The sequence below is a fragment of the Bos javanicus genome, chromosome 17 (assembly GCF_032452875.1).
Source record: "Bos javanicus breed banteng chromosome 17, ARS-OSU_banteng_1.0, whole genome shotgun sequence".
NCBI classification, from domain to species: domain Eukaryota; kingdom Metazoa; phylum Chordata; class Mammalia; order Artiodactyla; family Bovidae; genus Bos; species Bos javanicus.
In genome coordinates, this window is record NC_083884.1 from 43,951,278 (window position 1) to 44,229,825 (window position 278,548).

General features: G+C 40.3%; 3 protein-coding genes across 11 annotated transcripts; 1 reads left to right on the top strand and 2 right to left on the bottom strand.

The window, feature by feature from the left end:
- The first annotated feature begins 946 nt into the window (after positions 1–946).
- On the top strand, positions 947–50,106 carry ASIC5 (acid sensing ion channel subunit family member 5). The gene is made up of 10 exons (XM_061383877.1): positions 947–1,047; positions 3,613–3,919; positions 14,521–14,758; positions 15,382–15,507; positions 18,309–18,458; positions 21,364–21,511; positions 24,186–24,242; positions 26,271–26,439; positions 46,671–46,762; positions 49,823–50,106. The coding sequence occupies exons 1-10, from the start codon at positions 951–953 to the stop codon at positions 50,011–50,013; spliced, it is 1,575 nt and encodes a 524-aa protein (XP_061239861.1). The 5' UTR covers positions 947–950; the 3' UTR covers positions 50,014–50,106.
- Positions 50,107–73,343: 23,237 nt separating this feature from the next.
- On the bottom strand, positions 73,344–136,310 carry GUCY1B1 (guanylate cyclase 1 soluble subunit beta 1). 2 transcript variants are annotated; one of them, XM_061384347.1, is made up of 14 exons: positions 136,056–136,310; positions 135,354–135,427; positions 115,074–115,174; positions 113,208–113,326; positions 98,935–99,132; positions 91,212–91,442; positions 90,645–90,761; positions 89,790–89,923; positions 82,998–83,195; positions 79,809–80,046; positions 78,644–78,784; positions 76,606–76,760; positions 75,977–76,103; positions 73,344–74,555 (listed from the first exon to the last, which is right to left on the bottom strand). In XM_061384347.1, the coding sequence occupies exons 1-14, from the start codon at positions 136,056–136,058 to the stop codon at positions 74,532–74,534; spliced, it is 1,860 nt and encodes a 619-aa protein (XP_061240331.1). In that variant the 5' UTR covers positions 136,059–136,310; the 3' UTR covers positions 73,344–74,531. The 2 variants fall into 2 exon arrangements, with proteins under 2 accessions (XP_061240331.1, XP_061240332.1); XM_061384348.1 differs by lacking the exon at positions 136,056–136,310 and adding an exon at positions 135,670–135,840.
- Positions 136,311–159,497: 23,187 nt separating this feature from the next.
- On the bottom strand, positions 159,498–231,788 carry GUCY1A1 (guanylate cyclase 1 soluble subunit alpha 1). Of its 8 annotated transcripts, none has more exons than XM_061384353.1 (10): positions 231,528–231,788; positions 204,382–204,525; positions 200,316–200,707; positions 193,611–193,672; positions 189,003–189,061; positions 186,964–187,673; positions 184,455–184,940; positions 180,624–180,767; positions 174,319–174,473; positions 159,498–167,393 (listed from the first exon to the last, which is right to left on the bottom strand). In XM_061384353.1, exons 3-10 carry the CDS (start codon positions 200,571–200,573, stop codon positions 167,192–167,194), a joined length of 2,076 nt encoding a protein of 691 aa, XP_061240337.1. In that variant the 5' UTR covers positions 200,574–200,707; positions 204,382–204,525; positions 231,528–231,788; the 3' UTR covers positions 159,498–167,191. The 8 variants fall into 8 exon arrangements, with proteins under 8 accessions (XP_061240337.1, XP_061240338.1, XP_061240341.1 ...); XM_061384354.1 differs by lacking the exon at positions 204,382–204,525 and adding an exon at positions 218,693–218,743; XM_061384357.1 differs by lacking the exon at positions 231,528–231,788 and adding an exon at positions 231,094–231,220 and having other exon boundaries at positions 200,316–200,666.
- Between the last annotated feature and the right edge of the window lie 46,760 nt (positions 231,789–278,548).

Consider the following 278,548-nt stretch of genomic DNA (forward strand, 5'->3'; position numbering starts at 1 on the left):
TTAACAGACTGTAACTGAAGCTGTCATTAACCCCAAAGGAGAGCCCTCTAAGGGAGAAATTCATACGTTAAGATTGACCCTCTTCCTGAAATTTTTAATTTCGTGGTTATGGAAGTCATCCCAGGAGTTTCATTTACATCTCTTGAAATTTCTTAGCTTGCTTCCATATAAGAATAGTTTCAACTTAGAGTCCTGAGTTTCCAAGAAAATACATGTAACACATATGTTAAAGGTTAGTGATCATATGAAATGATACCATGGCAACTCTAAAAGGCTTTAAGTAGTGATACAGACAGTTCCTCAGTTCTGTCAAGAGATGGTGCCGTTTAAACACAACAATGCATAGTCTCCAGTTTATTATTCAATATAATAAATGCTTATAATTTCTCAGAATTGTTCCTATGAACAAATAACCAGCCTTTGTGCTCGATTGAGTTTGAATGCTTTCAACAACCATTTCCTCTCAAGGAGATATTTTTCTGGGGTTTTATTTTGTCATTTTCATTTGATTATTATTTCTGTTCAAAACCTTCATCCGCTATTTAGAAAGAAAATTCAACAAGGAAAAGGCATCTTTATCCCCACAAATTTCACTCCAACTGCATTTTGATTCAAAGTGATGTAAAGAGAGGTGGAAATAAAGAACAAGAAGACTTTCTCCCGGGTGAGTCTTCAGAGTCACATGGCCTGTTCAGGGGGATTCTAAAACCACAAATATCTGTAGGGATTGTCCCTTTAGTTCTGAGAAAATGGTTTCCTTAATTATACTTTTTGGTTTCACTCTGCCAGCTTCTCATGAGTCCACGGAGGCCCATAGCTGGTTCTGCCAGTGTGTTCAGCTTGCAGGTTATGCACTTTATGAAGCAAAGCATAGCAACACAAACATTTAAATTGCGCCCACGTTTTATAGCCTCAACTGCTGTATTTTATATAAAGGCCACAAAATGAGTATGGTTATTGATGGAAATTGGTTAGACCTCAAGGACTCCTGCTTATTGAAATTGGAGATGGAGCAGTTTGAGAAATCAAACACCCAGGCTAAGAAAGGTGGGTAAGGAGTAAAATCCTCAGAACAGGTAGAATTTTTATCTGTAAAAGCCAGAAATTAACAAAGGAAAAGGAGGTTATATTTTCATTGGGGAAATTTGATTTCCAATATTACTTGGATATACTATAAGTAATACAGTTTCTGTTACCTAGGAAAAGTGTTATTTTGTATGCAGGAGTCAAATATATGCAGTTTTAAAATATCCTTGTATACCAGAATCAGTTTTTGTAGTTTTATTTATTTGGTTTCTATTTATCATGTGCCTACAATTTTTATATTAAAATACAGCAAAACTTGTTTGATGTTCTTTAGAATGCTTCTGTAAAGATCAATATTCAATGCAAGGGCCACTTGCAATAATTACAAAGTATCCATTTCAGTGGAAAAGTAAGAAGTTTCTTGCTTTGTAGACTGGTAGACTCCTTATTAAACAAATTCTAATCTTCCTGACAGTAATACATGACCTTGTTACTTCACTATCCATCCAAAAATATTTTTAAGAATTCTTTTAATGCCCTAGCAAATGATGGAGAACACCCCAGGAAAGTCAGAGCAGTTGTCAAGAAGTAGATTTATAATAAATGAGCTGAGTTTTGACAGAGCTACTTAAAACTTACATTTTTCAGAGTAATGTTTACAACCAGAAACACTGCAGTTGACCAATTACTGATTTCTAGATCACTCTTCCCTTGTGGAAGGAAGGGCATCAGGTTCCTTGAGACTGAATTGTCCTCTGTCAGAGTCAATTCCGCACATGTATTGTAGCTAATGGATAAATAGTATGTAAACAAGCATTATTAAGTTTATTTTGCTCATCAGTAATAATAACAAAAGCTTTTCATACATTTCTGATTTTGCTCTGGAGCTGTGCAGTTACTATAAATACACATATTTAGGGACTTCCCTGGCAGTCCAGTAAGTTAAAATTCTGCTGTTCCACCGCAGGTGGCATGAGTTTGATCCCTTGTCAGGAAGCTGAGATTCCGAGTGCAGGAATATATGTATATAAAGAAAATGTGCTATGCTCAGTAGCTTCAGTCATGTCCAACTCTTTGCGACCTGTGGATTTGCGACCTGTGGACTGCAGCCTGCCAGGTTCCTCTGTCCATGGGATTCTCCGGGCAAGAATACTGGAGTGTTGCTGTGCCCTCTTCCAGGATATCTTCCCGAGCCAAGAATTAAACCCATATCTCCAGCGCCTCCTGCACTGCAGGCAGGTTCTTTACCCATTGAGCCACCTGGGAACCCCCATATATATATAATAAGTATGTATTAATATATAACCACATGACAGGATATATATATAATATATATATTATATATAACCTGTTTAAAATTCAAAAAATTTTAAAAAACCATTCGTGGAGATATTATAAGATCTTAGTACAGAGTCAAGCTAATCAGACTAATACGTAATTTCCTGCTCAGTGTACAATCTGTGTAAAACAATCATAAAATAATTTGTAATTGTGCCCTAATGCTTTGCAGATGAGATAGAGTCCCTTAGAAAATGTTCATAGGTGTCTTTATGTATCATTGTATATCCCATAACTTAAACTTAGTTAATTGATTAGAGACCTGGGGAATGTTAACTAATGATTTAATGAAACCTTTTGGAAATTAATTAATTTCCGATAAATTAATTAATTTCCAAAAATTTCCAATAAACACAATAAATTAATGTTGATTAGTTGATAGAAAGAATACTTCCTGAACTGAAACAAAGGATATAAGTTAATTCAGCTAATCATGAGCATTTGCGAGACTTAGAACTCATCTCTCTTTATTTATTTATTTATTTTTGGCTGCCCTGGGTCTTTGTTGCTGTCTGGGCTTTTCTCTAGTTGCGGTATGTGGGCTTCTCATTGCAGCAGCTTCTCTTGTTGTGGAGCATGGGCTCTAGTGTGCACGAGCTTCAGCAGCATGTTGAGTTCAGCAGTCACATCTCCTGGACTCCAGAGCACAGGCTCAGTAGTTGTGACACGAGAGCTCAGTTGCTCCACGGCATGTAGCCTCTTCCCAGATCAGGGACTGTGCCCATGTGTCCTGCATTGACAGGAGATTCTTTACCACTGAGCCACCAAGGAAGACCCAAGAACTCATTTCTTAAATGAGAATTTTAGACATGAAACTTTTCCATCTACCACATCACTACCAAATTAATAGAAAAACACAAGCTGCTAATATGAATTGAGTACTTATCATGGTCTGGGTGAGGTGCCAAGCTATCCCCAGGTGTTTTTTATTTAATACAACCAACTCATGAGGCAGAGAATATTTTTCCTATTTGACTAAAGAGAAATACACTATTAGAATAAGAAATGGGCTAAAGTAAGTTTGCATTAACTAGAGGCATTCTCTCATGAGAGGCCTCACCTACTTATTAGATCTCTATAGTAGACACTTCTTGACTCCTGAAGAATCTGTGCAACTCAAGATGAATTTTGAGTCCTTATGTGTACACATAAAAGGGAGCATGTTTAAAGTCATGTGAGTTGTGTTTTTCACATACAGTGTTAGGTTTTCCTAACTTATTGCTGATTTTGTCTTTGGTTGAATTTAAGGACTCTTGGAAAAGATCAAGCTCTACCTTTCAAAGAAAACTTTGCCACCTCACACTGACCGTAGGAAGTTTGACCATGACTTTGCCATCTCCACTTCCTTCCACGGAGTCCACAACATTGTCAGGAATCCGAGTAGGATTCGCAAGGTGATCTGGTTGCTGGTGGTCCTGGGCTCCATCAGTCTCCTCGTCTGGCAGGTATACAGCCGTCTCGTCAATTACTTCAGGTGGCCCACCACGACATCTATGGAGGTACAGTATGTGGAGAAGATAGAGTTCCCAGCTGTGACCTTCTGCAATTTAAACAGGTAAAAACTACACTTTTAATAAGTCTCTGTAACTTTACTAGGTATAATCTTCCTTGGATGACTGAAATAGTTTATTGTGTGCTATTTAATATACACAAAACCACTCGTGGTCTTAAATTGTCTTAAAAACAGAAATGTTGGGTGCTAAGAAGCTTATTGATTTCTTCTCTATTTTCCTTTTTTTCTTCCTTTTTTCCCTCCACAATTATATGCTAGGCTAAGCACCAAACCCTGTGGTTAAATAGATGTACAAGTCTTTATCCTTGCATTTAAAAAGTTTATTTCAATTAGCCAAAAACAGAGAAACATCAGCAATCACAATGCAATATATATGGTGACTGTAGATTACATGAAAGGTATGTGCAAGGACTCTGCGAGCACAGAGGACAGACAGGTGACGTCCCTGTCTAGGTGTCACGGAGTGTGAGTGTCAAAAGGTGGCCAGGCAGTTTGTAGGGGGAGATGAGGAATAACTTGAAGATACAGGAAAGCACTGTGCTAAAGTTGGAGATGTGAAAAGTTCCCATGTGTTCAGGGTGAGATGTTTATTGTGATAGGAACATGCCCAGCTCCATGGGCATGTGACCTGTGCACACACTTGGTTCAGCACTCTGTTGCTATTGCACCCTTGACCACAACTCCCTCCAGAGATCTGCAAGTCCCTGATTGCATACCAGGTCTCCTGTGGGGAGTAGGGAGGGAATTTCCCCATGAGGCCATTCATGAAAACCCTTGTTACTGCCTGTGGTCAAGCCTGAAATTCTGTACATGGGATTTTCACCTAGCAGGTGGGGGAGGTAGTTTCCTTCAGATTCACCACTAATCAGCTATTTGGCCATGGACAAATCACTTCACCTTTTAAAGTTTCAACTTCTGTGTGTACAAAATGATGTAATATCTACTTCATGCATTTTCTGTTACATTAGTTCAGGTGGTATATACACCATGTTGTCTCATCCCTGGGGTGGTTCTTTGGACAGGTGTTCAATGTGTGTGTGTTAGTCACTCAGTTTCGTCTGACTCTTTGCGACTCCATGGACTGTAGCCTGCCAGACTCCTCTGTCCATGAAATTCTCCAGGCACAAATACTGGAGCAGGTTGCCATTGCCTTCTCCAGGGATCTTCCCAACACAGGGATCGAACCTGGGTCTCCCACATTGCAGGCAGATTCTTTACCATCTGAGCCACAAGGGAAGCACCAGGGTTCAATATATAGTTGATATTACAGCATGGGTAATAGTTAGATTTATTTCAAGATATGTGTCAAGGTGCCAAAGAGTAAAACAAAACCAAAGGCCCCACAAAGATATTCAATACGGTTGCACCATACTGTATTTTAAATGGCATGTGTTCTTTTTTAAAATTTTATTTATTTAAAAACTTTTTAATTTCTCTACTTCTTTTTGGTGGCACCAGGTCTTCACTGCCGTGTGCGGGTTTTTGCTAGTTGCAGCCGGTGGGAGGCGGCTCTCTAGTTGCGGTGCACAGACTTCTCAGTGTTGTGGCTTCTCTTGTTGTAAAGCACAGGCTCTAGGGCGGATGTGCTCAGTAGTTGCATCTTCTGGGTTCTGGAGCGTGAGCTCAGTAGTTGTGATGCATGGGCTTAGTTGTCCTGCCACACATGGGATCCCAGAGCAAGAATTGAATTCACGTCTTCTGCATTGGCAGGCAGTTTTTTAACCATTGGACCATGAGGGATGTCCAAATGGTATATGGTCTAACAAAAGCAAGGCTGGTTGAAGATAGCCATTATTAAAAAGAAATTGCACATATCATTTTGAGTATGCCAGTGTGAGGACCTTAACAGAAATTTTCCCGGGAGAAACAACCATAACTGGTACAATTTACTCAAGAAAACAACCATTTAGAAGCTAATCACCAAAATATAGAAGCAACTCCTACAACTCAGTGAAATATTATTAGTGGTAAAAAAAAAAATAAGTTATCAAGCCATAAATAGATGGAGGAATCTTAAATAACAGTCAACATAAATTGCCCAACTTAGATATCAGACTTCAGTTCAGTTCACTCGCTCAGTTGTGTCCGACTCTTTGCGACCCCATGAACTGCAGCACACCAGGCCTCCTTGTCCATCACCAACTCACGGAGTTCACTCAAACTTATGTCCACCGAGTCAGTGATGCCATCCAGCCATCTGTCCCCTGTCGTCCCCTTCTCCGCCTGCCCCAATCCCTCCCAGCATCAGAATCTTTTCCAATGAGTTAACTCTTCGCATGAGGTGGCCAAAGTATTCAAGTTTCAGCTTTAGCATCAGTTCTTCCAATGAACACCCAGGACTGATCTCCTTTAGGATGGACTGGTTGGATCTCCTTGCAGTCCAAGGGACTCTCAAGAGTCTTCTCCAACACCACAGCTCAAAAGCATCAATTCTTCGGCGCTCAGTTTTCTTCACAGTCCAACTCTCACATCCATACATGACTACTGGAAAAACCATAGCCTTGACTAGATGGACTTTTCTTGGCAAAGCAATATCTCTGCTTTTCAATATGCTATCTAGGTTGGTCATAACTTTCCTTCCAAGGAGCAAGCGTCTTTTAATTTCATGGCTGCAGGCACCATCTGCAGTGATTTTGGAGCCCAGAAAAATAAAGTCTGACACTGTTTCCACTATTTCCCCATTTATTTCCCATGAAGTGATGGGACCGGATGCCATGATCTTCGCTTTCTGAATGTTGAGCTTTAAGCCCACTTTTTCACTCTCCTCTTTCACTTTCATCAAGAGGCTTTTCAGTTCCTCTTCACTTTCTGCCATAAGGGTGGTGTCATCTGCATATCTGAGGTTATTGATATTTCTCCCGGCAATCTTAATTCCAGCTTGTGCTTCTTCCAGCCCAGCGTTTTTCATGATGTACTCTGCATAGAAGTTAAATAAGCATGGTGACAATATACAGGCTTGACGTACTCCTTTTCTTATTTGGAACCAGTCTGTTGTTCCATGTCCAGTTCTATCTGTTGCTTCCTGACCTGCATATAGGTTTCTCAGGAGGCAGGTCAGATGGTCTGGTATTCCCATCTCTTTCAGAATTTTCCAGAGTTTATTGTGATCCACACAGTCAAAAGCTTTGGCATAGTCAATAAAGCAGAAATAGATGTTTTTCTGGAACTCTCTTGCTTTTTCCATGATCCAGCAGATGTTGGCAACTTGATCTCTGGTTCCTCTGCCTTTTCTAAAACTAACTTGAACATCTGGAAGTTCATGATTCACCTACTGCTGAAGCCTGCTTTGGAGAATTTTGAGCATTAATTTACTAGAGTGTGAGATGAGCGCAATTGTGTGGTAGTTTGAGCATTCTTTGGCATTGCCTTTCTTTGGGATTGGAATGAAAATTGACCTTTTCCAGTCCTGTGGCCACTGCTGAGTTTTCCAAATTTACTGGCATGTTGAGTGCAGCACTTTCACAGCATCATCTTTCAGGATTTGAAATAGCTCAATTGGCATTCCATCACCTCCACTAGCTTTGTTCGTAGTGATGCTTTCTAAGGCCCACTTCTCTTCACATTCCAGGATGTTTGGCTCTAGGTGAGTGATCACACCATTGTGATTATCTGGGTCGTGAATATCTTTTTTGTACAGTTCTTCTGTGTATTCTTGCCACCTCTTCTAATATCTTCTGCTTCTGTTAGGTCCATATCATTTCTGTCCTTTTTTGAGCCCATCTTGCATGAAATGTTCCCTTGGTATCTCTAATATTCTTGAAGCGATCTCTAGTCTTTCCCATTCTGTTGTTTTCCTCTATTTCTTTGCATTGATCACTGAGGAAGGCTTTCTTATCTCTCCTTGCTATTCTTTGGAACTCTGCATTCAGATGTTTATATCTTTCCTTTTCTCCTTTGCTTTTCGCTTCTCTTCTTTTCACAGCTATTTGTAAGTCCTCCTCAGACAGCCGTTTGCTTTTTTGCATTTCTTTTCCATGGGGATGGTCTCAATCCCTGTCTCCTGTACAATGTCACAAACCTCCATCCATAGTTAATCAGGCACTCTGTCTATCAGATCTAGTCCCTTATATCTATTTCTCACTTCCACTGTATAATCATAAGGGATTTTAGGTCATACCTGAATGGTCTAGTGGTTTTCCCCACTTTCTTCAATTTAAGTCTGAATTTGGCAAGAAGGAATTCATGATCTGAGCCACAGTCAGCTCCCGGTCTTGTTTTTGCTGACTGTCTAAAGCTTGTCCATTTTTGGCTGCAAAGAATATAATCAATCTGATTTCGGTGTTGACCATCTGGTGATGTCCTTGTTTAGAGTCTTCTCTTGTGTTGTTGGAAGAGAGTGTTTGTTATGACCAGTGCATTCTGTTGGTAAAACTCTATTAGCCTTTTCCCTGCTTCATTCCACATTCCAAGGTCAAATTTGCCTGTTACCACAGGTGTTTCTTGACTTCCTACTTTTGCATTCCAGTCCCCTATAATGAAAAGGACATCTTTTCTGGGTGTTAGTTCTAAAAGGTCTTGTAGATCTTCATAAAACCGTTCAGCTTCTTCAGCGTTACTGGTTGGGTCATAGACTTGGATTACTGTGACATTGAATGGTTTGCCTTGGAAATGAACAGAGATCATTCTGTTGTTTTTGAGATTGCATCCAAGTACTGCATTTCAGACTCTTGTTGACCATGATGGCTACTCCATTTCTTCCAAAGGATTCCTGCCCACAGTAGTAGATCTGAGTTAATTCACCCATTCCAGTCCATTTTAGTTCGCTGATTCCTAGAATGTCGACATTCACTCTTGCCATCTCCTGTTTGACCACTTCCAATTTAGCTTGATTCATGGACCTGACATTCCAGACTCCTATGCAATATTGCTCTTTACAGCATCGGAGCTTGCTTCATCACCAGTCGCATCCACAACTGGGTATTGTTTTTGCTTTGGCTCCATCCCTTCATTCATTCTGGAGTTATTTCTCCACTGATCTCCAGTAGCATATTGGGCACCTACCGACCCCGGGAGTTCCCCTTTCAGTATCTTAACATTTTGCCTTTTCATACTGTTCATGGGGTTTCCAAGGCAAGAATACTGAAGTGGTTTGCCATTCCCTTCTCCAGTGGACCACTTTCTGTCAGACCTCTCCACCATGACCCGTGCATCTTGGGTGGCCCCACACAGCATGGCTTAGTTTCATTGAGTAGACAAGGCTGTGGTCTGTTGATCAGATTGGCTAGTTTTCTGTGGTTATGGTTTCCATGTGTCAGCCCTCTGATGCCCTCTCGCAACACCTATCATCTTACCTGGGTTTCTCTTACCTTGGACATGGGGTATCAGACTTAGCAGACATCAAATCAGCTATTATAAATACAAATAATTGAAGAAACTGTGATTGAAGACATAAAGGAAGATATAATGTCTCATTAAGCAAACAATATCAGTAAGGACAGAAATTATACAAAGAACCAAAGGGACATTCTGGTTTTGAAAAGTGTATTACTGAAGTTAAAATTCACTACATCCATTAAGGGACTGAGCAATAGGTTTGAGGTGGCTGAAGAAAGAATCAGTGAACTGGAAGATAAATTAACAAAGTATGTGAGCTGAGAAACAGAGAGAAAAACTAAATGAAGGAAAATGAAAAGGGCCTCAGAGAAATGGGGGATACTAAAAAGCATAAAAATATATGTAAAATGAGAGTACCAGAAGAGGAGAGAAAATACAGTGGAAAAATTTCTTTTTAATATAATGTGTCAAAACTCCCCAAGTTTGCACAAAAATGTATCTTTAAAATGAAGATAAAATAAAAACATTCAGAGAGAATTCATTCTAGCAGACCCATCATACAAGAAATACTAAAAAGTTGTTCAGACTTAAAGCAAGTGAACTCAGAGAGTTTTCAAATCCATATGAAAAACTAAAAGCACCTGTAAATATACTTTTGCAATTTTAAAAGACATTATAAATGTGTGTTTGTTCTTGTTTCTTCTCTTGCTTGTTTTAAAATGCAAATGTGTAATACTTAGGCCCATAATACCTATAGATCACTCTATATAACAGCAGATTACACACTCTTCTCATGTGTGCATGCAACACTTTCTAGGGCAAGTTGTAGCAAGACCATAAAACAAGCTTCAATACATTTAGAAGATTTGCAATCATTCAGAGTATGTTTATCAACTACAGCAGAGTGAAATAAGTAGTCAATAATAGGAAGAAATTTGGGATATTAACTAATATATAGATATTACACAGCACACACGAAATAACCATGAAAGAAAAAAGTCACATGGTGTTAGACAACACTCTGAGATGAATGGAAAAACACACAGCGTACCTAAACTTACATTTGCAACTCAAGCAGTGCTGATCGGGAAATGCATGGATTAAAAAAAGAATGATCTCAAGGAAAATATTTAATACCCTATAATGTAAGTACTTTCATGTTTTTAGTACGGGGAGGGAGGTGGGAGGGGGTTCAGGATGGGGAACACGTGTACACCCGTGGCCGATTCATGTTGATGTATGGCAAAACCAATACAATATTGTAAAGTAATTAAAATAAATAAATTTAAATTAAAAAATTAAATAAAATACTGAAAAAAAAGTTTATTTTGCATAATCCAAATCTCAAGTCAATGATTTAAACTCTGGTGTTGGATGGTGGCATTAAGACAAAACTGATAGTGTACCCTGCAGTTAGATATAGTTAATATCCAGATGAAAAATGAGATTCAATAGTGTAGAAACTAAAATTGTAGAAGAGGAAAATTATGAATTATAAGAAAATTACTCTTTCTTAGGTAGCAAGTAATACATCATCAATACTGTGGTGGTTAGAGACATCTTCAACTCTCAAAGTCTGATTTTACAAATAGATACTTTGAATGTCAGTTCACCAGCATCTCACCAACACTCTTTAGCAAATGACTGATGGATCAGGAAAAGAACTTAGGTTGCAAACTCCCCTGTTCTCACAGCCCGTGGTCTTCAAACATTTTCCCTCATGTTCCATGTCAAGGAATTTTGAAAAACTATGTATTTCAGTTGCAAATTTTAAATTGGCAGCTAAAATTTTAACCATAGCTTTAAATAACTTAATGTCTTAGTTTTAGAAGATCAAAAATAAATATTATGAGATAAATAAATATTATGAGATAAAATATGATAAGGATTGACTATTAAGAATATTTGTGATTTTCTAAATATTTAATTACTTCATTGATAAAAATCATGTAAATTTTAACCTGTGTACATTTTTTAATTGAAGAAGGAAATGGCAACCCACTCCAGTATTCTTGCCTGGAAAATCCCATGGATGGAGGATCCTGGTAGGCTACAGTCCATGGGATCGCAAAGAGTCGGACACGACTAAATGTCTTCACTTCACTACATTTCACATTTTTTAATATTACAGTAATCTGGAATTTGCACACAACAACCCAGTTTCATTTAAAATAATATGCAGGAAATCCAAAAAAGAAGGAGTATATATATATATATGCATACAGGTAATTTGCTTTTGTGTACAGTAGAAATTAACACAATGTTATAAAGCAACTATACTCCAATAAAAATTTTAAAACCCTATTTTTTAGTAACTCAGAAAATAAATATGAAATGACAAATTTTATCATATTACTTCAACTTTTCTCAATTCAGAGGATCCAGTAGGGGCTCAAATACCCTATGTTTAATGCCAAGCTTCACCCTAGCCAGAAATATGTGCATAACAGGACAAGACAAAGTTTAAGGAGCTTTGATTAATTCTTAGAGGAGTCTTCCACCAGTGTTTGCCTTTGTTACGGGCCTTGAGATTGCGATACACCAGGTGCATTATATGCTAAGATTTGTAATGATTGACAGGTAAGAACTCTTTCATAAATTGGAGAAGAATCCTTGTGGGTGTTTCTTTTTAAATGCTGAGTTAGAGCAGAGGATCTGGAAATTGATTCTAACACACATACACTTGGATCTATTTTGATGGAGCTCAACAAAGGACTGAGTGAGGCATCAATGTGGACTTGAAATGAAGCTTACTCATTTGGGTCATATAATTTGGGGAAATGTACTTAGAGGTATAAACACACCTAAGAAAGACGGGTTTAGTAATTGGTTATCAGTTATTAAACTGTTTAAACATATTGATGTATTTTTATTGTTTTGTTTTACTAGACTTATCAGTATAGGAAATGAAAGAGTAAGACAAGCTATCACTAAACAAGGTTTCTGACAAATTATATTTGGAAGAGTTTTGGAGCTTGAATTAAAGTTGAAAATAAACTTGGAGCAAAACACTTAGATTTTACGCTAAACAAAAATGTCTCACAAGATTTATCACTTCCTTTGTTCCAAATAATGTTGGACTTTATTCACTAAGTTTAATTCATCCACCTAAATTACTCTATGATCTAACTATTAATAGTATAAAAAATAGTTCTAAAATAATGTTCTAAAATGCTCTCCTCTTTAACCTTTTAATATATTGTGCTCAGACCTCCTACACCTGTAATAATTTCTTCATTTCTCTGCATAATCATCATGAAAAGAGTGCAGTGAACATTGTATGAAGTGGTGTAGGATTCCAAGGTCGCAGGGCTTTGGAGCAGACCCTTGGTCCCCTGTCAGTCAGAGTTAGAAACCTGAAGCCAGCCAAAGGTTCATCCCTCCATTTAAAGCAAACACTTCTTCTTCACAAAATCTGTTACTAGTGTAGGTTTTTAACTCCTCAAAAGATCACTAAAAACACTTTTGCCCAAGAAAATCAAGGTTGTTAAATATATTCTAGTTAGATAAAATACCACAAGGGTGGAGGCTTAATAGTGTCTCTGAAGAAAAAGGAGGTCAAAGAGAATATTTATAGGGTTCTGGGACCTAGGTCAGCTGTTTTAAGAGAGGTCTTGCAAGGCTTAGAGCTAGTTACATAAGGTATTCTATTAAAAACTGGTCCAAAAAAGCTGTTTTGCATCTCTAAAAGGATATGCTGTTGGTTTGGTTGTCTTTTTTTTTTCCCATTTTTGGTTTTGTGTATATCCCACCTTGATTGAGAAAGGGTTTAATGTGACTGCCCTGAGAATGAAAAATTACAGTACAGATAATACAAAAGGAAAGTGAAAATAAAATATAGATTTTGTGACATAGAAGCAAAGTCACACACAAACCATGCACCGCGTGGTCCTGTATGCTCACCAAGAATGACATGAAAGTCGCTCTTTGTGACCCCATGGATTATACAATTCATGGAATTCTCCAGGCCAGAATACTGGAGTGGGTAGTAGTTCCCTTCTCCAGGGGATCTTCCCAACCCAGGGATCAAACCCAGGTCTCCCACATTGCAGGCAGATTCTTTACCAACTGGCTATGTATTTTATTCCATGCTGTTTGGCATCCGATTTGAGGAGAGAAAGTTTGTTCCATTTCAGACTGTGTAATAATATAATATAATATCCAAAATATGAAAATCACATTTTGAAAGAAGTTAAGGTATGAAAATAAAGAACCATACAGAATGCAAAGCAGAAATTGTCCAGCAAAATAAAAGAATTACAAGGCACTTATTAGGGCAAACACATTACTTCTGCTTTGATTGCCAGCAAGTTGCTTTGCCAATAATGAGGCATTTATTTAATAAATATTTACCTTACACTCTTCTAAATATGTTAGGAAAAGTAGTTTAATCATCTAAATGATTGTTTGACGTGTTATTAAAATATATCAATATATTAACCTTCATCATTGTTGTATTAACAAATACCAGTTTCATGAGTGAGGAAGCTATGCGACAGTGAGATGAAAAAGTGCACTGTCATAGCCTTAGATGGCTGTGACAATCAGGGCTCCATCCAAGAAGCAGAACCACTGTGAATGGCAGAAAACCAGGGGTTTACTATAGGGATTCAGCCCACTGAAACATAGGGGCTGGGTAAGCAGTCTTTGCAGGTCTGTTGCCTCTGTTTCTGGTGTTGGATCTAAAGTCAACAGGATCCGTGACTAGAAAGGGAGATAAATTTGAAATGAAGGAAACAAACATGAGCTGGGAATGTGTGTTTCATCTCTGATCCTGGTGGTGCCGGTGACCTGCAGGAGGAGTTGGCATCTTTTTCAGATTGCACCCGTGCTTGACCCAGGAACAGAAGCTGTCTGAGGAGACTGGACAGGGCTGGGGGAACTGCCCAGTGCAGACAAGCTGGGGTTGCAGATCCACATACACAATGTACAGAACAACCACAACTCCACTCTGCAATGAACTGCAGGTTGTAACCAGATGCAGACAAGAGGGATAGGTTTAGCAATGCAGTTGAGGCAGACACACAGATTCAGCATAGAGCACAGCAGGGCTTGGATGTGAACCCTGGAAATCTGATTCCTATAGTGTTAACAATTCCTAATACCTCTCTGTGTTGGGTGAAGATCCATTTGGATGTATCCAGAGCAAGGTCTGGAAGGTATTCTAGGTAAATGAAACTATATGTAGAAATTCAAGGTAGATTGCAGCAGGTGACAAAGACCTCTTAGTAATCCAATTTTGCTTGAATGTATTACAAATAAGGGAAAATATAGGAGATAGGAGGAGAAGATGATAGAGTTCAGATACCATCTTTGAGATAACAACAAGTGTTTATTATTCTAAATAGTGCCTTTATTCCCACAAATAGGTTCCAAGCAGGAGCTGCAGCCACATTTGGCATTATTTTTTTCTTATGGAATATTGTATCCAAAGTCCTTCATCTTCAGGAAATCAGTACCAATTCTACTGGCTCTAAAGAGGCTATTGATTTCCTCGCAAGTGAGCGAAACTTCAGCATTACAGAATTTGTCAAGGAAAATGGTTTTTATCTCAACAGCAGCACATTGTTAGAATGTGAATTTTTTGGAAAGCCATGTGGCCCAGAGGTAATGTTGCAATATTTCTTCAAATTTCATCAATATAACAAGCTACTTCTTTGTATTATTTTGCATTGAGGTAAAGTTTACTCCCATGCAGAATCAGTTTAAATTTGCTCCAAGATCACATGTCCTTAGCTCAGCCTTATGGAATCAGGAGGTGTGAATACATATGGGACATGCCTCCTTTTTCATACAGTTATATAGGGAAAGATAGAGGACAGAAATATTTGGTGATATTTCTTGCAGGATTGTCCTTAAAGGGAAACCCCTATCTGTGGGTCCAAGTCCCAGCTGAGGATTCTACCAACCATAGGTTGAGCTGTACTGTGGTGGGTATTTATTTTAAAACAATGTGTCTATGAAGTTCAAATCCCTGTTGTTCAAGGGTCAACTGTATATGAAAATGTCTCAACTAGATAATCAGATACAAATTGACAGGTGCATTTTACAAAAAAATGAAAACTGTTTTTGGAATACAGACTAAAATCATCAGATTTCTATTTTTCCTGCTGTTTTTGCCTTCTCACTCAGCAGTATGATTAAGAAAAGAAAGTTACAGGCATTTAAACTTTGAAAGGACCAAAATACTCACCTGATTGTGTTTTCTTTGGTTTATTTTCATATTGGAGGATTTTGCACATGTCTTCACTGAATATGGAAACTGTTTTACCTTTAATCATGGTGAAAATATCCAAGCAAAGGAAAAAGTGAGTGTTTCTGGAAGAGGCTTACACTTGCTCTTCAATGTCAATCAGGTATTGAATTTCTTTAAACTTCACCAAGGTTTAAGGCAAAGAAGAATGCACAGGAGTTTCAGGATGCTGTGCCCTGTTAAATCGTTCCCACGTGTCTTTTTTTTTGTTTGTTTGTTTAATTAATTTAGTCAAGACTCCCATGATGAAAATACAGACTTGGAGATTGAAAAGGTACAGTTTAGAGGAATAACCTGGACTTTTTTAGCTGTATTACTTACTGTCATTTTTATGATGCTGGAAATGTTCATGTCACAAAACAAGGAAACTAAAGATTTCTAAATCTCAATGTGTATAGTAATTTAAGAAGACCTATGTATTTTTAATGTTCAGATGATGTTTAGATTTTCATGAAAATAGGCAATATGTTTTAGAAAGAAGCCATTCAGAGATATTTGACAAACCATAGAAATCTATAGTCTGATAAAGTGATGAAAAATATTGCTTTGCAAAAATATTGTATCAGTGGGCTTTGCCTAAGCCAGTTTTGTAAATCTGTAATTGGTGTAAGTAGATTCTAAGTGTTTAGACCTAGGTGGCAGCTGTCCAGGCTCCTTAGAAATTCAGAGGTGTTCCTTCAAGACTACCTGGTGTAACTCTCACCCAAGGCTGATCCTCACCCTCTATCTTGCACAAGCATTTGTAGTGTTACACACTTAGAAGTATTCCATTGTTATGATTTGGTAAGTGAAGATTTGAAATGCTATTGAATGAAGTATTCAGAATCACACAATTAATGGTAGAGGTGAGAAATAAAAGTAGCATCCCTGAATTTCACCAAACTACTCCCCAATCCAAATGAACAAGGCAATTGATTACTTTCCAGGAATTTCTGCTAAGCCACACTTCATAGTTTCCCCTGTATCCCATTCAAGAGTCCACAGCACTGCACATTGCGATATACACAGCCAGGATTGTATATCTAGTTCATTGATATTTTCAAGTTATTTAAATATAAGCCATATGTTCGCTTCAAATATTATATAATAACTTCTACAAGCTAGAATTTCCCCCAGTGTTTTTAGGGTGCAATTAAAATCTGCAAATTCAGTGCAAAGTTCCATAAGTAAATAGAGCTGAGATATTTCTCCAGACTAGCAGTTAAGTGTTCCTTAGAGAGGTACAGTGGGGCTAGGAGAAATAGGGTCCTGAGTATCAAACGCAAGTTTATTGTTGTTATATGTGCAGTTAACTTGTTCACAAGAAAAATCATCCTAGTCCCTCATCAAGGCCACCCCTTCCCCTTATAGCTTGAAATTATAACTAATAAAGTCACCAGAAGTTTGATCTTAAATTTCTTTTGCCCCTCTGACAAACCGGCTGCTTTGGGTCCTGCCTTTTGGAAGTCGAACTGCATCTGGTGCTCATGTCTGCACTGGTGGGGTTCCTTTCAGCTGTGCTCGCTGCTGTGGGTTGGTGAAACAGGCTCACTGTGACCCCTCCTTGGGAGTGTGCTCTTCCTGCCTCAGAGTTACAGGAATAAACACAGTTGAGTCGCTCAGTCGTGTCTGACTCTGCAACCCCATGAATCGCAGCACACAGGCCTCCCTGTCCATCACCAACTCCCTGAGTTCACTCAGACTCACGTCCATCGAGTCGGTGATGCCATCCAGCCATCTCATCCTCTGTCGTCCCCTTCTCCTCTTGCCCCCAATCCCTCCCAGCATCAGAGTCTTTTCCAATGAGTCAACTCTTCGCATGAGGTGGCCAAAGGACTGGAGTTTCAGCTTTAGCATCATTCCTTCCCAAGAAATCCCAGGGCTGATCTCCTGCAGAATGGACTGGTTGGATCTCCTTGCAGTCCAAGGGACTCTCAAGAGTCTTCTCCAACACCACAGTTCAAAAGCATCAATTCTTCGGTGCTCAGCTTTCTTCACGGTCCAACTCTCACATCCATACATGACCACAGGAAAAACCATAGTCTTGACTAGACGGACATTTGTTGGCAAAGTAATGTCTCTGCTTTTGAATATGCTATGTAGGTTGGTCATAACTTTCCTTCCAAGGAGTAAGCATCTTTTGACAGCATGCCTCCAAAAGCCCTTTCTGATCCTGATCATGAAGAACTACTGGCTTCTTAGGAAAAAAAAGAGAAACAATAAATCAGAAATTTGGTTTTATGATGATATATGAAAACCAACCAAGAAACCTAACCAATAAAGCAAAGCTTGAGTTCCTGAAATGTATGCTTTTATGTAATGAACAATTACATATATATATATATATATATATATATATATATTTGTTTTCTTGTAAAAAAACTCTTTATCTGACATAAGATTTACAGGAGAAAAGCACTAGTGCTAAAGAAGTAGTATAAGTCTTCACTTTTAGGAGAAAATAAATTTGAATTTTAAGTCAGGTCGAATATTTTAATTGCAAAGAGAAGCAGAGGGCCAAAGGATTTTCTGAGACAAATAAGTAAAGAGAACAGCCAAAGAGAAAGAAACTAAAGAGGCAGGTGAGGAGAGGGCCAGGGGAACCAGGTGGCTGACAGTCAGGATACGATAAGTTCTGTATTTCTATTCAAATTGCCTCAGGCAAGAGGTGGCCTGGAGAAAACGGCCAAGGCCTTGATGTGCAGTTTAACCGTGAAAAGTAGGTCTTTAGGTGTTTAATTTTCACAGCTTTTATATAAAAGGAGCTCTCATATTGACATGAAGTATTTGATTTTTAAGTTATTCAAATGCTATCATGAGATGATAAAAATCAGTCTTGAACTCTGCACAAAATTCTGCACGAACTCATCTTGTGCATAATTGACATCAATTTGTAATCTGGGAAGAAATACTTGTTTGTTTCAGGAGGAATTTACTGATGACCCAACCCTTGGCTTTGTCGACGCTGGGATCACCTTTGTTATCCATTCACCCATGAAGGTGCCGCAGTTTGATGGTTTGGGCTTGTCCTCACCAGTGGGAATGCATACACGGGTGACCATCCGCCAGGTGAAGGTAAATATCAAATAAAGACGTACATATAATCACAAAATTCAGAGTCTGAGGGATCTCTGACCCCCAGCTAATCAGAGGAATGCAAAGCTTGGCACATCAAGAAGCAGTGCCGGTGTCTGCCTTTCCTTCTTCCTGATAAATAGAGGCTGTGTCCCTCAGTGGGGTAATGACCCCATAAATACATAATAACACATTTCATTAGAAACTCTTTTCTCTCCTGCATTTCAAACATCGCCAGAAATTCAACAGTTTCAGTTCAGATACTTTTCCATTACTGGGAGCCTCAAAAACAGCAAATTCACAGATACAGTTTAAGTGAGGGCTGGGAAGCCCAGCAAACCCAAGTCAACTTTGAATTTTATTTGAGTTGAAAATGGACATTAAAAAGGAAGCCCATGTGGCTGAACTGTACTTTTTCTCAACAGGACTTTGTAGGAAGGAAAAAGTCAATGGGCAGAGCAGGTCTTAGAATCCCAGTGTCTAACAGGTTTCCACTTTCCAGCCCCTTGCTCTGTAATTTTCTGGGTTAACTTCCTGAATTTCCATCTCCTCTCTGCACACTGAGGGCCAAGGGCTAGTGTTTCCTTTCACAGTTACTCTGTTGTTGTTCAGTCACTCAGCTGTGTCTGACTCTTTGTGACCCCATGGACTGCAGCATTCCAGGCTGTCCTTCACCGTCTCCCAGAGCTTGGTCAAACTCATGTCCATTGAGTTGGTGATGCCATCAAACCATCTCAGCCTCTAACACCATCCAACCATCTTCTTCTGCCCTCAATCTTTTCCAGCAGCAGGGTCTTTTCCAATGAGTCGGCTCTTCGCATCAGGTGGCCAAATCACAGTTACTTTGAGGTTTAAGTGAAATAATATAAAGAAAACATTACCATATTGCCTGGCCAGGCTTCAGCAATATGTGAACCATGAACTTCCTGATGTTCAAGCTGGTTTTAGAAAAGGCAGAGGAACCAGAGATCAAATTGCCAACATCTGCTGTATCATGGAAAAAGCAAGAGAGTTCCAGAAAAGCATCTATTTCTGCTTTATTGACTATGCCAAAGCCTTTGACTGTATGGATCACAATAAACTCTGGAAAATTCTGAAAGAGATGGGAATACCAGACCACCTGATCTGCCTCTTGAGAAATTTGTATGCAGGAAGCAACAGTTAGAACTGGACATGGAACAACAGACTGGTTCCAAATAGGAAAAGGAGTACGGCAAGGTTGTATATTGTCACCCTGCTTATTTAACTTATATGCAGAGTACATCATGAGAAACGCTGGACTGGAAGAAGCACAAGCTGGAATCAAGATTGCCGGGAGAAATATCAATAACCTCAGATATGCAGATGACACCACCCTTATGGCAGAAAGTGAAGAGGAACTGAAAAGCCTCTTGATGAAAGTGAAAGAGGAGAGTGAAAAAGTGGGCTTAAAGCTCAACATTCAGAAAGCGAAGATCATGGCATCCGGTCCCATCACTTCATGGGAAATAAATGGGGAAATAGTGGAAACAGTGTCAGACTTTATTTTTCTGGGCTCCAAAATCACTGCAGATGGTGACTGCAGCCATGAAATTAAAAGACGCTTGCTCCTTGGAAGGAAAGTTATGACCAACCTAGATAGCATATTCAAAAGCAGAGACATTACTTTGCCAACAAAGGTCCGTCTAGTCAAGGCTATGGTTTTTCCTGTGGTCATGTATGGATGTGAGAGTTGGACTGTGAAGAAAGCTGAGCGCCAAAGAATTGATGCTTTTGAACTGTGGTGTTGGAGAAGACTCTTGAGAGTCCCTTGGACTGCAAGGAGATCCAACCAGTCCATTCTGCAGGAGATCAGCCCTGGGATTTCTTGGGAAGGAATGATGCTAAAGCTGAAACTCCAGTCCTTTGGCCACCTCATACGAAGAGTTGACTCATTGGAAAAGACTCTGATGCTGGGAGGGATTGGGGGCAAGAGGAGAAGGGGACGACAGAGGATGAGATGGCTGGATGGCATCACTGACTCGATGGACGTGAGTCTGAGTGAACTCCGGGAGTTGGTGATGGACAGGGAGGCCTGGCCTGCTACGATTCATGGGGTCGCAAAGAGTCGGACACGACTGAGCGACTGATCTGATCTGATCTGAAAGGATCTTTGGTGGGGCTAAACCACCACCAAAGGATCTTTTCTTAATTGAAGTTTAGCTGATTTACAATGTTGTGCTAATTTCTTCTGTACAGTAAAGTGATTCAGTTATACATATCTATCTATCTATCTATATATATATATACATTCTTTTCCATTATGATATATCACGGGATATTGAATATAGCTCTGTGTTATACAGTGGGACCTTGTTGTGTATCCATTCTATATATATACTAGTTTGCATCTGCTAATCCCAAACTCTCAGCCCATTTTCTCCCAACCTTGGCAACCATAAGTCTAGTCTCATGTTTTGATTCTGTTTTAAAGGATCTTTTTGTGTGTATAATTTTGGTTGCCATTTTGTGAGTGGGTTGATGAATATGCTAAAATATATCAATAAATTTTTTTTTCCTTGTAGGAGTTCAGTTTTAGAGCACTTTGTCTGATTTTATTGATTCACTACAGGTACAGGCATCACTGACTCAACTGACATGAGTTTGAGCAGACTCCAGGAGATGGTGAAGGACAGGGAAGCTTGTCATGCTGCACTTCACGGGGTCGCAAAGAGTCAGACCCGACTGAACGACTGAACAACACAGAGCATTTAGGGCGGATACTAAAGGGCAAACAGTAGACTTAACTTCAGGGGTTTTCAGGTTAATAGAGTAGGCATAGTGGACAAATGTAGTCAACTAAAGAATATCAAAGGCTTGAGAGAAAAGGAAAGGGATATATTGAGTCAGACAGATCTCCTGACCCGGGTGTTTATTTTGTCTTAAGACAGTCCATCAGGAATACCCTTGGGGAGAATGCAATCCCCACATGAAACTGCAGAACTTCAGGACCTATAGCACCTCGGGCTGCTTGCAGGAATGCAAAGCTTGGCACATCAAGAAGCAGTGCGGATGTCTGCCTTTCCTTCTTCCTGGTAAATAGAGGCTGTGTCCTGTTCTGTAACTCTTTACTTAATCTGAAACATGGAAATAAATGTATCAGAAAGCTGTTTCACATTCTTAAGTAATTCTATGCTGGAAAACCATCCACCTGACAAATAAGTCTCCTAGCAGGGATATCTAGAAAAGAAAAGAGCCTTGTGTTGTCTGAGCCGGTCCCCAAATCTGATTTCAACATTTTCAATTGGGTGCTTTTAAGCTGCTCATCAAGATTTTTCTCAGTTTGAAAGAAACAGTAGATCATCTTACCAATGCTGAATATTTCCTTGTTGAGACCTTTTTGTTGTTGTTAGAAAGACTCTGTAGTCTCCCTTTGCATCCAATCTGAATGCTTTCAGAGCCACGGATGTCTGAGCCGAGCCCCGGACAGGGCATTGGAGCAGGGTGGATGGAGCTGGCCTTGCACTTAAGTTCTGCAGCTCCTGGAAAGTAAGGAGCAGCAAGATGTATCCAACCTGCATGGCCTGACAAGTTATAACAGGGGAGTGAGTATGCAGGTGGTCTCAAAACTGCTTGACACAGAACTCACTCCATGTAACAGCCAGATATTTCTATTCAGATTTCCTTCACCCTATTCTCCAGTGTATTTATGAAGAAGTGTAGAGTGATTTAAGCGGTGAACCAGTCTAGTCCTACAAGTTTACCAGTTCCCCATGAGATGGCCCATCACATACCACACACACACACACACACACACACACACACACAAACACTCACACACACCACACACACACTCACACATGAACATGCTAATACTGCCCCTATAACAGGGGTTGCAACTCGGCAGACGGCTTCTCAGAAATTTTGAGAATCGTCACTTCCTTCTTTCCAGAATTTTTATTTTTGGTCTTGTGGCTCCTCCAAAACTGGCATTCTATAAAAAACTGCTAATTCTGGCTCTGATTCTCATTCCTAATTACAGAAAATTCCAAAGTTACAGGAAAGGGTCTAAATTGATATATGAAAAATAATGTTACAGTTTTAAAATGTATCATTTCTGACAAAACAAAACAAAGATGAAATAACTAATAAGAATCAGACACTAGGCAAAATGAAACGTAAAACACAAAGCATGACATGTGCACAAACTTTGGGGTGCTTGCAGAAACATAGCTTATTTGATTTGATCCTTAGTTATACCTCTAAGTCTGCTTACAGATGAGGAATGAGATTTATACACATTAAATGAACTAGCTGAAGAACTCCCAGTAGCAAATTGTAGAGGCAATTCTAAAAATCAGCCTTTCAGATGTGGGTCATTTCCAAAATTTCATCGTTCTTGATGTGTATATGTCCCATTGCTTCAGTCCTGTCTGACTCTTTGCGAGCCTGTGGACTGTAGCCTGCCAGGGTCCTCTGTCCATGAGATTCTCCAGGCAAGAATACTGGAGTGGGTTGCTGTGCCTTCCTCCAGGGGATCTTCCCTACCCAGGGATTGAACCTGCATCTCCTGCATTGCAGGCAGACTCTTTACCACTGAGCCACCTGGGAGTTTAAACTCACTTTTACATTTATCATCTCATTTTTTTCTACGGTGATTGTAAGGTGTGCAAATCACCATTTTACATATGAAGAAACCAAGTTTCAGAAAGTGGCTTGCTTAAGCATTACTTCTTGGTAATGAGAGAAATATCATTCAAGAAGTAAGCCACAGTGTGGTAAGAGAAACTTCTTATAGACTCAGTGTTCAAAGTAGACTTTTCTTTTGTATTTTCACTTCTTCACAAAGCACACTTCCCCCTTGTCAGCTGAACTTCTCCACAGACTGTAAGTGATGTTCTCTGTTGTTTGTTTTCAGGACCATTGAATAAACATTGAGCTTACCCCAGAGATGCATGGGTTATAGCAAGAGACAAGTGCTGCATTAAGGTGAAAAGACTGAAGTTTTAGAATCAGCCTGGGATGAAACCCAGTTCTGATTGAGATTGATTCTTTCCCAAGGTTCACAGCAGGTGCTCCACAGAGTGCTACTTCCCTGCCCCATCCTACCACTAGACAGGCAGCCCCACCAGGTGCGTGGGTTTATGTATATTTAAATCAATGGATATAGGGAGCTGGACAGAAGGTGAAGAGATAAGTCTAAGCCCCCTACCTGCTTAGGCAAGCCACTTTCTGAAACTTGGTTTCTTCATTTGTAAAACGATGATTTGCACATCTTACAATTACTGTAGAAAAAAAATGAGATGATAAATGTAAAAGCGAGTTTAAATTCCAAAGATATGAACAGTTGAAAATTATTATTCCTACTTTCAGTTCAGTTCAGTCTCTCAGTCACGTCCAGCTCTTTGTAACCCCATGGACTGCAGCACACCAGGCTTCCCTGCCCTTCACCAACTCCTGGAACTTGCTCAAACTCATGTCCATAAAGTCAGTGATGCCATCCAACCATCTCATCCTCTGTCATCCCCTTCTCCTCCTGCCTTCAATCTTTTCTAGCATCAGAGTCTTAAGATTTTAAGTGATATGGACAAATGGAAAGAAACATGGAGGAAACAAAAACATTATTTTCTTCTTCCCAGTGTGCATTTTCATTGGGTATTGTATTTTCATACTAGCTTTTGCAAAATGATAGATGGAGAGTGTTTTTGTCATTATTTCACTCATTTCATAAAATGTAAAGTCTCTATATTTACCCTTTTTATTTTTAAGGAAATGGGATAGAGTGTGACCTACAAAAGTTTTACAACTGTGTGTCTCCTATACTTGGTAAGTGGCTTAATTTATTTCTTTATTTTCAAGATTTATATGAAAGCTGCTCAGAATCATACAAGACTCTAAATCATACTATAGATAGTTCAGAAATGAAAAAAAAAAAGAGACTATAAGAGGTAGGTTTTCAATGTTCTTAAATTTAATAACAATAGCTTACACAGTAAAACACAATGAAAAGCCTTTCTTATTTCAAAATACATCTGAATCAAAGATATGCACTATCAAAGTAAGAGAGCTGTGGTTTTTACTTCTAATTTTTTTCAACTGTAAACATTTTTATAATGAAAGTAGCTTTGTTGGGTTTTCTTCTTACATACATAAATCACGCTTGTTGTGATTAGTTCAAACATTACAGAATAGGAAAGAATCACTTGAAAATCAATAGCAATAGCATCACTTTGAAAATTACTGTCACAATTTAGGTGACCATTCTTTTCCTCATTCATTTCACTATATGTAACTTATACAGAAGTGTGTATGGGTAGTTTTTACATAAATGGAATCACAACGTACATGACACACATACTGGGGACAGCTTCCTCTTAAACAGCATTTTTTCACTTATATATCTCTTACCTTAACTCTCAACCAATGTTAACACTCCAGCACATTCTACCATAATTTTCTCCACAAATATAGTTTTCTATTTATGATTTTAAGTCATTGGTTATTTTATTAAAATGGAATCATACTATATACCCTTCTATGAAACTTGCTTGTCTAACCTGTTGCAGAAATATCTCCAGGACAGCAGGACAAGATTTCAGAGACTCCTTTGAATGGCTGTAAAATATTTCATGGAATGGGCATGGGTACAAATGATCTTATATTTTTAAACAGCTTTACAAGCTGAATATGCAGAAGTCACATTACTAAGTGAAGAGTTAAAGTTACATTGTCAAATTTCTTGTCATTTCCTATCCCTGAAAAAGGATGAATGTGAAGTTTGGGGAAACATTATGCATGTAGTTACTTCTTGGGGGAGTTTTATGGGAAAATGGGATCAGAGGAGTGCATGTGTGTGTGCGTGTGCATGTATGTGCCTGTACATGTATATGTGTGTGCGTGTGTGTGTGTGTGTAGGGAAAACATGGAGGTTACTGCCAGTCATCTTTCAGAACAAGGGGATGCCTACAAAAGTCATGCTCAGAGGAGTATCAATAGGAGAATCTAGAGAACAAGCCCAAAGTTGGTCCTTATTCAAGGTCTTGGTGAACAAAGGATTCACAGGAAGGAGTTTCACTAACAAAACCACAAGGAAAACAAGAACTGGAACATTTGCTGAAAGCAAAGAACAGTGAGATGGGCCCCGGCACTGGTCCAAAAGTGCCTGTGGGCAAACACCACTCCCTTCCCGACACACTCACATGGGTGGTGTGGTTGCTGAGGAGAAGCCAGAGGACAGGGAACTGAGTGAGAAAGTCACAGCATCCCCGGACCCGAGGACCTCAGCAGCCCACAGCACGATGCGCACCATCTTTATTGAGACAAGCCCAAGAGTACATTTCGTTTAAACCTGTGTCACTCACTTTCAAGATGATGTTTCTAAGTTCCTCTCAAGGTGACGTAAGGTCACAAAAACTTTCCATCTTTTATCCAAATGTCTAATTTCTTGTGAAAATAAGCCCCGAGACTTTCTGGTAAGAAATTCTTACTTCTAACAAAGATATGAATCCAGTGACACCATGAATCCAAGGTTAAACCCTATGATTGTCTTCTTTGCTGTATTTATACTAAAATGTAAACAGAATATAAATACCACTTCTTAAAGAAGCAGTGATTGAACTTGTTAACCACTGTTTTAAACATAGGAGTTTCCCTAAAGGCTCTGACTGTATAGAATCCGCCTTCAAGCAGGAGATGTGGATTCATTCCCTGGGTCAGAAATATCCCCTTCAGAAGGAAATGGCAATCCACCCCAGTATTCTTGCACAGTGAAAGTGAAATGATAAAATTTTTAAAAGCTCTGTCCTCCCCACTGTGAAATAATCTTTTCTCCAAATATCCTAATTTTCATTTCAGACCACATTGAAATTAAGGGATTGTGTACAGTGGGAACACACAATTCCAGCTGCCCTGTACCTTGTGAAGAAACAGAATACCCTGCGTTCATTTCTTATTCTACTTTTCCAAGCCAAAAAGCTTTGAAATATCTTTCCAAGAAGTTGAATCAAAGCCAGCAATATATCAGGTATTTGTTTCAGCTTTGTACATTATTTCTAATTAACATACATATTTTCTTTACTTTCAAAGACTCCAGGAATAAAATTCTGATCAATCACAGAAAGCAAGGGCTGACAGCAGTGAATCATCAATGAAAGCCTAGAATTTTAAAGGTAGAAAAGAGCTTGTCTTTCAATCTTTTAACTTAATTGAGTGAAAAGTGAAATAAGGACTGAGTAATTTGCTTATGATCTTACATTTTTGGCCCAACTGGGAAATAATGCTAACATGACTAAAAACATGAAAATCCCTTACCTGTACATTATAAGGGCTTCCCTGGGAGCTCAGCTGGTAAAGAATCCACCTGCAATGCAGGAGACCCCAATTCAATTCCTAGGTCAGGAAGTTCCCCTGGAGAAGCGATAGGCTACCCAGTCCAGTATTCTTGGGCTTCCCTGGTAGCTCAGATGGTAAAGAATCCACCTGCAATGCAGGAGACCTGGGTTCAATTCCTGGGCTGGGAAGATTCCCTGGAGAAGGGAACAGCTACTCACTCCAGTATTCTTGCTTGGAGAATACCCATGGACAGAGGAGCCTGGCGGGCTACAGTCCATGGGGTCATAAAGAGTCAGATACGACTGAGCAGCTAAGCACAACCACATATTATAAAGTTTGGGTATACTAATAACTGTATTAATTAAAGGGAATACAAACTATTCTCATTTTACAGAGGAGAGGAGTGAAGTTACTGCATTTCAAGTGAACTGTCCTGTGAAGGTCCTTAGTGGCACACAGGGAATTTATGCCCCAAACCTATAACTCTGGTCTCTGTATATTTTCCACAGAGATACATCACTACAATTTTGATGAACTACAGATTATATTAGATCTCCTGCTATATCACTCTCCTATCAGAAATAACAAATCAAACTTCCTAAAAAATATTTTAAAAATCAGGCAGCATCATAACATTTATCTTTGTATTTTATTCATATTTTTAAGCTGAGGACCTAAAATAGCAATATAGTACATTTGGTGTTTGTACTTAAGTCTCTTATAATAAAATATATTAACTAATTAAAAGTGGATTTACTTTTGCACAGCCAAGTATCTGACTTTGAAAGCATATTTCAGGTTTTAAGCTGGTATGTATTTTAATGAAACAAACAAAAAAGCATTCTCCCAGTATAAATTCCTAGACAATAAAATGATCTTTCAAATCAGGAAGAAAAAGTCTTTTCATTAAGATGGGGTTGATAGGGTAGCACTTTAAAAACTTGGATAAAAAGATAGAAAGCTAGAAAATTTGCAGCTATATCTTTGTTAGCACTTCTGTCTCTAGTATAGATGCCTCTATTTCATTTTAATATGGAAAACTGGTGTATTTATAATATTATCCCTATTATACTTAGCTGTGCCTGAGAAGAGCAGTTCATGTGATTTTTTGGCTGGAAAAAAATCTCCTGGGCTCACTGTTTATCATGCAGAGGATATAGACTTTATTTTAGAGACATATTGGTGAAGTCAGAAAAGAAACTCATTGTTATACAAAATGACTCTAGAGAACATTGTTGTTTTTTCTCCTAAAATTTATATTATTGTAAGTAGCTACCCATTAACCTCATCCTATAACTGACACATGGGGACCTTGCAGGCTTGTGACTAGCAGAGGCCAGTGCCGGGAGGGCTAAGGTGAGTGGCTAAACAAACACAGCTGGACTCAGGGCTGTCCAAATCCTAGACAGAGCCAGGGGTTAGAAATCACACATATAATTAAAAATTTGCTTTGTGCACAGAGATCAAAAATCGAAGAGTGGTTAATCAGAAAACACGAAGAGTTTGTTGTTTAGTTGCTAAGTGGTGTCTCATTCTTTCGCCACCCCATGAACTGTAGCCCACCAGCCTCCTTTGTTTATGGGATTTTCCAGGCAAGAAAACTGGAGTGAGTTGCCATTTCCTTCTCCAGGGGATCTTCCCGACCCAGGGATCGAACCTGCATCTCCTGAATTGGCAGGTGGATTCTTTACCAATGAGCCACCAGGAAAGACCATACAGTTCGTTAGGAAAGCAGATATAAAAGCTTAGCATCAGTAGGACTTAAAGCACTCTTAATTTAATCATGAAGTGTGATGGCAGTGGCACAAACCAGCCCCAGACTATGACCAGTCTGAAGCCCCAAGTGGCATTGCTGGGTCCCATCAAGAAGGAGGTTAGAAGATTAGCCTGATTGAAGCAGGCCCTATGGAAGTGAATTGAGGCTGAATTTAGGCCAATTTCATTAGCAAAGTAATTTTTTGTGTGTTTAATTGAACGAATTTTCAAGTGAAATTTGTATAAAATGATTTGGTTTATAAAAAAAAGTATTCCCCTTAATTAATCCAGCAGTAAAACTTAAGCATGTGGAAGCATTTTTTAGTGTTTTATAAATGCAATAAACACTCTATTTTTTCTTTGATCTTCTTACCCTCATTAAAATCCAGATTTTATTTTATAATTGTACCTCTTGACATAAATATTCTTGGATCTAAATTCTGAAAAATTTTCCTATCACCATGAAATGTAGATTCTACAAGACCCAAATTACCAGCAAGTCACTCACTTTGGAGGAGCTGAGTAAACCTTGTGATATTTTTATAGGGGTTGAATTTATCTTCTCCCCAAAACACAAATAGATAATTCTGGAAAATGGCTCTAAGTTTTGTGCTTGGGAAATTAAACAGTATTATCAGTTTACATGCAAATTTGGATCACAAAAAGATTGCAATATTGCTAAAATTTCTCAACTTCCAAAACAACTTTATTATTTCCTTCACTTTGGCTGCTGTTTTATTATTTGCAAATATTATGATACCCCTTGCTTAGCTACTTAAACACAGTACATTCCCCTGTTACCCAGGGTTAAACCAATAGAAATTAAGTAAACATATTAATGATATATTTTTAATTAATTCTATTGGGAATATTGATTTCTAAATGGTAAACAATAAAGAGAGTGATTTACAACCATGCCTCTCAGATATTAAAGATACCACATAATTCCAGGAATCATTGCTAATAAAACCTATTCTTTTTTACTTTTTATTTTATACTGAATTATAGCTGATTAATAATGTTGTGTTAGTTTCAGATGTACAGCTGTTCCAGTTACACATATACATATACCTCTTCTTTTCCAAAATCTTTTCCCATTTACATATTGTATTACATAATAGGATCTTTTTTAATGAAACTATTGTTGCATATGAAAACCATCAGGTAGTTGATTTTTACCTCAGTTTAAAAGACAGAGAGGTTAAATATTTATAAATTTATTCATTCGTTGTTTTCTTCTTTGATTTGTTCCCTTATTTGTCCATTTCACAAATTGGAAATGAGTGCCTTTTGTGTGTCAGTGTTTCAGAGTGCTCTAAAAACTAGAGATACTTCTGTGCGTAAAAGATAAACCCCTGCCATGCTGCATGCGTGCCCTGTGGAGTGAAGATGGACAATAATATATGGGGCAACCAGCCGTGGTGCTCAGTGCCTGGGAGGGGAAGGGACAGAAAAGAAGGAGTCAGAGTCGGGGAGGGCTGGTCTCAGCATGAAGGACTGAGATCAATAAGACTGTCCTGGCAGGGTGACAGCTGAGCAAAGACCCGGTGCTTCTCAAACTTGTCAGTGTCAAGGTCCCTTTACAGTCTTCAGAACCACTGAGGAGTCCAGTGAGTTCTCCTTCATGTGAGATTTAAGTATCAATATTTGCCATATTAGGAAAGTAAGGTGTGACTTCGTAAATTTATTGATTCACTTAAAACAACAATAGTGAATGTGCTATACAGTGACATAAGTAAAAGTTTTTATAAAGATTAACTATTTTCAAAAATGTTTAGGAAGAGGAGTGGTATTGTTTTAGGATGTGGTAGGTTTCTTCAGTGTCTGACAAGAGAAGACAGTTGGATTCTCATTTTTGCACTTAATCTGTCGGGTTATGTTGTTTGGTTGGAGAACATGAAGGAAATCTTGTATGAAGCACATGTATAGTTCAAAAAGGGAGGCCTATTTTAATAGCCGTAATAGATAATTGTGATATTTTTCTTTGATGATACATCAAAAATCAACAAGACTAGCTTGTTACATGTTAACAGCAGTACGTGTTTTGTAATTTGCCCAGAGGGACTGAGGTCAACTCTTGACTCAATATTTGATGCAACTGTTGAGATTCATGCTGCCATACAAGCATCAGGAGGGTATGAAAATGTATATATTGTTCACATAATGACACTTTCTGTGAACAGAAGGGCAGGCTTCCAGGCAGAATTTTTCCTGGTTTGTGACAGAACAAGAAAAGGCAGCTGGCTCTGCCTGGCCTTATGGTTTTGAGGTAGGACTTGGACAAAAAATCCAAGATGATGGCCAGGGTCTGTGTGGTTGAACTTTCCCAGATGCCAAAGGGGGAAGACCATGGCTTTCTCATCAGTTTAACTCTTTGAGGACAAGAAAGGGGCAGGGTGGCATTTGAAAGCTGTCATCTATGAAATGTCAAGACATATCAGTGAATTTTTCATATTCAATTCTATTTATATTCACTGAACTTGCACTTTGAATGGGTCTTTTATTTGTGCATGGTTTGGAATATCATGTATTGGGTGTTAGAAAAATTCTTTTAGCTATGCACATTTTCCAAATATCGATCTACTTTATTATATAATACACATTGGAATGTAATAACATTACTTTTCCTATCATGCTGCTGCTGCTGTTAAGTCGCTTCAGTCATGTCCGACTCTGTGCAATCCCAGAGATGGCAGCCCACCAGGCTCTGGCAACCCAGGAGGGGGTTGCCATTTCCTTCTCCAATGCATGAAAGAGAAAAGTGAAAGGGAAGTCGCTCAGTTGTGTCCAACTCAACGACCCCGTGGACTGCAGCTTACCAGCCTCCTCCATATATGAGATTTTCCAGGCAAGAGTACTGGAGTGGATTGCCATTGCTTTCTCTGTTTCCTATCATAAAAGTCTTTAAAAATTGAGTTATCAAGCTCATCATAGCAGACATAAATTTTCCAAAATTTTAACTTTAGCATAAAAGTTAAAAGCTTAAAATTTATTATTGACCTCAAGTCTTATCAGTTATTCTCCTTGATGCAACAAGTTCATTTTGTTTATTATTGTGAAAATCTCTGCCAAATTTCACATTCTTAAGAACTATAGTTTGTCAGCCATTCCTTCAAGTGAAAATGATGTTTCATATCAAAAGTGGCTACTGCAGCTTTCTTTAAATAATAATCATAGTGGAAATGTTAGATAACATGTCAGTATTTTATGAAAATAATTTTGACTTTGTGAACTTCCAAAAGAGATAACAAGGACCCCTAGGGGTCTGTGTGGGCTTCCCTGATGGCTCAAGTGGTAAAGAATCCACCTGCAATCCATGAGGTGTGAGTTCCATCCCTGGGTGAGGAAGACCCCCTGGAGGATGGCATGGCAACCTACTCCAGTATTCTGGCCTGGAGACTCCCATGGACAGAGGAGCCTGGTAGGCTACAGTTTATGAGGTTGCAAAGAGTGTGATACCGAGTGACTAAGCAGGCATGCACAGTAGGGGTCTATAACCACACTTTGAAAATTGTTAGCCTTTAAGGTGATAATCAAATCCCTTATGATTATACAGTGGAAGTGAGAGACAGATTTAAGGTACTAGATCTGATAGATAGAGTGCCTGATGAACTATGGACTGAGGTTCATGACATTGTACAGGAGACAGGGATCAAGACCATTCCCATGGGAAAAAAATGCAAAAAAGCAAAATGGCTGTCTGGGGAGGCCTTACAAATAGCTGTGAAAAGAAGAGAAGCAAAAAACAAAGGAGAAAAGGAAAGATATAAGCATCTGAATGCAGAGTTCCAAAGAATGGCAAGGAGAGATAAGAAAGCCTTCCTCAGCGATCAATGCAAAGAAATAGAGGAAAACAATAGAATGGGAAAGACTAGAGATCTCTTCAAGAAAATTAGAGACACCAAGGGAACATTTCATGCAAAGATGGGCTTGATAAAGGACAGAAATGTTATGGACCTGACAGAAGCAGAAGATATTAAGAAGAGGTGGCAAGAATACACAGAAGAACTGTACAAAAAAGAACACAACCAAGATAATCACAATGATATGATCACTCACCTAGAGCCAGACATCATGGAATGTGAAGTCAAGTGGGCCTTAGAAAGCATCACTATGAACAAAGCTGGTGGAGGTGATGGAATGCCAGTTGAGCTATTTCAAATCCTGAAAGATGATGCTGTGAAAGTGCTACACTCAATATGCCAGCAAATTTGGAAAACCCGGCAGTGGCCACAGGACTGGAAAAGGTCAATTTTCACTCCAATCCCAAAGAAAGGCAATGCCAAAGAATGCTCAAACTACTGCACAATTGCACTCATCTCACACGCAAGTAAAGTAATGCTCAAAATTCTCCAAGTCATTCTTCAGCAATGCGTGAACCGTGAAATTCCAGATGTTCAAGCTGGTTTTAGAAAAGGCAGAGGAACCAGAGATCAAATTGCCAACATCTGTTGGATCATGGAGAAAGCAAAAGAATTCCAGAAAAACATCTACTTCTGCTTTATTGACTATGCCAAAGCCTTTGACTGTGTGGATCACAATCAACTGTGGAAAATTCTGAAAGAGATGGGAATACCAGACCCACCTGACCTGCCTCTTGAGAAACCTGTATGCAGGTCAGGAAGCAACAGTTAGAACTGGACATGGAACAACAGACTGGTTCCAAATAGGAAAAGGAGTACATCAAGGTTGTGTATTGTCACCCTGCTTATTTAACTTATATGCAGAGTACATCGTGAGAAATGCTGGGCTGGAAGAAGCACAAGCTGGAATCAAGATTGCTGGGAGAAATATCATTAACCTCAGATATGCAGATGACACCAGCCTTATGGCAGAGTGAAGAGGAACTAAAAAGCCTCTTGTTGAAAGTGAAAGAGGAGACTGAAAAAGTTGGCATAAAGCTCAACATTCAGAAAACTAAGATCATGGCATCTGGTCCCATCACTTCATGGGAAATAGATGGGGAAATAGTGGAAACAGTGTCAGACTTTATTTTTGGGGGCTCCAAAATCACTGCAGATGGTGACTGCAGCCATGAAATTAAAAGACGCTTACTCCTTGGAAGAAAAGTTATGAACAACCTAGATAGCATATTGAAAAGCAGAGATATTACTTTGCCAACAAAGCTCCATCTAGTCAAGGCTATGGTTTTTCCAGGGGTCATGTGAGACCACATGCGAGAGTTGGACTGTGAAGAAAGCTGAGCGCCAAAGAATTGATGCTTTTGAACTGTGGTGTTGGAGAAGATTCTTGAGAGTCCCTTGGGCTGCAAGGAGGTCCAACCAGTCCATTCTAAAGGAGATCAGCCCTGGGTGTTCTTTGGAAGGAATGATGCTAAAGCTGAAACTCCAGTACTTTGGCCACCTCATGTGAAGAATTGACCCATTGGAGAAGACTCTGATGCTGGGAGGGATTGGGGGCAGGAGGAAAAGGGGACAACAGAGGATGAGATGGCTGGATGCCATCACCAACCCGATGAACATGAGTTTGAGTGAACTCCGGGAGATGATGATGGACAGGGAGGCCTGGCGTGCTGTGATTCATGGGGTCGCAAAGAGTCGGACATGACTGAGCAACTGAACTGAACTGAACTTAAGGTGATATAAGAGCTGGTCTCAATAGTAATGGGGAAAAGGCAAACCTTTCCTTCCCCAGGAAGGAAAACCACATGCCAAGAAAAGTCCTAGACTGACAGTGCATCTTGTATATGGGCAGAATAGCCTGGAAATTGGTGTGGCAGGAAGCAGAGCAGATGATCGCCAAGAATGGGCAAACATCAGTCACCATGAACAGGTCAGTGGTAGACAGAAATCTCATAACAACATAGAAGGTGAGTCTCTGGTGAGCTCTCAGCAGGAAAGTGATATGATTTACAAGTTGCAAAAGTATTGCCTTTGTTCTTGTGTGAAGAGCAGAGGGTGAGTATCTGTTGAGATGGAGTACACTAAGGTCAGAAGCAGAAGGAGAAATCAGAAAGCGATTGGAAAAATCCAGGTGAGAGATGATGGAGGTTTAGGCAAAGGTGGTCTCAGTGGATGGGTGAGAGGTTGGATTCTGGGTATATTTGAAAGTAAAGCAAATATTTACTGATGGATTAGCTGTGAAGTGTTATTGCATTAAAAATGAAGAAATATATAAAGTTTGACTTGGAATATTTGAAATATCTGTTGACCATCAAGTAGAATACCAAGAGGCAATTTGATGTGTTAATGAATTTCAAGGTGGTGTCTGGGCTGAAGATGGTAAGTGTACATAAGAGTTATTTTAAAATAGTTATTTAGCCACTCTGGCTTCATATAAAGATTTCCAGAAAAGTCTCTGCCCAAAATACTAATCATGTAAGGTAAATGACTAGGCTAAGGCTAGGCTAAGTCACTTCAGTCGTGTCTGATCCTGTGCGACCCCATAGACGGCAGCCTACCAGGCTCCCCCGTCCCTGGGATTCTCCAGGCAAGAATACTGGAGTGGGTTGCCATTTCCTTCTCCAATGCATGAAAGTGAAAAGTGAAAGTGAAGTCGCTCATTCGTGTCCGACCCTCAGCGACCCCATGGACTGCAGCCTTCCAGGCTCCTCCATCCATGGGATTCTCCAGGCAAGAGTACTGGAGTGGGGTGCCATTGCCTTCTCCGAGGTAAATGACTACCACTTATTAAAAGCACAATATATGCAGGTTCTGCGTCAGTTCTTTGCATATATTATTTAATTGCTTCTTGCCACAGAACTGAAATCCTGACTACAGAAGAAGCAACCAAGACTCGGGAAAAGAAGGTGGTTTCTCCAGGACCACATAAGTCACAAAGAACAGGACCCAGATTTGAATTAAAGTTAGACACACACTCAAGCATTTGTAAATCATATACTCAGTAGATATTTACTTTTAATGTCTTTTCCAGTTTCTTAGGAATGAAGCACAGAAAAGTTATTAGGTCAGGAGAAAAATTATTTTCCCTAAATACCAACATGACATGAATGTGTTCAAAATGTAGCTATAGTGATTAGTACTGAACACAATGTCATGTCTAATTCAATACTAAACAACCTCTGAGACAAAAATAAATACTACCTTTGTCAAATGGGAATTAAATGACCATTTGCCAAACCTTCTGTCTGTGCCTGTGAGGGCTACCGTGTTAGAATAAAGGCTGAGAATAGAATAAGTCAGCTAAGACTGTCACAAAAGGTGGTCAGAACCTCTCCTAATGTGGGGGTAGCCCAGGGCAACAGAGGGCAACGTAGTTCAGTTCAGTTCAGTCGCTCAGTCGTGTCTGACAATTTGCGACCCCATGAACTGCAGCACACCAGGCCTCCTTGTCCCTGAGTTTACCCTGAGTTCACCAGCTCCCAGAGTTTACCCAAACTCATGTCCATTGAGTTGGTGATGCCATCCAACCATCTCATCCTCTGTCATCCCCTTCTCCTCCTGCCTTAAATCTTTCCCAGCATCAGGGTCTTTTTAACTCTTCGCATTAACTGGCCAAAGTATTGGAGTTTGAGCTCCAGCATCAGTCCTTCTAATGAACACTCAGGACTGATCTCCTTTAGGATGGACTGGTTGGACTCCTTGCAGTCCTAGGGACTCTCAAGAGTCTTCTCCAATACCACAGTTCAAAAGCATCAGTTCTTCAGTGCTCAGCTTTCTTTATAGTCCAACTCTCACATCCATACAAGATTACTGGAAAAGCCATAGTCTTGATGAGATGGACCTTTCCTGGCAAAGTAATGTCTCTGTTTTTAATATGCTATCTAGGTTGGTCATAACTTTCCTTCCAAGGAGTTAGTGTCCTTTTAATTTCCTGGCTGTGGTCACCAGCTGCAGTGATTTTGGAGCCCCCCCAAAATAAAGCCACTGTTTCCACTGCTTCCCGTCTATTTGCCATGAAATGATAGGACCAGATGCCATGATACTAGTTTTCTGAATGTTGATCTTTACGCCAACTTTTCCACTCTCCTCTTTCACTTTCATCAAGAGGCTCCTTAGTTCTTCTTCACTTTCTGCCATAAGGGTGGTGTCATCTACATATCTGAGGTTATTGATATTTCTCCTGGCAACTCCAATCTTGATTCCAGCTTGTGCTTCTTCCAGCCCAGCATTTCTCATGATGTACTCTGCATATAAGTTAAATAAGCACGGTAACAATATACAGCCTTGATGTACTCCTTTTCCTATTCAGAAACAGTATGTTGTTCCATGTCCAGTTGCTTCCTGACCTGCATTCAGATTTATCAAGAGGCAGGTCAGGTGGTCTGGTATTTCCATCTCTTTCAGAATTTTCCACAGTTGATTGTGATCCACACAGTCAAAGGCTTTGGCATAGTCAATAAAGCAGAAGTAGATGTTTTTCTGGAACTCTTTTGCTTTCTCCATGATCCAGTGGATGTTGGCAATTTGATCTCCGGTTCCTCTGCCTTTTCTAAAACCAGCTTGAACATCTGAAAGTTCACGGTTCACGTATTGCTGAAGCCTGACTTGGAGAATTTTGAGCATTACTTTACTAGTGTGTGAGATGAATGCAATTGTGCAGTAGTTTGAGCATTCTTTGGCATTGTCTTTCTTTGGGATTGGAATGAAAACTGACCTTTTCCAGTCCTGTGGCCACTGCCGAGTTTTCCAAATTTGCTGGCATATTGAGTGCAACACTTTCACAGCATCATCTTTCAGGATTTGAAATAGCTCAACTGGCATTCCATCACCTCCACTAGCTTTTTTCATAGTGATGTTTCCTAAGGCCCACTTGACTTCACATTCCATGATGTCTGGCTCTAGGTGAGTGATCACACCATCATGATTAACTGGGTCATGAATATCTTTTTGTACAGTTCTTCTGTGTATTCTTGCCACCTCTTCTTAATATCTTTTGCTTCTGTTAAGTCCATACCATTTCTGTCCTTTATTGAGCCCATCTTTGCATGAAATGGTCCCTTGGTATCTCTAATTTTCTCAAGGGGATCTCTAGTCTTTCCCATTCTATTGTTTTCCTCTATTTCTTTGCATTGATCACTGAGGAAGGCTTTCTTATCTCTCCTTGCTATTCTTTGGAACTCTGCATTCAAATGGGAATATCTTTCCTTTTCTCCTAACTTTTCGCTTCTCTTCTTTTCACAGTTATTTGTAAGGCCTCCTCAGACAGCCATTTTGCTTCTTTGCATTTCTTTTTCTTTGGGATGGTCTTGATCTCTGTCTCCTGTACAATGTCACGAAACTCCATCCATAGTTCATCAGGCACTCTATCAGATCTAGTCCCTTAAATCCATTTCTCACTTCCACTGTATAATCATAAGGGATATGATATAGGTCATACCTGAATGGTCTAGTGGTTTTCCCTACTTTCTTCAATTTGGCAAGTCTGAATTTGGCAACAAGGAGTTCATGATCTGAGCCACAGTCAGCTCCCAGTCTTGTTTTCACTGACTATATAGAGCTTCTCCATCTTTGGGTGCAAAGAAAACATTCAATCTGATTTCGAATGTGGTCCACTGGCGAAGGGAATGGCAAACCACTTCAGTATTCTTGCCTTGAGAACCCCATGAACAGTATGAAAAGGCAAAAAGATGGGACACTGAAAGATGAACTCCCCAGGTTGGTAGGTGCCCAATATGCTACTGGAGATCAGTGGAGAAATAACTCCAGAAATAATGAAGAGACAGAGCCATAGCAAAAACAACACCCAGCTGTGGATGTGAGTGGTGATAGAAGTAAGGTTTGATGCTGTAAACAGGGCAACATAACTTAGGAATAAATATTTTTATTTTAATTTATTTTTAAACTTTACAATATTGTATAGTTTTGCCAAATATCGAAATGAATCCGCCACAGGTATACCTGTGTTACCCATCCTGAACCCTCCTCCTTCCTCCCTCCCCATACCCTCCCTCTGGGTCTTCCCAGTGCACCAGCCCCAAGCATCCAGTATCGTGCATTGAACCCAGACTGGCGACTCGTTTCATACATGATATTAAACATGTTTCAACATCATTCTCCCAAATCTCCCCACCCTCTCCCTCTCCCACAGAGTCCATAAGACTGATCTACACATCAGTGTCTCTTTTGCTGTCTCGTACAGGGTTATTGTTACCGTCTTTCTAAATTCCATATATATGCGTTAGTATACTGTATCGGTGTTTTTCTTTCTGGCTTACTTCACTCTGTATAATAGGTTCCAGTTTCATCCATCTCATTAGAACTGATTCAAATGTATTCTTTTTAATGGCTGAGTAATACTCCATTATGTATATGTACCACTGCTGTCTTATCCATTCATCTGCTGATGGACATCTAGGTTGCTTCCATGTCCTGGCTATTATAAACAGTGCTGCGATGAACATTGGGGTACACGTGTCTCTTTCCCTTCTGGTTTCCTCAGTGTGAATGCCCAGCAGTGGGATTGCTGGGTCATAAGGCAGTTCTATTTCCAGTTTTTTAAGGAATCTCCACACTGTTCTCCATAGTGGCTGTACTAGTTTGCATTCCCACCAACAGTGTAAGAGGGTTCCCTTTTCTCCACACCCTCTCCAGCATTTATTGCTTGTAGACTTATGGATCGCAGCCATTCTGACTGGCATGAAATGGTACCTCATAGTGGTTTTGATTTGCATTTCTCTGATAATGAGTGATATTGAGCATCTTTTAATGTGTTTGTTAGCCATCTGTATGTCTTCTTTGGAGAAGTGTCTATTTAGTTCTTTGGCCCATTTTTTGATTGGGTCATTTATTTTTCTGGAGTTGAGCTGTAGGAGTTGCTTGTATATTTTTGAGATTAGTTGTTTCTCCGTTGCTTCATTTGCTATTATTTTCTCCCATTCTGAAGGCTGCCTTTTCACCTTGCTAATAGTTTCCTTTGTTGTGCAGAAGCTTTTAAGATTAATTAGGTCCAATTTGTTTATTTTTGCTTTTATTTCCAATATTCTGGGAGGTGGGTCATAGAGGATCCTGCTGTGATGTATGTCGGAGAGTGTTTTGCCTATGTTCTCCTCTAGGAGTTTTATAGTTTCTGGTCTTACGTTGATCTTTAATCCATTTTGAGTTTATTTTTGTGTATGGTGTTAGAAAGTGTTCTAGTTTCATTCTTTTACAAGTGGTTGACCAGTTTTCCCAGCACCACTTGTTAAAGAGATTGTCTTTAATCCATTGTATATTCTTGCCTCCTTTGTCAAAGATAAGGTGTCCATATGTGTGTGGATTTATCTCTGGGCTTTCTATTTTGTTCCATTGATCTATATTTCTGTCTTTGTGCCAGTACCATACTGTCTTGATAACTGTGGCTTTGTAGTAGAGCCTGAAGTCAGGTAGGTTGATTCCTCCAGTTCCATTCTTCTTTCTCAAGATAGCTTTGGCTATTCGAGGTTTTTTGTATTTCCATACAAATTGTGAAATTATTTGTTGTAGCTCTGTGAAGAATACCGTTGGCAGCTTGATAGGGATTGCATTGAATCTCTAGATTGCTTTGGGTAGTATACTCATTTTCACTATATTGATTCTTCCAATCCATGAACATGGTATATTTCTCCATCTATTAGTGTCCTCTTTGATTTCTTTCACCAGTGTTTTATAGTTTTCTATATATAGGTCTTTAGTTTCTTTAGGTAGATATATTCCTAAGTATTTTATTCTTTCCGTTGCAATGGTGAATGGAATTGTTTCCTTAATTTCTCTTTCTGTTTTCTCATTATTAGTGTATAGGAATGCAAGGGATTTCTGTGTGTTGATTTTATATCCTGCAACTTTACTATAATCATTGATTAGTTCTAGTAACTTTCTGGTGGAGTCTTTAGGGTTTTCTATGTAGAGGATCATGTCATCTGCAAATAGTGAGTTTTACTTTCTCTTTTCCAATTTGGATTCCTTTTATTTCTTTTTCTGCTCTGATTGCTGTGGCCAAAACTTCCAAAACTATGTTGAATAGTAATGGTGAAAGTGGGCACCCTTGTTTTGTTCCTGACTTTAGAGGAAATGCTTTCAATTTTTCACCATTGAGGATAATGTTTCCTGTGGGTTTGTCATATATAGCTTTTATTATGTTGAGGTATGTTCCTTCTATTTCTGCTTTCTGGAGAGTTCTTATCATAAATGGGTGTTGAATTTTGTCAAAGGCTTTCTCTGCATCAATTGACATAATCATATGGTTTTTATTTTTCAATTTGTTAATGTGGCGTATAACATTGATTGATTTGTGGATATTGAAGAATCCCTGCATCCCTGGATAAAGCCCACTTGGTCATGGTGTATGATCTTTTTAATGTATTGTTGGATTCTGATTGCTAGAATTCTGTTAAGGATTTTTGCATCTATGTTCATCAGTGATATTGGCCTGTAGTTTTCTTTTTTTGTGGGATCTTTGTCAGGTTTTGGTATTAGGGTGATGGTGGCCTCATAGAATGAGTTTGGAAGTGTACCTTCCTCTGCAATTTTCTGGAAGAGTTTGAGCAGGATAGGTGTTAGCTCTTCTCTAAATTTTTGGTAGAATTCAGCTGTGAAGCCGTCTGGACCTGGGCTTTTGTTTGCTGGAAGATTTTTGATTACAGTTTCAATTTCCATGCTTGTCATGGGTCTGTTAAGATTTTCTATTTCTTCCTGGTCCAGTTTTGGAAAGTTGTACTTTTCTAAGAATTTGTCCATTTCTTCCACGTTGTCCATTTTATTGGCATATAATTGTTGATAGTAGTCTCTTATGATCCTTTGTATTTCTGTGTTGTCTGTTGTGATCTCTCCATTTTCATTTCTAATTTTATTGATTTGATTTTTCTCCCTTTGTTTCTTGATGAGTCTGGCTAATGGTTTGTCAATTTTATTTATCCTTTCAAAGAACCAGCTTTTGGCTTTGTTGATTTTTGCTATGGTCTCTTTTGTTTCTTTTGCATTTATTTCTGCTCTAATTTTTAAGATTTCTTTCCTTCTACTAACCCTGGGGTTCTTCAATTCTTCCTTTTCTAGTTGCTTTAGGTGTAGGGTTAGGTTATTTATTTGACTTTTTTCTTGTTTCTTGAGGTATGCCTGTATTGCTATGAACTTTCCCCTTAGGACTGCTTTTAAAGTGTCCCACAGGTTTTGAGTTGTTGTGTTTTCATTTTCATTTGTTTCTATGCAAATTTTGATTTCTTTTTTGATTTCTTCTGTGATTTGTTGGTTATCCAGCAGCATGTTGTTTAGCCTCCATATGTTGGAATTTTTAATAGTTTTTCTCCTGTAATTGAGATCTAATCTTACTGTATTGTGGTCAGAAAAGACGCTTGGAATGATTTCTATTTTTTTGAATTTACCAAGGCTAGATTTATGGCCCAGGATGTGATCTATCCTGGAGAAGGTTCCATGTGCGCTTGAGAAAAAGGTGAAATTCATTGTTTTGGGATGAAATGTCCTATAGATATCAATTAGGTCTAACTGGTCTATTGTATCGTTTAACGTTTGTGTTTCCTTGTTAATTTTCTGTTTAGTTGATCTATCCATAGGTGTGAGTGGGGTATTAAAGTCTCCCACTATTATTGTGTTATTGTTAATTTCTCCTTTCACACTTGTTAGCATTTTTCTTACATATTGCGGCACTCCCGTGTTGGGTGCATATATATTTATAATTGTTATATTTTCTTCTTGGATTGATCCTTTGATCATTATGTAGTGACCATCTTTGTCTCTTTTCACAGCCTTTGTTTTAAAGTCTATTTTATCTGATATAAGTATTGCTACTCCTGCTTTCTTTTGGTCCCTATTTGCATGGAAAATCTTTTTCCAGCCCTTCACTTTCAGTCTGTATGTGTCCCCTGTTTTGAGGTGGGTCTCTTGTAGACAACATATGTAGGGGTCTTGTTTTTGTATCCATTCAGCCAGTCTTTGTCTTTTGGTCGGGGCATTCAACCCATTTACGTTTAAGGTAATTACTGATAAGTATGATCCCATTGTCATTTACTTTATTGTTTTGGGTTCGAGTTTATACACCGTTTTTGTGTTTCCTGTCTAGAGAATATCCTTTAGTATTTGTTGGAGAGCTGGTTTGGTGGTGCTGAATTCTCTCAGCTTTTGCTTGTCTGAGAAGCTTTTGATTTCTCCTTCATATTTGAATGAGATCCTTGCTGGGTACAATAATATGAGCTGTAGGTTATTTTCTTTCATCACTTTAAGTATGTCTTGCCATTCCCTCCTGGCTTGAAGAGTTTCTATTGAAAGATCAGCTGTTATCCTTATGGGAATTCCCTTGTGTGTTATTTGTTGTTTTTCCCTTGCTGCTTTTAATATTTGTTCTTTGTGTTTGATCTTTGTTAATTTGATTAATATGTGTCTTGGGGTGCTTTGCCTTGGGTTTATCCTGTTTGGAACTCTCTGGGTTTCTTGGACTTGGGTGATTATTTCCTTCCCCAGTTTAGGGAAGTTTTCAACTATTATCTCCTCAAGTATTTTCTCATGGTCTTTCTTTTTGTCTTCTTCTTCTGGGACTCCTATGATTCGAATGTTGTAGCATTTAATATTGTCCTGGAGGTCTCTGAGATTGTCCTCATTTCTTTTAATTCGTTTTTCTTTTATCCTCTCTGATTCATTTATTTCTACCATTCTATCTTCTAATTCACTAATCCTATCTTCTGCCTCTGTTATTCTACTATTTGTTGCCTCCAGAGTGTTTTTAATTTCATTTATTGCATTATTCATTTTATATTGACTCTCTTTTATTTCTTCTAGGTCTTTGTTAAACCTTTCTTCCATCTTCTCAATCTTTGTCTCCAAGCTATTTATCTGTGATTCCATTTTGATTTCAAGATTTTGGATCAATTTCACTATCATTATTCGGAATTCTTTATCAGGTAGATTCCCTATCTCTTCCTCTTTTGTTTGGTTTGGTGGGCATTTATCCTGTTCCTTTATCTGCTGGGTATTCCTCTGTCTCTTCATCTTGTTTAAATTGCTGAGTTTGGGGTGTCCTTTCTGTATTCTGGCAGTTTGTGGAGTTCTGTTTATTGTGGCGTTTCCTCACTCTGTGTGGGTTTGTACCGGTGGCTTGTCAAGGTTTCTTGGTTAGGGAAGCTTGTGTCGGTGTTCTGGTGAGTGGAGCTGTATTTCTTCTCTCTGGAGTGCAATGAAATGTCCAGTAATGAGTTATGGGATGTCTATGGTTTTGGGGTGACTTTGGGCTGCCTGTATCTTGGAGCTCAGGGCTGTGTTCCTTGCTGCTGGAGAATTTGCTTGGCATGTCTTGCCCTGAAACTTGTTTCACCCAGAGAGGTTTACAGCGTTATATGGAGAAGAGAAGAGTGAGGAGGGAGTAAGAGGTGACCCGAATGAGATGAGGTGGAATCAGTAGAGGAGAGAGTGGGCTATTCAGTAATCTCTTCCTTATGTGCACTCCACAACTGGACCGCTCAGAGTTGTTCACAGAGTTATACAGAGAAGAGAAGAAGGAGGAAGGTGGCAGAGCTGGCCAGGAGGATAAATGGGGGGAATGAAAAGGAGGGAGACAGATCCAGCCAGTAATCAGTTCCCTAAGTGTTCCCCACCGTCTGGAACACACAGAAATTCACAGAGTTGGGTAGAGTAGAGAGGGGTTAGGGAGGAGACACAGGCGACCTGGTGGAGAAAAAGGAGAGTCCAAAGGGAGAGAAAGCAGTTAAGCCAGTAATCTCACTTCCTAGTGAAAAATGGGTACTGAAGATTGAGTTCTTAAAGGTACAAAATTGGTAACAAATACATAAAAGCAAAAATTAAAAATCTAGAGTAGAGTTTGGAATTTCAAAAATACGATGTTAAAGAAAAGAAGAAGGAAAAGAAAGAGAGAAAAAACGAACAAACAAAAACAAACAAGGTCGCAAAAGTTATAAAGAAAATATAGGTACAAAATTGATAACTAATACCAAAAAGCAAAAGTTAAAAATCTAGAGTAGAGTTTGGAATTTTAAAAATACAATGTTAAAAAAAGAAGAAGAAAAAGAAAGAGAGAGAGAGAGAGAAAAAAAACAAGAACAAACAAAGTCGCATAAATTATAAAAAAAAAAATACAGGTACAAAATTGATAACAAATACCAAAAAGCATAAATTAAAAATCTAGAGTAGAGTTTGGAATTTCAGATATACAATGTTATTTAAAAGAAGAAGAGAAAGAAACAGAGAAAAAGAAAAATAAAAAATAAAAAAGGGTCACAGAAATTATATATAAAAAAAAACTATAGGTACAAAATTGATAACAAATACTAAAAAGCTAAAATTAAAAATCTAGAGTAGAGTTTGGAATTTCAAAAATACAATGTTAAAGAAAAGAAGGGGAAAAAAAGGTCAAAAAAATTATATAAAAAAATATATATGAAGTTTGCTTTAAAAAAAATAGGGTCTTCTCTTTTTTTTACAAAGTAATCGGTTATAAAAGTGGAAATTAAAGAAATAATAGAGGACTTAAATTTTTTTTTTAATTAAAAAAAATTTTTTTAATAATTAAAAAAAAAAAAAAGAAAGAAAGAATGATCGTACAAATAGTAAAAATATATCTAGGACTTTCTCCGGTTTTGTTGTGAGTATTGTGGGTTCAGTTCATTTTTGGCTAGTTCCTTGGTCCGACTTATATTTCTCAAGATCTATAGGCCCCTTCCTATGTAGATAGTAGTAACCACAGCGTTTTAATCTATTGCCTGTAGCTTCCAAGGCGGTTCCCTCTGTTATAGTTTCTTCTGTTTGCTGGTCTCTTCAGTGTCTGGTTTCCGCCCTGACACAAAGGGGACGGTGGAGGACACTTTTTTTTTTTTTTAGGCTCACTTGTTCAGTCGCGCTGAGGGGAAGTAGGGAGGGATGCTGCAAACAAATAACACTGTCGTGTGCTCGTAGTGCCTCAGCCACACTGGGTCTGCCCCCCCTTCACGGCGCATGTGGCCTCTCTGCCCACGCTGCTCAGGCTCTAGGTTGCTCCACCGGGAACCATCCGCGGCCGGCCCTGGGCTGCCTGTACTTCCCAGGTCCAAGCCGCTCAGGTTCAGGCACTCGGGTAGTCCCCAGAGGCGCAGACTCTCAGTTGGGCCTGCGTTTTGTGCCCTTCCCAGATCCGAGCAGCTCAGGTGATGAGATGTTTTGCGCACGTGATTGCTGCGACTTATCGCCTCCCCGCCTCTCGGTTATCTAGTTGTGCACCGGCACACCTTCTCAGGCAGATGTTGACCGTCCAGACCCCCAAGAAGTTTTAGTTAGCAAAGAAGCCTGCTTACAGTTTTATAGATAATGTCTCTCTGGGGCTGCGATTGTCCCCTTCTGGCTCTGGCTGCCTATCACCGGAGGGGGATGGTCTGCCGCTGGCTATCTCTGTTCAGTCCTTTGTTCTGTGCGCAGGCCTGGCAGTGTCATAGGTTAGGGCTGGCTTTTCGCGTGGTAGATATCCCACAGTCTGGTTTACTAGCCCAAATTATTTCGCTCAGATAGCGCTCAGGGTATTCAGGCCAGATTCTTACGATGCAGCCCGCGCCGTGCCTGCCTGCCCAGCCCCCGCTTGCTAATGGCGGATGCAGGCGTCTGCGCTGCTTCTCCGCTGGAGGAGTTACCATAGGGCTCGCAATGTGCAGGTTTTAATTATTTATTTTTCCTCCCTGTAATGTTGCCCTCTGTGCTTCCAAGGCTCGGCACAGATTCGGCAGTGAGAAGGTTTCCTGGTGTTTGGAAACTTCTCTCTTTTTACAACTCCCTTCCCGGGACGGAACTCTGTCCCTCCCTCTTTTGTCCCTTTTTTTGTCTTTTATATTTTTTCCTACCTCCTTTCGAAGACTTGGGTTGCTTTTCTGGGTGCCTGATGTCCTCTGCCGGCTCTCAGAAGTTGTTTTGTGGAATTTACTCAGCGTTTAAATGTTCTTTTGATGAATTTGTGGGGGAGAAAGTGTTCTCCCCGTCCTACTCCTCCATCTTAGCTCCTCCCCCTCAGGACTAAATATTTTAAAGGTACAAAATAAGATACCTAACTGTTTGGTAAAATATGCTTGCCCACCTACCTCAAGTACATGGTCAAAATGACAGAGTCAAAAATATCAGAAGAAACCATAGATTTCTTTTCATATGATTGAAAGTTGGCAAATATCAAAGATAGATAAATTTAATTATATTGCACATGTTTGAGTGTGGGCAATGTTTATATGAGTAACCAAAAAAAGAGGAAGTAATTCAAAAGCTGAAAAAAAAATCTGGCTGACAATCTTGAGCTCAATTAACTCTGTTTTATCCCCAGGGAGAATCTTGTAAATATTGAAATAAACTATAGTGACTTAAACTATAAGATAACCCAGCAGCAAAAAGCAGTGAGTGTCTCTGAGTTACTTGGTAAGTATTATCTAGCTGTTCCTCATTTTTTTTAATATATCTATTTTAATTGAAGGCTAATTACTTTAAATTTTGTGGTGGTTTTTGACACACATTGACCTGAATCAGCCATGGGTGTGCATGTGTCGCCCCATCCTGAACCCCCAACCCCCTTCCCTCCCCATCCCATCCGTCTGGGTTGTCCCAGTGCACCGGCTTTGAGTGCCCTATTTCATGCATCGAACTTGCACTGGTCATCTGTTTCACATATGGTAATATGCATGCTTCAGTGCTATTCTCTCAAATCATCCCACCCTCACCTTCTCCCACAGAGTCCAAAAGTCTGTTCTTTATATCTGTACCTCTTTTGTTGTCTTGCATATAGGGTCGTCGTCACCATCTTTTTAAATTCCATATATATGTGTTAATATGCTGTATTGGTGTTTTTCTTTCTGACTGACTTCACTCTGTATAATCAGCTCCAGTTTCATCCACCTTATTAGAACTGACTCAAATGCATTCTTTTTAATAACTGAGTAATATTCCATTGTGTATATGCACCACAGCTTTCTTATCCATCCATCTGCTGATGGACATCTGGAGAAGGAAACAGCAACCCACTCCAGTATTCATGCCTGAAAAATCCCATGGATCGAGGAGCCTGGTGGGCTACAATCCATGGGGTCGCAAAGAGTCGGACACAACTGAGCGACTTCTGTGTGTGTGTGTGTGTGTGTGTGTGTGTGTGTGATGGACATCTAGGTTGCTTCCATGTCCTAGCTATTGTAAACAGTGCTGCAATGAACACTGGGGTACACGTGTCTCTTTCAATTCTGGTTTCCTTGGTGTGTGTGCCCAGTAATGGGGTTGCTGCATCATATGGCAGTTCTATTTCCAGTTTTTTAAGGAATCTCCACACTGTTCTCCATAGTGGCTGTACTAGTTTGCATTCCCACCAACAGGGTAAAAGGGTTCCCTTTTCTCCACACCCTCTCCAGCATTTATTGTTTGTAGACTTTTTGATGGCAGCCATTCTGACCAGCATGAGATGGTACCTCATTGTGGTTTTGATTTGTATTTCTCTGATAATGAGTGATGTTGAGCATCTTCTCATGTTTGTTAGCCATCTGCATGTCTTCTTTGTAGAAATGTCTGTTCCTCAATTTTTAAAAAGATTTCTATTAGTTTATTTTCCTTTCATATTTAAGGTTTAGCTTATCAATGGAGAAAAATAATCCATGGTGCTTGTCATTCACTTGTCATGTAAATCTGACACCTTTCCAGTCCCTGGACATGTCTCCAGCAAATGCAGTGGGGTGCTCACAAATAAGGCAGGGCTCATGGACTTCCCAGGTGGCACAGTGTTAAAGAATCGCCTGCCAATGTAGGAGACTCAAGAGACATGAGTTCCATCCCTGGGTTCGAAAGATCCCCTGGAGAAGGAAATGGCAACCCATTCCAATATTCTTGCCTGGAAAACTCTGTGCACAACAGAGGAACCTGGCGGGCTACAGTCCATGGGGTCGCAAAGAATTAGCCATGACTGGGCACAGTACGGTGCACAGCACGTGGTCTCATGGTCACTCGGCATCTTCCTTCACTCAGATGTATCTAACCCCATGTCAGCGTCACTGACCTCTGCAACAAATTCCACCCAAAATGGGCTGCAAAGAACCCGAAAAAGTAAAATCTGCATTTAAGGTACAACCACCACCTGTTCATACTCCTCCATCATTCCATCCTTGGCAAACTTAACCGCTGAATTCCAGATCTCACTGTCTCTCAGAGGAGGTTGTGGAACAGACAGAACAGGAATCAGAGTCAGGCTAAGTGACCATGGTCAAACCCTGGTGGCTGAGCCAGTCTCCTCAACACAATGCAGAATCCTCAATGTTCTTGGATGGGCTTCCCTGGTAGCTCAGCTAGTAAAGAATCCACCTACAATGTGGGGGACCTGGGTTTGATTCCTGTGTTGGGAAGATCCCCTGGAGAAGTAAATGGCTATCTACTCAGTATTCTGGCCTGGAGAATTCCATCGACTGTATAGTCTATGGGGTCACATAGAGTCGGATAGGACTGAGCAACTTTCACTTTCATACTCAATCCATCACCAGGCCTTACAAAAATAACATTGTCCTAAGAATGGCTCAGGGCAAGGAGGAAAAGATTAGTAATGTAATCTATTTACAAAGGCAGTGCTTGAGGAGTCAGATTCACAGAGACAAAAAATAGGGTGGTGAGTGCAAGGGACTGGGGAAGGGGGCAGTGAAGAGTCAGTATTTAATGAGGACAGAGTTTCTGCTGGGAAAGATGAGAAAGTTCTGGAGACAGAGGCTGGTGATGATTCTATGACAGTGGAAACATACTTAATGCCACAGAATTGTACACTTATTTTTTTTTTCTTTAACCAAAGTTATAACTTGCTATTCCATTTAACTTTTTTTTTTAATTTGTACATTTTAATTGTACATTTAATTGTACATTTAAAACTGACTAACATGGCTAATTCTATACTATATACATTTTACCACAAAAAAAAAGCACAAACAATAAAGACTTATAGATGCTGAAAAATTTGTTAAAAAGAAGGCAGTACTATGTTCATACATCTTAGTTCAATGAAATACGGCAAATGCTTACAAAGAAATTGTTTGGACACTTGAGGTCATAAACTACTTGGAAATCTGTTTCTGGAAAGTATCATTAACAAGTAAGGCTGTCCTGGTGTCCAATTTCTGTTCTCCATTCTGTTCTCCACTTAGAAATGAATGTGTGATTGTCTAGGATGTTTTATGAATTTGCTGAGATTTAATACCCTCCAAAGTCCTTGAGTTGTATTTTTGGAAATAGAATTTATGTTTTCTTTTGCTCCCTTTTTTGAGACAATTATGTGAATGTTACTCTAAGGTATTATTTATTGCTACTGCATTATTTATGCTAAACTTAATACCATTAGCTCATATTCATATATCAGCTATTATTAACTTTTTAGCTTCAAATAATTTAAAATCTAGTAAAGTTTAGTTTGCTTTTTATGGAATAAGCATGATTTATTCACTTTCTTTATTGGTTTTATTACAGCAGATGTTGGTGGTCAGCTGGGCCTATTTTGTGGGGCCAGTGTGATTACAATTATAGAAATTATTGAGTATATATTCACCAATTTCTACTGGATATGCATTTTGTTCTTGTTGAAGATCCCTGAAATGACCCAGGGAGCTCCTGCACCTCAGAATCACCTGGGGAATAAAGACAGCATCGAGGTATGCTGATGTCCACTTAGGAAAAAAGCATTTGTTCTTCTCTTCATGATACCTTCAGATTTACTCATGGCTTATTCACTGCTTTGTAACTTTATGTTATAGTCCTGGAGATATCTTTTTATACATACTTCATCTCTGTCTGTGTCTTTAATTACACATACATATTGATTTATATATTAAAAAAAGAAACAGGCACTGTCTTGGGTTTTTTTCCACCATGGAATTAATTGATTAATCCCCAGCACCCAGAACAGTAGAGATTATATAGTAGGCATTTCAAAAATACTTCTTAATGATTGAAAGCTTGTGCAATAGAAAAGACACTCTATGATTAACTACATAAGTTAGACATGGTAGATACTCAATATTTGAGGAGACAAGATACTTCTTTATTCAGGAAACAGTGCATGTAATTTGTGCTTTATAAAATTTCTGAGAGATTTTATTTTGGGGAAAGGTCAACATGATTTCTTTTCTTTTGTCTGGAAAGTCCTATTATACAACTGACTTTTGGACAGTATCTATGTCTATTTCCTGTACAGGTGGATACTTAAAATAAATCTGTTTGAAAGTAAATTTGTAGTATATTGGGAGAACACAGTGTTTATCTCTAATATCTATGTATACTTCTTTAATTTCGGGAGGAAATTCAAGATTTGCTGTTCTGTCATCATCCCTAAGGCAGTTAGTCTACTCTTCTCTTTGTGACTCTGTTATTAAATGCACCATCTAAATAGCATGTGTCAGGGGTTGGGGGGCATCCCTGGAGGTCCAGTGGTAAAGAATCTACCTGCCACAGGGTTTGATCCCTGGTCCAGGAAATTCCCACATACTGTGTAGCAACTAAGCTGGTGCACCACAACAATTGAGCCTGTGCTCCAGAGCCCGGGAGTTGCAACTACTGAGTCCTAGAACCACGACTACTAAAGCCGCACACCCTAGAGCCCATTCTCTGCAGCAAAAGAAGCTACCGCAATGAGAAGCCTGCCCAATGCAACTAGAGAGTAACCCCTGTTTGCCACAACTAGAGAAAAGCCTGAGCAGCAGCGAAGATCCAGCACAGCCAAAAGTAACTAACTAAATTAAAATTTTCAAAAATAAATAAATAAACAGCACATGGTTATAGGGCAGATGAGAGTTGGACCATGTGGCTGAAAGATACCATCACCCATCTGGGAATCTGTTTTCTTCATTTCTTTGCTTAAATAATCAAGGGCAAATAGTCAGAGAGTAAATGCAATGGAATGAAGAAGAAAATGAAATGGAGAAGAGTCCTTGAGATGAGTATTCATTTATGAGTGTTACTTCTTTGGGGATTGATGAAGGTAGCCACATAGAGATATTTTGCTTTGAAAGTCAAAATTGCAACTCTACCCCTTGCCCAAAAAAAAAAAAAAAAAAGGACTAGTCCTTCTGAAGCATTTTAAATATTGTGGAAACAAGCAAACCCATATTTGTGACATGACAGCCAGTAATGGGTCACCCTCAAGTGATACAACACTGAAGAGAGTGATGGTGGATGTGGATAAAGGTTTGAGTCCCTAATACAAACCTCCTCTTAAGAAGGGATGAAGCCATAAAGAAAGCTGAAGCTGCAGAAGGCAATATCCTAAAGCTGAAAGGACAGTTTGGAGGATGCAGTGCTGCTGCAGTGGAAGGCATTAGGGTAAACAAGAAATTGTGGGTTGGGGAGCAAGAAAGAAAAAGCCCTCTAATGATACATTTATCACATAAGATAGAGGGCTTTGCCACTAGAGGCTTATCACTTAAATAAGTCAGTTTCACCTTTTGCTCCATTTTTATTTGAGAACCTCTAGAATTGCCCGATTTCCATCCACAGTGACTACTGTAACTTTAATTAAAGCAAGAATCTTTTTGGAAGTATCAGAAAATGGATATATGCAGATTAGAGTCTTTGGTAGAAATTTAATATCAAATCTCAGCATAAAATACTGAAAATTTAGGATTGTCAGTCACCAGATGCAGCAACTACTTAGAATTCTTTCAGGAGTCAATTGTTCATGTATTACCAGGTTTTATTGAAGATATATCCTGCCACTGAGACATCTAAGTCCCCTCATAACTGCAATATCAGAAGGACTTTCCAATAAAGACAGAGCAACTCAGCAGAGTCACTCATGCAATGGAAATGGTACCCAGGGAGCCCATTTGATGGCGACTCTGGAGCACATGGAGGGAAGGGAAGAAGAACATTGTATCCAAAACCAGTTTGTAGCTGTGCATTTAAAGCCAGTATGGAGGTTCCTTAAAAAACTAAAAATAGAACCCAGCATACACATTGCATATGATTTAGCAATCCCATTCCTGGGCATATACACAGAGAAAACCACAATTCAAATACATGCACCCCAGTGTTCACTGCAGCACCATTTACAATAGCCAGGACATGGAAGCAACTTAACGGTCCATCAACAGAGGAGTGGATAAAGAAGCTACATATACACAATGGAATAGTACTCAACCATAAAAAGAACAAAATTGTGCTATTTGTAGAGACGTGAATGGATATATATATGACTGTTATATAGAGTTAGATAAGTCATAAAGAGAAAAACAATTATTGCACATATATGAAATGTAAAAATGGTATAGATGATGTTATTTGCAAAACAGAAATAGAGACACAGTCATAGAGAACAAACATATGGACACCAAGACGGGTAAGGGGATAGAATGGGATGAATTGGGAGATTGGGACTGACATATACACACTACTGATACTGTGTATAAAACTAATTTCCGGGAACTGTTCTCAGTGCTCTGTCATGACCTAAATGGGAAGGAAATCCAAAAAAGAGGAGGTATAGGTATATGTATAGCTGATTCACTTTGCTGTGCAGTAGAAACTAGCACAACATTATAAATCAACTATTCGCCAACAAAAATTAATTTAAAAATTAAAATTAAAAAATGAACATGGTGTATAAAAATGATGCACAGAACTTATATTCTGAAACTCAACAAGTAAATATTACAAGTAAAAAATAAAGCCAGTAAACAAAATCTCCTCAGTGGCCAGCTCCTATTGCTCTATGCCCTAAACGTTACAATCCCCTCTCTGCTATCTCAAAGCAGCTGCCTGAGGTACTGATGGAAAATTCTTAACTGAAAGTCCATTTGGAAACCAGCCTCCCTTCAGACTTAGAGGGTGACACTTTGGTTGCAGAAGGTAAAAGTGAGTCCACACACTGGGAAAACAGAAGGCTCATTGGGGAGCCTGACCCTCGGGATTCCCACTCCAGAACAATACTTGGATATTTATAGATATGTGTGGCCAGTCAAATGGGCCCACAATAATTGGACGATTAGGAATTTCTCTCAATGAGGAAGGTGATTTTGGAAATCTCTGTCAGAATTCTGAAGGAGAATCAGAGCAGCTTATGAGATGCCCGCCTGGAAAACCCCATGGCTGACTCAGAGGGAATGTGGGATGTGAAGGCTGAGGCTTGCTTGTTCTGGCCCTGGAGCTGGTTAATTGGCAAATGAATGTAAATGAGCACAGAGATGTCCCAGCTATGTAATAATAGGTAGGAAGATGGTGTATTCCTTTCCCATGTGGTCAGGCACAGTCCAGAAGACTGAGAGGAAAGGAACTGCTTTCAAAGGCTTTGGGTAAGATGCTTAAGGACAAACACTAGCAGGTAGATTGTTAAAATCCTTACCAGTAACCCTGGTGGCTTCAAAGTGGTTCTGACAGGAATAGGCATGATTTCTACTGTGGGCTGTATTACCCTTTGACTGGAGCCAGTCTCATCATTAAGGGTTTGATGCAACAGGTTGTGCTTCTGTTTGATTCTACCCACTACATTTCATGGACCAAAGTGACACATCACTGCTGTCAATGCACCAAAACAGTGAGAAGCTTAATGCTGTCTGGTCTTAGGATATTTCCTACCACGTTCAAACTGGACTTAAAACACTTTTACTCAAAGATGCAGAGACTGTGGTAGAGTCTTGAAGAGCTGAGCTGACACTATGAGGGACAGTGGAGGAGAAGCATCTCTGAGAAGGTTTCTTTCCAAAGAGTTCAGGGATGAGAATGAAGGCTGAAGATGCTACGATCACACACTGACTTCTCATCTCAAAATACTTTCCTTATTTTCCTGGATCTAGTCACTGCGCATCAAGGGTTGCACTCGTGTGTCCTGAAGGAGGGGAGCATCACTGTGCAAACAATTGACACCACAATGTCAATTCCTCTGAAAGTATAAATATCCCTAGGAGAACAGAGAAACGTACACTGTGTGGCTCGCCTAGGACTGACCAGAATGCTGGCCCCCTGCTCCTGGCCACAGCGGTCCCAGAGCCTTTGCCTTTGGAAGGTGCTCCTTAGGACTGGACAAAGGGAACATTCCAGAAAGGAGATTTCTGCTACTTGCCTGAAAAACCAAGTCTGAGTTAAGACATGTCAACAACGGAAGAGAGACTGGGGAGATGGGAAAGGAGCTTGTGAATACAAATAACATCAGGAAGGATGCTGTCATACTTTCCCTGAGAGAGGGCTTGAATGAAAGAATTAATGTTTTTAATTCTCTCAGGAGCAGCAGTAGTTCATGATCCATGCGGAAAAGACCCCTGGATTTGTTTTTCCTCTAAGATGGAAAAGTGACCTTAAGCCTATTTATAAAGTTAACCCAAAAAACTACTTGAGTTCATAGCAGAAGAGGTATCATCAGCACCCCATGATGACCTGCCTGAATGAAGAGCAGGTTGAAATCATCACTGGGTTTTATTTTTCAAGTCATGCTTATCACGCAGATGCTTTTACACAGCCGTAAGTCACCGATGAGTCATCCAAAGAATCTTCAGAAATAATTGCACATAGAAGCTGAATGTTTAAACTCACAGCCTCTGGGGGGTACTATTCATGTACATGCATAAAATATAACAAGTAGAAGTGTCACCACTGGCTTAGATAATGTTGATCTCAACATCCTAAGAGAGTAGGTACGAGGGAAATAGGAATTGGTGTGTTGAGCCAAGTGGTCCTGGCATTACTGGAGGATGCCTGAGAGGATTATGTGTAGACATGATGCACTATTCATATCTCTAAACCAGTGGAGCATCGTACTTGCCAACCATGCTGGGAAAGGGCTTATATCTTTCATTAATGTCTTGATTACAATAAAACCTATTGTGTTAAAAGTGCAACAGCGTAAAAAGAAATAAGCCACCAAGCCATAAAAAAGACGTAGCAGATCCTTAAACGCACATTGCTAAGTGAAAGAAACAAATCTGAAAAGACAACATATTGTATGGTTCCAACTATATGGCATTCTGGAAAAAGACAAAAATGTAAGAAGAAAAATCAGTGGTTTACAGGACTCAGGGAAGGAAAGGAAGTAACACCCAGAAGATTTTTAGGGCAGTGAAAATATTCTGCATGATACTGTAGTGGTGGACACATTAGACATTTGTCAAAATTTACAGAATGTTAAAAAAATAAGAGTGATCTCTCAAGTAAACTATGGATGTGCATTAATAATAATATACCAACATAGGGATATCACATGTAACATATGTACATATTAATGCAAAACATCAATAATAGAGTAAACCAGAGGTGGTGGAGTAATGGGTGTATGGGAATTCCCTACTTTCCACTCAATTTTTCTGTCAACCTAAAACTGCTCAAAAAAAATAAAGTGTATTAATTATTTTTTCAAAGTGCAGTGGTGAGGGATGATGGAGACTCTGAATAGAGGGATGCATTTGTAGCATGACTATACACAGACTACAGTGTGACAATAATTTTCTGGCCAGAGCACTCTGAATTACCAAAGAACTTTCCCCGCAGTACACGGAATGAGTCAGAAGGCAGAATGTCAGTGTGTCAAAATGATACCTGGAATCCTGTGTCACTGAAAATTTGTTTCTTAAAGATTAAAGTATGGAATGATCCCCCAGTCCAGATGGACCTGAAATTTAGTGACCACTGGCCTCCAGTAACTCCTTTGTTCATTGGAAGTGCATTTTGTATAAAAAGAGATCTTTGTGGGAAAGTTTGAGACATAACATTGTAATATTAACTGAGTTGTAATTTAGTCACTAAGTGGTGTCTGACTCTTGGACACCGTGGACACCACTTGGAATCCATAGACAAGCCTCCTCTGCCCATGGGATTTCCCTGGCAAGGATACTGGAGTGAGTCTCCATTGCCTTCTTCAGGGGATCTTCCAGACCCAGGGATCAAACCAGAGTCTCCTGAAGTGGCAGGCAGATTCTTTACCTGCTAAGCCACCCTGGAAGCCCTTCTGTTAACTGAGATGTGTTATATAAAGTATATCTGAAGCTCTCCACAGCAGCTATATGTCATAATAAAAGATTTATGATCTACTTGTAAACCTTAAAATAAATGAAACTTAAGTAAACTATAATCTCAGGATAAAGGTAAGTTTTCAGGAATTAACCTAAAACTCCCCACCAATGTCAGAGCTCATGAGATTAATTGGCCAGAGAAAGAAGTAAATTTAAGTTTGGGAGAGTAACCATATGCAGTTGAATTCCTCTATAAAAGCTATTGGAAGGTGCAAAAAATAATGGATTAAGGAAGGAAATGAATAATCCAAGTGGTTAAGGAATATAAAAAAATTGTGAGACCTGTGGTCATCATCAGCATGTTTTGAAAGCGAATCGCTACACTTCACTGGAAGCTGCAGGTCCTGACAGTCATCAGTGTTTTAGTTAGTCTGCTTCTATGGGTTGACTATTATAGAAATTACTATAGCAAGAATGACAAGCAATGCCTGGGGGATGCGTAGCAAGGAGATGGAAGTGAGAATAAAGGATTGGTTCTGTGGCCTCTCCCCCAGCCTCAAGGATTAATTACCTTGAAAATTCAAGGGATTTATGGGAGTCAACTTGGCTCAGAGCCAAGTGTTATGGACATTAAATGGAAGCAGCCTTGTTCAGGCTGCAGAGCCAAGAAAGCAGAGCAGGCCTTTGACCTTGTTTCTGACCTGCCTGGACACTGTCCTGACTGTGTGCCTGATAGCGAGTACACCAATCATTACCAGTAAGATGAATGACAATATAGATAAGATAGGGAGTGGGTCTTGGAATTCTTGAGCCTCTGGAGGAGGCCTGGACAACCAAGCTTGGGTCTTAACAAAATCCTACGACAAGTAAGATAAAAGAAACAGCATTGTAAAAAATATTAATGTGAAATCAGAGCTGCAATTTGCTTGCAAACTGATGATGATATCCATTTGTGGCCTGGGATTCTAAGTGGGAACCCCCCAAATTGCAATTTTGAAGTCCCACCAGTGAGGTGGATGCTCTGCCTGGGACCTTTTCTCAATGGGGACTCCAGATTGCTGTTATGCCGGGAAGTCCCAGCGCTGTTTAAATCTGGATGTTAGTTGGCCCCAATTAGGTGATGTTTGTGCTGTTATTCCCTTCTACTGTTTCTGTTTCTCTTTTCTTTTAATGATTGTATATTGAAAACAAGTTAGGTAATTCTCTATTAAATATTGAAATTACTTATTTGTATATATGTATATACACTTGTATATACTTATTTGTATATATGAGTGGTTTCTTTTGTTAATGAATCCTTTGAACCTAAAACAAAATTTAAAACTTCCAGCAAAATACCAAGATAACTGAAAATTAGGCCAAGCACTGTGGGTCATGGCAAACACATGCACCTGCATTGTTGGGGGTGTTTATTGAGCTGCCCTGGAGCTAAGAGCTGGTCACAAACCCTGAGAACCCCCATGATCAGCAAGGAATAAAAGCTGGAGAAGCCCCAGAACTGGAGGCCACCACTGCCTTATATGACAGCACATGTCCTGAGAGCAGAGTGTCTGGGGAACATTGGTAACAATTCCTGGCTATCATGAAGACTCTTTAATGCTGTGAGCATGACCACTGTTAAAAATTCAATACAAAATGGGGATTTCCCTGGTGGTCCAGTGGTTAATACTTCATCTTCCAATGAAGGGGTGCAGATTGGCTCCTTGGTCAGAGACCTAAGATCCCACATGCCTCACAGCCAAAAAACTAAAACATAAAACAGAAGCAATATTGCAACAAATTCAATAAAGACTTTAAGAAAATGACCCAGAGGGATGGTACGGGGAGGGAGGAGGGATGAGGGTTCAGGATGGGGAACCCATGTATACCTGTGGTGGATTCATGTCGATATATGGCAAAACTAATACAATATTGTAAACTCAAAAAATAAAATAAAATAGTAAAAAAATTTTAAAAAGAAAAATGGAAAAAAAATGATCTACATTTTTTAAAACCTTAAAAAAATTCTATACAAATTTGAGAATTCCCAGAGCAGACAAAACTGTTAAAGCCACTTAAGCAAAATGGAATGTAGCTCATCTCACAAGTGAAAATGAAACCAGGTTATTTCTTGTAAAGCTCCAGGTTATTTCTTGTAAAGCTCCCGGTTCTCGAGCTGTTCTTTGCCCACTAAACTGTTACTAAGTACTATTTATTGACTGGAGGTTTTGATTTTGCTGTGTCTGAATTTCCGACAATGGTCAGTTTCTGCTGAGTGTGTGTTCCACCTCTAATCACAACATCCTGTTTGTTCTCCTTGGACCTTTCGTCTCCTTTCTCATTTTCTCTCGTGTCTCTGTCCTAACTGAGGCCTTTAGTGCTGAAACCAGACAATCAAATACTCTCCTGGAATTCCATACCTCCTCTCAACAATTTACTATGTGACAACATGTCATAGTCTGACCCCTCCTCTCACCTCAAATGGTTTTACTGTTTGCAACTTCCCATCACCCTTTGCAAGATGTCCATCTTACATAGTCAGCATATTTCTTTTTAAATTCTTTCTGGTCCTTTTAATCAAGGACAGCTCTTTCTTTGTCACATAAAGTTTCCATGATGATTTGTTCCTCAATAACTCTCCTCATTCTCTCCTCTTTTACAGCAATATTCTTTTTTCATGGGAATTCTGCAATCTTTCCCACTCTTCAGTGTTACACCTTCTCTATTTAGCTTCTCCCAAACTCTTCAATCTCTTCTTCATTCCTGTTTGTCTAAATATGGTAAGACACGTAATCAGCACACATTTTAAAATTACTTAAGTGTATAATAAATCAGTAGTTAAATAAGATAATTGAATATATAGAAATTAACATAGAAAGCAATTTATATGCAAGTGACACTTTAGTGATTATTAAATATAATAAAAAACTGAAAAATTTATGAAAATAAGATAAACAGCCATATTTATTTGACTAATAACAAATTTGCCTAATATCACATTTGCCTTATTCCCTTCAGGTTTTACATGTATTGAATCATGCTATATGTGTCAGTCTAAAGCCTGCTTTCTTATTTTACATATTTACTATGTGTCCATGTCAACATATGAAGATCTAGTTTATTTACTGCACAAAATTACCAATAAATATATCATGATTTATTTATTTTCCCCCAACTAACTCATATTCACATAACTTCAGTATTTTACCTATAGCAAAGACATTGCAATGAATCTCTGTACATCCCTTTTGGTTATTTTTAAATCTAATTTTTATTTTATTTTATAGCTGATTTACAATGTTGTATTAGTTTTGGTTGCACAGCAAAGTGATCATTTGTACATATACATATATCTAGGTTACAATACTAGAAGTGAAATTTCTGGGATTTTCTGAAACATACGTCTCCACCTTGAATGTCTCCTGTCAAATTGCTGTCTGATGTTGCTGTAACAATTCACACAGGCAGCAGCAGCAAGAGAATTCAGAGTTCCATTTATGCTGTATTTATCATCAAATTATAATGTGAGCCTTAGCAAGAATAAAAATGAACTCATTGGAATGTCTATTTTCAAAATCAGAACAAAGAATGAGGAATAGCAGGAGTACAAGTCATATAAAAAGGGACTTAAATCTACAAATCCTATTAGAGATGGACGTAGAGATTTTCGTAATGAATGAAGTAAGTCAGACAGAGAAGGACAAACATCACATGATATCCCTTATATATGGAATCTAAAAATATGGTACAAATGAACTTATCCATAAAACAGAGTCACAGATGTAGAAAGCAAAATTATGGTTACCAAAGGTGAAAAGAGAGGGGTAAACTGGGAGACTAGGATTGACATATGCACACTGCTATACATAAACTAGCAGGAGAGTTCCAGAAAAACATCTATTTCTGCTTTATTGACTATGCCAAAGCCTTTGACTGTGTGGACCACAATAAACTGTGGAAAATTCTGAAAGAGATGGGAATACCAGACCACCTGACCTGCCTCTTAAGAAATCTCTATGCAGGTCAGGAAGCAACAGTTAGGACTGGACATGGAACAACAGACTGGTTCCAAATAGGAAAAGGAGTACGGCAAGCCTGTATATTGTCACCATGCTTATTTAACTTCTATGCAGAGTACATCATGAGAAACACTGGACTGGAAGAAGCACAAGCTGGAATCAAGATTGCTGGAAGAAATATCAATAACATCAGATATGCAGATGACACCACCCTTATGGCAGAAAGTGAAGAGGAACTCAAAAGCCTCTTGATGAAAGTGAAAGAGGAGAGTGAAAAAGTTGGCTTAAAGCTCAACATTCAGAAAACGAAGATCATGGCATCTGGTCTTCTTGGGAAATAGATGGGGAAACAGTGGAAACAGTGTCAGACTATTTTTTTGAACTCCAAAATCACTGCAGATGGTGATTGCAGCCATGAAATTAAAAGATGCTTACTCCTTGGAAGGAAAGTTATGACCACCCTAGACAGTATATTGAAAAGCAGAGACATTACTTTGCCAACAAAGGTCTATCTAGTCAAGGCTATGGTTTTTCCTGTGGTCATGTATGGATGTGAGAGTTGGACTGTGAAGAAGGCTGAGTGCCGAAGAATTGATGATTTTGAACTGTGGTGTTGGAGAAGACTCTTGAGAGTCCCTTGGACTGCAAGGAGATCCAACCAGTCCATCCTAAAGGAGATCAGTCCGGGGTGTTCTTTGGAAGGAATGATGCTAAAGCTGAAACTCCAGTCCTTTGGCCACCTCATGCAAAGAGTTGACTCATTGGAAAAGACTCTGATGCAGGGAGGGATTGGGGGCAGGAGGAGAAGGGGACGACAGAGGATGAGATGGCTGGATGGCATCACTGACTCGATGGACGTGAGTCTGAGTGAACTCAGGGAGTTGGTGATGGACAGGGAGGCCTGGCGTGCTGCGGTTCATGGGGTTGCAAAGAGTCAGACACGGCTGAGCAACTGAACTGAACTGAACTGATACATAAACTAGACAACTTAAAAGTAATAATATTATGCGTTAGTCCCCTTATAGCATAGGAAACTCTACTCAATACTCTGTAATGACCTATATGGGAAAAAAATCTTAAAAAGAGTGGATATATTTATGTGTATAACTGATTTACTTTGTTGCACACCTAACTAACACAACATTGTATATCGACTCTACTTTAATAAAAGTTAAAAAGAAAAAATAATCCATTGACACAAACTTTTCCAGAGCTAGAGGTTTTGAGAAAGTGAAAAAGAAGATTGAGCATTGCCAAAGTTGCTCAACAGTTTTTACAATATGATGAGTCATTATCCACACAATGCCAACTTTTGTGCAAATTCATTATTCCATGTTCTTACACATTTGCATTATTACCTGGAGAAAGAGGTAGAGTAGCTCAGATAACTCAAATGTAAGCTTCAGATGACATTCAATTTTTTTCATGTGCCACAGTTTGTTAGCACATGAAAATTTGTACACAGGTCAGGAAGCAAGAGTTAGAACTGGACATAGAACAACAGACTGGTTCCAAATAGGAAAAGGAGTTCGTCAAGGCTGTATATTATCACCCTGTTTGTTTAACTTATATGTAGAGTACATCATGAGAAATGCTGGACTGGAAGAAGCACAAGCTGCAATCAAAATTGCCAGAGAAATATCAATAACCTCAGATATGCAGATGACACCACCCTTATGGCAGAAAGTGAAGAGGAACTAAAAAGCCTCTTGATGAAAGTGAAAGAGGAGAGTGAAAAAGTTGGCTTAAAGCTCAACATTCAGAAAACGAAGATCATGGCATCCGGTCCCATCACTTCATGGGAAATAGATGGGGAAACAGTGGAAACAGTGTCAGACTTTATTTTGGGGGGCTCCAAAATCACTGCAGATGGTGACTGCAGCCATGAAATTAAAAGACGCTTTCTCCTTGGAAGGAAAGTTATGACCAACCTAGATAGCATATTCAAAAGCAGAGACATTGCTTTGCCAACAAAGGTCCATCTAGTCAAGGCTATGGTTTTTCCTGTGGTCATGTATGGATGTGAGAGTTGGACTGTGAAGAAGGCTGAGTGCCGAAGAATTGATGCTTTTGAACTGTGGTGTTGGAGAAGACTCTTGAGAGTCCCTTGGACTGCAAGGAGATCCAACCAGTCCATTCTGAAGGAGATAAGCCGTGGGATTTCTTTGGAAGGAATGATGCTAAAGCTGAAACTCCAGTATTTTGGCCACCTCATGTGACGAGTTGACTCATTGGAAAAAACTTTGATGCTGGGAGGGATTGGGGGCAGGAGGAGAAGGGGACGACAGAGGATGAGATGGCTGGATGGCATCACTGACTCAATGGACGTGAGTCTGAGTGAACTCCGGGAGTTGGTGATGGACAGGGAGGCCTGGTGTGCTGCGATTCATGGGGTCGCAAAGAGTCAGACACGACTGAGAGACTGAAGTGAAACTGAACTGAACAAACCACAGTATTTGTTTTCGCTGTTGTTTGGTTGGTAAGTTGTGTCTGACTCTTGCGGTCTGATGGACTGTATCCTGCCAGGCTTTTCTGTCCAGGGGATTTCCCATGCAAGCCTACTGGAGTGCATTGCCATTTCCTTCTCCAAGGGTCCTTCCTGACCTAGAGATTGAACCCACATCTCCTGCATTGCAGGCAGATTCTTTATCACTTAGCCACCTGGAAAGCCCCAAATCACAGTAAACCATCAATTAAATGTGACTTCTACAGTGACTAATCAAATATTATGAATAAATGAATTCATCTTTCTAAAGTGGTAGCAAAGTTTTTGTCTCTATTAAGAGCAAGTCATTATCACCTTGGAGCTATTCCCCTTGAGGCCAAAGGGAGCTATTCCCCTTGAGGCCAAAGGGAGCTTTCTTACAGAAAAATGCTTTATATTATTTTTGGTTTGAGAGGGAGGGAGGAGAGAGAGGGAGAAGAAGGAGAGAGAGAGAAGGAAGGGGGAATGGAGTGAGGGAAGAAAAAAGAAAGAAAGAAAGAAGGGAGTAAAAAGGGAAAGGAAAGGAGGTACCTACCCCTATGACACAGGGACCACATAATTCTAATCTCAGGCTTGATTCTTTTAAAGATATCTACAGCACTCATTTTAAAATACGATTTAGAGAAGGAAAGGGTTTCCCTGGTAGCTCAGCTGGCAAAGAATCCACCTGCAATGCAGGAGACCCTGGTTCAGATTCCTGGGCTGGGAAGATCCACTACAGAAGGGATAGGATACCCACTCCAGTATTCTTAGGCCTACCTGGTAGCTCAGCTGGTGAAGAATCTGCCTGCAATGTGGAAGATCTAGGTTCTATCCCTGGGTTGGGAAGATCCCCTGGAGAAGGAAAAGGCTACCCACTCCAGTGTTCTGGCCTGGAGAATTCAATGCGGTTGCAGAGAGTCGAACACGACTGAGTGACTTTCACTTTCAGAGAAGGAAAGGGCACACAGTTGCATGCACACTGGGGATATGTGGTTTTATAAGCATGATTTAGACAACTGTGAAAGAAAGCAATCTCTGTGAACTGTGCATTCCAGAGACAAAAACTGCACATAAAATACTTCTGCTACACAGATCTATGACTCTACAAGCTCAGCAGTGTCATAATGTCTAAGGACAAGGAAGAGAAATCCACCTCAGGATACTATGCTGAACCAAAACCAACATCACATGAGGAAATGAAAATTAGAGGGAAGTACTGTGGGAATTAACAGAGTCCTAATATCTCTCTTGCACAGTGTACTCCAAAGTATCCATAAAAACAAACATCCTATCCATAAACAGGTCAAAGAATACAAATATGCCCTTCCCCAAGGAGAGACACGTAAGAATGCCAGGAAATAATGTATATACTAAAACACAGTACATAATCATGAGATAGAATTCAGGGCCAGAAGATTTAATAAATGTAAAGACACTAACAGCACTTTGTCAAAGTGTCCAGCACTTTGTCATGGACAGGAAAATAAACACTCTCCTAATCACAATAAACTGTGGAAAATTCTGAAAGAGATGGGAATACCAGACCACCTGACCTGCCTCTTGAGAAATTTGTATGCAGGTCAGGAAGCAACAGTTAGAACTGGACATGGAACAACAGACTGGTTCCAAATAGGAAAAGGAGTACATCAAGGCTGTATATTGTCACCCTGTTTATTTAACTTCTATGCAGAGTACATCATGAGAAATGCTGGGCTGGAAGAAGCACAAGCTGGAATCAAGATTGCTGGAAGAAATATCAATAACATCAGATATGCAGATGATACCACCCTTATGGCAGAAAGTGAAAAGGAACTCAAAAGCCTCTTGATGAAAGTGAAAGAGGAGAGTGAAAAAGTTGGCTTAAAGCTCAACATTCAGAAAATGAAGATCATGGCATCCGGTCCCATCGCTTCATGGGAAATAGATGGGGAAATAGTGGAAACAGTGTCAGACTTTATTTTTAGGGGCTCCAAAATCACTGCAGATGGTGACTGCAGCCATGAAATTAAAAGACACTTTCTCCTTGGAAGGAAAGTTATGACCAACCTAGATAGCATATTGAAAAGCAGAGACATTACTTTGCCAACAAAGGTCCGTCTAGTCAAGGTTATGGTTTTTCCTGTGGTCATGTATGGATGTGAGAGTTGGACTGTGGAGAAGGCTGAGCGCCGAAGAATTGATGCTTTTGAACTGTGGTGTTGGAGAAGACTCTTGAGAGTCCCTTGGACTGCAAGGAGATCCAACCAGTCCATTCTGAAGGAGATCAGCTCTGGGATTTCTTTGGAGGGAATGATGCTAAAGCTGAAACTCCAGTACTTTGGCCACCTCATACGAAGAGTTGACTCATTGGAAAAGACTCTGATGCAGGGAGTGATTGAGGGCAGGAGGAGAAGGGGACGACAGAGGATGAGATGGCTGGATGACATCACTGACTCGATGGACGTGAGTCTGAGTGAACTCCGGGAGTTGGTGATGGACAGGGAGGCCTGGCGTGCTGCGATTCATGGGGTCACGAAGAGTCGGACACAACTGAGCGACTGAACTGACTGACTGAAAGCACTCTGTCTGATGAGTAACTTTGAATACATTAGAAAACATTATTTATTATTAAGAAATTGTTCTTCTTGACTGTATGCTCTGAAAATAATAAGAAATGAGCACAAAAAGTTACGAGGCTCACTAAGACATTATTTGTTTGTAATGGCTACAAATGGAAATAATCTTATTTAAAATTTTGTTAAATTGAATTGATGATATATCTCTGTATTTTTTAAAGATAAGGGAAAGTTCTCAAAGATTTAAATAGTGTATATAATATTTGGGGCTTCCCTGGTGGAAGCAGTAAGAATTCTTTAAAGTGGTAAAGAATCCACCTGCCAGTGCAGGAGATGCAGGAGACTTGGGTTTGATCCCTAGATCAGGAAGATCCCCTGGAGAAAGAAATGGCAACCAACTCCTGTATTCTTGCTGGGAAATCCATGGACAGAGAAACCTGGCAGGCTATAGTCCATGGGATCAAAAAGAATCAGACATGCTTAGCAGCTAAATAACAATACAATATTCAAATTTTGTGAAAGAATATATGAAATTTTATTATACAATGGCTTAGTGAGAAGACAAACTTGGGTATCTGTTAAGCATATAGAATATGGAAAACAGAACATAGGGACTCAACATCTGATAATTTTAGCCAACAAGCTAGAGGAGTCTCTCGAACAAATATACAGTATGTTTGACACAGCATTGTGTAATATTTGATACAAAGATATATAACAATAAAAGGGAAATATAGTATAAATACATATATAGCATTTTTCCCTGAGCATATTTTGAGAAAAATTAAATTTCCTGTTATGCTAAGTAGAGTATAACACAGTGAGTTATTTTTAAGTACTCCAACTACTTTTTACAGTGAAGCAAAATTCCTAGCCAAAAATATGGAATAGCTTAGCTTTGGGTACCTACTAGTTAATTTGATTTCATTTTAGATCTATTACTCAGACTCACCAGATTTTTCACTTTCATCCCCAAGTAGATGCTTAATTCATAACTATTTCTGTTGGAATTACTTCATAACACACAGCTGTCCTCTCTCCCTCATTTATTTATTTTTTCAATCATTTATTTAAATCAGCATGAATTCAGAAAGATTTTTTTTAATCCTTTGGGTTACAACCTGATATTATCATTATTTATGTTATTGCTGAAATAAAATTCATCATAAGAAACACTGAAGAAATCAGGTCCTCTTTTATTTGGAGATTGATTAGATTTTACATTTCAGTGTCATGGAGGTATTTGCTTTTAGTCACCAACATTATAACAAGTAGAAGAATGGGAATGGATTGTATCTGTATACAGGAGAAATGCAGACCTAACTTTAGTATGGGAAACCAGGAAAATGTCTTCTATATTTTTTGAGAGACCTTGTTCAAAGCTTCAGAAATGAAAAGCAAAAAAGTTTCCCTAGTAGCAGTCCCCACCAATAATGAGAAAACACTAATGATGGAGAAAGGTGCAGGAGTCCAACGTGCCCATCACCTGGAGGACTTCCTCTGTGTCCCTGAAAGGCTGCACTCTTCACTCTGAGCAGGTGCCTTCATGAAGCATGAAGCTAATGATGCCATTTCTCTACTCCCACAGCTCACCACAGCTCACTCGTGGAACTAGTCAATCTCACAACGTGAAAGCTCCAGAGCAATCTGGTTTTCAGGCAGAGAGGGGGCCCATCACTAGTAGGACATTTCTCCTGGTGCACATCATATGGGTTCTCTTATTCTATCCTGTGATTGCTACCTTGTGCCCCTTCTCTAGACCTATTTGGTCCCTTGCCTGTGCCACAGGCCTCCAAATCCTGTTCTGCAGTGCTCATCATCAGATTTGGGGCCAAAATCACCTGTCACACCTCACACTTCTTGTCCATCTGTCCAACTAGAACTTCATTAGCTGACCAGTAATCATCTAACTCTAAGACACACTCTGAAAACTCATCACTTGCCGGCTTCTCTGCTCACCTGTAATCTGGAATATGTCAGAGGACACTGGTTGGAAGCTCAGGCTCTGTGTCTGCTTAGAGTGTGTAATTACTGGCTCTTCTCTCACTATTTTCTGACCTCAGGTGAGGAACTCAAACTTTATGTGCCCTTGTTTCCTTCTAAATAAAATGGAGGCAATAACAAGGATATTTACTTAATGAGTTGCTACAAGGATTCAACACATGCAAAATGTTCCAAACAGTGCTGGGGACAAGGGTGCTGTATAGTGATTGTAGTATTGCCCCGATTGCCGCCTGGTGGTGTAAGCTTTGTTGTGAGCTTCAAGGACAGCAGGAGTTATGATTACTCCCATCTCAGCTTGTGCCTATCTTCTAAATTCAATTAGTGGTTATAATATGGACAACATTTCAAGAAATGCCATTTTAAAAATGAGTTTGTAACTTTTATTATATTGTTGACACTATTTTTAAAAGAACTCCTTTTAAAAAGGCTTTACATGTTAGGAAATGCAAAGAGCTGTATTTAAAGAGTTTCTCAACCTCAAAAACTCATACACCAAGGGCAACTTTTTGACAAAAATCCCAGAGAAGGGCTTGTGTCAGTGTGATAGAGACATTTATTCCCACTAAAGTCTGAAGAGTCCCTATGGTTCTGGGACAATTTGCTGAGCACAAGCAAAGTAAAAACTGTTCATGTACATATGTGTGCAAAACATCTATTAGCTGTCTTTTGCATGATTCATTTTTAGTTAATACTTGGGTAATATTCTTGTCACTGCAAAAATAGCAGTTTTGGGGAGTTTGAGGTCGTCAGGGAAAGAACAATCTTTACAGGAATACAAATGAACAGGAGAAATGGAGTGTGGGTGGTTCCCAAGTGATGAACTCGATCTTTATAAAGAGGCTTAGATTTGTCAAAAGATAATAGGTGCTGCTTTGTGCCTCATAATTGCTTCTTATGCAAAAATTTCAAAAGAATGATCATGTGAAAATGAAAGGTCCTTTATCATCCCAAAACATTAAGTTACTAAATGTTAGTAACTTACAAAAAGGTCCAATTTCTTATTGCTTAAATATTTTCCTAAAAATCTCTCAGATAAAACTAATTTTTCTCATTTTATGTGGAATCTTAAAGTGATACAAATGAATCTATCTATGAAACAGAAACAAAATCAAGGACATAGAGAACAGATTGATGGTTGCCAAAAGGGAGGGATATGGGGGAAGGATGGATTGAGAGTTTGGAGTTAGCAGATGCAAGCTGTTATATATAGAATGAATAAGCAAGGTCCTACTGTATAACACAGTTCAGTTCAGTCAATCAATCATGTCTGACTCTTTGTGACTCCATGGACTGCAGCACACCAGGCTTCCTGGCCATCACCAACTTCCAGAGCTTGCTCAAATTCAAGTCCATCAAGTCGGTGATGCCATCCAACCATCTCATCCTCTGTTGTTCCTTTCTCTTCTTGCCTTCAATCTTTCCAAGCATCAGGGTGTTTTCCAATAAGTCAGTTCTTTGCATCAGATGGCCAAAGTACTGGAGCTTCAGATTTAGCATCAGTCCTTCCACTGAATATTCAGGACTGATTTCCTTTAGGATTGACTTGTTTCATCTCCTTGCTGTCCAAAGGACTCTCAACAGTCTTCTCCAACATCACAGTTCAAAAGCATCAATTCTTCAGCATTCAGCTTTCTTTATAGTCCAACTCTCACATCCATACATGACTACTGGAAAAACCATAGCTTTGACTAGATGGACCTTTATTGGCAAAGTAATGTCTCTGCTTTTTAATATGCTGTCTAGGTTGGTTATAACTTTTCTTCCAAGGAGCAAGCATCTTTTAATTTCATGGCTGCAGTCACCATCTGCAGTGATTTTGGAGCTCAAAAAAATAGTCTGTCACTGTTTCCATTGTTTCCCCATCCATTTGCCATAAAGTGATGGGACTTGATGCCAAGATCTTAGTTCTTTGAACATGAGTTTTAAGTCAGCTTTTTCACTCTTCTCTTTCTCTTTCATCAAGAGGCATTTTAGTTCCTTTTCACTTTCTCCCACAAGGGTGGTGTCATCTGCATATCTCAGGTTATTGATATTTCTCCCAGTAGTCTTGATTCCAGCTTGTGCTACATCCAGCCTGGCATTTCTTATGATGTACTCTGCATATAAGTTAAATAAGCAAGGTGACAATATACAGCCTTGACATACTCCCTTCCCAATTTGGAACCAGTCCATTGTGCCATGTCCAGTTCTAACTGTTGCTTCTTTACCTGCATACAGATTCTCAGAAGGCAGGTCAGGTGGTCTGGTATTCCCACCTCTTTCAGAATTTTCCACAGTTTGTTGTGATCCACACAGTCAAAGGCTTTAGAGTAGTCAATCAAGCAGATGTTTTTCTGGAATTCTCTTGTTTTTTCTATGACTCAACAGATTTTGGCAATTTGATCTCTGATTACTCTGACTTTTCTAAATCCAGCTTGAAAAATATGGAAGTTCTTGGTTCACGTATCTTTGAAGCCTCATTTAGAGAATTTTGAGCATTACCTTGCTACTGTGTAAGAGATGAGTAGAATTATCTGGTAGTTTTAACATTCTTTGGCATTTCCTTTCTTTGGGTTTGGAATAAAAACTGAACTTTTCCATTTCTGTGGCCACTGATGAGTTTTCCAAATTTCATGGCATATTGAGTGCAGCATTTTAACAGCATCATCTTTTAGGATTTTAACTAGCTCAGCTGGGATTCCATCCCCTCCACTAGCTTTCTCTGTAGTGATGTTTTCCAGGCCCACTTGACTTCACACTCCAGGATGTCTGGCTCTAGGTGAGTGATCATGCCATTGTGGTTATCTGGGTCATTAAAATCTTTTTTGTATAGTTCTTCTGTGTATTCTTGCCACCTCTTCTCAATATTTTCTGCTTCTGTTAGGTCCATACCATTTCTGTCCTTTATCTCTGCATTAAATATTCCCTTGGTATCTCTAATTTTCTTGACGAGATCTCTAATCTTTCCCATTCTATTGTTTTCCTCTATTTATTTGCATTGGTCACTGAGGAAGGCTTTCTTGACTATGGATTTCTTTTTTACTGGGGAATGTTTTGTAAATTAGTACAAAATGGGCAGTAAATATTATTGGTAATAATAAAAACCTCTATATATACTACTCATTGACACATCTTGTCTTTAATTTTTAAGAGGTTATCTTCTATTCAAAAGGATTTCTGCATGAAATAGAGGTACATTTTCTCCCCTTATATTTAAAGAATCAAAAGTCCAACTCTTTATTAAAGAATTTGAACCTGATTAGGTAAATATTATAGGGCTAGCTTATAATAGAAACATATGCATTAATACAAATACACTAATATAACCTAGTCATTGTGATTTTAGCTTGGAGTCAAGTCTCCAACAGGTGTTTTCCAGAGAGCTGTTTATTTCTTAGAAATTTGCTTTAAAGCCCCCCAGTTGATCTCCTCATTGTTCCTTGACGATTAAAAGGAGTTCAGTTAAGAATTTGGGTTGTTTTTCTGAGAATTCCCCAGTGGTCAGGCCAAAATCATAGCATCCCTGTTCTGGAACTTTCACCAAAGAAATGTTGGAATTTCAGAGCAAGAATCTTCTTTAGACATCATCTTGACCAGCTCTTTTCACAGATCAGGGATTTAAGAAGTTAGAGAATGTGGCAAGATCACAGGGTTAGCCTTGCCATAACTGGATATGGGCTCTCAACTCTCTGTACAGTGATTTTTGTTTTGGTTTGGTTTTTAAAATCTACACTATTATATGTCATCTCTCCAATACGGTAGAAGTAGCAAGAAGCAATCATTTTAACACGAGCTACATGCAACTTAGCTCACCTAAAATGATTCTGTACAAAATTATAGTTTCTAGAACAAATTGCTTGTTTTAACAAATTTTCACACCTTCCTACAGAATTAGCATAAAAATTGTGGGTGAAATTTCTGACCATGATACGTGTGAATAGATTTCAAGCTACACGAATGGTCATAATGGGGTAAAAACAATTATTTTTATGATATACTTTTGACTGTAGGTAAGGGACGGTGGGAGGGAAAAATCCGAGGTTGCACACAGGAAGTGCCCTTCAGTGCAGAGCCAAGAGGGTGAGCGAGTAGCACTTCCTGTGAGAGACCCTGTGTCCTCACTCCCCCCCTCCGGCCCTTAGATTCTAAACAGCATCCTCTGCTGCCCTCTAGCGGTTCTGAGAGCCATTAGCAAGGTTGCAAAGGGAAATCTTAGAGGTGAGCAGAGAATTGGTTCCTTTTTCCCCTTCAACAATCTGCACCCATTTATAATGTGGGGTGTGTTTTCTTCACACACCGCAGAGCAATTCTCAGAATCCAGCTGGATGTCCTACACTTCAACTCAGTTCTGACACCGTCGACCCAATATCACATCCAATTCCCCAGGTTAATGGCTCAGTCCTGCAAGAACATCCCCCACTTAAGAGATCAAGGCAAAGTCACCCTGTCACCTGTAATTCTAACCAAGTGGCTATAGGGCCAAGGTCCCCACACTCCCTATTTGGGTTTGATTATTCTGCTAGAGAGAAACAAACTCAGGGAACCATTTTACTAACTAGATGACCGATTTATCATGAAAGGATGTGATTCAGAAACAGCCTGATGGAAAAGACACAGAGCTTTACACCCACCAGAAATTCCCCTTGCCCACCAGCCCAACTAGCAAGGATTTAAACTCCAAAACTGCTCCCCTCACATGGACAGAGGAGCGTGGCAGGCTACAGTCCATGGGGTCGCAAAAGAGTAGGACAAGACTTAGCGACTAAATGACAACAACCGTCTCCCCTCCCAGAAAACAGAGATCAGGGTGGAATTCCTAGTCGGCTCACCTGGCAACAACCACCTTCAGCCCCCACCCCACTGAAGTCCCAGGGTCGCTTTATTAACATAACAATAGGCGCCTTTGTCATTTTTCATCTCTTAGGAATTTCCTGTGGTTTTCCGGAGCTCTGAGCCAGAAATGAGGATAGGGACTAGGACCAATCATATAGAATTTTTATTACAAATCGCAACGTCACACCCTTCAGTGACAAAGAAACAGAATACATCATCTGGTGAATCATGGATGCAAATAAAATCGAATAATGAATTGGTTCCAAAATATATTTGTGTGCGCTTAGTCCATGGCGTCACAAAGAGTTGGACATGACTCAGCAACTGAACTGACTGAGTGAGTCACTCAGTCGTGTCCAACTCTTTGTGACCCAATGAATATTAACCCACCAGGCTCCTCTGTCCATGGAATTCTCCAGGCAAGAATACTGCAGTGGGTTGCCATTTACTCCTCCAGGGGATCTTCCTGATCCAGAGATGGAACCCAAGTCTCCTTCATCTCCTGCATTGGCAGGCGAATTCTTTACCATTGAGCCACCTGGTAAGCTCCCCATCCAAAAAACATAGACATATATCCTCAATTCAAAGTGAGGATCTCCTACCTTTACATAATATTTTGTTCTTTTGTGTGTGTATGTGTGTGGTACACAAGAGGGCTGAACAGAAGGAAACCACAGAGAAGGGATGAATTCATTCAGCTTTAGACAAGCCTTCACAAAATCTAGCTGGTTCCCTCCTCTCTCTGATCCCTCCTGGTTCTCATTCTCTAAGTATTCTTTCTGTGTCTTGAACACGTTTTATCAATATGAATCATAGACTCAATGGATATGAGTTTGAGCAAGATGGTGAAGGACAGGGAAGCCTGGTGTGCCACAGTCCATGGGGTCACAAAGAGTTGGACACGACTGAGCTACTGAACAATAAAATCACTATGAATATCAAATAGTTTAGTTACTTAGACACATGTCTTTCACTCCCAAAATGTGGGAGGCTCTTCAAGAGCTGATGTCACTTCCCATGTATCTGTGTATCCACTCCCCCACCACCCAGTGCTGGTCTTGCTGCTGTCACTGTGTTGATCCTAAAAAAAAATATCATATAGGAATAGTCCTGAGGAATAGGAGCCACTCAGCTTTACCATTAAAGCAGGGATTCAAAATGAAAGTCTATCAGAGGCAAAATGATAAGACATATTTCCAGAAATGGCACTAGTCAAAAGACCAATAAGAGCATTCACATCATTTTTATTGAATCAAAAACCATCTAGAGACAAGTGGAAAAAATAATTTATTACAGGTTCTCTTACACATGAACATGGAACATTTATACAGGTTATCAACGTGCTGATAGGAAATGCTATATTTAAAGACAAACATTTTTACACAAAAGTAGTGGTCCTGTATTTTATAAAGATAGATATTAATAAATTATCAGAGATAATGAAGAACAACAGGTGATGATTCCAACAGGAATGCACTCTATGTTGAAATTAAAGTAACTTTTCTCAAGATGGCACCCTGGATAGAATCAAGTTCTTGTGAGCTAAGACAAAGGAGCTCTTTTCTGGGAAGAAAGGGCCAAGAAGGGCTCTGACCAACCAAAACACCCCAGCTGCGCTTCCCGCTTCATCCTTGGATGTAGTTAGAGCCCCTAACGTTTACTCCCAGCTAATGCAATAGCTCATTGTGAAACAGTGCTGCCTTCACCAACAGCTGCATGAGGTTAATGAGATTTATAATGCAAAGGATACAGTGCAAAGGACAGCATTTTAGAGGAACTGTAATCGCCACATGATCTGAATGAATAACCTAATAGTTTAATAGCAAAGAAGTATATTCTCTATTTCTGAAGGGAAATTAACATAATTCTAAATGGACACTGTTTTCTTAGCATGATATATGGAGTCTGAAAATAAATGGCATTTTTCCCCTAAAATTCTGAAATCACTCCTTTAGAAAACGATTTCTATAATGATATGCACCAACACAATAAAACCTTTTTATATGTTATAGTCATTAAAATATACACACATAGAGACACTGAACAGATGTGGAAAACCATGATATATATATATACACATGGCTGAATACTGTTCAGTTTCATTTAATTAAATTCACCAAATATTTATTGGGTGCCCACTACTTGAAAACCACCATGCCAGGCGATGCGTAGTCGATCTGAAGACATGTGAAGCTCACATCAGCCACACAAAGCCAAACTTCAGATAACATACTAAACCTCAAAAATAATCAAAAGCAGAGCTAAAGTTGAATAATGAATAAGGAAAGAGATACACAGGAGAAAGGCTTGGGGAAACATGAAAAGGACGGAGGGAATCACTGGTCCTGGGCATGGCATCTGTTAGGGGTAGACTGGACCTCAACCTGCGATCTTAACCCCACAGTCCAGGATTCAGTTTTCATCCTGCTCCGTTTCCTTTAAAAAGTCAAGTAAATAGGGGATTAGTTTTCAGTGATAAGAAAGCTTGTAGGATTCCTCAAAATATTTTCTTTTTTTTTTAAATAAAATTTGCTCTGCATTCATATCTACCACTTTTTTAAGCCGTTCCCACCATCAGGTTGGCTGAAACAGCCACCCAAATAAAAGGAACAAAGCTTCAAGCAAACTAATTTATCAGAACATCTGGAAGCATGCTAGTGCCAGAGTAAATTATTTTAAGTGAAAACAGTGAAAAGAAGATAAAGATAAATATTTTACAACTTGGCATTTCATTCCTTTTACGACTTCTATTCTAAAAGCATTTTTAGGGAATGTGCACATCCAGGAAAATACATACAAGGAGTCTCTCCCCCTCTACAGAACCAGTACATCAACAGGGAATAGAGCATCGGGCTTGTTTCTGACACAGCCCACTGAAAGAGGGGCAAGGCTGGTGGGACCTTGGTGTCGTGAGCCACGGTGGGCCATAGGACCCCCGAGCAAACCCCAGTGCTATCCCCCAGCACATGGGTTCTGGATGGAGTACAGCCATAGCATGAGCACGAATCTATAGCTTCCCTGAGGAATTATTTAGATTCTAGACATGCATAAATCACTCTTCTCTCAAGATCAGTCCTGGGTGTTCGTTGGAAGGGCTGATGCTGAAGCTGAAACTCCAATACTTTGGCCACCTCATGCGGAGTTGACACATTGGAAAAGACCTTGATGCTGGGAGGGACTGCGGGCAGGAGGAGAAGGGACGACAGAGGATGAGATGGCTGGATGGCATCACCGACGCAATGGACATGAGTTTGAGTAAACTCCGGGAGTTGGTGATGGACAGGGAGGCCTAGTGTGCTGTGATTCATGGGGTCGTGAAGAGTCGGACACAACTGAGCGACTGAACTGAACTGAACTGAACTCCAGGAAAGACCCACCAGGGACTAGCATGTCCAAAGATCCCCAAACATTCCACAAGGTGATGGTGTGGCCTTAGAAGGATCTGGAGCATCGTGGTTAGGAAACCACCCTTGAAGATGGTCATGTTGTCTCAGCCCTGGCAGTGACCACATGGCAACCCAGGGCACTGGGGAGGGGGCCAGGGACGCCCCTCACCGCCCACTCACTTGTGGGGCTCCAGCCAGATTACGGCAGAAGAACCAAAATCAGGGCTTCTCTCTCTCCAGTGCTTTTGGTTTTAATTTCATTAAAGGACAAAACTGTCAGCCATCAGGTCTCCCCTAGCAGCTGCATTGTTCTAACCAGCTCACTAATGGGTCAGTGTTTCCGCTGCTGTACTTACAAGTTCATGTAAGCAAGAATTCTTTGCAAATGAAACATATTTTCAGAGATTATGATTTAGCTCCCCATATTCATACCCTGTCTTAAAAAAGGAATTATACTCTGATGAGTCATACCTCTGTTCCTGTATTTTTTCTGGATAGAAACCAAACTTGCATTGGCTCCTTTTTGCCCTTCATGGACACGGGGCCTCTGTGCTCCAAATGGAATTGCGGGTCTGAATTTTCTGGTGTCATGAGACATCTAGAAGGGGACAGGGAACAGGCAGAGAAGCTTGCTGTATGGTCGCACAGAGAAAGTAACATACATCAAAGTTATAAAGAGAGACAGGAATGACACACAGTAAATTATTTAAAGGTACCAAGGCTTTAGTAAAAATACCACAGCAGAAATCCCTAAGAGTATGTAGAATCATTTAAAATGGAAATAATGACACAATCTTCTCAAATAAAAAATAAATAATCCCAAGACTTCCCTGGTGGTCCAGTGGTTAAGACTCCACACTCCCAATGCTGGGACCCCAGGTTTGATCCCTGGTTGGGGAACTAAGATCCCACATACCATGGTGTGACCAAAAAAAGAACAACACACCAGTTTTTTGTTTTGTTTTTGTTTAATTGAAAAATAATAGTAATCCTAAAAGCAGAGTTGATAACTGTAAAAGGTAATAAAATCACCCAGGGAATTAAAGCAGCTGCAAACAGACATTTTTCAAGTCAGTAGATACCTAGATGTGTTCTCTAACCTGTATGTATATTCAGACACATTTATTTTCCCTTTTTCTCCAGTGGTTTCTGTTCGGCTTGTGAGGTTGACAGTGTTTCCAAAAAGACAGTAGCGAGGCATCCTCTGTCCTATGACTCCGGTCACTACCTCCCCTGTGTGGATCCCGATTGTTATCTGCAGAATCAAAGCTCTGGTTCAATACATTCAATAATAGGAATTATTGCTCACGCTAGACTAAAGAATTCAGAGTCATCATATAAAAATCATAAGAACTCTCTAGAACTCCAAACATATTACAGACAAAAACCCTCACAAAATCTGGCATGAGAGAAACATTCTTTGGAGCTTTCAAAAGTATGAATCTGGCCACTTACATTAGATTTAGGAAAGAGATTTTAAAAAATAAACCAGAAGGGACAGGGGGTTTTAATCTCATCCTCATGACTTTCAGCACATGGAATAAAGAAGGTAATTTCAAATAGATGGACAGATTTCCCATTTCTATGTAAGAATGTAATATAATAGGTTCAATAAAATATTAGTCTTTGTTTATACAGATGCCAAAAGGCACATGAAATGATGTTCAACATCACTAATTATTAGAGAAATGCAAATCAAAACTACAATGAAGTATCAGTTCACACTGGTCAGAACAGCCATCATTAAAAAGTCTACAAATAACAAATGCTGGAGAGGGTGTGGAGAAAATGGAACCCTCCTACACTGTTGCTGGGAATATAAGTTGGTGCAGCCCCTGTGGAGAACAGTATGGAGGTTCCTTAAAAAACTAAAAATAGATCTGCCATATGATCCAGCAATCCCTCTGTGGGGCACACATCCAAAGAAAACTTTAATTCAAATACATATAACACAATGGAGTATTACTCAGCCATTTAAAAGAATACATTTGAATTAGTTCTAATGAGGTGGATGAAACTGGAGCCTTTTATATGGAGTGAAGTAAGCCAGAAAGAAAAGCACCAATACAGTATACTAACGCATATATATGGAATTTAGAAAGATGGTAACAATAACCCTGTGTACGAGACAGCAAAAGAGACACTGATGTATAGAACAGTCTTTTGGACTCTGTGGGAGAGGGAGAGGGTGGGATGATTTGGGAGAATGGCACTGAAATACGTATAATATCATATATGGAACGAGTCGCCAGTCCAGGTTCGATGCACGATACTGGATGCTTGGGGCTGGTGCACTGGGACGACCCAGAGGGATGGTATGGGGAGGGAGGGAGGAGGGGGGTTCAGGATGGGGAACACATGTATACCTGTGGCGGATTCATTTCGATATTTGGTAAAACCAATACAATATTGTAAAGTTTAAAAATAAAATAAAAAAAAAATACACATGCACCTCAATGTTCATAGAAGCACTGTTTACAACAACCAGGACACAGAAGCAACTTAAGTGTCCACTGAGAGATGAATGGATAGGGAAGATGTAGTATATGTATACAATACAATTTTACTCAGCCATAAGAAGAATGAAATAATGCCATTTGCAGCAACATGGAGGGACCAAGCATAGGAAGTGAAGTCAGACAAAGACAAATATCATATGATACCATTTATATGTGGAATCTAAAATTTGACACAAATGAACTTATCCGTGAAACAGAAACAGACTCATAGACATAGAGAACAGACCCGTGGTTACCAAAGAGGAAAGGGGGTGGAGGAGGGATAAAATAGGAGTTTGGGATTAGCAGATACACACCACTATATATAAAATAGATACACAACAAGGACCTACTGAATAGCACAGAGAACTCTACTCAATATCCTGAATTAAACCATAATGGAAAAGAATGTGAAAAAAAACGCACATACATATGTATATAACTGAATCATATTGCTGTACAGTAGAAACTAACACAACATTGTAAAATATACTTCAATTAAAAAAACATTAAAAATATTTAATCTTTGTTGTCAAGATGCAATTCCTTATGCATAATGAATGACTAGCTGGTCAAGAATATAAATCAGTTGTACAAAAGGCCTATTACGACCATTAAAATACATGTTTTACCTACTAACCTGAACAGATTCACCATCTACTTGGACCTGGCCAGCAATCTCCATCATATCCAAGGCCAGGTGGCAGATGGACCGTGCGTGGTGGATGCATGGCTCCGGCAGCCCGCTCACTGTCATGTACTTGTCCCCGACAGTCTCCACCTGGTAGGGTGCAGACCGGTTAGTACAAGCATGACTGATTCATGTGCCACCCTTACACAAAACATGCTTTTCCATTTGCCATCAATAACTTTCAACTTTCCTCCCCCGACTCTCTTAAAATTCTAATATATTCGATGCCAACAAGAAGAAAACTGGTCAGTATTTAAAATGTACACAACTGGCACTTGAAGTCTGATTACAGGCAGGGACAGAACACAATATTAGTTTTCTTCTAGTAAGTCCTAGTTTCTCACCTTAGACATCCTTAGGACCCAGCAGAATAATTTATGACCCTATTCCCCCTCAAAACAGTGATGGTTTGATGGGCCAAAGCACCACTTCCCTAAGTTCAGTGGTTCATCCAGGTCATTAACCATTTATCTTTATGATGTGCTCACACCATGTTACATTGTTCCTCAGGAAATGGCCATAAAAATAAATAGTCCCTGTGGCACTGCTATGACTCCAGATGCCTGGGGATGGTTTAGTTCACATTCTTGCCTTTACTAAGCAATATTCCATGGACTTCATTTTTTCAATGTTATAATTTTTTTCTAACTGAAACCATGGGCAGAAATGCCTTATGACTGTTTATTTCCAGTTGATGTTATCTAAAAGCAGGTCTGAGTCCCTGGCACCCCTCCTATGCTCCATGACTTCTCTACGGTGCAAAACATTTATACCTTTCAGTAAAAATATCTCTGGCAGGGCACTGAAACAAATGCTACGTTTATGTTATGTGTGATAAACCACGTGTACAGATTTATTCACATAAGTGCAAATAAGTTGCTAAATATTTTAACTAGGGAAGCATCTGCTCCATTCATTTGAGTTACAGGGAAGAGACTATTTTAGAACAAGAGGTAATTATTTAAGAAAATGGTAAACAATGAATGCATGAGAGCTGACTGTACCCAGGCTGCAGGGCTACAGTCAGGGACTGTGACTGCCACGCCATTGGAAGACAGGGTCTGAAAATTCAGAGTAATGAATGGCACTGCTTTCGGACAGGGCGTGGACTTGCCTTATAAACAAATGGATTTTTCCGGGAGTCCGTCAGAGTGTCAAATCTAGTGTAGAGGTCATTGAGGAGGTTGACAATCTTCATGGCCCCTTCCCCAGACGCGTGCTTGCTGCAGAAAGCATTGAAGCCCACAATGCCGCTGAAGAGGATAGTCACGTTGTCATATCTCTTTGCGGGCACCGGACGCTTGTGCCTCAGCTCGTTGGCCACAGATGGAGGAAGCACAGAATACAGCAACCTGAGATCAGGACAGAGCCATCATGAGAGATGCTGAGAGCTGCTTTAGTGCTTCTACTGCCCATTTTAGAGACTTCGGTGCCATGTGCACAGTGAAGGCTCTGCTAGCACACTCATCATTAGCCACATTTATAAGTCAAGGCTAGAAAATATAAATAATTGGTTTGTTATAAACCAATCCAAACATCTCCCAATCCAAACCAATTCAAAGTATATCAAAATACACCAAACAAAACAACCAGACAAAACAAAGGACAGACACGAGGAAGCTGAAGTTGTTCTGTGCGCCTTGGGTTTCAGCGCTCCAACTGTGATATTCATGGAATGAAAGAAGTCATCCCAGCACTTAGCTCTGCGGTGTGGTGGTGGTGGTGGAGTCGCTAAGTCGTGTCTGACTCTCGCAACACCATGGGCTCCCAGGGACACATTCACCTCTCAGGGGCAAGCTGCCTGCCTCAACATTTGTCACCTGACATGAAAAGAAACAGATTTCCCCAACAAGGACCTACTGTACAGCACAGGGAACTATACTCAACATTTTTTAATAATCTATGAAGAATCTGAAAAAGAATACACATGTGTAAATGAATCACTGTGTTGTAGACCTGAAACTAACATAACACTGTAAATCAACTAGACTTCAATAAAAGAAAGGAAGGACAGGAGGAAGAAAGAAAACAGATTTTCCTTCCTGCCTCACTTCTCTGTGGAAGAAACTGATAAAGCAGGTAAGAAACTGGTCTAGGAAAGAAAAGATCTCATTTTCATTGACAATCCTGAGACCAGGCCGATGGCACAAGACGACATTGGCATGCGGAGGAGAGAAGCAAGCACACAGGAGGTGAGAGCTGAGACCTGAGAGTCTCCTGGACTAGACAACTGGAGGAGCAAATGACACCTCCCAGCCTATTTCTCCCCGAAGCCAGCTGTCACTCAGGGCTAGGTTTAAGAAGCTGAGGTCACATTTTTTTCCTAGCTCCAGTGGAATTTCTTCAGTCTTTCATTTTCGCTCTCAAACATAGAACATTTTATAAAATGCTTTAAGGCTATTTTGAATATTACATGTGAACAGTAGCATGATTTCATTTCAACTAAAATTAGTAGTCAACATTTATAATTAAATCACTTTGAAAATCAAATATCAACAAAGAGAGAAACCTAGGTGATTTTCCAATTTAACAGCTGAGCAGGATCTGAGAAACTCAAACTTAATAAATCCAGATGACTTTGAGCCTCAGTTCTTAAGCACTATCTCACAATGTATTATTTTTCATGAAGGAAGCTGTTCCACATACTAAAATATACAATTCTGAGTTGTTTCTTGAGCAGTAGGAGGGATTTTGAGTACCTGCCTCATCCCGTATACTTCAGGAGATTTGAAAAATACCTGGAAAGACTAAGGGGTTAGGGCTTCAAGGAAAGTAAAGTGATCTCAAATAAACTATTATTTTCATCTTCATTATACAGAGTAGGAGAAGTGAAGGAAGAGGCTAAGGACGAAGATAGACATTCACCTGGATTCTTTATCCATCTATGCTGTTGACAAACAGTTGACATGTTTACCTTGCATCCATCCATGGGCAACAACACATGTATCAGTGTAAGAAAGTCTGATTAGACACCAGACATCACAGGAAGTGATTCTGCTACCAATGCTATGATGTCAAGTAGAGTGAAATAGTCCTACAGGAAGGAAGGTCAGGTCAATTCTCTAAGATTGCTTCCTATTATACAAATGTTAAAAATGAACACATAAGACCCTGGGTAAAATTCTCTTATGCAAGTCAGTGATTTTGTTCTTTTAATTAATTTTAATTAATATACTTCTAATATATCTCTATTCCTCAAGCAAGGCCAAGTGGTATGCACAATGTGTATTTGTTTAAATAAATTACTTGAAAATTAAATACGATCTTAAATGTCATTTGCCCACTATTTCAAAATTTAAAGCACCGTTCTTAGTTTTGTATAGTTTTGTATTTTGATACTTTTGTTCGTGAGTCAAATTACAGATGTAATCACTGTCATCATAGATGACACTACAGTCTATCAGATTCATATCTGCCAAATTCTAAAATAATTTGGCATTCAAGAACTCTTTGAAAATATAATGGCCAAATCTAAGCTCACTGTTCAGTGTACCCCAGCACCTGGCAGCCCTGGCACAGAGAGGATTCTCGGTACACACTCCAGTGTGAAGAAATGGATGAACGGGCAGTCAGACTTGAAACATGCATTTGCGTTATTCTAATGATTTGCAGAGACATGATTTGTCGTATATTCTTTCAGCTTGGTTTGTAAAATTAGAAGACATATCCCCATTACTATTATGACTGATTTCTTTCTGTGTACCTGACAGATTTAAGTGACGTGCAAGAGTTTATTTATTTAGGACTCCATAACTGCGACAGGTTCCACAACTTGGAGTCTTTGTACAGAGAAGAACCCTTGTATGCTATTACTATTCAATCACTGAAGCGATGTTGCCTTGAAGCCTAAATTATATGTAATGTCCCATCTCTGGGCACTTTGCCTCCCGGGTGATAAGCATTAAGCTAAAATATCTTTATTCAGCTCACAGGAAATGTCCTGACAAGGCCCACCTGTGAGTGGCAGCAGGCAAGAAGAAATTAACACACCCCCTCTGGAGGCTGCTGGGAACCAGGAAACGCTTGGCTTGAGTCCCTCCCCTTTAAATTAAAAGAGCCTGAATTCTAACTCAGGCAAGACAGGTCTTTGGGACATGAGTTCACCATCTGCTCCATCTGCTGGCTTTCATAATTAAGTCTCTGTTCCTTGCCCCAACACCGCATCTCTGGATTTACTGGCCTATCATGCGGCGAGTAACCTGAGCTTGGACCTAGTCAGTCTGTCAGCCTTAACCACACGAGAGCCGCCGAATCCACCATGCAGGACAGCCCTGTCGTCTGTAACCACAGGTTACATTCTTACGTGTCCGTCTTTTTCTTTTCATCTTCCAGGGCTCGTAACGTGAGCTGCAGCCTGTCTGTGAGGATTTCCAGTTCCTGGGTCAGCTTGTACTCCTCTCTGAACTGCTCTCCCAGGAGCACGAGGTCCCGAGTGGCATCGTGCAGAGGGATGTCACTCAGGTACAGCCCTCGCCGGGTCAGGTCGTCCAGGTTCATGACACTGTCATAAGAAGAAGGACACACAGTCAGACTCCATGCTTCCATGGCAACACCACATGGTTTCCGTCAAGGAGTCTAATCCTGCCACTGCGTGCCATTCAAAAGGTCAGGCTGAAGAAAACTCAGATAAAAGCAAGAGGAATATGACTTCATTCTTCTTAATATGTAAACATCTATCAAAGAGAAGTGAACTTGAAATGCAGTTGTGCCAAACTGCAATTTTTTTTATGCCGTCAGCCTAAATTAAAAGAAAATGTGAAAAGTTGCCTTATGAAACCCACTCAAGTTTTCTTCTCAAGGCTGTTATTACTTATTATTGCCAGAGGTTTTCCTCACTATAAAGAAATGAAGAAAAAGTTATCTTGGGAATTCCCTGGCAGTCCAGTGGGGAAGACTTCGCCTTCCAGTGCAGGGGTGCGGGTTTGATCCCTGGTTGAGAAGCAAAGATCCCACATGCTTTGAGGCCAAAAAAACAAAACATAAAACAGAAGCAATGTTGTAACAAATTCAACAAAGACTTTACAAATGGTCCACATCAAAAAAACAATCTTTAAAAAAAAGTTATCTTTCCTCTCTTTTACAAGGATAACAATGCTTCTTCTACAAAACTAGTTGATTGTCATCTTAGGGGATCTATGACTCTTGAACCTAGTTGTTTTCTCTTTCAGACACGATGACTGGAGGTTGACACCAGATTTATGACTCATCTTCAACATGAATTTTCTGTACTCTTGACTTCTAACATGTATTTTTACACACTACTCTAATTTCTGGCTCCACTTTCTTCTGTTACTCTTATTTTCTTTGGCTTATTTGTTTCATCTATTTTTGCTGAATTTTATGCATCTTTGTGACCTGTCATTTTTAGAAAATGTAATATTTATTGATTCAGTGAAGATCTGGTAAATTAAAAAGTAGACTGTTTTTTAAAAATTTAGACTTTGGTTAAAATATCTTAAGGTTACATTATTGGCTTTAATTATTTAAATGCCAAATAATTATTTCCAGTCATTCATAATAATAATTTCTCTAAACTGACATAATTGTGTTATAAATTTATTGAAGAATTTTGGGTAAATAAAATGTCTCCCTGAAATATATTCTCAGAATGTCCATTAAAAAAGCAAAAATAAGCACACCAGTAAAGGAAAATAAAACACAAAGAGTCCACTATTGACACACACCCCTCAGGAAAGAAGCCAGATCATCCACCAGTGGTTTCAAGACCAGCCAATTAGTAGAGAAAAAAAAGTCTATAAGTTTAAACTGAAAATGAATCACTAAAATGCTCATATTGAGAGAGAACATCAAATCATGTCATTGTTCAAAAAACTTACTATTATCTTAATGAGCTGTGTGCTTAGTTGCTCAGTTGTGTCCAACTCTTTACAACCCCATGGACTGTATGTAGCCTGCTAGGCTCCTCTGTCCATGGGATTCTCTAGGCAAGAATACTGGAGTGGGTTGCCATGCTCTCCTCCAGGGCGTCTTTCTGACCCAGGAATCAAACCTGGGTCTCCTGCATTGGAAGCAGATTCTTTATCAGCTAAGCTACCAGGGAAGCCCCAAACTATCCTATCCTCTTGGAACTATACATTTTACAAGTTAAAGTGCGTTTAGTTGATCTCTTATGGAATGTGAGTACCAATTTTTTTATACACACGAGCAGTTCCCATATAAGAAGGCTTCTCAGGTGCCTCAGTGGTAAAGACTACACCTGCCAATGCAGGAGACTCAAGAGACTCAGGTTCAATCCCTGGGTCAGGAAGATCCCCTGGAGGAGAAAATGGCAACCTACTCAAGAATCCCATGAACAGAGGAACCTGGCAGGCTACAGTCCACAGGGTAGGAAAGAGTCGGACACGACTGAGTGAGCACACCCACACACACAAGTCCCATATAACAACTGGTGATTATATTACTATGTATCCTATTTCTGCATATGGTAATTAGCAAGTGGACTCCAAATTTCTGCCTGTACTTCCAAAGAAACCATTCTCTCCATGAATAAGAACTGTCTCTATTTAAAAGTTATCTTTCTACCAATGCTCAACTTGGAAAAAGGCAGAAGGAAAAGACATTTATTGATAGCAGATGCAAATACAGTTTGATCAATGGAGGTTATTAATAAAAAACATGAGTTTATATTCCCTAATTTTGTCTCTCTTATTTTCATAATATATTCTCAGGGGAAAAACCCCATCATTAGTCTTATATAATCTTTAATACCAGATTTGTTATTATAATAATTATTATTATATTAATATATTTATAATAATTATTAAAAATTTAAAGAAGCCTGTTACAAAATCCATTAATTTTTTCAGAAATTTTGAAACAATATTGTCAAGTGAAAACTGATTATCTAGACTTTAAATTTTTGATCAACATATGGAGGCTGAACAACACACTGCTGAATAACCAACAAATCACAGAAGAAATCAAAAAAGAAATCAAAATTTGCATAGAAATGAATGAAAATGAAAACACAATAACCCAAAACCTGTGGGACACTGTAAAAGCAGTCCTAAGGGGAAAGTTCATAGCAATACAGGCATACCTCAAGAAACAAGAAAAAGGTCAAATAAATAACCTAACTCTACACCTAAAGCAACTAGAAAAGGAAGAAATGAAGAACCCCAGGGTTAGTAGAAGGAAAGAAATCTTAAAAATTCGGGCAGAAATAAATGCAAAAGAAACAAAAGAGACCATAGCAAAAATCAACAAAACCAAAAGCTGGTTCTTTGAAAGGATAAATAAAATTGACAAACCATTAGCCAGACTCATCAAGAAACAAAGGGAGAAAAATCAAATCAATAAAATTAGAAACGAAAATGGAGAGATCACAACAGACAACACAGAAATACAAAGGATCATAAGAGACTACTATCAACAGTTATATGCCAATAAAATGGACAACGTGGAAGAAATGGACAAATTCTTAGAAAAGTACAACTTTCCAAAACTGGACCAGGAAGAAATAGAAAATCTTAACAGACCCATCACAAGCACGGAAATTGAAACTGTAATCAAAAATCTTCCAGCAAACAAAAGCCCAGGTCCAGATGGCTTCACAGCTGAATTCTACCAAAAATTTAGAGAAGAGCTAACACCCAACCTACTCAAACTCTTCCAGAAAACTGCAGAGGAAGGTAAACTTCCAAACACATTCTATGAGGCCACCATCACCCTAATACCGAAACCTGACAAAGATCCCACAAAAAAAGAAAACTACAGGCCAATATCACTGATGAATATAGATGCAAAAATCCTTAACAAAATTCTAGCAATCAGAATCCAACAACACATTAAAAAGATCATATACCATGACCAAGTGGGCTTTATCCCAGGGATGCAAGGATTCTTCAATATCTACAAATCAATCAATGTAATACACCACATTAACAAATTGAAAAATAAAAACCATATGATTATCTCAATAGATGCAGAGAAAGCCTTTGACAAAATTCAACACCCATTTATGATAAGAACTCTCCAGAAAGCAGGAATAGAAGGAACATACCTCAACATAATAAAAGCTATATATGACAAACCCACAGCGAACATTATCCTCAATGGTGAAAAATTGAAAGCATTTCCTCTAAAGTCAGGAACAAGACAAGGGTGCCCACTTTCACCATTACTATTCAACATAGTTTTGGAAGTTTTGGCCACAGCAATCAGAGCAGAAAAAGAAATAAAAGGAATCCAAATTGGAAAAGAAGAAGTAAAACTCTCACTGTTTGCAGATGACATGATCCTCTACATAGAAAACCCTAAAGACTCCACCAGAAAATTACTAGAACTAATCAATGATTATAGTAAAGTTGCAGGATATAAAATCAACACACAGAAATCCCTTGCATTCCTATACACTAATAATGAGAAGACAGAAAGAGAAATTAAGGAAACAATTCCATTCACCATTACAACGGAAAGAATAAAATACTTAGGAATATATCTACCTAAAGAAACTAAAGACCTATATATAGAAAACTATAAAACACTGGTGAAAGAAATCAAAGAGGACACTAATAGATGGAGAAATATACCATGTTCATGGATTGGAAGAATCAATATAGTGAAAATGAGTATACTACCCAAAGCAATTTATAGATTCAATGCAATCCCTATCAAGCTACCAACGGTATTCTTCACAGAGCTACAACAAATAATTTCACAATTTGTATGGAAATACAAAAAAACTCAAATAGCCAAAGCTATCTTGAGAAAGAAGAATGGAACTGGAGGAATCAACCTGCCTGACTTCAGGCTCTACTACAAAGCCACAGTCATCAAGACAGTATGGTACTGGCACAAAGACAGAAATATAGATCAATGGAACAAAATAGAAAGCCCAGAGATAAATCCATGCACATATGGACACCTTATCTTTGACAAAGGAGGCAAGAATATACAATGGAGGAGAGACAATCTCTTTAACAAGTGGTGCTGGGAAAACTGGTGGGCCACTTGTAACAGAATGAAACTAGAACACTTTCTAACACCATACACAAAAATAAACTCAAAATGGATTAAAGATCTAAACATAAGACCAGAAACTATAAAACTCCTAGAGGAGAACATAGGCAAAACACTCTCCGACATACATCACAGCAGGATCCTCTATGACCCACCTCCCAGAATATTGGAAATAAAAGCAAAAATAAACAAATGGGACCTAATTAAAATTAAAAGCTTCTACACAACAAAGGAAACTATAAGCAAGGTGAAAAAACAGCCTTCAGAATGGGAGAAAATAATAGCAAATGAAGCAACAGACAAACAACTAATCTCAAAAATATACAAGCAACACCTACAGCTCAATTCCAGAAAAATAAATGACCCAATCAAAAAATGGGCCAAAGAACTAAATAGACATTTCTCCAAAGAAGACATACAGATGGCTAACAAACACATGAAAAGGTGCTCAACATCACTCATTATCAGAGAAATGCAAATCAAAACCACTATGAGGTACCATTTCACGCCAGTCAGAATGGCTATGATCCAAAAGTCTACAAACAATAAATGCTGGAGAGGGTGTGGAGAAAAGGGAACCCTCTTACACTGTTGGTGGGAATGCAAACTAGTACAGCCACTATGGAGAACAGTGTGGAGATTCCTTAAAAAACTGGAATAGAACTGCCTTATGATCCAGCAATCCCACTGCTGGGCATACACACTGAGGAAACCAGAAGGGAAAGAGACACGTGTACCCCAGTGTTCATCACAGTACTGTTTATAATAGCCAGGACATGGAAGCAACCTAGATGTCCATCAGCAGATGAATGGATAAGAAAGCTGTGGTACATATACACAATGGAGTATTACTCAGCCATTAAAAAGAATACATTTGAATCAGTTCTAATGAGGTGGATGAAACTGGAGCCTATTATACAGAGTGAAGTAAGCCAGAAAGAAAAACACCAATACAGTATACTAACGCATATATATGGAATTTAGAAAGATGGTAACAATAACCCTGTGTACGAGACAGCAAAAGAGACACTGATGTATAGAACAGTCTTTTGGACACTGTGGGAGAGGGAGAGGGTGGGATGATTTGGGAGAATGGCATTGAAATATGTATAATATCATATATGAAACGAGTTGCCAGTCCAGGTTCGATGCATGATACTGGATGCTTGGGGCTGGTGCACTGGGACGACCCAGACCCAGAGGGATGGTATGGGGAGGGAGGAGGGAGGAGGGTTCAGGATGGGGAACACATCCTGTGGCAGATTCATTTCGATATTTGGCAAAACCAATACAATATTGTAAAGTTTAAAAATAAAATAAAATTTTAAAAAAATAAAATAAACAAATTTTTGATCAATAGCCCTCCAAAACATGCTTTGTCAACTGTTACTAAATAATATGCATACATTTTGGCTATACAAATTAAAAATGTACAAAATATTACCTAAAAACAAATTTTGTAATTATCTATTTCTACTGTTCTAACATAAATTTAAACACACATTACTTACTCTGAATTCCCACGCATCTTTTAGAAAAGTGCTCTGTCAAACTATAAAAATACCAGCCTACAGTTGTACTTCCCTCTGATGTTTACTATGTCACATAATTCACATAAATTTTAACTTAATACTGCATCGTGCATAGTGCATCTCAGTTAAAGTAGAAAAATGTTTTTAACATAAAATAGTTTAAATCCAGAAATCATTAGAAAAGTAATTTCTTGGTGCCAAATACACCTGTGTATTTATGCCATCGCATTATTAATAAATGCTTTGTAGACTTGTTTTCTCCATGATGCCTCTCTGGAAGGTACAAAACTACAGAATTAGCCAACTTCAGATTACATATCCTCTGACCTAAAGGCATAAACACTCAACAGATTGATTAAGATGTGGCAAATAAAAGAGAATACATAATTTCTTCTGAGTTACTATACAAGTTCAAAGAATTTATCCTTGTTATAGAGAGAATAAGGATAATTCTCCTTGTCTAAGAAGAGTTGTAAAATCTAAGTATACTTTGTAGAAACAATTGAATAAAATGTTACTGAATTTCCTTTTAGCAAAAGATGGGTGCTTATATCCATTATAATTCATCTAAAAGTGATTACCTTGGTGAGCACAGGAAAAGTATGCTGTCTGCTTCGGGCAAGTAGATCATCTGACCCTTGAGCCGTAAGCAGCTGATTTCAGTGCCCGTCAGCTCATCCTCACACTCTGATTTCTCTACATCCAACAACCCTTCCTGGAAAAGGCAAGACACACAGGCAACACGGGCATCTCTCCCAAGAAGGGCACAGGGACCTCATTCCCACCAAACCATAAGGGAGAACAGGAACCCAGGCAGAACGGAAGAGGCCTTTCACCAGAGTCTGCCAGGTAACAACCAGACAACCTGACATCACTGCAGAAATGCAAACTGAACCCACGAAGACAGGAGCTTTGCTACTTTGACATCCTTGTGGAAAGCTTCCGTGACTCATTTCTGATTTTCCATGGAGCAGATGGTAAAGAATCAGTCTGCAATGTGGGAGACCTGGGTTTGATCACTGGGTTAGGAAGATCCCCTGGAGAAGGACATAGCAACCCACTCTACTCTTCTTGCCTGAAAAGTCCCATAGAGGAGCCTGGCAGGCTACTGTCCACTGGGGTCGCAAACAGATGGATACAACTGAGCAACTAAGCATGACTGGTCCACTGATGTGTGACTGGCCCATCCAGGCAAGCCATTTTCAAAATTCACTTCTGTTCATTTTAATCCATGACTAGAATCCCACTGCTCCTCAGACAACCCCCAATTTAGCACCATTGCTTTTGAAACAAGACTCCCTTCGGGGTCTGGTTTTGCTCTCTCTACACCTTCTGAATCTCACAGAATGTTTTTGTAGCTAATTATCCCTGTGGAACATTTCTAACCTGTAACAAACCTTACTTCCTCATATTGAGTGAAATAACATCTTGATTACCTTGCTTCTCAACACGAAGACTGTATTGATGTGTGAGAGGATTCCATGGAAACTGATGTCAATGTGAGGACGGACCAGGGAGAAGACAGACAGGAGGCTGCAGTTCCCAGGCTGGAGCTAAAATGTAGATGAAAAGAAAAGGGGACTTAATTAGCACTTCGGTGTATTTTAAATTCCTTTCTTTTGCCTAAAAGTGTCAATTGATTTTGAACATTATTTTCAGACAGCAGATAAACAGTGACTATTTGCTCAATGATGAATAAATTAAGTGAAAGCTGATTGTTACTGGAAAGTCATTTTCTCATGAAAACAAGACCACTATTCCTGCAAAATTTCCCCACTGCTCTTGTGATTAAAAAAGAGAGAGAAAAAAAAAGTAGCTGTCCCAGGCAAAGTTGCAGTATGCTCAAACATACTGAGTTTACAGTTATAGCACTTCTGTGATGTCTCAAGCGCTCCATGTTCCCTGACAGATAAACAAAGGTTGAGTGAATCAGTGGCCATGTATAACAGTAGCATTTCTGTGGCCTTTCATCTCAGGCTCCCAGGGAATGTAATCTCCTTTACCTGGGGAAGGACTCTGTAGATGGCGTTGCCACACTGAGTAACCACAAGATCCCTGTCAAATATGATGTGAAAGGGAAAGGCTTTGCAGAACGTATACGGGCTGATGCGTGATTCCTGGGTACCGTTTTCTTCAAATCTGTCAAGATCTTCATAAAAATCCTCTTCTTTTGACTCTTTTTCTTCAATCAAAAATTGAGTATGATCACATTCTTCATTTCTTTGTTGAATAACCTGGATGCCAAAGAGATAAATGGTGTTAACTGTCTGGCATTTCCATTTGGTTACAATATTTAAATACCTAAGAAATTGGTAATGAAAACCACATTTAGAAGGTTAATTTTAAAGATTTAAAATATGCAAATACTATATATGCCTAATATAGAAAACTATATTTGGATACTGACTTAGGAAATTTGAAGGCAATAATTATTCACAGTAAAACTGCAAATCTGGTACGAGTCCCCTAGTGGTCCATGCAGCATCTTCGGTAGAATCTGGAGTAAAGCACCCCCGTCCCCATAGGCTCAGTGTCCCCTCAAGCCAGGCACACACTTACGGTAAATGACATACACATCAGACAGAGCAGTACTGTTTAATATGATAAAAAATGCTGTGTGGAAACAGAGGAAAACTAAATGATAGAAATACATATCTTAAAATATATGTGATGTCTTTTATATCTATCAACTGGCAAGTATATAAAACTGCAGTGCCATATTAGGTAGGACACAGTAAAAAAGAGTCATTTCATGCATCACTAATGGAAGGGTAGTTTGATTAATCTTTCTGAAGGATAGATTGACAATATGCATAAAAATCCCCCTCCTCAAATTATATTCTTTGATTTAATTCTAAGTCTATAAGTTTATTTTATGGGAGTAATCCTGATTATGAGTGAAACTCTCTTATTTAAAAAATAACGCTCTCTCTCTCTCCTGCGTGCTGGGGTGCTCTTCTCTTCGCGTCTCTGGGTCAATGTGCCCTCACGCCTCAAAGATGGATTTCCTGCTATCTTCTAAATAAAATAGAGGTGTAACACTGATTTGTCTAAGAGCTATAACAGGGTCCGTTCGAGACCTGAGAGCTATAACACGGTCTGTCTAAGACCCGAGAGCTGTGACACATCGAGTGGGGCTTTAATGTCCGTCACTCCAAATCTTTGTTGTGACGAGACAAAAACCAAGGAGCATACACTTGCGTGACATCTATGGTGCCGTGACTCAGATTTAACCTGGCGGAAACAACCTCCGCGCAGAAGAGGCCAAGCACAGCAGGAGCCCAACTCAGTGAAGCTCCCTCAGTAGAAGCAGAACGTGAAGAAAACCCAGTGCAGGGGAAGGCCCATCGTGTTGGAAACTGGGACAGCAAAAAATGAACTCAGCAGAAAGCTCACGCGGCTCAGTCTCATATTCCCGAAGACCTCCAGTTAAGGTCAACAAGCTACAACATGCAGTGCCAGTTCAACAAGGAAATAAAACTACAGCCGACCACGGAAACTATCACTCACCCTTAGATGGACACCGCTATAAGGACTCTGAGGCATAAGACTAGCAAGAGGGGGAGGCCCAATACCCCTCGCCATCCCAGTTCAGCAGGAAGTAACCAGAGAGACCTCGATGCCCCTATTCCCAAAGAATTAGGCCTCCCATCTCTTGAGGGGGGAATGTTAGGTAGTTAGAATAAGGAAAAGGAGTCCAAAATGGCGGTGTCTAAAAGACAAGGAAGAGAAAAGCCCGCGAAAATAGAACAGAGGAAGGTCAAAGGGAGGTCCGAGGACCGGAGTGAGGACTTCAGGTAGAACAGCACTCCTGACTAAGCCCAATTTGCATAGGGCAGGCCCAGGGGGAAGAAAGAAACATGTAAAAAGAGGAGCCAAAGAGCTCTCACTCTCTCTCCTGGGCGCTAGGGTGCTCTTCTCTTTGCATCTTTGGATCAATGTGCCCTCACGCCTCAAAGATGGATTTCCTGCTGTCTTCTAAATAAAATAGAGCTGTAAGACGGTCCATTAGGACCTGAGAACCATAACATGGTCTGTCCAAGACCCAAGAGCTGTGACACACGGTGGGGGCTTTAATGGTCGTCACTCCAAATCTTTGTTGTGACAAGACAAAAACCAAGGAGCATACACTTGCAGGATACTTGTATTCATGAGCAATTTTAGAATTGCTGAGTTAAATTGCATGCTGTATTCTTTTTGTTCTAATAACATCACAGCAAGAAAAGATATTATAAATATTATAACCACCAAAAACTTTTAATAGTATACATTGTTATGTAAGACTCTGTGTGTGTGTTGTGTGAGTGTGTGTGTTTCTTTATCAGAAAAGTAATGGGATTGTTTGTTCTTTCATAAGAAAATGTATTTCTAAGTAGTTAAAACTAATTCTAAACATTCAATGCAAAAAAGCAAAATGGCTGTCTGGGGAGGCCTTACAAATAGCTGTGAAAAGAAGAGAAGCAAAAAGCAAAGGAGAAAAGGAAAGATATAAACATCTGAATGCAGAGTTCCAAAGAATAGCAAGAAGAGGTAAGAAAGCCTTCCTCAGTGATCAATGCAAAGAAATAGAGGAAAACAATAGAATGGGAAAGACTAGAGATCTCTTCAAGAAACTTAGAGATACCAAGGGAACATTTCATGCAAAGATGGGCTCGATAAAGAACAGAAATGGTATGGACCTAACAGAAGCAGAAGATATTAAGAAGAGGTGGCAAGAATACACAGAAAAACTGTACAAAAAAGATCTTCACGACCCAGATAATCACGATGGTATGATCACTCACCTAGAGCCAGACATCCTGGAATGTGAAGTCAAGTGGGCCTTAGAAAGCATCACTACGAACAAAGCTAGTGGAGGTGATGGAATTCCAGTTGAGCTATTTCAAATCCTGAAAGATGATGCTGTGAAAGTGCTACTCTCAATATGCCAGCAAATTTGGAAAACTCAGCAGTGGCCACAGGACTGGAAAAGGTCAGTTTTCATTTCAATCCCAAAGAAAGGCAATGCCAAAGAATGCTCAAACTACCACACAATTGCACTCATCTCACACGCTAGTAAAGTAACGCTCAAAATTCTCCAAGCCAGGCTTCAGCAATACATGAACAGTGAACTTCCAGATGTTCAAGCTGGTTTTACAAAAGGCAGAGAAACCAGAGACCAAATTGCCAACATCTGCTGGATCATCGAAAAAGCAAGAGAGTTCCAGAAAAACATCTATTTCTGCTTTATTGACTATGCCAAAGCCTTTGACTTTGTGGATCACAATAAACTGTGGAAAATTCTGAAAGATATGGGAATACCAGACCACCTGACCTGCCTCTTGAGAAACCTGTATGCAGGTCAGGAAGCAACAGTTAGAACTGGACATGGAACAACAGACTGGTTCCAAATAGGAAAAGGAGTACAGCAAGGCTGTATATTGGCACCCTGCTTATTTAACTTCTATGCAGAGTTCATCATGAGAAACGCTGGACTGGAAGAAGCACAAGCTGGAATCAAGATTGCCGGGAGAAATCTCAATAACCTCAGATATGCAGATGACACCACCCTTATGGCAGAAAGTGAAGAGGAATTAAAAAGCCTCTTGATGAAGGTGAAAGAGGAGAGTGAAAAAGTTGGCTTAAAACTCAACATTCAGAAAACTAAGATCATGGCATCTGGTCCCATTACTTCATGGGAAATAAATGGGGAACAGTGGAAACAGTGTCAGACTTTATTTTGGGGGGCTCCAAAATCACTGCAGATGGTGACTGCAGCCATGAAATTAAAAGACGCTTACTCCTTGGAAGAAAAGTTATGACCAATCTGGATAGCACATTGAAAAGCAGAGACATTACTTTGCCAACAAAGGTCCATCTAGTCAAGACTATGGTTTTCCCAGTGGTCATGTATGGATGTGAGAGTTGGACTGTGAAGAAAGCTGAGCACCGAAGAATTGATGCTTTTGAACTGTGGTGTTGGAGAAGACTCTTGAGAGTCCCTTGGACTGCAAGGAGATCCAACCAGTCCATTCTGAAGGAGATCAGCCCTGGGATTTCTTTGGAAGGAATGATGTTAAAGCTGAAACTCCAATATTTTGGCCACCTCATGTGACGAGTTGACTCATTGGAAAAGACTCTGATGCTGGGAGGGATTGGGGGCAGGAGGAGAAGGGGACGACAGAGGATGAGATGGCTGGATGGCATCACTGACTCAATGGACATGAGTCTGAGTGAACTCCGGGAGTTGGTGATGGACAGGGAGGCCTGGCATGCTGCGATTCATGGGGTCGCAAAGAGTCGGACACGACTGAGCAACTGAACTGAACTGAACTGAAACATTCAAATACTGTATTTGGTACTTGTGATTATAAACTTGAACACCAGTATATAGTTCCAAACATACATCTTTAAAGTAGTATTGAAATCAACTCTGAAGTAAATTTGCAATGGTGAACCAATTTTGCAAAAAAGATCTGTGGCTCAAATGAGTAAAGAATCAACAAATTCAATAAAGTAAATATAATTTGATTTTTAAAAACTACATTTGTAAATATTATTCGCAAGCGAATACATGCTTAAGGTATAAAAAAGACTTTTTCTTTTGAGTTTAAGAGACTGCAACCAACATGTCCTCTTAAAAAGGGAAAAACATATCTCGAGTTGCAGCCAGATCAAAATGGGAGGGAGTTGGGAGAGTATTTCTTCAGTTGCAGCTAAATAAGGGCAAAGCACTGCTCCTTTCCCCCTTTTTCCTTAGTTCACTGCACCAAACTCTGGCACTGAGGAACAAATAGCAATTAATATGGACTCTTGTACACATATTCCCACATATTGTTTCACGGTGAAATCAGGGTATTACTATCAAAACTTCCACACCAATCTACACTGGTTAAAGATCAGTATTCTCATTTACGATGGGAAAATTTTGCCTCAAGAAGACTCATTCCCTAAAGTCTCCAAAGCAACACAAAGCAATCTAAAAATTTTGATGTTTTACTCTTTCCATTTCAGCTAGAAGAACTGAATTATATGCAAGCCAAGTTTACGAATTCCTCAATTCTACTCTTCTGCTTTGCTTAAATTTGCAAGACAGCTTTTCTGATTATATTTGTAACCTCTCCTTCATTTATCACTTCATGACATGGTCTACTATTTCTTAAGTAGTTAAATTATCTGGTAGCTCCAGACTTATGAGACTTACAGACTTAAGCATACCTCAGGATGGTGGATGAACCTAGAACCTATTATACCGAGTGAAGTGAGTCAGAAAGAGAAAGATAAATACCATATTGAACACATATATACGGAATCTAGAAAGATGGTACTGAAGAATTTATTTACAGGGCAACCATGGGAGAAACATACATAGGGAATAGACTTATGGACATGGGGAGAGGGGAGGAGAGGGTGAGGTGTATGGCAAGAGTAACATGGAAACTTGCATTACCATATGTAAAATAGATAGCCAATGGGAATTTGCTGTACGGCTCAGGAAACTCAAACAGGGGCTCTGTATCAACCTAGAGGGTTGGGATGGGGAGGGAGATGGGAGGGAGTTTCAAAAGGGAGAGGATATATGTATACCTATGGCTGATTCATGTTGAGGTTTGACAGAAAACAGCAAAATTCTGTAAAGCAATTACCCTTCAATAAAAAATAAATTAAAAAAAGAATACCTCAGGAAATTAAAACATTGCCCTTGAAAAAACTAAATACACCAAATATAAATACCAAATACAAATATTTCAGACACCTATTTTGGAGTACTTGAATCAATGAACAACCCATATTGTATAAAGTGTCTATAAGTGATTACCACGACTAAGTAAAAACTTGAATTGTATATAGAGTGCTTCTGCTGTCAACCTCCCAAGCAAAGACTCTAATCACCATGGGAATTGCAGTTTCCAAGTGTGCAACAGTTAATGTTTCTTTCCTGAAGTTTCTATGTACCTGCTTCTTGCTCAACTTGGCTAAGTAATTAACAAACCAAGAGCAGACCAGTGTTTACAACCCCCTTGAAACAGGCTCCCTCACTAGAGATGAGGTGTTAGTTTGGTGTTAGAATCCGAAGTTGGAAATGAAACGCATATTGAATTTTAAATGATTTCCAGTGAGATTCCTAATCATGCATGAATTTCAATCCTTTACCTAAGTTTTTAATTTTTAAATGTCTCTGGATTTGATAACATCATGTTCCACATTTCCCACTTTCTAGTAGTAGAAAAACAAAGAATGCACCTGGGGATCATGTCAGAATTAACAGAAACTCCAGAAAAGGAAAAAAAACTGAAATGTAATGCAACGTTACTAGATTAAATATGCAGGATGCTTTCCTAATATAATCAACCTAAATGTTACAAGTTTTATTTCTGTAATACTATACTTAAAGTTTGGGCTTCCCACACATGTTAGAATGTAACTGTATATGTAGGAAAGTACCCTGCCTATTAGATTTTCCATAAAGAAAGAATGACAGTTAAAAAAAAAAAAGGTAAGGAAGCTAGAAGAAAGTAGCTGGATTTACTGCATGATGTGTAACAGCCAGTATTATCTTGAACTAATGTACACAGCTCTATGAAAATAGTGTGGAGTAAGCGCAGGAAGGATGGCTAGTATTCCAGGAGGTCCTTTTGTGAATTAACACAGAGCACAGGCTTTAAATTGTCAGAGTGTGATGGGGAGGCTTTTCCAAGTAAAAGTCAAGAGAAAGTTAAGAATCAGTCTCAGTGATTTATTCATGCCACTTCTTGCCATCGTTTTGAAACTGTTCGACGGGGCATAGTTGAAAAAGTGAACCTGAAGCCTCTACAGGAGATGGAGTCACATTTGTGCTCTGGTGAGACCACCTCTGCAGGAGAACATGACATTTCTCTAAAAAGCAAAAGGCTGGTAGGTTTTGCCTTTTTACTTTGTATTTATGTTTAAAGTTGTACTTGTTCACCCACCAGTGTTCATAAAATCCTATATTTGGGATGCTTTTTCTATAATAAAATGTTACCATTTGTGAAAAAACTAAACAGTAATAGGGCACCCCTCTCCCCACTTTTGTCAAATTTAGGGCCGCTAAAAAATGGCTCTTGTGTTTAAATATGAAGACACACAAAACACAGCTGCCTGGAAGCAGCTCTCTGGGTCAGAAATATGGAAAAACAATGGCTCCTTTTACTGCACAGTTATTGTATCAATACCTTAAAACCATCTCTCAAAACAGTGGGTATTATCAATAACAAAGCAAGTATGATGTAAAAGCCAGGCTTTTACAAAACAGTCTAATTTTTTTTTTTTAAAAAAAGCAAAACTTCTGGCTCACAAAATGAGATATTCTAACCACATTTCAGGGATAGACCCAAAAAAAAATCCACAAAGAAGCCATGAACAGTGAAATAATACTTCATATTATTTTAGAATGTGTCCATGGGTTTTTGTATTCTGAAGGCCACGGCTAAGCCAGTCACAAATTCTCCTGCTTCCCAGCAACTGTGACTCCCAGGAAATGCAAATTAAATTTATCATTGCCTTCAGCAATGTATAAATGGAAAGAAAAATCTGCTCCCACAAGGAAAACTCTCCTGTATCATGCATTCCAAGGCCAAGCATAGAAGATCGCCAGTGTCACCACTGTTACGGCTAATCTATACCTCTGCTGAGGTCCACTAACAGCGATGTCCAAGGGCAAATGGGGGGCCTTTCTAACACCACATGTCACCTGTGTTCAGAGGAGCCCCCCTTATTGCCCATTACCTTCATGTCAATTTCAGTGCCATGTATCTGCTGAGCTACTGTCTTGATGATTCCGATGACAATATCCTGCAGCCCTTCTCTCTCTGAGTAGTAGTGCAGGATGAGTCCTTTGCCCTTCTCCGCATCAGTGCACCGGAAGGAAGGTGCCCGCATGCCTGGGTAGATGGTAGCAAGGTGGTCGTGCAGAGCATCAAGGTTCTGCAGGGAAGAGCACACGGTGATGAGTAAATCCTGCTTCTGAGCGACAGTCACTCTCAGGAGAGCAAGCAGAGAGAGCAGACAGACTCAGAGCTGAGTCTGGGGGCAGATGGACGGGTCACATGAATGCTCCCAGAGCACACCCTTCCCTGGATGCATCCTGACAAGGCCAGAACCCAGAGAGCCTGAAACTAAGGTAATGCAATTAAGAAAAGCATCTCTGTGAATGAATGAAGAAGATGGGGTACATATGTACACTGGAATACTACTCAGCCTTTGTATTAACATGGACGGACATACAGATGGTCACACTAACTGAAGTAAGATAGACAGAAAGACAAATATATGATTTCACTTAAATGTGGAATCCAATCTATGTCACAAACTAACTTATCTACAAAACAAAAACAGACATGGAGACGTAGAGAACAGACCTAGAGAACAGATTTGTGGTTAACAAGGGGGAAGTGAGTGGGGGAGAGATGAATGGGGAATTTGGGATTAGCAGATGCAAATTATTATATACAGAATGGATAACCAACAAAGTGCTACTATATAACAGCACAGGGAACTATGTTCAATATCCTGTGATAAACCATAATGAAAAAGAATATGAAAAAGAACATATATATATGTATAACAGAATCACTTTGCCGTGCAGCAGAAATTAACACATTGTGAATCAACTATACTTCAATAAAGTAGATTTTAAAAAAAGAAAAACATCTTGATTGTTACAGTAGAAATATTTTAAGGAAGGGTAAACAAACAAGGGGATATAAAAGGATGCCTGAAGCAGAAAAAAGAAACACAATTATGAGCTAAATCAAAGATATGCATATTTACAGGAGTTTGAGCAGCTGTATATTTATGTTATGATAAATAGTATAGAATTCCCAAAGTGATCACATATTACCATTTGTTTCTCTAACAATACTAAACCTTAACTATTAATTCAAAAAACTATATCAGAATTATAAACATACGAAAATGTTAGTATATTCATTTGTGAAATATTTTAGTAATTAAAATCACTTTGGAAATTAAATCAGTCTAATTTCTTCAGAGTTTCCAATCAAAGTACAGCCTCACAGCGAACCTGTGAAACTGAACCTTTCAGAACTGAAGTCTTGGAAAACTAATAAGTTTGCAAATAAATGTTTTCTGTTCTTATAGCTTTGTGATTAATTCAGAACATACCAAATTCCCATTATCTAGTATCACCCTCTAATATTAAAAAAAAAAAAAACAGATTTGTTTAAAGATCACCAGAAGAAATGATGCAAACGATACTTCTGACTTGGCTTTTCAGCACATTTGTAACTTCTTTGTGTGTGTGTGTGTGTATGTGCTACACATATATAGTAGACACACACACAGCACAGCACAGTGTTGGGAGTCACGGGGAAGGTGGCTTTAGAATCAAGCAGACTTGGATTTAAATCTTGCCCCTGTCATCTCAGTAGTCATGTACAGATGTGCGTGTTGAACCATAAAGAAGGCCGAGTGCCGAAGAATTGATGCTTTTGAACTTTGGTACTGGAGAAGACTCTTGAGATTCCCTTGGACTGCAAGGAGATCAAACCAGTCAATCCTAAAGGAAATCAACCCTGAGCATTCATTGGAAGAACTGATGCTGAAGCTGAAGCTCCAATACTTCAGCCACCTGATATGAAGAGCTGACTCACTGGAAAAGACCCTAATGCTGGGAAAGAGTGAGGGCAGGAAGAGAAGGAGGCAACAGAGGATGAGATGGTTGGATGGCATCATCCAGTCAATGGAGATGAGTTTGAGCAAACTCTGGGAGATAGTGAAGGACAGGGAAGCCTGGCGTGCTGCAGTCCATGGAGTCGCAGAGTCGGACACGACTGAGCGACTGAACAAGTGTCAGCTCATGATAATGTGGCCAATTTACCACTTGATTTCCTCTGATAAAATAGAAATAACTAAAATGATGTGGATAAAACATTAGCACACTCAGGTGTAGTAGGCAAAATAATGTTGGCCCAAAGATTTCCAGACCTAGTCTCTTTGGATACGTTACCTCATGTAGCAAAGTAGGGTTGGGAAGTTGGAAAAATTATCCTGGATTACCAGGGTGGACCCAGCCTAATCCCATGAGTGACTGAGTCTTAGATGCCAAGAACGTTTCCTGGTTACAAGGAGAGATGAAAGCTGAGAAGGAAGCAGGACTTGAGATGCAGGACACCCTGTGCAGGGCCTTGGGGGGGTGGCGCCCTGGGGCCCTACTCAGCCCCCCGTGACAGCCAGTAAGAAAACTGGTCCGCGGGTCTATTTGTGGTTACATGGAGCTGAATTCTGCCAACACCTGAATAAGCAAGGAAATGCCACCCCCCCCCACCCCACTGCCGCAGTCCTGCTAGTATCTACATTACAATCCAGGGAGACCCCTTTTAGACTCCCAACCTAGGAAACTATAGGATAATAAATCTGTTTCTTTTAAACACTTAGGCATGTGGTAATTTGTTACTGTAACAATAAAAAAGCTAATTCACTGATCAAATGGTAATCTGTCAACAACTGGTGGTTATTGCTAAAGAGAATGAGAAAAGCAAATGATCTCAGAATACCAAAGGCCTCAGGAGCACATCTGATACCCCAACAGACTCCTCTCACCTCTGCAAGGGGCCAATTCAGAGGGGAATACGGGGACAGGATTCTGTGCTGGGGTCTTTTTGGCAGAAAGCAGCAAGCTGGACCTGTCTTCAGAGTTATTTCCCCTCTGAGTTACAGCTTGAAAATGACTTTTCAATAAGAAATAAAATATCAAATTTTCAGATTTTCTCTTAAAAAGAACAATTTTAAAATGAAAAGGCATTTAAAACTAGGATTAAATACAAGAAATAAAGATAAAGAACATATTTGGGAAAAATAATATTTCATATATATTTCACATATAAGTATTACTCAGTATGCAGAGATTTCAAACTCATATTTAAATGGTTTGTAAATTTCATAATAGAGTTGATTTCAGTAAGAAATGTGATACTTAAGTACAATTTTGCAATAAAGTTTGTTATGGTGTTCATGGGGCATCCCAGATGGCACTAATGGTAAAGAACCCACCTGCCAGTGCAGGAGACAGAAAAGATTCAGGTTTGATCCTTGGGTGGGGAAGATCCCCTGGAGGAGGGCATGGCAACCCACTGCAGTATTCTTACCTGGAGAATCCCATGGACAGAGGAGCCTGATGGGCTACAGTCCATAGGTCACAAAGAGTCAGACGCGACTGCAGCGGCTTAGCATGCATGGTGTTCTTGGGGGGAAAAAAGGAGCACATCTGAAAAGGCAGTGCTGGAAATGGGCTAAAACTGAAGGATGGTTTGCATTCTGAACATTTCAAAGGGGCCAGTTTAGGGAAACAGGATCCAGTAAGACATCAGAAAGGAGGTGGAGCGAGTATGGTACAAGGTGACTCCATCAGGGCACTGCAGCCTGGCCCCTGCCACATGCTCATCCCATCTACTCACTGTATGTGCGCTGTACATGCATCACATGTCCACTGTATAAAGCATGTGTATGCATGTCTCGCAGGGTGTGCGGTGCAGGCGGGGGCAGGGCACAGAGCTAGATCAGATCTGCACGATGCAGTCCCTGACTGTAAGCAGTTCGTGGTTTAAATCACCCAACAATGTTCAGAGTGGCTTTGAGTGCATGAAAGGGAGCAACACCTCAGAGTGAAGCCAGGGTCCAAAGACGCAGAGCACAGGTGAGAGCTGAGGCCTCAGAAACTGGCATTCTGACTCGGATGAACATCTTGTCTCCTCAACTGATGACCCTGGTTTCTTTTTGAAATGCATTCACGCCTAGTGCTAAGATCTTGTTTTCTTCCCTCAATTTACACCTCTTCTAATTAAGCCAGGCCAATTCTTAACTCAAATATCAAGTGGCCCTGACTCCGCCAGAGGCTGCTGTTGCCGTGGGAAAGGAACTCCACGTGGCAGGCGCTGAGGATGGTCAGTTTACAGAAGTCTCAAGTCACTTTCGGAGAAGGCAATGGCAACCCACTCCAGTACTCTTGCCTGGAAAATCCCATGGATGGAGGAGCCTGGTAGGCTGCAGTCCATGGGGTCACTGAGTCAGACACAACTGAGCAACTTCACTTTCACTTTTCACTTTCATGCATTGGAGAAGGAAATGGCAACCCACTCCAGTGTTCTTGCCTGGAGAATCCCAGGGACAGGGGAGTCTGGTGGGCTGCCATCTATGGGGTCATGCAGAATTGGACACGACTGAAGCGACTTAGCAGCAGCAGCAGCAGCAAGCCACTTTACTTGGTAAATAACACAGGGGGTTTTCCTATGACGAGTTCTTCCCCTGGGAATCCTTTCCTGGGAAGGGAAGACATGAGGCCTGCTCTTCATAACCCTGTCAGACCCCTCACACCCCTCTGCTGATGCTGCAAAAATCTGGTGAGAAAGGAAATCACCAGAAGGGTTTTATACACATCTCTGTTTCCCACAAAGTCAAAATTCAGCTTGTTGCTGCTAAATTAAACTGTTGTTCTTGTCCTTAAGAAATTTCCTAATGTAGTCAGGCTCAGGTACTGGATTGTGGCTCATTTTACAGAAAAAAAAATTTTAATGAGTCAAACACTAACTTGAAATATACATTTTAATTCTTTTCTACTTTTTCTTCTATGAAATATTCAAATACAGTGTATCTTAGGTCAATATGCCCACATCACTTTCACACTTATCTATTTTTATCTTCAGTCATATTATATGTGCACATTTCTATGTGTAGCTAAGCAGACAGCAGGAGGCAGTAACCATGGTACCATTTACTTCCTCTGCATCACTGATGCTAAAGAAAGTGAGAGATGGGCCAGAACAGCCCAGAACTCAGGTCAGGAGTCACACAGGGACTGGCACTGCTCCCTAAATGTAGAGCCATTTTAATTTAAATAATTTAATTACCTAAAGCCTTTTTAATTTAACATTTACTTTAAATAAAGTTATTGATGGTACTGAGGTATTAGTAAAAAAACATTACTTAAATTTATCAATTCAAAGCAAGTGGGAAACCAAAGCACAGGAAGTCAAATGTTAATCTTTTAAGTCTTTGTGGTACCAATTCTCCAGAGACAGACTGTTATGTTGAATTTGCTGTTAATTAAATGGACAACTAAAGTGCTTTCTTGGAGCATAAAAGATTTAACACCACTTAATGTAATATTGATTTTCTTTAGATAGTATCTAACCATAAAAATACTCTTGGGATTTCTTTAGTTACAGCTTCCCTTACAGAGTTTTAATCTCCCCAAATAAAAGCTATTACCACTGCCTATTATGAAAAATAGAATTCATGATTAAAAATTAAATTATTTCCAACTGAGTACATTAGTATTGTCAAAAATGTGCTTTCTTCACAGACTCCAACTGCTTGCAGCAACCTCAAAAGTCACAGAAAAGACACTCAAAATAGGCAAGAGAAAACCTTGTCTGTCTACATTTTATAATACCATCCATACAAAGCTAATTATTCATCAACATGGTTGTAGCAATATATTCTGAAGAACCAGAGTTCATATTGAAACCGGTATTCTTTAATTTTTACATATAATCATGGAGGTGGGTATACAAAGAAAAGAGCTGAATGATAACACATGTGTTTCAGCACAAGTAGATTCCCAGGAAACAGTAAAGCCAACCTCAAATATGCTTTCACATCATTCTTCTTAGCTTTATGATACTCGAAAACAGGACGGGAATAAGAGGAGTTTTGTCCATCTATTTTGCCTCAATATATTAAAATACTGGTCTGAGGTTTTCATTTCATTTCTCTTAATGTTCTGATATAATTTTACCATTTTTTTCTACATGCAAGATGAAAGAACTGTTTCTCAGGAATTCTGCTACTCTAAGTCTCCTAGCTTTGTCATTTATAGAAGAAAAACCAATGCTAGCATCCTAGGAAACAAGTTCTACATTTAGTACACACCACAGATTTAGGACACAAGAGAGATTACTAGTCCTTTGAGAAATACTCCAAAGATTCATATTTTTTAATATTTTGGAATGTTCCAAAATAAATGCAAATTTTCTCTTTCTGACAAACATAAGCATTTTATATATATATATATATATATATATATATATATATATACACACACATACAGAGGAAAGTTTCTGAGAATTAAATACCTCATTCCCCTGCTTCCAGAGTATCTAATTAACAATTCCTAAATGATGCACATAAATAGGTGTAGTAAGGACTTGCCTTAAAAGTTTTGAGAAAGAGATTTTTCAGTCTTCAGAAACCCTTAGGACTTCCCTGGTGGTACAGGGGTTAAGAATCTGCCTGCTAATGCAGGAGGGAGGGTTCATTTAATTCCTGGTCCGGGAAGATTCCACTTGCAACTAAGCCCGTGAGCCACAACTACAGAAGCCCATGAGCCCTATAGAGATTGTGCTGTGCGACAAGAGAAGCCACTGCAATGAGAAGCCCACCACCACAACAAAAGAGTAGCCCCCGCTTGCCACAACTAGAGAAAGCCGTCGCAAAATAGCCAAAGATAAAAATAAACAAGTAAATACTTTTTTTTTTTTTAAAGAATCCTTATTCTAAGGAGTCCCCTTAGTGGTGGTTAGGCTCAGCCTAGCGGTTAGGATTCCAGGCTTTACCTGCTGTGGCCCTAGGTTGAATCCCTGGTCAGGAAACTGAGATCCACAAGCCAAGCAGCACAGCCCCTCCCAAAATTAATTAATTTTTAAAAATGAATCTTTATTCTAGTGGATGGAGAGAAGGGAGCCATCTGTGTTATTTGAGAGCGTTACTGAAGTTTATCAGGAAAAAGCCTTAAAAATCAATCATTGCAAATTTCTCTCCGCTTAAGGAAAGGAATGAGGCACAGGATTTCCTTTCTTTTGATTCCTCACACTTCTGAAAAGCAAGCCCAACAACAGTATTTACTTGTGAGAGTCACGTAATTTGAAAATCATTTTTCAAGTTTTTAAGAAAGATGTCATGTCAGAATTTTAATGTGAAAAACGGAAATAAGCAGGACCTAGGTAAAGCAGAAACTCACCCCCAATAATGGGAAACGCCAAGGTCAGGGCGTGAGTGGTATGAGGTCAGAATGAGTCAGACTCAATGTTTAATGATACTTTTGTCTTTTCTACTTCAAGCAACTCCTTGAGAAGTAGCTTTCCAACTGAAAAGATACAGAGACTCTTTTCTAAAATAAATAATGTAAGGGTGGCACTAGTGGTAAAGAACTCGCCTGCTGGTACCGGAGATGTAAAAGTCACAGGTTTGATCCCTGGGTCGGGAAGATCCCCTGAAGGAGGGCAAGGCAACCCACTCCAGTATTCATGCCGGGAAAATTCCATGGCACATGGTGGGCTACAGTCCATGGGTTCACAGGGTCTGACATGACTGAATCAACTTAGCACAAGGATTTATTTAAAAAGAAATTATAGTTGAGTCACTAAAATTACTTAAATGGCATTTTTAAAACTACCTATTATTACTATCATCTCAAGAGAAATTTTAATTAAAGAAAAAAATGAAAATAGTCATAAAATTACCTGTGTAAACGATTTCACTTTTTTTACTGCTTTTAAATTCATGTTAAAAAACTTTCATTTATATTCATTTGACTATATTTTGCAAAACTGTGAAAATATATACTTTATTCAAAGAAAAATTCTTAAAATTCTAAAATATTATCTTCCTTTAAAAATTCTAACTTATCAAATTTTAAAATTTCAGGTGCCAACTAAGGAATGTCACTTGCCACCGTATTCTATAAGAATTTAGTCCCTGAGCCCTTGTAGCCGCTGACCTTCAACAACCCCAAGAAAGAAGTCAGGGTGAGGATGAAGAATGAGGGGAACTGCTAGAACAGGCCCTCAGATATTTTCAGGAGGAAATTTTCATGAACCTGGCTTCTTGCATCTTCCACAGTTAGAGAAGCACTAAAAATATTAACTATGATACCTGCTCTTTGTGACCAGCAGCAGCTTTGTACGGAGATGTGTGATTGACTTCATGCCCCTCTCTGCCAACACCACACACACACTGACCTCCACCCTCAGGTCTTTGGGATAGTTTCTCAGAGGTTCCTGAAATGCTATCTCCCCGGCCATAGTCCTCAGTAAGACACTGATTAAACTCAACTCTTGGCTCTCACATTATGCATTTTCTTCAAGTAGATACAGATTACAGAAATTGGCATTTGTATGTTGAGAAAAGTTCCTTTTGAAATTCAAAAGTTAAAAATAAAATGAATGGTGCATTTTTTTCTAAAAAATATTATAAATAATTTAGGGAAGTATTAGAATTTCACAGCTGTTCAGGAAAAAACCTCAGCTTTCCCAAAATAACACTTTGCACAAACATTTAAGAATTTTAGATGGGCCATCAATCCCGGATTGCTCCTGGCAGGCTGGCCAAATTACAGTGTTGTCTGTTAGAAGCCAAAACCTGGAGCCAACACAGATTTAAGGAAATCCCATTACAGGCTGAACACAGGCCTTGGCAAAAGACTCTGATATATATGAATTGGGAGAGTGAGTGAAACAGCCTCAAACCCACAGTAAAAGTGGAAGAAGCTGAGGTTTCCAGCTAATGATTAGAGAGTATTGGCTTGCTTTTCTACTGAGATTCCTATGCTATTTAAGCAGGTTCATAATTTAAATCCTAACTGGCCTCTAAGATTATATATGACTCCTTTATTTTTCAGCAGTCAACCTGACAGCCTTCCACGCTTATCTAGGCTTCATTTTATATCTGTAAAATTACTGGGGAGGTAAAGAATATATTACATGATAATAACACAACACCACTGAAAGTGGATCAGTAGCCCAGCTGTGAACTGACTTGGATTCCAGTCCCAGAGGCCATATACAATCTTATCTTTTCAAACCCAGATTAATCAAAGCTCAACTTAATATGTGCACATATGGACACATATTTACTAACACACACACAAAATAAAGGGGAAAATACACAGAATACTGTTCCAATTATCCACATATCAAAGCACCTCAGACTTATTTGCTTAACACAATGATATTATTCTCATGTTTTTATGGGTTATATGGACTCAGTGGGAAGTTCTCAGAGTGGGGTGACATAGAAGTTTGCCATGGAGTCACCATAATGTTCCACCAGGCTGATTCCCAAGATGGGTCACCCAGATACCCGAGGGCTCAGCCAGCAGGACTGCTGCTGTATTGAAGTATCTCATTTCATGGTGGGTACCTCTAGGGAACATCCCAAGAGCAAGTGCTTCAAGATACGGAAATTTCAAGAGTTCTTACGAACTAGCCTAGGAAGTATTAAGAATGTTCCTTTTGCTATACTCTTCTGATCAAATAATCACTAAAGTCACCCCAGATCCAAGGGATGGGAGCTCTACCTTGTCACAGGGGACATGGGCGAGCTCTAACTTTTCATGGGGGAGAAGTACAATCATATTACAGCAATTTTGAGAAAAGACAACCTGCAATAATGCAATCGGATATCAAAAGTCAAGGTGACTGTGGATTAGGGTGGAATACCATCAGATTGGACATTCCTTACCAGCATTTAATTGAACTTTCAAATCTGATATATTCTCTGCACTATTTTAATCAATACACTAGAAGTTTCACATAGAAATTTACTACAGAAGCAGCATGAAACCACATTTTATTCCTAATTCAAGAATAAGAAAGTGCCAAAACAGAGAAAAAAATTCTTGTGAAATATAGTCTAAACTTTAAGACAAGAAATCCAGAAAAAAAATCTATAAAATCCAAAAACCTAAATCAAAATGTCTTTCTACTTTTGTTTATCTTTTTATAATAAATCATATTTCTGGTTACTAAATCAGGAAAAGGATAATAATTAATTGCAAGGATTATCTACTTTTATCACAGTCCACAAACTGATGGTTTCATAGAACATTTAGAAAAAATCAATTCCAAATTGTGTAATGTCTAGAGAAGAGTAATTTTCTAAAAAGCTTCTTATAAAAATGCTTCTTATATTTTATTACTTTACCTACTTAGAATTTTTAGCTATTTTTTGTGAAAGTCTTGAGGTAGATTAAAAATACGTATGATGTAAAAATTCTTAAATTGACTTTGAAAACACAAGGGAGATTGGGTAAACAGAACCAGGAATTTTATATTGGCAGCAAAACCTTTCAAAGGAGAATTGTCCATTATTTAAGCTGTTTAAATTGTCAAAATGTTTAAATACACGAATCAAAGGAAACGACAAAAGCTAAGTGAGAAACAAGTATTTTTCTGAAACTGAACTACAGATACTATCTACACAGCATATCCTTGATTATAAAATTTTTATAAAGGAATAGCGTTATTAACCAGATAAAATAGCCTATTAGTGGCCAAATAAAAAAATATATACATATAACTCAGAATTAACTAATTCCATCATTCAAAGACTCTTTATTGATCGCCTATTATACACTATGCCTGGTACTCAGAAAACATAAAAATTATTTCAAGAAAAGCAAAAAATATGCATTTTAATACAGTAATTCTTAATAATGTATCCAACTGAGAGGCTGGGAGAGACACCCCCAAGGAAGTCCCCCTCAGAAGGATGCAAGTGAACAGAGGTGCCCAGCCCAGGGCATGGCCAGTGGTCTCCCATGTTAGAATTTCAGTAGCTATTTTATTGCTACCTGAAATCATCAGATGGAAATGTCAGGGTAAACATTTTGAAAATTTCAATAGATATAAGTAATGTCAGTTGCATATTAATTAATAAACAGTAATTTGCCACATCCATATGAAAAGGAAATTGGTCTAGAGTATGTCTGCTGCTGCTGCTGCTAAGTTGCTTCAGTCGTGTCCGACTCTGTGTGACCCCAGAGACGGCAGCCCACCAGGCTCCCCCATCCCTCTGATTCTCCAGGCAAGAACACTGGAGTGGGTTGCCATTTCCTTCTCCAATGCATGAAAGTGAAAAGTCAAAGTGAAGTCACTCAGTTGTGTCTGACTCTTAGCGATCCCATGGACTGCAGCCTACCAGGCTCCTCCGACCATGAGATTTTCCAGGCAAGAGTACTGGAGTGGGGTGCCATTGCCTTCTCCAAGAGTATGTCTACTCTTCTATATTTCAATCTATAATCAATCTCTTAGTAAAGTTATATAGCCTCACTCAAAATGAATTTGTTTTACCCTTAATAGAATTAATCTTGAGCTATTGGGGTATTTGTTTCCTATTTTTGTATAAACAGCAACTATTCATTTTTAAAATATGTTTTTTCATTCCCAGATAGTATCTGTGATGATACTATCATTAAGGAACTATACACAACCCCCGGCCTCATGGGATTTACATTCCAGTCCCAAACAGGAAATGATCTACAGTGAGAACTCCTGTGGGTAGGGAGACACATGCACTGTGAAAACATGAGAAATGTCAGTTCCCTGACTCCATCAGGGTAGAGCCTTAAGAGAGGAGTGGATCCTTCCTGGAAGAAGTAATCTGACCAGCAGGATGAAGAAGATCAATCTAAGTGAAAAGGAGCAGGAAGACTGTCCAGACAAAGGGAAGAGCAGGTGCAAAAGCTCAGAAGGTGGAGAAAGCTAGTTAGAAAAAAATATGGTCTGAAAGAAATTCTGTTTGGCTGGGCTGCTGGAGAAGAAGAGAGACAGACAGGGGTGTAAGTAGTTTCAATTATTTTAATTGCTTTTTACATTTCCAAGGAGCAACTGGGAATCACTGAAGGGTTTAAGCAAGTAAATGATGGAATGAGATATATTTGCTTTTAAGAAAAATCACTAGTTACAGAATGGTGAGGAGATGGAGCAGTCATGCAGAGAGATGAGGAAACCTATGCATTCTGTAGAGAATGGTGGACTGTCCCACAGAAGGCTAGGGGAAATGAAGACAAGTGGTAGGATTCTGAAAAATTCAGTTTTTAGGAAACAGACTCTAAGGATTTAATGATTAGTTAAAATCCAGTGGTGAAAGACACAAAAAAATCTTTTACATATCTTTAAAATAAGGCCTAGTTTATCCTACTCTTTTACAAAGGATTGCTGTCCACCATAAAGAATGTTTTATTATTTTATGTAATGAAAAGTGTCAATTTTTATATGTGAGCTAGAACCTTAAAAAACTTCATGAAAATCGGTTGCTTTATTTCATAGGCATTTTTTTTTAAGTCCATTTAATTTATTTGAAATTAGCCTACTCATACCATAAATATCTACTTTTCAGGAAAGCAATATGTTAATACAACCAGTTTGCCATCAAGATATTCAATTTCAAAACCAGGAAAAAATTCAAACATAAACAATATTAGTGAAAACTTTATAGTATTCTAACTTTCCAATTTCCTCACTATTCATACTTGCACCAAAAAAAAAAATGCTAATAAAATAAAATTGTGTGCAATTTTAAAACTGCCTATTGACTTTGATGAAAATGGACTCAAAACTATTTAAAACAATGCTGTCCAGTGAAAATAAAAGGCTTTAGGAGCCATTAAAGCAAGTCACAAACATCAGTCATATATGTTAAATTTTCTAGTAGGCACATTTAAAAAAGGAAAAAGAACCAGGTGAAATTGATGTTTATGATACATTTTTATATAAGTATTCCCAAAATGTTATCATTTTACCATGTAATCAATATGAAACAGACCCGATCTATTTGCATTCTCTTTGAAGCCCAGTGTGCATTTTAGCCTAGAGGCCAGCCTGCAGGCAGGACAGCTCTAGAACCAGGAGAAACCACCAGGAGTCGCCAGTCCTCAGCTGAGCCACTGGACACTTAGCAGACAGTCACAATGAGTAAAGGTAAAAGTAAACTATTTGCATGATTGCTTTGTCAACACAGATGTGACCATGGAGAGAGAAAGATAAAATTAAGAGAAAGGAGCTGCAACTGGAACTTAAGTGACCAGGAGTCAACAGAAATATTAAAAATGGGAATGTATTCTAACCCCCCAAATCTCAAAATATCTTTAAATCTCAAACTTTAATCCAGGTAAAATAATTCATTTAAATACGGCCTGTTAAAGGTTAATTTAAGTGTCTCCTGGCAGCGACTTCATTTGGAAGTGGCAGGTTTTTTGGACACCAGTAGTTTGGTAAATCCATGGCAGAGACTGGAAACTGGTTTCCATCTTGATTTAACGCTGTTTTAAGTTTATAAGAAAAATGTCACTATGTAAACAACAGACATTTTGATTAAACACTCAAGTTCTTATTTTGGCTGTTAAATCAATAACGCAGCTGGACTGAATGTCGTTTACATTCCCTCCAAGCTGGGCTCCAGTTCAGCTGGTCTTGTGCTGACATCATTTTCCAGCAAGATCTGGCTGCTCTCAGCAGCCAGTTTAGAAATATCCCTTACAAACAACCACATAATGTTCAATGTTAGCACATTTTAAGATGAGAGTCTCAAAAATGCCTGTGCTTAAAATAGGACAGTTGATCCCAAAATAGTCTCCCACCTGATGTGTCATTCACTAGTAAAAAGAAAAAAATTAAGTAGTTTAACAAGAAAACAAAAGCTTCTGGTGATACTATTTATCTTGACTTCACCTGAGACCGACTCTGGAAGAGTTCCTATTTTCCTCTCCAGAGTAGATTAACTAATATGTAACTCAGAGCAATGATTCTCAAACCTGTTTTGGTGGTAGGCTCTTTCCCTGAAACAATTAGCTTCAGGTAGAACTTTACAGATACTGATGAATTATTTAATTACTTAAAGTCAGAATGACTTAGAAAACAAGCCCAGGTTATATAACATAAAAGCACAGCTACCAGCACAAAGACTTATTTTTTAAAAAGCAGTTGAACGGATCACAACACATTGAGTCTTTCAGAGACCACTAGCTTAGAACTTGAACGTTTAGTGTCAGAACCAAAAATTAAAGAAAAAATATGAAGGAAAAATGCTAAAATGTACTCAAGACCATCTAATAATTATTATTTTATGTGAATTAGGGAAAATGCCCCTATGGTTTCATTTCAGCAGCTAGACACTCATCCAGCCAACTGAACAAAGGGATTCTAGAGCCCACGTGGGAGAAGAAGAAAATCAGAACTTTTGGACCAGGAACTCAAACTGCTCACCTGCAGAAATTCTCTGACGTTAGATCCCAGGACGCGCAGGATTGTATCATAACCAGATTCTTGACAGAAGACGAAGAACATCTTCCCAAACATTTGGAGGATTTCTCCAGCGTTGAGATCTGGTTTATAGATTTGAGAGGCAACAACAGAAACAAAACGTATTAGAGGTAGAAAATCATTAGAGGCAGGAATAAAGATAAGTGCATGACAGAAACGTTAAATATCCTCAATTGCTTTGCACAGTGAACAGATCATAGGAAAAATATCTGGCCAGGAAAATACAATGAAATCTGAGAAGAAGCATATTGACATGTTAACAGTTTAAGTCTGTACTTAAAAGCAGAGCAACCAGTTTCTCAGGTTCTGTGACAAAATTTTGAGCTTTTTCAAACTTATATGTAAGATATAACTTACTTTTTCTGAAAAATAAGAGAAAGATCTTTAAAACCATCAAGAATGCACATGAAGATGAAAAGCGAAAGTGAACGTGTTAGTCGCTCAGTTGTATCTTTTTGTGACCCCATGGACTATAGCCTGCCAGGCTCCTCTGTCCATGGACTTCTCTAGGCAAGAATGCTGGAGTGTGAAGCCATTCTCTTCTCCAGCGTATCTTCCCAACCCAGGGATTGAACCCAAGTCTTCCACATTGGCAGGCAGAGTCTTTACCGTCTGAGCCACCAGGCAGATATTTGGGTGCAAAATCATTTTTCTTTATAAAAATATGCATGTTTAATAACCAGGTTACAAATAATATATAGCCTAAGATCCTGCCTTTTTCTTAATATTCAATTACTGTTATTTCCTAAAATTAAAATTTTTCTTAATATCAATTTTAATCAGACTTATTTAACACAGATATGCAACAATTCATTTCACCAATGCCTACTTGCTCAAAATGCACATTTTTCCAACTTTTGATAATATAAGTAACTCTGAAATGAAAATACACATACACCTTAATGTAAATAAATCTAATTATTTCTTTATGAAAAGTTTCTAAATATTTCTAGAATTTAAACATTTTTAAACAGACTTTGACTGATGATGCAAAATTATTCTCCAAAACAGTTAATTTTCCCATCAGATTTTAAATGTGTATGATTTCCCCTTTAACTCTACCCTTGACTACACTAGATTTTTAATTTTTTAATTGCCAAATTTATATAAAAATTATTTCATATTTGTGTCAATTTTGATTACTAGTGATGCTGGATATTTTTCTTATTAACAATTTACCATACTTTTACAGTAATTCTTGTATTTTACAAAAGGTAGCCTTTTCTCTTCTAGCTATTTTGACAAAGCTAAAAAGCATCCATCTAGTCTATGCAAACTGTAGCCTCGGTATAAATTAAGTACTACAATGATAAGAGATACTACTTTGAGAACAACTTTTTTCCAATGAAGCTTTTTTTTTGACTTTGCCTTCTTTGCATGAGTTTTGTCTCATGTAGATCTCAGTTTCTTGTTTCTTTTACCATTACCTAACAAAACTTGTGATTACAAAAGAGATTTGGAGATAACATTTTCTACATAATACATTTTTGTAATTACTGTGATGTTGACACTGCAACATTAAGTTATTTTTACATCATTAACTTATTACATTAAGTATCAACAATTTTTTGCTTCCTCAACGCATGGCTTTTTGTGGGGAGAGGCAGAGAGCTCCTCTATTCTCTAAAGAGTTTGTAAAAAGAATAACACAACTTAGTGTAGCCTGACCTAATACTATATGTGACTGTCCTCCCATCGGGGTTGTACAGTGCACAACCTGTGCAACCATACAGTGTGACCTTGGACCATGCATGCCCTTGGACATCGACGTGCAGCTTAGCCAAAGAAAGAAAGTCGCGTTCAACTTACTGAGGACCTTGCTTGCAGCAGCAACCAAATCATATGTTTTAGAATCATCATAAATTATTCGGACAAGAAACTGTCCTTCTTCATCTAATTGTGCCTCTTTTCTAGAAAACAAAAACAAGGCAGACAGGGTGAAAAGTTGAAAGGAAAGAACAGATACTACACCTACAATGATTATATAAAAATAATTTTTTATTTGAAAGAGAATTCACTTCTGGCAAATTTGTTTAAATCAATTTCATGTACCTATCAAAAAAAAAAAAAATCTTATTTCACATCTCCCTCCCCAAATTAAAAATAATATATTTAAGTAATTTTAACAACAATAACATTTGTATAGTACTCTAATGCCCAGAACTATACCCGATAATGAATATAATCAAGAAATAGCTTTTGATTAAGTAAACAGTCAACAAATATATGTTGAGTCCCTATGTGTTCCAGGCACAGTTAGAGGCCCTAGAGATTCACCCTTTAGTGGGATAAAGTAGGGAGCTCTTGGGACAAATGTATTCTAAAACAGGGGACAGAAGAGGCATAAAGCTAAGATATATATTAGATAGGTCCAGTTCAATTCAGTCGCTCAGTTGTGCCCAACTCTTTGAAACCCTGAACTGTAGATGGACAGATATACAGATGATAGATGGATAGATGATAGATAGACAGATAGATACATAGATGACAGATAATGGTAACTAGTTTGGAGAAAAGTAAAGCTGGTCAAGGTGCGGAGGGGCTCAAGTACAAAACCAGAAGCATCATGGAGAAGCTGGCAGTGGAGTCAGGTGTGAAGCATCTCTGCAGGGAGCCCTGAGAGGCCTGGGCAGCTCACAGGTGCAAAGCACTGGCAGGGTGTGGGAGGAACAACCGAGGCCTCAATGAGCGGATGGACCCTCCAGCTGCACTGGGCATGGACTGAAGGCATATAAAATGGAGCAAGGTCAGAACAAGGACAGAGCAATGTCATAGCAATGTCATAACAAGGTCAGAGAAGGACAGGGCAAGATCATATCAGAGACAGAGCGAGGTCATAGCAAGGTCAGTACAAGACATAGTAAGGTCATAACAAGGTCATAGCAATGTAACAGCAAAGACAGAGCAAGGTCAGAGAAAGGACAGAGCAAGAACAGAGCACGGACAGAGGAGGAGACCAGCTAGGAGGCCACTGGGACATTCAGGTGAGAAAGGCTGATGACAGGACTCAGAGTGAAAGCAGTGGAGGGAGCAAGTAGCCCCGACCCCAGCTAATCTGAAGACAGCTTCCACATGTTCCTGATGAACTGGACACAGGATGGGAAGGACACCAGAGGACACAGGTTTTGGAGCAGCTGAAGGTAGCAGTCACCAGGAGCTGAACTAGGAAAGACAGTGGGATGCAGACCAAGAGATAAGATCCAGAGCTTCGTATTAAACACATGAGTCTGGGGTGCCCAGTGGAGAGATAATATCTTCCATCACATCTGTCGCGTAATAAATGCAGCAGCTCAAGATGCACATGGGGTTAGTGAAAGGAAATCAGAATTATCATTTGAAGAGTGGTCAAATGATTATATATTTATTTTGATAGAGTTGGGATGATTTTTCTCAAGTGAAGTGGAGTATTAGTCACTCAGTTGTGTTTGACCCTTTTCAATCCCATAGACTGTAGCCCACCAGGCTCCTCTGTCCATGGGATTCTCCAGGCAAGAATAGTGGAGTGGGTTCCCATTTCCTACTCCATGGGATCTTCCCGACCCAGGGATCAAACCCGGGTCTTCTGCATTGCAGAAGGATTTTTTACCATTTAAGTCACCAGGGAAGCCCATTTTTCTCAAACCAGCATCTAAAGAGGAGGAAAAAATCCATCGTTCAAAACACTGCCTGAGGTGTCAGACACCTTGTCTGGGTGAGACGCACAAACACAGGCGGAGCGCGCATCTGCACCTCTGATGCCCAACCCAGCTGTCTCAGCCCCGAAGCTCCGGGAGAGGGAAGCTGGGTGAACTGTCACCTCAGGAGCTGGGACAGCTCCTCCATGCCACCCTGCAGCCTCAATGCCTTCTCCTCCTCGAAGCAGGGCTGTCACAGCAGCCACCTGTGGCCATGACACAGTGTGTGCTCCAAACAGCAGGACAGCTGATGTTCAGGTAGGATGGAGATTCCCCCAGACACTGTGTGTTCTGCAGAGTGGACCATGTATATACCTGCAGTTCCACATAACAGTACATGTAGGGCGAAATGCATGATTTTGGTGGGCACGGAGATATGAATTTCAGAGCCCAGGACTTACCTGTCAAATGAACTTGGACAAATCACAGAAAGCACATGAGCATCTCTCTCCAGGGAGGGATGGAGTTTGGTATTAGCAGATGCAAACTATTTTATACAGAATGGATAAACAACAAGGTCCTATTGTACAGCACAGGTAACTGTCCTCAATAGCTTGTGACAAACCAGAATGGAAATGATATATATATATAACTGAATCACTCTGCTGTACAGAAGAAATTAACACAACATTGTAACTCAACTATACTTCAATACAATAAATTTTTAAAAACCCCTCTCTTCTGAAATGAAACCAATAATATAATCCTCCTTCCACAGCTGTAGAGAGAGGATGAAAGTATGTTCTAAGCTTCTGAAGCATTATGTGTCTACACTGCGCCAATATTGAAGAAGGAAATGGCAACCTACTCCAGTGTTCTTGCCTGGGGAATCCCATGGACGGAGGAGACCGGCAGGATACAGTCTATGGCCTCACAGAGTTGCACACAACTGAGCAACTATCACTCACTCACTCACTGCTAATATTATATTCAAGTTGTTTATGCTTGAAAATAATTGTATATAACACAACACATACCAGATCATACAGTTTTTAAACCTCCTTTTTGACTTACTATTTGATGGACATCCTTTCATGTCAATAAATATATTTCTATACCTTGACTACATAAAATTGCTTTGGTTAGGCATGTTGAAGTTTTAGTCGATATTAAATACTTTTTTTCCACAAGCCCAAACAAAATCTTGCAATCAGTATCTTTGTAGCTAATACTTCTATTTCTCTATGAAAATTCTAGGTTTAGAATTAAATTCTAATTTATTCTAGAATAAATTCCTAGAAATGGAATTGCTGATTTGCAGGATAGAGTCTAATTTTTCTCATTTTACAACTAACATTTTATTATGAAACAGCATTGGTCAACACACTGGAATTCTGAAGACTCTGATTTAGGGTATTTCTTTTTTTTTTTTCTTTTTTTTAATTTTATTTAACTTTACAATATTGTATTGGTTTTGCCATATATCAAAATGAATCTGCCACAGGTGTACATGTGTTCCCCATCCTGAACCCCCTCCTCCCTCCCTCCCCATACCATCCCTCTGGGTCGTCCCAGTGCACCAGCCCCAAGCATCCAGTATCGTGCATCGAACCTGGACTGGCGACTCGTTTCATATTTGATATTATACATATTTCAATGCCATTCTCCCAAATCATCCCACCCTCTCCCTCTCCCACAGAGTCCAAAAGACTGTTCTATACATCAGTGTCTCTTTTGCTGTCTCGTATACAGGGTTATTGTTACCATCTCTCTAAATTCCATATATATGCATTAGTACACTGTATTGGTGTTTTTCTTTCTGGCTTACTTCACTCTGTATAATAGGCTCCAGTTTTATCCACCTCATTACAACTGATTCAAATGTATTCTTTTTAATGGCTGAGTAATACTCCATTGTGTGTATGTACCACAGCTTTCTTATCCATTCATCTGCTGATGGACATCTAGGTTGCTTCCATGTCCTGGCTATTATAAACAGTGCTGCAATGAACATTGGGGTACACGTGTCTCTTTCAATTCTGGTTTCCTCAGGGTGCATGCCCAGCAGTGGGATTGCTGGGTCATAAGGCAGTTCTATTCCAGTTTTTTAAGGAATCTCCACACTGTTCTCCATAGTGGCTGTACTAGTTTGCATTCCCACCAACAGTGTAAGAGGGTTCCCTTTTCTCCACACCCTCTCCAGCATTTATTGTTTGTAGACTTTTGGATCACAGCCATTCTGACTGGCGTGAAATGGTACCTCATAGTGGTTTTGATTTGCATTTCTCTGATACTGAGTGATGTTGAGCATCCTTTCATGTGTTTGTTAGCCATCTGTATGTCTTCTTTGGAGAAATGTCTGTTTAGTTCTTTGGCCCATTTTTTGATTGGGTCATTTATTTTTCTGAAATTGAGCTGTAGGAGTTGCTTGTATATTTTTGAGATTAGTTGTTTGTCTGTTGCTTCATTTGCTATTATCTTCTCCCATTCTTTTCACTGTCTTTTCACCTTGCTTATAGTTTCCTTTGTTGTGCAGAAGCTTTTAAGTTTAATTAGGTCCCATTTGTTTATTTTTGCTTTTATTTCCAATATTCTGGGAGGTGGGTCATAGAGGATCCTGCTGTGATGTATGTCGGAGAGTGTTTTGCCTATGTTCTCCTCTAGGAGTTTTATAGTTTCTGGTCTTACATTTAGACCTTTAATCCATTTTGAGTTTATTTTTGTGTATGGTGTTAGAAAGTGCTCTAGTTTCATTCTTTTACAAGTGGTTGACCAGTTTTCCCAGCACCACTTGTTAAAGAGATTGTCTTTAATCCATTGTATATTCTTGCCTCCTTTGTCAAAGATAAGGTGTCCATATGTGCGTGGATTTATCTCTGGGCTTTCTATTTTGTTCCATTGATCAATATTTCTGTCTTTGTACCAGTACCATACTGTCTTGATGACTGTGGCTTTGTAGTAGAGCCTGAAGTCAGATAGGTTGATTCCTCCAGTTCCATTCTTCTTTCTCAAGATAGCTTTGGCTATTCGAGGTTTTCTGTATTTCCATACAAATTGTGAAATTATTTGTTCTAGCTCTGTGAAGAATACCATTGGTAGCTTGATAGGGATTGCATTGAATCTATAAATTGCTTTGGGTAGTATACTCATTTTCACTATATTGATTCTTCCAATCCACCATTACTATTCAACATAGTTTTGGAAGTTTTGGCCACAGCAATCAGAGCAGAAAAAGAAATAAAAGGAATCCAAATTGGAAAAGAAGAAGTAAAACTCTTATTGTTTGCAGATGACATGATCCTCTACATAGAAAACCCTAAAGACTCCACCAGAAAACTACTAGAACTAATCAATGAATATAGTAAAGTTGCAGGATATAAAATCAACACAAAGAAATCCCTTGCATTCCTATACACTAATAATGAGAAAATAGAAAGAGAAATTAAGGAAAAAATTCCATTCACCATTGCAACGAAAAGAATAAAATACTTAGGAATATATCTACCTAAAGAAACTAAAGACCTATATATAGAAAACTATAAAACACTGGTGATAGGGTATTTAATAAAATATAAAAATTTTTAAATTAAATATATAATAAAGAACAAATTAACTCATGCTCTCACTATGCCCTACTTTTTTTCTTCCAACTGGAATAAATCAAACATAAATTTTTGTAATGCACTTAGATTTTCAGAAACAGTCATCAATTCATAACTGTTAAACAGAATACAAAATTCTGCATAAAGCAGAGAAATGGCCATTTCCCTAGAAATCCCCTAACCATGAGTCAATGCATCACTCTTCTTTCTCTTGCCTTAATAAAATAAGTACCCTTATCTTTTAAGCCTTACTTCCTGGAATAATCAGCCCAACATGCTCCCTGGAGGGAGCCTAAAGTATAAATAGTAGTACGTGAAAGGAAATAATCACCCTCTCAAAAATTTCACACTGAATTCCGATAAATTATTCAATAAACTTAGTATTCCTTATTTGCTTTCATCTCAGAAATCTTTGGGTCACCCTTTTTCTTTTTTTCCCCTGGGGGAGAAGTCTTGCCACAAATAACTGCATATCTATTATGCTCCATGCACTCTTCAGAGCATGTTTAATGTATCAATGAATGAAACATAAAGATCCCTGTCCTCCTAGAGTTTACACTTTAGCTGGTGGAAACAAACAATAAGCATATGTTATTAAGGTCATAGTGTATAGTGAAGTCGCTCGGTCGTGTCCGACTCTTTGCAACCCTGTGGACTGTAGCCTACCAGGCTTCTCCATCCATGGGATTCTCCAGGCAAGAATACTGGAGTGGGTTACCATTTCCTTCTCCAGGGGATCTTCCCGACCCAGAGATCGAACCCGGGTCTCCCGCATTGGAGGCAGACGCTTTAACCTCTGAGCCACCAGGGAAGTATTAAGGTCATATATTATTACAATCTGTATAAATTATTATGTTTACATAATATATATGCAAATTTTATAATTTATTATGAGATCAGGATGAAGGGACACGTGGGGATGTAGGAGGAGGGGCAGGATGCAAGGGTATGTAGTGACCATGCGAGGCATCCTGAAGTTATGTCCGAGCAGAGGCTCCAGGAGACCATTTATGTCTAGGATCTAATCTCTCTGGACCCAGCTCAATTCTTTCTGTAGCCCATTCTTCAAATTCTTCCCTTTTCGGAGTAAAAGCTAATTGAGTATATTACAAACATTTCATTGATAATTGGTTTCCTCCATTAAACTGAGCAGGAGAATTTACAGTGCAAAAGAAGTAAATATCCAAAAAATTACTCTCCAGCAACTTGCACTGGAGCCAGTAGACATTTTGAGAGAATGTCTCAATTCTCAACACTGCTTTTCTTCTAACTTAAAGGTAAAGTTAGGCTTGTTCAGACTCTATGCTGCCAAACATTTTGGCCTCTAGAGAGCACAGATGTGATAACAACAATCCCTCAGATGTACCTGATCTCTGAGGGAAGCAAATGTGTTTTCACCAGCTACCCAGAATCACAGAGGGTGACCAACAAATGTAGGAAAAGTTGGGATGTGAGCTACTATTCAGATCACATGAACACCGTCCATAATTCAGGTAATATTACCTTATTCTCTGTCCTTCACTTTCTCATCCCACAACTTTCAAGTGTTTTTCTCATTAAAAGCAAAGGATCAATCAAACATACAGATACATCATTTCTAACAATATTTGATTTATTTTTTACATGTAGAGTTCCTTTTGTGCTTAAATTACCCAAATTCTGCCATATACCTTGACCAAATTTTATAGACTCATTGTTTATTCAGAATATATTTTTGAGCATCAATTTTGTTTTGTATATTGATACATTTTAGAGCATACTTTTTTTACATGTGAGGAAAACACAGGCTTCTCTGAGAAATATGATAGAAAACTTTCCTGAAAATGAAAGACTTTTTCTCCTCCAATGATTTTTAGGTGACAAAAAAGTATCATATCAAGCCATAGGAAAACTGGTTTAAATTGTATTCAATACTGTTTATCTATCAAATGGCAATCAATGAAACTGCCATCATCAAATGATCTGGGTTTGTGTGATTACATTCTGTTGTTTCCCATAATTATAAAAATCCCTTGGATAAACCCAAACAAATATAGGTTTCCACAATTTCCAGTGTGACTAACAGCAGGGTGTGTTATCTTTACCTGTATACTTAACAATTGTTTGGGGGTTAAGCATTAGCTCTTTCTGGCTAGCGCATTATTTTATGAAAGAAATCTGCAGACAGTGATAAATATTTAGAGAGAGCTTTGTTTTAAGTTGGCCTAAGTGAGTCCAGATGAGGTAAAAGGGCATTTTCTTCAACCAAGTAAACCCAGATAGAAAGATGATGACCTGGTTTCATCTGCATCCCAGGTCACAGCCTTCCCTTGCACAGCAGGGGGAAGAAGGACCAGCCTCACCCCATGTCCCCAGAGGACGCGCAAGCTCACTCCTCATAGGCAGAACCAAGCAACAGCAGCACAACCCATCTAGGGAGAGGGCTCTTCACACACTCAATGCCCCAAACATCTAACTGGCAAGAGTCAGAAGGTGGGGAAGACGGAGCAGGGAGCAGGAGGAGGACAAGGAAACAGTGAGTGGAAGAAGGGGGGAGGGTCCACTCAGCATCCAAACCATTAAACCAAAGCTGTACGCAATGTGTCATTAGCTGACAGAATGCATGACTTCAGGCAGCCAAAACAAAGCAAGCTCCATCTCTCCAAAGAGCTTTAAAAATAAAGTCCTGACTTTCACCTGGAGACAAAACAGGAAACAATTCTATTCTATACATTTGTGGCCATAAAAAGTATTTGAAAATTGAGCCTGTGCCCATGAAAAATTTTCCCAGTAGCAACTGATTTCCTACTTACTTTTGAGATGGCTATTTGCTGGAATTTAAATTGATCATTTACTTACACAAATTACCTTTTCCCACAAGGGCATGTTTATTATGGTAGGATTTTTGTGGTTTTGGTTTTGTTTTTAATCACTAATGTCTAAACACAGGTGCTTAGATTAGAATATGCACTCAGTGAATGTGTGCATGTTTTAAAAGAAATGAATTAATTAAATATCCTCCACACATTTCCAAACTTCCTACCAAAAATCAAACAATCAAACATTACTGGTAGAAGTCCAATTTATTCTCAAACTGAGGGATGTCTTTACTATTTATCTTTTTTAAATAGGTATAAAAGCTGTGAGAAATATCCAGGCAGCATTTCTCAGAACTCAAACCTAAGGGATTTTCCTTGCCTAAGGGATGTGAATGGACAGAAACTGAATTCATATTCTGACGCTGAGTTCCTGCTATTATAAAACTTTCAGGTAAGTTAAGTATACTACAGAAACTGGGGGCTAGTAGGCAAAGAAGCTTCCTAGGGAGGTGTGAGAACAGGAATTCTAATACCAGAGAGGCTAACCACAGGCGTCTTGAATACAGGAGTCTCAAAGTCTGGTCTCAGGCAGAAAAATCAGCTCATATCAATCAACCCGACTCATGACAGCTCCCAGGGCTGCTGATCCTATAAACACTGTTACCCCACCACAAGCTGTATTTAAAGACAGTATGCAGAGTCTTGACAATAAATCCCAGGATGGTCTGTCTAATTTACAGAGAGGTAAGGACATCCTCAAGGCTGGGTTGTGTCCAATCATTAAAATTAAAACCTCCCACCATGAAGCACAGATAATAACTACTTATGTCATTTACAAATTAAAAATCTACACTGCTTTTCTGGGAGCGGTTGTGAAGTATTAACGGCCCCTCGATTTTCAATAGCATGATCTGAAGATTCCCAGAAAGTCTGAGTCCCTAAAGTGAAAGTGAAAGAAAGTGAAAGTGAAGTCGCTCAGTCGTGTCCAACTCTTTGTGACCCCATGGACCGTAGCCTATCAGGCTCCTCCATCCATGGGATTTTCCAGGCAAGAGTGCTGGAGTGGATTGCCATTTCCTTCTCCAGGGGATCTTCCCGACCCAGGAATCAAACCCAGGTCTCCCGCATTGCAGGCAGACATTTTTACTGTCTGAGCCACCAGGGAAGCCTGAGTCCCTAAAGAAGACACTAAGTTGAGGGGATTTGGAGGAGAGAGGCCTTATGCTCTGACCACTCACCAGATGATGCAGGTCAGTCCTCCAAGGCCAGTGTCTTCATTCATCCAAGTCCTGTAAGTGATGACAGTCATCCTTTCACAGGCAACACAGGTTTAACCAAAGACCCACTCTGGATACATAACGGTATTTTTTTCTGACTATGTCCAGTGGTGGCACAAGACAATCTCATAAGAAAATTGTCCCAGTTCTGAAAACACAATCTCAAACATTTCAAAGGAGCCCTGTTCAGCAGCTTCATAAGACAAATGACTCCTTCAGCCCTGTGTGTCCTTCATCCTGAACTCTGCTCACAAGCACCACAGCTCAGAGTGTTTCCAAAACCGCACAAGCTGCTCAAAAGTCCTGAGTCTCTGATATTCTTTGTAGATGTAGATGTTCTATTTCTGAGTACGTGCTAAGTCGCTTCAATCATGTCTGACTCTTTGTGACCCTATGGACTGTAGCCTGCCAGGCTCCTCTGTCTATGAGGATTCTCCAGGCAAAAATACTGGCGTGGGTTGCCATGCCCTCCTCCAGAAGATCTTCCCAACCCAGGGATCAAACCCAAGTCTCTTATGTCTCCTGCATAGGCAGGTTCTTTACCACTCGTGCCACCTGGGAAGCCCTATTTCTGAGTAAATCCACCTTTAAAAATGTAACAGCCACATGTACCTGCACAAGCGCGTGAAAAGTATAGGAAAACAAAAACAAAGACGGTAGTAGTAACACACATGTATGCTGCCCATCCTCATGCTATGTTGTCTTTGGAAAAGAGAAACTTGTTGAGTCCTCCGTGTTTACGGGAAAGCACATAGTACTATCATTACAAGCCCACCTGTGCCCCAGTCTCTGCTCTGATGATTAAGACATGGGTGGCTTGAGGTAGGAGTTAGTCATGAAGCCTCAGTTCCCTCATTTCTAAAATAAGAATAAAGAACAAATCTGTCCTCTAGGTGGGCGTGAGGATTATGTGAGTTAACAAGAACAAAGCCTAAAAAGGACCACGACTGCAGAACACATGGTGAGTGTCCTACGTACATGAGCTGTTAGAGTCAATACTGCAGGTCCTGGGGAGCATCCTCATCCGGTTTCAAAATTTACTTTCAGCATCATAGACATCTACCTACAGTCTGAAAGTGAAAGTGAAAGTCGCTCAGTCATGTCCGACTCTTTGTGACCCCATGGACTACAGTCCATGGAATTCTAGGCCAGAATACTGGAGTGGGTAACCTTTCCCTTCTCCAAGGGATCTTCCCAACCCAAGGATTGAACCCAGGTCTCCCACATTGCAAGATTCTTTACCAGCTGAGCCACCAGGGAAGCCCATCTACAATCTAGACACGGCCTTTAAACAGAACCACACAGGCCTGCCTTTGAGACACTTGCTAAAGGAGTCAGTCTTGTCCTGAATCCAACCCAGTGTCTTGAGGGTTTATGCAATTGGTAATCCAAAAGCAGTGTTCTTAATCCTTTTATTATATCCATGTGTGAACTCTGACCCTTCCAAATAGAGATGTTATAATTTACTGCTATATCTTCTGCTATTGCTTATATAAGAAATGCCCATTTCAACAGAGCTTATATTTTATTAAATAGAAGCTGAAGATGTCACCATTCTGACATAGTAAATCCTTGTTACAGGAAAGAAATACGTGTGATACATACAGACGTGCTCTATTCTCTGAAAATCTGAAAGATAATTAATGCACATATATTACACACACACACAGAGGCCTTCTGCTAGCTATAGATGCTACAGCTTGGTGGGATAAGACAGAGAGCAATCAAATAACAGCACAAATAAGTAAGTAGAAACTTGTGCGCGTACTATGAAGGAAAAGTACAGTTCTGGAGGTGAAAGAAGCTGTACCTTAAGTAAGATTTGTAGAGGTGGCGCTAGTGGTAAAAGAATCTGCCTGCAATGTGGGAGACCCGGGTTCAATCCCTGGGTTGGGAAGATCTCCTGAAGTAGAAAATGGCAACCATCTCCAGTGTTCTTGCATGGAAAATCCCATGGACAGAGAAGTCTGGTGGGCTACAGTCCATTGGGGTTGCAAAAGAGTCGGACACGACTGAGCACACACAGAGACACATAGAACAGACATGTGGACATGGGTTGGGGGTGTCAGACGAATTGAAACAGTAGGATTGACATATCTCCACCAATATACATAAACCACAGCCAGTGCGAAGCTGCTGTATAACACAGGGAGCCCAGCCTGGCACTCTGTGACGAGATGGCAGGGGTCAGGGGGGGAAGGAGGCTCAAGAGGGAGGGGATGTATGTATACATACAGCTGATTCACTTCATTGTACAGCAGAAACCAACACAACATTGTAAGACAACTATACCTCAATTTTAAAGATAAAAATGTAAAAAATAAAAAAGTAAGATTTTTTTCTCACCTCCTTAAGGCTGGGAAATATTTTCATTTGGGGGCAGGAGTGGGGAGCATGGAGTGAGACCCTTCCAAGCACAGGTGTCGCCCTCCTGGATGGGAAAGGTCAGCCTGGTTGAGGAACTTGAAAACTGGTTTGAAAACTTGCCCACGAGGCTAGGGTGCTGAGAGCAAGTGGGGCTTGAGGGCTGATCGTTCCCATGTTTGGCTGATTTGAAGACTGACCACAAAGAATCTCTGTGGTCAGAGGAACAAGGTAGCATTTCATGACTCAACAATAAGTGGCAACAGATCAGACTCTCCAGCACAACCAAATGCACAGTAACAAAAAGGAACAATAAACGTGTCAGAATGTTTCCCTTTCCAGGTTATAAAGGACAACATGAGGGATCCTTGTGGTGATGGAAATGTTCTGTATCTTGACTATGGTTGTGGATATGTGAACCTGTGCATGTGATAAAATCAAACAGATACACATAAAGGGTTTTAAGTAAAACTGAAAAATACGAATAAGATGGATGTATTAATGTCATTATACTACAGTTTGAAACATACTAGGGGAAAGAAGGTCAAGGTTCATGGCTTCTGACCATCAATTCTTAGTACTGCATTTGAATCCATAATTATCTCAGTAATTTCAAAGACATTAACTTTGAATTAATTTCATTAATAAACTTTCAATGAAAAAATTTGTCGGGTCTCTCAAGAAATACTGATCTGTTTCCTTTTAAAATGCGTGTCAGATCACCTCTTCCTTGTTGTGTCTTATATTTCTCTGAAACACCTTTTAAAACCAGTATACAAATAAACAGTTCTCTATCTTTGATTAGTTTCACTGTTCCTACTACTTTGCTATTATAAGGGACTGTGTTCAATATCGTTATGGTTAAATCCTTCTATATACTTTAAATTACTCTTTAAGCTACATTCCTATAAGAAAAATTTCTGTATCACAATAAAATTTCTTACACATAAAAAAAAGTTTCCCTTTTTCATATAGTAGACGCCTCTAATCTCAGTATCAATATAGAAAAAGCCATTCCACTTGGCCAGACATAAACAGAGACACTGTTTCCCCTGTTTTCTGTTGAATGAACAAAGAAACAAAGCAACGATGGAAAAGCCCCCCGGCCCTATATCCTGGCAGTCATCAGCCTCTGAATGGGGCCGGTTCTAGAGTTTTCCTTAAGTGTGCTTTCCTGGTGATGTCTGCACAGTATCAACTATGACCATCACTTTCCAACATACCGACAAGAAACATCTGCAAGACCTTCTCACTCTGGAGAGCAGCAAGGGAAGGAAGGACATTGTTTGTGGGGACCAGGACCAAGGTCAGTCAATGTTCATCCATGCAGGTCTGGGAATGAGAGGGGAATACAGATCCTCAGGCCACTCCTCAGCCACTTCTGTTAATGGACAAAGCTCCTCCTCTGACACGTAATTAAGTAATATGCATCTATGATTTTTTTTCAATTTCGCAAAGATGACAGATATAAGGAAAACAAAAACCCAGATTGTTTGGCTGGGGGATACTTCAGACCATCAAAGAAAGGCCCTGAGATTAGGACCTCGGGTTCCCTGGGGGTCATGAAAAGGGGTCTGCCCTAAGCACCCAGTTCCACAGGCATAGGCGGCTTCCAGTGGACGCATTGGGCCTCCCTCCACCTTCCAGGTTGACCAGCAGGTCTTTCTAAAGAAAAAGGTCTTGATTGTAACAATTATCTAGTTCACCTATTTTTTAAAGCAATGTATTCATTTATTTGTACTGAGGAAGTTTCTGGGGATGAAATGAATATGGCTTCATGTTTGTATGTCACTTCATTAGCTCCTATTTTGGTATTGTGCCCGTGGTTCAGACAGTAAAGAATCTGCCTTCAAAAAAGCAGGACACCCAGGTTCAATCCCTGGGTTGAGAAGATCTCCTGGAGAAGGAAATGGCAACCCACTCCAGTATTCTTGTCTGGAGAATTCCATGGACAGAGGAGACTGGTGGGCTACAGTCCATGGGGTCACAAAGAGTCAGACATGACTGAGCAACTAACACTTTTCACACTTTCTATCTTAAAAGGAACAGAAGATCTGCCATCAGAAGAGCAGAGCCTGGTCTGAGTCTACAGTTTTCTGACGTCATTCCTTAGACAGTCATTCCACCTCCTGAGACTCAACTTTATCATTAAACAAAGAGCACTGAGCTCACTTATTTATGTAGAAAGTAAAACAGACAAACTCAGAGAAACAGTGTAGAGTGGTCAGTAGGGTTGGAAGTGGGGAAACAGGGAGGTGTTGCTCCAAGAGTACAGACAACCAGTTACAAGATGAATAGGTCTGGGTATCAGTGCACAGCTTGGTGATTACAGCTAACACTGTATCCCAGACTTAAACGCTGCTAAGAGAGTAGGTTTTAAACCTTCTCACCACAAAAAATAGTCACTATGCCACAGGATGGAAGTTTCAGTGAATATTATGGTGGGAATCGTTCTGCAATTTAAAAATGTGTCTAAACCATACATAAAACACATTAAACTTACACAGTGTTATGTGCCAATTATATCTCAATAAAGTTGGAAAAAAATGAGCTAGAAAGGCCTTTCTTACTTCAAATGGGTATTGTGGCACTCATGTGAAATTAGTGAGGAGAGGACTTCGGAAATTTTAAACAGCTTTTATAATAAAAAGGATTTAATATTTTAAAACCCACTTGAGCAAGAATACAGGAAGGTATAAAAATTTAATTATATTGCCACGGGTATATGAAAATCTGATTAAAACAAGGCAAAATATGGTACTTGACTTGGTTTTGTTTTGATAAAATGAATATTAAGAGCATACGAGGACTTCCTTGGCAGTCCAGTGTTTAAGACTCCACACCCCCAATGCAGAGGGCACAGGTTCAATTCCTGGTAGGGAAACTAAGATCCTGCATGCTGCATGGTACAGCCTAAAATACAAAACTAAATCAAAAAAAGAGCGTATAGAAACAACCTAAGTGTCCATCAACAGATGAATAGATAAAGAAGATGCAATATATATATACAATGGGATATTACTAGCCATAAAAATGAATAAAATTCTGCCATTTGCAATAACATGGATGAACTGGAGGGTATGATGCTCAGTGAAATGTCAGACAAAGAAAGTCAAATACAGTATGTTATGACTTACACATGGGATCCAAAATATTAAAAACTAATGAATTAAAAAAAAAGAAAAAGAACATACACTGCATCTTCAAATAACAGATAGAGACTGGGAGGTGGAAGAATATAATGTAGGATTGATTCCAAAGTAAAGCTTCAGCAGAAAAACATCATGAGATTAAGTCTTCCCATAATGTGCAGAAGGGGGAGAAGTGGGACCAGTCAGACGCAGAAAACTCAATGGGGGCCATCATAGTAAGAAATGAAAGTGCTCAGAGCTGGGAAGGAGAAGATGAGCATTTCAGAGCACCTCAAATCCAAAGGGCAGGTACCAGCTGCATGAGATGGAGAAAGGGAAAGAGAAAGTCAAATGACAAGAAGTCACTACCTGTCCTAGAGCAATGAGTGCACACTTAAACAGCTATAGTATGCGGAATCAATCAGTTATTGTCATGTAAGGGTGCTTCTTATCTTTCAGGGGACCTGGAAAGGGAAAACCTGAAAACTCTGGTTCTAGAGTAACACAAGTAACAGCTACCATTTACTAAGCACTTATTCATCAAGAACTGTGTTAAGCACTTTGCAGACATCATTCAAAATAAAACCCCATGAAGTAGTTATTATCCATTTCCTTATAGAGTTTAGTCTTGGGAAGTTTATGCAACTGGGAAAGTCACATATAACTAGCCTACAGCCAAGCATCTGCTTACATGAACCATAATGATTAATTCGTGATTAGCAAATTCACCAAGGAGCATTATTTTCAAAACTGGAAGATCAGAATATACTGTCCAACAGCCAAATGTTTCCACATTTGAGTTACAGGCAAAAAAAATCAAGATATAATAAGATTAGAAACAGTCTGATATCTCTAGACTGTATTTGAAAGCAAGGATTATATCATACACATTTTGGGGGAAGCTTTCCAAATCAACATGGGTTTCCTTTGTGAAAAAAAGAAGATGAAAAAGAAAGATAGAGCACAGGAAACTATACTCAGTATTTTATAATAACTTGTAAGAAAAAAAGTGTCTGAAAATGAATATATGCTGCTGTTAAGTCGCTTCAGTCGTGTCCGACTCTGTGTGACCCCATAGACGGCAGCCCACCAAGCTTCCCCGTCCCTGGGATTCTCCAGGCAAGAACACTGGAGTGGGTTGCCATGTCCTTCTCCAATGCATGAAAGTGAAAAGTGAAAGTGAAGTTGCTCAGTCGTGTCGGACTCTTAGCGACCCCATGGACTGTAGCCTACCAGGCTCCTCTGTCCATGGATTTTCCAGGCAAGAGTACTGGAGTGGGTTGCCATTGCCTTCTCCGAAAATGAATATATACATACACACATATATTTATGTATAAATAAATTACTGTTCTATATACCTGAAATCAACATGAGACTGTAAATCAACTATACTTCAATTTAAAAATGCTAAAAAAGAAAAGAAAAACCAAAATAAACAAAAACTAATACATAAAACATGGAAGTTCTGCCACTCTTTGTTCTCAATTGCTATTTGGAGGTGATTCTATTCAGCCTTTTTTTTTTAATTATTTTTTATTGGAATATAAATGATCTTGTTTGCAAAGCAGAAACAGACAGATGTAGAAAACAAATTCATGAATACCAAGGGGGAAAAGGAGGATGGAAATAATTGGGAGATTGGGATTGACATATATACACTATTGATAGTATGCATAAAATAGATAACTAATGAAAATCTACGGTACAGCACAGGGAACTCTACTCAGTGCTCTGTGGTGACCTAAATGGAAAGGAAATCCAAAAAGAGGGGATATATGTATATGTATAGTTAATTCACTTTGCCGTACAGTAGAAACTAACATATCATAAACTTTCTATTCTCATTACTCAAACACTTGACTATGCTCCTTAAAAATAAGCTTAACTAGAGAATGAAAGAAGACTTGAGTCAATGAATGAAAAAAGTATGCTGTCCTGTATAGGTAAATCACATAAAAACATACCAAATACGTATGCATTCTTTACACAGGGGAGTCATCTTCCTGGCAGTCTTCTAGAGGAACTCACTCCAAAACTTATCAAGTAACAGAGCCATTAGTTCATTTCCAAATCTCATACCAAGATTCTGAACCCAGTAGTTTGAATCAATGTTAGTCTAGCCAGGGTCAATGGCAGGGTGACAGAAATGGTTATTAAATTACATATTTAGGTGCTTTTCTAATATATACATATATATATATTAGATATATACACACATATATACACACATATATCCTGGTTTCATGTTTTCCTGAAACAATGATTGATATTTCTCATCACTTAGGAAGCATGGCTTCCAGAAAGGGCCATCTCAAAACTGAAAGGAAATGAACAAAACAGGATCTGAGGGAGATTCAGAAGTCTCTTTGGCTTTTTTACATGCAGTTATGATCTAGATCAGAGGGCAAACGACAATCCGTGAGTCAAGTCCCACCCACTGCCGGGTTTTGCCATTTTGGGATCTAAGAATGGCTTTTACATTTTTTAATGGTTACATTTTAAAGATGATACACATAATATCTTCAAAATTGACTCTTGATCTGCAACACTTATAATATTTACTATCTAGCCCTTTAAGAGAAAGTTTGCTGACCCTCAGTCTTGACAATCTTTCTTTTTCTTTAACAGTGGAATTTAAAATTCTTGTGAAATGGTTATACTGTTGGTAAGAGTGTAAGTGGATAGGGAGTTTACAATGAAGTATTTCTGGCTCTTACCATTTAGGATTTTCTGTCTGGAATCTGTTACTTTGGATTTTACTTGTCATTAAATGTTTGGTACCCTTTCTGAAGAAGGATGGATGGCCATTTCCTCCTACACCAAAAGAGTATGATATGAAATTTTATAAACATCAATTTAGATAGCTTTTCACAGTGCAAAAAGGAAGCTAGAGGAGTTTGGTATTTACTGAGATGAAAAAAAAAGTGTTTTTCATATATTCAGTTTTCATAAAAAGGTACAACTGAAAGTATCTTGGACCCATGACTACAGAGATCCTCCCTGGAGTAGGTGGTGAGGTCAGAGGAGAACTCAGAATCTCCCAGGGAGCATTTCAAAGTTAAACCCTGCCAAAGTCTCCCATCCTGGCCCAGGCAGTGAGGATCTCTGAGGCTCTAAGCAAATACTCTTCCAGGGATCCCTCAGGGGTCCCAACAATGAACTGTTCTAAGGCCCTCCATGCAGAAAACTCAGCAAGGTTCTCTCATCCGGATACTAAATTGTATCCAAGACAAAATGGACCCTAACAGGAGGGATGCTGAAACCATAAAAAAAAGTCAAACTTAATACCTGAATTGCAAACACTAGTAAAACTAATAGCATTTCTCTTGCAGGGGCACATAATCCTTGAAAAAGGTTCATATGATTTGCTCCATTTTACCAGAAAAAAAAAAAAGTTTCATCTGATTTAAATTATTAGCACTTAAACAGATGAAGAATACTGTTTGATGAAACTTAAAAATAAATTCATGAGTTAGAAGATATTGATGTTTAACTAAAATTAATACATTTGTAAAAAGAATGCAACAACATTCTTAGTGTGATTTGGCAGAGTTAAGGTTTCACATCAAGGGAATTTGTAAATCGTTAGATATTTCTGACCACCTCTGTGGAAAATATGGCCAGTATAAATGAAGCACTTGATAATTTTCATTTCTAAATTTCCTACACTTTTCTCTATGAAGTACAATTTTTCATTTCTGTATTGGACTTCATCAAAATCTATAATGAGGAAGACACATGTTCTAAATCCAATTATGCATAAGACTGTTTAACCACAAGAGCTATCCTGTGCTCTGAAAATTCTGAATATATTCATTGTCATCACACATCCACTAGGAAATTTGGGAATTTCTATCTTATGGATGAGAAATTACCACATGGTTGGTATACATGATGCCTTCATAAATTCACAAAGAAAATGACTTTAAAATAGTCTTATACATAGGTTACATTGTGAAAAATCTTTCTCTTGATCCCTGCCTCTCTGTAACTATCTGCCAAGCAAAGTAAAAATTATGAAGGTATTAATAAGGTAGAGAGTTCAAGTCCCAAAGTAAGCTTTAGTGCCTAGATTCTTATTTGATTGACCCCCATAATCACAAAACCCCTACTTCTCTTTATAGCATGCAGATGCACTCCGTGGTAACATAAACGGCTCAGGGAACACGAAATAATGCTCAAGGATACTGACCCAAGGGAAGGAAAAGTTGCAGTCTACTGCTATATATTTAATTCTGGTAATTTCCATAGAAACAGATCTGTGTAAGAAATCACTGTCGTGCAACTTCATAATACAGCCTGTTAGAATTCACCGCCACTAACTGTAATATACTTAGGAAAAAACAGCATGAAAGCCATCACCTACTTGATACAACAAAATGAAATCAGTGAGCACAGGAAAAGACAGTAAATAATAACAGTGTGTTCTCTGTCCACCTGGTACCACTCTGCTGCTGCTGCTGCTAAGTCGCTTCAGTCGTGTCCGACTCTGTGCGACCGCATAGACAGCAGCCCACCAGGCTCCCCCGTCCCTGGGATTCTCCACTCTCTGTCCCTCTAACTGAACATGACAGTTACAGGGCTGTCCCAAAATGCAAGTCCACATAATGGTGGCTTTTGATGTGGCTGCTTGGTTGTGGTCAAACCGTACAAGTGAAAGGCAAATTCTACCAGAGTGAGAGAGAGAAAAAGATCTCTGTTGGACTGAAATGCTCAAGGTGTTCAGAGAGCTGGTGACCGTCACTGCAGCAGGTTGAAACCCCCAGTGGCTGCTCTGTTTCCGTTCACATCCCAAGCACTGGGCTCACAGCTCCAGACGAAAACTAGGATACCTTCCTGCCTCACCACGGTAATAGAAACCAAAAATAAACGGGGCGGGGGATTCACTTTATTTCAGACGAATAAACGAGGTCGACTCACAGTTGCTCGATAGGCAGTCTCAAAAGTGAATTTCAGCAGACGGAAAAGGCTTCCCTATTTATCGTACAAGTCTGCAAACTGTGTGAACGACCAGCGAGCCGTCTTCATTCGTTCCTGCGGAGGCCTCTGCGGTCCCCGGGGCCCCTGCGCGTGGGAGCCTCCCGGGCTCGGAGCCTGGGAGCCGCCAGGGCACGGGCAGCGCGTTCCCACGCTCGGCCGGGTTGAGAGGCCTCGGTGACCCTGGGGATCCTTACCCCAGGGCCGCCCCGCCCCACCCAGCCACCCCCGGCCAGGCTCGGGAGCGTGGGAGCGCGGCTGCTCCGAGGATGCGCGCCTCGGGCAGGAAGTGGGGGCGCGGCGGGGCGCGGGGACCCTACACTTACTTGATGTCTTCCCACACCTCAGGGCCGTAGTTGCGGATCACCAGCAGCTCCAGCGCGTGATTCACGAATCCATACTGCGGGACAGGAAGACCCGAGAGTCAGGGACCGGCTGCGGTGGGAAGGGGATTGGGGGCCAGGCCGCCGCAACTGCCGCCACGGCGCCGGGGAACCTAGTACCCTGCCCCCTTCTTCCGCTCTATTTGAGGTCCGGGTGCTAAGGAGGGGTAGTACAGAGGCGCAACCTCCGCCCCATTCAGGGGCAGCTCGTCTCCGTCATTGTCCGCCCCATCCCCAGGCCACCCCCTCCCACGCTCACCTGTCCCCGCGCCAAGGCAGGTTGCGCCCCAGAAGAGCTCGGCGGAGGGGGCGCGAGCCCGACGCCTCTCCGGCCGCAGCGCCCAGACCCACACACGCGGGCCGGCCCTGGCCGGGCGCCCCTGCGCCTCGGCCGCTCGTCCCCTTCCGGAGCTCGGGAAGGCGCGCGCCGTGCGGACACCCGGGAAGCCAGGCACCAACCGCCCCCGCAGCTAACCCCCGACTTTCCCGTCTACCCGCTCTGGATGCGGGCAAACGCAAGGCCGCCCCGCTGCCAGCGCTGCGCTCCCGGGGCCCCCAGCGCGCTTCCTCGGCGCTCGGCCGGTTCCCTCAGGCAGCCAGGCCCCGCTGGCGGGAGGCGCGGTCCGAGCGGCCGAGACCACTCACCATGGTGTCAGCGCCGGCTCGGCCGAGGGACCCAGGCGGTGGCGGCGACCCCGCACCTAGCCCGCGCCCCTGGCCCGGCGCGCCCTGATGGCCACCTCCCTGCAGCTACCGCGAGCGGAGCCGAGGGGCTGCCACCGCCTCCCGACTCCTGCCCAATCGGCGGCCGCGGAGGGAATTCGGATGCTCCGGTGCCGCCGCGCTCCCGCGCCTGCCCGCCCCCGCCCCCGCCTCCGTGACGAGGATTGAGGCCGCAGCAGTGACGGTGGAGAGGCCGCAGCCGGGCTTGGGCACCGATTCTGGGGCGGGGAGAATGCAGCTGCTGTGGTCTCACCAAATGTATTGTTACGCAAAAATATGCCCTCGGGGAAACACATATTAAGGAGGGGTGTGTGCGTGTGTGTGTCGTTTGCAACGTGTGTGTGTGTCGTTTGCAACGTGTGTGTGTGTCGTTTGCAACGTGTATGTGTGCGTATGTCGTTTGCAACGCATAAGCCTTAAAAGGAATACGCCCTCGTGGTCGGCATCCTCCTCCTGTTTATCATCTTGCTGCAGATGAACATTTCCTTTGTGGCTTGTTCCCTCAACAGTTTATGGCAAGCTGAAAGCTAATAATACTCCCCTTAGCACATTTCACTTTTCGTCAATGAGACGAGCTGAGTGAGCCAACTAAAAATTTCAGTACTATTGTTTGGGTGAGCGCCTGTCTAAATCAGCTCTGCCGCTCACTCAACTGCCTGCCAGGTCCAGGGGCTCCATCCTGATGGAACACCTGACCCCACTCCACAGCGGGGAGCCGCGACTCAGAGAGTCCGAAGTTGGCCAGTCATAATTTGGCCTCTGTTGCTGTTTCTCAGAGAGAACTGCTGAACTGGAAAAGGCACAGTACCGAAGGAACAGACTTTTAATTATATAGCTCGTCGTCTCCTTTCTTCCAGGTACTTGGGTTAGTTAATGCCCTGAGCCCCACTGCAGGGAAAAGATGAGCCAGCAGGAACTGTCTGCTGATGAGAACTGTGCCGGAAGTGCATGGACACGGTTGACTGGGGTTAGGTCAAGAGTAGGGAAGAAAAGGCAAGCCTTGCTTCCAGTCACCAGTGTCAGTGGAGCCAAGAAGCCAGGATGAGATTCTGTGATGAGAAAAGAGAAAAATGTCACAGCAATAAAAGTTGTACTGGTTTCTGTTACCAGAGGCCTACGTTGAAACATAATTGATACAGAAATACTAAACAGCAAACAAGATGAAGAATAACCTGTAAAATACTCATTTCTATTACTAATGATGGAATTTTTATAAATCAGAGGCTTTCATACATACAAGCTTTCATACTTATATAATTATTACAATGTTGAACCGTTTTTTAATATTAACTTAATTTTTAACCATTAAAATAGACCATTACTCCATACAATCATGAAAAAGCTAGATACATAATGACACAGAAAGATGCACTGCTGAATAAACAAGTGACACACGTATGTGATCACCTTCAATTTTTGTATATAAAATCTTTGTATAGAGTAAGGTGCAATTTGTATAATAAGAGCACACATATTGATATAAAGGTAACTTTCTGGGAAAATGCATAGAAAAGCTTTGCAATCAATATCTATCATCTGTTACTAGAACCAGTGGTTGAAGGAAAAAAGATTTTAACTTTTTGTATCATGACCTTCTGTACCTTTTTATTTTTTCTATGCAGATATAATAGTTTTTTTTAAATTTTTATTGGAGTATAGTTGATATACAGTATTGTGTTAGTTTCAGGTGTACAGCAAAGTGAATCTGTTATACATATATCCACTCTTTTTTCAAGATTCTTTTCCTAAACAGGCCATTGCAGAATACAGAGTAGACTTCCCTGTGCTATACAGTAGATACTTAACAGTTGTCTATTTTGTATGTAGTAGAGTATATATGGAGAAGGCAATGGCAGCCCACTCCAGTACTCTTGCCTGGAAGATCCCATGGACGGAGGAGCCTGGTGGGCTGCAGTTCATGGGGTTGCTAAGAGTCGACTTAGCAGCTTAGCGACTGAGCGACTTCACTTTCACTTTTCACTTTCACGCATTGGAGAAGGAAATGGCAACCCACTCCGGTACTCTTGCCTGGAAAATCCCAGGGACAGGGGAGCCTGGTGGGCTGCCATCTTTGGGGTCGCACAGAGTCAGACACGACTGAAACGACTTAGCAGCAGCAGCATATATATGTCAATCCCAATCTTCCAATATATCCCTCCCTGATCCCTTATCCCCTTTTAGCTATATTTATTTTCTGTATCTGTAACTCTGTTTCTGTCTCATGAAAGTGAAAGAGAAAGTGAAGTCGCTCAGTCGTGTCCGACTCTTTGTGACCCCGTGGACTGTAGCCCACCAGATTCCTCCGTCCACGGGATTCTCCAGGCAAGAATACTGGAGTGGGTTGCCATTTCCTTCTCCAGGGGATCTTCCCAACCCAGGGATCGAACCCAGGTCTCCAGCATTGCAGGCAGACGCTTTAACCGCTGAGCTAGATAAACTCATTTGTTTTCCTTTTTTTAAGATTCCACATATAAGCTATATCATATGATATTTGTCTGTCTGTTTGAGTTACATCACTCACTATGACAGTCTCTGGTTCCATTCAGGCTGCTGCAAATGGCATTCTTTCATTCTTTTTTAATGACTGAATAATATTACACTGTGGGCTTCCCTGGTGGCCCTAGTGGTAAAGAACCTGCTTGCCAAAGCAGAAGACAAAAGAGATGCAAGTTTTATTCCTGGATTGAGAGGATCCCCTAGGGATAATCCCCTAGAGCATTCCAGTATTCATGCCTAGAGAATCCCTTGGACAGAGGAGCCTGGTAGGCTACGGTCCATAGGGTCACAAAGAGTCAGACATGACTGAAGCAACTTAACACACATACGTGCACACAGTACTCCATTTTATATATATATATATATATATATAATATTATATATTATATATATTACTAGAGAAATACATTATTTATATATTTATATATATATATATATATATCTCACATCTTCTTTATCCATTCCTTTGTTGATGGACATTTAGGTTGCTTCCATGTCCTGACTATTATAAACAGTGCTGCAGTGAATACTGGAGTGCATTTGTCTTTTCGAATTATGGAGAAAAAAAGTCTCTTCAATAAGTGATGCTGGGAAAACTGGATAGCCACATGTAAAAAAATGAAATTAGGACACTCCCTAACACCATACACAAAAATAAATTCTAAATGGGTTAAAAACCTAAATGTAAGGTTCTTAGAGAAAAATATAGGCAGAACAATCTTTGACATAAATTGCAGCAAGATCCTCTTTGACTCACCTCCTAGTTTAATGAAAATAAAAACAAAATAACCAGATGAGACCTAATTAAGCTTAAAAGCTTTTGTACAGCAAAGGAAATCATAAGCAAAATGAAGACAACCCTCAGAATGGGAGAAAATATTTGCAAACAAAGCAACTGACAAGGAATTAATCTCCAAATATACAAACAGCTCATTCAGCTCAATATCCAAAAAACAAACAGCCCCATAAAAAAATGGGCAGAATATCTAAATACATATAAGAAGATGTACAGATGGCCAAAAAGCACATGAAAATTGCTAAACATCACTAATTACTAGAGAAATGCAAATCAAAACTACAAGGAGGTACCACTTCACATGGTCAGAATGGCCACTCTCAAAGTATGCAGATGTAATATTTTTGTAACTTGTTCAAAAGACTTTTTGTTATCTCTCAACCTGTCTTCTTCTGAACAGAAGTTGTGTCTCAGTCCAGAGCGTGCTGCAGTGCAGTGGCCTATACCTTAGACTTTGCAAGTAAAAGGGAGAGAATATAGCACTGTTGTGACGGAAAATCAGGGAAGTCCACCTAGACAAAGACACGAGAAGTGAGGGATGAGCACCCCTGCCAACTATTTCTTCTCCCTGAATTCACCCTGTAGCCTTCATGGCCCCATTTGTCAGCAAATTACAATATTTTATATTCTAATTATCTTATACTCACCTGAGTGTAAAGGAAACCTTGCCAATGTTTGTTTGGCCCACAAATAATACAGAGCACATGACGTTTAGGAAGAGGGAACCTCCCAGCCATGAGGGGCCCCAAAGGGGTTATAGGCTTTTGCGAGCACTTCCCCATTGTCACTGCTGTTGACAAAGGAGCAGAGCAGTCAGGTCACAAGAAGATTGTCCTGTGTTCTCGGAAACAATCTATTACTGCACTCCGGTCTGGATGGCCAAACTGAGGAGAACCAGCTACAGAGGAAAAGGAGGCGCTTGGGGAATGTTTAGCCTGCCTGGAGTCAACATAAACTATTTGAGATCAATCTAATGCATGAAAAATAAATAAGCAAAAAGCTAATATGTGGCTTTCCAAAGTGTCAGCTGAAATGACTCACATTTTCAGCTAATAACAATAAATGTGTTGGGTAAGTTAAACATTAAGCTATTGTAAGCATTGTTCCCAAAGCTTTTCCAGTGATGGGAAGATACGTACCTTGGGTTGGAGATAAAGAGGAAACAAACCTTTGGGGGTTGTTCTTCTGTCTGTGCATTGTTTTTCAGAGCTTTTTGGTGTTTTGCCAGTTTTTTTCACCAGGGAATTAAGGCTTCTGTTTTTGGATCCTGTCGTGGAGCATCATGTTCTTTAATTTCAATGATTCCTTATACATTTTACTTGGTACTCATATGCTTCTTTCATCTGCATGGCTCAGAGCTCAGTTGTTTTTTTCTTCATGAAGTTTCTGGTGCTCAGTGCTCGGAAAGCACAGAGTAATCACCTCTCCCATGATTTTCGCTAATACAGTCACTCAGTACTTATAGCAGAGAATGCAGAATTCTTATGAGCAAAGAGAAAAGTAAGTTCTGGATGATGTTTTATTTGCCATGGTTCTGGATCAATGGAAAACAGAGATTCAATAATTCAGATTCCTAAAGCAGTGACATTCAGATTTCCTTTTAATTTGCAAATTAACTGCAAGTTTAGTTACTTGAAAAAGGTATTTTGAAGAGCAAAAGAAACACTTTCTGAAGTTACTTGTTTGTACCAAATTCCTTTCAATGTTTATTGTGCCATTGAAATTTATAAATAAACACACATACATATATATATTTGAATATATATGTATTTATATATAATAAATATATATAATATATATACATTATATAAATATGTATGCTATATATAAGATATATATAAAATAAAAGTAATACTTGAATTCCATAAATAAATGGAAAGAAATTAAAAGAGAATTTAAAGTGATGCATCCTGCTGATGTTATAATAATTAAAAACTTTAAGATAAATGAACTCATCACCTATATTTGGAATATATATAATTAAATAAAATACATTATATTCCTGAGGAAACTTATGAAAACCAGATTCAGCTCTCATGTTATGCTTCTGGAGTCAGATTAAAATAAAAAGTAACTGGTCGTACCTTGGCCACAGTCCACATTTATAGACTTTTTTAATAAAAATAGATTTACCATTAATATGTCAAAGATTCAGCTACTTTGAGCTTTGAAACATATTTTAAAGGCCATTCAGTAGAAACTTTCTTTTTCTATATCAGGAAACCTTTAAGCACTTTGCTTTGTTGGGGAACAATGAAAATTTTAAGTCTCAGCCTTTTTAAGAAGTAATAATTAGTAAAGTCATGAATTATTGTTCTCAGAAGCCCTGGAAGATATAAAATTCTCATGAAGCCAGAGCTAAATATACTTTCCTCTCTCACCCACCCAGAGATGGTTGAAATCTAGTGCTTAAGTTCAATGTGTCTGTTTCTAAATAGCATTTAGAAGCCTCTCGATTCTGTGCTGAAGTTTCTAGTCTGTTTGGTTAGATACTGAATATTAATGATACAAAAGGAAATAGGGGAGAATGAGAGTCGCAGATTCAATTGTTTGAATACCACACTTTTTATCTTTTCTTAATTGAAAAAGCAAAGAACAAAGTCAGCTATGGGAACAGTATAGTGTATTGTACCATTAGTTGTACCAATTCTTTAGTCAGATTCCCATTTCTCACCGTTTAGTAGAGGAGTGACATTGAACAGGCCACTTAATTTTTTGAGCTACAGTTTTCTCACTAATCAAATGGGGAAAATACAGATAAATACACTCCAGTGCTACAAAGACAAAAATATCACCTGCCTCGCAGGTTTATCATGAACAGCAAATGGCTTAACCCAAGTCTGATGCTTCGGGCAGTGAAAGCCTCTAAAGTGACAAAACTTTTAGTGTCCACCTTACAGAAATGCAGTGTGTCCACTGGCAGCAAATGCGCAGTGAAAAGAATTGAAACCTGGCAGTCTGACGATTGGATCAACCTTGGCGGTTTTCTGCTTGGTAAGTAACCTGGGGTTTCCAATACCCCACTTTATAATCATGACAACAGTGCCTGGCCCACTTTCTTCAGCTAACGTGCCAGGGGAATCAAAGGAGACCTATTTGAAAGCATCTCACAAACTTTAAAGACCTGTCCACCTTTGCTCTTTACTGTTTGGGGTCAGTGAGTGAATAAGCTCGGGACACCATGTGGGAAGCTCTGAATGGCAAGTGACAATCTGATCATCATTTGCTGTGTCTACCTTTCACCTTTCAAATTCTATTATTTTCTCATTTGCTAAAAATAATATCCAAACCTAACTAAAAGATACAATAATATATGAATTTTCTAACAAATATGAGTTTAAAATAATGAAAATGAAGCAAATTATCCATTTATATGGAGCATATGCTTTTTTTCCTGAATGAGTGTTTTATTAGAAACAAAAAAAGTTGAAATTATCCTATGCTGATGTGATAAAATCTTTCTCATTCTCATTCAGTTCGGTCAGACCCTCAGTTGTGTCTGATGGTTGTCAAAAGACAGGGATATAGGGGAAGGATGGACTGAGAGTTTGGGGTTAGCAGATGCAAGCTGTTATATATAGAATGAATAAGCGAGATCCTACTGTAGAGCACAGTTAAGTTCAGTCAATCAATCATGTCTGACTCTTTGTGACTCCATGGCGTGCAGCACACCAGGCTTCCCTGTCCATCACCAACTTCCAGAGCTTGCTCAAATTCAAGTCCATCAAGTTGGTGATGCCATCCAACCATCTCATCCTCTGTTGTCCCCTTCTCTTCTTGCCTTCAATCTTTCCAAGCATCAGGTCTTTTCCAATAAGTCAGTTCTTTGCATCAGATGGCCAAAGTATTGGAGCTTCAGCTTTAGCATCAGTCCTTCCACTGAATATTCAGGACTGATTTCCTTTAGGATTGACTGGTTTCATCTCCTTGCTGTCCAAGGAACTCTCAACACCAACAGTTCAACACCACAGTTCAAAAGCATCAATTGTTCATTACTCAGCTTTCTTTATAGTCCAGCTCTCACATCCATACATGACTACTGGAAAAACCATAGCTTTGGCTTTTATTTAAACTTTTTGTTTTATATTAGAGTATAGGCAATTAACAATGTTGTGATAGTTTCAGGTGGACAGCAAAGGGACTCAGCCATACATATACATGTATTCTTTCTCCCCTAAAACTTCCTTCCAATCCAGGCTGCCATGTAACATTGAGCAGAGTTCCCTGGGCTATGTAGGTCCTTATTGGTTATCCATTTTAGATATAGCAGTGTGTACATGTCCATCCCAAACCCTCTAATTATCCCTTCCCCCATCCTTCCCCCATAATTTTTATTGACTTTTGAAGCAAAATAATTGCATTGAATGTACTCTGTAGTATGTCCCTCAAACATATGTATTTATTAAAATGACATTTAGAATGCATTTTGAAGGATCCTTCCTCCACATGATAAAAAATATCAAGCCAAAATGCAGAAACAAAAAGCCCTAAACTGGTTTAACCAGATTCAAAGGGCCCTTAATGGTGCTTCACTTGAGAAGCATCAATACCCTATTGAAAAGACTGGAGTGTGAAACAATATTTGTTCCACTGAAATGAGTCTAATGCTCTTTAGTTTAAAAAAAAAAAAGCTTTACTTTTAAATAGCCTTTGCAGTTGACCAAGTACTTTCATGCACATTACTTCCTGTTCTTGATCTCGTGATCTGTAAGGTTTTGGTTTGCTCATTTTGGATGTGAGAACCTGAGGCCTGAGGAGAGAGGGGCTCACAAGCTGATGAGGGGCAACCCTTGACCCCTTGACCACAGCCCATTCCTTATGATGTAGCTCTTTTCCATCATGTGTCTAAAGAACTAGCAGGTGGTGTTTGTTTGCTTATTATATTATCTGATAGAGTAGATAAGAATCCAAAGAGATGTCACCTGTAGCATCTGCTGCATTGTGGGGAACAGATCACTGCCTGCCCCACCTCCCCCCACAATGTGATAGTGTGTGGTGGTGGTGGTGGTGGTGGTGGTGGTGGTGGTTTAGTCGCTAAGTCGTGTCTGACTCTTGTGACCCCATGAACTGTAGCCCACCAGGCTCCTCTATCCATGGGATTCTCCAGGCAAAACACCAGACTGGGTTGGCATTCCCTTCTCCATGATAGCTGTGTACATTGAGGCAATTCACACCATTTTCCTTCTTTTTTCTTGTCTGTAAAATGAAGACCTTATAAATAGTAATTCTATATTAATACCTTCTATAAGATTTTGATCCAGATGTTCAAGCTGGTTTTAGAAAAGGCAGAGGAACCAGAGATCAAACTGCCAACATCCGCTAGATCATCGAAAAAGCAAGAGAGTTCCAGAAAAACATCTATTTCTGCTTTATTGACTATGCCAAAGCCTTTGACTGTGTGGATCATAATAAACTGTGGAAAATTCTGAAAGAGATGGGAATACCAGACCACCTGACATGCCTCTTGAGAAACCTTTATGAAGGTCAGGAAGCAACAGTTAGAACTGGACATGGAACAACAGACTGGTTCCAAATAGGAAAAGGAGTTTGTCAAGGCTGTATATTGTCACCCTGCTTATTTAACTTCTATGCAGAGTACATCATGAGAAATGCTGGGCTGGATGAAGCACAAGCTGGAATCAAGATTGCCAGGAGAAATATCAATAACTTCAGATAGGCAGATGACACCACCCTTATGGCAGAAAGTGAAGAACGAAAGAACCTCTTGATAAAAGTGAAAGAGGAGAGTGAAAAAGTTGGCTTAAAAATCAACATTCAGAAAACTAACATCATGACATCCAGTCCCATCACTTCATGGCAAATAGTTGGGGAAACAATGGAAACAGTGGCTGACTTTATTTTGGGGGGCTCCAAAATCACTGCAGATGATGATTGCAGCCATGAAATTAAAAGACGTTTACTCCTTGGAAGGAAAGTTATGACCAACCTAGACAGCATATTAAAAAGCAGAGACATTACTTTGCCAACAAAGGTCCATCTAGTCAAAGCTATGGTTTTTCCAGTAGTCATGTATGGATGTGAGAGTTGAACTATAAAGAAAGCTGAGTGCTGAAGAATTGATGCTTTTGAACCGTGGTGTTGAAGAAGACTCTTGAGAGTCCCTTGGACTGCAAGGAGATCCAACCAGTCCATCTTAAGGGAAGTCAGTCCTGAATATTCATTGGAAGGACTGATATTGTAGCTGAAACTCCAATACTCTGGCCACCTGATGTGAAGAACTGACTCATTTGAACTGACTCATTTGAAAAGATCCTGATGCTGGGAATGATTGAAGGCGGGAGAAGGGGACGACAGAGGATGAGATGGTTGGATGGCATCACTGACTCAGTGGACATGAGTTTGAGTGAACTCCGGGATTTGGTGATGGACAGGGAGGCCTGGTGTCCACTGGGTTGCAAAGAGTCAGACATGACTGAGTGACTGAACTGAACTGTACTGAACTGAAGATTTTGATAAAGATTGAATGAGTCAACATATATGCATGTATTTTAGATATCAGATCAGATCAGATCAGTTGCTCAGTCATGTCCAACTCTTTGCGACCCCATGAATCACAGCACGCCAGGCCTCCCTGTCCATCACCAACTCCCGGAGTTCACTCAGACTCACGTCAATCAAGTCAGTGATGCCTTCCAGCCATCTCATCCTCTGTCGTCCCCTTCTCCTCTTGCCCCCAATCCCTCCCAGCATCAGAGTCTTTTCCAATGAGTCAACTCTTCGCATGAGGTGGCCAAAGTACGGGAGTTTCAGCTTTAGCATCATTCCCTCCAAAGAAATCCCAGGGCTGATCTCCTTCAGAATGGACTGATTGGATCTCCTTGCAGTCCAAGGGACTCTCAAGAATCTTCTCCGACACCACAGTTCAAAAGCATCAATTCTTCGGCGCTCAGCCTTCTTCACAGTCCAACTCTCACATCCATACATGACCACAAGAAAAACCATAGCCTTGACTAGACGGACCTTTGTTGGCAAAGTAATGTCTCTGCTTTTCAATATGCTATCTAGGTTGGACATAACTTTCCTTCCAAGGAGTAAGCGTCTTTTAATTTCATGGCTGCAGTCACCATCTGCAGTGATTTTGGAGCCCAGAAAAATAAAGTCTGACACTGTTTCCACTGTTTCCCCATCTATTTCCCATGAAGTGGTGGGACCGGATGCCATGATCTTTGTTTTCTGAATGTTGAGCTTTAAGCCAACTTTTTCACTCTCCACTTTCACTTTCGTCAAGAGGCTTTTGAGTTCCTCTTCACTTTCTGCCATAAGGGTGGTGTCATCTGCATATCTGAGGTCATTGATATTTCTCCCGGCAATCTTGATTCCAGCTTGTGTTTCTTCCAGTCCAGCGTTTCTCATGATGTACTCTGCATGTAAGTTAGATAAACAGGGTAACAATATACAGCCTTGAGAAACTCCTTTTCCTATTTTAGATATAGTACAATTTAATTACACATTGGAATTGCTGTCTTTATTACATGATTCTGTGACAGGCTGGGACCTGGGACCCGGGACCCTTCACTACAGTGCTTGCACCTGGACAAATATCTCCTAGAACAACAAAATACAAAGAAACATTAAGGGAGTAAAAATAACTGCCTGCATGCAGCAGTTGGGGCAAATTATGGACAAAAGATACATTAAGACCAAAACCAAACTTTCACTTCTGAAGAGCAAGGAGCAAATGCAGGGTGCTGTGCATGCCCTCTGCACTCAATATCACAAACGAGGTGGGGAAACCACTAAGCCACCCCGCCAGCCCCACCCATGAACACACTCCTACTCTCACCCCATATAAGGAACCAGCTCCAGGAGTAAGCAAAGCAACCTGTTACTTGTTCTCACTCCCTCCTGCTGCAACATGGGCCCCCATAAAGCCTTGCCTGAATTTCTTGTCTGACCCTTGATCAATTTCTAGTGATTAAAAAAGCCAGGTGGCGCTAATGGTAAAGAACACGCCTGCCAATGCAGGAGACATAAGAGACATAGGTTCGATCCCTAGGTCAGGAATATCCCCTGGAGGAGGGCATGGCAACCACTTCAGTATTCTTGCCTGGGAAATCCCATAGACAGAGGAGCCTGATGGGCTACCATGCATAGGGTCGAAGAGTCGAACACAAGTGAAGCAACTTAGCACACACGCAAGGAAGCTAAGAACTTTGGTCAGTACCAATTTTCTGTCCGAATTATATGAATTTTGAACATTCTTCTTGTAAGAAGATGCGATGAAGGGGACGAGAGAATGGGATTCATAGAGCTTCTGGCCTTTGGTCTTACTGTGGACAGCTTACTACACCTCTCAAAGTCAGTCAGTCATGGAGAGGAAATGTATAATATATGTAAAGACATATTTTGGTGCTTGACACATGTAAATACTCACCGAATGTGAACTTCATGATCAATTTAAGGAATGTGTTTCTACATATGTAATGTAAACACTCCATGTCCACATGTGCTGTATTCGAGATAAAGCTTACATCCCACGCTGGCATTGTAGAAAACTGGCATTATAGAAAAAACCATGGTTTCCGCATCCTTCCCCTTATTGTCAATCCAGCCCCGCAGATAGGAGCCAACATAAGCAGAATGAAGCAGCTCTAGCCTGATGCCAATCTATTATCCTAAGTGAATGAAATTCAAGCCACCCTGGGGTATGTTTTTATGTTCTATCCACCAAAATAATGGGCATTCACTTTATCAAGCTGCTTTGTTTCTTTCTTCTTGGACTTTGTTGCTTTCGTTTTCATCCCTGCCAAAAAACCAATAAAAAGACCACAAACAATTGGCCATACTCTCCAAGGCTGTTCAGTCTACATTTTTGGCTTGCTACAGAAGTCTGTGGTTTTTCCAATCTAATCTAGGTAAAGATGATTTTAGAGAAACCAAGAGTTTTCTCACGTTAAAAAAAAAAATGGCACAGTAGTGTGGTCTGTGAGGTGGGGAGTCCTGGGTTATGATGCGGTCCTTCCCGCATCTGCAGCATCTGCTGTGCTGCAGGGGAAAGACCACTGCCTCCCCATCTCCCCCCACTCCAAGGCATCTGTGTCCTCATCCCCAGAGCCTGGGAATATGTCATCTTACCTGACCACAGGGGCTTCGCACACTAAGTCAAGAATACTGATACGAGGAGAGGACCCCAGATTTTCTGAGTGGGTCCAGTGTCTTCTAAGCAGAGGCAGGGAAGCTGGGAGAGCAGAAGCAGAGGTCAAAGGTGTTGATGGCAGTCCTGTCACCTGGTATATCTGTCTCTTTCCTGTTGGCTGTGCTCTGTGTGATTCACACACACCCCACTGAGGTACCTGATACACGATATAGGACCCCCACTTCAGTGGACAACCACAGCCTTCTCTGAAGGAAGGGTGTTTCCCCAGGATTATAATGGATCTTGGTCTGTGCATCTCAAAAAGCTGCACTGCAAGCCCCAGAAGTTATGCTGACTTAAAAGGAAAAGAAACATAGGAATATTGGATAACTCACAGAATCACGAGGAAGACCGTGAAAATGGCGGAGGAGATGCAATTTATGTGTGAGTGAGTGAGTGAAAGTCGCTCAGTCGTGTCCAACTATTTGTGACTCCATGGACTGTTGCCCAACAGGCTCTCCTCTGTTCATGAGATTCTCCAGGCAAGAATACTGGAGTGGATTACCATTCCCTTCTCCAGGGGAATTATGTTTAATTCTACTCATTTCCTCCAAGAAAAGTGACCCAAAAGAGTTAGTTGTGTTGCATCAGTTACATAAGTATGTGGATTTGGTGGGGGGAGGGGGTGACTTCTTTCAAGACATAATCTTATTTAATATTGGGGTCTCTTTGTGTTGCTGAGTATATTACAGAATCTACAGTATTTTCCTGCCTGTCTTTCCACAGTTAGAAACCCTCCTTCCACCACCATCAAAATCCTTGTCTGTTTCCCAACACTAATTTTTTTTCTTTTTTTCCCATCACATTTGAACATCAGGAATATGTAAAGGGAGGTGGTTCATCCCAGGAGTTGAGAATGTGGTCTGAGAATGAGCCAGCGGTGAAGCTCGGAGGCTGGGAAAAAAGAAAAGGAGACTCAGATGAAACTCTTCATCTTAGAGGCAGAGAAAAAACCCAAAGGAAATGAGTCACATTTCAGAGATGAGCCTGGGAATACAAATCAAAACTGTGATTTATCACGGATTGTGCTGAAGATACTGATTGTACAACTGAGCACAAATGCAGGAAAACCCCTGTGGGCCCATGGGCTGGCATTTCTAGACTCTGATTCTACTTTTTCATTTTTGGTCTGTGGCTTAGTGGCCTCTCTATGGCACAGATTCTTAGTGACTGTCATTTTCTCTTCCTGTTGGTGCATGGTCCGCTATGGACAATCTGTTTCATTTGCTCTAGACTCAGGGGGCTGGAGCAGGAATATCAACTCTCTAAGCTATCTAGCCTAGGAGATGGGCCCAGGAAGCTTGAGGTTCCTCTCACTTCTGTGGGTGTGGCTGTGGTCCAAGAAGTAAGGAGCTGTGGGTTGCAACACTTACCTAGCAATCCACATGTCTGTAGCAGTGTCTGCAGTTAGCAGACTCTGCCATCCAGTGGGTAAACATTAACAGAGTTACCCAGCCCTTTGAAGGGGACTAGAGTAGGCTCCTGGAATTGAAAACTCTGATGAAAACCTCTTGAGGCATTTGTTTACAGTGCAGCTTTCTGGGCCCTGAGCCTATCATTCGAATTGATGAGTCTGGTTGTTTGCAGGAATCTGCAACTTTAACAAGCACCCCCTTCCTCCACTGATTCTACAAAAGGTGGTCCACATTCAGACACCCCTGTCCAGTCCCCAGGGTAAGTCACATGCTCAGCACTCCTGGCTCCCCTTCCTTGATGTCCAGGTTGGAAAATGAACAACAGGAACTCCAGGTGGAAAACTTCAAGAGGTTCTCAAGCAGATTGCAGCAGCTACAAGGAAGTTCTGCACAGATGACGTCCAGCCCTGGCAGTAACGAGCTTCTGTTAGCAGTCCCTTGGCAGTGTTCTTAGTGCACTTAGTCCCTGCTCTTAGTGCAAAACCCATCTGGGAAGAAGTCGCTTTCAATGTGCAGCTGGCAGGTGGGAAGCCCCCAGCATGCAAGCCCTGGTTGTTCAGAGCATCTGGTTACAAGAGACCGCACCCCTCCGGGGTCCCTTTACAACCTGTACTGCAGCAGATGGACGTGACTGTACACAGCCTGTCCGTGAGATATGTTTCCTGCCTTTGCAAGGTGATGACAAGCTCTTTGTTTGGTTATGTCCTCCCGGGGGTGCCCTACCCCCAAACTGGGAACCGCCAGGCTTATAATAGATGTGTTTCATCTCTCCCTAGAGAGTTCTGGGCTCTGGTCCAGTAGGTTCCAGAGATGATGGACACAGTCCAGAGAGCACCATCCGTGGTCGTCCTAACTTGGAAGAGGGAAAGGGACATCCGACTCCCTTTGGGGAGGATCTGGTGGGTTTTGCCACATCATGATTCTCCCCCACTGTCACCTGCTCTCCAGGTTACACTGCCTCTGGCAGCATGGATGATGAGCCTGATCTGGGCAAATCACTCAATTTCCTGTTTCTTTGGAACTTCCAGATACCATGTAGCGCAGGGTGTGGACAGGTACTGCCTGGTACCCTGTGAGGCCACAGTGAATGCTTGTGCCAGAGCTCGCGCTGATTACCCAAGGACCCCGTTTCTTCCTAATGTCTCTTGCAGTGAGGTTGGACACGTCCTGGAGTTCCAGCCCCAGAAGAGATGTGCTCACCTCCCAGCCTGGACATAATCCACCTCACAGACTTTCCCATTTTCTTTCCCATCTCACCGTTGGGAGGAAGGGACCCTCTCCCCAGGGCACATCATGGAGGATACAGCTTTGTCTGTCAGCCTCTGAAGGACTGGTTATGTGAGAAATAAATTGCTCATGTGGGCACCAAAACTCAGGGTCTGTTTGAGGATTAGCCTATGTTAACACGGACCGGCTGGCAGCCTTGCAGATGGCTCACCCTAGTGATGCCACTATTTTCTGTGCCATATACAGCCTTCCCAGGGCAGGAAACTGAAGAAACTATTTTCCCTATACCATGTCCATCCAAACTGGGTGGACCTGGGCCTTGCCCTCCTGTTAGGAATCCAGATTACAAACAAGATGGCTTCTCCTTCTGTAAACAGAAAGCAAAGGTGTGAGTTGGAACTTTGGTCTTACAGTCATCAGGTAGATTACTCACAATAATCGAGCTGTTGATACCAGTACCTGAGGACTGAACTCAGAGCTGTTAAAGCCTGTACTTCAGCTAGTTTCAGGATGCAAACTGACCACCACCGTGTCATCTCTGAGAGAGATACACACAGTTATCTCCGACCAGTATTATAGCAGAATTGTATCAGAGAAAACCTCACTTTATAGAACCTGTGTTCTTGACAACTACACACAGTTGTCAAGACCATGAATCAAGTCACATTTAGGTGTAACAAGGGAAGAAATTTAATGCAAAAGTCCTATAGTTCATGGTAGGATTGCATGACATTTCATTGTCTTGAGAACTGAGTGTAGTTGTCAAGAACACAGGTTCTGTAAAGTGAGGTTTGCTTTGATACAATTCTGCCATAGTACTGGCCAGAGATAGTTGTGTGTGTCTCTCTTGCAGATGTAAGAGATGTGAGATCCCCTGGAGTAGGAAATGGCAACCCACTTCAGTATTCTTGCCTGGAAAATTCCATGGACAGAGGAGCCTGGTGGGCTATAGTGCATGGGGTCACAAAGAGTTGAACATGACTAAGTGACTGAGCACTAAGTGACACACACAATATGGGAGTCTCTAGAGGAAGACTCTTGACACAGCAAACAATCCTTTTATCATAATTTTCATAGAGCAGTTTTGCTATACTAAAGAGGTATTCAAGAATCACAGCTCTAAAACCCACAGAGCTGCAAGGGATGTGAAGTGATGAGGCAGTTTGGGTAGGTTTGTTACCCAATCTAAGCTCATACTGTCGGCCACATGACAGGCCAATAAATCAAGAGACAAGTTGTTGGGGTGAGGAATAGTGACCTTATTTGGAAAGCCAGCAAACCCAAGGAGGTGGTGGACTCATGTCCCAAAGAAACATCTTAACCTAAGTTAGAATTCAGGCTTCTTTTATACTAAAACGTTAGGGGGTGTGGTTGCTTGTTGCAAACTTCTTGGTATGGGAATCCCTTGTTCTTGCAGCTGTTCCCTCTAGGTCAGATCACAGTGCTTCTGTAAACCTCCAACAATACAAATGCTATTCTTTGTTCTGCAACATTTAAAATAAAAGGGAGTGTTAGGAGATGCAGTGGACTGATGAAGATTTATCAGCCCAAATGCTGCAGTTGTTACGCAGGGACAGACATTCCTTGATGGGACAGTGATGCCAAATGTACTGAAATTCCCTAGTGATAGCTTTGATCTAGATTATTATGCAAAATAGAAATAAAATAGTCTGATTTTTAAAAGTTAGCATCCTATGCTAACCACATCCACCTTGCAAACCAACAAGTTAGCCTGCTGCCATCTCAAGAACACTGATGGAAGACATGAGACTCCTGGGATAGTGGTGAAGACCACGGGTTCCTCACATCAACAGCAGTAGCCAGAGTGGCCAGTTTCCCAACTCTCAGTTCTCACAGGGGGATACCAAGAGGGCCACAGATTAGTAGTAGGCTGACGTACAGGCAAGAGTCCTGGACTTAAGGAGCTGAATCCTTTCTGCTAGATGGTCGGCATGCCTCGATTTGCTTCAGAGGGAGGTGCTATCTCTATTTCTAAGGCAGCCAACCATGTTCACATCCCTGGAAAGACAGTGTGGACCAAAGGCAGTCAGAGCCTCTGGTCGTGAGATGGGCACAAATATGAGGGGACATAGAGAATTGTCTCCCAACAAAATCTACCCCTAGTTCTACACCATCCTGGCATTTGGTTTATTTTACAAATGTAGCACTTCGATTAATCTGATTGAAAACTGTGCCCTAATCTTTTCAATTTGGCTTAAGTCTCAAGTTCATCTCAGTCATGTCCAACTCTTTGTGCCCCCATGGACTGTAGCCCACCAGTATCCTCTGTCCATGGGATTTCTCAGGCAAGAATATTGAAGTGGGTTGCCCTTTCCTCCTCCAGGGGATCTTCCCAACCCAGGGATCAAACCACGGTCTCCTGCCTTGGTAGGCAGATTCTTTACCATCTGACTCCAAGTGGCAGTGAAACCGCTCTGCAGGATTAACCCTGCCTGACCCCCAGGACTCTGGACCCAGCCAGCATTACAAGTCCATCAACCACCAGGCCTGTCTTACAGAGCCAGCCCTCTCCAACTTGTCCTCTTAGTGATGGCTCAGCCTCCACCACGACCTCAAGGAGAAAATCCAGGCAATTTTATCATCATTCCTAAGGTCCCTGACCAGTGAGCTGAGTCTGAGTGCAGTGTCTTCAGGACCTGGGTGGTGTCTCTGACTTCAGCAGCCAAAGGCATCCGCTCTGCACAAAAAAAGGCCAAGGAGCCACTATAGGAGAGAGTGGGAAGGCAGGCAGTTGTGCAGGAGTTGCAGGAGCTGGAACCAGGCCCTGTGGTGCTGATGGAATCAGTCAGTTTAAGGGAAACAGTGATTAGATCACAGTCAGGGTTGTCTGGCAGGAAATGGCAGGCCCAGGAATCAATACAATTTAAGGCATTTAAAACAGTTTGGAGAGCTGCACACATGGGGCCTGTTTCTTCATGAGAAAGGCTCCGGGCAGCTCTGGAGGACAAAGACCAAGAATATTCTTCCTCTGCCGATCTGTGGTCAAGGTGGCCCCTCCCTAGGTACCAGGATCATGGCCCCCTTCTACCATCGTGAACCTATGACCTGTTTCAATAGCTATGACTTCAGCCTTTTCCCAGTTCTCTCCTAATTTAGCCCATACCATTCATCTGGAAAACTCAGGTACAGGAAAGACAAGGGTATGTTTTTTAACAAAACTTAGAGACATGAGTTCTATTCCCCACTCAGGCCTGGGTGAGCCACTGAGCGGGGAATGGACCAGAAGATGCTCCACCAAAAGCTCTTCTTCCCTGTGATCTGGAACCTGTCACTCTGGCACAGGGACCCAGGCAGCTGAACCAAAGCTAAAACTGAACTTTCTAGGTCTTCTTGTTAATAGCTGGGCTGCCAACAGATTGAAGTATAGTAGATTTACAATGCCGTGTTAGTTTCAGCATTGCTTGTGTACAGCACAGTGATTCAGATACACACACACACACACATTCCTTTTTCAGATTGTTTTCCCTTGTAGTTTACTATGGAATACTGAGTATAGTTCCCTGTGCTATACAGGAGGTCTTTGTTATTTATCTATTTACATACAGTAGTGTGTATCTGCTAATCCCAAACTCCTAATTTATCCTCCCCCAACCCCCTTTCCCCTTTGGTAACCACAGATCTGTTCTCTATGTCTGTGAGTCAGTTTCTGTTTCATAGGTAAGTTCATTTGAGTCATATTCTAGAATCCACATATAAGTAATATTCCATTGTATAAATGTGGCACCTCTTCTTTATCCATTCATTTGTCTATGGACATTTAGGTGGCTTCCATGTCTTGGCTATTGTAAACCATGCTGCTGTGAACATTGGGATGCATGTATATTTTTGGAGTATGGTCTTCTCCAGATATATGCCCAGGAGTGGGATTATATGGTCGCTCTACTTTTAGTTATTCTTTTTATCCTGTTCATTACCCAGGAAGCATCCCAGAGGAGGTGATTACTTTCGTCAACCAACTGAAGTCAGTAACATCTTTGTTAAGGTGTGTAAATCAGGAGAGATGATGGGAGTGGAGCCAATAGAAATTTTAGTCTATTTTTGAGAAGGCTGCTCTCATGGTCTGCAGTCCTAGGTGCTTGTGGGTGACAGGAAGCATGGAAAGTCAGCTGAATAACTTGACCATTAGCACAATTCTGCAATAAAACTACACCATTGTTAGGTTATAAATGTTCCCCAAACCTGAAAACAGTGTACAGCTTCTTTTCAAGGACTATAATAACGTGACTTCAGTGAGCTGATCTGCTTCAGCATCATGACCTAAAAAGGTGTCAACACTGGTGGTGTCAAAGTCTGATGTGGCCTGTCTGCCAGGACTGGGGGAGGGGCGATGCTCTAAGCCAGTAGGCAGTCTCACCAGGAGACAGCTGGATCTACCTTTGGCAGGAGTCCCAAGCCTAGCAGGTGGGGGGAATCTCTGAATCTGAGCTATGCTGGGGCCTGACCTACAATAGTGACTATGTCATGTTCGGTACAATGACACATCCAAGTGGTAATGGTGGGAATCTGAGTGATCCAGACTCATTCATCCCCAGGAGTCCTATCACTGTCCTTGGAGAGCAGATCCTTAGTGTAGGCATTTACACGAACATCAACACTTGTGATTCATTTCCACAGTCAGGACCCCAAATAAAGGAGCCTTTAGCCTGTGGGTGTATAGTTTTTGAAGGACGTAGGACATTAGTATAACCCAAGAATAAGCAAAAATAGAGTAGGACCCTGGGTTTCAGCTCAGCCAATCTGTCAGCAAACCAGGCCCAGACAAGTTAGAGGTCTCTGTGCACCAAGGGCTCCACTGAGCCAGTAGCTTTGGGGAGAATAATGATGCCCCCCAATTCTACAGCTGCTGCCTTTTCCTATGAAGCTGAGATGCTGCAGGGTTAGGCTACTGCATTCTTAAACAAACCATTTCCACTTACTGAGTGAGGCTGTGGGAGCTTCCCACCTTGTTAATCATTGAGACTGAGTCAAGCTGTCCCCAGATGGAAGAGCAGGCCGGAGAGACCAGCACAGTCCTTCTGGTCAGGCATTTGGTTTTGACCAAAGCCTCAGAGCAGCCAGTTAGGCTAGATGGTGGCGGGGTGGTGGGGGCAGAAGGAGGTTTTCATCGCTGTGAGGGAGGTGACAGGTCTAAAACCCCAGAGGGACCTCTGGTGAAGGCTGATTCCCTCTGCAAGGGGCTCTAGTCACCAAAATGATCGGACCAGAGTCCCGCAGCCTGATGACTTCAGCTCCTCGGGTCGTGGGCACTTGTTTGGTCAGGAGCATCTCCTCAGACACCAGGAATCAAGGAAGCAGGAAAACAGATAGGTCACTTCCAAGTGGACACTCAGAGCTGTAACAACAGTAGTGGATTAGCCCAAAAGGTCCCAAACATGCTGCTTCCCTTGTCCAGTATGTACATGTGTGTGCTAAATCGCTGTCGTGTCCAACTCTTTGCGACCCTAAGGGCTGTAGCCCATCAGGCTCCTCTGGCCATGGGATTCTCCAGGCAAGAACAATGGAGTGGGTTGCCAGGCCCTCCTCCAGGGGATCTTCCCGACCCAGGGATCAAACCTATGTCTCCCATATCTCCTGCATTGGCAGGTGGATTCTTTACCACTAGCGCCACCTAGCCTAAATCCCATTAATGTAATTCACATGCCCCATGTCACCAGGGAATGAGCTAGGACGTGACTTGTAAACATAAGTCATAACATTTCAGTTCCCTCCTCCCTTCCCACTCCTCCTACCCAATATTCAGGTGAGTGCTCATGACCTGTGATCCCATCCCAGGGCAGAGAGACCTTGACCTCATCCCTGTCTTTCTCCTTAAAGCCGCTGAGGCCTGAGTAGGAGAGGTAGGGAATGCAGGGTTGGGGGCAGGTGGGAGATGGCTCCCACCGGCTAAGTGAGGAGCCTTCACATTTAATTTGGAGGCAGCTCATGGTTCAGCAAAGTGAAGGTCCAGTGTTGGGGCCCAACACCCTGGAGCAGAAGCTGGGGTCCTTGGGCTCACACCATCCATCTCAGCCTGGGGACCGTGGGGTCGGCAGCCTTTGCAACACTGAATTCCAGCTGGGGGTGTGGAACTCACTCACTCCAGCTAATGAGGGCTCCACTTGCAAGGCAGCAACTTCTTTTTAAGGAGATTACAATCTGGGGCATGTGTTGCCCTGTTTTCAAGAAAATATCCTTAAATTCTTTCCCAGCTGACAAGTGAGGCCTAGGGTGTCTTCCAGGGTGTGGGTGTCCCTTCCATCACTTGTCAGTGTCAGTCTCTCCAGTCACATTAATCAGCACTTTAACCCAATTGAGGGCCCAAAAGGTTCAAATACATGACCAAGCCTACATGAGTTTTCTGGGGCTGCTGCTGAAACAAGTATCCAGGTGCTTAACAGCAGAAATTGACTGTCTCCCAGCCCAGGAGATGAGAAGTCCAAGACCAAGGTGTCAGCAGCTTGGTTCCTGCTGACAGCTGTGAGAACTACCTGTTCGGTGCCTCTCACATAGCCTCTGGTGATTCTGGCAATAATTTGTATTCTTTGACTTGTAAAAGCATCACTTCGATCTCTGCTTTCATACTCATATGGGTTCTCCTCGTGTCTCTGTGTCCAGATTTCTCCTTTCTCTAAGAACACCAGTCATGTTGGATTAGGGGTCTAGTCTATCTGCCCCATGTGACCTCATCACAACGAATTACACACCTACTCTGACCCTATTCCCAAATAGGGACCAGGGACTTCAACATATGGATTTTGGGGGGACACAGTTCACCCCACAGCAATGCCTTCTCGGTGGTTTCCATGCGAGTTTGTGTGGTTTCCATGAGATTTCTCAGGGCAATCTCCCTCAAAGAACCAAGCTCCCTTATGGCAGCCAGGACTACTGAAAAATTTCATCGATCCCTGACTGTCATTTCTGCAAAGATCTGAGGTTCGCGTGAAAGTCTGTCAGGAGAGCTAAGCCTAAGAGTTTCCAGGAGTTGCATTCTTCCCTAACAGGCATGATGCTTCCAACGTAGCACATGCACCTCACAAGTGAACTAGCCAGTGTTTCAGTGATTCATCTGGTTTCAGCTCACAGGGCATGTGGATGGTCTTCCTTTGTATTAAGTGTGAACGTCCATTTCCGCGAATGTGGTCTGAAGAGTCTGGAACCTTGCTCCAATCCAGGACTGTTCTTAGTACTGGTTATGGTGACAATGTGGATTTGAGCTGGCAGCCTGACTGGGGAGAAAGTTCTCACCCAGAGGAGTGTTGCAACAACCAAGTCACTCTTGAGACAACTGAACTGGAACCTCCTGTCTGGTACTTGACATGAAACTCCCCATGAGCCTTCCTCACTAGCTGACAAAACAGACAAACACTTACCACTCTGTGGGACATACAACTTGGTCACCATCATTGGTCCCACATCGCATGGACTCTCCCTTCAAGTCCCATTGATCAGCCCACAAGACCCTCACCTACCCTCTTCCAGGAAGCCACATTTTCCATCAGCTTCCCATCCTCACTGCCAAACTGTCAAGACTACAAAGAGTGAGATTTTACTCTACTTGTGAGTTAACAGATTAAACTGTCATGGTTTCATGAATTCTGGAAGAAGACACACACATTCTCTGGGTCAGGGACAGAAGACTTCGTGGCTCACAGTGATGCCAGCAGACAAAGAGAATCAGAGTGTCTTGTACTGGCTTACTGCCCCCAACCCCATTTCCACAAGACAATGTGATCTCTGCATACAGTGGTTTCAGTTATAGGACAGAAACCCCCAGCTTAGGAACACAAACGTTTTATAATGGGTAGTAACTGTGCCTGCCTTTTGCTCTGCAGGAAGGCATTATTGCTATTTTCTAAGGGCGCTTGTGCAAACATCCTTGAAAAGATCATGTAGAACGAAGGCAGTCAGTCCTCCTATTTCTCTACAAAATGCAAAAGAGTGATGGAAAAACATCTAGCAGCATGCGACCAGGACAAACTGACCCAGAGCTGGTGCTACTAACCATTACATTGCACTCGGATAAGCTGAGCACAGTTCTAGTCTTAAATTTAAGGTTTTTCTCTTTTAAAAAAAGATTTTATTTGTGATTTGAAAAACTTGAATATGAGTTTTGTCAGAAATAGGAGTTTTACATACCTAAAGAAATATATTTCAGTCATACTAGTAGTATGGGGGTTTCCTCTGTCTGAAACGGCAAGACCCACAAGAAAACAAAATATTCAATGTTGTTTTTGCTTAAGTCAACAGTTCATTTTCTTTTTAAACAGAACTCATTTAACATTTTAAGATTTTTATTTAACACTTGTATTACAATATTTATGTGGCAGCAATATTTAACAAGCTTCTGAGACACAGGATAAATTTCTGATAGATTTTGCAACTCTGCCAGAAGTAGAACTCAAAATAAATGTGTTATTTAAAACAACTGTTAAAGTAATAATAAAAGAAGTGTTGTTAGTATTAAGGAGGTTTTCAGTGCAAGGCTCAGTGGCTCTCCTATTTCACATAGAGGAACAATGAAAAGAAATACTTAAACCAGAAAAAAATTACTAGATACTTAGAGCAATGCACAGTTACCAAAAGCTTGAGAAAATACACTGAGAGATATGTTTAATATTTGCTAAAAAGAAAACTTTAGTTGCTCATATGTGAAGCCCCATGAATCATTCCACAGAACCAGGAGTGAAAGAACTTACTCCCTTTGTGCTTCAAAAATCAACTGGTCATATCTAAGCCAAAATTCACAGACTTCTGGTTCTTCATTCTCCTTTCATTCCAAATAGGACTTGCTATTTTCTCCCTTCTAGATAACAAGTTCTTGGTTTGAGGGTCTCTGCTACCCCACTGGGGTGGCCCAGGAGTAGATTCCAAGGAATCCCCAAACCTCTGGAAATTCATATCAGTCTTGGGGTATAAGAGCATGCCCACATGCTTGGGAAGGTGATGGTCTTATCTGTTATCTTTTATCCAGTTCTCAAAGTGATTTGTGACTCAATCAAAGTGGAGGCCCACCAGCCTGTTGTAACAGTTTCCAGAGTAAAATATAAAGACAATTCACTAGGGTAAGTGAAGAAAATACTATAATTTCTATTTATTTTCATGCTCTCTTAAAGATAAGCTTCTTACTATATTGTAATATATCAGATTGAGAACAGCATATTATATTAATCATAAATATTACTAATACATATATGATAATATGTATTTTTATGGATTCATAATATATTGTCAGTTTACTAAAAATTTTATTAATACTAATGGTGTGCAGAATCCAAAAGGTTGGAGAACGCTGCTTGAAATTAGTGATTATCAAGCTGTGTCATAGGATTCTGCAGGGCATCTTTAACTTACATGTGGGAGGAGGTGAAGGAACAGAACATTCTCAAATACTAATATATTTTTATCCACTTCCATTTTCCAAGATACAATTTATTTGAGGAAGCAGGCAGCTCACTGTGATTGAACAACTTCACTGGCCACCAGTGCTTCCAAAGGCACAGAATTTCCTGAGCCTTGTCTCTGTGACTTCCCAAAAGCCCTCAGCTTTACCTTCTTCTTGGGTATGTAATGTGTTGGAGTGTCCAACTTCTACAACAGCATCTTTGTTTTGCTTTGCTTTGTTTTAGTTTCCCCCAAGACTACCTCATTGCTCTTTCTTCAGTACAGATGGGTTTGGCAAAATTTCAGACTAAACAAACATCTTAGCTAACAGTTTAAGATTTGGGCATTATGCAAAGTCCTTTTCTGCCAAGTGATTTTCTTCTCAATCTATAAGGTTTAGTTGCAATTTAATGTTTTGACATGAAATACTTGGAAAAACTGAAAGGCAGCAGACCTTTATTGCAAATCTTCTACCAAAAGTCCTAGACCTGCAACTTATATGTCATCCCAATTTCTATCCCATCTTCCTGACACTAAATTTATTATGATGAAAAAGAATTTGCATTGATAATAAAAGAAGCCTGGCTTTTAGGATACCATTTTTTTAATCTTTTGGTTAGGTTTTTTTTTAATTTGCAATCTATGCATTTATGAAACCTATTTTTTTTTGCAGACACTGAATGCAGGAAGAATATAATAGTTTTAGAGGTAAAAGTGTGTGGATTGTGTGAGCTGGTCAAAACAGATGCATGTGTGACAGGTCAAAGGCAAAGCTGCTTCAGGAGAAATATAGGTGGCACTAAAGTGTAGAATGTTCCAAGAGTGCACGTCACCAAGTCAGTGCACATCACCAACACCACAAAAGAAGCATTTAAAGGGAGCCACACTTCGCCTACAATCTGGAACCAAACACGCAAAGAGCAGAAGGAAACTGAAGGCAACCGGACTGCAAAGGGCTAATCACTTCCAGAAGCTCCCCGCCTCTCACACTGGGAGGGATCCTCCCCCTCAGGAGAGAACAGTTTTCCCAGGATTGGAGCCGAATTCCAACAGAGACTGTACACTGCGACACTATAAAGTCTGCTGAATAAAGCAAGCTGTCCCTGCTTTTAGCCTGTGTTTAGACCCAGGGGATTGCACTTCCCTAGCATCTCTGTGGCAGTCTCTGCAGGTTTGGTTTTGCAGATGATAAGTCCTTCTTGACAGGCTTTGCAAGGCCTCTGGCCAGACTCCCCCCATCCACCGCCCTCCCCCTTCATGTGTGCCACATCTGTCATCCTTTACTCTGCGAACCCTCCTTTACCTAACTGTCCCCGAGGGAAACGCACCCAGGCCCACAATCAGGCACAGACAAGCTCCTTGTTCCATGGTTCAGGAAAGGGCAGCGCCCTATGATGCCACCCTGACAAATACCCATGAGAGAGTCCTTTCCTCTGAGGAATAATGACTTATCCAGGTAAAACCCATGCACTTATAGCCAGGATAATCCACTAACCCATTCTCTTTGGGACGACTACCTGTCACTTTAGCAGAGATGTGAGCGTGTCTTTCCAGCATTACACAGTCTAGACAGCATTCGGGCTTTGCTCTAGTGCTCTCAGGGTGGGATGGGGGCGTGCGTGCCCCCCAGTCACTCCTCCCTTCACTCCCCCTTACCTTGCCCAGCAGCCTGCTGTGTCCACAACTGCTCCTCACCTCACCATAGCTGCCCCGGAAGGTCTGGCCAAGTCACAGACGGGTAATTTGGAGAAAAGGTTAGTAGTAAAAACAAACAAACAAGCTACTGTAGCAACCATTCCTTCTTTCCCACCAAAGGGTGTGAAGGACAAGTGAGAGTGACATGAAATTTCCAGGCCAGGCATCCCAGCTTTGTGTTCATACTTATGGTCCTGCATCATTTTCTTCTGAGATACAGATGGATGCTCATTTAGTCATCTGTGCAGGTAAATTCCATCCTCATCCATGCTGCTCATGGCATGCTTGCACAGACTCACATCTCAGCATCACATTCCTTCCTTTTGCGCTTGAAGTGGTTTGAAAACTGTTGGGGAGAGAGGCAGAAGCCAATGGTCTGCTTGTTTTGCTTCTTTCTTTCCTTTATAAGCCCTTTTGAACAAAGGGCTCCATGGACATGAATAATAACTAATAATAACAATGATTAACAATCATAGTCACTCTGACAAATGGACTTTCTGTCCTTTTTCTCCTCCCCCAACCACTGCTCATTCCAGGCACCTGAGGATGCAGAGTGCACCCTGCACCCCAAGCCTCTGTGTCCATGTGCACACGTGCACTTGCCTGGCAGTCCTTCCCCTTGGCCTGATGAGCTACTTCCTCGAAGACTAAGACCCTTCTGCAGGCACTGAGTCTCCTCCTTTGGGTTCCATGGCATTTTGTGATTATTTTTCTTATGTGCACCTTCCAATTTTCTTTCTTGATAAAAGAGGCCTTACTTGGAATTCCAAAAACAGCATTATATGTTTCTGGCACATAGTAGTCATTCAGTAAAAGATGAACAAATACATGAAATGAGTTTCTTCAGTGCTAGGTTCAAAAACTTTGTGTTTTCTTACGAAGTCCAGATGGAAGCAGAAAGAGAAGGGAAAATGGGAACAGATCTTTGAACTCTGTATTTCACTTTGCAGATATCTCTGGGAGACTTCAAGGGAACTCTATGCTCACTTGAGAACGATATGTGACAAGCAAATTTATTCTGTGTACTGGACACAAAATAATGGGACAAGAAGTCATGGAAACAACAGAACAGAAGAACAGCTCATGGAATTCTCAGGAGGAATAGGCATCTGGGGACTCAAATTGTATTACAGAACAGTTGACTTGGCGGTAAGATTCGGCCCTCAACCCTGTCAGGACCCTCTGTGTCCACTCTTTATCCATTCTCAACTCCACGCCAGTCTCAAGCCTCTGTCTTGGTCCTTCACTTTCCTTGTGAACTCACCCTCAGGCTCTGTCCCTAGGCACCTTCAGTGATCCGGACTTGAATGTGTCTCTGACAAGTACATCCTCTAGAATTGATAAGGCAGAGATGAGAAAGGGATTCCTCCAAGTTTTTAGCATCCAAGTTGCAGATTTTGAGTGCATTCCATCACAGAAATGTTGTGTGTCCATCTGGCTACGTAGCGTCCCACAGTTAAGGAGCCTTTGCACACTGGGCTAGGTAATCCATAACAGGTGACTGAATATTTTTAAGAAAACACATTTTAGTAACTTTTTCTTTGGATAAAATATCAAACTTATGGAAAGATTGCAGGAATAGTACAAGGAATTCCCATGTAGCTTTGACTCAGATTGCTTACATTTCCCTCATTGTTTTCAACAGAGTCTGGTCAACAGAACATGCTGGTCATAGCAAATACCATCGTCCAACAACACAAGAGACAACTCTACACTAGACATCACCAGATGGTCAATACTGAAATCCGATTGAGTATATTCTTTGCAGCCAAAGATGGAGAAGCTCGATAACAGTCAGCAAAGACAAGAAAGACCTTGGGCTGACTGTGGCTCAGATCATGAGCTCCATATTGCAAAATTCAATCTTAAACTGAAGAAAGTAGGGAAAACCACTAAGACATTCAGGTATGACCTAAATCAAATCCTTTATGATGATACAGTGGAGGTGATTAATAGATTTAAGAGATTAGACCTGGTAGACAGAGTGCCTAAAGAACTGTGGATGGAAGTTCATAACGTTGTAGAGGAGGCAGTGACCAAAATCATCCCAAAGAAAAGGAAATGCAAGCAGACAAAGTGGTTGTCTGAGGATTCTTTACAAAAATAGCTGAGGAAACAAGAGAAGCAAATAGCAAGGGAGAAAGCGAAAGATATACCCAACTGAATGCAGAGTTTCAGAGAATAGCAAGGAGAGATAAGAAGGCCTATCTAAATGAACAATGCAAAGAAATAGAGGAAAACAATAGAGTAGGAAAGACTAGAGATCTCTTCAAGAAAATTAGAGATATCAAGGAAACATTTCATGCAAGGATGGGCAGAATAAAAGACAGAAACAGTAAGGACCTAACAGAAGCATAAGAGATTAAGAAGATGAGGCAAAAATACACAGGAAAACTATTAAAAAAAAAACAAAAAAGATCATCTTAATGACTCAGATAACCATGATGGTGTGGTCACTCACCCAGTGTCAGACATCGTGGACTGTGAAGTCAAGTGGGACTTAGGAAGTAATAGTGTGAACAAAGCTGGTAGAGGTGATGGAATTCCAGCTGAACGATTTCAAATCCTAAAAGATGATGCTGTGAAAATGCTGTGCTCAATATGTCAGTAAATTTGGAAAACTCAGCAGTAGCCACAGGACTGGAAAAGGTCAGTTCTCATTTCCAATCCCAAAGAAAGGCAATGCCAAAGAATGTTCAAAGCTATGATGCTGAAGCTGAAACTGAAGCTCCAATACTTTGGCCACCTGATACAATAAGCCAACTCATTGGAAAAGACCCTAATGCTGGGAAAGTCTGAAGGCGAAAGGAGAAGAGGGCAGCAGAGGATGAGATGATTGGAGAGCATCACTGACTCAATCAACATGAATTTGAGCAAATTCCAGGAGATAGTGGAGGACAGAGGAACGTGGCATGTTGCAGTCCATGGGGCTGTAAAGAGTTGGACATGACTTAGCGACTGAACAACAGATTGTTTATATTTTCCTTCACTGGTTCTGTGTGTGTACATGTGTTTATACACACAGAGAGAGAATATTTTTTGAATTCCAATTAACTTACAACTTTTGGAAAGTAAATTATTAGCAAATTTGTGTCTGCTTAAACAAGTGATAACACATTTTATGCTTTTTAATTTTCCTTAATTTCTAATATTTTCCTTGTAATAAGGGCTCAGTTCCAGAAAGAAAAATATATTTAAGTCTTGATTTTACTTTTAAATTCTTTTATTAACTTCATATGCTTGTAAGATTATAACTATATTTTTCCAAGTCCTGTGGTAGTCCCCAGTAATAGGATTGGCATTTAATGAGCCACATCAGTGCTTCAAGACACAGGATCATTATTGAGTAAATAATAATTATTGTAATATATATAATAATACACAGGGATGCTAAGAGACCTATCAGAAATTACTGGTATTCCTGAGGTCACCATGGACTAGCCTGGGGACCAATGGAGATAATTTTTAAATTTTTAAGCTAAATTACTTCTCAGATCCACAAATAAGAGTTTGCTGTATCTATAGCTCTGCTAATAGTGACCTAAACACTTTTATGTTCCTCTTTCTCTAGCTTTGAAGCTGTATTCATTTAAAAATCAGATCTTATCTCCAACCAAACTCTATGTTATTTAGTTCAGCAGAGATCTTAGACTAACATCACTAAAAATAAAAGTTTATGTTCCAGAAAAATGTTTTGAAAGTTCCAGAATAAAATCACAGCATCATTTTCTTCATCAACATTAACATTCCCTTTAAAAATATCATTGAGTTATTTCACTAGAATAAAATATTCACAGATGTGTACTTAAGACAAAAGCTTGATTCTGAGGACATATATACACACCAAAGTGCTCAACACAAATACTTAAAAGTAAGCTATCAGCAAAAAGAACAAGTCTTATTTCCGACTTCTGAACTTAGATTTTCCTCATGCAACTTTCTGTGGCTCAGCCTGGCAATGGAGGGTGTCTGCTGAAATAGGTCAAAATTACTTCAGTGTGTGTAAGTACTTTGCTTCTGACTTTATGGCTCGCTCCCTGAATGCTGCCTTTACTCCATGTTGCTTCAATTAAAGTAAATCATAATGATATTATTGCATTTTAATATAGGCCATAACCCTCTTTTACCCTGAAGATGACATAAAAATGAATTAATAGAAATGAAATTGCTATTATGAATTAAAATAGCCTTTACCATGTATAGACTTTTACAAATGTCAAAAAAGGAAATACTTATTTTTATGACATATTATGTTGTAGAGAATATTTTTATAAAATCATCTTGATATTTACAGGAGAACTACTTTAGATTCATATTGCATCTAACCCATAATGGCTTATTTTCTTTAAGAAAAGGAAAAAGAAAAAAGTGCAACAGGAAAAAAAAAAAAAACTCAGTCTATCTTATTATATATGCTAACTGTTAAATGAGGAAATGTAACAAAATGTACAGTTGAAAGGTTCAAAGAGCTTATGGTATCAAGACTATTGTTTCTATTCAACAAGCATTTTTAAGGCAACCAACACTACCACAAGCACTTTGATAACCAGGGCATTCGGCCAGGGCAGGACACGCAGACAGCTCACCAGGTGGTACAGGTCACTACATTACCTGATTTATATACAAGGTGCTGAGTTTTGAGTACAGGTAATAAGTATATTACATCCCCTCAAAGTCACTTTTTGAGGTTTCTTTGTTTTTCACTGAAAAATTGAATATTGAAGTGAATACATTTTTGTCATGTTAAGTGGAAGGAAAAGTAGATGGTGACTTGGCTCCTGAAATGTTAATACTGCTCCTCAGCTCACCACCATGCCAGTGTGCTCTCAGAGGGTCCACTCACGTTCCAAGGAGTCAAACCCCAAAGGCTAACAATCAGGTGTGTGTTTGGTTAATCTATTCCTGATGCTTTGCCTAAAAAATTGGCATTGGCTTCCTCAACATCTTTTTTCTGGAACCATGGCTTTGAAGTTGTTCCTTGTTGATACGCTTCCAGAAAATGACAGATCCCAGGAATGTCACTAGGAAAGTTTGGTGGAAGTTCTTCCCTTGATCGAGGTGTAAACACAAAACCAGGACAGTCCTTGAGTAATCTGGAAAGATTAAAAGGCAGATATTGATCATACAACAACATTGACATAACTGTCTAGTCAAGAAAAGGCAACATAACTAAGGGAACATTCCTGAGAATGTTGATAAACCCACCATCTTCAGTGTGATTGACAGAAAAATCCTAATGATGTTTACAAACACATTGTTCTTCACAGAAGAACAATGAAGAATCAATTTACAATAACAGAAAGTTCCACCAAATAATGGATTTCACTCATATTAGGAAAAATAACTATAAAATATTTTTGTAAAGATATCATCCATAATCTATACAATAGTGCAATTCATAGTAGTGGAAAAAAACCCAAATGATACAAAGTCTAATAATATAAGACAATAATAATATAGAACTGAAGGAGTTGAAAGGTATAAGACACTATACCCATTCATTTTGTAAATATTACTGAGAAATAATCATGGGCAAGAACTTTTGAAAGAAAAGTTCTACATAATATATACACACACATATATATGTGAAAGTGAAAGTCACTCAGTCGTGTCCACCTCTTTGTGATCCCATGAACTATACAGTCCATGGAATCTGCCAAGCCAGAATACTGGAGCAGGTAGCTGTTCCCTTCTCCAGGGGACCTTCCCAAACCACGAATTGAACCACGATCTCCTGCACTGCAGGCAGATTCTTTACCAGCTTAGCTACCAGAGAAGCCATATATATATATATATATATATATATATATACACAAACAGACAGACAGACAGACAGACACATATAATGTGAGAATGGGGCTTTCTCAGTGACTCAGTGGTAAAGAATCTGCCTGCAATGCAGGAGATGCAAGTTCAGTCCTTGGACTGGGAAGATCCCTTGGAGGAGGGCATGGCAACCCACTCCAGTATTCCTGCCAGGAAAATCCCATGGAGAGAGGAGCCTGGTGGGCCACGGTCCACGGAGTCACAAAGAGTCAGGCACAACCAAAGCAACTGAGTGCACACACAAAATGGGGAAATAACTTTGGGATCTCTTTGGATAAAGTTTTTATGAATTCTAGGTTAGTAGGACTAAAGTGAGGTTTAGTTGTATATATGTATACTCTACTTACTATCTGATATTTGCAATATGTTTTCTTCTTAAATTCTTAAGAATTAAATTTCCTCTTAAATTCAGATGTTCTACCAGCTTTTATTATTTGCTTCATTGGTCCATGAGGATAAACTCATTTTAAATTCTAATCACACTGATTAAGTTACTGGCTCCTCTTCCCATTTGCTTCCCGAGGTCTCTGTCAAATGCAAACTTAATAAGCATCTCTCTGATCTATTATTCAGGCCATGGATGAGAACAAGCTCTAAACCAGCTTCTACAGAAAATTACTCATATTGTCCCTTCCACTCCCCTGCAATGGGACATCTAAATGATGTGATGATATTATGCTAAAGTTCAGAACTGTGATGTTCTATATGTACTGAGGAAACTGCTATATAGACATGAAGGTCTCAAGGATTACAGACCTCAGACAGAATACACAAGAGTGTTCAATTAACTAATTTTATAAGCGCATCAATAAATATTTAGTCTGCAAAAGAATAAAACAAGTGAAATGATGTTTTAGTCATGGATTTGTAAATATTTCAAGTACCTATTATTTATAAGGCATCAGATCAGATCAGATCAGTCGCTCAGTCGTGTCCGACTCTTTGCGACCCCATGAATCGCAGCACGCCAGGCCTCCCTGTCCATCACCAACTCCCAGAGTTCACTCAGACTCACGTCCATTGAGTCAGTGATGCCATCCAGCCATCTCATCCTCTGTCGTCCCCTTCTCCTCTTGCCCCCAATCCCTCCCAGCATCAGAGTCCTTTCCAATGAGTCAACTCTTCGCATGAGGTGGCCAAAGTACGGGAGTTTCAGCTTTAGCATCATTCCTTCCAAAGAAATCCCAGGGCTGATCTCCTTCAGAATGGACTGATTGGATCTCCTTGCAGTCCAAGGGACTCTCAAGAGTCTTCTCCAACACCACAGTTCAAAAGCATCAATTCTTCGGCGCTCAGCCTTCTTCACAGTCCAACTCTCACATCCATACATGACCACAGGAAAAACCATAGCCAAGGCATAGTAGTTGGTAATATATAGTGAAAAATTACAGAATTCCACAGTATTGAAAGTGTAAGCTTCAAAGTGTGGTAGATCTAAGTTTGAATAACAGCAAAGATGTCAGATTTCTAGCCTTTAAAAGGAAACTATAATACACAGGGCTTCCCTCATGGCTCAAATAGTAAAGAATTTGCCTGCAATGCAGGAGACCTGGGTTCGATCCCTGGGTTGAGAAGATCCCCTGGAGATGGAACCCCATCTCTAGCTTCCTTTCTTCCATCCTTTGGAGAAGGGCATGGCAACCCACTCCAGTATTCTTGCCTGGATAATTCTATGGACAGAGGAGCCTGGCAGGCTACCATCCATGGGGTCGCAAAGAGTCAAATACGACTGAGCGACTAACACTTTCACTTTCATAATAATACAGGTCTCTCAGGACAGTTATGAAGATTAAATAAATTGTTTAAATAAGATTCATTAATCATCAATTGGATGTCACACAACACCTGCCATATTGGTAACAATAAGTTTGATAATATCAGGCATTGGGAAATAGAAACCTTCAGACACAATGGAACACAGATGGGTTTGGACAGCTGAGTGATGCTGAGTAAAGCTGAAACTGAGTAATGAAGTTCACGATCTGGGAATGTCATTCATAGGTATGTTATCTAGAGACATGTATATAAGTATATTTATCAAATCAGTTTGCATAATAATGAAAAACTGGCTATCCTGAAATTAACCATGGACAGAAGACAGAGTGGCTTACTTATATCCTAGAATACATATTACATCATAGGCACATCTGGCGACATGTTAGATTTATCTCTGACCTGCCTAGGAGAACCAACTGTTAAATACTCAGTAATCTGCAAGCCAATTAAACCATGGATAGGCTGAAACCAGCCACAGTGTAGTGTTTACACTTTAGAAATGGTAAATGCTAGAAGTCAGGGAGTATCTACTTCACTCCCCAAGCTGGTTGACCAGCTTACCACTGCATTTGGAATACTTTAACTAAATGAACTAGATTTATATGAATTGGATTTACATTTTATCAAGAAAAAAATCTCAAAAACATAATATTGAATGGATTCAAGGCAAGTTGCAAAAGAATATGGACAGGTTGAGTGGGAGTCTATTTTTCTCTGGTTTTATTTTTGTATCTGGTGCATTAAGAAGTGGCTTTAAAGCAAATCATTAGAATGTATTAAGAGCTTTTCTTAAGATCACACAGCTGGTAAGCCCTGTACTGGGGACCCATAAGACATGTCTTTTGACTACAAAGCCCATGCTTTTTAAAGAAACTTACAGATAAACACAGTGTCATGGAATTAGAAATGTTCATTAAATCTTTTTTAAAATCCAAATTTATAAGAAAAACAGGTTGGAAATATAAAACCATTTAGATGAAAGCTTGAGGAAAGAAAGATCCGAGATTAGCAGCAACAGTCCCAGGGCGGATGCTCACACACGGAAGGCGGTTTTCTTACTCCCCCGGACTGGACACCATGTCCTCCAAGCAGCTGCATCAACTCTCCTAATTCTGTCATCTGCCCTTTACGCTCCTTGTTCCCTCACAGAATCCAAGTCCTGCTTCTGTGTCACCTCAGGAGTTCCTAGGTCAACCTTCCCACCCACAGGGGTGGCTCCATTATGCTCCATTATGCCCCAGTTTTGTCTTTAATGATCTTGGGATCATCACACACCCTTCTCCTCAATCCACTGATCCAAAACTCAAACGATACCAAACCTAGTCTCTGTGAGTTCTCTGCAGTTCAGTAAAAACAAATAAAAATGCAGAAAATTGTCCCTGAGAATAAAACTCCTCATGACATTTAAAAGAAAGGAATGTATAACTGCTATTACATTGCTACTTTCTAAATTACTGATTAGAATTTGGAAACAGAAGTTTGAAGGTAGTGGATATTTTTGGGTGTGGGGATGTAGTCTGTGTCCTAAATGTACAGGTTTCATAAATATATCAAGGAAGGTAAGCTTCCTAATATTATTTTGTTGAGAAATACCATTCCAGGATTTAATGTTCTATCATTAAAGTTCTGCAAAGAAACAATCACCTTTTATATCTGCATGAATTCTCATAAAATCTACCCTTGTCCTGAACTTAACCATTTCAGGCACAGGGATGAGCTGAGATGACCACGTGAGGGTGTATCCAGGGCAGGTGAGGAATGTGTCCCTGAAGAGATGACATCTGACTTAAGGTCAGATCACGAGAAGGAGGAAAACAGGAGATGACCCAGGAGAGAAAGGGAAAGCAGATTCAGGAATCAGTTTAGCAAGTCTGATGAATAAAAACGAGGCTGGGGTTGCAGGAGATCCATGAAATAAGGAGAAAGTGGAAGAAAATGAGGTGGTAAGAGCTGATGTGACTATGACCAGAGACACCACTTGAGTCTGTGGTTACAAGTCTGATTTTATTCTGGTTGCAGTGGAGGCCACCGGAGGGCTTGTAGGGCAGGGATGACAGATCTGCTTATGGTTTAGGAAGAGAACTTGGCTCTCGTGTGGAGGATGAGCCAAGGAGGAGGCACATGAGATACAAGAGTGAGGGTGATGCTGGGCTGGGCTGGTGGCATTGGAGGAGGTGAGAAGGCTATGTGCAGGACACACGTGTGGAGGCTGGGGTGGTGGCACGATGGGGAGAAGGGAGAGATCACTCTGAGGTCCCTGAGGTAGACACTGCTGCTCTTTAAAGAGACTGATGGAGTTTCGCTGGGTGGGAAGTAGATTTTATCCACGTGGGGGTGGGGAATTGGAAATCAGTTGTTCTAACATGATCACATTAGCCATCTAATAGGTCAATTAGTCACCCAAGTAGAAATACAGGACAGAATTATATGAATCTACTGAATCTATATGATCAGTAGAGAATCATGGGTCAGGCTAGAGATAAAAGTGGTAAATCATAACATTTCAGAAACATGAGAACACAGACATGGCTCTGGGCAGGACAATTTTCCAAAGTTTAGTGGTTTTGAGACAGCCTGCGACCTGGGGATCCTTTGCTGCAATGCTTGCACCTGGACAAACTTCCCCTCCAGCAACAAAATACAAAGAAACTGTGGGAGTCAAAATAACTATGTGCATATGCAGCTGCAGCAAATTTTGGACCAAAAAATACAAAAAGACCAAAAACCCAACTGCCACTTCTGAGGAGCAAAAGCAGGGGATTGGAAGCAAAAGTAGGGTACTGCACATGCCCCCTGCACTCAACACCACCAGAGGGATGGGGAATCCACCTAAGCCACCCCTTCAGCCAGACCCCTGGACACACCCTACCCTCACCCCATAAAAGCAACTAGCTTATCCTCCACTCCAGGAGCAAGCAAGGGAAACTTGTTACTTGTTCTCATTCCCTCCTGTTGCAGCTGCTGCTGCTGCTGCTAAGTCGATTCAGTCGTGTCCGACTCTGTGCGACCCCAGAGGTGGCAGCCCACCAGGCTCCCCCGTCCCTAGGATTCTCCAGGCAAGAACACTGGAGTGGGTTGCCATTTCCTTCTCCAATGCACGAAAGTGAAAAGCGAAAGTGAAGTCGCTCAGTCGTGTCCGACTCTTCGCGACCCCATGGACTGCAGCCCACCAGGCTCCTCCATCCATGGGATTTTCCAGGCAGCAGGGGCCCCAGTAAAGCCTTGCCTAAATTTTCTATCTGGCCTCTAGTCAGTTTCTACTGATTAAGGATTGCAGTAACCTGGTGGGGAACGGTTTTGTGGAGACAGCAGCAACCAAGACAAGGAGAAGGCGCAGCCACAAGGGAACCTGGTGAATCCATTGTCACAAAAGCCTGAAGAAGAAGATATTCAAAACATCCTGAGATGGTGAGGAAGATCAGGAGAGAGAACTGACCCTGAGTTTAGCAAGGGGAGCCATTGGAGTGGCCTGTGAGGGACAAACACTGACCAGAGTGAGCTGAAGAGCAAGGGGAGGCCCTGAGCACAGACGACCTGTGTGCAGAGTTTTTCTGGAAAAGGAGCAGGAACACAAGGAGACAGCAGAGACAGTCTTGGAAACAAAACAAAGATGTTACCTTTAAAGAGGTAAGTAAACAGATATGGCTGTATTTTGATGGGAAGAATCATTTCATTGGAGGAACTGATCATAGACAAGGCTGATATTTTCAAAAGAAAATGTTTGAAAGGACAGCAAATCCGGAGCAGGGCTGTTGGTCCCCAGGACAGGAACCACACACAGTCAAGAGTGCCAGGGAGCCAGGTGCACTGGATCTGAGCATGAAGCTGGAGCAGGTCTTAGCAGATTTCAACCTTTCTTGGGCAAAACAAAGCAAGGTTTTCAACTTAGAATCAGGGCTGGAAAGGAAAGTTGTTTGGAGTAGAAAGAAGATGCTATGAAACCATCATAGCAGTTCATTTGCTTAGATCTGGAAAATCTTTTTGTTCTTCGAGGATTTCCATTATAATTTGATTTTTCAAAGCAGATAAACTGTATATACAACTGGCGCATGAATTAAGGGCATTCTTTTCAGGGACCATGCCCATCAACTTGTGTGGTCTCTGTAACTCTGGTCAGTGTTAGAATACCTCCCAAGCCTGTGAGAAGGAATACATTATTACCCTTTGCTTAAAGGGTAATAATGGGGGAGATAGGATATACATTGAGGATGACAGCCAGGCTACAGGTATCTCAGAAGGGTCATTCCCATAGACTAACAAGTAGTTTAAAAACCGTTAAAATGAGGATGACTCAATTATGACTTTTTTCTAATATTATCTAAGCAAGAAAATGTTATGAAGAATGAGACAAATCAATGAACAAAAATGACAACTGCATATAAAAGAGTACATTGCAGGTGCTCAGTGGGGTCATACCTGTAAGTGGTTGGGCTGACGTTGATTTTCCGGGGAACGCTGCACGATTCAAATTTGTTAGCCAGGGTGACATTGTTTCCAAAAAGGCAGTAACGAGGCATTTTAACTCCAACAACTCCAGCAAAAACTGACCCAGAATGCAGCCCAATGCGCATCTGAAAGCGAAAAGTCAGTCAGTGTTCTGGAAAAACACTCCTGCTTGTCAGTGCTGTTTGTGGACCTGTTGAAATTATTATACTCTTCACTCTTCCCACACCTCCTCCTTCCTCCAAACCTCCAGCCAATGTTCCTCTACTCCTCCCTTCCAAGGAAGAACCACTAGCGGGGCATCAGTCACCCCTCTTCACTTCTCATGGATGCACTTGGGTTTATCACACAACATGTATTTCACTCGTCTTTCCTATCTGAATCAAAGCCCCCCACGAACCTACCACAGTCGCCATGGTGACCAGACGAAGTCTCTGCAGGCTACGTGAACATGCTCTGTCCATTGGGTGAGACAGACAGGACTTCTGGAGCCCAGAAGCTGTTTCCCAAAACACCGTCACTTCTCAGGATATAAAGTGTGGGTGTTTAGGTATTTTGCTCGCAAGAACTTTATGCCAGACACTACCTCACTATTCAAATGACCAACCCGGGGAGAAAAAGAATTGTAATATTGAAGCAGAAAATGATGGAGGAAGCAGAAAGCTGGCATTGCTGAGCCTGGATCGCAGCGACTATAAACACTTCAGTCAACATCTGGATCCATGGAAAACAAGAGTTGTGCCATATCTGGGTATAGGAGGCAGTCAGAATACACTGAGGTGAATGTTTAGGAATTCTGAAAGCAATTGATAATTTGGAGAGCAGTTAAGGCAATGTTTTGGAGAAGGCAATGGCACCCCACTCCAGTACTCCTGCCTGGAAAATCCCATGGATAGTGGAGCCTGGAAGGCTGCAGTCCATGGGGTTGCTGAGGGTCGGACACGACTGAGCGACTTCACTTTAAGGCAATGTTTTAAACTGGGATCTTTTAGACTGAAAACTGGCTGATCTTAGAGGAGGCACAGATTTTTAAATCACTGCTACAACGAAGCAAGTGAGAGTAAAGATGTTTAAGATGACAATCAGACACCACGTTTGCTATTTTCAAATTCTATGTTCAGTTGACCATTTAAAACAAGTTCCATCAGATTCCTGTATTGTACACAGAGGCTAAGGACTTAGTCACCTAGATGTAATTTAGAATACAGGAGACCCCACACTTCCCAAGTTTTATGGCTAATTTCAGACCTCTTCTAGAAACTTCTGAGAATCATTTGTTAAACCATGAATTCTGCAACATTTTTAAACAAAAGCAGTACATCATGAATCAAGGGATTTGTATTAGAAACCAAAATTCTGCTAATAGCTGGCAGTCTGACTTTTTTAATCGAAGTATACTTGACTTACGATATTATTTTCAGACATACAATTGTTCAATATTTTACAGATCATGCCCTACACAAAGTTATTATAGAATATTAGCTCTTTTTCTTGCACTGTACATTACACCCTATAACTTACTTATTTCATACCTAGTGGTCTGTATCTCTGACCCCCACTCCCTGCCCTCTCCCTCTACCTGCTTCTCACTGGTGACCACTGGCTTGTTCTCTGCGTCTGATTGTCTGACTTTCTCTAAATCTCCATATTTCCCTTGTACTCTTTCCTCACCTAAAAAATTCAGGATTGGATTACTTTTAAAGCCTCTTCTTCATCAGTTTTACTTTAAGCACAAAAACATAGATTTCTATTGCATCCAGCTTTTTCTTCCTTAGGAGAATAGGGTTCTATACATAAACAATTAACAAAGAACAATTTAAACAAACCAAGAAAAGGTGACAAAAGGCTATCTTCTGCTTATAAATACCAGGCATACTTTCATAAGTTTTTATTTTCTTTGGGCATTCTTCTCATTAAACCAGTTTCTCCCTTGTACCTAGTTATTCTAGCTTTTAACAGGACAAGTTCATCATAGTGTTTTAATGTTTCTATTGCATAATTAATATAGAAATGCATCCTCCTTGTAAACATCCAAACAACACAGACAAGGCCAAGGTCCTTTGCTTTCTCCCCTCCCTCCCTCCCCCGGCCCTGAACTGCACTCTTGACTCCAAAGCTATATCAGAGATCTTTGTAAATTTACAAGCACAAAAATGGTCCAAAGTTTGAGGTGCCCATCATGCCCCAAGTGGAAATCTGTTGGGGAGTCTCCCAATCAGGGCCACTTTAGACATAGCCCGTCCACACACTGGCTGCTGGGCTGGGAGGGAGGCTCCCAGAGCATGCACTCTGCACTTCCTGACTCCCGCTGTGCTTCTCAGCCTGGTCAAAGTTTCCATCCTAAGACAGAATTCACCTGCGGTCTTCCAAGCCTCAGTGGGTGGGTGTTGGTAAGGAAATTGGTAGAATAACCAGTAGACAGTTAGTACACATGACACATTGGAGAAAGACATAGAGTTTGAAAACAAAAATATTTCCTATTCTTTCACTGTGATTCCATTTCATGGGGAAGGAGGGTAAGAATGCGTAAAAGCCTGGGTTTTGCACCCAGAAACACACAGCTTCAAATCCAGTAGAGTCTTGATTGCCCTTGTCCATCACTGAATTGTGGATTCCTCTACAATGTGGCTCAATTATATTATACATTAAATATACTACATATATACTAAGTAAAATGATGTTTAAGTCACAACTGCTCCCGTGACACACATTAGTGTTTTTTTCTCACTACTAAAAATAGTCTGCACTTTTGGTAATTCATGAGTAACCCCTAAGGCCATAAGAAATTTCCTAGGTCAGTACAAATAAAAAGGCATGTTTAAACCTGAATTTATAGGTCAGTAAAACTTGCCTGGAGAATCCCAGGGAAGTAGGAGCCTGATGGGCTACTGTCTATGGGGTCGCTCAGAGTCTGACATGACTGAAGTGACTTAGCAGCAGCAGCAAAGCTAAATTATTATCACCTGGGTAACCATCTTTGAAATTAGCTATAAATAATTCTTGCAATTGCAAAACTGTAAAAGTACATTTCTACAAATGTCAAAAATCATGGCACTAACCCCTTCCCCAAACACACACATCTTAATTATAGAATCCATTTAAGTGGAGATCACTGGGTTTATTATTAATCCGTATATTTTATGTATTCACTTTGATGCTATGAGATTCCTCATCAAAAAACAAAACAAAATATAATTATCTTCTAAAAAATTATAGAAATTAACCATCTGGAAAAGTCAGACACTGTGATGCTTTTAAAACACAGTGGAGAATTGTTTCACACTCTTCCTATTGTGACCTGGCATCTATGTCTTCTCCCTTCTGGGCAGGCTTAAGGTTGCTTTGACCAATACAATGGACATGTCACCGTGTATCTCCTAAGGCCAAGGTGTAAAAGGCCATGCAGCAGATACCAACTTTGTTCAGTGGACACCCACCCCCAGGTAAGAAGTGTGACTATCCCAAGGCTGCCCAGCTGGAGCAGGACATGTAAGCACTGGGCTGACAGTCCCAACTGGGTCCACCCTCTGCCATGCCCAGCCACAACCAGGCAGGTGAGATAGGCGGCATGTTGAAATGGTCCTCTGGTTCAAGTGATGTAATCCCAGCTACTCTGCATGCCCTCAACCACTGAGAATTCCCAGTGGAGGTACCAGATACTGTGAGAAATGACAAGGTACTCATGCCTCATCCAAATTCCACCGCACAGAATCAATGCATCACAAAAGCTCTGTGTGTCAGAATGGCTGTGATCCAAAAGTCTACAAATAATAAATGCTGGAGAGGGTGTGGAGAAAAGGGAACCCTCTTACACTGTTGGTGGGAATGCAAACTAGTACAGCCACTATGGAGAACAGTGTGGAGATTCCTTAAAAAACTGGAAATAGAACTGCCTTATGATCCAGCAGTCCCACTGCTGGGCATACACACTGAGGAAACCAGAAGGGAAAGAGACACGTGTACCCCAATGTTCATCGCAGCACTGTTTATAATAGCCAGGACATGGAAGCAACCTAGATGTCCATCAGCAGATGAATGGATAAGAAAGCTGTGGTACATATACACAATGGAGTGTTACTCAGCCATTAAAAAGAATACATTTGAATCAGTTCTAATGAGGTGGATGAAACTGGAGCCTATTATACAGAGTGAAGTAAGCCAGAAGGAAAAACATAAATACAGTATACTAACGCATATATATGGAATTTAGAAAGATGGTAACAATAACCCTGTGTACGAGACAGCAAAAGAGACACTGATGTATAGAACAGTCTTATGGACTCTGTGGGAGAGGGAGAGGGTGGGAAGATTTGGAAGAATGGCATTGAAACATGTAAAATATCATGTAAGAAATGAGTTGCCAGTCCAGGTTCGATGCACGATACTGGATGCTTGGGGCTAGTGCACTGGGACGACCCAGAGGGATGGTATGGGGAGGGAAGAAGGAGGAGGGTTCAGGATGGGGAACACATGTATACCTGTGGCGGATTCATTTTGATATTTGGCAAAACTAATACAATTATGTAAAGTTTAAAAATAAAATAAAATTAGAAAAAATAAATAAATAAAAATGCTTAAAAAAAAAACAAAAAAAAACAAAAGCTCTGTGGTTTTATACCACTAACTTTAGGGAAGCATGTCACACATCAGCATATAACTGGGACGACCATTCTCTTAAGAAATAGTTGTGAAGGCTTACACATACAGCTTCTATTGATAGTAACATTGGAGAGAAAAAGAAAGTGAAAGTTAATGGCTCAGTCATGTCTGACTCTTTGTGACCCCATGGACTGTAGCCTGCCAGGCTCCTCTGTCCATAGCATTCTCCAGGCACGATGCTGGAGTGGGTAGCTGTTCCCTTCTCCAGAGGATCTTCCCAACCGAGGGACTGAACCTGGGTCTCCTGAATTGCAGGCAGGTTCTTTACGGTATAAGCCAGAGCTCTGGCTAAACTTCTTTTTCCTCCTTCTCTCTGTATTTTATATCATGCCAGATAGGATTCCATATTATTTCAAAGGCTCATTTCTGAAGGTCATCAATTGAGGACTGTTCTATAAAAGTTAAGTGGCAGACTCACTTCAAGTAGGACAAATAAAGATATCTGTTCATGTGTTATCTATTAAATCTATGCCAGGCACGTTAATTTTATCATCTGCAATAAGACATTCTTATTCTGGGATCTGGCTTATTTAGAAATTTTGGAATTTTATGTGTCCTGGAAAATATTACTAGATTACCCAGTCCACATTCATTCTAGTTCAATTCCTCCCCTGCAGGGCTCAAAAAACCCAAAACTACATTTTTCAAACTCCCTCGAAGTTTCTAGATGTACTGAGGTTTTGGTGAATCAGACGCCCTTGCATAAGCTCTGGGAATCTGGATTTCTGCCTATAGCTTCCCTTGTGAGCACAGCAGAAGACTGCGTGCTCCATCTCCCAGGCTTAGCAGGGAGCCCGGTTTCTAGTCATTCAATTTGTGAGTCATGATGCAGGATTTCCACGTTGCTGATGCAATTACAGTGGGTACAACTCTGCTGTGCAGCCAGTAGTGGAGACAGCTACTTTCTGAGCACAATGGTTTGCTGCCTGGCTGTGGCTGTGTGGTTCTAGAACCAGCTTCCAGATCACAGAGGAAGCCATGGTTCTGAAGCATGGCTTTAGGATCCACTCTCTGAGAGCTCAAGTCATGGATGGCTTCCTTGGTCCTAGTGATCTGTAAGCCACTTACAGATTTTCTGATGCTTCAATGAGCTGGAGATCTACTCTATGCAACTAAACCCTGATGGATGCACCATTCTACTGATAACTAACTGTAGGGAAAAGGCTAATTAGCCAAGCAGGTACTGGTCAGGCTCTCTCACCCCATGGCCTCTCACTCTGGCCCCACGTGTTGTAAATACATGGTTATGTAACAGCTGAGCTAACTTATAGCACTGTGCATGCATGTCACAATGTACCCACTTGGGCACGGGCCACTTCTGTTCTGTAAACATATAGAAGATCCACCTGAAAAGCCCTTGAGGCTGCGTTATGGCCACGGTTATGGCTGTGTCCGCTGGGTCAACCATGAGAAAATACAGCTTGTCTGCTGCTATGGCTGCTGTGCCAGTCAGGAAAGAATAAACATGTCTGCAGTTCCTACAGCTCCTTGACTTTTCTTCCAGCTTCCCCGCTGGCACCTTGCCTACCCACGGTTCAGAGAACAGTGAGATACAGCAAGACTAACTACCCAGCATTTACTCTCGTGACATCTCCTGAACAACACGTGAGCAGGCTCACCTTGATGGGTTCTCCGTGGGGAGACACGACTTCATGAGAGAGTTCCATCATCTTGAGGGCCATCAGCGCGATCTGAACAGCGTGGGTGTCAGTCTCTTTGTGTAAGCCCCCAGCCACACAGTACGCATCGCCAATCGTCTCCACCTATGCACAACAGATTCTCCACATTACAAAAAAAAAAACAACAAAAACCCAGGAAGCATCACAGTGTACATCATACAGCAGAAATTACATCATGAAGCAGAAATCTCAGCTTCATGGGCCAATGGAACATCAGAGTCAATCACAGACTCTTGGAAAAGGTTTTTCTTTCCAGGAAACTCACAAGGTTTCTAAGCTGAAAGGCAGCACCCTGCTGTGAATACAGTGTCAGGAGGGGTGTCTGCTCCCAAACTTGCCACTGATTCCCCCATATCCCTGCACCTCTTTCTTCCCACACCGTGTAAAATGGACTTTGTAGAAGCAAATGACTTACTTTGAATCTATTATAATATGTTTGAGATATTGGGTGATATATCCTCTCAGCATAAAATACAGTGCTTTGAACAAAGTAACTACTGAATCAAGATCCTATGAATATAGTTAAGGTTAAAACTGACATTGCAACTTTTCAAAGAACTTTTGGTGCTGTCATAGCAATGATAAACTGTCTACATGAATATTAATCATAAAGTACTGAGACTAAGATGTCAAACAGGAGGCAGAGACAATGGTGATTGGAAAGCTATCGGAAATCAATCTCTTCTGTGAATTTCACGTATTGATCAGTTATTATCATTGTCATGATTGCTGTTGTTACGAGTGATTTTCAGTTGTCATGCTGAATATAGAAAACTAACAGTTCATTTAAATCCACAAATTAGCTACCAAATTGTAATAGGTGCATTTTTCTCCTCCAAATTCTTATTGTAACCTAGATCATATCACTGTTCTGATCCAAAGCTGGCAATCTGGAGGGGTGAAGGTGAGAGAGAAGAGAAAGGGGGACAGCATCAGCAATTGCTTATTTCACTCAGAATAAATGCCAGAGCCCTTAAGCTGCCCCCAAAGTTCCTGTCCTGCCTTTCTACTGCCCCTGATCCTGATCCTTCTCCTTATTCTCTTTCTTGCTCACTTTGTCCCAAGCTGCTGGCCTCCTGTTTTCCCTCAAACATTGCAAATGTTTGTTATTCCTTTGTCTAGATCAGTATTCCTGCAGGTGACCACTAGGCACGTCCTTGGTTTCCTCAGGCTCTGCTAAAACTCACCTTGCAAGGAAGGTGATTCCGGCCACTTCCGTGAAATCCCTGGCTTCCCTGCACCTGCTCTATTTCCTTCCAGAGAGAGCACACCAGCTGGGGTGCTGTGAATTCACGCCTTTGTTGTCTGTTTTCCTGGTGGAAAGGGAGCTCCCTGAGTCTGCTGTCTCATCAACTCCTCCACCACTGGGGCCCAGGATATTCACCAGTGAGCGAGCCTGGCATCCGACAGTATCACCTTGGCCGCACACACGGAGATGCACTCAGCCTAGGCGCTAACCTGTCACAGGGCTCAAAGAGCTACTCAGTAGGGGGAGAGGCCCCCTCAGCCCTGCTGGAGCCCCTGCGCTGGGAAGCGTGGCATGATGTCCCCAGCGTCACAGGGAATCTATCCTGTCCTCTATCTGTGTGTCCCTCCCTGGCTCCCTCCCTGCTCTGGGGCTCTTATCACAGGGACTGGACTCCGCCCCCCACAACGCTGGCAAACTCTGGAGGACCAGTAAGGATATTCTAAACCACTAGATAAATAATCAAACAAGCAGGAAAATGACCAAAAGAATGAAAGAAAGAAAATGAAACTGAACGGAGTCCTGGTCCAATTCGGGGCTGGGATAAACAAGCCAGCCAGGCACAGGTGAGCCGGTGATGGGAACACACTCTGTATCCTAAGTGTATTCTGAGGGGAGGCCCCCTCCCCGTTTATTCACAGCATCTCCAGTGTTTCCACACAGCGTTGACGTGAACAGCAGGTGAAGCGAGGACACAGACTCACCAGCTGGGACAGCAGCTGGGTCCCCAGGGGACTCTGCGCCCCATCCTCACCATGAGGAGTAAGGCTCTGAACGCTAGAGAGGAGTGACAACAGTTTTAAACATTTCAGCAGGGAGCACCATGCAGCAGTGGGCGGCTTCTGTGAGCAGCTGGACAGTTTGCAGAGGAGAGCGAGACCTCCTCACAGTTCTGAGAGGAGACCTTCTCAAGACATCAGCTGTCTACAAATAAATACAGTGAATTCCACAAGAGGCCATCCAGCTTAACCTAACTGAGGCCAATTATTTTATCTGTAATTATACATGGACCTCTTTTTTCCCAAGGGAAACACAGCTCTGTCTGGAATTTCCTGTTAGAAATGTTTTAAAGAGAAAGTTTCACCGTGAGCATCTAGACTGGAACCAAGCAGGGCTTACGTTGTCCCATAAATAATTTTTGTTTCCTCTTTAATCATTTATTTTTTTCATGTTAGGTTAAGCTCTGAAATGTCAGTTTTTTATGTGGCAAATTAAAACATGATTCAAGCCACATAAATGAGAAGCACGCTTTATTCTTCAAGCCAATGCTGAGAAATATGTAAGAAACATTAAATCAGTAAGAAAATGTTTTACTTCTAAAGAAACAGTCAGAATCTCTTCATTGGTTCTCTTATTAATAATGTGTGCCAAGTCATTTCAGTGGAGTCCAACTCTGTGCGACCCCATGGACTATAGCCTGCCAGGTTCCTCTGTCTATGGGATTCTCCAGGCAAGAATACTAGAGTGTGTTGCCATTTCCTCCTCCAGAGGATCTTCCCAACCCAGGGATCAAACCCACATCTCTTATGTCTCCTGCATTGGCAAGTAGGTTCTTTACTACTAGTGCCATCTGGGAAGCCCCTTATTAACAATAGTTACATTAAAAATAGTTTATTATGTTTCCGGGACAATCTCTTTACATCCCCAGAGCCTAGAATGATGCCTGGTACCCTGCAGGCACTCAGTCAACCCTGCTGGCTGATGAATAACAGATATTTTTTTTACCGTAATCTTTATCAGAGCTCCGTTCATGAAGATTACAGGACATAAAGCATGTTATTCGTGCATATTAACTCTGTGAATGGATATTATATCCTCTGTTTCAGAAATGGGAAAGGTTGTTTAACTTTCTCTGCTTACAAAGCAAACAAGGCAGAAAACGAGATTTGAAGACAGGCCGTCTCCTGCCCTTGGTCACCAGACAAGCAGGTGATTTGAGTTTCTGTTCCCTGGCCGTTAAAAGCATCCTGTTACTCTATACTGAATGAATGTGTTGGAAGACAATTGATGTAATCCCCCTGCTTCTTTACTTTTGCAGATGGAAAGGCTACATCCTCCCTCTTTGAAACATCTCAGGCTTAACAGTCTGTCTTGGTATTTCCCTGGTGGTCCAGTGGCTATAACTCCAAGCTCCCAATCCAGGGGGCCCAGGTTCAATCCCTGATCAGGGAACTAGATCCCACATTCTGCAAATAAGACCCAGAGCAGCCAAAAAAAAAAAAAAAAATCAATACTTAAAAAAAAAAAACAGAAAACAAAACCAAACCAATTCATCTCAGTTTTCACAGTCCAAGTGTCAGGCTCACTGACTTTAAAACGTCACCTTTCTGAGGGTCTGGCAGCCCACTCTCTTGCTGTCACCCTGCATTCTGTGAAAAGACACAGTGGCTGTCCTTTCTGGAATAATCATCTCTGAGCAGATTCAGAGCCAGAAGACACCCATACAACGAAGGCAGGATGTCTGCTCCCAGGACAGGCTCCTGGCCCAATGCCCAACTCTCCCCGTCCAGGGCCTGGCCCCCTACCTTGTAGACATCCAGCTCTCCACACTGCCGGTCAAAGCGGGTGTAGAGTGCGTTGAGCATGGTGATGACCTGCAGCGGGGAGCACTGGGAACAGATGGCCGTGAACCCCACGATGTCCGAGAAGAGCATGGTGACATTGCCGAAGCGCTTGGCCTGCACAGCGTGGCCCTGCCACAGCTGCCGCGCCACCTCACTGGGGAAGATGGAACACAGCAGGTCCACCGTCTTCCGCTTCTCCTCCTCCAGGGCCTGGTGGGCCTGCTCCAGCGTGGCCTTCAGCTTGCCCAGCCTCTTCTTCAGGCCATCCTGGGCCCTGGCCTGCTCCCCAATCAGCACCACATCCCGCAGCGCGTTGTGGATGGGGATGTCGGAGAGGTACAGCCCTCGGCCCGTGAAGTCTTCCAGTCTGTCCACGCAGGGTGAGCCCAGGAACAGGATGGAGCTGGACTCCACCATGTAGATCATCTGGCCTTTGAGGTCCATCACCTGTGTAAAAGGAGGACCAAGCTTTGTGGCTTATTCACGTTCCCAACAGACAAAAAGTGAGGAAACAGGAACAGTGATAATCTCTTCTTTTTTTTTTTTTTAATAAGTCACACACCTTGCAGGATCTTAGTCCCCCCACCCCACCTTTGTTTTTAAACTTGAGCTTTTTCTACTTGTTGACAAAAACAATAGGCTCTCTTACGGTTTCAATTTACTATGAGCTCTAAAATGCATGCATACATCTGGAGAATATACTGGAGAATTGTTGCTGTTCAGTTGCTAAGTCATGTCCAACTCTTTGTGACCCCATGAACTGCAGCACACCAGGCTTCCTTGTCCTCTACTGTCTCCTAGAGTTTGCTCAAACTCATGTCTACTGAGTTGGTGATGCCTTCCAACCATCTCATCCTCTGTTGCCCCCTTTTCCTCCTGCCCTCAATCTTTCCCAGTATCACAGATTACACAGAAAATATGATTTTTCAATCAACAATGCCCCAAATTCTTACTTCAAGTCTTTCTCACTGTGTGCTACACTGATGCTTCTGCTCCAACATTCTCTCAGCAGCAGCCATCAGCAGAAGGGTGCACAGGACCCCTGGGGGAGGGGGCTTCACGTTTTCATTCTGGGTCACAAGCTCACATGTGTGAAGGAGACAGATGTGTACATACGTGTTAACGAAACAGAGCCACAAAAGCAGCCTGGACGTCCTTCAACAGTGAATGGTTAACCAAAGTTCAGGACGACCACACAATGGGATACGACACGGCCTATCCTATCGTGAAAGAGACCGGTGTCTAATGACATGGAAGAATACACACAGATATCATTTACTGATTAAAAAAGAACTGTAAAAAGTGGCTTTTTTGTTTTAAACAAAAATGTACATAATGTTTTTGATTTTGCAATGGACATCTTAAAAGTAGTACCTATTTTTAAACATTTAGTTGTACTGTGTTTATGACAAAAAGTAATAAAGCTGTTTCCATCTGGGAGGACAGATGGTTTGTCTTCTGGGTTAACTTGTCCAGAAGAGAGGTGCGTTGTGAGCCTTTCTATGAGCTCAGTTATACTACTGACTGTGGTTTCGAAACTTCTTTTCTAAATCACGCATGGTTCTCTACTATGAGATGAGAGCAGAACACTTTCTCCCACATTTTCTAACAGTTAATCAAACAAGTTATTGATTTTTTCCATGTCTATTAAATATTGACTTAAGAATCCATTTAGTTGCCTCCTCTAAGAAACAAGTCATTTTTGTTTCTTTGTTGTAGAATTCCTCTTATTATCCAAATTAAGTCAGCTATTTTGTGATGATCGAAGCCATATTTTTACATAAGTATTTTTGTAATTCAGCTATAAAATACTCCATAAATATTTTCCAGGTGACGCTAGTGGTAAAAAACCAACCTGCCAATACAGGAGATGTAAGAGACATGGGTTCCATCCCTGGGCCGGGAAGATCCCGTTGGAGGAGGGCACGGCAACCCACTCCAATACTCTCGCTTGGAGAATCCCATGGAGAGAGGAATCTGGCAGGCTACAGTCTATAGGGTTGCAAAGAGTCGGACACGACTGAAATGACTTAGCACAGCACAGCACACAAAGATTTTAAAAGGTAGACTGCGTTCAAAAAATATTTGTGAAGTAATGCCTTAAGTAAGCAAGCAAATGAATGCACAAAGAATCTTGTTTTAAGCCTTCAAAGTATTTTAGAATTATTTTAAACAGAAATATTTTATTAAAAATTCTGGCGACTTCCCTGGCAGTCCAGTGGTTAAGACTCTGCAAATCTGACCCCTGGTCAGGGAACTAAGATCCCACATTCCCTTCACCCAAAAAGCCAAAAAACAAAAAGTAGAAGCAACACTGTAACAAATTCAATAAAGACTTTAAAAATGGTCCACATTAAAAAATGTTTAAAATATTGTGAAGTGATACGGTATATTTTTACATTTTTCACACCCAGTCTTTAAAAGTGAAATCATTGAATCCATATCACAACAGGACAACTTTTCTTCTTACCCTGGAAGATTTCTTCACGGAGTTGTCCCACCTCCTCACTCGCACCAGGAACTGCATGTTCAGCATGGTCATAATGCCGCTGAACGTCTGGCTGATTTTGGGGGTCAGGATCTCAAAGTACTCATCAAAATGAGGCTTCCCTTGCACGTCTCTCCTGCTCATCAGCCGCCTGATGCCGTGGCCGAGCTGCAGGATGCTCATATCTCTGTCAAGCATGAAGTGGAAAGGGAAGGTCTTGCAGAAGAGCGAGGCGGGGATGACCAGCGAGGACACGGGTTTCCCAGGGGGCGGGTGCGGCCGGGCGCTCCTGATGTGGACGGAGTAGAGCTCGCAGGGCTGGTCCACGAACTCACGGCAGTCCTGGTGGAAGCGAGAAGGCGTCGAGGAAACCTCCACTTCCGTCTCATACAGTATGCGAGCAGCTGCCTTAATGATGCCGGGGAGAATCAGGGAAGTGATCCTCTTGGGGAAGAAATAGTAAACATATAAGACATCGGGATCTTTATCCAGGCATAGGATGGATGCGTCCTCAAACCTGCCCTTCTTTTCTGCTTCTTGACAGTGGCTGCTCTGTTTCAGGAGGGTGCTGAAGCTATTTAAAAAATCTTTCAGGGTTCCTCCAACCACACCTAGGATGTATTCATCTTCTTCATAACATATTTTAAAAAGCTCCTCACCAAGAGATTCTTTGATGATCTCCACTGGAACTCCTGAAAGCATAGAACACATTTTTCTGCCATATCATATGCATCATCTTGGCAGAGCTGTATTTTTACTACTATTTTTAATACCACCGTATCTGACAATTTAGCTTGCTTTATATCTGCTATAAGAGTTCCAACCAAAATTAATCATTTTTGTTAAAATTATCTGCATAAATTCATTTCTAAAATTCAAGTAACTCCAAATATACACCCGAATTGGTTAATTATGAAATAATGATCAATTGAGTATATGACTTTTTATCACCCTGAAACTTAACTATAAAAGAGCAATTGGAATCACAGGGTTAAGTCTCTTTCAAAAGAAGTTTTCCCACCTTGTTAACATCAGAAACAGTGGCACATGTTGTGAAGGGGTACTAGCTAGCCCCCTTGGAATATAAGCATCAGATATAGAATTAATTTATATCACTGGTGGTGAAATTCAATTTTGTCATTTTTCTTGAGATGATATAAAGTAATATATTATAATAGTAGTAAATATTATTATTATTATTTTTGAGCAAAATAGCATTCTTGTTGTTTAATGTTACCTGAATGAAAATGTGTTGGGAATATATCATTTACTTTCCACAACTTTTCCTTCACTAGTCTCCTTTATTCTTTAAACTCTTTGTACCACACTCTTCTCATCTATAACGTAGGGAAACATGGATGCCCTGTTCACAGCGCTGCTGTGGTGTTTGTGGGCCATGTTAGAATTGTGCCTGACCCAGAGAGAGGGTTCAGTGCAAGTCAGTCATCAGCAGCAGCAGCAGAAGCAAATTCTTCAAATCTACTTCAAAAAAAACCTCACCAGTTGGTCCACATACTCGAACTTTGAAAAGGACAGTATGACAAAGTCACTCATCTGCTTGATTCTGCCAAACTAAGTATTAATATGTAAGCACTGCTCACATATTTCTCATAATTGCTTCCAACCTTTAAAAACTTACTTATATTACTATGCTGAGTAGAACTTTTCATGCATAAATGAAGGACACTTAGTTACCAAGTTCAAGACCAAAGCATATGAATGTCTATAAATCAGCCTGCCAGGCAGCTTTATCTACTTCTCAGCAAATAAACATTGTAAGAAGAGGAAATGTTTGAGGTCAAACAAAGGCATAAGTATGAAAAAGAGTAATTCTTTACATTAACACAAAACATGATATTTAACATTTCACATTGGATGTTACCAACAAATAAACATGAATATTTTAAAGAAAATATTAGTTCTCCAGGTAAATATTTTCTAGGAATAGAAAATTTTACTTTACAGGTGAAATAGTTCTATAAGCAAATTATTTTCTAATTTCATATATTTAATTCTATTACCTGCTGCAATTGCTTGGTCCACAATTATTTTTTCAAAGTCTTCTCTTTCCAAAGATTTCCTGAAATTATTTCAATATCTTAAATTATAAACTGACAAATGAATGCTAAAATTTCAGATTATAACATACAGAAATGCTGACAGAAAATAATTTAAATTACCTTCTTTGTAGAGGCAAATCTTGACTGTCGAGTTTAAAGGATAGGAGCAGTGACATGTACAAACAAAATCAACGTTGGAAAACCCCCAAATATACATGACCTAGACTATTTCATCACTTTTCATAAAGCATATCTACCCTTGAGACTAACTTCATATAAGCTAATAGTACAAAGGTTTGTGCTGGCAGAAAACCCAATGGTACAAATGGCCAAGGATGATAATAAATCAGGATGGGCTTTTCTGATAAAACAACCAAGAAGAAAAATCTACCTACTGATGGATTTCACTTCTAAGTAAGTCCTTATTTATTTTTTAAAGCAAATACACAGTACATGCTACTTTTAGGTTTTAGGTTCTATATATTTAACTATCAGGCATCATCACATTAAACTTTTATCCTTGATCTAATATAAAATTAGTAACTAAATAAATTTATTCCTTATTAAATTACTGAACTGCTTTAAGTAACACATGTTTATAATATACTTATATATTAATAATAATCAATATAATTTAATATATATGATTAATGATATATAATAGCATACATTTTGACTGATAGGATTTTGTAATTTCAACTGGACAACTTGTTGATTCATGTTTGCTTAATTGTTCTTTTGATGAGTTCTGATAGTGATAACTGATTAAAATCAAATTTACAAAATCAAGTTTACAAAAACTAAAGCATATTAAAAGATACCCAAGTTATTTTGTGGTTCAGTTTGCTATTAGACAAGCCAAGATCACAAATAGGCATAAGTTGAAAATACTATATCAAACAGATTTCAATAAAGCATGATACATGTAGAGAAACTTCAAAAGAAAAAATTCTTGACAAGGAAAATCATCCCACTGGCTACTTGATCACATAAAGGTATACTGCTTATAACATGGGACAATAGACTGTTCAAAATTGGGAAACAAGTATGTCAAGGCTGTATGTTGTCACCCTGCTTATTTAACTTATGTGTAGAGTACAACATGTGAAATGCTGGGCTGGATGAATCACAAGCTGGAATCAAGACTGCTGGGAGAAATATCAACAACCTCCAATATGCAAATGATACCACTCTATGGCAGAAAGTAAAGAGGAACTAAAGAGCCTCTTGATTAGGGTGAAAGAGAAGAGTGAAAAATCTGGCTTAAAACTCAACATTCAAAAAACTAAGATCATAGCATCTGGTTCCATCACTTCATGGCAAATAGATGGGGGAAAAGTGAAAACAATGGCAAATTTTATTTTCTTGGGCTCCAAAATCACTGCAGACAGTGACTGCAGCCATGAAATTAAAGGATGCTTGCTCCTTGAAAGAAAAGTTATGACAAACCTAGACAACATGCTAAAAAGCAGAGACATCACTCTGCGGACAAAGATCCATCTGGTCAAAGCTATGGTTTTTCCAGTAGTCATGTTTGGATATGAGAGTTTCACCATAAAGAAGGCTGAGCACCAAAGAATTGATGCATTCAAATTGTGATGCTGGAGAAGATTCTTGAGAGTCCCTTGGACTACAAGGAGATCAAACCAGTCAATCCTAAAGGAAATCAACCTTGGACATTCATTGGAAGGACTGATGCTCAAGCTCCAATACTCTTTGCCACCTGATGCAAAGAGCCAACTCATTGGAATAAGACCCTGATGCCAGGAAAGACTGAGGGCAGGAGGAGAAGGTGGGCAACAAAGGATGAGATGGTTGCATGGCATCACCGACTCAATGGACATGAGTTTGAGCAAAGTCTGGGAGATAGGGAGAGGGAAGTGCTTCAGTCTGAAGCACTGGAGTGCTTCGGTCCATGGGGTCACAGAGAGTTGGACATGACTTAGCAACTGAACAACAACAGTCAGAAATATATTCTTATCTAAATAACTTGGGGATCAGGCTATGATATTACATCTAGTTTGAATTAGATACCCCCAACCCCTTGTTATATACTATATTAGTCAGTCTCCAGATTTGTTCCTTCTTCTCATTTAAGCAACTTCTTTTTTTTTTTTTGAAGAATTAGCCTAAAGCTGCTCAGAGGACTCTTCTGCCAATTCCCAGCAAAGCTTAGCTAAGTCAAACATCACACTGCTGCTGCTGCTGCTGCTGCTGCTAAGTCACTTCAGTCATGTCCGACTCTGTGCGACCCCATAGACGGCAACCCACCAGGCTCCTCCATCCCTGGGATTCTCCAGGCAAGAATTCTGGAGTGGGTTGCCATTTCCTCCTCCAGTGCATGAAGGTGAAAAGTGAAAGTGAAGTCGCTCAGTCATGTCCAACTTGTAGCAACCCCATGGACATCATACAGTGCCATTCAAAATAAGTTCCTTAACTTTACCTTCAAAAAATTTAAAAATAAGGTGTATGTCTGCATGTACACCAGCAAATGTAAGTATGTTATACACACAGGCACACATACACCAGCCATGAATTCACACATGATGTGATCAAAAGGTCCTAGGAAAAGATAAAAGCAAAAGCTCAAAACCAACCCAAAAGGGTATCATAATGACTGAACAAAACTCATTCACTTAAAAATGGTGGTGGGTGTGCTGTATGACTCAGGGAACTCAAATCAGGGCTCTGTAACAACTTAAAGGGGTGGGAGAGGGAGGAAGATGGGAGGGAGGTTCAAGACGGAGGGGACGTATATATACCTATGGCTGATACATGTTGATGTTTGGCAGAAACCAACACAATTCTGTAAAGCAGTTATCCTTCAATTTAAAGATAAATAAATTTAAAATTTTAAAAATGGTGGTGGGTGGGAAAGTGAAGTTCCCCTCAGCAGTCAGCACAGTGCCCTCAGTAGAAATGGCAGCCAACCTGCCAGAAAGATGGGGAAAAAGGCCCCACATAGCCAAGAACTAAAGAAACAAAGCAGAGAGAAGCCATTTGGCATTATCAGCAGGCAGTCTCATAAGAGAAAAAGCCCCTCTTCTTATTTCAACAGTGGTATAATCATTAGGACACTTTAACAGTATGATAATGCTTTAAGAAGTCAAAGAAGAGGTAAAAAGATTTTTCAAAATTTCAAATAAAATCATTTTTTTAAGTTTTGAGGTGTTTTTTTTTTTTTTTAAAGAGCTCCATCTCTGGGAACACATCCTAATTGAATATCAGCATCGAGCTTAGGCACATTTCAGGACACCAAGCCCTGGGAATAAATTCTGAGTCAACTGGCTGCCAAGGCCTCAGGCAGACAGACAGAGTAGCACAGCTCCAGGACTTGCTGGCTATCTTATCAGCCGGACTGAGAATTAAGGTCAGAGGCTTCTGGAATGCTGTCCATATCACTCTGCAAACACAGCTTCTGTCAGACACATAGATTCACACTCTCTTTGGATCTGTCTCTGACCCCTTCTTGGCTTGCCTGCTGCCTGAAGCCTGGGACCAGTTAGTCAGCGAGTGAAATTAAGCCCAGAAAACGCACAGAGCAGATGATCCCCTCCTGGTCAGCAGATGGATAAATGTATAAAATATTCCTGACAAAGGTACTGGTTTGCAAAAGTTGCAAATTCAATTCTGAAATTTGAATGCAAGTGTTTATTGTAGTATTTACACAGCAAATAATCCTTCAATTTCTGGGAAACCAAAACAAAGCCAAATCAAGTTTTCCACCAACAGTAAATGTGCCAAGATGTATTTGTAAAATGAACTCTAAAAATCAGGGTTTGTTTGTTTTTAATTCACCTTATATATGAAACTGCTACAGAAAGCTTTCTTAAAGAAAGTTTCAAAGACAAAGTAGAAGAAAAAGTACAAATGGAATAGGTATTTGAATATCAGTATAATCAGTATAACCAAGCTAGTTAGGAAAATACCAAAACACCTCCCTAAGGACTGATCCAGCTGCTGCCCCACTCCTGAGTTGCCCACCTCTTACTCCCACATCCTTCCCTGCTGATGTGGGAGCTAAAAATTTAACCTGTGCAATATTGTAAAATAATCAGCCTCCAATTACAATAAATTAATTAATTTTTAAAAATTGTGGCTTAGGCTGGGGCAAAGGGACAGGCAGGCTGCACTGGGACCTAGCCCCAGATTCTTGGCACTGTTCTTCAAGCAGGAGTCTGCTCTGATCTATGCCTTAACTTTATTAAATATTTCAGAAATTACACCCTAGCAGAAAAGAATAGGCCTTTTGGGAGTTTACTAAATGGAGAAGCACAGGGTAACATGGTTAAAATCATGGGCTCTGAAAAACCCAGGCTTGAAACTCCATTCTGCCATTTCCTAACAGCTATAAAATTCTAGACATTTTATAGAAACCTGAGCTTAGTGACATATGAACTGTGAAAAATGAACACACTTCCTTTCAGATTAGTGGCAGCTCAAACGCTTAGCCCAGTTCCTACATACCAAAGTGATTCATATATGCGAGACACCACTAAGCGCTGGTTATTAGTAGCTGTGACAGTGATTGTAACAGGAGATTCATGCAACTGAAATGATTCAATTTACCTGTTTTCCTTTATTTTGTGTTTTGCGAATGTTCTCTGAAGGGCAAGGTTCAGACGCTCAAACTGAAAATTGAAAAGAAAAGTTTTAAGCACTCCCTTAAATAATCATTTTCTTGACACGTATTTCACAAAAATTTCTTCTGAGAGCTTGTCAGGAAGAAGCAGAAGCATTGCTACTTTAAAGACAAGTGTAGTTGAACTACCCCTGTGGAAAAGAGGACTGATTTTCAACAGCTCTCACATTTGGGAAGAAGCTAACCACTCAGACTGACTTGAATCTGGATGTGAGCTGTGTCCCTGGTGGGTGGCTCCAACAGCCACCGAGCTGGAATCACACAAGAGACTCAGTTTGGTGAAGTCAGGCACCCCTTCCTCCAGGTCAGGAAATCCCTTGGACGTGCAGCCAGGACTTCAGTCTCAACGGGGCTCAAGCCAGGAGACCCTCTTTCCTTCCACAGACCCATAGCAGCCCCCTACCCTATGCTGAGATCCTCCACCCTCCCACAATCTCACATTCTGCTCATGTATCATTCCTGTCTCTTCCTTCTCTAGAAACTCCAAGCATCTGTCTCTTCCCTTTCTTTTATCCCTTAAATCCAATCTGTCACCGAGTTCAGTTGATTACTGACTGAAACAAATCTTGGATTTCCCCAAACTTGTACTCATTTCTTTTCCTTGAACAAACAATCTTCACAAAATACTTAACAGTGTTCTTCTCTTTTACTGATTTCTGAGTATCTCATGAATCTTCCTAGATTGCAAAATACTTGTATGTAAGCCTGCATAGTTTTAAATACTGGTTGATAATTAATATCTCTTAGCAGCTTGCTCTCCCTAACCAGTTAATAAGTGGAAAGTAAATCATTGGTAACTTCTTTACATTCCATAAAAAAAAAAAAAAAGTTCTATGTATCTGCATGTGTATACAGCCACCTACTGTAGTTTATCCAGAGGACAGTGGAGAATTCTCTGGCTCTGTGCCAAGTTGTGAAATTCCTTTTTCCTTAAGAACTATTTATATCCCTCTTGTAAGACAGTAAAGTCAAGCAAAATCGACCAAGATTCTGTTTTAATGAAATTATGAAAAGAACTTTTGGTTTCTAAAGAGCATATATTAGTAGAACTTAAATGTGAAATTTCTTGAAAGACAATACAAGTGCTGAAAAGAAATAAAATAGAACTTAAATTTACCCATATAACAATTTTTCTAATGGTTTAGATAAGGAGCGAGAGACAGAAGGGCTGGAGGGTGCTGGGCCAGCAGGCAGATTCTGAGCAAGGGCCCAGCACCCTGTGGCAAAGGGTGATTGCCTGGCAGGCAGAGAGCAGGTTTGGGAAAAGAAGGAAGAAGGAAACATTAGACTTGAGACCCTAAAGGAAGCAGAAGCAGACAGCCTAGGCTGCTTAAGAAGGCTTCAATATTTCAAGGGCATTTTTTTGCTGTTTTTTTCTTATTCTTATGTATTGCTTTTTATTTCTGTAGGTTATATTCTTTTAAGTGGAATCCTTAAAATCTATGGATTTCCAGTAGCTCTTTCCAGATCAATTTCATAAGAGTTTGTAGCCATTGTCACTCCATCAGTTATATATAAGACTGCCAGTGTCAGCTTCACCCCATCAAGGGTCTTTGACTTCATAGAGAGTGACTCTGGAATCATGAACACCAGCAAGTCTTTGTGGATGAAAGCCCATGAAACTCTGGGTTGCTGGGAGTTTTGCCCTTCTCTAAAACCTAATCAGACAGAAAGTGTGTGCGTGTGTGCATGCTCAGTCACATCTGACTCTTTGCAACCCGACAGACTGTAGCCTGGCAGATTCCTCTGTCCATGAGATTTCCCAAGAAAGAATACTGGAGTGGATTGCCATTTCCTCCTCCAGGGGATCTTCCCCACCCAGGGACAGAAGCTGCGTCTCCCACAACTCTCATGTTGGCAGGCAGATTTTTTACAACTGAGCCACCTGGAAGAGGGGTCATCAGTGACATGATGGTCACTGCCTGCACAGAAGATCTTGGTTGTCCTTCAAGCATTTGCAACCTGACATTTTTTTTTTCTTATTTTCTGTCTTCTCCACTAGAATAGAGACTCCAAAAGGACAGGGAAGATCTGTTTAGCTCACCACCGCATGTTGGGCACCTAGAAAGTACCTGGTCACAGGAGATGCTACCTACATACTGATGGAATGAAGGAAGAAAGGAATGAATGCACATCATCTCCCCTGTCAGCCATTCCAAGTCCTGAAGGCTTAGTCTGTAACATGTGTATCAGTGAAGCAATATAACTCAGTACAGAGATGTTACCATTGCAGCTTGCTCAAAAACACAATTTATATTATTTCAAGTTAAAATAATTTTAATTACATTTGCTTATACATGATTTATTGCTCTGACCAGGAACTTGGGATGGGCAACAAGGAAAGAAAATCCATCCATTTCTGCCCCTGAAGACTTTCTCCTTCCTCACCTCAAGTACTAGTGGAAATATCACCATCCTCTCTCCTCTTGACCTTTTGGTTAAACACTAGGACACGTTTTTACCATTCTCAGTCTATATTCTTCCTGGTCTTTCATTTCCTTCCCACTGCCACCAGAAACTTCTTTTTCTTGTCCTTTCCTCCTAACATATATGCTGTCATTGTAAGAAAGGACAAATGGTCCCTCTCTCATTGCTGGACTTCCTAGAACAGGTGTCTTCCTGACTTTCTATGCTGAATCAGAACTTAGGACCCACTGTATAGCTTAGGGCCCTCTACTCAATATTCTGTAATAGCCTATAAGAGGAAAGAACCTGAAAAAAGAATGAATATAAGTATATGTATAATTGACTCACTTTTCTGTACACCTGAAACTAGCACAACATTGTAAGTCAACTCTACTCCAATAAAACTTTTTTTAAAAAAGAATTTGCTTTTTTTAAGTAAAAAGTTCTGAAGTCCTAGCCAAGCTGTAGCCGCATACGTTAGTGATATTACAGCTTAACAGGCTTTGGTGTCTGCTTTCATCATACACCATTGCTCCTCTGGAAACTGTTATAAATTCAAGATAAGACAAAACAAAACCCACAAGTTTTTCAGACAAAACATTTATTGGTAAAGGCTGCTGGTGCCTAGAGCTTCCTACCTTGGTGCTAAGGCTTCTCGAACACATCCTGAGCCTACACCCTGAGATGATGTAGATCACAAGAATGTCAGGAGCAGGACCCAACTTCCCTGAGATCTCACGCCTTAGGATACAGAATCAATGACTGCAGGATGGCCCTGGAGGATACCAGTATATTAACACTTCAGGTACAACTGCCATTTCATCCAGTATTGCTGGGAACACTCTGAATGGAATTTCATAGGTCTTGTTTATGGATTAGTGGCTACTTCAGATGATTTTTAACTTTTCTGCATTTTTTCTTTTTGCCTAGAGACTACATTAAGAAAGCTTATTTTTATGTAAGAGCGAAGAAAAGCCATTGAAAGGTTTTGAGTATGGCAGGACCTGGGATGGAATGTTTTCTATAGTTCTTCATGTTCTTCTAGACCAAGGAAATTTTAGCTCATAAGCATAATGGAATACTACTTCTTTTTTTCTTCTTGCAACCCAATATTCCACAACACCTTCAGAGACTTCAGGAGTTCCTTCAAGCCCCCTTCATCTCACAAGGTGTGTGATTTGGGATAATATCCTTCACAGAAGCGTGTGCTGCTGTGTGCTGTGCTGTCGCTTCAGCCCCGTGTCTGACTCTTTGCAACCCTAGGAACTGTAGCCCATCAGGCTCCTCTGTCCATGGGATTCTCCAGGCAAGAACACTGGAGTGGGTTAGCCATGTTCTCCTCCAGGGGATCTTCCCAACCCAGGGACCGAACCCGCATCTCTTATGTCTCCTGCACTGGCAGGTGGGTTCTGTATAACTAGTGCCACCTGAGAAGCCCTCATATAAGCATATGTGACTCGATTTAGTTCAGGGAATGGGTTCTGATTTGCTACAACTGTGGCTAAGATCATGATGCAGTTATTTTAAAAACACTCTGCTTGAGGAGCTTACAGGATTATCGGGGAGAATTTCCATGAAAAATCAGCTAATAATCAAATAGAAGAGCAACAGATTATGAATGAGGTGCAGAGACCTTTCCATCTCCCCTAGTTATCTTAAAGCAAGTGATCTAACTTTTATGTGTCTTAATTTCCTCAAACAAATGAAAAGTTTGCACTAGATGAGCTATAAGACCTTTGTAACCTACGATTCCATGACTCTGGAATGCCATCTCCCACTCTAAATCTTCTAAGGATAATGAACTATAATACTTGTCCCCCCTAAAACATAACTAGAGTTTACATCTAATTATCGAAAACAAGAATGAGGATGCCATCAAATGCTATCTGGAGTCTCTTCTTTGGGGCTACGGATGGGACTGAAACTGAACAGTAAGCTAAGCATTAAATCTGTCCACTTAAAAAAGATCAGTTTTTTAAAAAGCCCTATTTAATCAAAGACACCTAGATGTTTGAATAGCTGATGAAGTAATCTAGTTTGGTTGCTATTCAGCATGAATGTATCCAGCCCTGCGATGTTCACTAAAATGTGAATGAAAATGGCCTCAGTTGTGGGAAAGAGTCCTGGTTCTTCAGGTCAAGGGCAGACCTCTTGCTTCCTGGAAGTCCTCAGCCTGTCTTTCTCTACTACATGACAGCACACTCAAAGCTATGAGCCCGCAAACAAATGACACACATTATCCTAAATAAAGGAAAATAAGAACGCATATATTTGATATTCTGAATGTTTTTAAAAGAGATTCCAATATGTGCATGACTTCCATTGTAGGAATTCAGAATTTATCAAACAAAATAATAAAGCCAACAGGGTAATGACAGGACCTGGGGAAAGCATGGCCGCTCTCCAGCTTCCCAACCTCACCATCTGCTCATCCCTGTGCTCTGCCCTTGGAAATGAGGGTGCCAACTGCTTCCCAGACTGACACCAACCAACTGCCTGGGAAGAGCTGCATCCCTCATCCTAGTCAATGCTGGCTGCTGGTGACTGGAGCGGGGAGACTGTAATTAAATATTTCCATCTCAAAGGCCACTAGCCAGTCTACTACTGTGCTTATCTTATATTTGACATAAGTTCCCTCAACTTCCTGCCAATTCTAATTTATCCATTCTTCAAACTTCAAGTCTCTTCTTTGCCCGTTGAGCCCATATTGCTGACAGCAGTAATTGCTATATCTTTCAAAAGCTGTGTGACTTTAGTCAAGTCACTTAGCCTCTCAGGTCCTTCTTGGGAATTAAACAAGGTTACCTCTGAAGTTCCTTCCAGTCCTAAAAGTCAGCAGCCTGTGGTCCTTCAGTGTTTCTCACAAGGCAAAGGGTTGGTGTGGAGTCAATTAAAAATCATCAATAAATTATGAGAGCCAGAATCTGATTTTTTCAATGCCCAATCTCCTAGGCTAAGTGAATGTGCATAAAACTGTGAACACTGATAGAAGGAGGAAGACACACCATGAAGACTTTCAGTGGCTCTTCTCTTTAGGCCCATGGAGTGAGGAGCTCTCCACATGCCCTGTCTATTCCAAACATATTTTACCTAATTAGGTCTATGGCCTGTCCCCAGCATTCCCTGTTTTCTCTTTTTCCCGTTTTATTGAGAAATAATTGACATACATCACTGTTTAAGTTTACGCATACAGCATGACACCTTGATTTACCTATAGTGTGAAATGATGGCCCCAATAGGCTCAGCTAACATGCATCGTCTCATACAGATGCAGAACAAAGAAAAGAAAGGAAAACAAAAAACTTTCTCTTTGTGATGAGAACTCAGATAACCTTCCTACACACCACACAGGATGGCAGGGTCACCATGAGTTACACCCATGGTACTCATGTATCTTATCTTCCAGCATCTCTGGACCACCTTCCTCTAATCCCCTTCCCCTTCCCCTGCCTCTGGGGACCACATGTATCATCTCTTTTTCTATGAGTTATTGTTGTTTTTCAATATTCCACGTATGAGACCATACAGTGTCTTTCCTGAATCCCTTTAAGGGTGGTGCTCCAGATCTCAAAACAGCATTAGGCTGTGCCGCCCACAGACCTACACCAAGACATGTCCAAAGTGGGGACAGAGGTGTCATGAACAGGCCTGTGACCCTGTCCAACCCAGCAGGACAAGGGTGGGTCTTCCCACCTCAGCAAGTTGGCGGGAACAGATGATGCTCTTAGGAATTAGATGAGGGAAACCCAGCAGAGAATAAGTTATTCTCCAAGGAATTTAGCTCTTAAAAAATAGCTAATGAATCCATAAAAAAAATAGCTTGCCATCCATAAGTAACTAATGGGTCCTGGTGGGTGGTGAAAGCTGTGGATTATTTCACCTAATGCTTGTGCAAACTCTAGGGACCCAGGATTGTGAGCATGTCTATTTTCAGATAAGGATGCTGAGGCCAAGAGGATGAAACAGCTGCTCAAAGTCATAAAGCTTGTCAGAGTGCAGGATGCTTTGGAAAAGAATGCAAGACTGTAAACATTTTAAGATTAAACACAATTTAAGAAAATGATTGCTTTTTAAAAATGTTTTTAAATGTTTTCAGAAAATTGTCAAATTGTCTACATCTACTATAGCCTTGAAAGTGAGAAAGCGAGTGTTCACATTTTCCTTAGGAAAACACCCTATTACCATTTTCAAAATGTCAGTAAGATCTTGAAAGGGCAGGCACTCACCTCTGGGAAAATCAGTTTGCAAATACTCTCTGCCAAAGTGTGAAGATAGACCCGGCTGCGGCTGGTCTTCCTCCGGGGAAGCCTTCCGGGAGGGTTCTTGTCGGGGACACCTGGACAGACGCCTGGCTGCCCTGGGGTCGATGCTGGCCCACTCCCTGTGGCTTCCCCCAAGGGCTCTCTGGGGACCTGCCCCGGGGCCAGCAGGGAGAAAGGGCAGTCCCCCGTGATCTGCAGGTCCTTCAGCTTCGCGCAGAACATGGTGATTGCTCCTGGGCTTGGTTCTTCTTACCAGGATGGACACACAGAAGCCACTAGCAGACCAGAGATGCTGATGACCAGGGAGTCCAGGGGCTGCAGAAGGTCAGAGGAGAAAGAGGAGTGACTCTGTATTCCTATGGAAAGAGAAAAATACAGGTATGAAAAAGTGAAGACCAAACAGTCCTATGTCATTTGCAAGTTAAAAAAAAAAAAATCTGGTGCAAATGTCCATTATAAAATGGATGGAACATTTGGTAAAGATCTTATTTCCTATGTGTGCATTCCAGTATACTAGAAAAATACTTGCTTTTAGTATTTTAATATTTTTCAAATAGAATATAATTTTCTCCAAAATGTCTTTAGTACAAACTACTGATTCCCATTTTTGTAGCCCATTTGGTCTCATTTGATTCCACAAGGGTGAAATATTGTGGTTTTATGACAGAAGCGGGAGAAGGCAATGGCACCCCACTCCAGTGCTGTTGCCCGGAAAATCCCATGGATGGAGGAGCCTGGTGGGCTTCAGTCCATGGGGTCGCTAAGAGTCAGACACAACTGAGTGACTTCACTTTCACTTTCCACTTTCATGCATTGGAGAAGGAAATGGCAACCCACTCCAGTGTTCTTGCCTGGAGAATCCCATGGACAAAGAAGCCTGCTAGGCTGCAGTCCATGGGGTTGCACAGAGTCGGACACGACTGAAGCGACTTGGCAGCATGACAGAAGCTGGGTCTCAAACTATGTCATATCACTGCTCATACTACTAAATTCTCATTAGTCTGTATTTTCTAAAAAATCAGAATAGCATGCATAATGTCTCCTAAACATACCCAAAGAAAAAAATGTATATAATGATGCCCAAGTATATGTTGTTAGATCTGAAATATTGTCTTTTACATGAAAAAAATTAATTGAAATGATTACTGACAAAGAGACTTATCTCTATAAATAGTAAAATATTTTTAAAATATCACCAAAATGAAAAACAAATAATATTTTTTCAAAAGACTCCTGATTCCTAAGAATAGGCCATTGGATTTACAGGAGACCTTGAATCCAAATCCAGATGACACTGGAGTAATCCAAGAAGGCCTCTCTTTCTAGGAGTCCCCAAAGTCAGGAGCATGACCCTTCTGGCCAATTTTCCCCTGTACTTTTGTTTTTGTTGATGTTGTAATGGAGTCTCCACACAATTCACAACCCATGTCTCATTAATTTTTCAGTGGAACCATCTGGTTGTAAATTCAGCTTGTCAACAATACAGTGATGTTGATTAACTGAGCCCACCAGCTATTTCGATACTTGGAAAATCAAAAAACTCAAAAAAGAGGGAAAAAGAATACATGGTCTGGTACAGTGCTAAGAACCCTGTCTTTACATTTAAGCTTCACAGCAACCACTTGAAATAGGTATTCTTATCACCAGTGGGTCAGAGGCTCAACGTTTGTGTCATCTTTGATTTGAAATGCTAGAAAGTGCAAGAGCTATGATTCAAACATAGGTCCATCTGATTCCACAGCCAATGGGTTTCCATTAACTCAAACTCATATATTAACAAGTTACACTTGTTTCTAAACAATCAGGCTTAGTTTATACACTGGAATTAATTTATCTTGAAGATATGGTTTATAAGTTTACATTAGAAAGCAAATAAGAACGTAATTATCCTGCTTGCTGGCTGGTGGTACTTGAATCATGAAAAGGATTATACTTCAGTCTTCGGAATTGGAGTTCAATTATTTTGTGTCTTTTCTATGCACCTCAGTGCTCTTAGTATGTTCCTAATGTATATAACATCAGCTTATAATTTTTCACAGATAAATTACTGATAGGCTTAGAACAATGTACAATTCATTTCCCAAACTGGGACAAACAAGGAAGCTGAATTCACATCTGACAGCCCCTGGGGTGTTGCTGGGTTATCAGGTTTGAGGAAGATGATGGATGCTGACAGGCCAGAAGAAACTGCTGGAACTCTCTGCTTCTTTTTATTTTTTAATTTTTATTTTATATTGGAGTATAATTGATTTATAATGTTGTGTTAGTTTCAGGTGTACAGCAAAATAGTTCAGTTTTACATATACATGTATCTATTCTTTTTCAGATTCTTTTCCCTTAGTGTGTATCTTTTTTTTTATTTTTTTAATTGAAGCATAGATGCTTTACAGAATTTTGTTGTTTTTTGTCAAATCTCAACATGATTATCAGCCATAGGTATACATTTAATCCAAACTCCTAGTTTATCCCTCCCCCTTTACCATTTGGTAACCATAAGTTTGCTTTCTATGTCTGTGAGTCTGTTTCTGTTTTGTAAATAAGTTCATTTGTATCATTTTCAAAGATTTCACCTACGTGACTCTGTTTCTTAAAGTCAAACCCCAAATCTGTGTTCTCACATAATTTATGAATCTTCAGGAAGGTACAAAGGGAGATCCTTTCAGCATTAAGGAGCAGAAACCATATTCTGCCAGCAGAGAAGAGGGCATGGTCTATCTCAGAGGCTGCTGGGTGCCTAGAGGTGATCTGGTGATGGAGGACCGGTTACGGGATTCAGAAAGACCTGCAGATCTACAGCTCTCCACCAAGATCTGTTTAAGATTCAGTTCTACAAGTAGCTGTTTCTTAGTCTTTAATGTTTCTCAACAACACTATTGAGTAGTCATGCTAAGTCACTTCAGTCCTGTCCGAGTCTTTGTGACCCTATGGACTGTAGCCCGCCAGGCTTCTTTGTCTTTGGGATTCTCCAGCCAAGAATACTGGAGTCGATTGCCATTTCCTACTTGAGGGGATCTTCCCGTCCAGGGATCAAACCCACGTCTCATATTACTACTTATCAACTCCTGTCCTCCGGCATGGTGTAGATCAGGGGTCCAACCTCCCCATAAAGGCAGAGTGGGTCACTTCAGCTTGTGGTCAATGCCTCAACTCTGCCACTGCAGCAGATACACAGAGGAGAGAGCATGGACATGGTCCCATGAAAACAGGCTGCACAGACCATAGTACTGACTCGTGTTTGCAAAAAGCTAAGCAAGTTAGATGAAGCGTTTTAATACAAATATAATTTTAACCATGGGGTTAGAGTTACTTCCTCATCACCTCTTCCCAGTCCCAAAATAGAGAACCTCTCTGGATTCAGTTTTGCACAACTTGAAAGTAATTAAGAAGAGTCTAGTAGATAGTTCTAAATAAATATTTATTAATAAAAATCAAAATACCATTATTTTATGTGAATTTTTAGGAAGAAAAATTTTATTAATTGAATGTCATAGTTTCAGTTACATAAAAATATAATACAATAACTAGAAAAGAGGGCACTTAAAAAAAGGCCATAAAAATAGATTATATGTTGGAGCTGATGCGGGTCTGGAATTTCTTCCTAAAATCAGTTATTCTGGTACATATTATAATTTTAGTATTGGACAGAGGATTCCGACATAATGTAGTTTATGAAAATTCTTCCTTTATGCTTAATCTTCTATTTAAATTGGATTTCAACCCTTGTTCTCAAACCCAATATTTTATCCTCTTCTCTTCAATCTCATTAGAGCAGGACACAACTGACCAGTCAGACTTCCTGGAAATTCTTTTTTCTCCAATATGACACAGTGCTCTAATTTCCAGCCAATGTGCCTAACATTTTTTTTTTAATTAAAGTAAAAACAGCAACAGGAAACAAATTGTGCTTACTTCAAGATCAGTTAAGTGTTTAGTCTCATTAAATCACATATGTATCAACAAACTAATTAGCGTCCCTCGTCTGTGCAGCTGATGAAATTACACTACGAACAGATGCAGCCAATGCCAATACCTTGGAGACTCGTGTTTGTCAGTCATTTGCCAGGTTGCCAGGAAGACAGACTATGCTCTTCAAGGGAACCAGTGATGATTCTTTTGTAAAACATCAGCAGCAACTTCAGAAATGGTTGGGTCAGTTCCTGAATGCAGTACAGAGCTGGGTGTAGATGTGGTAGTGACATGGGAGGGAAAAAAACAAGTGAATTGAAGTGATAAATTTGGTGACAAGGCCTTGGCAGGCAGTGGGAGAGATATTCTCAGAAATTCAAAGAGGTATTTGCCATCCCCCAGGCTGATGATTAAACAGCCTCCAAACTGACTGAATGCTTTCTCCCTTTACTGGTAAGTTATTAATTCCTCTAGAGTGACAATAAAGACCTATTGACCTCATATCAATAACCAGGATGCAAAAACAGTATATATATGTATATGTATAACTGTTCACTGGCTGTACACCTGAAACTAACACAGCATTATAAATCAACTATACTCCAATATAATTTTTTTTAAATAACCAGGATGCATTGCTGTGTAGGTAATGAGATACTCCATCATTAACCTCTAAGGAAAGAATTAAGCACAAACCCTTGTTTTCCACATGTGAAAAACTTGGGGGGTGGGGAGTGCGGGGGGGGGAAGCACCTCACACGTACTCTCTCACACAGAAAGCTTGTTTTACAATAGCAGGTCACATGCCAGGCTTAGCACCCAGCCATACCAAAATCTGTGATTCAAGAAATATGTGTTTTAAGATTAAATTCCAAAGTCCAGATATAGAACAGTAGCTGAAAGAGAGACCTTCAAAACAAACCCCCTCGGTAAGGATAAAGTGTGCATGCCCCACCCAAATTGTAACAACCATCTTCATAAACAAATGTCAAGAAGGCAGCTTAACATTCAGAACATCGAACGTTTTCATTCCTCCAAAGCTGAAAAATTGTTCAATAATATTTCAAAAATCAGGCCTTCAAAATGTGTTTCTTTTCACTTGGCAGGAAGCAATATTTACAGAACAGTCCCCTGTGACAGACCAGGGAAGCTGGACAAAGTAGTAGAAAAACTGTGCCTCCCTGACTGGAGGGAAAGGGCAGGGGAGAGCCGGCTTCCTTCATGCCGCCCCTGCTCCCAGCTCCAATGCCAGCTCTGCTGCTTTTTCCAGTCACAGCCCCGTGCAGCACTCAGCCCGTTTACACAAGATTTATTCTTCCACCGACCAGGCTCTGGCTTTGCTTTCACCGTGTCACCCAAACCTCCTTGCTAAATTCAGCCATGAGCTCCTGAAAGTTAAACCTCCAAACACACCTGACCTTCCCCTGGCATTTTGCTTTTCGTAAGCTCCATTCTCACAGATTCTTTGATGCACTGGCTTGCGTCTTGCTTCCCGCTTCATCCCTTCATTTGTTCACATTCCAGTCTACTCAACAAGCATTTATGAGTGGCCTACTATATGTGGGATATTCTTCCAGGTGCAAGGGCAGAGCCATGGGCAAAAGGCATCATAGTCAGGGGGAGCTTACAATCTAGCAGGAAGACTAGACTATTTTTAATTTTTTACTCCTAATTTATCCCCCCTCCCATCCTTTTTCCCCTGTGGCAGCGATAAGTCTGTTCTCTATGTCTGTGAGTCTTTCTGCTTTGCAAATAAGTTCATTTGTATCATATTGTAGGTTCCACATATAAGTGATATCATATGGTAGTTGTCTTTCTCTGACTTACTTCACTTAGTATCATCATATCTAGGTCCATCCACGTTGCTGCAAATGAAATTATCTCATTCCTTTTTATGGCCAAGTAATATGCCATTGTATAAAAGCACCATGTTTCCTTTATCCATTCTTTGGTTGATGGACATTTAGGTTGTTTCCATGTCTTGGATATTGTAAATAGTGCTGCTGTGAACACTGGGATGCATGATCTTTTTGAATTATGGTTTTCCCCAGATATATGCCCAGAAGTGGGGTTGCTAGATCATATGGTACTTCTATTTTTAGTTTTTAAAGGAAGCATCTCTACATTGTTCATAGTGGCTGTCCATGGTGGTGTCCCAGTTGAAATTCCTAGCAACAGTGTAAGAGGACTCCTTTAGGAAAATACTTCTGACACGCAGCTCCAAGTGTGACGTGTGCTATCAAAGGGGGTGCACACCGCACTCCGGGAGTGACACCAGGGATCCCAATCCAGTCCCAGGAGGAAGAGACAACCAAGCTGAATGGTGACCGTGAGCTGAGAGAAGCCCCAGAGAAAACAGCGAGCATGCTTGGAGGCGAGGACAGACCAGGGCACATCCCAGGAAATGAACGGGCCCAGCCCAGCCGAAGCGTGCGGCCAGGGAGAACCTGGGGAAGGTGATGCAGATGAGCCAGGGGCGGTCAGGACATACAGATGGAGGGGGCGTGTAAACCATGCTACCTAAGCCACCAGTCTGTTCTAAAAGCTAGGTGACTAAGAAGTGAAAATATCATTGTATTTTCAAGAGATTATCTGAAATGCAGGATGAGGGACAGGTCAGAGTTGGACAGGCGGCTGATCTAGGTTGGATCAGAGTGGCCCCGCGGATAAAAAGCAGATCAATCCTGAAGCATCTCCAAGAGAGAACCCACAGGCTTCATCTCCTGGTGGGACATGGGGCTGAAGGCAAGGGAGCCCATAGGCTCCCAACTCACCTTATCAATAAGCCATAGCCCAGGGGAGACCAGGATCCAGAAAAGCTCCCTTTAAAGTTGTCCACAGCTCACTTCCCAAGACCAGGTTATTCAGTCATAACCAAGCCCAGATGTGGGGTTTGCAATATTACATGACCATTCATGGGGACTGGGCTGCTCCAATTCTCCTCTGAAGCCTTCTTTAGGGAAGCAGCTCCTCCTTATTCCAAAGCCCAGACATGGGCAAGCCAACAGCAGTTCAGATTCCAGGCCGGCTACTGACCTCTACAGTGCAAGGCAGTTCCAGCTCTCTGCACAAGCGGAAGATGCTTAGTTTAAATTTTTGTTACTAAGAGCCCATGCTGATCACCCCCCGAAGAACAAGGAAGTTACCTCTAAAGGTCATGGCAACGTCAGTCCTGGGGACCCAAAACACAAGAACTCTCCTTTTCCTGAAAATAACTGCTTTGCTAAAGCTATAGCACCGGACACAAATGCTTAGCACACTACATTAATTCTTTCTTAAAAATAAGGTGGCCGTGATCCATACCTTTCTTAGATTCAGCAGTGACAACTTTGAAATAAGAGCAATGTTGATACTCTAGAGCTGGGAGATTTTAACTTTAAGAATTATCACTTTTTGATTCTCAATTTTTATAGCAAACTGTTACAGGATGCTTTATGGCTAATTAAAGAGCAAAACTTTGGGGACTATAAATTCTAAATATCCGCTTTTAAACCTCTCTACCAGGATTATCACTGAAATCTGAGTGCATACAGTTAGTATCTCTTCAAATTAAATATCATACCCTCTTAATGGCAAATCACAAGGAAATCAGATAAATGTTTCAATATTTTGTTCCAGAAATATGTGGAATATTTTCCAGCTCTTCCTAGAATCCACATCATACTTATACTGCTCAAATAGTTCCTTACGATGACTTCATCTTTTTATGAATATATTTATGGAAAATATGGTGATTCTTCTGCAGAGTTACAAGAGATAAGTGATTCCTTTATACCCTATATAAAGCCATTTTGTTTTCATCTACTTGCAGATAAATACTGTGTATTTCTGTGATGTGGTTTGGCTCATATTCACTAATGGGGGATAATGTCAGTGTAAAATAGGGGTCAACTAGACCCCCATTCACACCTGCAAATCCCCGCAGCTCAGCTTGAATATACACCCTGTCTTGATACAGTTTCCTTGTTTAGTTCCCTTTCTCAATAACTCATCAGGCTCTTCACTTTCCTATAATTCCTTCCCATCAAGCTACCTCTTCCCCTTAAACCAGTCCTATAATTACTGTAGTGCGGTATTCATCAGAATTCAGCTTGTCTTTTTAACTAAGCTTGTATGTTTGTTAGGACTGTTATAGCTTTAGCTAGTGCCGTAAGTGTTGATTGGTTTCACTTCAACACATTTTCTTCCCATAAGTCCATTTATTTTTAGTGCATAATTTTGCAGCATACAGAGATTTTTAGGAACACTTGTATCATGTTGTATGAGAAATGCCTGTATTTCAACAGTGTTTGATTGAAATTTACAAGTAAGGTGAAATCCTACTTAATTACTTAGGGAAAAAAACAATAAAGTCACATTCGCTAAGACTATAGATTTCATTACTATTCAGGTAGTAAACACTGATGAAACTTTCAAAACGGACCAGGTGCGAGGACCCAAGTCAGATTCCAGGACCAAAGGCTGAGTTAGGTTCTGACACCAAAGGCTGTGTGTTTACTTCTTGACTCTACCCTTTATCAACTCTGATTTTAGTCAAATTCCTAAGCTGCTGCTGCTGCTGCTGAATCACTTCAGTCGTGTCTGACTCTGTGAGGCCCCATAGACGACAGCCCACCAGGATGCTCCGTCTCTGGGATTCTCCAGGCAAGAACACTGGAGTGGGTTGCCATTTCCTTCTCCAATGCATGAAAGTGAAAGTGAAGTTGCTCAGTCATGTCTGACCCTCAGTGACCCCATGGACCGCAGCCTTCCAGGCTCCTCCATCCATGGGATTTTCCAGGCAAGACTACTGGAGTGGGGTGCCATTGCCTTCTCCGAAATTCCTAGGCTAATCCACCCCAACTCTCTCCATATGGAAATAGGTATCCTAATAACTATTTCCTACATGCGCTGTGAAGTCAAGCATCCCAATTACTTCTCAGCAATAGGGTGATACTGAATCATTTTCTTAACTTCACTGAGCTTCTATTACCTTGCCCAAAAAATGATGAGGAAACAGGGGTATATGAATGTTTAGGGAAAAGTTATGCAAAAGCATTCCACAGGATAGTCAGGGTCACAGAAGTAACTAAATAAATGATTGACAAATGTATTCTATCTTCTCAAAAAGACAGGTAATATGTTAAACCTATGCCACTTTTAATCATCACTTTTCAAAGCCAAGTAACCTCATTTATAACAGATGCTTGCTGCTGCTGCTGCTAAGTCGCTTCAGTCGTGTCCGACTCTTAGCGACCCCATGGACCGCGGCCTACCAGGCTCCTCCAACCATGGGATTTTCCAGGCAAGAGTAATGGAGTGGGGTGCCATTGCCTTCTCCATAGCAGGTGCTTAGTGTACCACAAATACAGAAAACATTCTCCACTTGAAGAACATTACAGCATACCAAGAAAGTCGTATCTATGTCAATAGTTAGGGTTCTGTTTATTGAATTACAAAATAATGGAGTATACAGCATAACCCAGAACATTAAGATTCTATTTTGGTTTCATCTTATGTAATTCTATTAACTAATAAGTTGCATGCCAAATTTCTTTAATAAAATATTAGAATAAACATTGAAGAACTATGCTAGATTTTAAATCTCTTTTTCCACTCATTAAACCAAACGTTATATCAGTCAAGCAAATCTTATGTCATTGCAGTGCATACTGCTTTCAATAAATCCAAATTATTTCCAATGTGGAACATTTTAAAATTAAAACCAAGCTAAAACAGGAATCCCATGGTATCTGATTTTCTTTTCCTAGAATGCTAGATTGACAAATGGTTCGTGTTTATTATACAAAGAATCTTATCTCCAGCTTTTGCTTTTATAAGTTACCTGTTCTTCTCAAAATTGATTCAGTGGTAACCCTTTTTTCTATTTACCTCTCAAAGTTGGTTTATTTTGTAGAAAGGTTTAGGTGATGAGGAGGGAGAGGTGAGACACTTAGGCAAATGTTTAAGATACTTGTGAAATCAAGATAAGTCACCCAACATCCGACTAAAATAGGTTTGTGAGAAGAGTAAAGTCAATTCTGGTATTGACTGTCACATCTGTGGAGCATCTGATTTAATATTTTGAATGAGGAGGCATCCAAGTGACTTCTCCTTGATGGGAAAGAAGGGTGACCTCATGAGCATGGACTCACTCTACAGTGGAAGAAAGTCAAATTATCTGAGGTCTAACCTATCAGATTTGGAAGGAAGATTCTGGAAGAAGATACAATAGTGAGTCTTGATTCTTCTAGTCCAGCCCTTGGAACTTTTTACCAAGATCCTTGAGAAAAAAGGACCACAAACTAATAGAGTCATAAAAACCTAAGACTTGTAAGCTCTGCTGGAGACGGAACCTTCTTCAGCCTAACCAAGAGCAAATTAATCAAGACATATAGGCCTGGCCACATGGAAACCAGCAAAGAGCAAAACAAGGAGACCAGGAAGAAATGCATCATGACGGAGGCATGGGTGGTGGAAGAGATGCTCGTCCTGGAATAGTGGGAGGGTCAGAGGAAGGTAAATCAGCCCCGAGGAAGACCCAGAAACTCAGGGGGCTGGCAGACCATGACCTGTGGGTCAAATCCAGCCTGCTGCCTGTTTTTGCCCAGCCCTTGTCCTGAGAATGGTCTTCATATGATAAAGTGAAGGAAAACCAAAAGAAAATTTCATGATAAATGAGCACAACATGAAATTCAAATTTCCATGTCCATAAATACAGTCTCACTGGAACACGGCCATGTTGTGCCATAATAAGAAATATATATCTGGTCTCTGCCCACTCTTGCTCTTTTCAGTTTCCTGGCACACAGCTCCCGAAACCCTTGGAATCTCCAGAGTGATGGTCTTTTTTTAATGCTAATGAGGTAGCTGGTGGCCAGGGTCTCTGGGTCGCCTAGGACACAGCAAGCAACCTGGGGTTAGAGGGTTATAACTTTGCATCCCACCCAGATCTCTGGTGGGTAGGGGAAGGAGAGGCTGAAGTTTGAGTTAATCACTAATAGCCAATGATTTTTCTTTTTTTGCACTTTTATTTTTTTGATTAATTTTTATTGGGGTGTAGTTGCTTTACAATGTTGTGTTAGTTTCTGCTGTACAGCAAAGTGAATCAGCCATATGTGTACATACATCCCCCCTTTTTGGATTTGCTTCCCATTTAGGTCACCACAGAGCACTGAGTAGAGTTCCCCTGCTATACAGTAGGTTCCCATTTGTTATCTATTCTATACATAGTAGTGTGTATATGTCAATCTCAATCTCCCAATTCATCCCACCCACCCCTACCCCCTTGGTATCCACACGTGTCTCTCTTTCTGCTTTGCAAAAAGGTTCATTTGCACCATTGTTCTAGATCCCATGTGTAAGTGATATTACATCATATTTGTTTTACTCTGACTTATTTCACTCTGTGTGAGTCTCTAAGTCCATCCACATCTCTGCAAATGATGACCAATGATTTAACCATCATGCCTACATAATGAAGCCTCCATAGAAAAACCCAACTGTGGTGGCAAGCTCCTGGGCTGGGGAACATGTGGAGGTGCTAGGAAGGTGGGGCGTCCAGAGCCCATGAAGTTCCAGGTCCTTCCCCACATCTTCCATCTGACTGTTCTTGAATTGTATCCTTTTATAATAAATGCGTATACAGTAAGCAAGCTATTTTCCTGAATTCTGTAAGCTCATCTGGCTATTATGGAACACAAGAGAGGGGAGATGTGCGGACCTTTCATTCACGGTTAGTTGGTCAGAAGCACCAGAGGCATGAATGTGAGATTAGGATCTGAAGCCGGGGCAGTCTTGTGGGACTGTGCCCTCAACCTAAGGGATCTGACACTAACTCTAGGGATATGGTCTCAGAACTGAATTAAACTGTAGGACACCCAGCTGGTGTCGCAATTTCTGGGGAGAGGAAACACACACATTTGGTGTTGGAAGTGAAGTACCGATAATATAGGGAAAACAGGGGTTTTCATGTTTACAAGTTCATTCATTTATACGTGGCCTAAAGCTGCAGCTTTGGAACAGTGGCAGAACCAAGTAATTGCGAGAGACCCCCAAGGCCACCAAAGCCTATACTATTTACTGTCTGATCCTTTATAGAATCAGTTTGCTGATCTTATAAAACATCATATACATTATGTCCTTGAATCATCACTACCAGCCTATGAGGGGTGTGTATTTATATCTTTTACATAAAAAGAATCTAAAACATAGATTATTTGTCCTTAATCATTGCTAGTGAGTGGCAGAAACAGGAAGTGAACCCAGGCCCATCTGATTATAAACCCAACGTGCTAGGGTGCCTTTGATAAATGGGGGACCTTTTCTATATCACAGGGATTATTCCTCAAATTCCTCCACCAGTACATACAGTCTCCACCAGTACATACCTGCCATTGGGCCTGTGGACTGAAGGAATGAAGCCGGGACATCCCAGAAATGCAGGTGTGAGATGCCCTCTCATGACCCCATGAACTCTCATGAGACCCCCCTGTGCAAAATTTTACTTTTATCTCTATGGTTTGGGGAAGCAAGTATTGTCAGAAGACAACTAGAAAGTCTTTGAGTGTCTCTAACACACTCAAGGGGTCTTTATAGTAAAGCAGAGGAATAAATTATGGGAAAGTATATTTTTCTGAGAAATTTTCCTTTAAAATCCCAAGGAAAAGACTAACAAAGGTGAAAAAATAGAGGTGCATTGGAGTAACGCTGACACAGAAGAGAGATTTTGAGTAAGACTCCCTCCCCTCCCCTACCATTCAACCAGGCCTCCGTCCTGGCAACACGGGAGGAGAGTCTCTCTGGTAGGTCCACGGGGCACAGGCCACCGACCGTTTAGAGGCCACTGGGCAGGAAGTGGCCTTCTCAAGTGTTCTGTTCAGCTCTTTCTTATTCTTGAGACAGAAAATAGTCTTTTGTCATTGACACTGACACACAATGCTTGAAGCTTATGCTGGAACCAGGTCAGCCAAAGAAATGCAGCAAATTCCAACTGAAATTCAATTCTTTCTGAATTTTTACATTATGATTGAAGGTGTTAGACAGCTCAGCTGTGTCTGACTCTTTGAGACCCCATGGACTATAGTCCACCAGGCTCATCCATCCATGGGATTCTCCAGGCAAGAATACTGGAGTGGCTTGCCATGCCCTCCTCCAGGAGATCTTCCTGACCCAGGGATCGAACCCGGGTCTCCTGCATTGCAGGCAGATTCTTTACCGTCTGAGCCACATTGGTTCAAAAGAAATCATTACCAGAAATGACACTTGGCTTCTGAGCATGGGTTTGCAGGTATATATCTAGATACCGCAAAGGATATGTTGAGAGAGTGAGTCCTTTCCCATTAAATCTAAAACCACAACAACATTGTTTTAAGGCCTTCTCATCTCTAACTGCCTGGAAACAGGGAAAGTTCCAAGAAACCTTCCTGTTCACAGTGAACCCAAACAATGCTTCTCCTTCATTTCAGTATCGTTTACACAAAGACACAGCATTTACATAACACGAGCTCAGAGCCTGAAGAGACATTAGAGATTATTTACTGCAATCCTTCCCACTCACAGATGGCAGAACAGAAATCCAGATTCTTGTGACTTGGCCCAAATCCAAAGCTGCTGAGGGTCAGAGGTTACTCTGAAAGGGAGGCCATTTGACCTGGAGTCCAGAGTTCACTCCCATGCACTCTGATCGCCTCCTCAACTGAAAGGCTGGGAAGCCCCCACTTTCTGTGGGCCCCCCACCAAAGCTGCAATGGCTTCAAGAACTTCACACTTGGTACTCTGAGCTCAAGTTTCACACCTGAAAGTTACTGTACATGCTACACTTCATCTTCATACCACACCAATATGAACGCACACTATAAAACTGTTTTGGCATCTACAGCTTCTAAAACATTTCCCCAGGCTCTTTTTCATGATTTTCTCATCACCTTTTGCACTTTCTCAAGAAGCTATCTTTAGTCTTTCTTTAATTCTCCAAACATATTTTCTAAATAGCCTGACTTATTCATTACCCTGTCTCTGCCCCTTAATTGAAAATTAAGTATGTTTCCAGCCTTAATCTAACAAGCCAGTGCAGGTCACAATTTATCCAGCTGTAGGCTTCTAGTAAGTTATTTTATGCTGAAATTAAAAGACAAGACTATCAGCTTGGAGTCATCTGGTATAAACATGGAAAGGATATAGAGGTATTAAGTCCTTATTATATGGGTCACTCCATCTTTTCCCTTTATTTTCCCTAGGTCCTTCTGTACATGCAACACAAACACAAATATGTAACAACTAGAGAAGAAATTATTTTGAAAATATTTTTCTATATATTTTCCTGTTCTATTTTATTGTTTTGTATGAGCTGTCCTATTCATTTTTATTATATTTATCAATTATCTTCCTTTTCCATTTTATTATTTAATGTTTACCTTTTGGGGAAGAGAAAAAAATCTCATTGTACATAGAAATGCATGAAGTTCACTAAGGTCATTTGAAAATGACGAGATATTGGACGTGAAGTCATGAGTAGAAGGGCATGCCGTGAAAGAAGGACAGTGTGGGTGAACGGAGGGGATACAGGAAGTTGTGGGGAGTGCAGGAAAGGATGGTGCCAGAGATAGTCCAAAATTAAAGTTGGCATCAGTGGCAACTGACTAGGTCCGAGGAGCAGGATGACTCAAGTTCTGCCTGGGAGGATGATGTGCCATGAATAGAAACTGGCAGCAGAAGCCAGGTTGAGAGAAGGATGGTCCACTGTGTTTTGTACACATGGATCGTGAACTGTTAAGAGGGACATATGGATAGAGATACATCTAAAAATTCAAGTCTTTAATTAAATGGCATAAAACAGATTAGAGATATGAATCTGTGGTTCTCCACATACAGAAGTCATTCAAATCGGGACATTTACTCAAACTGTTCAATGTTAAAGGGCAACAAAAGAAATAGAAAAGAGCCAAATGGAAGATTCTGGGGAATATTCATACTTAAGGATGTTATGGTTCAGATGGAGAAGCAGAAATAAGAAAAGCGTGCTGAGACGGAAAAAGAAGAGGGCACTATTCAAAAAGAGGTGTTTGTTGGGAGTCTGAAGACAGTCACGGTATTGTGTTCAGACAGGCTGCCATAACACAGCACCATATTGGGTAACCGGGTGGCCTGAGCAATACTAATGCATTTTCTTAGGTTCTACAGGTGGGAGACCAATGTCATGGCATGAGCATGGATGAGTTTTGGTGAAAGCTATCTTTTTGGTTTGCAGATGCCTACCTTCTCACAGTGCCTTCACAAGAAGGAGAGAGAAAGAGAGACAGAGAGAATGATAATTCTCGGGTGTCTCTTGTTAAAAGGGCACCAACCCCATCACAAGTTACTGTAACAGGGAAGAACACATCTGACTCCATATTGGAACTGTTTCTTTTTCTCTACCCTTTGTGCTCTATTGCTTTTGCTACAAATGAATTACTAAAGGGATGGAAGTGTACAATAGCTGGAATATCTATTCCAATAGCTGGAAGTGTACAAAATGGACTGTCTCTGGGAACAATGCTTCCCATGCCTGAATACCTTTGTTCAGCTCACAAGAAACATTCTGAGGAGGCCCACCTGTGAATGGCTGCAAGAAAGAAAAGTTAACCCATCTTCTCCAGGGTCTGGCTTGAACCACAAAATATTTGCAATAATTTATTAAGAGCCTCTTGATGAAGGTGAAAGAGGAGAGTAAAAAAGCTAGCTTAAAACTCAACATTCAGAAAACTAAGATCATGGCATCTGGTCGCATCACTTCATGGCAAATAGATGGAGAAACAATGGAAACAGTGACAGACTTTATTTTCTTGGGCTCCAAAATCACTGTGGATGGTGACTGCAGCCATGAAATTAAAAGACACTTGTTTCTTGGAAGAAAAGCTATGACAAATTCAGACAGTGTATTAAAAAGCAGAGACATTACTTTGCCAACAAAGGTCCATATAGTCAGATCTATGGTTTTTCTAGTAATCATGTATGGATGTGAGAGTTAGACCACAAAGAAGGCTGAGCACCAAAGAATTGATGCTTTCAAACTGTGGTGTTGGAGAAGACTCTTGAGAGTCCTTTGGATAGCAAGGAGATCAAACCAAACACTCCTAAAGGAAACCAACCCTGAATATTCATTGGAAGCACTGATGCTGAAGCTGAAGCTCCAATACTTTGGCCACAGACTTATTCTATTCTATTCTGTTCTATTAGAATAGACCTTGGATGCTTGGAAAGATTGAAGGCAGGAAAAGAAGGGGACGACAGAGGATGAGATGGTTGGATGGCATCACGGACTCAATGGACACGTTGGAGCAAACTCCAGGAGATGGTGAAGGATAGGGAAACCTGGCATGCTACAATCCATGAGGTCACAAAGAGTAGGACATGACTGAGCAACTGAACAACAACAACAAAAAATCACCTTTTATACTTTACTGCCTCACCTCCCCTTCTTTGCTTTACAAAAGAAACTAGAATCCAAACCCAGGGAAGATGGTTCTTTGGAACACGAATCCACCATCTTCTTGATCTGGTTGCTTTCTGAATAAAGCCAATATTCCTTGTCCCAACAACTCATCACCGGATTTATTGACCTGTCATGCGGCAAGCTGCATGAGCTTGTACTTGGTAACACTCCCACCCTATGATCTCACCTAAACCTAATACTAACCAATAAACATCTCTTTATGTCAATAATATTAGTCATGAGACAAAAACCCATTAGAATGTCTAAAATTTAAAAGCAACAATGTCAAGACTTTATGATGATAAGAAATAACTGGAATTTTTCATAAACTGCTGGTGGGAATGAAAAAATGAACAATCACTTTGGAAAGCAGTTTGGTTGTTTCTGGAAATGCTGACACAACCTGTCATACCACCCAGCTATTCCATTTCTAGGTAATTACTCATGAGGAAGGTAAATATATATACAAACAAAGGCTTGAACACAGATATTCATGAAGCAGCTTTACTCATAATAGTCAAAAACTGGAAACAATTGAGATGTCTTGAATCACGGGAATGAATGAAAAAGATGCTGAATAGCCATATAGTGAAAATGACTACTATCCAGCAGACACATGTAACAAAGATAAATCTCAAAACCATTATGTGAGTGAATGGGACTGCACACATGAGTCCACATTGAAATATTACTTTGTATAAAATCTAAGTACTGCAAGCAAACCAATACCTACAGACAACTATTTTCTGCAAATAGAGGACAGGTGCTGATTGGAAAAGGACACAGGAGAAATGACAAAAGTGATTTTTATCTGGATTGTGGTGGTGGTTTCATGCGTGTGTACAGCTATCAAATCTTATCTAATTATTGTCTGTTTTTTGTATTTGAGGTTGTTTGTATTAATATATGTTGTACCTTAGCCAAGTTTAAGGGAAAAAAACTCAGTGGAGGACTACAAGAAATCTAAATGAACTAAATTCCAAAGTAAATAGACAAGAAGCCCCAGGAGAGATGAGACCTGTGCTATTTTCATCCCAGAAGAAGTGGTGGAAGATGCAAAATCTCCCACAGGTCAGAGTCTTTTTATCAGACTTTTAGCAGCTGCAGGAGAGACCAGAACACCAAGAACCCCTCAGCTAAGATGCATATGTGCTATATGACACACACAACCGATACATGACATCAGGAGAGGAAGAAAAAAGTGACCCACAATCAAGAAAAAACAGTCAACAGAAAGAGACCAAGAATTGGCCCAGATGCTGTCATCAAACAGAACTTTAAAACGACCCAGAGGGATGGTATGGGGAGGGAGGAGGGAGGAGGGTTCAGGATGGGGAACACATGTATACCTGTGGTGGATTCATTTTGATATATGGCAAAACCAATACAATATTGTAAAGTTAAAAAATAAAATTTTTAAATAAATAAATAAAACAACCATGAGAAATATACATTAGAATCCAGTGGTATAGTTGAATAGCAGTCATAAGAGGGGGTTTCCATTAAGAAACAGAATGCAAAGAAAAAGAAACAATTGGAAATGCTAAAAATCACAGCAACAGAAATACAGAATTCCATTTAACATCAGAGGAAAGGATCAGTGAACATGAAGTCAAATTAATAGAAATAACTCCAACAAAGCCACAAAGAGAACAAAGAGTGATCAAATAGATCTGAAATCTGTAGGACAACACCTAAAGGCCTAACATATATGCATTTAGAGTCCAGAAAATAAAAGAGAGGAAATGGAAGTAGAAAAATATTTGAACAAATAATGGCTGGAAACATTCTCTATTTGATGATAGTATCAAACACAGATCCAAGAAGTTCATTAAAACTCATACATGATAAACACAAAGAAAACTACAGCTAGGCATAATGTTATCAGACTTCTGAAATTCAAAGATAAAAAGAAAACTTTTTAAAAAATATCCAGAGGTTAAAGAAAAAGAAACAGAGAGGAAATGATATGATCTGTACTTACTTTTCACCAAAGCAATAAAGACTAGCAGACAGTGCAACAAAGATGTATGGGCTGAAAGAAGAAAAAAACTCTCTTTACCTTAAGTTGTAAATCCAACAAAATATTCTTTAAGAATTAATATGAAAACAATTTCCTAAATATCACAGTCATAACTTTAGACTGGTGGAAAATTTAATAATACTTTTATTTTAGTTAAACTATATTTCTATCATTTGTACTAAATGTATTAATTTTTCTTGTCTTATGTGTTTTATTTGGAAGTTCATAGACCATCAAAACCTAACTCTAAAGCTCATTATGCTACAGAGTCTAATCTGACTATTTTAAAAACACTATTGATTATATGCAAACCATCAGAAACACCTATATGTAAGTGGTTAAGGTGGTAAACGTAGTTTTTAAAAGATGCTTGGCTAAAAAGACTGGTTCCACCACTAATTTGATGTATGATATTTAGGCAAATTACTTTTCTGCTCTTGACTTTGCTTCCGCATCTTAAATTAAATGATGAGGGTAGAACAATTCCCAGGGGGTTCAAGAAGGGTAATTTGGTTTTCCCAGTGCTTGGAATATAGTATGTACTTAATGAACGTTGACTATTATTGCCTGAAATTAGGTTTATATCTTTCTAGCCCCTTGATGTTTCTTTGTTCAAGGCTTGGTTACCAAAGCAGTAGTTGTCAGTGTGTGCACAGTTCTGCACACCCTGGGGGATGTCTCAAGAGTCACTCACAGGACGTGCAAGGTCAGAGCTGCCTTCATGCCAGCGCTCAGACACCCTGTGTCCTTCCCGTTCTCATTCTCTCCCAAGGGCACTGTGCAGCTTCCTGGAAGTCACATGACAGCTGCAATGTCATCATTCTACAACTAACGAAATGCTGCCTGTGTAGACTTTTCTAGGGTAGGGGCTTTAGGGTATGAATGTTATAAATGTATGTATTTGGGGGAGGTAAACTCCGTTTGTTCTCAGAACTTCTACTGTGCTCCTTCTCCCTATTGTTGGTTGTACTTGCTCTGATCTCTGTTAACTTCATTATTGTCCAATAAATCATTATTCTGAAATTCCCAAGTTGTTCTTACACCTACCTGTAAACACAAGAAGTAACCACTCTTGTGGGTTTTGTTTTGCAGTGACATTAAATTATAGTAACTTTTCTTAATTTGACATTTTCAGCTTAACAGTTATTATTTTAAAATTTAATAATATTTATTCTAATTTAAAGAATAATTTATTTATAGTTTTCTTCTATTTAAGGACAGATTTTTGGCTTGAAAAGAGGGAACTGGAAAACTTCCTCAACCCACAGCTGCCCCGTGTACATCTACCATGGCAGTTGGGCAGCTTCCCAATACTTCAAGTTTTCTTGATGAGATCATGGTGATGTTAATTAATGTGATTATTCTCCTATTCTATAATAAAGTGTAGTTTGTCAACATCTGGAAGATCTGCAAAACAAGGAGACCAGAATTTTCCAGTGACCATGATGTTCCAAACTCATGCAGGAACAAAGGTTCCATTCACAGAAAGATGGATTTTAATGGCTTCAGATCCTATATGGCAAGCAACCTTTATGAAATGATCACTTCTCAAATTTCAAAATTTTTATACCAAAAGAATATCTATAGCTGTATTAAGACACATGAAACCACTCCTCTCTTTTCAATTGTGCTTCAGGGTAAAGCTGGATTTTTTCATACACTTCAACTGGAACAACTTGAATGTGTTAAATATTGAAAATATATTCCTTTTTATTTCAAACAATTATATACTGATTGTGAGTTATTTTACCAAATGCATAGTTACTGCTCACAGATGAAAAACTGTAAGTCTCACTAACTGTGTGGCTATACCACCGCTTTACTCTCATCTTAACACTCACTCTCCATCAACCAAGGATGCATGCTTCTCTCCAATCCTGGACAAGACTATAACTTTCCTCTTAAAGCTCATATTCTGTCCTGGAATTCATCACAAGTGCTTTCTTTGTGTTCAGTCATTCAGTTGTGTCCAACTCTTTGCGGCCCTATGGACTGTAGCCCACCAGGCTCCTCTGTCCATAGGATTTTCCAGGCAAGAATACTGGAGTGGGTTGCCTTTTCCTACTTTAGGGGATCTTCCAGACCCAGGGAACAAACCTGCGTCTCTTGCATCTCCTGCTTTGGCAGGCAGATTCTTTACTACAGAGCCCCCTGGGGAGCCCATGCTTTCTTTAAGACCTTTCTTTATAATTATTCTACCTACGTAAAATCTTTAATCTTTCTGTCTCTCTGAACTCCTGGATTTACCCATCCATCCAACCATTCATTTATTCATACATCCTGCAAGTTATTTATTAAGCACCTATTACTGCATTTTAAAGGACGTGGTTTCAGGAATTAAAAACAAAATCAAACGAAAACAAGCCAACACTAGACGATAAAGGAGAGTCTCGTGTAGGAGTCAGTGTATGGACAGAATAAAAACACACAAATTTAGTGAAGTGTGCTCTATTATGAGGTGTTCTGTGTCATGGGGACACAGAAAAGCCTGTTTTAACCCTGACACAGTACTTTGGTAAGTGCTTCCTCAAATAAATGACTTAAGATGAGCCTTGTTGAGTAAGTAAGAACAACAAAGCATAGGAAACAAGAAAAAGGATTCCAAGGAGCAGAAAAATTTGTGCAGAGGAAAAAGGCAAAACAAGAGAGTCGGGTGACAAACTGCAGCCAAGAGAATATAGCTGTTACACAGTATTCAAGTAGGAGCATGACTGAAACACGGGACCAGAGTTAGACATAAAGTATGCTGTCAGATTATCCACTTGATGCTGTGAGCACCACGGGGTTTCTACACCACTTAAAAGGCTGTGTGACACCGAGCATGCAGCAAAAATTCTTGGTACTCACGCAATGACCAATGCTTTTTTATCAAGGACAGTTACTGCAAAAAAAAAAAAAAAAAGCCAAATGCCATTTTACTGTGTGTAAAACAGATTGACACACCCCAGCTCCCAACATCCACCATGCACTGAAACAGAGCCAATATTAAGACAAGAAGAACTAAACAGATTTTACTTGGTTTGATTTAGATAGATAATCAAGGCAGGTGAGCAAAAATGTTCTAGCCACCTCCGGTTAAGACATTCCTTCGTCAGCAAAGAAGAAAACTAATAGGGAAGAAAGATATAGAACAGTTACCCCGTGTCCACTCCAAAGGAATGGATCAATCCAAAAGAGTTGACTGTGGGGCAAGACCAATGGAAGAGAAACTTTTGTAGAGAGTAACCTTATGACACCCGTGACACCCGGTCTTCTTGTTCCTGGACAAGCCGTCAAGTGAGGTGTAGGGATAATCCAGCCTAAGTAAGATAAACTAGGACAGAGGTGGTGAGAGATAGTGACTTCAGCTAGGATGACCTGCTACCCTCAGACTCTATCCAAAACTATCACATCTTGCTCCACTGGGAAAATTCTTTAGCATAAGATGACACAGTAAGAGCTTAAGAACATTATTATAAACAGTCCCCACAAAAAAGACCCAGAAATAGAGGCTGTGGAATATGAAACTGTTATTTGCTGTGGAGATGAACAAAGAAGAATGTTAATTATCATTAGTGACTGCAAATATTATTAAGACATTGAAAAAAATGAATTTTTAACCCAGAATTTTCATGGGGAGGACTGCCTTTTGCTGATCACACTTGGAAACATACAGTGCTAATCCAGCATAAAAATCTGTTGCTTCAAATCTCGACACATCAAGTCTCAATAATGTTAGTATGTTTATCCAAGTGTCTTCCACATTATATTTGTAATCCTCTAAATTCTTCATCCATGGTGAAGAATTAACCTATGTTAAGCTTTATATTCACAAATACACAACTTAAAAGTTCATATTATACTAATGAAACAGTGAAATTGTGTCCCATATTTACTTAACTTAATCATATGAGCCACATATCATTTAACTAGTTATAATTGAGCATATCTGAAGTTGCAAAATGGTTGAGAATTGAAAATAAGGAGCTGACAATTCCAGTGCATACATATAAAATTAGACTAGTAATGCAACATATCTAATAAAAATACACAGAATTGGAACTCTGCTGGTGGTCCAGGGGTTAAGAATCCGCCTTGCAGTCCCCGCCTTGCAGGGGACACAGGTTTGATCCCTTGTTGGGAAATGAGGAGCCCCTATGCTGTGAAGCAACTAAGCCCATGCGCCACAGTTAGAGAGTCTGTGCGCTGCAACAAAAGATCCGATGCAGCCAAGTAAGTAAACAAATCTTTTTAAAAGACAGAGTATTAAAGTTCTAAGCTTTGTCAACCTCATGGATGGAAACACCTGATGCAAGGTGAGGAGCCACACAATTTCCTTGTTACGTCTAGAGGTGCACCCCAAACTCTGAAGTGTTCAAACTGATGTATGAAAGTCTAATTAAAAGTGGTGCCTAAGCCACACAGCCCTTCCCCAAAACTCAAAAAAACAAAATGGTTTCACATAACCTAATGAAGAAAGGTTCAGTGGCCATCCCGATCTTGTAACCTAACCCCATTTTACCGTAAATCTTTTTACCAATATTCTCCAACACTCACTGCTCCCAGCTGCCCATTTCACATCATACAATTTCAATCGAATGCTCATGATTTCTGGAGCACTTCTATTACATGTCTGTGAACAGAATGGGAACTAACCTGAGATGGTACCTCCTCTCATTGCAGACAATTCAGGAAGCGATTATAGCAGAAGATAAGACAGAGAAACACAAATACCATATGATATTGTTTATACATGAAATCTAAAACTGGTACAAATGAACTTGTTTACAAAACAAAAACAGACCCACACACATAGAAAACAAACTTATGGCTACCAAAGGGCAAAGGGAGGGAGAGAGAAATCAGGAGTTTGGGATGAACATATACACACTATTATATATAAAATAGATAAACAAGGACCTACTGTATAGCACAGGGAACTATACTCAATATTTTGTAATAATGTATAAGGGTGAAGAATCTGAAAAGAATAGATATATATGTATGTATATGTATAACCAATTCAAATTGCTATATACCTGAAACTAACACAACATGTAAATCAACTATAGTCCAATAAATAAATTATAGCAGAGAATAATAATAGGATGAGGGATGAACAGGGAGGTGCAAAGAAACATAACAAGCTCTTGCAGATGTGGAAGAGTAACTAAGGTTCTGGGAAGCAGAGCCCAGATTGAGATGTAAAGGCTGAGGAGGTACCAGCTCCCCTGAAACCCAGAGAGGGGCAGGGAATCTAGAAAGGGATGGGATGTCATCCCGTTTCCTGCAAAGGGGCACTACAGAGCTGCGGGGTGTGAAGAACTGCCCATGCAGTTCTCCGTCCATAAATGGTTTCACACATTCACATTCACAGCCTCACACACCCTCTCTCACTCACACACTCTCACCCTAACATTCTCTCACACCCTCACAGACTTTCACCCTCATATATCCTCACATACACACATACCTTCACACACTCTCGCCCACACATACCCTCACACACTCACACACACTTGCACACCTCTCACACCTACACATCCAGCTGCCTCCTGCACGGCCCCTTCCTTTCGTCTGCCTCTGACACTCTCCACCCTCCCATATATTTATACCCCACAGGTCCTGCAACATCCAGCAACCTCGTCCTGCTGTAAAACCTCCCCTAAGCACCAGACCTTCCCCAGAAAGCCTTCTTCAGCACCTCCCTCCTGTGGGATTACAGCTTCTGAGGTTCTTGAGAACTTATACAACTGCAGCACAAATATCAGTCTCTCAGTTGAGTGCTGCTGTGTAATTCTGAGACTGTTCTGGTGCTGGTATCTTTCACACACGGACTTTAACTTCAGGCAGGCAGGACTGTCATAATCTTTGCATCTTCCTCAGAGACATACATAATCCATAATACACTTCATCATGAGGTACGAAAGAGGGACTAACCTCTGAAAAGTGTGTCCTAAAACATAAAGTAAGCTGAAGCTTTCGAAAAATCATGTGTTTTGAAAAATCACAAATTCAAAAAATGTTCTTTCAATTCTCATTCTTATTGCCAGATACAGAAGTGCTAACCATGTTCTTTAGCTGTAGGAAGAGCACACTGATTGCTGGCGGCAAAGATATTCAAACGATGCTACCTGACTGACAGGCAGAATTACCGGATGCTGGTATGGTTTCATCTCAGCTCTTCAAGAAAATATCATCATCCTGGCAAAAGCAAGGCAAAAATCAAAGTAACAAATTTAAGGTCCAAGCAAGAGTATGAAGTTAAATATTCCAAAAGAGTTTAAATCCATTAATTTGGAAAAATCTCACCACAAAGTACTGAAAGCGTGTGTGGATGTGATAAGGGAACAGTTAAAATCATCTTTTAAAACATTATGATAAAGGAAGGGTTGATAGAGAGCAAGGAATCTTGCTATGGTCTCAATTCTCAAAATACAGAAGTTGGATTCCACCAACTTTATAGCCAAGAGCACTTGACACTGATTCCAGGCTAGATTCTCAACATTATGGTCTGTACACACCCAAAATGTGAAGCATTGTTACCTACCAGCTAGGGAGACACAAGGAACCCATCATTACAGAGGAGCCTAGGGGTTATTTCCTTCTGTTTTTACAGGTTTACTTGACAGCTAGTCTGCACAAAGTGGAAATGCACACCAGCAAGGAATCTGATCAAGTCTGTCACAGAATATACCCACTCGGGCCACACAAAGGAATGTAAACTCTGATGAATGAGTTACTTGACCATAACACAACATGAACAGCCTTCTAAAGATGGCTGATTAATTCAGGGACTCGTGAGGGGAGGCATCTGGGGCTAAATGTTCTGCCCGTTCTCCATTCTGTACAGGTATTGGAAGAAGGTATTAATTGTATCCTGATTAAATCTGCTCATGCCTCTAAATGAAGAAGAATAGCTAGCCTGTCTCATTGAATTAAAATCCGAAAATATCCTGACCCTCTGGAACAATAGGCTAACTAAAGGTAAAGATTGTATTTAGTTGCAGTAACTATTTTTTAAAGTCCCACATTTAGTGGCCAAATGTGCAAACTGAGGAAAAGAAGTATACGTGCAGAGGAGAATGCAAAAAGATGCCTAATTAAACAGTGTAGTATAGATGCAAAAAATACAGTGGAAGAGACACCAGATTTGATTTTAGGATGATTTACCATATGGTATTTAGAAGAGATTAATTATGTTAGTCCTCTCGTCTTGCTTCAGCTCTCAGGACCACATTTTCAGAAAAACAAGAATGCACCCAAAGGAGAAATTCCCTGATGATAATAAGATATTCAAACTATGCCAATTAAGGGTGAGTTGAAGAAAATGAACATTACCATAGAGATCTCATGTCCGACTCTTTGTGACCCCATGGACTATACAATCCATGGAATGCTCCAGGCCAGAATACTGTTCCCTTCTCCAGGGGATCTTCCCAACCCAGGGATCAAACCCAGGTCTCCCACATTTCAGGTGGATTCTTTTGCCATCTGAGCCATCAGGGAAGCCCAAGAATACTGGAGTGGGTAGCCTATCCCTTCTCCAGCAGATCTTCCTGGCCCATGAATAGAACCAGGGTCTTCTGCATTGCAGGTGGATTCTCTACCAACTGAGTTACCAGGGAAGCCATACATGTCTCAAATATTATATGTAAAAGCTTTCTGTATAAGTACTCTAAAAGGTAAAAATTTGGATATGAGTATTATAAAGGCAAATAGTATAGCTCAATATAAGAAAAGAATTATTATGCTCAGAACAGGTCAAATAAAGGAATGCCTTCCACATTCAAGATAAATCTTGGTAAGGAGCTTGCTAAATCAATCTTAATATTCACCTTGAATTTGGAAATAAGGTCACCTGCTAAGAATGAAAAAACTAAAGATAATTTGGACTGGAAAACTCTGCCACATGTCTCATGGAGAAATTGATAGGAATTATCCAAGAAAGAATAAAATAACTGCCTAGAGCTATTAACCACCCCTGAAGCTGAAGTTGGTGGGAATCAAGAGCTAAGAGGTCTAGCAGCAAGAAAGCAGAGGAATGGAGCACAGCTGACATTTCTTGCCAAAATCATTGCACTGAGTAAAGACAGAAAAACCTGAGAAAATTGGAAATGGCTAAGGAGTAGTCACCGGAGAGGAGGGTGTAAGTGGTTTTGAGTAAAAGGGCTTATCAGAAGGACAAGGGGTTGAGGTCAGAAAAAGAATATGAAATACTCAGCATCTTCAGCTGGGCAGAAAGGCCCAGGGAGGTGGACTGCAGTCCTGTGGATCCAATGCTTAGAAGTTGAATTAAGTTATAGGCGATTACAGTTGGTCAAAGTGTAGAAAACAAATCCTCTGTTAGTGTAGATTCCCAAGGAAAGTGGAATGTTCAGGAAGTCAATAAGCACAGGTCATGGGGAGAGGGTAAATGGTGTAAACTTAGAAAGACAAAAGGTAGTTGGGCAGTGGTGAATGAGCAGTTACAAGCAGCTCTGAACCAGCTGCAAGCCCCATGGGAAAAAAGCACAGCAGTGTTCTTTCCTGCAGGCTCCTCACAAGACAGATGCTAATCCAGAGACAGTATTCCCAAACCAAATACCCACAGCACCAACGCATCAAAAAACTTGAATCGATAACTATGAAGAAGAAAAAAATAATTACGAAGATAACACAATTAAGCTTATTAGGCACCCACCATGTGCCAGGCATCTTGAATCCAAGGATGAACAGCCTGAGAGTGATTTGAATTTGGTAGTGATGCAGATATATAAACAGGTATTTTTTTAAATTGGAGTATAGTTTATTTGCAAAGCTGTCTCGGTTTCACGTGTACAGCACAGTGATCAGTTATACACAGACAGACACACACACACACACATATGTAGGTATATTCTTTTTCAGACTCTTTTCCTGTTATAATTTATTACAAAACACTGAGTATAATTCCCTGTGCTATACAGTAGGTCTCCATTGTTTACCTGCTTTATATATATATATATATATATATATATATATATATATATGAAGTAGTAGTAGTTTTGTATTTGTTTATATAAAGTAGTTTTTATATCAAGTAGTAGTTTTGTATTTTAATCCTAAACTCCTAATTTATCCTTTCCCTTCTCTGCTTTGGTAACCATAGGTTTGTTTTCTGTGTCTGTGGGCCTATTTCTGGTTTGTAAATCAGTTCCTCTGTATCAGCTTTTTAGATTCCACACATAAGTGACATCATATGATAAATGTCTTTCTCTGTCTGGTTACCTGTCTGAATGGGTATTTTTGATGTAAGGCAACACAGCGAAAAGGCAAATAGAATTATGTCAGACCTGGAAAAAATTCAGAATGAAGAAGCTTTCCTTGGTCTGCCCAGACCCCTTTCCCAGAGTGCTCGCTCCCAAAGCCATTGTCTTCTTTGGGCTTCTTACTAATTCCTACTGTGGTGAGGAGGAGGAGGTGGTGAGTGAATTAACTTGAGTTGCCTTTGATTTTCTGCAAGGGAGGGTTTATTTTAATAATAATAATAACAAAAGATTATTAACAGAAAGAATTCCAGGAAAGCAACTACAAGCAGTTGATAATCACAATTTTGTGGGGGGGTGCCAGGTGAGGGGGTATGCCCACGGGGGTACATGGCCCAGAGTCCCTCCAGTTTTATAAACTACTGCTGATGGTGGTGACTGGCCTAAAACCCCTCACTCCTAGCAAATACTTCCGTTCATACTCTATAAGCCTCAAGGCTATGGAAAGTGCAAGCCTATTGGCCTACACTCAGGGGACAGAGAAACAAACTAGGTCAGACACTTTCAAACCGTTTGAGAAAAACAGAAGAAGCATATGTAAGTCAGGAAAGCCAAAAAATTACTCTAGTGTCAAATGAGTCAACTAGTCTATGAGTGGCTAAATTTATTCATCTAAAGACCTAAAAATGGCAAAAAACTCTTCTTGTATCAAGAGAGAGAGACCTAACAAAAACTACTGCCCAGCCACCTAACAAATGCTTACTGAAAACATCTAGAAGGCTAGAGATGAAAAACCAGTGAAATCACTGATATTTTAGAAAGAAAAATATGTTTCCACAAATATGCAAAAAAGTAATAAATAGTAACATTTAACAAAAGTTGCTTGGGTAAATATTTATAATTAAGTGGTATAAAAATCAATGACATAAAAGTTTTATTTCCTAGCAAATAAAAGGAAGCTAAGCAACTTCCTGGCAAATCTGACATTCATAACGGAAATAACAATTTGAATTCACTTACTTCTTTACTTATTAATCCAATATTGGATTAAATCCAATTTTAATTAATCCAATTCATTCCAATTAATTAATCCAATTTTAATCCGATATTTTTAATCCAATCTTGATTGATTTAAAGTTTTTCAAAATAATGTCTTAACATAAGATCACTTAATAAACCGTAGTTATAAGAGATATGAGGACCAAGCCTTGTGAAGCTGCATCTCCTTCTATGTTCTCAAGAATGACAAAAAAGTACCTTGAACATGTTATTTTATACCCAAGTACCTTGTAGCAGACCTTTAAGGTGCTTCTTATATTCATACATTATAAAACACTGTACCATGCATAAGTACTTTCCATTATATTTGTGTTGGGTTTCAATGAGAGAAAAATAAAATTCCTTTTTTCTCTGTCATGCACTGAAAAAAAGATCTTACAGCACAAGAAGCAGCAGAAGGTAGCCATCTATTAATTACAAATTTCTATTAAATAAACTTAAGCTACTTCAGTTTCCTAACAGATACATCTTAAAATATACAAGTGTGTCTGTTTTATGTGAGATGCTTAATTACTGTAACAATATTTAATTATTCTAGAATTTTCCTACACAGGTTTTATGCAAAAAGCCTGCTGTTTTAACATGAAAAGAATAGCTTATTTAACTCTGTGGTTTTTATTTTTCTATTGGGTCGAAAATCACTTTAAATTACCTGAGAACCCTGGGTTATCTCCCTCAAAATGCAGCGACTCAAATGTTTTATGTAAAATTTCTAGACCCCGGGAAGCAATCCACAAACCAAGCTGTGTAATAACTGAACAGAGTGCAGACTACACCGGCAACCTCCCCAAATGCCTAATAAAGTTTGCATGGCTTTTTGACAAGTTAAGATTTGCTTTGAAATTTTAGACATTCATATTTTTGTTATATTGTTGCCATTATTGACTTTTACCACTCTTCATAATATAGTACCGGAAATGACAACTCCTGAAGAAACAAAACAAAAACAGCCGTTTTAGGAAAAGCAACAGATTAGTATTACACTATGAACCAAGATAAAAATCTATATCCATCACTTGAAGACTCCAACGCTTACCCATGTGTCATCAGAGAATCAAAGATGTTCCTCCTAAGAGCAGTTCTAGTGAAGAGGTAAACATTTAATAAAATCACCATCACACAACAGACTCTGATACGTTATAAATGAAGCTCTAATTTAGAACTATGTTTTATGACCTGTTCTTAAAATTCCGAAGGGGTTCAATATGTTGGAAACCAAGATGCACTGCCACAAGTAAGCGACACGTTCAACCTTCTGGTTTACTTCGGAAGATACACACTGTTCACCAAGTGTAAAAGGAAGGCACAACCCTGTGAAGTGAGGGAGCAAAAGAAGACGCAGGGAATCCATAGCCTGAAACCACGTGACCACAGTGCAAAGCAGCCTCCGCACAAGTGCCCCCGCGAGGCTGCTCAGCCCATCCAAGACGGGCTCCGGGCACGGAGACGCAGACCCCTGCTCACTGCTCCCCAAATCACAGTGGGAATCACACACCCCAAGCAGCAATTAACACACGCGCCAGCGGGCACCCCGACACAGACACGCGCGCTCACAAACACACGCGAACACACATCCCAACAAACATGCACAGACACACACGCGCGCACGCACATTCACTCCTCGGTGGAGCCCCGGCAGCCCCCGTGGAAGTTTGAGGGCGGCCCCGCTAAGCTATACCGGATCGCAGCCTCCCGCCCCGTAGGAGCGCGAACCGCGCACCCGCGCAGCGCGGCCTCACTCTGCGGGCTCGGATCCCCCGGCGCCCGGGCCGTGGGAGAGCAGCTCCCGGCTCCCGGCATTCTCACGCCAGGGCCCCTGGAGCGCAGCCGCCAGTTCGGCGCGGCCCGGCGCCCACCCACAGCTGGCCTTCCGCCCTCGGCCGCCGCGGGTCCCCCGGGCCCTGAGCTGCCCCGGGCGCCGTCTTCTTTGCGCCCTCGCTCCTCCTTGGCGTGGGAACCCGGCCGGCCCCAGGGCTAGACAGCTGGGAGCTCAGGAAGTCTTCCCAAAGGGGTGGGGGATAGGCCTGGGCCGGGGGCCGCGGAGAGGGCCGCTCCCCTGGCAGCCCTGACCCGCGCGGGCACACGGCGACCACTTACTCGGCTGCGTCCCAGACCTCGGGGCTGCGTTCTGGGATCGCCGGTAGCTCCCGGGCGCACCTAGCAGATCCTCGCTGCCAACGCAGGAGAGTGGGCGGCAGGGGTGGGGGGTGAGGGGGCGGTGGGCGGGAGAGGAGACCCGGCGGCGGCACCTGCGGCTCCCTGCACCGGTTTCCCCACAGCCAGCGCTTACTCGGCTCCTGCTCAACAGGCGGGGCAGGCGCAAAGCGCTGCAGACCCGGTTCCCGCGCTGCGCCCACGCTCAGCCAGCTCCAGCCTGGGTCTCTCCCAGCGTCTCCATCTCTTTCTCTCTCTCTCTCCCCCCGCCCCAAGGATCCCTTACAGCCTCTCCCTGCTGCCTTTGACTTCTTTTTGGAACCCCTCCCCTTCCCTGCAACGAAAGACTGAAAAAGAAAGTAGAGGCTGAAACGCACCATGGTGAGGTCACTCGAGGCCTCTGTCCGCTCGCGGCGCGCCCTCCTCGCAGGAGTCGGTCGGTCGCCTTGAGGGGTGGGGTGGGAGGGTTCCCCAAGGCGACTCCCTGCTTTTTGCCCGGAGTCTAGCAGCCAGAGTGGAGAAAAACTGCAGTGAAACCAGATCGTGGAAAATCAGCTCGGTACTGAGTCCCACCCACCACGACGACCCGACTAGGGCCGGGGAACTGAGTCCTCCAGCCGCCCAATAGCTTTCCCAGCAGTTCCTGTGTAGTGACAGACACTAGGGGATGGGGACAAACGAGGAGAAAGGAAAAAGAGGGAGGGAACTCAAGGAAAATTTGGCCCACTTAAAAATATATATATTTTATGCTGTGCACTGGGCCGGAAAAACTGTAGTTCTCCGTAGTTAGAAACTCCAGCGTTTCTGCTGGAAATTGATGTCTGCGTGGATGGTTTTCGTGCCCTGGTTCTCAGGTTAAAGCCAATCTACTCCTTTGCAAATGCAGTTCTACTGTTGCAGAGTATTTACATCTTTCCAGTAAGGTCCTGATTCTGCTTGGTTTGGTACATTTAGTTCTGTTTGGTGGGTGTGCAGGGGGTGTGTGTGTGTGTGTATTCCAACACAGAAAAATAGGTTCTTACATAAATGTTTTTAGTCACCTTTCTGACTAAAAGAAAAACTCATTATGCTGTTTCATTTTGAACTCATTAATTAATCATGATTATTAGGCGATCTTTCTTCAAACCCAGGAACTCTGAGATAGATTGTTTATGGTTATCTCCAGTTCTTATATTAATATTTCTCCCCAAACTTACCCACCTAGTCGGTTCATTTTAGACTCATCTCCCAACCCTGACAACTACGCTGTTCTCATGGCAAACATCAGTCAAACTAAGAAGACATTTAAATTAGAAAAAATGCATTTAACTAAAATTTGTCTTAGTCTTGGGGAAAAGTCCAGACCTGTAAGTTTGTGTTTTTTGGTTCTGCTGTCTCTGGAACCTTCTATTTCTCTACTTGCAACACTTGATAATCTCTTGGGTCAAAATTTTGGTCTTTTGTCCAAGAGTACTTAGAATTTAAGACCTAGGAGGAAACACAAGAAGAAATACCCAGTAACACATAGTTGAAAGGGGAGCTCATGCTATTTTAGGAAATATAAAGTTAATGATTTGAAAACTCAGAGGAAGAAGAGAGATCTTCTGACAGGAGAAATACTTTGCAACAGAACACTATTAGAGATAGGCCCTACAGGGTAGGTCATATTTAAGAAAAGATAAAATAAAGAAAGTTTTGTCTTTTGTGTTTTTCAGGCAGAGGCAAACTTGTGAGTGAAGGCCTGGAGGTGGGAAGATAGGACCCTGATGTTCAAAAAGAGAACAATGAACACACTGGCCAGAACGGCCATCATTTAAGAAGTCTATAAATAATAAATGCTGGAGAGGGTGTAGAGAAAAGGGAATCCTCCTACACTGTTGGTGGGAATATAAATTGGTAGAGCCACTTTGAAGAACAAACTCCATATGGAGTTTCCCTAAAAAACTAAAAATAGAACTACTATATGATCCAGCTATTCCACTCCTGGGCATATATCCAAACAAAACTATAATTCAAAAAGATACGTGCACCCCAGTGTTCATTGCAGCACTGTTTACAATAGCCAAGACAGGGAAACAACCTAGATGTTGTAGATGAGTGGATAAGGAAGGTGTGGTACATATATATAATAGGATATTACTCAGCCATAAAAAAGAATGAAATAATGCCATTTGCAGCAACATGGATGCAACTAGAGATTATCATACTAAGTGAATTAAGTCAAACAGAGAAAGATAAATACCACATGATACCACGTATATGTGGAATCTAAAATATGACACAAATGAACTTATCTGTGAAACACAAACAGACTCAAGGACATAGAGAACAGACTTGTGATTGCCAAAGGTGGGGGAGAGGGAAAGGATGGACTGGGAGTTAGGGATTAGCAAGCATATACCAACTATTACATGTCAAATGGATAAACAACAAGGTCCAACTCTTTAGCACAGGGAACTATATTCAGTATCCTGTGATAAACCGTCATGGAAAAGAATATGAAAAAACATAATATTATATATATGTGAAAAAAGTCAAAGTGTTAGTTCCTCAGTTGTGTCCAACATTTTGTGACTCTATGGACTGTAGCCAGCTAGGCTCCTCTGTCCGTGGAATTCTCTAGGCAACACCAGAGTGGGTTGCCATTCCCTTCTCCAGGGGGTCTTCTCCAGGTCTCCCACATTGCAGGCAGATTCTTTACCATCTGAGCCACTATGTACATATAAAACTGAATCACTTTGCTGTATAGCAGAAATTAACACAACATTGTAAACCAACTTCAATTAAAAAAATTTTTTAAATGAAAAGGAAGTGGTGCCATTTCCAGAGTACATTAAAAAAAAAAAAAAAGAAAAAGAGAGAAAGTATAGGCAAATGAGGTAGAAGAATAAGTTGAGTCCAGATGGTCTCATTTGTCCACCTCTAGTTGTCATACATTGTAAGGTTGTATAAAACCTGTTTTTCGTTGTTGTTGTTTGTTTTCTTCTACTGGCATTACTCTTCTCAACATGCCTTCATCTTGGATTCAGTTCAGTTCAGTTGCTCAGTCGTATCGGACTCTGCAATCCCATGGACTGCAGCACGCCAGGCTTCCCTGTCCATCACCAACTCCCGAGCTTGCTCAAACTCCATCGAGTCGGTGATGCCATCCAACCATCTCATCCTCTGTCATATCCTTCTCCTCCTGCCTTCAATTTTTCCCAGCATCAGGGTCTTTTCCAATGAGTCAGTTCTTTGCATCAGGTGGCCAAAGATTGGAGTTTTAGCTTTAGCATCATTCCTTCCAAAGAAATCCCAGGGCTGATCTCCTTCAGAATGGACTGGTTGGATCTCCTTGCAGTCCAAGGGACTCTCAAGAGTCTTCTCCAACACCACAGTTCAAAAGCATCAATTCTTCAGCACTCAGCTTTCTTTATAGTCCAACTCTCACATCCATACATGAATACTGGAAAAATCATAGCTTTAACTAGACAGACCTTTATTTGCAAAGTAATGCCTCTGCATCTTGGATTATGACTTGCTTAACTCATTCACTTGTGCCTTTACCATCCTCAGACACAAACTCTTTAGGAAGGATTACATTTACCTCAGTCCTTTCTACCAGGACCTGCTCAGTTTCACCAAAGTTAGCTCTCAGCTAGAGAGTGTCCTGTGCAGGCAGTTCTTCAGACATTCTAGATTCAGTTCCAGGCCACCAAAATAAAGCAAATATCACAATAAGGCGAGTCACATGAATTTTTTTCCTAGTGCATATAAAATATGATGCTGTTAAAGTGCTGCACTCAATATGCCAGCAAATTTGAAAAACTCAGCAGTGGCCACAGGACTGGAAAATATCAGTGTTCATTCCAATCCCAAAGAAAAGTAATGCCAAAGAATGTTCAAATTACTGTACAGTTGCACTCATTGCACATGCTAGCAAGATTATGCTCAAAATCCTTCAAGCTAGGCTTCAGCAGTACATGAACCAAGAACTTCTAAATAAATATACAAACTGGATTTAGAAAAGGCAGAGGAACCAGAGATCAAATTACCAATATCTGCTGCATCATAGAAAAAGCAAAATAATTTTTTTTAATCTACTTCTGCTTCATTGACTATGCGAAAGCCTTTGACTATGTAGATCACAATAAACTGGAATATTCTTAAAGAGATGGGACTACCAGACCACCTTCCCTAAATAGCTCAGTTGGTAAAGAATCTGCCTGCAATGCAGGAGACTCTGGCTGGATTCCTAGGTTGGGAAGATCAGCTGGAGAAGGGATAGGCTACCCACTCCAGTATTCTGGCGGGGAGAATAGGATCACAGAGTCAGACACGACTGAGTGACTTTCACTTTCACTTTACCTGCCTCCTGATAAACCTGTATGGGGATTAAGAAGCAACAGTTAGAACCAGACACGGAACAACTGGCTGGTTCCAAATTGGGGAAGGAGTATGTCAAGGCTGTATATTGTCACCCTGCTTATTTAACTTATATGCAGAGTACATCATGTGAAATACTGGGTTGGATGAAGCACAAGCTGGAATCAAGTTTGCCCAGAGAAATATCAGCAACCTCAGATATGCAGATGATACCATTTTAACAGCAGAAAGTGAAGAGGAACTAAAGAGCCTCTTGATGAAATTGAAAGAGGAGAGTGAAAAAGCTGGCCTAAAACTCAACATTCAAAAAACGAAAATCATGAATCCAGTTCCATCACTTTATGGCAAATAGATAGGGAAACAATGGAAACGATGGCAGACTTTAGTTTCTTGGTCTCCAAAATCACTGAAAATTGTGACCACAACCATGAAAATTAAAAGACACTTGCTTCTTGGAAGAAAAGCTATGACAAATTTAGACAGTGTATTAAAAAGCAGAGACATCCCTTTGCCAACAAAGTTTCTTGTAGTCAAAGCTATGGTTTTTCCAGTAGTCACGTAGGAATGTGAGAGTTGGACCATAAAGAAGGTTGAGCACTGAAGAATTGATGCTTTTGAATTGTGGTGCTGGAGAAGACTCTTGAGAGTCCCTTGGGCTGCAAGGAGATCAAACCAGCCAATCCTAAAGGAAGTGAATCCTGAATGTTCATAGGAAGGACTGAGGCTGAAACTGAAGCTCCAATACTTTGGCCACCTGATGCAAAGAGCCGACTTACCGGAAAAGATCCTGATGCTGGACAAGACTGAGGGCAAGAGGAGAAGGGGGCATCAAAGGATGAGATGGTTGGATGGTATCACTGACTCAGTGGACATGAGTTTGAGCAAACTCAGGGAGATAGCGAAGAACAGGGAAGCCTGGCATGCTGCAGTTCACAGGGTTACAGAGAGTTGGACACGACTGAGTGACTGAACAACAGTGCATATAAAAGCTAGGTGTACACTACACAGTAGTCTATGAAGTGTGCAATAGCAATATGTCTAAACACAATGTATCTGCCTTGACTAAAAAAATGCTTTGTTGCTAAAAAATGCCAACCATCTGTCAGTCTTCTGCAAGTCTTAGTAGTAAAATCAAAGATCACTGAAGGACTTCCCTGGCAGCCCAGCAGTTAAGACTTCTTCCATTGCAGGGGGTAGGGGTTCCATCCTTAGCCAGGGAGCTCTGGGGCCAAAATGCCACATGCTTTAGGGCCAAAAAATCAAAGTATAAATCAGAAGCAATATTGTAACAAATTCAATTAAGATTTTCAAAATGGTTCACATAAAAATATCTTTGAAAAAATCACATATCAAATAAAATAATCAGGAAAATCTTTGAAATTACCGAAATGTGACACAGACATGAAACGAGTAAAAACTGTTGGGGAAATGGCTCAGATGGACTTGCTTGATGCAGAGTTGTCACGAAACTTCAAGCTGTAGAAAAAAATGCGATAAAGGGAAGTGTAATAAAAGGAAGTCTGCTTGTGGTCCCTATTCTCTTTGTGGCCCTATTCTCTGTGGGGTGTGTGAAAAAGCAAAAGGTACAGGAACCACTGAAGGCTGATGAAAGACATTCTCTAATCTGAATGACTGATGTGCCCTGAAAACTTACCAAGAATTCCTTGATGTTAGGGAAGACATCTTTCCAGCCTAAGTGCCCAGAAATGAACATGATTTGCAGTAGGGATTTAGTAAAATTATCCTTAAGTGGATAAATTAACACCTGAATATTTCATCATCTTTGAGATCAGTTCTTTCTTATAGATGATGTGTAGTTTAAAACCTACTTGTTTTCACTTTATTGAGCACAGGAAAGTCGTCATGACAACTTCATCAAAATATTAACAAGGACAAGTATTCGATTTAAAACAACTTGCGGGTAACTTTGTCTCTCAGGCAGAAAAGATCAAAATTTTCTTCTCAAGATGCCTTGTTTCCCCTGTTAGCACAATTGGCAACAGCACACAAGCATTCAACTGTGTATTCTTTTCACACTTGCAAATGACAATGACAGTCAGAGATGCCGTCTAACTCCTTGCTACTCAGAGTGTGGTCTGTGAATCAGCAGCCACACCATGACCTGTGATCTTGTCAGAAATACAGGCTTCAGGGACTTCCCTGGTGATCCAGAGGCTGAGTCCACTCTGTCAATGAAGGGGCCTAGGTTCAATACCTGGCCAGGGAACTAGATCCCATATGCCACAACTAAGAGTGCAGCCAAATAAATAAATGACTAAATAAATATTCAAAAATAGATAAAATAAAACTTGACTAAAAGAAACAAAAAAAAAGAAATATAGTTCTCAGGTCTCACCCCAAACCTGAATCAGAACTTTTATTGAACAAATCCTAGTTAACTCATATGCATATTACAGTTTTGGAAGCACTGATCTGCAGTCAGCTCATTAAGTGTGCTTGACCTGGAAATGGGTTTTATGAATCTGTTTAAACCTGGGGATTTTTATAACCAGTGTTTTTCCTTTTTATCTGGGACATTATTACCATTCAGTTCAAATTAACAGTATTGCGACTGAAGAATTCATCTCTTTGGCTTCTTGGTCTAGTTCATAAACCAGAACCACAAGTTCACAAGCCAAGAGGGATTTAGAGAAAAGCAGGTGGGGGTAGGAGGGAGAAATATGAGGTACTAGTGCACATGTACTTTTTAAAAATATTTCAGAAGCAGAACTTCTCTTTATTTTTTAGCAAGCAAAGCACTGGCTGTACCGTTTATCAAGGTAAATTGTCAAACTTCATTATATTTTTTCCTCTCTATTATTCTTTTTTCCTCCTTAAGGTCCTTTACCCTCAATGTGTTTGAAATGCACCTGGTTAGATACCAGGTAACTTGTGATGGTTGGGACCATGTTAGCATCCACGTCACTTTTGCAATGTGAGGTTTTAATTAAAGAAAGTGGAACAGCATGAGGTCAGATTCCCTAAATTTCTGGCCCTGTTATAGACATTCATGAAGCAACATGGGTTTGGGGATACCAAAAGTTAAAAAATGAAAGTGTTAGTCTCTCAGGCGGAGAAGGCAATGGCACCCCACTCCAGTACTCTTGCCTGGAAAATCCCATGGACAGAGGAGACTGGTAGGCTGCAGTCCATAGGGTAGCTGAGGGTCGGGCATGACTGAGCGACTTCACTTTCACTTTTCACTTTCATGCACTGGAGAAGGAAATGGCAACCCACTCCAGTGTTCTTGCCTGGAGAATCCCAGGGATGGGGGAGCCTGGTAGGCTGCCGTCTATGGGGTCGCACAGAGACAAACACAACTGAAGTGACAGCAGCAGCAGCAGCAGCAGTCTCTCAGTTGCCTCTGACTCTTTGTGACCCCATGGTCTGTAGAATTCTGTCCATGGAATTCTCCAGTCTAGGATACTGAAGTGGGTTGCCATCTCCTACTCCAGGGGATCTTCGAGGGTGACAGAAATATAGTTCATTCTACTTTCTCAAAACAATGGTGTTTGTTAACATTAGAGTGGTCTGGTCAGCAGAATAATGCACCCCATACCTGTCACTCTGGTCTTGGCCCCAAAATGCCACCTCCTGATCCCTGAACCCTGTGCATAGATTATGGCATGTGGCAAGGGGGAGTTTTGTTATTCAGTTGCTAAGTCATGTCCAGCTCTTGTGAACCCATAGACTGCAGCCTGCCAGGCTCCCCTGTCCTTCACTAGCTCCCCAATTTGCTCAGATTCATGTCCATTATGGAGGAGATGCTATCTAACCATCTCATCCTCTGCCACCCCCTTACCCCCAAGGTTGCACATAGAATTAGGATTGTAACCAACTGACCTTGAGATGGGAAATCATCCCAGATGATCTGTGTGAGCCTAGTATAATCACAAGGGTCCTTACAAATGAAAGATAGAGGCAAATGTGTCAGTGTCCTCATCAGAAGGAGTCAGAGGGAAGCAGTGTGAGAAACTCTTGACCAGAATGACTGGCTTTGTAGATGGAGAGGAGTGAGTAGCCAAGAGATGTGTCCAGCCTCTGAACAAGGATGAGGCTGGAAAACCCTTTCTCCCCAAGAGCCTCCAGAGAAGCAGCAGCCACATACGCACTTTGATTCTAGCCCAGTGAGACCCATTTCAGACTTCTGACTTCCAGAAATATTAGGTAATGCATGCCCATTCTTTTAAATAACTAGATTTGTAGCTTTTCATTATAGTAGCAACAGGAAACTAATACGATTTTGGTCCCAGCAGGATTGGGATCCTGCTGTAACAAATCCCCAAAATGTAAAGTAGCTTTGGAGTGGGGCAAGACTGGAAGAATTTTGTGGACCATGATTTTTTTAAAAGCCTAGGTTGCTTGGAATGTCTTGAGAAGTGGAATATTTCCTGGAATGTCAGTAAACAAAGGATGTCACAGTCCTCAGTGATTGCAGCCACCATAGCTGGTGAGCCCAGAGGAAAGTACAGGACGCAGGCCCCAGACAGCTGAGGTGCCCCAGACGGTTCACTGAATGATTTCAGTGAACCCAGGCTCTTGCATCTTCCCGTACATAGAAAAGCACTAAACCCCTTAACTTAGGATATCTGGTTTTCTTTAATTAGGAATAATCTTTTGATGTTCAGACTATCTGCGCTTTGTTGCCAAACCTCTATATAACCTGGTTCCTCCCCTTGCCTCCTCAGGGAAGTTCTCTCAGGGTTTCTTGAGATGCTGCCTCCCAGGCTCAAGTCCTAAAAATTTCTGTTGAATACAGTATAATTCTGTCTTAGGCTGTGAATATTTTTAAGCTTACAGTACTGTTAGTAAACATATGACTGTTAACTCTGCTGGTGAGGAGTCAGAAGCAGGGCAGAGAAAGCCTCCATAATCTGAGAGAATTCCTAGCACATCATGAATAATCTGCTGGCAAAAGTACTGCCAGGGAAGGCACAGATGGAAATGAACCCATTATCAGAAAATGGAGGAAAGGAAATCCTTATACAGTGGCAGACGTCAGCAGCATTGGCGGCTGCAGGTTATGTGGCACCAATGAATTTGGATATTCACCAAAGGCAATTTCTAAGCAATGTGTTGAAGGAACAGGCTGGTTTCTCTTGCTGCTTATTGGAAAATGTGAAAGGAAAGAGACAACTTAAAGGAAGAACCATTAAGCAGAAAGGAACCAGGACTTGGTGATTTGGGAAATCCTAAGCTTATCTGGATACCACGCCATCCTCTTCTAGGTAAACAGTGATGTCCTCGTGCTTTGGCAATCCTGAGAGGTTTTGTTAATTCTCATATTTGAAAAATCTGCTAAATGTATTAACACAACAGATCCCTGTATTTTAATTTTATGTCCCAGAGTATTAATTATATTGACTCTTTTAGCTCTGATATCATTACATAACACTGCTATTCATAAATTGTTTGTGCTCCAAAAGGAGGCCAAAATGTTCTTTTATGAATCTCAACATATTTAATGCTGCTTTTAAAATGCTTCCCTCACAGGAATAACTTACCACTGCACTGACTTCAGGAAACTGAGAGGAAAACATAAGATAGAAACAGTGACAGAAAAAGGTCCTAAGATAAATGGGCTAATGGATACTGCAAAACAAACTTTGGCAAACTAGTTCAAAGGTATTTATTGAGTGTAACTATGTTGGATTGCAAAGAGTCAGACATGACTAAGCAACTAAGCACAGCACATGTTATATAAAGATATTTGTAAAAAATAAGTAAAAGATATTTCATATGAGCAAAACTTGACAGGTTTAAAAAGAATAGTTCAGTCACACGAAGATATGTTGTCCATAAAGAAAAAAGGAGTCCACAGCTAAGGTAAAGCTTTTATTCTAACTTAGTTAAAAAATACACTTAGGGAAATTCAAGTGGTTAGGACTCTACCCTTTCACGGCCAAGAGACTGGGTTTGATCCCTGGTTGGAGAACTAAGATCCCACATGCTGCATGATGTGGCCACATAAATTTAAAAAAAAAAAAAAATTTTAACACTTAGTTTTCCATATTGCTCTTTCTTTCCCAGCTTAGTCCCTCACACCACACCCTGCTCTTACAAGTCTTCAAGGTTTTCCAAAATTGATCATGTGAAGACAGACTATTTTCTGAGTCCTTGACCTTAGTCATTTTTAAATAGAAAAAATGAAACTAGCTGCCAACAAAAAGGTTACTTGAGTTACTTATAGTAACCCCAAATAGGAAACAACTCAAATGCCCAGGAACAAATGGGTGGATGAGCAACTTACAGTACATCCATAAAATAAAACACAGCTCAGTAGCAGAAAAGAAACTACTAATCTAGACAGCAACACAGATGAATCACAGAAACAATGCTGAGGAAAAAAGAAGAAAAACAGGCAAAAAAGAGTACATGTGTCATGTTTCCATTTATATGAAATTCTAGGAAAGGTAAAACCAATCTATAGAGACAGAGGGCAGACCCTGGTTGCCTAGACCCAGGGTTGGGAATTGCCAATAAAGGGGCAGAAGGTACTTTCTGGCTGATGGAAATGTTCCACATCATGATTGTGGTGGAGATGATGAGGGTGTATGTATTTATCAAAATTCATCGAATTTTGCACTAAAAATGGGTGTTTTATTGTATGTACAGGTGGTGCTAGTAGTAAAGAAACTACCTGCCAAGGCAGGAGATGTAAGAGATGTGGGTTCAGTCGCTGAGTCTGGAAGATTCCCCTGGAGGAGCACACAGCAACCCACTCCAGCATTCTTGCCTGGAGAATCCCATGGACAGAGGAGCATGGGTGGCTACAGTCCATAGGGTCACAAAGAATTGCACGTGACTGAAGTGACTTAGCACGCACACACACTTATTTCAATAAAGCTGGCTTTAAAATAAGAGCTGAAAACAACATCAACAACTTTCAAAGTTATTTAAAGAAGGATGATTGAATTGTTTTCTGGGGTTGTAAATGTTAATCGTCAGGAAAGAATCATAGTAGATTGCACTGTAGGATGTAATTATATATTGGACACTGTTCCAAGCATTCTATGTGTTAGGTCATTCTTTTCCTCCAGGAATCCTTTGAGGTGAGTACTGTTATTATATCTGCTTTACATACGAGAAAATTGAAGTATAGGGAAATTAACCAATTTCCCCCAAATCCACAAGTAGCAAGTGGTAAAAGCAGGGCTCAGACTCAGGTGGCTTAGTTCTAAAACCAGAGTGTGAATCCCTCTGGCCATCTTGCAAAGAGCTTGCTAATTGTGCAAGACAAAGAAGCCCAGCTCAGGCTGATGAAATCTGATTCTCTGGGTACTTGCAGGTCCCAGGAACCTACATTTTAACAAGCACCTATAGATCATTCTGCTGTTGAGGGTCACAATCAGAAACACGGAATATTTCATGGTAGTAAAGATGTCTTAGTGAAGAAGTCCCTGGGTGGGTACACATTCCCAACACTGTTATGCAATAGGATTTTCAACATTGACACTTCAAACTGTTTATTATACTCCCTTAATTTCCTTGTTTGAAGCTAGTTTAAGCTGCATGTGAGCAGTGGAGACATCTTTAACAAGCTTTATGTCCTAATGGAACAGTTAACTAAATTGGTGTAATAATGAGTTTCCATTTATTTATACACTTATAGAATGAAAGAGAGGAGAAACTGATTCAGACGTAAAGGGAAGAAAGAAAGGAAGGAAGGGAAGGAGGAGGAAGGAGAGAAAGGAAGATTCCTGAAACAAGTAGACAAAGCATTAGAAGTATATTAATAAAACTGCTTACAAAAGAAAATATTAAGGCAATCACACTCAGGTAATCTTATCCCAGTTATTCAAATGTTACCAAAACTTGACTTGTCCCAGCTTCCTTTCATGGCAAGGCATATTAGAAAATAAGCCTTTGACAAAAAGCTGAAAATTCCTTAGCATCTGCCATGTCTGGTCAGTGGTCTTTGAAAAAAAAAAACCCAGAACTCTTACAGGTGAAGCATCTTCCTTACCAGGCTGAGCATCTCCCAATTTCAGGGGGTCCTGCAAAGCTAAATTGAAATAGAGTTTTAAAAAATCACAGCCTTAAAAGAATGACATTTTTAGAGGAATGCATTTAATCCAAATGAGAAGAGGTTTTTATGTAAATATGAATACAGGAGAATCTTTGAACCCTTCAGTTTTTTAAAATTTATTTATTTTTAATTGAAGAATAATTGCTTTAGAATATTGTATCGGTTTCTGCCAAACATCAACATGAATCAGCCATAGATATACATATGTCCCCTCCCTCTTACATCTCCCTCCTGCTTCCCTCTCCATCCCACCCCTCTAGGTTGTCACAGAGCCCTGGTTTGAGATCCCTGGGTCATACAGCAAATTCCCATTGGCTGTCTATTTCACATATGGCAATGTATATGTTTCCATGCTACTCTCTCCATTCATCACACCCTCTCCTCCCCACCTCACCTCACATCCGTAAGTCTGTTCTCTAAGTCTGCATCTCCATTTGAGCCCTTAAGTTTTAAGGGGAACGTTCCAAACCAATATGACATACTTACCTACAGGAAAGAGAGCCATCTATGTAGAAAAACACATTTTCAACGTTGCTTTTTTTGGTAAAAGGAATGAAAAGAATATTCTAGTCAGTAACATTCCCTGTCTCCTTTCAAATATTGTAACAGATAAAACTTTCTCTGCTTTCAAAGTATGGAGATTCCTTTAAAAACTAGGACTAAAACTACCATATGACCCAGCAATCCCACTCCTAGGCATATACCCTGAGGAAAACAAAATTGAAAAAAACACATGTACTCTACCATTTATTACAACCCACTCCAGTGTTCTTGCCTGGAGAATCCCAGGGACGGGGGAGCCTGGTGGGCTGCTGTCTATGGGGTTGCACAGAGTTGGACATGACTGAAGCGACTTAGCAGCAGCAGCAGCAACAGCAGCAGCAGCAGCAGGACATGGAAGCAACCTAGAAGTCCATCAACAGATGAGTGGATAAAGAAGCTGTGGTACACATACACAGTGGAGTATTACTCAGCCATAAAAAGGACCACATTTGAGTCAGTTCTAATGAGGTGAATGAACCTAGAGCCTATTATACAGAGTGAAGTAAGTCAGAAAGAGAAAAATAGCATACACTAACACATACATATGGCACCTAGAAAGATGGTGTGATGAACCTATTTGCAGAGCAGCAATGGAGAAACAGACATAGAGAACAGACTTATGGATACAGGTTAGGGGAAGAAAGGAGAAGGGAGGGCAAATGGAGAGAATAACATGAAAACATATACACTACCATCTGTAAAATAGATAGCCAGTGGGAATTTACGGTATGACTCAGGGAACTCTAACCGGGACTCTCTGACAACCTAGAGGGGTGGGATGGGGAGGAAGGTGGGAGAGAGGTTAAAGAGGGAGTGGACATATGTATACCTATGGCTGATTCAAGTTGATGTTTGGCAGAAACCAACACAACACTGTAAAGCAATTATCCTTTAATTAAAAATAAATTTAATTAAAAAATTTTAAAAACTTTTTCTGCTTCCTATATTTTATTTTATAATTTAAAACCACAAAATATGGCATGACAAAAATAATATGCCTCTCCCTGAGCAGTCTCATGGGAGTATACCTTGATCATTATTCCAACACAGGAGCCTCACCCTGAGGATGTATTGAATCCGTGAGCTGATGAGTTTATGCCAGAAGTATCTAAGGGATGGATAGCACTGTTGCTTCTGGTTTTCACTTTACTTGCAAAGACAAGACGTTTCCTTTGAGTCTCGCTCATAAATGTTTGCTTCTTCTTCTGGGAAACACGAAAGACATAGATCTGAAAGCTACAAAAGGCATCCAAGGAGAAATAAGATGCTCTTAAGGGATCATCTCGCTGGATGGGGCCCAAAGGCATATCTTGAGCCCTGGTTCAAAACAAGAAAATGATCTGAATTTCAGAGTAAAGAGAACTCTGTTTTGACATAAAGAAAAGGCGGATTATGCAGAGGCAGACTTGTTGAAATCTCACTTTATGAAAATGACAGTTATGGCTGCTGCTCCTATATTTATAAAACACAGTGTTTAAACAGTTGACAATATTACCTACAAGAAGTAGTGTCTTACCAGATTCTTCTTCCTTTTCAGAGGATCTATTTTGGTCTGATTATAGAAATAATGCAAGCAATTAAAAGGGCCTCCCCTTTCCAACACGGGGGCAGACATGCAGAGAAGCCCTCCCTGGTAGAGAACCGCTGATGACTCTGGGTAAAATTAAAAATGGGATATTAGGGTTTAAGCAGGCTGGATGTTTAGAAAGGGTAACAAACTGAAGCAAGGAACAGAGAGGGGAAAAAAGGGCCTCACTGGTAGCAAGCACAGTAGTAGCAGGAGTTCCTGGGAGTTCATCACCTGACGCTGTGGGCGAGGGCCTCGGAGCTTGGACACGGGGACAAGAGAGAATAAGCGCAGATAGGAAGTGATACCACAATACAGGTCTTGCACGGTGGGGGTGCATTTTCTCCTCAGTGTTGGCTTAGAACCTAGAGAAGACAGTCTCTCCTGAGTTTTCCTGATCTGAAGCCTGCATGTCCATGGTTTCAGCTCAGAAATTCATACATATTCAGTGGCTTGAAACTCCGCAGGTGGAACCTTGAATTTAAAAGTGATCCTGTGTTGGGAAGACTGCAGGAGCCTGGCAGAAGCAAACACAAATTCTCTCTGGAATAAAAAGTGTTCCCTCAGAATCACCCATTCATTAAAATATTTTGGTAGAAAAACAATCACACAGCAGGCACTGTTCTAGAAACTGGACACTTAACAATCTGTAAAACAAAGACCTTTGTTGTCATGGTGTTTCCACTATGAAGGACAATTAAAAATATTAACAAAAAATGTAGGTCATCAGATGGTGGTGTGTGGTGTGAGAAAAACAAAGCAGAGAAAGACGATGGACACAGAGTGGAGAGGTGGGAGGGAAGAGAAGTCACTGTCTGACCAATGCCATCGTTTTAATATCTCAGGTATAAAATATATGTTTTATTATGAACACTATGTCAGATTGTTTCTTTTCAGGAAAACGGAAATCACCTGATGCATTTTAGACAGAGCTGTATGAAGACCTTGGCGAGGAGTGTGGGGATCAGAGGAAGGTGTTGGTGATGCCAGCTGCCTGCACGTGGGGACATAAGTCCCTCTGTGTCTGCTGCTGCCCAGGGGATCAGAGATGCTCCTTCTCTCTGCTGGCTAAACCTCCAGTGAACTCAGAATCCAATCTCAAGGCTGTTGGAAAGGATTCTGAGATGCATAGTTTCCAAGTTCCCTGCTTGTGGTGCTAAAGAGACGGTAGCAAAGGGCAGGACTGATGACAAAACATCTGGCCTAACAACATAGCTTGAAAACATTATTGCAAACAGCACACCAGTATGCTTTTGGCCTTTTCCCACATACAATCTATTTTATAGGATATTGACTTTGCTCATCTAAGTTGTAAATAAATCCACCAGTTCTGAGTTTGGCCATAGAGAGATGGTATTAGAAAAAGAGCAGGTTGCAGAAGAACACTGTGGGAAGGTGAGTGAGAGGAAAGGTAGCTCTGGGGAGTCCCCTTTTGGGCTGATTGGTAGACTGAGAAAGCTCAAGACGTTGAGAGTGATAGACACATTAGTTCATCAATTACATGAGTTCAATCAATTACATTTCATATTTATTAATTAAGTTCACACATTTAAACATATAGTCTACCATTTCATGAGACAACAATTGCCGTTTAAATGTAATGCTTCAATCAATTAGTTAATTATTTCACTTGATTCAATAATATTTTAGTTGCCTAGTAACCTAACCGCTGTGAATTTTAAGAGGTGTTATCTAATTATAGTCCCTCCTGGAGTTCACAGTCTATGGGCTGAAAGGACATTGAAAAATAATTGCAAAATAGATATACAGAATATAATAGAAATACCTGGACGGTGTGTAGGAACCCACAGAGGGTCATGAGTCATTTCAGAGAGTTGATGAGCTTAATTTGGGATTTCCAGGTTGTCTAGTAATTTTCTGTGGAAGTTAAATTACAATTCCAATTTTATGGACTAGGAAATTGCAGCTCAGAGAGGTTGGGTAACCGAGTAGATTCGTGCGGCACCCAGCACAGTGCCTGACACAGAACAGGGCTCCCAGATGTTTGCTGAGCAGATGGATGGGTGAGAGGTGGCTTGGTGTCGAGAGAAATGAAGATGAAGATATCACTGCATTCCCTGGTGTTTTCTAAGGTATATATTCTCAAATTTCAGAAAATAAAGAGCTTAGTGCTTGATTCAGATTCCTTTTTTGACTCATGGTGTACTTTAAAAGAAAAAGAAGTAAATTTCTTATTGTAACAACAACCTACCAAACAATACTGACAGTGAACACACACACACACTCACACACACAGACACACACACACACACAGAGAAACTGCTTAAGGGTCACACATAATTGTTAGATAATTATAACAAAGGGAATCAAGAAGGCAAGAAAAAAGCTTATAAGAAAGTTCACAACTATATTCATACTCTTTAATAATGGTTTTATATTATCTTTACTAATTCAACAAACACTATAAAGAATACCCAAGTACTTTGCATCTGCTCTTGTTGTGCATTTGTAATCTAAATTAAGATCAAAAGATATAAGAATCTTCTGAGACTGATGGCTTTTGCATAACAGTAATTTTAGCCTAGAAGCCATGTCCAGGCACTTTTAATAAGTTAGTTATCAAGTCAAGTTAATTATTTTCATCATAGTGGAGCAGCAGGAACCTTGTTATATTTACTTATGTGCTTTCTCTCCTTCTTTCTCTCTTTCTTTCTGCACATTATGATTGTAATCTTTGGGGAGTTAAAATGAGTAAATTAAAGTAAATAGAAATGTGGTATACTAGAACATTGTTGCTAGATGGGAAAACAGAATCATAATGGTAAAGTTGCTGTGTCTCAATTTTCCTTTCTTCATGCAAGGTGAGACTGGTGCATAGATTGGGATAATTTTAAGGATGTTAGGAATTGTCAGCTAAGATATGGAAATAATTTACAATGAAAAATAATTTAACATATTTGATATAAACTTAAGTATGGGAAAGTAGTAAAATAAGGCAGGCATCATTAGTAGATGAAAAATCTCGGCTGCATTAAGTTACTCAAAAACTGAGACTTGGTGACTGATCTTAGGCTGACAGAATGATTTATTGTCTAAACTGCATCATTTATGAGAATGGAGAGTGTGCTAATAATAATGATGTTGGGAGAGCAAGCATGGAACAAGAATTCCTCCTGGCAAATTGTCTCTGACTGTTTCCTTCTCCATCAGGACCGCTCCTCCTGCACCCTCCACCCTCCTGCACACACACGTGTTCTCAGTAAAAAGAACTTTACTGAACACTGAGCCTCCGCTCACCTCACCCATTGGCTCTTCAGCACTGTCGGTTGCTGCACATCTTTTCTCAATATGTTTTCCCTCAAGTTTTATCGTGAGGGGCCTCTATTCCTCTTTACAAGATCAGAGTCATGATGTACGGTAGGAACAGTATATATTCTCTGGAGAATGGACTTTTGTGTGTTTGGAGCCATAATTGTGGGTCAGTGAAAGGAGAGAGAGACATTGAGAGGATACTAGACTTTTCCCTAATATTAAGGAAGGGAAGTTATCAATACCAGTCATTTCTATAGATATCAGGGAAGCGATAACAAAGAACGTGAGCAACTAACACGGCCGTGTGGTTGAGTAAGTGGAACAGCAGACACAGTCCTGGTGAATCACATGCAGCAGATTACCTATTACCGTATGATCAGAGTTTCTAGTTTACATATTTTACTTGATTGTAATTTTTCCTTTTGTCGCATCAGTAGTATTTGTTGTTTGGTCTCTAAGTTGTATCCAACTCTTTTGTGGCCCCACGGACTGTAGCCTGACAGGCTTCTCTGTCCATAGGATTTCCCAGGCAAGAATACTGGAATACTGGAGTGGGTTACCATTTCCTCCTCCAGGGGATCTTCCTGACTCTGGGATCGAGCCCATGTCTCATGTATTGGCAGGCGGGATTCTTTACCTCTGAGCCACCAGGGACGCTTCAGTAGAAAGACTGCTCTAATTTGGAATGCTGCAGGCTATTACCTTTCTCAGAAGCTCATTAGCTTCCAGTAAATAATGTGTGCTTGAAGTGACTTTTCCAAAAACTCTTAATTTTCCTTGTGAGCCCTTATTTGCACCTATTTTATGGTTATCAGCTTGACATGCAGCAGTCACACATGCAGCAGTTATAATCGGTTTGCAGATTATAAGCTTTCTAATATCTTCTGTCTAAGCTTCCCTTCCATATGGGGTGCGAGTGAGCCTAGCTCATCTCTTTCACTCTTGCAGTTATAACCTGAGATCATATTAACATCGTAGAGAGGATAAAATTCAGAAAAGAATCTTCTTTTTCACTTCTTCCATATGTGCTAGAAATATGCTTCCATAAACTTAAGGATGGGGTCATCTATTAAGTAGAAATTAAAATTCTAAATTCAAATACTTAATTTTGTATAACTTAACCCTGATTAAAGTTAGGTTGAGAAAAGAGGGTCAAACCCCAGAAACAGACACTTTCAGCACTTGTGCTAGTTCTCTGAGCACAAGTAAAGAAAGCACTGGGTAAAGATCGCCTTTTGTGTAGGCTAGAAAATATTTCTATATCTGTGTGCACAAAGCAAGTTTAATTTATACTTATTCCATATTTTATGTCAATAACCTATTTTATTTTAATCCTGTTTCCTAAAAGAGGCAAAGAACATTCCTATAATGTGAATTTTTTTTCAGTATTTTCAAGGGCTTTGAGCTACACCACTTAAGTCCTTTATGCTATCTTCACTCTCTCATTTTTTTTTTTTCTGCCATTCTGATTGAATGAGTTCCATTGCCCTGTCTTCCAGTTCACTGGCCCTTCCTTCTGTTTTATCTGGTTTGCTGTTGAGCCCTCTACTGTGTTTTCCAGTTCAGATATTGTATTCTCCAGCTCTGGGACTTCAAGTTGGTATTTTCCTTTATTTTCTACCTCTTTGTTGAAGTTCTCACTTTGTTCACCCATTGTTCTCCTGAACTTGATGAGAATCTTTGTAACATTTATATTGTACTCCTTTATTTTTCATTTGAGACATAATTGACATGTAGCAGTGTATTCATTTCAGGTGTACAACATAATGCTTTTGTTTTTTTTTTTCAAACTTTAAACTTTTTCTTTTGTATTGGGGTATATTCAATTAACAATGTTATGGTAGTTTCAGATGAACGGTGAAGAAACTCAGTCATACATTTTCATGTATCCATTTTCCCACAAGCCCCCCTCCCATCCAAGCTGGCACATAACTTTGAGTAGAGTTCCATGTGCTATACAATAGGTCCTTCTTGATTTTCCATTTTGAATATACCAGTGTGTACATGACTTCCCCAAACTCCCTACCTATCCATTCCCCTCAGGCAACCATAAGTTCGCTTTCTAAGTCTGTGAGTCTCTTTCTGTTTTGTAAGTTAGATCATTTGTATCATTTCTTTTTAGATTCCACGTATAAGAGACGTCATACAATATGTCTCCTTCTCTAGCTGACTTATTTCACTCAGTACGACACTCTCTAGGTCCATCCATGTTGCTGCAAATTGTATTATTTCATTCTTTTTAATGACTGAGTAATATTCTATTGTATATATGTACAACATCTTTATCCAGTCCTCTGTCCATGGATACTTAGGTTACTTCCATGTCTTGGCTGCTGTAAACAGTGCTGCAATGAATACTGGGATGCATGTAAGCTTTCAGATCATGTTTTTCTCTGGATATATGCCCAGGAGTGAAATTGCAGGGTCATATGGTGGCTCTATTCTTAGTTCTTTAAGGAACCTCCATATTGTTCTCCATAGTGGCTGTATCAATTTATACAACATAATATTTGTATAATAACAAGTAAAAGATGTCCACATTTTTCTTGTGATGAGAACTTTTAAATCTTACTCTCCTGGCACCTTTCAAATACAAAAGGCAGAATTACTAACTATAGTAACTCTGCAACGCATTGTGACATTTATTTTGCAAATACTAGACGTTTGTACCCTTTCAACAATTTATCAGGTAAATCACTTACCTCCACTTCAGTAGTGTCTTTTTCTGAGGTTTTATCTGTTCTTTCATTTGAAATATATTCCTCTGTTTCTTCATTTTCCTTCACTCTCTGTGTTGAATGTAATTTTTTTTTAAAAGTTTACTTCTTCACTTATAGTTATAAACCATGTTTGTCATAAGAAGTAAATATACTCACCTGTTTATTCTCTTAATACTCTTTTATAGAGTGAAACTTTATTTTTAAATACTTTTATTTTTAAAAACAGTCTTATATTTATAGAAAAATTCAAATTAGAACACAGAGTTTCTATATACCCCACATTCAGTTTCTCCTATGATTTTACATTAATATCATACATTTGATATAATTAATAAGCCAATTATGGAATCAGTGACAGGCTTTATTTTCTTAGGCTCTAAAATCACTGTGGACAGTGATTGCAGCCATGAAATTTAAAAAGATGCTCCTTGGAAGAAAAACTATGACAAACCTAGACAGCATATTGAAAAGCAGAGACATCACTTTGCCGACAAAGATTCATCCAGTCAAAGCTATGGTTTTTCCAGTAGTCACGTATGGATGTGAGAGTTGGACCATAAAAAAGGCTGAACGCTGAAAAACTGACGCTTTCAAACTGTGGTGCTAGAAAAGATTCTTGAGAGTCCTTTGGACAGCAAAGAGATCAAAGAAGTCAAAAACCCCAAAGGAAGTCCAGCCTGAATATTCATTGGAAGGACTGATGTTGAAGCTCCAATACTTTGGCCACCTGATGCAAAGAGCCAATTCACCGGAAAAGACCCTGATGCTGGGAAAGATTGAAGGCAGGAGGATAAAAGGATGACAGAAGATGAGATGGTTGGATGGCATCACCAACTCAATGAACATGAGTTTGAGCAAACTTTGGGAGATAGTGAAGGACAGGGAAGGCTGGCATGTCCACAGGGTCGCAAAGAGTGGGACATGACTGAACAACAACAATGCTAAGTGAATATTGATAAATTATTATGTAATCCATAGTGTATTCATATTCCCTTAGTTTTTATAAGATATCTTATTTTTCCCCAAAATCCTATCATTCAGCCTCTTCCTTTCCATGCTACACACTTTAGTCTGTAGTTTTCCTTTTTTGTAACGTCTACTTGGTTTTAATATTAGGTTAATATTGGCTTCATAGGATGAATTAGGAGATGTTCCTTCTGCTCCTATTTTCTGAGAAAGTTATATAGAATATTATCATTTATTCCTTAAATGTTTGGTACAAATCACCAGTGAAACCATCAGGGTCTGGTGATTTATTTTCTGGAAAGTTATTCATTTTTTAATTTGATTTCTTTGATACCTATATGTCTATTCAGCTCATCTATTTTTCCTTGTGTGAATTTTGGTAATTCATGTCTTTCAAGGAATTTCATCTAAGTTATCAAATTTATGGGCATAGAGCTGTCCATAACATTCTTTTATCACTCTTTAATGTCCATGAAAGCAATAATGACAGCCCTTCTCTCATTTCTGAAATGTGTAATGTCTGTCTTTTCTATTTTTTATTTATTAGACTGACTGAGAGATTTATCAATTATATTTTCAAATGACCAGCTTTTGATCTGATTTTCTCTACTTTCCCTCCTTTCAAGGTCATCGCAATATACATTACTTTTTGATGTTCATTTTCTTATTCTTGTCAAAATCCACCCTAGATGCTTGATAGTGTTCCTTGTGCTGAAGTCAGCTTGCTCTTAGATTAACTCAGCTGCTACAGTTTTCTTTTGATTGGTGTTACCATGGTATTTCTTTCCTCATTGCTTTGTTTTTAGCATCAGTTTTTCATATTTAAAGTGGGTTTCTCATAGATGATGTATAATTGAGTCTTTTTTAACCCACTATACAATCTGTGTGTCTTATTATATCTATACAATTTATACTTAAGGTGTTTATTGATATAGTCGGATTAATATCCACAAATTTGTAACTGTTTTCCATTCATTGCATGCATTCATTGTTTCTTTCCTTCTCCTGTTTTCTGTCTTCTCTGGCTTAATGAACATTTTTACATGACTTCATTTTATCTCTTATCTTAGTGTATCAGTTATACTTGTCTTTATAAAACTGAGTGCTGTCCTAAAGGGTTTTTGTTTGTTTGTTTTACTACTTTTTAACTAATCTGTTATCCTTCAAATAATACTATATTGATTCATATGTGGTGTAGGTAACCTATAACAAAATATTTCCAATTCTCCTTCCCATCCCTATGACATTATGTCATTCATGACACTTACATTAAACATAATTTATAAACACTCAATATATCCTACTATTGTTCCTTTACAAAGCAGTGGTATTTTAAATAAATTAAAATAAGAAAAAGAAAAATACCTTAATTCTTTCTCTAGCACTTCCTTTATTTAACTAGATCTAAGTTTCTGACCTTAGAATTTTCTTTCTTTCTGAAAAATTTCTTTTCACATTTTTTACTGGGCAGGTCTGTTTGCAGTGGATATCTTCAGTTTTTGTTTGTCCTTTTTCCTTCACTTACAAAAGTTAATTTTGCTGGATTCTAGCTTAGAGGATTTTTTTTTTCTTTTAACATGTTATCTTACTCCTGTTTCTTCTTGCAGTTTCTCATGAGAAGTGCAATGTGATTCTTACCCTTATTCTTTTTCAGACAGCATTCCCTCCCTTCCTCCAATGTCTTTAAAGATTTTTTTCTTTTTCTTTGTATTTTTGCGGCTTGAGTAGTATGTATCTGCTGCTGCTGCTGCTAAGTCACTTCAGTCGTGTCCGATTCTGTGCAACCCCATAGATGGCAGCCCACCAGGCTCCCCCGTCTCTGGGATTCTCCAGGCAAGAACACTGGAGTGGGTTGCCATTTCCTTCTCCAATGCATGAAAGTGAAAAGTCGAAGTGAAGCCGCTCAGTCGTGTCTGACTCTTAGCGACCCCATGGACTGCAGCCTACCAGGCTCCTCCGTCCATGGGATTTTCCAGGCAAGAGTACTGGAGTGGGGTGCCATTGCCCTAAGTGGAGCTTTTTTGGAATTTCTTCTGCTTGATGTTCTCCAAACTTTCTGTATCAGTGCTTTAGTGTCTGTCATTAATTTTAGGAAGTTCTCCACCATTATTACGTATATATTTCTTCTGCTTTGCTCTCTTTTTTTCTCCTTATGGTATTTCAATTATACATATATTTTACATTCTTAAATTTCCCCATAGTTCTTAAGTGTTCTATTCTATTTTGTTGTTGTTGTTCTTTCTTTGTCTTTGCATTTTGGCTTTAAAGATCCCCCTGATGTATCTTCATATTTCCTGATTCTTTCCTTGACTGAGTCATATTCTACTGAAAAAAAAAAAAATCAGTCAAAAGCATTCATTTCTGTTGTACTTCTTTTGACTTCTACAATTTCTTTTTTAAAAAATCTTTATTGGAGCATGGTTGATTTGCAATGGTGTGCTATATACAGTATACTAGTATGTGCTAGTATACTTTTAGGTGTATAGCAAAGTGAATCAATTATAGGTATACATATATCAACTCTTTTTCTAATTCTTTTCCCATATAGGTCATTACAGAGCATTGAGTTGAGTTCCCTGCACTATACGGCAGGTCCTTATTAGTTACCTATTTTATATATAGTAGCGTGTATATGTCAGGGGTTCCCAGGTGGCTCATTGGTAAGGAATTCACCTGCCTAAGTGGGAAACACAGGAGACATGGTTTAGATCCCTGGGTCAGGAAGATCCCTAGGAGGAGGAGATGGCAACCCACTCCAGTATTCTTGCTTGAAAAATCCTGTGGACAAAGAAGCCTGGAGGGCTACAGTCCATGGGGTCGCCAGAGCCAGACATGACTGAGCATGCATACATGTGTATACGTCAACCCCAGTCTCCCAATTTATCCCTCCCCCTGCTTACCACTGCTTACCCTTGATAACCACAGATGTTTTCTACATCCTTGACTCTATTTCTGTTTTGTAGATAAGTTAATTTGTATCCCCTTTTGACTGTGTCTTAGAGTTCCCATCTCTCTGCTTACATTACCCATCTGTTCTTACACATTGTCCTCTCTTCATTAGAGACCTAAACTTACTCATTTTACTTACTTTAAATTCCTTGCCTGATGATTCCAACATCTGTGTCATATCTGAATCTGCTTCTGATGCTTCATTTGTTTCTTCAGATCATGTCTTTTCATGCCTTTGGCATGCCTTGTAATTTTCTGGAGAAAGATGGACATTTTGTATTGACTAGTAGAAATGGAAGGAAATAGGCCTTTAATCTGAGAAGTTTTGTTATGAGAAGCACTGGGATTTTCTTGATGTTTACTTGAGCTGTAGGTGCAAGAGGCTTCAAATTCCTTCAGTGTTCTTGTTTTTATCTCTTGATTCTGGGCTTCAGTGAGAGTCTGCATTTTGCAGCAAATTTCAGCTATACAAGAGCCCTGTTGGTTTCGTGGTAACATGGAGAGGAGGAGTGCTCTATGATCTCAGGTCCAGGAAGATCCCACATGCTGTGGAACAACCAAGCCCATGTGCTATGACTACTGAGGCTGCGCAACACAACTACTGAAGCCTGTGCGTCCTATAGCCCATGCCCTGCAGCAAGAGAAGCCACTGCAATGAGAAGCCCATGCCCTGCAGCTAGAGAGTAGTTTCTGCTTGCCACAACTAGAGAAAGCTCATGTGCAGCAACAAAGACCCAGCACAGCCAAAATTAATTAATTAGTTACTTAAAAAAGAAAATAGACATATTTTTTAAAAATGCATGTCTCCATAATATACTGCTGCTGCTAAGTCGCTTCAGTTGTGTCCGACTCTGTGCGACCCCATAGACGGCAGCCCACCAGGCTCCCCCGTCCCTGGGATTTTCCAGGCAAGAACACTGGAGTGGGTTGCCATTTCCTTCTCCAACGCATGAAAGTGAAAAGCGAAAGGGAAGTCGCTCAGTCATGTCCAACTCTTCGAGACCCCATGGACTGCAGCCTACCAGGCTCCCCCGTCCCTGGGATTTTCCAGGCAAGAGTACTGGAGTGGGGTGCCATTGCCTTCTCCAATAATATACTACTGCTGTCTTATTTGAAAAAATAAACATGTCAAAAGTTGCATAATTTCAGTTACTTGTAGCATCCTCTGTACTCTCAGAAATTCTGGTTTAGACTACAAGTTACATGGGAAGACTCAGGCAGCTACAGTTTGACTTGGACAAGTGTTTGAACTCAAGGCTGTCATTTCACCTGTAGAGACTATTATCATTACAAGATTCAAATATTTGATAAACATAAAATCATGTTCTTACATTACCAGCAAATGGTATTTCTTATCAATAATTAAATTATGCTTCTCTGTCTTGTGTACAAACTGCAAATATTCCCATCAAGTTGATGAGAATGTGGTTTGACCTCTGTTTCTCTAGATGAAGCAAATCTATTTCTGTGATGAGGAATTTTCTTGGATTTATATTAAATTCCTTTTATTCCTAGGTGGGAATAGATGTTAACAATAATAATTTTCTTAGAAGTTGTGGAAAAGGAAACATCTGACTTCCTCTGTTTATAACAGAAATTTCCTATGCCCCACATTAAAAGGGCCAGCAGTTCAGAGCACTTTTCTTTCTCAGAAGAAACTTTTTATAACTGTCAAGTTAGATATATCAAAAGAATAGCAAAGATGAAAAGTGGACACTAAGGGTTTTTCCCTTAAGTCTTACTCTTAAAAAAGCTAAGATTATTTTTCTTTGGATGCTTGAGATTATAGAAGAGAAGGTGCAATGGAAAATGAATAAAACATCTGGTTGAGAATTTCATGCTGAGGTTCAGATATGGGGGATATCAGAGAAGTAAACACAAGAGGGTAGGGGAGTGTTCTCAAAGACGACCTTTTCAGATGGATTTAATAATACTTTTTATTTATTAAATAGAGTCTAGCTACATATTAACAAAATACCGTGGTGAGCAAAACAGTTTAAGATTTTGCCCACAGCCCTATAGTTAGAAACAAGCCAAGTGCTATAAAAGGAAAGTACAAAGAAATATGAGAACCTGATCTTTGCAGGTGCAGATGAGAGATGGAGATGTGGTCAGGGGGAGTGAAGCTCGAGTTGAGATATGGAGGGTGCATGGGAACTGGATGGAGTGTCAGGGAAGGAAGGGGGTTTCCTACAGAAGGAACAATATATGCGAGATCCCTGAGGACAGGAAACAGCAAGTCTGAAGGACTGAAAGCAGATGAGTGTAGCTGATGTGGAGACTGAAAGGAGTAAAGAAGAGATTAGAATGAAGTAAAGAATAGATTAAAAAGACCAAGTAGAGAAATGGTGGCCTTGGCAATGCACAAGAACAAATTCCTCTGTCTCTGACCTGTGGTCCAGGGAGAGATCAGAGGCCACATTCTGTTGTCTGTGTATCCGTTCGGGACCCCTGCTACACTGGACTCTCCTGTACATCCATTCTCCCCAAGAGGCATCTCCAGCTCTGGGATGCAGGTAAAGTTGGCTCTGTTGTGAGCAAGCTCCAGCCTCAGCGCCTTGCAGACCCTTCCATGGAGATTTTTTCTTACCCTTGAGATTAGAGAAGCCAAGAGTGGTGTTGGCACTGTCCTGGATCCTACCCCCTCCCCTTGCCTGCTTTCACTTCCTCTCATGTGTGAGGTCTTCTCTTCCCATGTGCAAACGCTGAATACAATTTGAGTTTTGTCTGTTTTGTTCATATGAATTTTTAGGACTTAGATACTTTAGTGTAGTATTTTGTGTACACCTGTCTACTCCTTAGGCTTCCCTGGTGGCTCAGAAGGTAAAAGAATCTGCCTGCAATGCAGGAGACCCAGGTTCAATCCCCAGGTTGGGGAGATTCCCTGGAGAAGGGAATGGCTACCCACTTCAGTATTCTTGCCTGGACAATCCCATGGACAGAAGAGCCTGGGGGGCTACAGTTCATGGGATCAGAAAGAGTAGGACACAACTGAGTGGCTTAGCATGCACGTACTCCTTGACTACAAGTTCTTTGAGGTCTGAGCTCCCTTGACTGGTATGCAATTGAGGGTCCAATTCATTCTTCAGAGTAAAGATGGTTTTCTTTGTCTGCCCCACACAGAGAATGATGTGCCCCAAGCCACTCATTGTCATGAGTCTAGTAGGAAGGAGGTTCAGACCAGAGAGGGTGCCAGCTCACAGGGCCTTAAGATGCTCACTCTGATGTCATTCCTCACCTTCTACTCAAGAAACACTGCAATGCTATAGGGAGAAAGTTGACTCTAGGATCTACTATCATTTATTTTTCAAGCAAATCACACATTCTTGATTGCTCTGCTGAAAACTAAAATTTTGAAAACACTTTAAAACTGATCTTGACTTGCAAACTATTATGTATAGAATGCATAAACAACAAGGAACTATTGTATACCACAGGGAACTCTATTCAATACCCTGTAATAAACCATAATGGAAAAGAATGTGAGAAAGAAGGTATACATATATGTATAACTGAATCACCTTGCTATACAGTAGAAATCAGCACAGCATTGTAAATCAACTATACATCAATAAAATAATTTATTTTCAAGATTTTTTAAAAACTTGATCCTGACAAATCATGGCTTAGAAGTTCTCTGAATAAACCTGAGTAAATCTTAACAAACTGAGAGACAATCTTGACATAAAGTCAAGAGTCATATCATGGTTATACTGTCTCATTTTCTGTCATCAAAACTACTGATCAAAGCACTGATATCAAGCCTTTTTTTACAGGTGCTCAGAACCGCTAAATGTTGTCAAGTTGCAAGACCCCCAGACTCTCAGTCACATGTGCCCTTCAAATGTACATTTTACCTCAAAGTCACAGAGTCTCTGTGACCTCGTGGGAGTACTATGTGACATGTCAATACCAAGTTACTGATCACTGCTTTGCCAATATTGGATTCCAGATGGTTCTAAGTTCATTCAGTAGATTCGTATAGATAATAATTTTCTATACGATAATATTTTCTATATATCTATATATAGATAATAATTTTCTATTATTTTTGATAACAATATTCTTTTTTGAAATTTTATTTATTTATTTCTGGCTGTACTACACAGGCTTTTCTCTAGTTGTGGTGAGCAGGGGTTACTCCCTAGTTTCAGTGCAGGCTTCCCCTTGCAGGGCCTTCTCTTGGGTTCTAGGGCACATGGACTCAGTAGTTGCAGCTTCTGGGCTCTAGAGCACAGGCTCAGTAGTTTTGGTGCATAGGCTTATCTGAACTGTGGCATGAGGGATCTTTCCAGATCAGGGACTGAACCTGTGTCTCCTGCAGTGGCAGACAGATTCTTTACCACTGAGCCACCAGGGAAGCCCCTGATGAAAATATTCTTGAGAGGAACTCAAATTGTCAACTGTGGTCTACTCATCTATATCTGTGAATATATTAAAACTTTTACATTTTAAATAGCTCTTTGTTTAAATGGACTGACATTTCACTAGTTCTAATATTATCTAATAAAATCTTAACAACATGTCATATAATTAACTTAGAAAACCTCAAATCATTGATTTCTGGTTCAAAGAGCAGGAACATTCATTCCCGCCCCCATCAATATGCTTCAGTCATGGAAATTAGACCCCTTAGGCTCTCTGGTAATTATCAAGGCCACACAATCACAGCATAAGTCATTTTAATTCTCATTTGAGACATGTGGTTATTCAGGAGAGACTGACAATGCTGTGATGTAACCCATGAATTATGAGCCTTTCTGAAGCAATAGAGTACTTTCTATGGTACTATAAGATTATCCAATGTAAGTAGTATGACTAGTGATTTGTGCAGTCTAAGTATATTTTAATAAGTATACAGTCACAATTACACCCCAGCAAAAATACACAATAAAAATATATAATAAAAACCAGCAAATACACAATAAAAATCAACAAATAGCCATTTATGTTAGGTTTTTTTAATTTAAAGAACCTTTTATAATTAGCCATCAAAGACTTATTAAGTTGATTCAAAGTGAGTTTTAAGTGTGGGCTGTCTACAAAGAGACATACTATGTGCTGATACCAGACACACTTCTGAAGCCACTATTTTTGGATATGTTTTTACCCAAACTGTATTTTTAAGATCTCTTTGTTGTGCTATAGACAATGATATACTATGGCATTTTCCTTAGCACTTGGAAATTGATTTCATGCCGTCAGGTAAGAACTGTGCACTACAGTCAAGTTGCCAAAGGCTCCCCACCAGGGGTACAGGGTAAAACTCACCAACTAGTTTGTTACAAGTCTCATAACTGTACCAAACCAGACATTTACTATTAGATGAATGACTAAGATGAATCTGTTGAAGATTTGACTTGAAAAGAGGACAGATAGAAAATGTGGTCCAACAGATGGAATGTATAAAACAGGAACAGCTGCTTACCGTCAACTTGTTTTCTTGAACAAATCTCCTTTCCTAGCCATTAAAACACTTTTTTTAAGGCCACGCACAAAGTTTGAAGTAGCTATTTTGTCAACACACATCTGCATGATATCAAGAGCTACATCGTGCAATTTTACAATGCGGTTAGGGGACTTTCATTTGGAAGAGTCCAGTGGAATGTGAAAAAGGAAAATGCCTCTCAATAAGAGGCATAGGATGTGCTCTGGAAGAATAATGATAACTTTCCATGTTAGTGCACAATAAATGTCCATTTTATTACTGCTTTACAAACAGTAATGAAGAGATTAGCTGAGATTTGAGAAAATAGACTGTAGTCATGGAAGTGATAAAACAAAGGTTTGCATAAGATTTAAAATCAACTTTTTCCTTCCTAAATTCACAATTTATTTGAAATGAGTGTAGGAATGATTGCTAAATAGTCATTAGTGATTAACAGTTAGCAAATACTTCATTATTTGGGATGGTAGCAAAGAGTGACAGAGACAGTAGTAGTAGGAGAGTCATAATTTATTATTCCATAAGTAGTGTTAATACCTGTAAAAAAAAATAGGTAGTTGCCTATAGCTTTAGTGCTTATAGCATAGGTTAAGTTCTATGGAAGATTTTTTATATTCAAAGATAAAATTTACATACAAGATACATCTACTGTAGATAAAGTAGGATGAAATACATTTGACTATTGGTATTTATCACCTGTGAAGACTGCTGGCCTCAGGGTGGCAAACAGGTAAGTAACTGGACGTGGCTTCCCAGAGCATCGTGTTGAGAAAAATTCTAAGGACTGACTGAGAACATATAAAATGATAGTGATGCTTGGGGTGAGTGTGGTGATTAATGGTCTACATACCTAACATTTATTACCCCTCCAGCTTATATATTATAGCTTACAAATTAACTCAAGGACCAAACAAATTCTATTGTGTATATGCACCAAGCATGTTTTTAACATTTAAAGCTTAAAGAAACTTAATTAAATGTGTAGTGAAGTTCTTTTTCTCTCTAAATTGTGATAGTTCTTGTGGTATATGATGAATTTTATATTTTCACATTTGGAACACTTTTTGGTTGTGAAAATAAAAAAACTATAGTAAGCTGAAGCACAAGTTCCCACTCTTGACAGTCTTTAAAATAACACTTGACCTACAACCAAAAGTCCAAAATTTCCCATAACCTGCTTGGATAGACTTAAATGGGAGTTTACAAGAACAAAACACAAGCAATGACAATGAAGGTTACTCTAATCTAAATAAATAAAAAGCGTTGGAAAGGGGGTCATAATTACTGTTTGAAAATGTCAGTTATAGAAAACACATTCACTGGACCGTTGGCAGTGGAAACACTCTAATTCACATCTCTAGAGAAATCTTCTAGAATTAATCTTCGTTTAAGTATGTGGATATTCAAAGGTTTTGGTTAATACTGAGAGCTCCATAAAAAAAGATCACTAAAAATTTGGTGACATAATTGGAAAACTTAAATGTTTTGCTACCATTTAAATGTATCTTCCTGAAGGGGAAAATACAAATATTAGGGTTGGGGTCAAGGCTACAGGCTAAATCATGTGTAAATAATGACAGACACCTCAAAAATGAGCAATGTGAAACAATAGCAATCTCAGTCCAACAAGATTTCTTAAAAGTGCTATTTTCCATAAATTTCTATTTGAAAGGAGCCGACCCTTATCTGATAGTTGGTTTTCAAGAGAAGAATGAGTCATCTCAAAAATGTTGTCAGTTTTGCTTTTATGAGATTTGGCAAAGGACTTTCTATTTCCTTCATATTTTATGAGATCTCAAAATAGATCTTGGAATTTCCCCTCCTCGGGTGAATGGTATAACGCCAACTTGTGTTTAAAAGGCACTTCAAGTTTCAAGGAACTTTCACCTGTACTATATAGCTTTTCCAGCCCTGACAAGCTCCTTCAGGAGGGAGCTGAGGTGTTAACACCCTTGTTTCAGGATGAGAAAGTTCAGACACTGCTGATTAAGGTATTTCCCAAGTCCGTCCTCAAGAACATCAACCCTGAATGCACATTAGAAGGACTGATGCTGAAGCTGAAGCTCCAATACTTTGGCCACCTGATGCAAAGAGCCGACTCATTGGAAAATATCCTGATGTTGGAAAAGATTGAGGTCAAGAGGACAAGGGGGCTACAGAGGATGAGATAGTTGGATGGCATCACTAACTCAATCGACATGAGTTTGAGCAAACTCTGGGACTTAGTGAAGGACAGGGAAGCCTGATGTGCTGCAGTTCATGGGGTCTCAAAGAGTCAGACACAACTTATCAACTGAACAACACAGACACATGGTTGCTATGAGCAAAGCTGAAAATTGGAACCCAAGTTGCCTCATTTGTGGTTTAATTGTCCTTCTGATCATGCTATGTTGAGAACAGTGGGAAAACCTGTCCCAAACTTTTCTTTGGGAATGAGAGCACTTCCTCTAAGACAGAGAAATAGAAGTCTGAAAAGTGTGTGTTTAATAAAGGGCTAGAAAATCTCAGCTGGAAAGGTGTTTTTGTTATGCTGCCTTCTTCCATCCTTTCCCCTCTTCTTTCACACAGCATCTGGGTGACGCCAGCCATTCAGCTCGGTTCATGCCTATATCCTGATGAACTCTGTACACCTCTAGCTCAGATTTCCCCTCTTCCATAACCTTAGACCTAAATATGTCCTGACTCACTGATACCTTTGCTGGAATGGCTTCCAAGAGCCAGAATCAAAAGTCCCCAAATGCGATTTACCATCTTGTTCCCTAGCCTGACCCTGCTCTGTGTTTCTATGTTGGGCTTGAGACCCCTCTTCTGGGAATTGAACAAAACTTGGCTGTCTCCTTGCATGTTCTGGTGTTAATCCCTCATATACAAGAGTTCTCCAACCACTGCTGATTCCATTTTCCAAACACCCCTTAAATTCTATTATCTTTTTCCTACTGCCTTTATTCAGGTTTTGTAAATTTTCACCTGGCTTAATGTCCACACTTCCATCAATCTGACTTCTCTCCAATCCAGTTTCCATAGTCCAAGCAGCCAGCAAAGGCTCCCAGAGCATTTGTGATGAAATCCTCTCTCTAAGGCAGCCTATGGAGCTTGTCTGTCCCAGCTCTTGCCTTGTCACTTTCCATTTCACCATCTAAGATCAAGGAGCATGACAACCATTGAACTCTGAGACTGCACCACTTCAATGACCGGTCTGTCCCTTTGTTTACAACATTGATGGATGGTCTCAGTCTTCTGCTACCAAGTCCAGTTCATAGTGCAGCTTCCTGCCATGCCCTTTGGGAGTTAAACACCCTGACCTTGTGGACTTGGCCACATGATTTGCTTTGCCCAGTGAAATGTAAGCAGAAGTGGCACATCTTACTTGGGGATAATAGCTCTGTGCTTCAACAGGATGTCTGCCTTCTGCCATAAGACAAGTGATGGCCCAGATGAAGAAGGACCTGTCAACTCATGTCTTAGAGAAAGAAGGTAGAGAGCAGAGCAGAGCTGATATCAAATGGGATACTTGCCCTTCCCAAATCAGTAGAAATTGACTAGAGGCCAGACAAGAAATTTAGGCAAGGATTTATTGGGGGCCCTGCTGCATTTGGGAGAGCAAGAACAAGTAAAAGGTCCCCTTGCTCATTCCCCAAGAGTGGGCAAACTGGTCCTTACATGAGGTGAGGGGAGGGGTGTGTCCAGGGTTCAAGTGGGAGGGATGGCTTAGAGCAGACAGCTTGTATAGTATCCTGCTTTTGCTCCCAATCTCCTCCTTTTGCTCCAGGCTCTTCAGAAGCAGCTGTTGGATTTTTTTGGTCTTTTTTGTATCTTGCTGTCCATAATTTGCCCCAACTGCCCATGACAGTTATTTTTAGTCCCTTATAGTTTCTTTGTATTTTGTTGCTTGAGGAGCTGTTTGTCCAGGTGCAAGCACTGCAGCAAAGGGTCCCAGGTCCCAGCCTGTCTCAGAGTTGCAGCCAACCCATGAGGGAGACATAAACCACTGAGACCTGCAGATCTCTTTTGTTCTGTCAGCATGATTTAGCCTGCTTTCAATGATGCATGTTTCTGCAGGAGTCTTCCTCTCGCTTCAGCTAAGTCATTGTCTCATCTGAAGTGTCATTCTCTTCAAAACTGATTTCTCACTCCTCGACTAGTGCACCTTTTGTGTTTCTATAGCACTTCCCGTAATAGTAACATTCACTGCATTGCGATGATTTGGTCATTGTCTGTATCCCCTCCTGGATGGGAGGCTCTGTGAGCCCAGGCCCCTTTCTTTTTTTTAACCACTTTATTTCTATTTCTTAGGACCTAGAGCATAAATTTTACATAATAGCTGCTGCTGCTGCTAAGTCGCTTCAGTCGTGTCCGACTCTGTGCGACCCCATAAACGGTAGCCCACCAGGCTCCCCCGTCCCTGGGATTCTCCAGGCAAGAACACTGGAGTGGGTTGCCATTTCCTTCTCCAATAGCTAGGTTGTATGAATGAATGAGAAATAAATAAATGGAGGAAAGTAGTCAAGAGTAAACTTGATCTGTGGATCTATTTCTGTTTTGTACATAAGTTCATTTGTATCATTATGATTGCCAAAGGGTAAAAGGGGGAGGGAAAAATTGGGACCTTGGCATTAACATATACAAACTACTAAATATAAAACAGAGAAGCAACAAAGACCTACTGTGTAACACAGGGAACTCTACTCAATAGTATGTAATAACCAACAAGGGAAAAGAATCTGGAAAAAATAGATACATATGTATGTATAGCCGAGTCACTTTGCTGTATACCTAAAACTAACACTACAGTGTAAACCAACTATAGTTCAATTTAAAATTAAAAAAAAAAAACCAACAGAAAAGAGTAAACCTGTTCTCACATGCAAATCTTTTTTTAATTTAAATTTATTTATTTTAATTGGAGGCTAATTACTTTACAATATTGTATTGGTTCTGCCACACATCAATATGAATCTGCAGAAGGTTTTCAGCTTCAGAGTTGCCTGAGCACAGTGGTACTTGGGGATTTTTGCTGCAGTGACAGATGGAAAGCTAAGAGGAAAACCTATCTCCTTTGACCTCCAACCTATACTAGCCTCACTTTCTGTCCTCACACATTTACAAAGAACAGAGCTGGGAGGAGCGTTTTATTGGTAGATTACAGCCTCAACTACATCTTTGTCCCGTGAATCCCCTGAATGTGTTCGTTGTCATTGTGGTCATACCCAGTGACCACTCCACAGCCTGAAAGGGCAAGTTCATCCTCCTCCACCAACGTGAGGTGGGAGTGGGGGTGTCACCAAGTTTCAGGCAAACCTGCAGGAGCTTCACAGAGGCTTAGCAAGTCACAGTCTTTCTTAACTTGTCTGGTGTGTATGCTTTCTTCTTTAGTCTGTGTGGTTTTTAGCAAAGATGCTAAGCAGGATAATTTAAGTCTGGCATTGTGGTAATTTTAGTTTTACATTAAAATCATGGCACAGTTTGAGGTCCAGGTTTGTTTAATATGTTGCTGACTCTTTAGAAGCAACATATAGACATAATAGATTCTCAATAAATATTTATTTTCAATCTATACCCTCTTCTAACTGTTACTTATATTTTTCCTGCATTATCAAATGTCTTGAAAACATGAACAGAATAATTTACATATACTCACATTCATTATATAATATCTCATTCGTATTTTAGCCCATTGCTTTTTTATCTTTAACCTTTCATCCTCCTTTCAAGCTAGCATTCACACACAGACACAAAGAGACAGGGAAATACATGCACACACACACACATATACACACACACACAGACAGAGCCAGGTCAAAGTTTTAGCCAGAGGACATGATCAGCCTTTGACAAAATTCTCATGAGAGAAAATTTCTAGAATTTTTCTCTGCTTCATATATTGGGCTGACCAAGAAGTTCATTTGGGTTTCCCCACAACATCTTACAGAAAAACCGGAACGAATTTTTTGACCAACCCAATATGTTTTTCTCCTGTCTGCCTAAGTCCTTTGTTTTTTAAATTACAGTATAGTTGATTTACTATGTTGTGTCCATTTCTGCTGTACAGTACAGTGATTCAGCTATATAAATAAACTTCTTAATATTCTTTTCCATTATGATCTATCATAGGATATGAGTATAGTTCCTTATGCTATGCACTAGGACCTTGTTGTTTATCCACTGTCTGTGCGATATGAAATAGTTTACCACTGCCAGCCCCGAACTCCCACTCCACTCCTCACTGACCCCTCCCCCTTGGCAACCACAAGTCTGTTCTCTGTGTCTGCAAGTCTGTTTCTGTTTCACAGATAAGTTCACTTGTGTCATATTTCAGACTCCACATATAAGTGATATCATATGGCATTTACCTTTCTCTGTCTGACTTACTTCACTTAGTATGATAATCTCCAGTTGCGTCCATGTTGCTGCAAGTGGCCTTATTTTCTTCTTTTTCATGGCTGAGTAATATCCCATTGTACACATGCAGCACATCTTCATTCATTTATCTGCCAATCGGCACTTAGGTTGTTTCCATGTCTTGGATGGATGCCCCAGCCCTTTAGATGGTTTAGATTTGTTTGGTGGTCTGGTTGGCTTTGACTCAGACTTCCTAAGATGCTGTCCTGGGTTACCCTTCTCCCTCCACCACACCTAGTAGCCATGGACGAGAGATGCCCTATCTTATCCTTGACCAAGCCTCTCAGGTTCTGCAGCTGACCCTGGCTTAGCATCGCAGGTCCTGATTTCTTAGGATGGGGACACTGGGGAATTGCATACTCTCTGGCACCCCCCTAGTAACCTGAGCACCTCTTGAGGCCTGCTGAGGTCTCTACTTGACTCCAGGGCTCTCTCTTAATCTAGCTTGAGGATTGCAACCTAGAAAACAGGGATTTCTGAAGAAAAGTCATACAGTGTCAGGACTGGAAAGATCTCATGCCACACAGACTAATACTCCCATCTCAAGTTACTGAAAACCAACAGTGTTTAATGGTTTACTGGAGCTAACTAGTACAAGGAGAACCAGTTCTCCCAATTTTTATTGAGTCGTCTTTTATTTACGTAGCTTATCTTTCCTTTTCTTCCCTTGCTTTCCTCCTTCATTCCTTTCCTTCTCCCTTCCTTCCTTCCTTCTTTCTCTCCCTCTCTACTTCCTTCCTCCTCTCTTTTCTTCCCTCTTTCCTTACTTCCCTCCCTCTTTCTTTCCCTTTTTTCTATTAACAGTGACTATTTCTCAAATAGTTTCTTAACCTCATTGGACTTACTATTGTTGACATTTTAAGTGAAACTTAGCAGGGGACCTGTTGCAAAGCCCAGGCTTTCTGCACACGAGGTCACTAATGGATAGTAAATTAAATAAACTGATATCTCAGTTGGACATGTTGGAAGAGAACATAGGAACCAGGAGTGTACTGAGAATTAAAAATAACTAACAGTTTTCAGCCTGGTAAAAGGCTAGCTGTACAGATGTCCTTGGGATAATGAGGCATTAAGGTTTCTTTGGAAAGAGGAGAGGGAAGAATATACATTTAAGCTTAAACATATTGAATTTGGGATGACAGTAATTCATCCAAGTGGAAATATCTGTCAGGCAGTGGAGATTTTTTAAAAAGAGATGAGAAGAAGAAGAACCATTAAGGTTGATAAAAGATGTAGGCTGGGAGAATTTTGCTTTTATGTGAAGAGACGAGACTGACATCTTCCTGGAGAAGCTTGGAGGCTGAGCTACGCAAGGTGTCTGCCGTGTAGGCACAACAGCTCCAGCCACAAGGACATGTTCTCGTCAGCTTCCCACGGCCCACGAGGCCCCCACTGGCTGGAAACTATTTTTCTTAGGAAAAGACTAATTAATAATCTGAGTTTTAACTTGTTAGTTCTTTATTTACTTTTCTGTGGTACTGAATATTTTGGTGTGTTTCTGCAACTTCTAAGGTGGATTACGAGTAACATATAGAATGATTTATCTGGTTTTTATCTTATCTTCTTATTTCTTTTTGTCCTTTGATCCCCTTCACCTTTTTCTCCTACCCCACCCCAGCCTCTGGCCACCACCAATCTGTTCCCTGTATCTAGGACCTTGGGTTTGGTGTTGATTTTGTTTTGTTTGTTTTTAAATTCCACATGTAAGACAGATCTTATGATATTGGTGCTTGTCTCTCTCTGTCTGCTGACTTATTCCACTTAACATAAGGCCCTCAATGTTGTCACCAATAGCAAGATTTCATTTTTATATCTGAATAATATTCCATTGTATGTATATATGTGTATGTATAAATTTAGCACACCTTCTTTATCCATTTCTCCATTGATGGACACTTAGGTTGCTTCCATGTCTTAGACTTTGGAGATAGTGCTTCAGTGAACGTGGGGATGCATGTATCTTTTTGAGTTAGTATTTTCCTTTTCTTCAGATAAACACCCAGAATTGGAATTGCTGAATCACATGGCAGTTCCATTTGCAATTGTTTGAGGAACCTTCATACTGTTTTCCATAGTGGCTCCCCCAATTTACATTTCCACCAACAGTGTACAAGAGTTACATTTTCTCCACATCCTAGCCAACACTTTTTATTTTTGTCTTTTTGATAATAACCATTCCAACACATGTGAAGTGATATTTCACTGTAGTTTTGATTTGCGTTTTCCGGATGATTAATGATATAGAGCATCTTTTCATGTACCTGCTGGCCATCTCTCTGTTGGCCTTTGGAAAAAGGTCTATTCAGATCTCCTGCCCATTTTAAGATCAAATTGTTTGTTGCTATTGAGTTGTATGGGTTCTTTATGTCTTTTGGCTATTAGGCCCTAATCAGATACATGGTTTGCAAACATTTTCTGCCGTGAAGTCGGTTGCCTTTTCATTCTGTTGCTACCTCTGCAACCCCACTTGTTTATTTTTGCTCTTGTTTCTTCTGATTTTGATGTCAGATTCAAAAAATTATTGTAAGGCTTATGTCAAGGAGCTTTCCTCCTATGTTTTCTTCTTGGAGTTTCATGATTTGGGGGCTTATAATCAGGTCTTTAATCCATTTTGAGTTAATTCTTGTGTATTGTATAAGATAGTGGCTTGAGTTTCATTTTTTCACATGTGGTTGTCCAGTTTTTTCCAAACAAATTTATTGAAGAAACTGTCCTTTCTCCATTGTATATTCTTCTTTATCATAAATTAATTGACCACTTATGAGTGGGTTTATTTCCAAGGTCTCTTTCTGTTCTGTTGATCTATGTGTCTTTTTTTAATGCCAATAACATACTATGTTAATTACTAAATATTTGTTAATTACTAAATTTGTTACTTTAGTAATTTGTTAAGTAATTAGTAATTTGTTAAGTAATTTAGTAATTTGTTTAGTAAACTTGTTAACTAATTTGTTAATTACTAAATATTTGGATATTTGGTTTCATCCTAGTTTTATAATTATTTGTTCTATTTCTATGAAAAATGCTCTTGGAATTTTGATAACAATCATATTGAGTCTGTAGATTGCTTTTGTTAGTATGGACATTTTAACAATATTAATTCTTTCAACCCATGAACAGAAAATTTCTTTCCATTTATTTGTGTGTTCTTCAATTTCCTTCATTAATGTCTTATAGTTTTCAATATAAATGTCTTTCACTTCCTGCTTAAATTTATTCCTAGGTATTTTGCTTTGATTTTGTGGATGTAATTGTAAAGAGGAATGTTTTCCTTTTTTTCTTTTTGTTGTTCAGTTTCTCAGTTGTTTCCAACTCTTTACGACCCCATGAACTGTAACACACCAGGCTTCCCTCTACTTCACCAACTCCCAGAGCTTGCTCAAATTCATACCCATTGAGTCAGTGATGCCATCCAACCATCTTGTCCTCTGTCATCCCCTTCTTCTCCTGCCTTCAATTTTTCCCAGCTTCAGGGTCTTTTCCAGTGAGTCAGCTCTTTGCATCAATACTTTGGTGGCCAAAGTATTGGAGCTTCACCTTCAGCATCAGTCCTTCCAATGAATATTCAGGGTTGATTTCTTTTAGGATTGACTGATTTGATCTCCTTGCTGTCCAAGGGACTCTCAAGAGTCTTCTCCAACACCACAGTTCAAAGGCATCAATTCTTCAGTGCTCAGCCTTATTTATGGTCCAACTCTCACATCCATACATGACTACTGGAAAAACCACAGCTTAACAGTGGCTCATCATATATGAAGGTTGGACTGTATGCCACATGCCTGCAAGCCCAGCCTTGAGACCAAAGAAAGAGTCTGGAGTCAGTGACAGAGACATCAATGATTTAATGGATGGGGAATCTTTCATGTCTGAAGCAAGGCCCTGGAGCAACACCCCGCAGTGTGCTGCAGACATTGGGCAGGACAGAAAATGGCCGCAGTCTTTGCTACTGGGGGAGAAGCAAGTACCCAGGTACAGGGGAAATTGACATCAGGTTGGCCTGAGGGGTTTCCAGGGAAACAGCAGAGCGAAATGCCCCTCACAGTCCCTCATGCTAAGGACCAACAGTGGGGGATGTTTCTCACTGATCCACTATCATACTGGATCAATAACTAGCTGGGGACCAGGGGCTGGGGGAAAGCACATAGATAATTACTGATTGGGGCTCCACGATTTAAAGGGAAGGTCAGTCATATGAGTGGGTGGATGTTGTGCATGGACTGGTCTGGCAGGAGATGCACAGAAATCAAGAGAGCAGTCCTTTTGGGTGGGCTGGCCATCCAATGACTTTACGATGTGGAGGTACTGCTCTCTACACCTGCTTTATTGGGAGTTTTTCTCATCAATGTATGCTCAATTTTGTTCAATGCTTTTTCTGCATCTCTTGTAATGATTATGATTTTTTTCTCTGTTTTGTTAACTTGGTGCATCACATGACTGCTTTGCAGATCCATCCACCACTGCATCTCTGGGATGAATTCCACTTGATCATGGCACACCACCTCTCTATCCTACTAGATACAGATGGCCAGCACCAGTTTCTGTTGCCACAAAGCCCCTTTTCTGACACACCGGGTGACTTCATATTATTTCTGGGAGCCTAGCACTGGGGGTGGCAAGGATGGAGGAAAGGTATGTTTAAAGATGAAGAGTCTTTGATGATCTTGTAGGGGTCAGATTCAATGGTCTGTGGAAGGTTAGTTGTTTCATTGTAGAGGTCAAGGAATGAGTAGCTAGTGAATTAAAGAGGGAAACTAATACAATATTGTAAAGTTTAAAAATAAAATAAAATTTAAAAAAAATAAAAATAAAATTATCTTCAAACCAAAAAAAAAAAAAAAAAAGGAAGAAATCACTGGGGAAATGACAGTCCTTGGTGGCTTCACAAATTCCTCAGTAGCAGAGTCTGTCTCCTGCGTGTATTGTCAAGGTTAGCTCTTGTCAATGTATGGACTCCGAGATCCAAATGTGAGGATCCTATTTTAAGAACTAAGGTGTGAGCTAATCACTCTATTACCTGAGCATGGGGTGAGTTATTTCATACTCTGTGGAAAAGTCATTTATCACAGCCAGAGTCAGAATAAAGCATTTATAAGAAATTTGAAAAAAAAAAAATACAGACAAGTTTAAGAAATTTTCAAGCATTATGGTCTTCAAATGTGGTTATGGAGAGGGTGTGCATATGTGAGTGGTGGGGTTCAAACATCACTGTGAGAAAACCAGACACAGCAGAGCTGGGTTAGATCAACAAATACGTAACAAAGTGTTGGTGGAGTGGGTGACTGGGGTGGAAAAGGGAAGCATTACAGCCACTGAAACAAATAGAATAAGTTACAAACATTAAGTTATAATGTAATGGGTTTTTACTACTATCTTCCTATCATCTTCCTCATTTGTACCAACACCACAACTGAGATATTAATAAATTATATTTCATCAGGAAAAAAAAATTTCCACCATTAACTTACTGTTGAAATTAGCCAAACATCAATGAGAGCAGGATAATTATTGTTTAGGAGGGTAATTTTTATCAGTTCTTTTTAAATGGTGAAACGCATTTGACATCTAAAAACTCCCTACCTTGCGTGAGGAAAATATTCCCACCTAGTGTATGAAAAGTATTATTTAATGTACTGATTAGATCTCTCGACATATTTTAGCAGAGCTCATTTATATTTCCATCAGAAATCATATTTTGGTCACATATAGCATTAGAGGCAATATGGTTAAATATAGAATAGCTTTAATTTTTTTCCATTGCTGTTACCATAGATAAATGAGCCATATCATGTGGGAGATGGTAAGCAAATTTCACAGTTCTAAACAAATTTATAAAACATTGCTTTTAGCATTTCCATAAAAAGACTTGTTTGCTTTTATGTTTCAAATATATTTTGAATTAATTTGAAGTAATGAAACTCTAAAGTCCAAGGAATATGAAAAAGAAAGCGATCAAATTGTAGAATCTAAAATAAGGCAAACCCTAAAAGGGGACATTAATTTTTTCAGTTAATTTCTTAACAAATAGGTCAACATACATGGACATGTACACAGAGTGGACTCCATGACTTTATGGAGCCCCTAGTCTGTCTGATGGGCTCACCATTCTATCCCTGCTGCTGCTACTGCTAAGTCACTTCAGTCGTGTCCGACTCTGTGTGACCCCATAGACGGCAGCGCACCAAGCTCCCCCGTCCCTGGGATTCTCCAGGCAAGAACACTGGAGTGGGTTGCCATTTCCTTCTCCAGTGGATGAAAGTGAAAAGTGAAAGTGAAGTCGCTCAGTAGTGTCCGACTCTTAGCGACCCCATGGACTGCAGCCTACCAGGCTCCTCCGCCATGGGATTTTCCAGGTAAGAGTACTGGAGTGGGGTGCCATTGCCTTCTCCGATTCTATCCCTAGTACATGTCAACTACTCAACAAATACTGATGAGCAAGGTAATAAATGAATGGACGATGGCATCTTAGAAAATAGCTTCATTATATGACTTATATGTAACTAGTTTCTATAGTTTCAACTAACTACAAGAAAATTCCAGGGATGGAATCAGTAGTAATCTCTTTATCTCTACAATATTGTGAACTTTGTTTACTAAACCAATTAACATTAAAAAGTCTCTGCATCTAGCATGGAATGCTCACCTTTTAGTAGGATGCTTTTGGCATTAAATTAGTATATATATAAATACTCTCATGGAATACAGTCACAGAAAACTAACCAATCTGATCACATGGACCACAGCCTTGTCTGACTCAGTGAAACTGCGAGCCATGCTGTGTAGGGCCACCTGAGACAATGGGTTGTGGTGGAGAGGTCTGACAAAACGTGGTCCACTGGAGAAGGGAATGGCAGCCACTTCAGGATTCTTGCCTTGAGAACCCCATGAACAGTATGAAAAGGCAAAAAGATAGGACACTGAAAGATGAACTCCCCAGGTCGATAGGTCCCCAATATGCTACTGGAGATCAGTGGAGAATAAAGAGATGGAGCCAAAGCAAAAACAACACCCAGTTGTGGATGTGACTGGTGATGGAAGTAAAGTCTGATGTTGTAAAGAGCAATATTGCATACGAACCATGAATCAAGACAAATTGGAAGTGGTCAAACGGGAGGTGTCAAGAGTGAATATCGACATTTTAAGAATCAGCAAACTAAAATGGACTGGAATGAGTGAATTTAACTCAGATGACCATTATATCTACTACTGTGGGCAAGAAGCCCTTAGAAGAAATGGAGTGGCCATCATAGTCAACAAAAGAGTCTGAAATGCAGTACTTGGAGACAATCTCAAAAACAACAGAATGATCTCTGTATGTTTCCAAGGCAAACCATTCAATATCACAGTAATCCAACTCTATGCCCCAACCAGTAATGTTGAAGAAGCTGAAGATGAATGGTTTTATGAAGACCTACAAGACCCTCTAGAACTAATACCCAAAATAGATGTCTTTTTCACTGAAAAGAAGAAGAAAGCCTTCTTCAGTGATCAATTCAAAGAAATAGAGGAAAACAGTAGAATGAGAAAGATTAGAGATATCTTCAAAAAAATTAGAGATACTAAGGGAATACTTCATGCAAAGATGGACACAATAAAGGACAGAAATGGTATGGACCTAACAGAAGCAAAAGCTATTAAGAAGAGGTGGCAAGAATACACAGAACTATACAAAAAAGATCTTCATGACCCAGATAACCATGATGGTGTGATAATCTATAGCCAGACATCCTGGAATGTGAAGTCAAGTGGGCCTTAGGAAGTATCACTATGAACAAAGCTAGTGGAGGTTATGGAATTCCAGTTGAGCTATTTCAAATCCTAAAAGAAGATGCAGTTAAAATGTTTCACGCAATATGCCAGAAGATTTGGAAAACTCAGCAGTGGCCACAGGACTGGAAAAGGTCAGTTTACATTACAATCCCAAAGAAAGGCAATGCCATAGAATGCTCAAACTACTGCGCAATTGCACTCCTCTCACACACTAGCAAAGTAATGCTCAAAATCCTTCAAGCCAGGCTTAAATAGTACGTGAACTATGAACTTCAGATGTTCAAGCTGGATTTAGAAAAGCCAGAGGAATCAGAGATCAAATTGCCAACATCTGTTGGATCATTGAAAAAGCAAAAGAATACAAGAAAAACATCTACTTCTCTATTGACTATGCCAAAGCTTTTGACTGTGTGGATCACAACAAACTGTGGAATATTCTGAAAGAGATGGGAATACCAGACCACCTGATCTGCCTCCTGAGAAATCTGTATGCTGGTCAAGAAGCAACTGTTAGAAGTGGACATGGAACAACAGACTGGTTCCAAATAGGGAAAGGAGTATGTCAAGGCTGTATATTGTCACCCTGCTTATTTAATTTATATGTGGAGTACATCATGAGAATCGCTGGGCTGAATGAAGCACAAGCTGGAATCAAGATTGCCAGGAGAAATATCAATAACCTCAGATATGCAGATGACACCACCCTTATGGCAGAAAGAGAAGAAGAACTAAAGAGCCTCTTGATGAAAGTGAAAGAAGAGAGTGAAAAAGTTGGCTTAAAGTTCGACATTCAGAAAACTAAGATCATGTCATCTGGTCCTATCACTTCATGGGAAATACATGGGGAAACAATGGAAATAGTGAGAGATTTTATTCTGGGGGGCTCCAAAATCACTGCAGATGGTGATTGCAGCTATGAAATTAAAAGACGCTTGCTCCTTGGAAGAAAAGCTGTGACCAACCTAGACAGCATATTAAAAAGCAGAGACATTACTTTGCCAACAAAGGTCCATCTAGTCAAAACTATGGTTTTTCCAGTAGTCATGTATGGATGTGAGAGTTGGACTATAAAGAAAGCACCGAAGAATTGATGCTTTTGAACTGTGGTGTTGGAGAAGACTCTTGAGAGTCCCTTGGACTGCAAGGAGATCCAACCAGTCCATCCTAAAGGAAATCATTCCTGAATATTCATTGGAAGGACTGATGCTGAAGCTGAAACTCCAATACTTTGGCCACAGATGTGAAGAACTAACTCCTTGGAAAAGACCCTGATGCTGGGAAAGATAGAAGGCAGGGGGAGAAGGGGACGACAGGATGAGATGGTTGGATGGCATCACCAACATAATGGATATGAGTTTGAGTAGGCTCCAGGAGTTGGTGATGGACAGGGAAACCTGGCATGCTGTAGTCCATGGGGTTGCAAAAATAAAGAAACAACTGAGTGACTGAACTGAACTGATACTATCATGGGCTTCCCTAGTAGCTCAGCTGCTAAAGAATCTGCCTGATATGCAGGAGATCCTAGTTCAATTCCTGGGTCGGGAAGAACCCCTGAAGAAGGGATAGACTACCCATTCCAGTATTCTTGGGCTTCCCTGGTGGCTCAGGTGGTAAAGAACCCTCCTGTAATGTGGGAGAACTGGGTTTCATCCCTGGGTTGGGAAGATCCCCTGGAGGAGGGCATGACAGCCCACTCCAGTACTCTTGCCTGGAGAATCCCCATGGACAGAGGAGCCTGGTGGGCTACAGTCCACGGGGTCACAAAGAGTCAGACACTACTGAACAGCTAAGCACAGCACAGCAGTGAATACGATCACACACATAATTGTAAATATATTTGAAACTAAAAAAATTACTTAAGGGTCTTGTATGTGATTTTGAAGAATTTTGAGATTGAACACAGTTTTTTTAAATTAATTAATTTATTTTAATTTGAGGCTAATTACTTTACAATATTGTAATGTTTTTTGCCATACATTGACATGAATCAGGCATGGGTATACATGTGTCCCCCTATCCTGAACCCCTCTCTCACTTCCCTCCCCATCCATCCCTCTGGGTTGTCCCAGTGCACCAGCTTTGAGTGGTCTGTTTCATGCATGGACACATTTTTTTTTACATCCTTCAAGAGCTTTTATTTTCTGAGAACTGAATATTTTTAAAAGTGTGCTATTATTTGACCAAATTAAGTCAAGGAAATAAAATGGGGAGAAAAAGGAAAAACTGCCATTTTGTATGATTCTAAGCTAGTGATTAGCTATGATTTAATACTCTTTCAGAAATATAGAGGATTTCCCTATTGGTCTAATTATTAAGAACCTGCCTGTCAATGCAGGGAACATGGGTTCAATCACTGGTCTGGGAAGACTCCCCATGCCTTGGGGCAACTGAGGCTGTGTACCACATCTACAGAGCCCACATGCCTAAAGTCTGTGCTCTGCAATAAAAGAAGCCACTGCAACGAGAAGCCCTCATACCACAACTAGAGAGTAGGCCCCGCTCACCGCAACTAGAGAAAGCACTCGCACAGCAGTGAAAACCTAGCACAGACAAAAATACATAAATAAGTAGGCATTTTCAAAATATGGTTTCAGTTCAGTTCAGTCGCTCAATTGTGTCCGACTCTTTGCGACCCCATGAACCGCAGCACGCCAGGCCTCCCTGTCCATCACCAACTCCCAGAGTCCACCCAAACCCATGACCATTGAGTCGGTGATGCCATCCAACCATCTCATCCTCTGTCATCCCCTTCTCCTCCTGTCCTCAATCTTTCCCAGCATCAGGGTCTTTTCCAGTGAGTCAGCTCTTTGCATGAGGTGGCCAAAGTATTGGAGTTTCAGCTTCAACATCAGTCCTTCCAATGAATACCCAGGACTGATCTTTAGGATGGACTGGTTGGATCTCTTTGCAGTCCAAGGGACTCTCAAGAGTCTTCTCCAACACCACAGTTCAAAAGCATCAATTCTTCTGCACTCAGCTTCTTTATAGTCCAACTCTCACATCCATACATGACCACAGGAAAAACCATAGCCTTGACTAGACGGAGCTTTGTTGGCAAAGTAACGTCTCTGCTTTTTAATATGCTATCTAGATTGGTCATAACTTTCCTTCCAAGGAATAAGTGTCTTTTAATTTTATGGCTGCAATCATCATCTGCAGTGATTTTTGGAGCCCAGAAAAATAAAGTCAGCCACTGTTTCCACTGTTTCCCTATCTATTTGCCATGAAGTGATAGGACCGGATGCCATGATCTTCATTTTCTGAATGTTGAGCTTTAAGCCAACTTTTTCACTCTCCTCTTTCACTTTCATCAAGAGGCTTTTTAGTTCCTCTTCACTTTCTGCCATAAGGGTGGTGTCATCTGCATATCTGAGGTTATGGATATTTCTCCTGGC

What these genes read in the sequence shown, in the direction of transcription:
- GUCY1B1 (XM_061384347.1), bottom strand. An exon ending in TGCTGCAAGCAAGGTCCTCA is followed by an intron (nt 113,327 to 115,073) that starts GTAAGTTGAACG and finishes TCTATAAACCAG; the next exon opens with ATCTCAACGCTGGAGAAATC. An exon ending in ACGTCAGAGAATTTCTGCAG is followed by an intron (nt 99,133 to 113,207) that starts GTGAGCAGTTTG and finishes TCTTCCCTGCAG; the next exon opens with AACCTTGATGCTCTGCACGA.
- ASIC5 (XM_061383877.1), top strand. Translation starts at nt 951, where the DNA reads ATGGTTATTGATGGAAATTGGTTAGACCTCAAGGACTCCTGCTTATTG. An exon ending in AAACACCCAGGCTAAGAAAG is followed by an intron (nt 1,048 to 3,612) that starts GTGGGTAAGGAG and finishes GTTGAATTTAAG; the next exon opens with GACTCTTGGAAAAGATCAAG. An exon ending in TCTGCCTTTCCTTCTTCCTG is followed by an intron (nt 21,512 to 24,185) that starts GTAAATAGAGGC and finishes TTTATTTTTAAG; the next exon opens with GAAATGGGATAGAGTGTGAC.
- GUCY1A1 (XM_061384349.1), bottom strand. Translation starts at nt 200,573, where the DNA reads ATGTTCTGCGCGAAGCTGAAGGACCTGCAGATCACGGGGGACTGCCCT. An exon ending in GCAAACTGATTTTCCCAGAG is followed by an intron (nt 193,673 to 200,315) that starts GTGAGTGCCTGC and finishes TTCAATTTTCAG; the next exon opens with TTTGAGCGTCTGAACCTTGC. An exon ending in CCCACGGAGAACCCATCAAG is followed by an intron (nt 174,474 to 180,623) that starts GTGAGCCTGCTC and finishes TTTCGCTTTCAG; the next exon opens with ATGCGCATTGGGCTGCATTC.